This window comes from Triturus cristatus, chromosome 2_2 (assembly GCF_964204655.1).
Source record: "Triturus cristatus chromosome 2_2, aTriCri1.1, whole genome shotgun sequence".
NCBI classification, from domain to species: Eukaryota; Metazoa; Chordata; class Amphibia; order Caudata; family Salamandridae; genus Triturus; species Triturus cristatus.
The window spans coordinates 900,230,851-900,519,208 of NC_140582.1; positions in this window are offsets into that span (position 1 = coordinate 900,230,851).

Genomic DNA, 288,358 nt, shown 5'->3' on the forward strand with positions numbered 1-288,358 from the left:
TGACTACCATGATTCCAAAGGTAGCACGATTAAGCATAAAATGCTTTGGGTTCGAGTGGCAGAACTTAAAGAACATCTGCCTCTCGTGAAGGTTATTCACACTCTTGGTCACCAACGAGTTGGTGTCCATGCTGTCAGCAACAGCCTAGCTGACGAGGCAGCAAAAACAGCAGTGGCGACATACTTAGTAGCAGCAGTTACAAGATCCAAAAGTAAGATCGATGATGACATCTTGGCGGGAGAGCAGGAGAGCCTACCTACCTTACGCCGCCACCGCCAGGAGTCATTTTTGGGGGCCAACGAAGCAGGCAGCAAGAACCAGAGGAGCCTTAACACCGCGTCGCCGCCCCGGGACTCCAACTCCCGGCAGCCCCAGCGGCGGCGCCTACAGCTGACGCGCCGTGAGCGCCAGGAGACGCCTTAAGTGGCCGGGCAGACCGGCGGAGCAGGGGGGAGAGCAGGAGAGCCTACCTACCTTGCGCCGCCACCGCCAGGAGTCATTTTTGGGGGCCAACGAAGCAGGCAGCAAGAACCAGAGGAGCCTTAACACCGCGTCGCCGCCCCGGGACTCCAACTCCCGGCAGCCCCAGCGGCGGCGCCTACAGCTGACGCGCCGTGAGCGCCAGGAGACGCCTTAAGTGGCCGGGCAGACCCGCTTCGCGGGACGCGCGCGGGACCGCGCCGGGCTGAGCCCGGGCAAAGGGCGGGCCGTCTGTGGCCGTCCGGGGCAGGAGGAGGCAGGGCTGGGCCATCCCTCTGACATCGGATTCCAGGACATCTGCCCCACATCAGGTACTGCTGTTGTCTGTCACACATACATTCGTGCTCCATGAGTGTTGCTGTGGAGTTGTTCAGCGTTAGTGTACATTGGTTGTAAACTGGACTAAGTTATAGCCGACATTCAAATTCGGCCCATACCCTATTATGTCTGGCCCTAAGAAAAACAAGGTGGTCACGGGGGCTGGTTCCATGAATAATTTTCTTGTGAAGAGGGTGACCAAAATCAACGAGGATAGAAGGGTCTCTTTGGGTAAAGTAGACGCTCTAGATTACGTCCCCTCCCCAGCTAGAGCTGCTACACTGGAGGATTTCCAAGATGGTGAGAGAAACTTGGACTGTACGCTAGATGAACAAAACGCTACTGAGTCAATAAGTAATACAGTAGCTTCCATCCACCAGGAGCCTGACACTGCATTAATGGTCTCTACAATGAATGATACGTTATGCCCTGACTCTGAGGAAGAGGCAGAAATATTGGAAGATATCAGGGGAAAGAGACCCTTTAGATCATGCAGAAGGCAGCAAAGCAAGAGGGGGGGTAAGACCGTCCACAGGAGAAGAGGGGAAATTCACCGGCCGGATAGTTACATCTCCCCCAAATCTAAACCTAAGGCTGAGATTATAAAGGAACCCAGTATTACATTGAGCCCAGAGCAGTTTGATGTACTAATTAAACGTATTGAGGCGGCTGTTGACCTAAAACTTAAGGCTTCCATTGACTGTCTTACAGTCAAATTGGACACCGCAAACGCGGAGCTTAAAAGACTAGGAGGTCTATTGGACCAACAGCTGGTCAAACTTTCTCAGGTGAATTTCTTACCCCCTCAAATTAGTTTAGTAAGTCCTGAAGTGACGGGAGATAGTGCTACTAATGCCCCCAACCCTCCTTCTTCGATTCCTCCGGTTAGTTGCCCGGTAAATAACTCTACTGTTCCCCCAGCCATCTGCCCCCACCAGCAGATTTAAATGCTGACCAGGCTAGGGGATTGCAGAGACCAGGCCCCTTATATAACACTAACGTTGCACAAAGTAGACGCGTCAATACTATTAATTTGCCCCCGGATTGCGCCCCTTATGTCATCGTACTTGCAAATGTTCCGTTGTTATGCGCAGGTAATAATGAGCCGCAAGAGGAAGCGCACGATTCTCTCAAAAACAAAGTGGTGGCCTGGTTAGGTGTTAAATGTGGTTTCCCTTCCAAACATGCTGGAGATATTATTACGACGAGGAGAGTGAATTGGATTGGCCCATCAAGGAAATCATATAGAGGGGATTGCGTGGTTGTGAACTTTAAATACCCACAACATGTGGCCACAGTCCTCCTAAGGGCAGCATTGGAGGACAGTAACAGCATCCGAGTGCGTCCACTTGGGTACTTCTACAACCAGGCCAAATTTCCCTCCTTGCCCAGACCAAGATCAAATCCATTTACCCCGGTGGGGCCCATTTGGGCGCATGAAAGTTCGTTGCAGGGCCGTGATATTTGGTCCACCCATTACAACATATAACAGGTTTAATGTGCTCTCAGGCCTCGACCTCTGTGATTGACGGGGTGAGGGAGAGGGTACAGAGGACGCCGCCGTAGCGGCCCCAACACCAGTGGTCCATGTACCTTCTTCTGAGGCGGTTAAGAACAGTTCCCCAGAGATTATTAGTGACAACGGGGACATGGTTAGGCTGTTATCTTGGAACATTGCTGGGTTGCGGGCTAAGAAGGGAGACCCCAACTGGGAAAACTTTGTAAAGTGTTATGATGTTATCGCCTTGCAAGAGACTTGGGACTTGGAATGTGATTACTGGATAGATGGCTTCACATCATTCTTTGTCCCTGCTTTGCCTTCCCCTGCCGGACGGAACAAAGGAGGTCTTATGATGCTGGTTTCGGTGAATTTAAAAGGCAAATTGATCATGATAGACTGTGCTTCCAATAACTTTATTATTCTGGAGTTAACTTTAGAGGATGGTGGTAAACTACTGTTGATTAACTGTTATAGTACTCCTAACAGCAACCCTGAATCCTTGCATTTTAATTGGTTATCTGAGTTTTTAATTCTCTACGGAGACAAGCATTCCACTCTGTATCGATTTATTTTAATGGGTGATTTTAATGTTCATTTGTGTTCAAAATGTGTTATGGCGGAATCGGAGGGGCCAGACAGTGTGTCACCCCCTCATTTAGAACACTCACTGAAGGGTCGAGCACTTGAATATGTATTGCAGGAAAATGAGCTATTTGAACCTGAATTTTATGATAATAGTACACGGGTTGCCACCTACAAGGGAAGGGCTAGCGACTCGATAATTGATTTTATTTTTGTCTCGAGATACTTTCTCAATCATGTGATTTCATATAATGCAATTGCTATGCCCATGAGCGATCATAATCCTGTTGGACTGGTGTTAACAAATAGTGCCTTATTATCAAAATCGGTTGTTCTCCATCGAACTATATTGCCTGTGAAGGAAAAGGATCAGGGGAGAAGACTTAAATGGGAGACGGTTGTACCGGAAATTTTTTTTACAACTTTATCCAACTCAGTCGCGGAAGAGTTATTAGTGTGTGCCACTCCATCAGCTGGGCACAATGATATCATATCTTCCTTTGAAGATATTTGCCGGTTTGTGTCTAGTAGTCTCTTAGCCAAAGGGCAGGGGGCTAAACAACAGCCGGCTAAAGGCTGGTTTGATAAAAATTGCAGTAAAGCTCATAACCGCCTTAAAAAAGCCCTTAACACTCGCCCAAGGGATAAGGAGCTTGTGGCGCGTTTAAGAAAGGATTACAACACGGCCACTACTCTGCGTAAAAATGAATTAAAAAGCAAAGCTTGGGAGGACTTAAGGGATAAAGCCACTCTAAAAAATAGCGCTGAGTTTTGGACAATAATAAATTCCCCATTACTTACAGGCGCTCAAAACTCAGCACAGGAATTAAATATCTCAGAGGACGATTGGCTGTGCCATTTGGAAAAAATTTATGACAGTCATAGGGAGCCGAACCCTTTTATAATCCCCATAAATGAGAGTACCATGGAGCCTGTGTGTTTTGAAACCAGCGAGGTATTTAGAGCCATAGAGGAGACAGCAGGGCGCAAGGCCCCGGGCCCTGATGGAGTGCCAGCGGACATGTTTAGGGCAAATCCACTGTTTTGGGCAAACATTTTAACCAGAGTTTTTAACGCCGCCGCAATAGTGGGTTTCCCTCAGTCCTGGTCTCTAGCTACAATTGTCCCAATTTTTAAAAAAGGGCAGAGAGGAGACCCAAAATGCTATAGACCAATATCGCTTCTGGACTCCTCGGTAAAAATTTTAGGCAAGGTTGTCCTGGCGAGGATTACTGCTTGGGCTAAGGGGAATAACATCTTGTCCGAGGCACAATTTGGCTTTAGGTCAGGGAGGAGTACTGAGGACCAATGCCTCAACCTCCACCTCATACTCTCCAAATATACCAGAGCAAAAGGGGGCAGCTTATTCCTTGGTTTTATGGACCTGTCCACAGCCTTTGATCTTGTTAATAGATCTAAGTTGTGGGCAATGTTGCTGGAGATGGGCCTCGACAGTTCCTTGGTACACTTTCTGGCGGAGCTTCACAAAGATCTGAGGGCCCGGATTAGAATGACCACCGACGGAAAGTGTACCGAGAGTTTTAGATCCACTAGAGGGGTCCGCCAGGGATGCATCCTGGCGCCAATGTTGTTCACGCTTTACGTGAACTCGCTGGAGGGCTACCTAACGTCTGCTACAAAGGATTTCCCGAGCATGGGGGGTGCACCAATTCCGGTGCTCCTCTATGCCGATGACGCGGTACTTATAGCTAGGACCCCAGTTGCCTTACAAAAGCTACTTGATGCCTTTGGCAATTTTATGACTAGTCTCGACCTGGTGATCAACAAAAGCAAATCACATACCATGTCAGTAGGATGTGGTATGCGTAAAGAACATTTTTTTTTTGTGATGGAGAGGTGATTACTAGTGTCAAAGTCTTTACTTATTTGGGTGTGATTTTTGACCAGAGGGGAACCTGGACACCGCAGCTAACATTTAAAATGAATGCGGTAAGAAGATCATATGCTGCAATTCTGGGTTTTGCTAAGAGATTGGGGGGGAAACCTATGGAGGCTATTATTAGGGGTGGGCGGAATTTGCGTAATCGCGTTACGCAAATCTCCGCGAAACGGTAAAAAATCTCTGCGAACATGCAGAAATTCCGCGAACACGCGGAATTGCTTGTTCGCGATACTTTTTTCCTGTTCGCGATCGCTGTTTGCGTGCTCGGGGTGAAATATCTCGCGAACACGCATATTGAGAACGCGAACAAGCAAAAAATTTCGCGAAGTTGCGGAACGTAGATTTTTTTGCAATTTCGAGTTCTCCGCGGAACGCGAAATTACCCAAATTTCGCAAATTCCGCGAACGGAACGGAATTTACCGCCCAGGCCTAGCTATTATGGCCGTCTATAAAGCCAAGACAATTGCAATTGCTAGATATGGTGCAGCTGTCTGGGGTTACCTTAATTCTAAAGATATCCAGATTGAGGAAAATAAATTTTTTCGCTCACTGCTGGGTTTACCCCAGTCAACGGCTACCTACTCAGTACACCTAGAGTTGGGAATGGGTTATATCCTAGACATAATAAATCTAGCTCCACTATTGATGTGGATAAAGCTTTGGCTTAACCCAAACCTTAGCCTTAATCATCGGATCATCAAAGATTGTCTCCAACTTGATCACAGGAGGGATATTCAGTGGCTGTCTTATATTGAAACTATGACAGCGCTTTTGGGACGCCCTGAAATATTTAGTAAACCTGAAGCCCTGTGTAGAGCTGACCTGTCGTGGGTGAAAACAAATTTTCTGAGAATTCGCATGGCCGAGCGCGAAGCCCACGATTTATGTAAACCCTCTGTGAGGGCTCATGTTCTGATATCTCCATCTTGTGTGCTGGCTCCTTATTTAATAACGGTAACCAACCCTTTTCATAGATGGCTTTTATCCAAATTTCGGTTTAATCAAACTTATACGGTGCTGTGGGATGAGAAAGACTGGTGCAAGCTTGAGGAATCGTCCCCATGTAAATGTGATGGTTTCTCTGTACAGGATAACGCCCACTTTTTGTTTTTTTGTTCCTTCTATCATGAACCTCGCACTAGATATTTAAAATCTATTTTGAAGGACTTGGGTTTTATCCAGTATAAGCCTGCATTGTTATATTTACAGATGTTGCCCTCTCCACTAATTATGTACTGCACTGCTAGTTTTTTAGCCGCATCTGTGAGATGCAAGAGAGTAAGGCTAAGATTGGAAGAACAATAGAAACTTGGATCCATATATTCTGCGCACTCAAGTGCATCTTTTAATATATTTTATGCAATTATGGCCTTTTTAATCTGCTTTTTAAATTTATCAATTGTTTAATACTGTTTTAGATGAACTCTTGATATTTATTGTAGAATGCTTTTATGATTTTAATTAATCGAATAAAGTGGAATTTGACTTGACTTGACTTGACATCTTGGCAGCTATTGCTGCTATAGAGAAGGGAACAAAATATCCAAGAGGTTTCCCTTCTCCTTACCATTATCGCTTAAGTCCTGATAACGTCCCATTAGTGAGGATTAACGACATTGGTGACAGATTGATTCCCAACGCGGACTGCAGACCATCTTTAATATTAGCAGCTCATGAGGGCATGGCGTCCATGCATGCCGGCGTTGCAGCTACTGTATCTTTGTTACAACAACGTTACTGGTGGTGCGGTTAATATAAACAAGTGCGTGCTTATGTTCTTAATTGTGACATTTGCCAGCAGATAAAACCTTCAACTGCAGCGCACCCACCACAAACTCAGTTGTATATATCTAATAAACCACTGGGTTGTGTTTATTTTGATCATTGCGGTCCATTTACCTCTGATACTGCGTGAAAATACATCTTGGTTGCAGTGGATTCGTGCACACGTTTTCTGTGGGTGTGGCCACAAAGGAGTGCTGATGCCCGTACTGTCATCAAGGATTTGCGTGTCTTTGTTGGAAGTTTTGCATGTGGTACATTTCATTCTGATCAGGGCCCTGCGTTCGCCTCTAAGGCGTACAAAGAAGCCATGAGAAATTTGGGGGTCCAAGTCAAATTTTCGTCTCCATACTAACCTGAGGGTAATAGTGTAGTGGAGAGGATGAACCGTGACTTAAAGCAATCTTTGACAGCCAGGGTTTTAGGTACTGGCCGGAACTGGCGAGCCCACTTATATGACGTGCAACGTGCACTTAATAATCTCCCTAGAAGGTCTCTGGGTGGGCGGACCCCATACATGATGCTCTTTGGCATACGAATGTTTGTCCCGGACCTTGATGGTCTAGACATGGCGGCATCGACCGCACCCTTTGACGTAGATGATCACTGTGCTGTATTGCAGCATCTTCAAGAAGCCAGAGACAGTCTAGCGAAGGAACACGTACCCTCCACATCTGATGCTGCGCTTCAGATTCCGGTAGTCGGCTGGCTACCTCGAGTTGGTGATCTGGTCCGTGAGAAGGTGGAGAACAAGAAGGAGTTCGGCCCCTCTTATCGTGCACCCGTTCCGGTGCTTGGAGTACAGGGTACACGTAGAGTCATTTTACCTCCACTTCCTGGTTGTAGGAATAACAGGTACATCTCAATTGACAATGTCAAGCTACAGCGAGTGGCCGATTCTTCTTAGTATGACTCCGGCATTTTCTTGCCCTTCGATGCTGAGAAATTCGGTTGTGGCCCCAGCTTCTGACACCTTGCCTGATGTTGCCGTCGAGATGCATACAGTTACTGGTCCTTTATTGCCACCGACACCTGGTGGTCTACCTGAAGATATTGAGTATGCTTATCCTGCAAATGTTCCATTACCTGTTTTACAATCCACCACAGTTACCCAGTCACGATACTCTTTTGACACTAATTCAATGACTTCCATTGCCCCGTCCAAAGTTTCGATTTTTGTGGCCTGGTTCAAAAGACATTTTTTGATTCCCCCTTGGACTTACATTAGGCTGGTGCTCATATGTATTTTTTTGTTTATGTCCATTGGCTTTGTGGTAGTGTTTTTTAGAATTATCAATGGACACTACCTGAAAGAAAGATCTACAATTCGACTAATTGATGGAACTTTGGCCCCCCACTCCTCATCACATATCATGAAAAGGGACCAGACTTTTGTGAACATTACTGCCTGGCCTGTACGTGATGGGATCGCTTGGGATGCTGTAAAATTTCAAATTCATGGCCCCACTGAAGTAATCAATGTGCCAAATGTATTTCGTGTTTCTATGGGTGATGTAGTTAAGCAGAACATCCACTCGGATGATTGGGATGTACAAGCAATAGAAGCACTGTTTTCTGATTTGAAATGTTATGCTGCATTTGATGCTGAAGATTTGTATTTAGATATTGCTAATTATGATGAGCAATTCTGCTATCAACATTATGGCACACATTTCCTACACAAAGCAAATACGTTTAGAAATTTTGTAAATTATACACAATGGGAACATTGTCCCGCCCCTAGGATGGGCAGCTCCACCACGTTAGTGGACAAATTCACATATTTTTCTGATTTCAGTGTGTCGAATCCAGCTTCCTTTTATTTTAAGGTTGGGGCTGAGTCTGCTTCTAAAGTTAGACTGACACACACCAAATTGTTGTATTCCAAGACCTTTATGGACAAGTTGGCAATTGGAGGATATGATCTGTGGAAAGCTACTATCGATCTTAAATCGGTTTGGGGTTCTTAACCGTGGCAGGTACAGGGAACAGAAGCTTTGCATCGTGCCTGCCTCATCCCGAACCACATGTTATTTTTGAATTTGTCAATTTTTCAGACCACATGTTTTAGATTGGCTACTTCTAAAAAATTAAATTCTCCCTCCACTCCGGGTCTGGGTGCTTATCCTAATTGGGATAATCATACGGATCTGTCCCTGGCTACGTTGCAGTCATACATTTCCAACACATCCTTCAATATTTCTGAATTGAATCCAGAGGGGTGGTTAGTGTGGCAAACGAGCTCAGATTCCTGTCAACATCGGTTTATGGATTTAACACCGGGGTATACACAAGTTCATGTGGACCCCCGATTTGAATCTTCTCACACTGTAACTACCTACTCAGTAGGGAAGTTATGCCAATCTTGGCTGCAACATTCCACCTTAGCATCTGTTAAACTTCATTTATCACAATTGAACAACAAAATAGATTTGAATGATTTTGTTAAAGGTCCTGCGGTTGGCAGGTCCAAAAGATGGGTATATGCTATTTACAACAAGGTTTGGAAGCTATCACAAATTGAGGCTGCATCCAGATTACGAGCTATTGACAAGGCCAATATGGAAAAGGTATTGGCTGTAATAGATAATAACATTAACACCCTGTCTTTCAGAATGTATACCTTAGATAATATTGTTTCATCTGTGGTGGACATTGTGCAGGATGATTTGTCTGTTTTGTATCATGGTCAGAATCAATTGCGTTCCATTATGCAGTTTGCATGGACATTGCAAACGTTAAAGGCTGGGAAAGTCCCTTGGGATTACATGAATACTTCATCTTTGTTCCTCCCTTTTAATTTAACTGCGAAACAACAAGTTATGTCCATGAAAGATGCGACATATTCATTGCTGCACATTGAAAAGTTAGAACTTTTACCTTTCTCTGTTGCCGAATTAAACTCCGCTGTGTGGCTTATCCACGGGTTGATAACGTTACCATTCCCCCTGTTTAAGTTCAGTTCGTGCATGAAACATTATGCCCTTGGCACATATGAAAAACTGGGTACTGCCTTCCTGCACGAAGTTTGGTCGCTCCCATTTACGTACAGATGCGTGAGGGATGGAAAAGAGGTTTACTTAAAAGGTGAAGAGTGCACTTCCACTCCAGATCACTCTGTGGTGTGTAGGCACATTCAATTGCATGGTGCATGTAATGTGCACGCTCCTAATTTAGCTTGCGTCCTGAAAGGGATCCCGGTGCCAGTTATAACACCGTCTTTTACGCTGCTTGCTAACGGTAGGTATTTACTATTAAATAATGAAGCTTGCTGTGGGATGTTAGTGGGAATTCCCTACATAGTGACTGTATCACAGAGAGTAGTTTGCTGTAATAACGTCCTTTTCCCACCCCCGCATGGACGGCTCCATGTATCCATCTGGCCTTCCATTCCAACCTTGAAAGCAGAGTTTAACAAGATGAGCAGAATAAGGGCTCTATTGTCTCAAAAAGAAGTCGCGATGACTTCGTCCCGGAAAACATTTGTCCTTCACGTAGCAAACAAGCGCACAGAGGTGCAAGCGCTTTTGAATACTGATCTCCCACTTAATTTTGGGGCCCTGATTCAGACTATCTTTAATGCCTCGTCAACAAGTGGCCTGGCTCATTTTTTTTAAATTGTGGGCTCCGGCCTCGTGACCTCCTTTCAAACTATTTTTGGTGATCCCGGCATTTTTTCATTCTATTTTTTCCAGCGTCTTCGGAGGTCTCCCTTTGCTTCTCGCCCTCGTAGCTGGGGTGCTTTTGTTGATCTGCGTACTACGCTATGGATGCACAACTTGCGTTACACCACAGCAGGTCCCAGCGGCTCCATCTTCATAACCGGATGCTTGAATACTATGGCACTTTACCACTGGCGACCTTAAGCATAGCCTATGGATTGTCCTTCCGGTTTCCCTACTTTACTTGTGTGCAGCCGGTCTTTCATTGCCTAGATTGTCCATTCCAATGGGCTCTGGATTTGTGCCTGTCGAACTCGGTGTCTCCTGCCCCGGATTATGATCGACTAATGAGCCCCTTAGTGGCTCATGAGTTGGACTGTTCTGGCGTCAGGATTATGGCCTGTGGAGCAGCACATGGAGTCCTTGGGAACTGGGACATCGGAACGGCTGCAGCTGAATTTTTAGCGAGAAGTTATCTTGAAGAACACACCAGTTGTCCTCGAATGGTGCTGGAGGCTCCGGTTGTCGAGGGACATATGTGTTCCTTCCTCTTGCTGAACTGGATGGCAGATAATGTTGCAGAACGTTCCAATGATTTCCTCTTGGAAGCTGTTGCAACTTATTGAGCTTATACATTGATGGATTGACTTTTTTGCCCCTTCATTTCGTCATACGTCCTTCAATTATGTTTTTTTCCTTTAAATGGGTTTTTTCAATCCTTTTTTATTTTTTCTTTGTTTTTTTTTCTTCGAACCTTTTCACTTACCTTATATGGACTTACAATTTATGCCCTTGGTTCCGTTCTATCGAACTTGAACTCTGCGTTCTTGCAAGTGCGCCCCTACTGGTTAGTGGTCCAATCAAGGAGGGGTGTAGTGAAGATTGCTATCTATATACGTACAATGCTAAGTTAGCACAACCGCGTTAGATGTTAGAAAGCCATCTTGCCGCTTTTGCTGCTTTTGCACACGACACTGTAGTCACATGTTATTCATTGAGAAATGCTTGCTTGACTTTGCTTCACATGAGAACTGTCTGTTGTTCACATCCCGAACAGTGAGCAGCGACCTTGGTCTGAACATTGTGTAAAGAAACAGTCTGGGTCGCTAGACGGTGCATGTTGTTGGGTTCAGGTTGATCGGCCCACTATTTAGCCATAACACGCACGCAGCTGCAAATACCTGAAAGTCGGGTGCTTTTAATATTGCAGTGTTCAATGTTTTTCATTACATTCGGAGGAAGAGCTTTCCCAGGAGCAGAGTCGAGCTGATCCTGTGATGTGATCCCACTAAGCTGATCTTTACGGTATGGGATTCCACATTCAAGCCTAGAGACCTTTTATTAGCCTAATAATAACCATATTAGTTTACTAGCGAAAGGAAGGTGGTTGTCATCCACTGTCATTTTATTATGATTACTCCTTTCATTTTCTATGGTATTGTAACTATGCTGATGGTTTTGATCTTAATCATTTGTCTGCTTATGTTAGCCAAAGTACTGCATCTTAGGACACGAGGCTTATAAAATAAACTCTTTAAACTGTACCGTGTCTCTGTTTATTCTGTTGTGGACTGATATGAGAATAATTACAAACAGGTATTTATGATTCCCACCATTCCTGAGAATACCCTAAGTCGCTTGTTCTAGGTTGTCTATACATTGGGACCGACCGCCGAGATAAAACTCGGATAACGAATGGGACACTGATGCTGGTCGGATAAGGGGTTCTGGGTTCTGAGGTGAGTTTTTGGTACACCACAATTCACTGAGGTCCTGGTTTCCTGTGCATAGTTCTGTGCATAAGCAGAATCCCTGCAACAGGGGAGGATAAGGGGGGGCAGCACTCAAGTATGTGTTCAATTGTATAGTTATGACAAATACAGTAATCGTGACAAGATTACATCTCTAACTATTAAGATCTTTTGTCTTTATGGGAAAGATTGTGGCAAAGCCTCTGTGTTATTTTGGCTGCTAGAAGCAACCCCTTGGTATGGCAGGAAGTAATAGAAATATCAGAATTGGCTCTTTAAACTGCTGTGGCCTCAATGAAAGGAAAAAGAGAGGGATATTGGCGAAACTTATCAGGTACATGAGGCTCAATGTAGTATGTCTACAGGAGACCCACATTTGTTTGAACAATAGAATGTGGGACTCGATCTTCTTGCCTGCACTAGGTAAGCCACTAACACTCGTGGAACAGATATAATGGCAAGGCATGGGCTCTTAACTTGTAATCGAGTTAAGGAAGACAACTTAGGGAGGTGGGTAATTACTGAGGCAGGCATTAGGGCGACATTGTACACTATATGCTCCTTTTATAGCTCCAACTTAGATGACCCCAGAAGCCTTGACTATTTAAACACCGAGTTAGCATTCTGGTCTCCGTTGATAGTGTTTGGTGGTGATTTCAATATTCATTTGAATGCCTGCTTTAATCTTCAAAGCAATGACCCTTATTTTGGACAGAAGGTTATAATTTTCAAGCCTTTACAAGGGTTATGTCAGGAGCATGGATTAATTGATATTTGGCATAGTTAGCGCCAAATGGAATTTGGATATACGTTCTTCTCAGCTCCCCATAAGAAATTTGTACGTTTAGACTATTATTTTGTTACTAATACAATATCAGGAAGGATCACATGTAAGCTTTTCCCTAGATTGATCTCTAATCACAATCCTTTAGTGATCCAACTACCGATTGAAAACTCTGTACAAGCAACAATAACGTGGACATTTGATAGAAAGTTATTACTTGACGTAGAATACTGTCTATAGATATCAAAATGGATCGTCAAATTTTTTGAGTGGAACAAGGGGTCTGCCTCGGAGCTGATAGTGTGGGACACATTCAAGGCTGCATTGAGGGGCGAGACTCTGAGCTTTTCTCTGCATCAACAGAGGAAAGCAAGAGAGATGGTTAATGGTTGGATAGATCAGCTCAGGGAAGCTGAAGAAGAGTTTATACAGGTAATTGGGGATTTACAGAAGAGTGAGGAATGTAAAAAAAATAGCAATAGCCAAAACTAAAATACATCAGCATTTTGGGGAAGATCTAGCTATAAAATGTAAGCAATATAAGGCTGATATATATGAATATGGAGAGAACACCGGCAGACTGCTAGCTAAACGAATTCAGCAAAGAGCAGTCTCAAATAGAATATGCTGCATAAAAAATTCAGGGGGACAGATTCAGGATCTCCCTGATAAAGTACTGGAGGTTTTTCAGGAGTTTTACCAGGAACTTTATTCTACAGAAAAAGAAGGTGTAGCAGCTGCAGGTGAGGACTTTTTTTCTGACTATGATGCAGCTCAGATTACTACTGAACTGAGGGATACGCTTTCTGCCCCAATCTCAGGGGAAGAAGTTGAATCTGCCATAATATCACTGGCTGCAGGTAAGGCTGCGGGCCCTGATGCATTGCCCCTAGAATTTTAGAGCACTTTTAGACAAGTTCTACTTGGGGGACTTGAGCTGTTATTTATAATAGCTCAGAGTGGCCATACTTCTGATTCCTGGCACTATACTACTATTTTAGTTTTTAAAAAATAGGATAGCCCAGAACTCAGCCCCTCTTCATATCGCCCTATTTCTTTAATCTGTGCAGACAGTAAGATTTATTCTAAAATAATAGCATTGAGGTTGGGAAGGGTTATTGCCCCTCTTGTTTCCATACGGCAACACGGTTTTATCCCTGGGCGTGACACATCGGACCAAGTCAGGCGGTCAATAGTGCTGCTCTACTGGGCCCAGGCCTCGAAGATACCCCTGGGGATGATCCTGTTGGATGCACAGAAAGCATTCAACAGCATCTCCTGGGGGTTTCTTTGGTGGATGTTGAGGACTAAGGGGTTCCCGCCGGAATTTGTTACAGCTGTGCAGGCTTTATATGTCTTGCCTAAGGCCCGTGTTCGGATCTCTGGGCGGGAATTAACTATCAGCAGAGGAACTCGCCAGGGGTGCCCCTGCTCACCACTATTGTTTGCCCTGTATATTGATCCATTGCTCAGTAAGTTGGAGGCTGATCAACGGACCGAAGCAGTCACGATAAATGGGACCTCGTATAAAACATTAGCATACGCTGACGATGTAGCTATATTTACAAAAAATATAAGATCTGCCTTGCCTGTGGTTTATCATAACGCGAAACAATTCGGTCTTGTATCAGGCTACAAACTAAATGCCGATAAAACCCAGGTCATACATTCTGATACTAGACTGCAGGAGATCCCAGCAGTATCAGTGGCACCTTATCTGGGCATAAAGATTACTAACATGGTTGAGCGAATCCCTGAGCTGAACATGTTACCCATAATAAAAAGCTCCGATCAGGCATTGTCAAGATTAGATCACCTTCACGTTTCACTGCATGGGCGATGCAATGTCATAAAGATGTCCATTTTCCCAAAATTCCTATACCTGTTCCGGACAATTCCTCTTGAATTTCCAGCGTCTTGTATGGCGAAAGCTGAAGGAGTTTGTATCAGATTTTTGTGGAGTTACCATAAAGCTAGAAGGGCAGCTAAATGGCTAATCCTTCCAAAATCAAGGGGGGGCTGGGGATTCCGGTCTCTCCGATTGTACCATTGGGCAGCTTTGTTACAGCACATGGGGACATTGCCGGCCGGAAGAAAGGTGGTAGTCCCTGAACCAATTAAACCTACAATATATGAGCTTTTATTAGGTGAGGAAGCACCCAATTGTTTGGTCAGAATCATCAAACAAGCTATTATAAGAAAACAAAATTCAAGATAATTCAATCAGCATTTTCAATATGGAGGAAAATGAGGCGACAGTTAGCAGTATCAAACTTAAATGCATATACCCCCTTGCTTTCTTATGGCTTATTGACGCCAATTTTTCAGGATCCAACAGCTAGGGTGTGGGGTGTCTTGGGAGTTAAGTTTCTAGGAGACTTTTTTGGGAAGGGCCAAATTATCTCTTTTTCTGAACTGCAAGAAAAATATGGACTTCCCACAAGACATTTTTTCAAGTTCTTACAAATTAGAAGCTTCCTGGCTAAAACCATGACACAGGGGAGAGGTAACTACGTTCAGATTCCGCTGTTGGATATTCTAGTATCTAAATCTAGACTTGGGAAAACGTATCAAAATTTACTCTCTACGCTTCCTGATGACTTAGCCACTCAGACTCTGAGATGGGAGAGTAAGTTGGCACAGGGGAGTACGGACATGGAAGGCTCTTTCGAATTAGCTAATCAAATTTTAATAACCGGCAGTTTGAGAGCACATTACATGTCTTTCTCTGACCTTTATTACACCCCGGGAAAAATTGCTAAATGGTCGGGGCCGCGGGGTAAGTCATGTAGTAGGTGTGGGCTCTTAGCAGCTGATACGATACAAATGTTTTTTAGCTGCCCTAAGTTGGTCGAATATCTACGAGATATTGAGGCTTTCCTGACCAAGGTCCTTGGCAAGTCTTTGTCAATCACAGCCGGTTTAGTGATCTTGGGGACTGATCAAACCCAAAATATGTTTGCATTGACCAGTTCAGATACTGGTTTAATATTTGTAGCAATGGCTATTTTAAGAGCCAATATTACATCTCAATGGATTAGCCCCGACCCTCCAACGTTCATCAACTGGAGAGCAAGATTATTGGCCATATACAGTATGGATCTAGCTGTGTATAGACTTAAAGGTCGTAGGAGGGAAACATCCTTTACCACGCAACCATTACAACGCGGTATGGTTACATCGTGGTTTTAACAACGCAAGTCGTTACACCGACTTGCACTGGAGGGCGCTGTAGGCTAAGGAATAGTGTGAATTACTATTCCAACACCTTCCCTACTGTACGTAGACTGGAGTTGGAATAGTAATTCACACTATTCCTATGTCCAGCGCCCTCCAACGCAAGTCGATGTAACGACTTGCGTTGTTAAAACCGCGATGTAACATACCGCGTTGTAATGGTACGCGTTGTTACATCATACATCCGTCGTAGGAAACAGGAACGGGGTAAGAAGCTGTGGGCACCATTGACCAAATGGATTGAAGAATACGTTTTTTTTTTTTCTCTTCCTTATCTTCTAAATGCTTGTATGTTGACTCTGTTTTCCAAGGGCATATGTGTTGGTTTTTATTTTTATTTTACTTTGCCAGAGGTGTTGGTTAAGTTAATACACACTGTTAGCTGTAGAATGTGTCATAACTATCGTCATCAGGTATGAAAAAACTTAATAAATATTTTTTTTAAAAAGGTTCCTGCTTGGGGATCATGGCTGTTCCACAATCATTCCTGAGTGGCAATCCACCTCTACAGAACATTTTTGAAGGGGGTGTTCCCTTGGCCTATGGGCCGACACCTCTTGGAGGAAAATTATATTTTCAATTTTAGATTGGCTTCTGTGCCTGGGGCTTTGCATCACCCCCCCCCCCCCCCCGTGACCCATGCAGATAAAAAGGATACACCAAATCTTCTGGCAGATGAATTTTCAAAATGAATTTCCATACATGTTTGAAAGCAAGTTTTGCTTTGTTGCTTCTTTGACTGTTGATATTGTAATTGTATTTCAGTGTGCCTTAATAAGTGTGCTTCAAGATGAAGTCATTTTTTCCATTATTTTCTCTTGTAGGTTGCTTTTTGACCGTTTCTGAAGCCTGTGATCCTGGAATGTTACGAGATTAGATTTTAATTATTTTATTGCTTCCAGTTGTACAATATTCTCACTTGCAATGCACTGTATTGCACTCAGACTTTCTGCTCATATTACACACAACAGTCTCAGTGCATAAACATTTTTTATGAGTACCTCTGCATTGTACCTACCACACAATTTTTAAGGTCAATATTTTATATAGTAAACAGTCATGGTGTCTTGTTGGATAACTGCTGAATGCTCCTTGAGTAAAAAAATTAAACAAATGGAGGAAAGATCTGAGGCTGTTTTTATTTTTTCATAGTTTTATGTAGCGCAAATTTGACCCAAAGGTATCAGGTATCAGAGTGCTTTACATGAGCACCTGTTGCCTTACACAAGGACACATTAATTTTTGTTAGGCAAGGGGAGATTCAGTGATTTGCCCAGAAACACAGGATGTTGAGCGTCGTTGCAGATATGCAAACCTGATTCCCCAGATTTGAGATTAACTGCCCTAGCCGTTAGGCTCCATCCTCTCCCCATTTTCCCAGTTCTGTTATTGAGACTGGGCTTGAGGAACAAAATAATGGATCACAAACTGGAAGTGACTTTTCATTTGGTGGAGTTCCAGCTAACAATGACTCCCCTTACAGTGATTCTGAAAAACATGGCCATGTAGCAGAAAAAGGCAGTTTTGATGTCCCGTCACAAGTGCAACATACGCTGCTATGAAAAAGTGGCAGTGTAGTCCTATAAGCAGCGTAAGCTGGTTCTATGCCAAGCACAGAAAGAGTGTTCACTTTGCAGCCTCCTATTAGAATACAGCTCTCAAGTCCTCCTTTCACTGGACATACTAGGTGTAGAGTCAATAATATAATTCTTTTGCCCATTCTTTACTTTCAACATTTTGTGAATGATGAGTTCCTTGAGAAAACTGAGTGGGAAATATTTTGCATAACAAACAGTTTTATGAGAGGATGGAGGCACTAAATCGCCTTAGTCTCAGGGACACCTATATGCTCCCAATTCATTGGGAAGTCCAAACCTTTTTGGAGCCTTACATTGTTCATGGGAAAATCATGCAATCATCAGTACAGACCTGGTGGGCTTCTCATACTGTTTGGGCAACACCATTGCAGGAATTTGAAGTATTAACTGAGGGGTAAGTACCCACCTCAAATAATAACCACAATCCCTTTCGAGGTTCACCACTAATGTCACAAAATAAATTTGAGCTCAACCCCCTAGTTTCTATGGCACCAAACAGATAGGCTTAACTTTTAGGCAATGTGTAAAAAATGTATGCAGTACCAAAACTCTAAACAAAAATCAAAACCCGAATGCCAAATGAAATTTAAACAATATGGAATTATTATCAAATGAAATGACAACAAGACAATATCAACCAAATTAGGGAAACTGCAGATATGATTTTTTTAAGTTTAAATATAAATAGAGCCAAAAAGTGTTAACTGCCTACCTTGTCACTATTAACAGTACCAAGGTGTGTGTTAGGGCTGTCAAAGATCGAGTGTGGGTTGAATAAAGAAACCAGGTGTTGGACTTGGCCCTTCTGGCAGGTTCACCCCTGAACTTTTTTTGCTTTTTATTGGTGACTTGGTGTGGTGATTTGTTGGTTTCTGCGCACTTTCCCTGTGTCCCAGGGTAAAGTGCGTGCGCGCTCTGAGTGCATGTGGTGAGATAGGCCTGCCCTCCCATAGGAATGCATGGGGAACGTATGTGTCCCTAGTAGTTCCTGATGCGTGGGGTGTGCAGGCCCGAGTTTGGTATGTGCGGACTCGTGTGATTGAATGCTGCGCGATGATGTGTGCGGCGTGCATGTACCTAGTGTGGAAGTGCCACTTCTAGAAGTGGGCACTTCGGTGTGCAGTGTGAAATGTGTGCCTTGTCGCGTGATTGGCTGGTCATGTCATGTGACGGGCTAGGGATTCCCCAGAGTCAGGATGAGTCACCCAGTGGTGAATGGGGAGATCAGCAGCTAGATGGGTGGGAGGAGTACACCTGGGTCCTGAATAGGGCAGGGTTTTCCACACACAATGCTGGCTCCGCCCCCTGTGGTGCGACTGACGACCCTAGCCCTGCCAGTGAATAGAGTGAGGGGCTGAGCACATCAAGGGTGCTCCCCAACCAGCTGCGACTGGTTTTCCCCCTCACCCTGAACCAAGAACAAAGACTTTTTACTGTATAAAAAGGGGCTGTGTCCCCTTACAAGTTGTTCTCTGCCAGGATCCTACCTGAGGGCTGCTGCTGCTGCTGCTGCTGCTGGACCAGAGGACCGCCACTTGGACTACCTCCCTGCCTGGAGGCCCAGTGAGCTGGCTCTGGGTCCAGCCTTGCCCCCCACCCCTGCTGCATGCAGGGGAGAACTTTGCTGGACTTGGTGTCTGTGGGCATCCCTAAGCGCCTGGAAGCGCTTTTATTTTCCTTAGCGCTAGGAGCGCTTTATTTCTGAAAGCCGGTGCCCACCCGGCGTTTGCCCCGTATTTGCCGATTCTAGAGTCTCCTGGCAGGTGCCCACCCTGCCAGGGACATTGCCGTAACTGCTTGCGGGTGCCCACCCCGCTTATTTGCTTATTCTTACGGCGGGTGCCCACCCCGCCGTATACCGCATCTACGAGGGAGCCTACCCCTCTCATTGCCAAGATTGAAAATCACCGCCGCAGCCGGGTTCCCAGAGGAAGTCAGGCAGTTCGTGTTGGGACGGGGGCGTGGTTTAAGCAGGAAGCCGGCGGGAGCCTACCCCGCGCTCCTGCGTGTGCCCGGTGAGTGCCGCTGCTCTCTGCAGGACGTCCGGCCGAGAAAAGGAGCCGGGGGGTGTGCGGACCTGAGCGGGACTCTGGAGAAGCAGAGGGAAGAGCTCCGTATGCCGTCAGAGTCCTGGGAAGCCTTCTCCCCCAGCGGAATCGACCCGGTGAGTGAGGGGCCAGTGGCGCCGCAGTTGCGGGCCGCTCCAGTGGGGACCTGTTTTTACTGAGAGCGCCTCCTCGTTTCCAGTGAGCGCAGAGTACACTCCGACCTCGGGGGCATTTTGCTTAAGAGCCGTGAAGGCTCCAACGAACGGGGGCATTCCTTTTCTGTAACAAGCGGCCCCGGAAGGCAGCGGGCCGCTCTAACGTTGCCTCCCCCCCCCACAGCTGTTCAGAGCCCACGAGGCTCCACCGAAGGGGGCAGCGATTGTCTTTTGAGCGCGAGGCGCTCCAACGTGGGAATTGATTTGTCCAAGAGTCCAGAGGGACTCAGATTGCAGGGGGCATTTCTTTTGCACTCCGAGCGGCCCCGGAAGGCAGCGGGTCGCTCCCACGCAAACGGGGGCATTTCTGTTGTGACTGAGTGGCCCCAGATGGCAGCGGGCCACTCCCACCTTGCCCCACAGAGTTGTTCAGAGCCACGAGGGCTCTAGGGGGGCATTTTGTGCATTTAGAGTCCAGGAAAGGCTCCAACCCCTGCCATCTTTGTTTTGAAGGCACCGTGGTGCCCAAGCTCACTTCCCCAGCTGCCCAGCACTTAGTGGGCAGCTGCGACGTTTAGGTTGTAGCCTCTGTGTTTTGGCTTGCGCAGCTTGCGCAGCCGTGCCCTGACTTTTCTGGACACAGGGCGTCCTTGCCCCGACAAGGCCAGTTGGCCTAGGGACTGCCACAGTGGTGGCTAATGCGAGTTTGGCGTTATTGTCTCCTTTCCTGCACCTCTGAATGTGTTTATGCGTCATGTGCTTTGCTTTACACCGCTGAATGTATTTTATGCATCATGTGTCTCCCTTGTACTACACCTCTGAATGTGATGCATCATGTGTAAAGTGCGTTTACCCCTATAGGTATTGTGATACTTAGGTGGTTGTTTTCTCCTAGTACAGGTGGTGCTAGTGAGGTCCTGATTCCCTGCGCACTATTTTCCTAAGGTGGTTAGGGTTGCGTAGGTGGTACTTACCTGATACCAGTAGTTACTGGTTGTGTGCTACATATGTTATTTTGTACTACAGTATTATTCCTATGTTCTAAAAAGTGCTAATTCCTGACAGTGGTCCAGGTGGCCCTGTCCCCTGTATATATAATCCCTTGTAAATTCTGCCCGTGCCTGTTGGCACATTGTAGAGTGTGTGTTTTTATCTAATGTGTTGTGTATAATACAAAGGCTATTTTTATAGAATACCTTGTGTGGAGTTTCCTTTGTGGTGGGCCTTGGGTGTTGTTGCTGGGTGCGCGCGCAAACGCTTTACACATCGCCTCAGGAATAAGCCTGTCTGCTCGTGCCAAGCTACCAAGGGGGTGAGCAGGGGTTATCTTTGGCGTGTAACTTCCTTGCCCTGACTAGAGTGGTGGTTTCTGCCTGACTTTGGCGCAAGCCTTAGCCAACCAGAAATCCCATTTCTAACATTGGTGATCAACGGTGGGATTTGGACTTGCGTTTGCGCTGTACCGCAGCGGCAACTGGCCGCACTACAAAAATCTGCATTTAGATAAATCACATGGTATAGGGATTATTGTTCTAAGTTTGTTTTTAATTGTCATTTCTTTGGAAATGTGTTTTTTGTGCACTGTGAGTTAGGTGTCCCTAGCTCGGGAGGGTAGATCATCCCCCTAAGTGCATTGTGTTTTCTGGATTCACCAGAGGGTGGGATCCAGTGGTGGCAGCGTGATAGTGGCCAGTACATTTGTCCCCCGCCCTGCGCCCAGAGTTGGTACCTGTGTCACGTGGTGGTCAGGTTGAGGAATCAGGGGTGGTAGAAACTGCCTTACCAGTCCGAGGGGAGGGTTGTGTGTGTGGATGAATGGTGTGTGGCACTAGGCAAGTGAGTGTGAGTTCTCTGGGTTAGAGAGCTTGCTGAATCTTTTTGTGAATTGTGTACTCCTGTGTTAAGCTCAGACCCCTAGGTTCCCTGTGTGATCTTTTCTCTAGAACGTCTGCCAGAATGGAGCCTGCTTTTGATCTCAGTGATCTAATTTATTACAGTATGCAGGAGTTGGAAAGGTTCTGTAGAGAGAGAGGCATAGGGGTGAGAGAGTCAGACACTATGTGTGAACTTAGGGGCCACATGATCCAGTGGGTTAAGAGGCAAAGGGATCTTGAGCGCAGTACGGAAAGGGCCCAGGCCTCACACCTGGAGGGTGGTGGGTCTGTGGGGAGCCCTGAAGATTCAGAAGAGGAGGTAGAGGATTACAATACCTGGACGCCAGTAGAGAGTGAAGACCCCATAGGTAGGGCGTCCCTTGCTGGGTCCAGCGTAGGAGGCAGCGCCTCATCCCTTTCCCTGTCCCCAGAGGAGTGGGAAGATAGGAGGAAAGAAAGGGAGCACCAGCTGACGTTAGAAAAGCTCAGGTTGCAGCATGCCCAGGCTATGGCGCAGCTGGAGGTCAAAAGACAGATGGCGGAGGCTGAGAGGGCCTTTGCCAGAGAGAAACTAGCTCTGGAGGGTAGGTTATCCCCTGAGCGCAGTTGTGGTTTTCTGGACTCCCCAGGGAGGGTTAAGTCCAGTGGTAGCAGCCAGATAGATTCCAGTGTAGGAAATCCCAGTCCCAGTTCCCCCAGTCTGGTACCTGTTCCCCAGGAGGAGGAGTTAAGGTTAAAATTCAGGGGCAGTAGGAAACTGTCTCACCAGTCTTGGGAGGAGTTTGTGGATGAATGTGAGGATGCACTGTTTGATTGGATAAGAGTTCCCGCATAATCTGATTATGACAAACTGTGTGATCTGATTCTCAGAGAACACCTGCTCAATTGTTGTGTGCCAGGGTTGCGCCAACACCTGTTGGGGTGTGGAGTGTCTGCGCCATTTGAGCTTGGAGATGAAGCAGAGCGCTGGGAAAGGGCTAGAGGTTCTCTAGAGTCATTAGGGAGTGACTCCAAAAGTAGTGGGTCAGGTATCTTCCAGCCCAGCGTGGTGGAAGAGGCTCAGTGTAGCCCAGCTAGGTCCCAGGATAGCGAGGAGGGTGTAGGGGCTCACTGCCTGGCTCAGTGGAGCAGGAGTGAGAGGGTGACCGAGGGTCCCCGGACGTACGAAACCCTGCCTCAGGACTTGGATGGTTTCATGAGGGAACACCAAGTTGGGGACCTAGGCTGTCCTGTTAGCCCATTTGAGGAAGGTCTCCTAGTGAGTAGAGGACCTAGAGCACCTGTAACCAGGGCTCCTGTGGTTCTGGAGTCTGGCAGTACCGCTCCGGTAGGGAGGGTACAGGAGTCCAGCGTGAGTGATTGGGGGATGAATTCCCCAGTGGAAGAGCCTGTGGGTCAGGGACTTCCCAGTTGGGCTAGGATCCCGTGTAGTGACCAGGGTGACACCACTTCTGTTCTGGGGGATCTCCGCGCACTGTCAGGTGGACAGGGGACGGGAGATCAGCGCCAGACAGACAGCCGCTCGACATATGTGTCATTTGATAGCCTCAGGGGGATGGAGTGGAGATCCCCAGAAGTCCTGGAGTGCCAGGCAATTATTCCACCAAAGGTTCTAGGCCGGAGGTTGGAAGGCCAGGTTCGGGATCAGCCTGACCTTAAGGGTGGGACGTCTGTAATCAGCGTCCCGACCAGTTCTTCTTCCAGAGGTACCGCCCCAGTTGGTAGGGAGCAGGGCTCGGGAAGGGGGTGCAGAGGGTGGGAGAGCCCACCTCTGCCCCCGGTACAACCTGAGGGGTTAAACCCTGGGTTGGAATGGCGTTCTAGGTGTACCCCTCACCAGAGGAGGAGGAACCCTAGGAGAAGAGGTAGGGGGAGGAGAGCCTTCCCTGAGACTCCTGGTCCGCCTGAGGGTGTAGACCCTAGTCTGGAGAACCAGTGGCAGTCTAGTCCTGTCTTGCAGAGAGGAAGAGTGGAGAATGGCCGCTATGTGCCAGGGGTTACTACCCCCCACTCTGTGATTAGGCAAAGACCGGTGGCACCTGGGTGGCCTAGGGCCTGGTCTTGGCCGCGGACAGCTTGGGAGTACCAGTGGGGTAGCCCAGTTGGTCCAGACAGTGGTGTTAGAAAGAATTCCATGGGTTCACCGTGGCGTAGAACCGGAGGGTGTCCCTGCAGTTGCGGGCCCGCGTCCGTGTTCTATCGCCCCAAGCAGGGAAGTCCATCACGGTGGTGATTGGGCTGCCCTGCGTTTTGGCTGGAAGGGGGTTGTGTTGGACTTGGCCCTTCTGGCAGGTTCACCCCTGAACTTTTTTTGCTTTTTATTGGTGACTTGGTGTGGTGATTTGTTGGTTTCTGCGCACTTTCCCTGTGTCCCAGGGTAAAGTGCGTGCGCGCTCTGAGTGCATGTGGTGAGATAGGCCTGCCCTCCCATAGGAATGCATGGGGAACGTATGTGTCCCTAGTAGTTCCTGATGCGTGGGGTGTGCAGGCCCGAGTTTGGTATGTGCGGACTCGTGTGATTGAATGCTGCGCGATGATGTGTGCGGCGTGCATGTACCTAGTGTGGAAGTGCCACTTCTAGAAGTGGGCACTTCGGTGTGCAGTGTGAAATGTGGGCCTTGTCGCGTGATTGGCTGGTCATGTCATGTGACGGGCTAGGGATTCCCCAGAGTCAGGATGAGTCACCCAGTGGTGAATGGGGAGATCAGCAGCTAGATGGGTGGGAGGAGTACACCTGGATCCTGAATAGGGCAGGGTTTTCCACACACAATGCTGGCTCCGCCCCCTGTGGTGCGACTGACGACCCTAGTCCTGCCAGTGAATAGAGTGAGGGGCTGAGCACATCAAGGGTGCTCCCCAAGCAGCTGCGACTGGTTTTCCCCCTCACCCTGAACCAAGAACAAAGACTTTTTACTGTATAAAAAGGGGCTGTGTCCCCTTACAAGTTGTTCTCTGCCAGGATCCTACCTGAGGGCTGCTGCTGCTGGACCAGAGGACCGCCACTTGGACTACCTCCCTGCCTGGAGGCCCAGTGAGCTGACTCTGGGTCCAGCCTTGCCCCCCACCCCTGCCCTGCTGCATGCAGGGGAGAACTTTGCTGGACTTGGTGTCTGTGGGCATCCCTAAGCGCCTGGAATCGCTTTTATTTTCCTTAGCACTAGGAGCGCTTTATTTCTGAAAGCCGGTGCCCACCCGGCGTTTGCCCCGTATTTGCCGATTCTAGAGTCTCCTGGCAGGTGCCCACCCTGCCAGGGACATTGCCGTAACTGCTTGCGGGTGCCCACCCCGCTTATTTGCTTATTCTTACGGCGGGTGCCCACCCCGCCGTATACCGCATCTACGAGGGAGCCTACCCCTCTCATTGCCAAGATTGAAAATCACCGCCGCAGCCGGGCTCCCAGAGGAAGTCAGGCAGTTCGTGTTGGGACGGGGGCGTGGTTTAAGCAGGAAGCCGGCGGGAGCCTACCCCGTGCTCCTGCGTGTGCCCGGTGAGTGCCGCTGCTCTCTGCAGGACGTCCGGCCGAGAAAAGGAGCCGGGGGGTGTGCGGACCTGAGCGGGACTCCGGAGAAGCAGAGGGAAGAGCTCCGTATGCCACCAGAGTCCTGGGAAGCCTTCTCCCCCAGCGGAATCGACCCGGTGAGTGAGGGGCCAGCGGCGCCGCAGTTGCGGGCCACTCCAGTGGGGACCTGTTTTTACTGAGAGCGCCTCCTCGTTTCCAGTGAGCGCAGAGTACACTTCGACCTCGGGGCATTTTGCTTAAGAGCCGTGAAGGCTCCAACGAACGGGGGCATTCCTTTTCTGTTACGAGCGGCCCCGGAAGGCTGCGGGCCGCTCTAACGTTGCCTCCCCCCCCCACAGCTGTTCAGAGCCCACGAGGCTCCACCGAAGGGGGCAGCGATTGTCGTTTGAGCGCGAGGCGCTCCAACGTGGGGATTGATTTGTCCAAGAGTCCAGAGGGACTCAGATTGCAGGGGGCATTTCTTTTGCACTCCGAGCGGCCCCGGAAGGCAGCGGGCCGCTCCCACGCATACGGGAGCATTTCTGTTGTGACTGAGTGGCCCCAGATGGCAGCGGGCCACTCTCACCTTGCCCCACAGAGTTGTTCAGAGCCACGAGGGCTCTAGGGGGCATTTTGTGCATTTAGAGTCCAGGAGAGGCTCCAACCCCTGCCATCTTTGTTTTGAAGGCACCGTGGTGCCCAAGCTCACTTCCCCAGCTGCCCAGCACTTAGTGGGCAGCTGCGACGTTTAGGTTGTGGCCTCTGTGTTTTGGCTTGCGCAGCTTGCGCAGCCGTGGCCTGACTTTTCTGGACACAGGGCGTCCTTGCCCCGACAAGGCCAGTTGGCCTAGGGACTGCCACAGTGGTGGCTAATGCGAGTTTGGCGTTATTGTCTCCTTTCCTGCACCTCTGAATGTGTTTATGCGTCATGTGCTTTGCTTTACACCGCTGAATGTATTTTATGCATCATGTGTCTCCCTTGTTCTACACCTCTGAATGTGATGCATCATGTGTAAAGTGCGTTTACCCCTATAGGTATTGTGATACTTAGGTAGTTGTTTTCTCCTAGTACAGGTGGTGCTAGTGAGGTCCTGATTCCCTGCGCAATATTTTCCTAAGGTGGTTAGGGTTGCGTAGGTGGTACTTACCTGATACCAGTAGTTACTGGTTGTGTGCTACATATGTTATTTTGTACTACAGTATTATTCCTATGTTCTAAAAAGTGCTAATTCCTGACAGTGGTCCAGGTGGCCCTGTCCCCTGTATATATAATCCCTTGTAAATTCTGCCCGTGCCTGTTGGCACATTGTAGAGTGTGTGTTTTTATCTAATGTGTTGTGTATAATACAAAGGCTATTTTTATAGAATACCTTGTGTGGAGTTTCCTTTGTGGTGGGCCTTGGGTGTTGTTGCTGGGTGCGCGCGCAAACGCTTTACACATCGCCTCAGGGATAAGCCTGTCTGCTCGTGCCAAGCTACCAAGGGGGTGAGCAGGGGTTATCTTTGGCGTGTAACTTCCTTGCCCTGACTAGAGTGGTGGTTTCTGCCTGACTTTGGCGCAAGCCTTAGCCAACCAGAAATCCCATTTCTAACACCAGGTTCATCCCGGTCTGAACTTGTACCTTCATACTTGGGACATATATACGAGGGACCATGCAAAGTAGTACATGCACTGCACAAAGCCCCTAGTCATACTTATGAAGCCATACAAAGCCACTTTGCGTGACTTTGAATAGCTTCATAAATATGGAGTAATGCAATGAATGCAGCACAAATTGCTACATTGCATTTCTCTGCACAAGGGAGGCATTCCATGAGCATTGCAGTGGGTCTTCCTATGCAAATACCATGTTTTCTGACGCATTCCTTGATTTACCAAACCTGTGCAAAAAGCGTCAAAGATATGCCTCTCCAATGAGGCGTGATGTGGAGAAATATGTTTATTTCTCCTCATTTGTTCCTGTTTCTAATTGTGCAGCATTTTGCAATGTACATAGAAAGTGGATTCTTTTTGAGCTGGAAGCTGCCCCTTCCTGCACAAATGCAATCTTGCCAGCATTGGCGCTGGACTGCCGAAATGGCGTCCATGCAGGCGGAAGGGACAGGAATGCACCGCATTGCATAAATACGGTGCATTGCTGAGCTGCCCAGCACCACACTTCTGGTAAATATGTCCCATAGTCTCTGAAATGGAAGTCAAAAATCTTCCATTCGGCAAGGCAGCAGGCTGTGTGAGAGGAGGGTGCCACAATGTAGGGCAGCCATTGGATGAGGTCCATATGAAGCTGCTGAACTGGCAGGAAAGCTCTAAGCAGCAAACATTTGAAATTCCCCCATAGCAAAGTTATGGATACCCACAGACTGTGTAACTTTCCCTCACAGACATTTGAGAAAATGTATTACTTTAACTAAAGTTGTAGTTTTTGCAAACTGACTAGTTTTCACCTTCAGCCACATCGCAAAATCCCATTCACCAGGTTTGCAAAAACCTCTGCCGATTAATATTTAAAAGGCATTGGGGATTTTATTATCCCCTGTAAATAGCTGCAAATGTTGGGTTGTGATCTGCCAGGAACAGCTGCCCTAAGTCTCTGCATTCAAATTCACAGAATGGCACTCGTTTTTTAGCCTGTCCTGACCTCCTAACTGGACAGTGGCTCCTTTAAAAACAAGTTGTCATTCAGTGAACGATAGGGGGGGGGGGTGGAGGATGCAGAGATCCCTTCCACCACTGACTGCTCCCCCTCATCTCTCATGCAAATATTCGAATGTTGGTAGCTGTTCACTGGAGACAGCATCCGCTTTGTGAATGGGCTATCACCCTCTTCAGGGAGTCTGCATTGAATCAAGTGTTTGTGTCTGAAATTAGGGTTTTATACAATGGATACATCACCTTGCGACTTGGTAGGAGGATGGGGATTGCCCTTTCATGCCCATCTTTTCCAAATCACCATTAGTATAAATGAGAACTTGCAAGTCAGAAAGCCATGGTATGCATTTGGACTTTGTTGTGGCCTGAAAGCCTGAGATTTCGCGATTGGCAAGTTTTGCATCTTAACTCATGACCAGGGCAGCACATGTGCTGTGGTATTGAAAGTATAATCTCTAATATAAATGTAAACTCTATCATATATTTGACTGAATTTCAATCCGAACGTATATTTGCTCACAAAATGTCTTAAATCACCAGCTCTGAATGTACTGCAGGCCAGCATAGTTTTAGTAATTGATCAGAGATTGTCTTTACTTTTGAGCTATGAATAAGGAGTGAACTTGCAATGATTTGTCCTGTCCTCGCTAAACTAAAGATACTGTCACACCAAATGGTCCTTAGCTGTTCGAGTTGGGTCCGCATTGATCGGCGTTCAATGCATTCTTTTAGCGGGCGCAGTTCAGAGATCCCCGCCATGTTCGATCGTCCTGCCGGGGCGTGGGTGGCCATTCTTCATCAATAGCCTGTGTGATTCCAGCCGCCTCGCCGTGATTAATGTCTTTATAGATTTAATTAATGTTCATGGTGAGCTGTCATTTGTGTTCTTGTTTACCTCTTTTAATTAAGGCAATTAGTCATTTTAAGTATGGGAGCTGTTTATAGGGCTTGCAACACGACTATAGCACTTATGCCAATTGGAACATTTTGGATTTAATGAGAGACAGTGTGGAAATGTTCTCCGAGCCAGCCATCCTGCTACTGTGCATGCACGAAAGGAAAGGAAGAGCGGGCCAGCTCGAGGACACATTCTAATGGCTAGTTAAGTGCCCTTCGATGTGTCTGTCAAAGCAGCATAAGAATAACCTTTTGAATCACAGGTCAACACAGTTCTTTTTTATTGGGAGTGTAAGCAGCAAAACAAAAGACACACAAAATACAGCAACTGGGTGCTTTGCTTTCAAAATACCATCTAACCATTCGTTCTCTCACGTCCATCATTGTGTTGATTAATAGACGGAGACACAAACCCCACGTGATTAATGACCTCTGCAAGTTGCTACTGTAACAGAGTGCACTTCAATTAACATCTCTTGCAGTGGCATTGCGATGCAGTATCACACAATGGTGCCCTGCTGGTGGACCATAGAGGCCGTTGGCATAATTGGTTGCTATATGGAAATTAATGTTTATTGAGGCCGCATTAAATGTAAGTTAAGAACGAACCTTTCAGCCTGACTGACCCTTTATGTTTAATACATTTTTATTATGGAAGCCATTAGGGTAGGTCATTTAGCAAATTCTTCTTGTCGAACTCTCGTGAGGAAACAGTAAGCACAATCATTGCTGGTACATCTTCTCTCATCATGATGTCTCGGGCTTTCTAATGCAAGTTGGTGAAACCAAACAATTTTTGTATCCAATTTTGAAACCTGCGTTGTAAAGAAGTAAAACTGGAATCAAAGCAATAATCAACAGGTTCTGTTTTTCAGTTTATGTTCAACTTCCTTTGAGCATTAGGTTCCAGGCTGGGTCTGTTGAATAATTCAGCTATATTCCAGCTACCAAGAGCCTCTCTTCAGCTGAATTCCCTGAAAACATTTGCACTCAACTTTCATTCCAAAAACACCCCCAATGGGTTTCCATTCCATCATCTTAAACTTGCAATGTCTATATCAAACATGCCACATCATATAGAGCTCAAGACTTCTATGATAAAACTCTGAAAGTTACAGAGAAATAATATGATATAAATGATATAAAATGTTATATTTATTTAGTGACTTAAACTCCCTATTGCATCTTCTCTCTGGTACTAGCTTGTTCATGACCAACCCCTCCCCCAACAGCATCTTCTCTGCGCAATCGAATATTTTCACTAAGACTTTAACATCACACTTAACACCCATGTTCTTCGACCTCTTCTTTAGCCTGTCCATTTAGACTCCCTTTGTTATCGCTACTTTGAGCTTTGCCATCTTACTCTCTACATGCTTTTTTTTATCCAAGCTTCTTATACCATTACCTATCTCAACAACCACAACTTGCAGATATACAAGGCCATAATCATCCAAAACTTCACTCAGCTCACATTGAGTCACCTTTTCCACACTGTTACTTGTTGAGATGGGTGAATACGATGTCAATGAATGTGATGATATGTGCAGGCCCGACAATGGCAATGTCAGTAAATGCAATGTAATCGTACGTCCTAGCCTGTACCCACATGCTCGTCAATGCGATGTTGATGTATACCGTAACTTGTGCATGCACAGCAGTGCTGATATCAGCAATAATGATACCAATGTATGTCATAATCCATGCTCGTACAATAGTATTAATGTTGCCAATATGAACAATGTCAATGTACATTCATACCAAAGCAAACACACCTTTAACAATACCTGTAATGACAATGTCAGTGTACAAGATGACAACCGTATGCACAATTTTGATAATGTAGATAAAAATGCTACCAGTGGCTGCCATAATATTTCTAGGAGTTCCAATTACTTCACATCATTGCTGTCGGTTTCACCCAAGGTGACCTTCACATCAGCCCTGAGATATGTGGTAAGGCAGGTCCTGTGACCCATGCACCCGCTTATTGAGTAACAAGTCAGAGGTTCAGTCCCCCATAAATTACAGGCAAATACGCACCCAGGGAAACCCCTGATCGATTCCACAGATAGATAGTTGCAGCACAACCAAGTCTGAGGTAATTGGCACTAATAAAATCCATTTGGCAAAAGGCTTGTGTTTGCCAAATATACCACAAACTTAGATAACACATGTAGATAGGTACACTCAACCAATCAGGACACAACATGCACACCACATGTAGCGATCAAGAGCTCCTCACACCGGACTTCTGGACATATACATACTGGCCCACATTAGCTCTCCCCATGGTCGAGAGCATCTGTGTCCTTATCAGATGAGCATGTCATTGATTTATGACTAAGATGTTCTTTTGGAATGTAGAGAACATTTTAATGTACCTCATGAACTGTATGAATTTACAACCAAAGCTTTGGACATCGAGAGATTTTGAGTAGACGACTTCTGTCCAGGCTCTCCCGGCTGCAACGTTTAATTAAACCAACTTGTTCATGTTTTGCCAAACGACTCTTGTCTTTTAATTTATTTAAGGTACTATCATGTCCAAGCAACATACTGTTTGCACATACAGAGATCCTGCTGAGAAACCAAATTTCAAAGTCTGCTAACTCCTCCCTTCATAAAATTACAATCAATCTCAATCATCTTTTGAGATTGGTAAATTTGATTTACTTATTCAACTAAACCACTTGTCTTCATCCTAGCATTATCACAATCCTCAACACTTTCCGACAAATTTTTATTTTTTATTTTTCTTGCCGCACTTCTATTAATCCTTCTTCACATTCAACACTCAGTTTGTGGTGTCCTTGCCAAACCAGGTATAAAGAAAGAACTAACTGGTTTCCACTTACAAGCTGAAATAGTGACTGAACAGTTACACTGTTTTTCATTGCAAATGCATGTATCTTCTCCTCAACTTTATCTTTCCAACTTGTTCTTCAAAGTCCACTTTAATTGGATTGATACTTTAAAAACTCTACGAAATTTCTCTGAGACCATTATCCCTGGATGATATAATTTCTCAAATGTATTTATTTTCTAACTCAACAAAAACTTTTTCATTTTGAATATCGGTGTAATTAACTTGCCATATTGGTAATGCTTCACTTCTAAAAATGTATTATTAAATTGAACCACAACTTCTACTTCTATCCATTTACCAAAGCAGATAATCAAAACTATTTTATTACACTAATCATATTTGAAGATGATAAATTAAATCAAAAGTTACCTTTGTTCTAGACCTGGACATTTTTTTAATTAAGCTGGAGCAATAAGAGTAAATTAGTAATTATGTACTAATCTTGTGATGCGAATTCAGCTTAAGTAATTGAGACCTACATCAGGAGCACAGGAACAATGAGCTAAAAGAGAGTGAGTAGCTGCTGGCTAAAGCTGTTCATCTCCTGTGGCATTTAGTGTCATTTTCTTAATGCAAAATCCATCCTCAAGCCAATTTTCGATGCACAAGTGCATTTTGCACTAAGACAATAGCGCTACATGCTGGCTTATGCTTCTCACATACTAAGGTATAATTGCAAGTAATTACAACAGAGAGAATTACACCAGCTGTGCCCAATCCTACCAAAAATCCAAACAAACCTCAGAGTCTAGCAGCAATGGTGGCAGTAATACAGTGTTCACTGCAGTGGAGAACAGAATGTTTGTATTGCCCAAGACCTGGTGCCTACATATGTGGTGGACAATATCAGACCACAGGAGGTAGCCCGTAAACCACAGTGAGACTGGGGCAGTACATTATATCAAACAACAATGTCTCAATGTGGGTTTCATTTGAGGAACAAATATAGTAAGCAAAATTGAATTCCTAAGGATTAAATCGGCGTAGGGAGAAACACAGGGAGACGTATACATGTAGGGAATTATGTATGTAGAGTCACTTAAAACATGTTAGACATATTGAACAGCATATGTACAATCACATGGAGAGAAAAAGCACTGCGTTACATTAATAGAAATGTAACCGATAGGATACTGTACACATGTGCTCGTGAAAGTTGTGACGGCGCAAGTGGCACGTGAAGTGGTATGTACAGCGGTGGTGTGGGGGGCAACGGGGAACAAAGTGTTACAACAAGTATTTACATATTTAAGACATCCAGGAAGTCAATGATAAACAAATTACTAAAAACAATGGATAGGATGTCCATGACATGGGGGCGCCAGAAGTTACGCTGTTGAAGTCGACGGCGTTTCGGCCTGCTGAAGTCTAGGGCATCATCAGGACTGGTTACATACAAGTTAAAGGCAGTGCTAAGGATGAGAGGAAATGTATCTCAAGGTGATGTGGACCATGGGGAGACAGAAGAGAAGTAAAGTAAAAGGGGAGAGAAAGCTAAAATCTGGGTTCGCGCGCTGTAGCAGTGAAGGAAGGCAACGACTAGTATGAAGCAATTTAGCGCCTTAATCACAGGACAATAATGGAAGGAAAGGGTATGGCGGTTTGACCAAGAGGGGATGTGACGTCATATGGACTGAAAGACGTTCACAGGGCCAGGAGAGGAAAAGAGAGTGGCTGGTGTGAAAACCAGAGAAGTGTAGGTGGCGGGGTAAGGGTAGCGTGCAGGAGGAAGGTAGAGGCAAGGAAGCGCGGGTGGGAGAGTGGTCGCGGAAGCGTGTGAGGTGGTGTGACATGCTGGGGTGCAGAAAGGTAAGACGGGTTAAGCGGAGAAGACAATGAGGCTAAGGAGCGGCAAGGCACAGGAGGGTGGGTAGTGCGGACCACGGTGGCAGGGTGGATGAAAAAGGGGGAGAGGAAAGGGGGCGAGAGAAGGGAGCTAGTAGCTTAAACTTACTGCGGTGAAGATCGGTAGCGGAGTCAGACCCGGGGATCCGGGATCGCAAGGTAGAAACGGCAGCGGAAATTGTCCGGGGGCTGTAAGGACAACCGAATGAGTAGTCAAGCGGTGTCCAAAAGCCAGTGAATGGGTGATCTAGAGGGGAAAAGGGGAAGTCAGGAGAAATCAACGGACCAGGGGTGAGGAGGAGGCGAGAAGCAGAGAGCTGGTACTTACGATTAAGTAGGAAGCAAGAGAAAAACGCCACAAAGGGTCAGAACGTGCAAGGTGCCGGTGTTAGTCCGGCGGGGGCCTGCAAATGCAGGCCAGGGGGGTAGTGGTGAGGGAGAAAGTCAGGCGGGGTCCGGAAGCCAGTAAAGGGTAATCTGGAAGGGAAAGGGAGAAAGAGAGGTGAGGTCCGCGGACCGGGGGGGGTTGGTTTAAGGGGAGGTGGTGACCTGTGGAGAGAAGGTACTCACAATTAATTTGGATGCAGGAGTGAATCACCAGATGAAGAATCAGAGTGTCCAAGACTCCAAGGTGCTGGTGTTAGTCCGGCGGGAGCTGCAAACTACGGGCCAGGGGGCATATACATAGCGCGAGGAATGTCACGTGGGGGGAGAGCAACACGACTAGAGCGAGTGAGGTGAAACCGCTGAGAGAGTGGCAGGGGAAAAGAGAGAAAAGACTTAAGCGATCGACACAGAATAAGGACAGTGTAGGAATGGGAGAAAGAGGGATTTGATGAAATGAAGAATGGGTACAGTATCAATAAAAAGAATACGATATCAAGTATAAGTAATTAAACATTTGGAGATATAATTACAGCAGATGAAAAAGCATATTTTAATACATGTACATTAGGTCCTTGACAGGATAAAAGACTAAAAATGGCAACCATTAGTTGTGAAAATAACAATTGGAGGGAAGAGAGGATAGGGCAAGGGGGAAGGGAGAAGGGTAGGTGGTGCAATTAAGGTACACCTGGGGTCGGGAAGGCGGGGGGTGGGGAAGACGGAGGACAGGTATTGGTTGGGTGTAGGTGATGCACTATAGTGGGAGCATCACGGTATAGTTACAGTCTTTGGTAAGCAAGATGGACTGTTGTGACGGAATCGACAGGAATTATGATAGTGTGGAATTCCATTCATCAAGAGCGTTCAAGCCCTGTTCAATGGTGTTGCAACGAACTATCCAGCGGCATTCACACCTATTCAGGAGTCTTTGGACGTTCCAACCTCTTATGGGTTTTGAAGGTTGATCAATCACCATCCAGGTGAAATCTGATTCATTGTGCTTTTTTTCTTTGAAATGTGAGACTAAGGGTGCTGTTAGAACCCCATATCTGATACGGCTCCGATGTTGTAGGATGCGGTCTTTAACCATTTGGGTAGTTTGTCCTATGTACAGCATGTTGCAAGGGCATTTTATAGAGTAAATGACATTCTGGGATCTGCAATTGGTGAAAGAATGTAGATCAAATTTTTGTCCGTTGTGTTCAAAGGTTTTGGTGTTAGTAGTAGTGGAATATGCTGAACACCTCTGGCATTTGTAATGTCCCAACAGAGGTGGGAGCTTCCATGAGCTCCGGACAGTTTCTTCCCTGGTGGTGGTTTGTGGCCAAGTGATGGCGTGTACCAGGTGGTCAGATATGTTTTTTCCCTTGCGATAGGAAAATAGAGGAGGTTCATTGACGATGGCGAGAGGAGCCAGAATGTTCCAGTGAGATTTGATGATTTTGGACAGCTTGTTACTGGAGGGAGAGAAAGTGGAGACAAAAGGGATCCGAGTGTTAGGCCTCTTTTCTTTGGGGGTGAGCAAAGTCTCAAGGTGATTATACCAAGCTCGTTTTCTTGCCCTAGTGACCAATTTTTTGGGATAGCCCCAGGAGATGAGTTTGGTGGTTAATATTGCGGCCTCCCTGAAGAAGTCCCTTCGACATTTACAGTTGTGTCGAATCCATAAGAATTGGCCAAACGGAAGTCCATCATGAAGGCCTCGTGGATGGTAACTGGAATAGAGAAGTAAAGTATTACGTTCTGTCGGTTTTCTGTAGAGCGTAGTCCCAATTATTTGGTCTTCAACTTGTAGTGTCAGGTCTAAAAGTGGAAGGTTCTCTTCTTTGGGGTCAATGGTAAATTTCAAATGTTGTTGGCAATTGTGTAACCAATCCACAAATCGTAATAGAGTGACTTTGTCACCTGTCCAAATGAGCAAGATGTTGTCTATGTATCGACGCCAAAATGTGATGTTATTCCTAAATGGATTGAGATTGGTAAGGAATAACGTGCTTTTCAGATGGTGAACATAAAGAATCGCAAAATTTGGGGCAAAGGACGCGCCCATAGAGACTCCTTTAATCTGTAAATAATAGGTATCTTTATACAGAAAATAATTGTTCTCTAAGGCAATCTCTAGAAGGGACATCACAAAGTCGGTGGGTATCCTTGTGGGGAGTGGTTGAGTATTGAGGATTCCTCTTATGACTTCCAGACCTTCTCAGTGGGTTATATTAGTGTAGAGGGACTCAAGGTCCATTCCGACCATTAAATCCATGCCTGGTGTGAAAGGAGTATCTTCGATGAGATTAATCAAATCCATGCTATCCCGGACAAAAGTGTCTGTCAGAGGGACAAACTCTTTAATGATGTTGTCGATGTATTTGCCGATGGGTTCCAGGATGGAGCCACAACCCGACACAATAGGCCTACCAGGCGGGTTCTGTTGGTTTTTGTGTATCTTGGGCAAGACGTAGAGTACAGGGGTCCGAGGGTTGCTGTCGTTAAGAAATATGGCCTCTTTGTTTGATATGATATTGTCCAATATGGCCTGGTCGGTGAGGTGCCATATTTTGGATCTTATTCCAGGTAGTGGGTCGGATACAAGGGCACGGTAGTGTTCTGCATTGTTGAGTTGTCGTAGTATTTCCACATCATACTTCGATTGATGTTGTATGACAATACCCCCACCTTTGTCGGCAGGTTTGATGATTATGTCCTTGTTCTTGCTCAGATGTTGAAGAGCCTGTTTTTCAGATAAAGATAGGTTGTAACGGACATATTCATGTTATTGTTGAATGTCTTTCATTTCAAGTAAAACTCTTCTCTCGAAGGTGAGTACTTCAGAGGGCATAAGCACTGAGGGAGGATTGAAGGTTGAAGGTAATTAGGAAGGTGAGCGGATACTTTGTTCACGTGAGGGTCTCTCCAAAAAGAATTGCCTAAGTCTAATCCTTCTGAAGAATTGTAGTAAGTTCTCCTGAATTTCAAAGAAATTGCTTCTGTCTGTGGGGACGAAGGATAATCCCTTACTAAGAAGACTGATCTAGTAGGGGGTGAGGGCATGTTGTGATAGGTTGAAAATGGGGAGCGTAGTTGAGGGTTTATGTTGTTGACTGAACTTAGTTCGGGCCCCATTGGTAAAATTTCCGTCTGGTTTGATGTGCTCCGGAATATTGGTACTGGTAATTGCCTCTCAAGCGGCCCTGGCCTCTTCCTCGGTTTGTCTCTAAAAAAAACAGCTGGTAGTAAAGGTTGGGGTCTGGGGGGTTGGATTATTTGGGGTCTTGAGGTACTTGCTCCTTCTCCTGGACTGGATTCCTCAGCTGAAGTATTGGAAGAGTCAGAGAATGATACTTGTAGATGGTTATGGTATCTTCCCCAGTTCCTTTATTGTCTAGGAGGTTGTTATGGTGTATCGTAGAAATCGTCCTTCAAATATGGGTAGGTGTGCTCATTGTCGTAGTTGCGAATGTACCTTTAAAATTTGTTTATCTTCTTGTTTTGTTCAAAGGTGTCAAAAGTAGAGATGGTCGTACTTATTTTGTCCAGGAGGGTTTTTGCGTCCGTGATGGTACTATCTTCTAGGATGAGTTTCTCCAATTCGGCGATTTCAGCCAGCTCCTTACGGCTGTGTTCCAAGGCTGTATCGATTCCAAGGACCATCCAGTGTCTGGAGCAGGTAGTCACCAGGTGACTGAATCCGGATCTGAATTTGGGGTCTTGTGTGAAAATGGCAGGTACGTTGCGGATTTGTAGTCCTAATAGAATGACATTGGATTTTAAGTATTCCATCAACATGCGTGCATGTAAATCTGTGCGGATCTGTTTCTTCTTTAGTTTCTCAAGTCTGTCAAGTAGGATGCGCGATTCGCTGGCTCCAGTTGGAGCGAAGTAGTGGTAGAAGAAAGGAGAGAAGGTCCACAAAGAATTCTTTGTATATATTTTTCTGAATAATTTGGGGTCTCCCTGGAAACCATGCTGTGTGAGAATACACAGTAGGCGCAAGAGCTAATCAAGCAATTTGAAAATAAGTCACAAAGGGGACAACCTCTCGCAACAAGCAGTTGCTCAAAGTAAACAATATCAGACCCCAGGAGGTAGACCGTAAACCACAGCGAGACTGGGGCAGTACATTATATCAAACAACAATGTCTCAATGTGGGTTTCATTTGAGGAACAAATATAGTAAGCAAAATTGAATTGCTAAGGATTAAATCATCGTAGGGAGAAACACAGGGTGTACATACCATTTCACGTGCCCCTTGCGCCGTCACAACTTTCACGAGCACTTGTGCACAGTATCCTATCGGTTACATTTCTATTAATGTATCGCAGTGCTTTTTCTCTCCATGTGATTGTACATATGCTGTTCAATATGTCTAACATGTTTTAAGTTACTCTAAATACATAGGGGCAGATTTATGAGTCCCTTGCGCCACTTTTGCGTCACTTTTCCCATGTTAAAAGTGACGCAAACGTAGTGCAAGGGGCTCATAAATCTGCCCCATAGTACCCTACTTGTATACGTCTCCCTGTGTTTCTACCTACGCCGATTTAATCCTTAGCAATTCAATTTTTCTTACTATATTTGTTCCTCAAATGAAACCCACATTGAGACATTGTTGTTTGATATAATACCTATGTGGTGGGGCATGACATAGATAAATGGTGTTCTGCCTGTAAGACAGGCCTGAGGATGCATAGGGTACCAGAGGAGGATTGGGGTACAAGTCTCTTGAAAAACATCCCTACAGTAGGGATGAATACTTTGGTAACACTAGATGTATGGGAGCAGGTGTGGTATTCTCCCATGAAATCCATCCTTCTCAATACGGTTGGGCTCACCCGAGATAAGTACTGTGTAGGATTTAGGTACAGCTAGAAATTATCTAACCAGTATTGGGTGGATTTCCTTGATTACTTCAGCAAGCCAGTGAGTGATTAGGTGAGGGGTAGTGAGAGAAGTGATTTCAATAAGCTGTTTGACATGATTTTGACAGAGTTGCGCCAACACCTGATTAACAGCAAGCTCACTTCTCCTAAGAATCTTGCCCAGGAGACGGACCTCTGGTTCAGCACCAGAGTGCCTAAGAAGGTATTTGAGGGGGATTGCCCATAGGGCGGACAGGGTTCCTAACGGAACATTTTTACTGTGACATGCCGCCAATACCCATCAAGTTTTCATGTTTGCGGTGTCTATGCGGTGTTAGTGCCAATTTTTTTTTTTCAAAAGGGCAATGTATCGCACAGGCTACCCGATAGCAAGTCTTTTGAAGCAACTAATGCATCTATTGCATTTTCATGTAATCGTTAAAATTACATACAAATCAAGCAATTTTATCAAGTTAAAATCATTTTGTTATAGCAGCATGTTCATAAAAATGATGAATATAAATTTCAAGAAATTGAAGGTGTCAAACTGGCAATGCAAATCAATCATGTAAAATAAGAATGTCAAATCATTCATATAACGACAAAGGCTATCAGAGTTTAACACCGATCTACATTTCACTAATCAGAATGCACTCGTGACTACTCTTAAAACCAGTGCAAGTTCTCAGTTAGTACAGCTTGGTATACCATACACCACATTCCAAGATTCTAAGGGGCAGATTTATGTTAGACTTGCGCCACTTTTACGCCACCGTTGCGTCACTTTTGTGACGCAGCGGCGGCGTAAACCCTGCGCCACGTTCCGCCCAATTTACATTGTGACGCATCTATGGAGATGCGTCACCGTGTAAAGCCCTGCACCACATTAAACCTGCGTCAGGTTTAATGTATGCAGGGTGGGCGTTCCATCGGAAAAAGCCTCGGAAAAGTGACGTAGTGAAATCTACAAGATTTCACTCAGTCACTTTTCCGACGCTGCTGTGTCAAAACCTTGCGCCTGCTTGAAGCAGGCGTAAGGCATGACGCAGCATGTTGGGTATGGGCAGCCCCTAAACATTGCTGGAGTTGCGTTGTGCTTGTGACACGACTCCAGCAATGCGCCGCCCTTACGCCATCAGATGCGTCACGCATCTGTTTATCCTTGCGCCACGATGCGTTGCATTGTAAATGCGGCGCATCTGTGGTGGCGCAAAGGTAAACTTGCGTGATGCATCTTTCCTGGCGCATCCTTGCTGATTTGCAGGGATGCGCCAGGAACATAAATCTGCCCCTAAGCATTTAGGATGTTATGCTGAATATTAAGGTCAGAGTAAATACAAAGTGCAACAAGCTGGGCTACCATCCCATTGCATAGGGGAGCACAGCAAAAATCATTGGGATTCACCCTGTGCCTACAAATCCAAGGCAGTTTTGTGGTCTCGACCACGGTTGCAAAACTTGTTTCAGATGCCATTAACACACCATAAGACTCCTGAGTTCAGGGTTGAGTTCAGGGAGAGAATATTGCACTCCACCATGACATTGCGCTAATGCCCATGCATGACTCCAGGGTTATAGCTATGTTCCCTCAATAACCCCACTACTATAGAGAAGAAGTTAACAATTTGTGCTAAGTCCATGAGACCATCACACACGTAGACATAGAACACTGCCTCTTTGCAAGTTCTAATATCACTCTGCAAGATTATTGGCCTTAAAAGGATGCGCCTCTGAGGCAGAAAACTGGACAAAATCATACTGAGTGAACCACATATTCTGGGATGGGTGGACACAGTCTACACTGCCGTTGTTCTGGCATTTTTATTTTCTAATGTCGTCTGAATTCCCATACAGGCAGGCTCAAAAGTCTAGCAAATATAATGTCTCGCCATGGCGGCTTTCAAATATGGATAGCATGCAGCATCCTCATGTGAATTGTAAAGCCCTAAGGTGCCCGAGATGTGTCTGATTTTATTCATGTCTTATTTTTTACACAAGTGCTTTCCTTGTTTCTTTTTTATGTTCTTCAAATGGGGCAGGGTCAAGGATGGGTTTTTAGACTATCCATGACAAGTTTTAATGTAGTAGAAGCATTATTGTAATATCTTGACCATAGGCTCTTTGCATCGTAGAAGCTCAGCTGCAAATCACCTTTCATGGAACCTTCTTGTGCTCTAATGGTTTGATGGTGGGATTTTAATAAGTCCTTTTTTCATTCAACGTCCATATTCACCTGCCCAACCTCCAGCTGTATCAATGCTCGTCTTGTTGATTTTAGGAGCCACAATATTTTCCTATAGGCTGGAAATGTGTCAGTGCTCTAATGTCTTGTGAGCATTCTTGGTAGGGCAAGATGCCCATAGCTTATGGTGGGAAGCTGTTTGCAATTGATAACTTCAGATCCCTTCGGCTGTTGGGCTATGTAGTTTATGGTGAAGTTTGGCTAGGGCATGTCATGTTTTAGCTGCCTGTTCCTCTATTGCCCTTGCATGAAGAAAGGGATTGCCTGTGCCCAACAGCTATACACCAAGGTAGTTGGATTTACCAGCCATGGTTATGCTTAAGGGACACAGGTTCCATGTCAACTGGTGTTTCTTTGCCCACTTTGCAATAATCAAGATTTTCATTTTTGCTGAATTTTTTAAAAGGAATTTTTAGTATAATAACTGTAATATTCCCAATGCCCACTTCATACCAATGTGTGTAGTCTAGTATTACCAGGTCATTAGTATATTGTATAATAGGTAACTTAAGGGACCAGACCCTTGAAGGAAAAAGGTTCCCTTGCAGCAGCTCCTAACCTACATCTGCTGTGTACAGGTTGAACAGAAATGGATTGATGATGCATCCCTGTTGCAGACCTTTGTATATATTTTTTCCTCTTACCATGCCTTCTCTTTGCCTACAGAAAAGTGCCACAGAAAGGAGTAAGGTATGATCCTTATGAACTCCTGTTTGGCTACCCTGCTAGGGGAACTTTCAGTTTTGTAAAGGAATGGTGGGAGCAAGCTTCGAAGAAGCTCTGACAAGATTTAATCTGCTACACATGATGGTTCTCAGGACTCAGATGTGGCGGTTCTGGAAGAAGGCTATTGAGAACCTGAAAGCTAGCCAGGAGGTGATGAAGCTCTGGCATGACCAGAAGGCTATTCTGATTGAGGTTCTGCTGGTCTAAAAGTGTGGGAGATGTAGTCAGTGGAGCCCTACAAAACTGTTGGTCTGGGTCTCATGAAGTGAAAGAGAGAATGGGGGAGTTCATCTACTCGGTAAACCTCAAGACCACCAGGAACCCTTTAAGAGGCTCCCATGTTAACCGCCTCAAACCCCCCTGCGAGAGTTCCAAGTCACTCTGCTTCTGGTGACAGATGATGGGGTAGAAGAGGGGAGTGAACCTCTCCCTGAACTCTTTTCTTCTAAGGAGTCAGATGGGTCAGTGGAAGATGTCAAACTCTCCAGTACCCTGACCCCAGAGCAGCAGACGATGTCACCACTTGCTGGGGAAATTTGCTTATTTTATTCTCATTGACCTTTGGGCTCACTCATCTTTGTACCCATGTGTCATGAAGTGCCCCCACAAAGTGCTATGGTTAGGGCAGGAGAGGAGCAAGTCAACATTCTACCTCACTTTTTCTCTCCTTTTCCTTCCTTGCAGCCTACGGTACCTGTTGTGGTAGCTGATCCTGATAAAGAGGGTTGCGACGCCGCTCAGACACAGCGGGACCCCCATGAGACCGAAATGCCAATGAGAGCAAGAGGCGAAGTCTGCCCCTTAAGAGTCTAGCCGGAAGAGGAGTTGATTTGAACAACAAGCTGGGAGGAAGATGCCGACTCGGGAGACCGAAACGGAGGAGCAAAGGTGGTGCTGATATGCGGGGCGCGGACTACCAGACGAGAGAGTGTCCTAAGATGTGAGGAATGAGAACCAGTGCCACGCCATGTTCCCAGAGGAGCGTGGCTCTTGCAGGTGTGTGGCCAGATCCGAAATTGGTTCAGAACTACTCGAGACCACGAGTAGAAGCAGAGTGGGGGGGAGGTGGAAGGAAACCAGATGGGAGGAAGGGCGGGAGTGGGGACTTAAACAATTAAAAATAAACCAAAAGGGAAGGAACACACTGGTGGACGGTGGGTGAACAAAAGCATTACACTCCTCACGTTCCCTGTCCCACTTAAGAACAGGCATGTTAGAGAATAGGAGGAAAAGAAAAAGAAAATGACTTTCCTGGGTCCTGTCTTTTTTACCGAGGGACGACGGTGGAGAACTGGAACAAAGACCCTGAAAGTGAGAGAGGAATGAAGAGGAGACGAAGCTGGATTAAGCAGCCCAAACAGAAGGAAATGACATAATACAGTAGATAGACTGATCTAAAATAAAGGAAAGATAAAGCAACAAGAAATTGCATGTCTTCTTTCAAGACCATAGCCAGTGAACACTTGCTCCAGTATCACACCATGATATTGACAATTGGGACAGCATGCCTGTAAAGAACAACATTTATAGACAGTTTGACAAGGTAAGAGCCAACATCAAGGAGGATGTTTCCATGTTGCTGGAGTTGGGGGTGATTGAGTACTTCAATAGCCCTTGGTCCATCCCAGTGGTGCTGGTACCCAAAGACTCCCCACTGGGTGCCACCCCAGAACTCAGATTTTGTGTGGACTACAGGGGGCTCAACTCAATTACAAAGACAAATGCTCACTCCATCATTGGGCATTGGGCTATCCACCAACCTGATTTTCAGTTCCTGAACCTGTGAAAGAAAATAGAAAGGCTGTCTTATCCTCCAGAAAAGTGCTCTGCTGCTTGAATCCTGCCTTGTCCTTTGGAGCAATGCCCTGCTGCTTCCCGAAGAATGCCCTGCTGCTTGAGACCTGCTTTGTTCTTCAGAGGACAGCCCTTCTGCTTGAGACCTGCCTTGCTGTTGAAGGAGAGAAGACCATCTCCTTGAACCCAGGAATACTAGAGTGACTCCAATGGCTCATTGGTCAGCCTACTGTGTGAACCACAGGGACATCATAAGCTCCGGAGACTTTGAACACCTCACCTGGCCATTGCAGGAGTAAGCCCTAACACTCCTGTAAGGGACCTACCTGTCAGTGAATCACAGGTGCATCGTAGGTCGGGCTGACTGCATTAGCTCCCACTATGTTCTTAGCCTTAGCAGTAAATTGAGTTCAGCTGGACCTCTAAGTAATGGCATCTGGCCTTCTGGAGTCCTGTTTGGCCACGGCTTGGAATTTTGTCCCACTGGAGGTATTTAACTTCCAAAGATATGTCTAAGCCTAAAGGTGAAAATCTTTACCAGACTCGACGGCGACAGGCTCCCCATTGATGAAGAACTCCTCATCCCGGAAATCCGGCTTCTCCCTCTTAGAGCTTCTTTCCATCATCATCGACAGCTTCAGCGAGAGCACATCCAGGGCATCCTGGTGACAATGACTCCTCCGCGCAAACAGACTTCTGCCTTGCCTTGCTGAACTGTATCTTCTCATGGACTTTTATTAAAAATTTCTTTTAAATCCGAAGGTAAATTGTACATAACATAGACCTAAACGACATGAATCATATTGCTGTGCATATTGTGCAAATACTGATATAGTACTCGTTATCCTGGACAATGCAAGAATCAATGTGACATACATTGTAACATCAGTGCATATGATGCCAGTTAGATTAGAAGTAAAACACATGAACCACCCAAAATATCACCATAACCATAAAGACTTTGTAGGTACTGCAGACTGGTTTAGAAACACCACAGGAATCCTACATATAACCACAAATGGGCAAGGTCCCATGCCCCTGCACTCCTACTAGCATGCTAATGGTAGATCCTAGTCACAGGAGCATCTGCGTGCCTACTCGATGCAATACGGTAGTTCAAGCAAACATCCAAGGAACTCTTCTGCATGAGGCAAGTTATCTTGTGGTGATCGGTGGCCTCCATCGAGGTTTTACCCCATGAAGCCACCACTGTCAAGTGTCCCCAAAGCAGAACCCCAGAAGGGGGGAAACCCACCTTAGAATCAGCTGGGAGATCTTGCTGGGTCCCAAATGTGCGGAGAATTCAAAGTGCAGCTGTTCCAGAGCACGTAAGGCATCTGCTGAACCAAGTGCAGCCTTTCCTTTTTAAAATGGGCTCGGCCAGCCATAAAGTATGGGTGGATGAAGAATTATGCACCGCCGGCAGAGTTTGCAAAGTTTTGCCCACTCCGATTGGTGTGCGGAATTCCTAAAAACTCAGCAAAGCAAGGTGGAACAGTTGGCAAGCAAGCGCTACAGAAATTACGTGCTAGACCACCCTCTGGCGAGATTTCTGAATGTGTGCATTCATGGCAGATCGCTGCTGCTTGGATTGAGAAAGCTGCCACACGCTTTGATGAAGATGCTGCTCGTGTTGAGGGAGCTGCTGGTGGAGTTGACATTCTACTCAAGTGGCAGAAAGAAGCAGCGCCCTCTGGCACTCTGCCTTATGAAATTCAATATGATTTTACAGCACCTGAGAACCTCTTGGTGATAAAAATCAGTGTGATGTGCTGCACTCCGTTGCTCATGGAACTCCCCATAGCATGGCAAAGTTTTTTCGGCAGAGTTCCACATTGGGTGACACTTCAAACCTTGTCTAGGCCTACTGTGAAGGCATGAGAATTGGCGGTGCCTCGATCAGCCCCCCACAGTACCTGGAGGGCAGAGGCGGTTTTGTGATCCCTCCAAGTTGGTCTACACACCTCTGCGGGTCTCAGAAGTGGGGCCGGTGGGGTGCCAATATCCAGGCATTCCCTTGGGGGTGTTACTGCAGTCACAGTAATGTCCCTTGGGCAGGGTTGACACTGGTGTCACTCTGCAACCATGTGTTGCTGGAAGGGAGGGGGGGCTGTGCTGGAGAGGGATCTCCCTTGGGCTGGCGGCGATGCATGAACAGAGAGCGGGTGCTTCAACATAACATTTCTGCTTCCAATGCCACTGTGCCACATTGAGGAGGAGCTCAGCACGGGTTACCTTCCTACAGTGGCAAATCGCTCCACACACACTTTCTGTTGGTCCTCAACCGTGCTTCACTGTGCACTGCCTTTTGAGATACAAAGAGCAGTAACCAGCGCTCGCTACATGCTGGGATTCTGGGAAATCACTTGGGGGCACAAAGGAAGTGTCAGGGTAGCACCTAAAGGTTCTTGACAAAGTGGCATTCCCTTCAGCCGCTGAACAGGCTGGCGGCCAGCACAACAAAGGAGGTAGTCCTCATCACGGCTCCCCCTGTCGGCACAGCAGTTCTCTGGCAATGTGCAGTATGTAGAGCCAGCAGTATCTGGTTACAAGTCTCACACAGTGTCTGAAAACATGGGGTCAGAGCCCCTCTATTTATACTAAAAAATGTCTTTGTTCAAGTGGTGACTTCGAAGGATCCCTTAGAAGTGCGCAACAATCCCTTCCAACCCAGCACTGGCTCCTGACATCAGTAGTGTGTAAATCTGCCCTTTGTGTGAGGGCAGGACACAACCTATACAAATGTAAAATTTGAACGGCCTCTCCCAGCCCAGGAAGACCATCAGTATGCAGATGAATGCAGATATAACCCCTGTCACACTCAGCCCTCTCTGTCTCGTGGCTGTCCGGGAAAGTATGCACAACGTGTAGCTATCACCCAGGTCAGATGTATATTGGTATCAGGCTGCAAAGCATAAACAGTCATAAGCACAGAGAAATGCTCACTTTCTAAAAGTGGCATTTATAAAATAGTCAAGTGAAATCCAACTACACCAGCAAGCAGGATTTATCACTACCATTCTAAGCATACCAAACATGGCAACGGTACTCCTTTCTAAACAAGAATTACCACTTACAAGTATATAGGGAACTCTCCATGCTAGCCTTTGAGGGGAGTAGGCCTTACAGCAGTGAGAAACAACATAGGCTGTTTGTCACTACCAGGACATTCCACACAATAAAGGCACATGTCCTACCTTTTACTTACACAGCACCCTGCCCATAGAGCTACCTAGAGATTACCTCAGGGGTGACCTATGTATAATAAAAGGGGCGTTTAATGCTTGGCAAGTAGTTTTAAATGCCAAGTCCAATTGGCAGTAAACTGTGCATGTAGGCCCTGCTGAAGCAGGCCTGAGGCAGGTTTTAAAGGCTACGTCTGTGGGTGGCACAAGCAGTGCTGCAGGCCCATTAGTAGCATTTAATTTACAGGCCCTGGGTATAAGGTATACCACTTAAAAAGGGACTTACAGGTAAATCAAATCTGTCAAACGGGGTAAACCAATCATACCATGTTTAAAGGAGAGAGCATATCTACTTTAGTACTGGTTACCAGTGGTAAAGTTCCCAAAGTTCTAAAGCCAACAAAAAGGTCAGAAAAATATGTGGAGGAAGGCAAAAGGTTTTGGGGATAATGCTGTAAAAAGGGCCAAGTCCAACTTGACCCAATTAAGAGAAAAAAGTCAAAAATAGCCAATAATATTCCTAAGAAATATGAAAAGTTCTTGGTTAAAGAGTAAGTGCCTTACAACAGCTGGAAATAAAGACACCCAATAGAGTAGATAATGACTGGAGCATAATTTTATAGGCTGACAAATACAAAAGGGAAAAGCTTTTGCAAAAAATGGGCTAACATTTGGTACAAAGGTGTCTAAGGTAAGCAGCAAGTGCAATAAAATCGAAAGCATTGAGGTGCATGCTTCTTAGATACAAAGTCCCTTGTGTATGAGTAGATCAGGGAATAACTTCACAGGAAGATCTGGTAGGACAACTTGGTTAGCAATGAATATAGCCTTAGGTATACCCACTGCCACAAGAAAATGTTATTGTCTTTGTATCGCTGAAGGAATAAGAGAGATTGAATGCCAGACATCCTGCTCTTGATCCAACTGGCATCTTCAATCATCAATACCACTGTACCACTCACATTGTAGGGTACACTGACAAAATATTGACACCCCAAAAAACTCCATACAAAAATATTGTGATCAAAATATCGATGTCAAAAATATCTACATCCAATACTTCTAATGGTAAGTAAAAAAATATCCACAAAAAAATATCAATGTCATAAACATTGTTGTACAAAATATCATTTTTTATATATAAAAAATAAATTAATATATATTAAATATATGAAAGAATAAAATCCATAAAAAATACATTAGATTTAATATACAAATATAGCAAATAAACTTAATTTAAAAGGTTAAACACACATATATTATAATAAATATATATATGTATATATATATATATATATATGTAAACACAGGACAACATCCGGGTGTAACTCCGAAATAAATCCAGCGGCACGCCAAGGACAACACAATATACCTTTATTGTGTCACACAAACAGAACTACGCGTTTCGGCGAAGCCTTTGTCAAGTTACTGACCTGTGCCCAAATTCCCCTAGAAATACAGGTCACGGTTCATAGACATAAAGGAAAACATACTTCACGAACGCTCTGTTCGAAATAAAATGTCAAATACATTCATAAATCGTAACTTGTCTATATACAATTGGAATTACCACTTCATAATAATACTGTGCAATTTTAGTACCGATTAACACAATAAGCCTAAATTTAAATATAATTATAATTATTTCAAGGCAAGTGCCTGAGCCATTCATTATTGCACATATTTTTTAAGGAGACACAGAGCCATTTCGTGATCCATTTGATTATAAGAAAAATTCGGGATGAACCCACAGCAGCGACCCCAGTTTCAGCCACAGCCACAATTCCAGCAAGGGACGGCCCAAAGATTTAATTATAATTTTCCGCGACAACAGTTAGCATGGAATCAGTGTGCTTATTGTAAAAAGGAGGGTCATTATAAAAATGAGTGTCCAGTACTGCACCCACAAACTAGTGGTGTCCCAGCTCAGAGAGGTAATGTTGGGTTTATGCAAGCTCCTAGAGGTAGAGGACGTGGTACGATGACACCACAGGCTGATCGCCAATCGAATTATTTCGATCAGCGAAATGCACAATCTGCGCAAACAGGTAGATCTCCACAGTATCATGTTGAAGATTACTATGATCATAATGAGGAGATTCAAAGAAGCGAGCACTAGGACAGCCGCAGGCAAAGAGAGGGAGTAGTATCAGTTCCAGTTGATCAGAGTGGACCTTATGTCGCAGTAGTTACCTCAGGCGTGGTCGAACCATTTCTGTTGGATACTGGTGCGGCAAAAAGTTCAATTATTCATGCGAAACTCCCTGGCGCACCTTTGTCTGGCTTAACGAACACTTCAGTAGGTTTTTCAGGCGCCCCTGTTCACAATCCTGTTTCTAGTCCTTTATCAATATCTGTTGGGCCATGTGAACTAGAAGCACCCCTTATTCTAACAACCGGTTGTAATGAGAATTTGCTTGGTTTAGATCGGTTGAAACGCCTACATGCGACATTGCACTGTTCTCCTTCGGGAGTACAGCTCACATTAGGCAAAAGAGTAATCTCTCCAATGTACATGTCGATGGATAAGCTCCCACCGGAGCTGCGTTCTCTCCCTGATACTCTTTGGGCGACTAGTCCTAACGATGTAGGCCTCTTGGAAATTCCCCCTTATGTGGTAAGTCTGAAAGCGAATGTTAAATTCCCACGAATCCCACAGTATCGGATTTCGAATGAAGGGGAACGAGCACTCTTATTGATTGTGAAAGACTTAATACAGAAAGATGTGATTGAGGAAACTAGAGGGAACGTCTGCAATAGTCCTGTTCTGACGATTTTGAAACGTACTGACCCTTCCAAACCTCCAATTTACAGATTTGTGATTGACCTCAGAGAAGTTAACAAAATAGTGATTCCACAGTTTCCTGTAGTCCCAGATATCACTGCAATACTGACGTTGATTCCTGCCTCAGCTTCATGGTTTACAGTGATCGACTTGAAAAATGCCTTTTTCAGCATTCCCATAGCCGAGGAAAGTAGAGACATTTTTGGTTTCTCCTTAGGAGGTCGCAGTTTCAGATTCAAACGCGCTCCACAAGGTTATTGTGAAAGCCCTTCAATTTACAGCCAAGCATTGAAGAGTCAATTAGATGCCTTTGTACTCCCTCATGGTGTTGCTCTGATCCAATACGTAGATGATCTTTTACTAGCCGCTGATGACAAGGAAACTTGCAAAGCAGCTACAATTTCTTTGTTGCGTCATTTGTCAGACTTACATCACAAGGTGTCACCTTCTAAACTGCAATATTGTTGCCAAGTAGTGACCTACTTAGGTCATCTCTTGTCAAAGGGAGGAAGAAGGTTGACCCCAGAGAGAATCAAAGCAATTTCACAGATGACTGTACCAAGCACACAAAGAGAAGTGCGTGCGTTTTTGGGTATTACGTCATACTGTAGGCAATGGATCCCAAATTTTTCTCTCATGGCGAAACCATTGATAGCCCTGACTGGAAAAGGTGTTCCAAGCCCTTTGCCATGGTCTGATGAATGTCAACAGAGCTTCTCTGACTTACGTGATGCGCTGTGTTCAGCTCCTGTGTTAGGTACTCCTGACTACAGTAAGCCGTTTACTCTATATGTCCATGAAAGAGAAGGTTGTGCATTGAGTGTATTAACGCAACAATTTGGTGACAAACAGCGGCCTTGTGCATATTTCTCATCCACATTAGATCCGGTAGCCAGAGCGTTGCCAAGTTGTTTGAGAGCTTCAGCGGCAGCTGCAGTGTCTATTCGACAGTCTGCTGGACTAGTCATGAACAACATGTTAGTAGTCATGGTTCCACATGCTGTGGATACACTCATGAATCGAACGAAAACTCAGCACCTCACCAGTGCTAGATTATCGGGCTATGAGCTGACACTATTGGCAAGTCATATTCAGATCAGGCGATGCAACACACTAAATCCAGCAACGCTGTTGCCGACTACTCAAGAGTCGAGCGATTTAGAGCCCCATGACTGTTGTTTCAGAACTGAGGAAGAGACAAAAGGTCGGATTGATTTAAAAGATACTCCGTTACTAGATCCAGACGGCACTTTATATGTCGATGGGTCTTGTTTTAAGCTACAGAATGGTGATGTGACGGCCGCGTATGCAGTTACGACTTTGAGTACGATTGTTGAGACTGCAAGAGTAAGTCAGAATTCTGCCCAAGCTGCAGAATTAATTGCACTAACAAGAGCGTGTGTTTTAGCTGAGGGAAAGAGAGTGAATGTGTTTACTGATAGCCAATACGCCTTCGGCATTGCACACAATTTTGGGCGTCTCTGGAGAGAAAGAGGTTTTCTCACGTCCCATGGGACTAAGATCCAACATGGACAGTTAGTCAGCGATCTATTGGAATCCCTGACTCTACCGAATGAAGTCGCAATTGTGAAGTGCAGTGCACATCGGAAGATTACGGATGATGTTGGCCGTGGGAATGCGTTTGCTGATGAGGTCGCCAAAGAGACGGCCAAGAACATGACGAGCCGAATGTATGTTGCAACGTCTGCAAGATGGATTGCTGAATCAGGGATGTGTGAGAATACGATTGAAAGTGTGAAGGCAATCCAGAATGAAGCAACTGAAAATGAGAAGAATGAATGGAAGGAGAAAACGGGTAAAATGGATTCAAGTGGATGTTGGGTCGATTTGTCTGAGCAGCAGCGTTGGATGTTACCTGATGCGTATGTACTTGCAGTAGTCACGATGGCGCATGGAGCGGCGCACATCAGTTCGAAAGGGATCTGTAAAATGTTAGCTCCAGTATGGAAGAACGATGGAATTACTAAGTGTGCAGAAAGAGTGGTGAAAAATTGCATGGTATGCCTGATGCATAATCCTGGCAAGGGAACCCCAACCCCAACTGGCCATTTTGCTCCCCCTTCTTGTCCCTTTGAAGTGATTCAGTTGGATTTTATCCACATGGACAGGTGTAACAATCTCAAATACGTCCTGGTGGTAGTCTGTGCCTTCTCAAGATGGATTGAGGCATATCCGTTAAAGGACAACACTGCTATGTCCACTGCCAAAATCCTCCTAAAAGAATACTTCCCCAGGTATGGTATGCCGCGGATTGTTTGGTCGGACAATGGAAGTGAGTTTGTAGGGAAAGTTAAGAAGAGTGTGTGTGCGGGTCTGGGTATTTCCCAAAAATACCACAGTGCGAATCACCCACAATCAGCGGGTTTGGTTGAAGGGTACAATGGCACCCTGAAGCTGAAACTTGCGAAAATTCAAGCTTCCACTGGCCTCTCTTGGCCAGACGCACTGCCTTTAGCTTTACTGTCCACCAGAGCGACTGTACACTCTCGAGTAGGGCTTAGCCCATATGAGATTGTGTTCGGCCGCCCTGCTAATGTTTGGGGAGTCCCTAGGCCAAAGGAATTCAAACAGATTGAATACCCAATGTTGATTGATTACCTTCATGATCTGACTCCTAAATTGAGCCTTATTCATCAACAGGTATTCGAATCCTTGCCTAAACTGCCGGAGAGTCCAGGTCACACGTTGAAACCAGGCGACCAAGTGGTAGTCCGGAACTTTGAACGTACTCGGAACCTCCAGACAAGATTCGTGGGTCCGTTTCAAGTCCTCCTCACAACAAGAACTGCAGTACGCCTAGCTGGAAGGAAAAATTGGGTGCACGCCAGCCATACGAAGCGTGTCCCTCTTCCACTCCCCTATGATAATTGGGTTAGACAGGGAATTGGTGTATCCGAGACAGAACCTGTTCCTAGGCACATCCCTTTCAGTGATGCAGAGTACATAACGGACCACCAACGAACGGGAACACAGAACTTTGACACCCCAGCAGGAACCGCTCCTTTGAATCCTGAACCGAGTACTGTACAAAGTGAACATTTGTCACCTGTGGAGTCGAACATTTCCGCACCTGTAGACCAGCTATTTCAAGACCAGACAAGACCCGGAAAGTACAGATATAATCTACGTTCTCATATTATGAACTAATGACATCGCATAATTACCCTTCTGTTTGAAAACTGTTTTGATCTTACTGCATTCCATTCAGTCAGGAAGTTTGCTCAAAATTTTTATCTTTTTTTTTTTTTTTTTTTTATTGTTTCTCACACCTTGCCATCTGGGTTACCGTAGGGTCTTGTTTTAATTTGCAGGGAATCAGACACTAGGTCGGTTTCTTCTGTTTGTCTTGGGAACTCCCAGGATAAACAGAGGCAAGTTTTTAACAGGTACAAACCATCCGTTGCGAACGGTTGTGGATGATGGAGCTTCCTGAATTACGACGGGTTAATGTCATAAATGTGCACAAGACAAAGCTATATGACATATTGTATAGCAAATGTTTTCTAATGCAATGTACTCTGACACTTCTAATTGTTTTAATAACTTTGGTAGGCGGAATTATTTTTGGTATTCAGTTGATCTTTACACCTGTTTCATCTACAGTATCTCCCCATGCTCCTGTTTCTCCGACTGTTGTTTCTCTTCATTCTTTCCATCCTTTTCCTGCCCACGAGCAAGCTCGACGCTCTGAGTTTATAAATAACACTTTCATTCAACTCTTGCACCAACATCAACTAGTGGTTAATACAACAAACTGCTGGGTGTGTGGTTTGATACCACATACCATGGACAAGGGCATCCCCTATCTGGTTCTGCCTTTTAGTTATAATGGATCATTTTGGGCATTTCAGACCATGTTCGCTTATGCCCTAGAGACCTATCCTCCACGACCTCCGCGTTCCACTCGGTATAACTCTGCTAATAGAGCCTTGGTCAAAGGAATCACTGACATGGTGAGAGATGTCAATAATACTCCGTTCATTCCCAAGGATGAATTACGAGTTTACATGGGTTGAAATGTTACGGAATATGGCATTACTCTGGGTGAGAACAAACGTAAGAGCTCAACTCCGATCTGGGTCGTACCCCACCAAGGTCAAGTCTGTTTGCAAGGAAGTGGGAGGAATCCGAAAGCTCGACTAGGGAAGAGTGACTGTATCGAAACATATGTTTTTCCGTCACAGTCTTCCCCGGCATTCTTAGCTGCTAAGGGTACCTATTTTGTTTGCCAAGACAGAGCATACACATGGCTGCCTGCTGACTTCTCAGGCTCATGTTACATCGCTCAACTGTTACCTCCGACATATACTGCTGCACCGGACTATCACAAAACTAGAGTTGTGAGAGGTGTTTTCAGTAAAGAAGATACTGCTGGCCAAGAAGCAGGAGACTTTTTCAAGGGTTTCCTCCCATTCTGGGGGCCTATGGCCAACAGTAGAAACTTACGTCAACTAACACGGGTAGTTGAATCCACTATCACTGAAACGGCGGGTGCTCTTAGTAACCTGACAGCTGAGCTTCAAGCGGATCGCCTCATGACGTTACAGAACCGTATGGTCCTTGACGTGTTACTTGCAGATCGAGGTGGAGTATGTAAGATGATCCAATCAAGTTGCTGCGTTTTTATTCCAGATAATGCGCCAACGGTGTACAAGGCCATCTCTAAGTTACATAAGATTTCTGACTCTATTCATGTAGAGGAAGGTGACTGGTCATTAATGGGATGGTTCTGGAGCCTGTTGTCTGCGTGGGGATGGAAGGTTCTGATAGTCACTGGTGTTGCATTAGTATTTTTATTTTCGTGCTGTCTCATTGTTCAGTGTGGTCCTGCCTTATGTAATCTCTGCATTTCTACATGCGTAAGAAGACCACCTGTTTTTAGAGATACGCCACGGGATAGAGTAATGCTCCAACAACATATCAGTGACCTGATGAACATAGAAATGGACTCTGACATAGAGTGAGTTATTGCCTCTGTAAGGGCAAAAGGACGGTCTGAGGTTCTGTAGCGATCCGAACCCGTGAATTCGGTATCGTAGTACTGACACGATCTTGGTACCCATGAACCGCAAATGATCCATTGCATGCATGACAGTGTTTTCGCTACGCAACTAGCATGAAGTCACTGAGAAATAGGGCATTCTGTTGTAAAGTCGTGGCATCCATTTCAGTTACGGCATCCATTTTGTTTCTTGCCCTCACATAGTCAATGAACGGACGATGACCCCGGCAGAGTCACCTTGTTAAGGACACGTAAACTCGAGCCCCGAGAAAGGCTGACGCTGCATGACTAGGCAGAATCAAGCTACCTCCCCTTGCCTGAGGCCAGTCCTGCTGTACTGGTTCTCGTGTCCGTTGTCCTGACTGAAAGGCCGAAGACGGTAGCCATACCCATTTATGATCCATAAACACCTCTTATCCTACATTTCAATCCTTTGCACCTGGCTCTGCTCCTTACCTTCTGGGCTTTTACAATGGGGAGGTTACGATTTTTATGATGGGGAGGATCGGGCAAAGAATGGAAAACTGTCGAGAGGACCTGATCGAATACTGAAAACCTACGACTAATTATTGTTTGATGTCAAATTTACTGTTTGTTTGGAATACCGGGTTGGGCATGAGAAATATTCGTGTAATGTAGCCCAAAGACATTTTTCGTGTATTTAAAGAGTAACCCACTTAATGCAATTTGAACAGTCTCGTAGATTCTGCCTCTGTGTGGTTCCTATGATTTCTGTGTCCCTGCAGTAAATAAACCTTGGTCTTTGACGCCGCCATCGAGAAGCCCGTGTCTCTGTTTATTTGTGCACCGGGACAGGAGGAACTCAGGGGTCTTCGGGTGTTGTTTCCCTGACACCTCTGGACTCTTAAAAGTCCAGAACCTCAAATCTTTGCGCAGTTTTCAAAACTAATGGCCCGTTCCAGTCAGCTCCTATCCTGAAAGTTTGGGGGTGATTCGTCAAGCGGGGGCCGAGAAAAAAGGGGGACCCAAAACGCGTTTTCCCCATGTTATTTCCCATAGGAAATTTTAGACACGGCTACAGCCCCAACTGCTGAACGGAATTACAACAAATTTTGCAAAAAGGTATCCCTTGGTTCAGAAAGCGCCCTTTTTTTTAAATGGTGCAAATCCGTTCAGTAGTTCCTGGGAAATTAAAAAAATAGAGGAAACTTTAGACACATTTATAGCAAAAACTGCTGAATGGAATTGCACTAAATTTGGCAGAAACGTAGCCCTTGTTTCAAAAAGAGACCTTTTAAAAATTGCTGTACATCCGTTCAGTAGTTTTTGAGAAAATCAAAAAATAAAGATAGTGATATCTGGGCGGAGCCTAACCCCCCAGCACGAGCTTGGCTCTAATTGGCTGCCAACACTTCAAACCAGGAAGTGTTGGCAGCCATCTTGTGCCCACATCGAGTGAAAATCAACTGCAGAGGAGGAGGATTCCATGCTCCTCGGATTAATGGCCCAAGAAAGAGAGGTGAGAGGTGCCTAATGTCAGAAGACAACAGCTGAAAGACCCACGGAGCTCCTGCTTAAATAAAGGAAAAGGCAGGCTGTTGTATTTATGGTGCGGTCAGTGTAGGCTCCGGACGGCCAAGAGGAACTGCTGCTCTTTGCAGAGGGAGCAGGAGGGATAGGCAGGCTCCGGGCTGATGGGCGGAAGAGAGAGGAGCTCGGCACAGACAGCGGGTGCTGGGGAGCAGGGAGATGCCCGGCAGATGCTTGTCCGGAGCACCACCTGGCTTAAGGAGGCCAGCCGTCGTATTGGGGTCGGTGGAGGCAGTGGTGCCCCCAAAATGGTTGATGACCTCACGTAGTGGAGGTAAGCATAACATGAATGTCTCCGGTTAACAGGAAGGAAGCCCGGCATGGCCGCGGGTAAGAGCTAGAAACACGATTTACCGGGAGGCTCCAAGGTGGCGAATCCCTCCCATGGAACAATCTAGCATGGCATTGTTTAGCCTCGACGCAGCCGAGAGTGATTACGCACTGAGTTACGCGTGACTGAGACGGCATGTTAGAAAGCATTTCCATTTTGCCAGGTAGGATTAATATTTCAACACGGCAGGTACGTTTAGAACTGTTTTCTACAGAGTAGGTATTGATATATGTGGGTGAAGTAGTGCTTGGTTTGTCTTCAAGCAGCCGTACCGAACAAGCTTATCTCGTACGCTATTGATTTTGGCGCAGCAGCACAGTGTTTACCTTTAGTCGACCTAAATAGATGGCGGACTGGTGGGAGCACTACTATTGAGTAAACAAAGAAAGGGCTGGGCACAAGATTTAGCGGGAGGCTCCAAGGTGGAAAATCCACCGCTCCAGAAGAATCTAGCATGACAGTGTTAAGGACCAATGGAGCCGAGAGTGATTATCTCGGCCCGTTTGCTATGTGACAGAACCAGTGTTATTTTGATTAAATTCATCTCTGTAATGCCTAATCATATTCTAGTTGGAGAAGGCAAATATAGAAGCTACTGCCCTTGAATGTGTGATGTACCGCAAATAATATTGTTTTAATTGTCGACCAGAGAAATGACATATTAATGAACTGCTAGACAATTTGACAAGTTCTGCAATTGGATGCTCCGCTCCCTGCTATGTCTCCAGCCACGAACTGAAACCACAGGTTTTATTAACGCTTGAGGTCAAAGGGCACCTGAACTAACCTGTGAAGCAGCGCAGAGTTCCCTACAGAGACCAGAAGGGCTGGGGCGAGTAGAGACACAGGTCCCGCTCCTACAGACAGATGAATTGAGCGCTGCTGCAGAGATGTGCTAGTGTGTAACGTGCACGTCAGTGTCATGACTCACAACACAGCAGCCCCTCAGTGGACACAGACACCGGATGTAAGGGAGAACTACATTGCCCTTACACTTGAGGGTTTTCGGAAGGTTAGGACATTTTGTTATACCATAGAGAGAGCACCTAAGGGGCTTATCATCGCGTTAAGGCACTACTGCGGGACATAAGTGCGGTGACGTACTCAGCTTCTCATCCTTGCTACAGTGTGCACTAGTGAGTGAGATGACCCCACCAGTTATTATTTATGCATGTGCCTAGAGTTAGGTCAGTGTCGTTTGAGATGGCCATCATTGGTGCTCACTTGGTGCAATGCGAATGTTAGTGTGCTCGCGTTATTTTAGATGTGCAATAGAAAAGAGATGGTTAAATAAAAGCCAATTTAAATCTTGGTTCCAGAAACTTTGACATCTGCCATTTTACAGTATAATAGTGTGTAACCATTTAATGATGTTTACTTTTCTGCCATGTGTTTCTGTATTATTTTTATACTCTTTGTATTTATTCACATTTGGATCTTGTCTAGAAAATAAGTGGGAAATTTATCCTTGCACATTTACTTTTGAGTCTTTTAAGATGAATCCAGACAACAACACATCTCCTTAATTGTTAGAAGTGGGCAAGAGACAAGCCTTCGAAAGACCCACCATGTGAATCACGCAAAAGATGATCTAGGACAAGATTGCTTAAAATTTGTTAAAGAAGTTGCTTGTACTTGACACTTGTTTCAATTGACTACATTACCCTCAATTTTACTGCTTATGTAATAGATATTTACGATTCATTAAGGATGATGAAGGATGTTGACGTAAAATGTTTTGGTCTGGGTCACTAATTTTGTCCTAAAGTGGAAGCCAGAATTTGACTTTAGGATTTTTGCTTATGCACTCTACAATTAAGCCACTGGAGTAATTTTCTGCTGCTTCTAATGTTACAGGAAATGCAGGTTCTTTGTAATAGACTCCCAGAGCTCAACTAGCTTACTTTATTTCATATCCTCAATAACATTGACTTGCAAAGTATCAAATCACACACAATCTGCCTTGCACTGGCTAAAAAATCTTCCTAGAAACAAATTGGATAAACCGGATGTGATATAATCACACATGGTTATCTGCGATATTATTATAAGGCACTCTAGAATTCAAGCACCCCAAAAGTATATAGAATAAAAAAAAATAGAATGTCTTGTACCCTAATAGAACAACTTAAATGTAAGGAATGGCTAAATACTTATAAGGTCCCAAAGGCTAGACCAGGGGGGCATTCTACGGCATCGAGATGTAATGTACCTCTCATCATTTATTTTCCCCATAAAGGCCTCTCATTTCTGTCACAATTGCAAAAGTACGACCACCCAGGTATGAATTATACACTGCAAACAGATATCTGATAGGCACCCTGTTAGATAGTGTGACTGCAGTGTATCCCTAAAATCGTACACTTCAAAGACACCCCAATAACACGCCCATGAGTAGGTGGACTGGAGTTGGTTTTAAACCTCAATTTCATGAGGTATTTGTCCCAAATAAGGTGCAGCTCAGCTTAGCAAAAATACGGTAAATTAGTAAGCTCTATGGTGTAATGAGAAATGAAAAAGGTTTATTATGAAAATTTAACAGAGTACTATACAAAAATAGTAAGGTGCCTATGCACAACATCATTGTCATGACAGTTCTCAGTAATAGAACACTACTGATAATTGGCAAAAATTAAAATTAGTTTAAGTCTTGTTCAAAGACGTATTATTAGGACGCCTGAGTTAAAACATGGAACACAGAGGTTTCAACAGTTAATATCTGTTCTGTCATAGCAATATACCTCCCGATGTGTTTCACAAGTGGAAACTTGGTGTCTCTATGACTGCTGTGATGTATGAATCGTCACCAGTAGGGATGATGACTGGTGATCAGGTTAGGTGGAAGTAAAGGTTTCAACTCCTTTTTAATAAGACAGGAAATCCACAGACGCCCCCGGTCCTTAAAAGTGTATTAAGACTCACAATGTAGGGAGTTTGGGGAGATGTGCAAATTCAATTTACAGATGCCAATCATAGGTCTTCAGGTCGCTCACAGGGCTAGCGATTTAGCAGCCTGGGAAGATTTCCCTAGGTATCCGCCGAGCACCGGGCCAAAAACCCAAGTGACCACCCTTGCAAAACCAGGGCGTTTTGAGATAGGCAATTTTCATGTCGCCTCACTACGTTGTGGGCCCTTGCCTGTCGCGGGTACTTGGGCCTCCCACACGAGTGAGGCATTGTTTTTATCGGGAGACCCGGGGGAATGCTGGGTGGTAGGAAATTTGTGTCAGCCCGATGATGCCACAACTTTCCCACACAAAAATGTGTCAAAAAGGTGATTTTTTCAGCTAAATTTGAGGTTTGCAGTGCATTCTGGGTAAGGAAACGTTGGGGGATCCATGCAAGCCATACCTCCCTAGAATCCCCCGGATGTCTAGTTTTCAGAAATGTGTGGGTTTGGTAGGTTTCCTTAGGTGGCCGCCGAGCACCGGGCTAAAAACCCAAGTGACCCCCCTTGAAAAACCAGGACGTTTTGAGATAGGCAATTTTCATGTTGCCTTACTATGTTGTGGGCCCTTGCCTTTCGCGGGTACTTGGGCCTCCCATACGAGTGAGGCACCGTTTTTATCGGGAGATCCGGGGGAACGCTGGGTGGTGGGAAATTTGTGTCAGACCGGTGATGCCACAACTTTCCCACACAAAAATGTGTCAAAAAGGTGATTTTTTAGCTAAATTTGAGGTTTGCAGTGCATTCTGGGTAAGGAAACGTTGGGGGATCCACGCAAACCATACCTCCCTGGAATCCCCCGGATATCTAGTTTTCAGAAATGTGTGGGTTTGGTAGGTTTCCCTAGGTGGCCGCCGAGCACCGGGCCAAAAACCAAGTGACCCCCCTTGCAAAACCAGGGCGTTTTGAGATAGGCAATTTTCATGTCGCCTCACTACGTTGTGGGCCCTTGCCTGTCGCGGGTACTTGGGCCTCCCACACGAGTGTGGCACCATTTTTATCGGGAGACCTGGGGGAACGCTGGGTGGTAGGAAATTTGTGTCAGCCCGGTGACGCCACAACTTTCCCACACAAAAATGTGTCAAAAAGGTGATTTTTTTCTGATACATTTGAGGTTTGCAGTGCATTCTGGGCAAGGAAACATTGGGGGATCCACGCAAGCCATACCTCCCTGGAATCCCCCGGATGTCTAGTTTTCAGAAATGTGTGGGTTTGGTAGGTTTCCCTAGGTGGCCGCCGAGCACCGGGCCAAAAACCCAAGTGACCCCCCTTGCAAAACCAGGGCGTTTTGAGATAGGCAATTTTCATGTCGCCTCACTACGTTGTGGGCCCTTGCCTTTCGTGGGTACTTGGGCCTCCCACACGAGTGAGGCACCGTTTTTATCGGGAGACCCGGGGGAACACTGGGTGGTAGGAAATGTTTGTCAGCCCGGTGATTTCCCACAAAAAATGTGTCAAAAAGGTGATTTTTTTCTGATACATTTGAGGTTTGCAGTGCATTCTGGACAAGGAAACGTTGGGGGATCCACGCAAGCCATACCTCCCTGGAATCCCCCGGTTGTCTAGCTTTCAGAAATGTGTGGGTTTGGTAGGTTTCCCTAGGTGGCCGCCGAGCACTGGGCCAAAAACCCAAGTGACCCCCCTTGCAAAACCAGGGCGTTTTGAGATAGGCATTTTTCATGTCGCCTAACTACGTTGTGGGCCCTTGCCTGTCGCGGGTACTTGGGCCTCCCACACGAGTGAGGCACCGTTTTTATCGGGAGACCTGGGGGAACGCTTGGTGGTAGGAAATTTCTGTCAGCCCGGTGATGCCACAACTTTCCCACACAAAAATGTGTGAAAAAGGTGATTTTTTCAGCTAAATTTGAGGTTTGCAGGGCATTCTGGGTTTCCCTAGGTGGCCGCCGAGCACCGGGCCAAAAACCCAAGTGACCCCCCTTGCAAAACCAGGGGTTTGGTAGGTTCCCTAGGTGCCGGCAGAGCTAGGGTTAAAAAACTACAGCTAGGCACTTTGCCAAAAAAAGTTCATTTTTCACTGCAAAATTGAGGTGTGTCCACGATGCGTTTTGCGCCGTTACCTGTCGTGGGCACTAGGCCGACCCACACAAGTGAGGTACCATTTTTCTCGGAAGACTTTGGGGAACACTGGGTGGGTGGAAATTTGGGGATCCAAGTAGATTCCAGAACTTTCCACCACAGAAATTTGGGGAAAATGTGTTTTTTTTGGCAATTTTTCAGGTTTGCAAGGGATTCTGGGTAACAGAACCTGGTGGGAGGCAGTCAAGTCACCCCATCCTGGATTCCCCTGGATGTCTAGTTTTCAAAAATGTATAGGTTTGCTAGGTTTCCCCAGGTGCCGGCAGAGCTATAGTTCAAAAACTACAGCTAGGCACTTTGCCAAAAAAGGGTCATTTTTCGCTACAAAATTGAGGTGTGTCCACGTTACGTTTTGCGCTGTTTCCTGTCGCGGGCACTAGGCTGACCCACACAAGTGAGGTACCATTTTTCTCGGAAGACTTTGGGGAACGCAGGGTGGGTGGAAATTTGTGAATCCACGTAGATTCCAGAACTTTCCACCAGAGAAATGTAGGGAAAATGCATTTTTTGGGCAATTTTTTAGGTTTGCAAGGGATTCTGGGTAACAGAACCTGGTGGGAGGCAGTCAAGTCACCCCATCCTGGATTCCCCTGGATGTCTAGTTTTCAAAAATGTATAGGTTTGGTAGGTTTCCCTAGGTACCGGCAGAGCAATGGTTCAAAAACTACAGCTAGGTACTTTGCCAAAAAAGGGTCATTTTTCACAGCGAAATTGAGGTGTGTCCACGTTGCGTTTTGCGCCGTTTCCTGTCGCGGGCACTAGGCCGAGCCACACAAGTGAGGTACCATTTTTCTCGGAAGACTTTGGGGAACGCGGGGTGGGTGGAAATTTGTGGATCCATGTAGATTCCAGAACTTTCCACCAGAGAAATGTGGGGAAAATGTGGTTTTTTGGGCAATTTTTTAGGTTTGCAAGGGATTCTGGGTAACAGAACCTGGTGGGAGGCAGTCAAGTCACCCCATCCTGGATTCCCCTGGGTGTCTAGTTTTCAAAAATGTATAGGTTTGCTAGGTTTCCCTAGGTGCCGGCAGAGCTATAGTTCAAAAACTACTGCTAGGCCCTTTGCCAAAAAAGGGTCATTTTTCACAGAGAAATTGAGGTGTGTCCACGTTGTGTTTTGCGCCGTTTCCTGTCGCGGGCACTAGGCCGACCCACACAAGTGAGGTACAATTTTTCTCTGAAGACTTTGGGGAACACTGGGTGGGTGGAAATTTGGGGATCCAAGTAGATTCCAGAACTTTCCACCACAGAAATATGGGGAAAATGTTTTTTTGGGGCAATTTTTGAGGTTTGCAAGGGATTCTGGGTAACAGAACCTGGTGGGACGCAGTCAAGTCACCCCATCCTGGATTCTCCTGGGTGTCTAGTTTTCAAAAATGTATAGATTTGCTAGGTTTCCCTAGGTGCCGGCAGAGCTATGGTTCAAAAACTACAGCTAGGCACTTTGCCAAAAAAGGGTCCTTTTTCGCTACGAAATTGAGGTGTGTCCATGTTAGGTTTTGCGTCATTTCCTGTCGCGGGCACTAGGCTGACCCACACAAGTGAGGTACCATTTTTCTCTGAAGACTTTGGGGAACGCGGGGTGGGTGGAAATTTGTGGATCCACGCAGATTCCCGAACTTTCCACCAAATAAATATGGGGAAAAAGTGTTTTTTTGGCAATTTTTTAGGTTTGCAAGGGATTCTGGATAACAGAACCTGGTGGGAGGCAGTCAAGTCACCCCATCCTGGATTCCCCTGGGTGTCTAGTTTTAAAAAATGTATAGGTTTGCTAGGTTTCCCTAGGTGCCGTCAGATCTAGGGTTAAAAAACTACAGCTAGGCACTTTGCTAAAAAAGGGTAATTTTGCATTGTGAAAATGTGGTGTGTTCACGTTGGGTTTTGAGCCATTTCCTGTCATGGGCACTATGCCTACCCCTACAAGTGAGGTACCATTTTTATCGGGAGACTAGGGTAATTCAGATTTGTAAAGGAACTGTTATTACCTATTGACTTTCGATGCATTTCTGCCTTCCAAATGAAAGACATTGTGTAAAAAAGAAGTCATTCTAAAAAATGACTGATAATTCTCATGCTAGTATGAGTATTCCCAAATTCGGAAATGTGCAAATATCTATTGTTTCTAAACTCTATATTTTGTTCCCATTTCAGAAATACATAGGTGTCTTTCATACCGATTTTTCCATGTACACATTTTTACTATATACCCGGTACATAATAAAAAACCATTGCAAGTTGCTGCTCAGTTTTTGGCGCTGGGTTCATCGGGTTCTTGGTGAACCTACAAGTCCTATATATCCCCACAACCAGTAATGTCCACCGGATGTAACAGTATATTGCTTTCAAAGAGCTGTCATAATTAGAAGAAGTTACAGGTGAAAACGTTGACACAAAAGGTGCTTTTTTTATCAAATTTTCAATTTATCCTATATTTAACTGTTAGTTTCTATAAAGAAACCTTGATGGATCTACACAAATGACCCCTTGCTGAATTCAGAATTTTGTCTACTTCTCTAAAATGTATAGCTTTCCAGGATTATTGCTTTTGTACCCATTTCTACCATTAACTGGAAGGAGGTCGAAAGCACAAAAAATAGGAAAAATAGGCCATGTCCCAGAAAAATGCCAAAACTGTGTAAAAAATGTTGGGTTTATGACAAAAGTCTGGTATCCCCTAAAAGCTGGAAAAATGGTGATTTCAGCCCCACAAACCCGTTTTTTGATAACACTTGCAGGGAAAAACCCAGGTGCTTTCATTTGCAGCCCGTTTTCCCCATTTTCCAAAAAAAAACCTAAATTTTGATGTATTTTGGCTCACTTCTGTGACCCCTCCAGGGGTATCCACAAACCCTGAGTACCCTCTGAATCCCCATGATGTTGGAAGAAAAGGACGCAAATTTGGCGTGGATACCTTATGTGGTCAAAAAGTTACAGGGGCCTCAGCGCGCACTATCCCAAATAGCCAAAAAAGGGTGTGGCACAGGAGGGTGAAAAGGCCTGGCAGTGAAGGGGTTAAAGCACTAATAGGCTACAACATTCTAGAAAGGTTGGCATGTACAAGATTCAGGCAAAGGCAGGTAACTGTACTTATTGTGTCTCCCCCTCCTGTCCCCATCCATTGGTATTCGCCAAGGTCCACATTGGCAGTAGTTTTAATGTGCATGACTTGCGCTAGGAGGGGACATCAGCCTTGAATAACAGCAGTTATTCTTCGCAGACAGAAGGTGAGGGGCAAGCATGCATTATGGTTGATAATTTGACTACCTCAAAGGCTAGTATCATAAGACATCTGGGCGCAGGAGGGGCAATGTGGCGTTTAGAGGTAGATTCGGTCAGCAGCAGTATGTCCATCTGGGGGCTCGGAAATTGACTCTCAGGCAGGCTTCCAAGCAAGCTGGACCAAGTACGCAGGTCACGCGCATTAGGGTGAGGTGTCCAGTGAAATCACATTAAGGGGGGACCGCACCAGGACATGAAACTGCAGGTAAGATTCCGACGTAATATTGCTGCATCTGATATTGTGTACTGTGGCAGGCATTTCCCTGAGGCCTCTTGTTTAGACGCACCAGTAGCTGGGCAGGCGCGTTCTTTGGTGAGGATGGTCACAAAGGCATATCAGCCTGGAGCGGCCAAGCTAGCAAGACACTTTCACATTGGGTGGTGCTTGCTATTTGGGGCAGAGGACAGGAGGTTCTAAGAGCTTTCCAGGGTCCCCTTGGCTTAGCCAAATGATCAAGGCACAGGAGGATGGAGGGGATTACAATGGCCGTGCTGTTGGCATAATTGAATAACTACAAGGTACTACAGATAGGGACCATATCAGTTACTCAGCGGATGTGTATCTCAAGAGGATTTGATACACGAAAGTGTAAGGCCTTAGTGACGCTTGGTATAACAGTCCAGTGCACTCCACAGGGGGTGAAGAATAGGCCAAGTCCCGTGTCATTTTATGTTTCCTTTTGAAGGAGACGGGGGTTCTACCTGTCTAAAAGTGGGCATGGACTGGTTGGCTGGACCGGGGAGAGGCCCTGGTAGCAGCTGGATGTAGGTAAAGATGCCTAATCTTGTCCAGAGTTGGCAGGGACGTGTTTTGCTGGACCGGGGGGCAGCCCTGGTATCAGCAAGCTGTTTGTAAAGATGCTTACATGCACACTGGAGTAGTGTATAGAAAGGTGTGCAGTGCTCAATAAAGGGTGTTAAGCAACCCAGCATTCCTTTGTTTTGCCAGGATCAATGGTCTGGGTATTGGCCTTTCGTGCATCTTGAGGGTGGCACAAGGGGCAGAATGCAGGAAACGGCATCATGGGTTATTTCCACCACTGAGTTAATTCGGTTTGGAGGCCTAGACTTGCACTGCAACAGCTTGCTGAAGATAGCTGCGGCACAGACCGGTGGGGGGCGTCTCCCCTCCTAACAGTGGGACACACACTTGGGAGGCAATGAGTTAACTTTCCTGGATAGGAAGGCACTGCTGTAAGAATTGAGGTCCTCCATGCGTAAGATGAGCTAATTGGTGGGCATGTGAGTTATAGGGGTCAGAGATAATCCCTCGTTTAGTATGACGAGGAGCCTGGTCAGGGAAGGCCGGGAATCCTCAAACTGGAGAGTTACAGTGCCATGCGTAAATTCACTGAACAAAGGGGGTTTAGCTTTATCAGTCATGGGGTTTATCATGCCAAGTCCACAAGGTGTTTTGATTAAGAGGGGTAGGTCACCGCACTTATGTCCCACAGTAGTGCCTTAACGCGATGATAAACCCCTTAGGCGCTCTCTCTACGGTATAACAAGATGTCCTAACCTTCCGAAAACCCTCAAGTGTAATGGCAGTGTAGTTCTCCCTTACTTCCGGTGTCTGTGTCCACTGAGGGACTGCTGTGTTGTGAGTCATGACACTGACGTGAACATTACACTCGCACATCTCTGCATCCTCCCCTGCTGCACTCAAAAGACCACAAGTGGAGTGGCTGTGCTGGGGATTGGGGTTAGCCCCCCCGCAGCGGAGGCCGAGACCTCGTTGACTGCCGGGCCGGCCCACACGGCTGCTGCCTCTGGGACATACACCTCTCCCGCCCTGACCCCCGGCCCAATCCCTAGCCACACCTGTACCGACAGGCGCGGAACTTGCGGAGGCCGGGCGACACAAGTACATGCGATGGGGTACCTCCCAGGCATGGCCCACATGATGGGACCCCAACAGGAGCTGAGGGGGTAACAGACTAACCTCGTGGTCCTCGGCATGACCAAATGGCATCGGGGTAGTGGGCAAAGAGGGTGCCCAGTGGGCGGGGAGAGGTATATGTACCTCACCCCCACCCGCTCTACCCAGAAGTGACGTGGCACATCGGACCCCTGAGGGTCCAAAACACTGGGAGGCTGCCTCCTGTGCCTCTTGTGGCACTAAGGCGGCCGCCCTCTTAGCAGGTCTCCTTCGTGGACCCCAGTCAGCCTGCAGAGGGAGCGGGAGGGATAGAAAGGCTCCAGGCTGATGGGCAGCAGAGAGAGGAGCTCGGCACAGACAGCGGGCGCTGGGGAGCAGGGAGACACCTGGCAGATGCTGAAGCCTCCAGTGAACTGCACTAATTACACTGGCCGAGGCTCTGCAGCTGGAAGAGCGGATCCGAGTCCACGAGCAGCACAAGCTGATGCCCCGGACCGTGGAAAGCTGAAGCCCCAGACCGCGGAGAGCTGAAGCCCCAGACCGCCAAAGCCCCGGACCTCTGAGAGCAGTGGCGTAGCTAGGCCTTCTGCCACCCGTGGCAGTTCCAGCCTTTGCTGCTCTGCTGCGACCGTAAAGGGGCGAGGGGGGGAAAGGACGGTGCTGGCGAACAAATCCAGTGTTTTCCGCCTAGCATGGCCGCAGGCAAGAGGGGGGAGGAGGGAGTAAACTCTTCTCCTCGCAAGTGTTCAATGCTATGCTGTAAAATGTTAAAACAATGGCCTGTTGGCACCTCACACAACTGCCAGCACTGCAACCCTTTATTTTCATGACAACTCGCGCTCATTGGGCTTTCTGCCTCTGCCATTTGTGAGTTGCGCTGTTGCCCGAGAGGATGTTCTCGCGTTCTCACCCGGGTCCGGACTGGAATTCTCTTGGGAGATGGGTAGTCATGATGACAACATGGCAACCCCATTCTCAATACACCTTATGAGCCCATCTTAGACTAATAATATGGCCATCTGATGATAATGGAAATGAGAAGGAAACTCATTCCAGCATGGCTGCCACCCCCAAACTCGTGCCGCCCGGGGCACACCGCCCCCTTGCTATGCCACTGTCTGAGAGCCGAAGCTCCGGACCTCTGAGAGCCGAAGCTTCGGACCTCTGAGATCTGCAGCCCAGTTGCATGAATTGGATGATGATCCACAACGGAAAGAGTTCCTTGACAACCTGTTCAGAGGCGAGGCTCCATGCTAGGGCACGAGGGTTGTGGTGGGAGGGCTGGGACTGGCTGCAGCTCAAGTGATGGTCGGAAGCCATGAGGGCTGGGACTGGCTGCGGCTCGAGTGATGGAGGCCACGAGGGCTGGGACTGGCTATGGCTCGAGTGATGGATGTAGGCCACGAGGGCTGAGGGATGACTGGTTGCATGAGGAATGGAGTGGCTGCTGGCATAATGGACTGGGGGTATCTGATGGCACAACGATTTGCGGGGGATGACTGGGCCTTGAGTGCAGGGTGGGTGGCTGGGGCACGAGAGCTGGCTGAGCGGTGGCTGGGGCACGAGAGCTGGCTGAGGGGAGGCTGGGCATGAGAGCTGGCTCAGGGGTGGCTGGGGCACAAGAGCTGCTTAGGGGAGGCTGGGGCACGAGGGCTGGTTGAGGGGTGGCTGGGGCTTGAGAGCTGGCTGGAGCACAAGAGCTGGCTGAGGGGTGGCTGGGGCACGAGAGCTGGCTGAGGGGTGGCTGGGGCACGAGGGCTGGTTATGGGGTGGCTGTGGCATGAGAGCTGGCTGAAGGGTGGCTGAGGCACGAGCGCTTGCTGAGGGGTGGCTGGGGCACAAGAGCTGGCTGAGGGGTTGTTGGAGCAGGAGAGCTGGCTGGGAAATGAGAGCTGGCTGAGGGGTGGCTGGGGCACGAGAGCTGGCTGAGGGGTGGCTGGGGCCTGAGAGCTGGCTGAGGGGTGGCTGTGGCACGAGAGCTTGCTGAGGGGTGGCTGGGGCACAAGAGCTGGCTGAGGGGTTGTTGGACCAGGAGAGCTGGCTGGGGCACGAGAGCTGGCTGAGGGGTGGCTGGGGCACGAGAGCTGGCTGAGGGGTGGCTGGGGCATGGGAGCTGACTGAGAGTTGGCTGGGGCACGAGAGCTGGCTGAGGGGTGGCTGGGGCCTGAGAGCTGGCTGAGGGGTGGCTGGGGCATGAGAGCTGGCTGTGGGCATGAGGGCTGGGGGAAGATTGATTGCATGAGAGTTGGGAGTACCTCTTTTGAAATCCTTTGCTGGCATCCTCTTTGCTCGCCCTCCCTGCTGGTTGGGTTCTTTTCTTTGCTGGCACCCGCTCCACTCACTCTCAGTGCTGGCTGGGTTGTTATCCTCGCTGCAACGCTCTGTTCACCCTGCCTGCAGGCTGGCCTCACTGGCATCCTCTCCGGTCACTGGCATCCTCTCTGTTCGCCATCCCTGTTGACTGGGCCTTTGCCAGTGGTCATTCACACTACTTCTTCTCCCTGCTGGTAGGACCCTTGCCTTCTCTGGTGCCCTCTCCATTCACGGTTGGCTGGGCACTTGTCATGCCAGATACTCTTTGCTCACCCTGTGTGATTGCTGGGTTCTTGCTGGCACCCTTTCTGCTTGCTCTCACTCCTCGCAGGGCCCTTTCCTCAATGGCACCCTCTGCATGCCCTCGATGCTGGATGGGCCATTGCCCTTGCTGGCACCCTCTCCGCTAACCCTCACTACTGGCTAAGGCCTCACTGGCACCCTTTCCACTCGTCCTTGCTGGGCCCATGTCCTTACTGGCACCCTCTCAGATTACCCTCACTACTGGCTAAGTCCTCATTGGCACCCTTTCCACTCTTCCTTGCTGCTAGCCGGGCCCATGCCCTCGCTGGTACCCTCTCCACTAACCCTCACTACTGGCTAAGTCCTCACTGGCACCCTTTCCACTCATCCTTGCTGCTAGCTCGGCCCATGCCCTCGCTGACACCCTCTCTGCTTACCCTCACTACTGGCTAGGTCCTTGTCGGCACCCTTACTACTCACTAGGCACTTCCAGGCACCCTCTCCAGGCATTGCTACCGGCTGGGCCATTGCTGGCATCCTCTCTGCTCCCTCTCGCTCCTGGCAAAGTGCTTGTCCTCACTTCCACCTTCCTTGTTTGCCCTCCCTGCTGGCACTCTCTCCCCTTACTGGCACCCTCGCTCCTCTCCTCCCTGCTGGTTGGGCACTCTTTGTGCACGCTTCCTTCTGTCTGGTCCCTCCCGGTACTCTTTCTGCTCACTCTCCTGTCGCGTCATTGCTGCTTTAGTTTGGTATCTGAATGGCTCCTGGTGTGGACAGAGTTTCAGATTCCTCAGTCTCCATGAGCTCTGGTTTGTGTTTGAACACGTGCTCACCTGGCCTCTGAAATCACCAGCAGGAATATCATCTTTGACTGTTGAACAGATCACCTGAGATGACGGGAATATGAGTGTTACCCTGTAGGAGTCCTCGCCCGCGAAGACCCCCAGGGACCACTGACAGGCCTGACCTGGTGTTGGTTGTGATGTTTGACTGTTCAGCAGTGCCACCACCTGCCTCAGGCTTGCTTTAGTTTGCTTGGATTGAAACATGTCAACTCCTCGCACCATTGGCACTACTTCATTAGCCAGGACAGGCTGGTGAAAGGACCAGTGCATGTCCGGCACCGGAAGCGGACTGCACCCTTCCAAAGCTCCTGGAAGGTTGGCTCCCTAAATGTCTGTTTGCCCCCATGGCCTGAGGAGCATTGCCGTCTGCAGAAGAGGGAGGGCAGGGCCGGGTTTTCCAGTCATCTGAAGATCTGAATCTCCCCAGGCAAGGGTAAAGCTGATCAAACGCTATGGGGGTGTCAAGTTATCCTGTGCACTAGACCCCGCCCCATGCCTTCCTCATACTTAAGCTGATGGATAATCCCCCTGCCCGACAGGGTTAGGGACTGCTTTGTACTAATAAGTTAATAACACAATTATCTTGCTGCCAGCTCCTAATGCGACAGCGACAACTGGCAGGGTGATTATAAGTAACAATGCCCCCGCTCGGGCTTCCCTGGGAGGCAGGGTTGTTGTTGTGGCACTGCTTCACAGTTGGCACTAGGCTCAGTGGTTTGGAATAATAACTCTCCTGGAGGCTTGGGTTTTGTTTGTACACACGTGTCCCTTCAGTGTCACCTTTGTTAATGAGGGCTGAGGCCTGGGAGGGGCTCAGCAGTGTCTCCAATCTGTATTTGCACCCCGTGAGCCAAAGGGAGGCTGCCTTGCAGCTTGGAGGGTCACTGATGCTGTCACATAGTGACCCCACCTTTTGTTTGTGTTCAGGCAGGCAGGCTGCAGTTCTTTGCATCCCATGCATTTTTGGTGAACCCTTCTCATAGCCTTTCCCTACACGGCTTCTCACAGCCTTCCCCTACATACCTCAGTAGGTCTTCAGAAGTTGTCATTGAGACTTTAGCAGCCTCTTCTCACAGCCTTTCCCCTACATGCCTTCTCACAGCCTTTCCCCTACATGACTTCTTACAGCCTTCCCCTACATGTCTGCTCACAGCCTTCCCCTACATGTAGTCTCCCAGCCTTCCCCTCCATGCCTGCTCACAGCCTTCCCCTACACGCATTCTCACGGCCTTCCCCTACACGCCCTCTCACAGCCTTCCCCTACAGCCCTCTCACAGCCTTCCCCCTAAACGCCTTGGCAGGTCTTCAGAAGTGTCCTCATTGGGACTTTAGCAGCCTCCTCTAACAGTCTACCCCTACAAATGTTCTCACAGCCTTCCCCCTACATGCCTTCTCACAGCCTTCCCCCTACACGCCTTTTCACAGTCTTCCCCTACACACCCTCTCACAGACTTCCCCTACACACCATCTCACAGCCTTCCCCTACACGCTGGTCACACCTTCCCCTACATGCCAGCTCACAGCCTTCCCCTACATGCCTGCTCACAGCCTTCCCCTACATGCCTGCTTAGACCCTTCCCCTATATGCCTGCTCACAACCTTCCCACACACACCTTCTCACAGCCTTCCCCCTACATGCCTTCTAACAGCCTTGTGCGAAACGCAATCTCACAGCATTCTCCCTACACACCTTCTCACAGCCTTCCCCTATACGCCTTCTCACAGCCATCCCCCAACACGCCTTCTCACAGCCTTCCCCCTACACGCCTTCTCAGAGGCTTCCCCCTACACAACATCTCACAACCTTCCCCCTACATACCATCTAACAGCCTTCCCCCTACATGCCTTCTCACAGCCTTCCCCCTACATGCCTTCTCAAAGCCTTCCCCCTACAGGCCTTCTCACAGCCTTCCCCGAAACACATTATCACAGCCTTCCTCCTTCACACGCCTTCTTACAGCTTTTGCCTACATGCCTGAGCAGGTCTTCAGAAGGGTCCTCATTGGAACATTAGCAGCCTCCTCCTCTTACTGGGACTTCAGCAGCCTCCTCCTCCCACTGGGACATCAGCAGCCTCCTCCTCTCACTGGGACATCAGCAGCCTCCTACTCTCACTGGGACATGAGCAGCCTCCTCGTCTCATTGCTACAAGCCCCTGTCTACTACACATGCAATCCTCTAACCACCTATCCACTTGTCTTTCACACCTTCAATTACCCAGACAGTACATATATACTCCAGCAATCACCCTGTCACTCCCCATGTACTCCTCCACTCAGCCATCCAGCACCATGTACTACTCCATTCATTGCACCAAAACCCAAACACTTATAAATTCACCCAGGCACTCTTCTTGCAGTACTCTAATCATTCAGTCACTACCCAAGTACTCACGCAATAACCCAGGCCTTAACACATGCACTGCTACAAACCCCTGTCCACTATGCATGCAGTCCTCTAACCACCTATACACTTCTCTTTCACACCTTCAATTACTCAGGTAGTACCCATACACTCCAGCAAACACCCTCTAACTCATCATGTACTTCTCCACTCAGCCATCCAGCACCATGTACTAATGCAAACACTGCGCCAAAAACCAAAACACTTATAAATTCACCCAGGCACTCTCCTTGCAGTACTCTAATCATTCAGTCAGTACCCAAGTACTCATGCAGTGACCCAGGCCTAAACACATTTAATGCTACAAACCCTTGTCCACTGCGCATGCAGTCCTCTAACCACCGACACACTTGTCTTTCACACCTTCAATTACCCAGGCGGTACCTATACACTCTGGCAAACACCCTGTCACTCACCATGCACTCCTCCCGTCAGTCATCCAGCACATATACTAATCCAAACACTATGCCAAAACTCAAACACTCATAAATCATCCCAGGCACTCTCCTTGCAGTTCTCTAATCATTCAGTCAGTAACTAAGTAGTCATGCAGTGACCCAGGCATTAACATATGCACTGCTACAAACCCCTGTCCACTACGCATGCAGTCCTCTAACCACCTACACACTTGTCTTTCACACCTTCAATTACTCAGGCAGTACCTATACACTCCAGCAATCACCCTGTCACTCCCCATACACTCCTCCGGTCAGCCATCCAGCAGCATGCACTAATCCAAGCACTCCGCCAAAACCCAAACACTTATAAATTCTCCCAGGCACTCTCCTTGCAGTACTCTAATCATTCAGTCCGTACCCAAGTACTCATGCAATGACCCAGGCATTAACACATGCACTGCTACAAACCCCTGTCTACTACACATGCAGTCCTCTAACCACCTTCACACTTGTCTTTCACACCTTCAAATTCCCAGGCAGTATCCATACACTCCAGCAAACACCCTGTCACTCCCCTTGCACTCCTAAAGTGACCCATTCAGCACCATGTACTAATCTATTCACTGTGCCAAAACCCAACCACTTATAAATTCACCCAGGCACTCTCCTTGCAGTACTCCAATCATTCAGTCAGTACCCAAGTACGCATGCAGTGACCCAAGCCTTAACACATGCATTGCTAGAAACCCCTGTCCACTATGCATGCAGTCCTCTAATGATCTACACACTTGTCTTTCACACCTTCAATTACTCAGGTAGTACTCATACACTCCAGCAAACACCCTGTCAGTCCCCATGCATTCCTGCAGTCAGCCATCCAGCACCATGTACTAATCCAAACACTGCGCCAAAACCCAAACACTTATACATTCACCCAAACACTCTCTTTGCAGTACTCTAATCATTCAGTAAGTACCCAAGTACTCATGCAGTGACCCAGGCCTTAACACATTTAATGCTACAAACCCTTGTCCACTATGCATGCAGTCCTCTAACCACCTACACACTTGTCTTTCACACCTTCAATTACCCAGGCAGTACCTATACACTCCGGCAAACACCCTGTCACTCCCCATGCACTCCTCCAGTCAGTCATCCAGCACATATACTAATCCAAACACTACGCCAAAACCCAAACACTTATAAATCCACCCAGGCACTCTCCTTTCAGTTCTCTAATCATTCAGTCAGTACCTAAGTACTCATGCAGTGACCCAGGCCTTAACACATTCACTGCTACAAACCCTTGTCCACTATGCATGCAGTCCTCTAACCACCTACACATTTGTCTTTCACACCTTCAATTAGTCAGGTAGTGCTCATACACTCCAGCAAACACCCTGTCAGTCCCCATGCATTCCTCCAGTCAGCCATCCAGCACCATGTACTAATCCAAGCACTCCGCCAAAACCCAAACACTTATAACTTCTCCCAGGCACTCTCCTTGCAGTACTCTAATCATTCAGTCCATACCCAAGTACTCATGCAATGACCAAGGCATTAACACATGCACTGCTACAAACCCCTGTCTACTACACATGCAGTCCTCTAACCACCTTCACACTTGTCTTTCACACCTTCAATTTCCCAGGCAGTATCCATACACTCCAGCAAACACCCTGTCACTCCCCTTGCACTCCTACAGTGACCCATTCAGCACCATGTACTAATCTATTCATTGCGCCAAAACCCAACCACTTATAAATTCACCCAGGCACTCTCCTTGCAGTACTCCAATCATTCAGTCAGTACCCAAGTACGCATGCAGTGACCCAAGCCTTAACACATGCACTGCTAGAAACCCCTGTGCACTATGCATGCAGTCCTCTAATCATCTACACACTTGTCTTTCACACCTTCAATTACTCAGGTAATACTCATACACACCAGCAAACACCCTGTCACTCCCCATGCATTCTTCCAGTCAGCCACCCAGCACCATGTACTAATCCAAACATTGCGCCAAAACCCAAACACTCATAACTTCACCCAGGCACTCTCCTTGCAGTACTCTAATCATTCAGTCACTGCCCAAGTAGTCATGCAATGACCCAGGCCTTAACACATACACTGCTACAAACCCCTATCCACTACGCATGCAGTCCTCTAACCACCTACACACTTGTCTTTCACACCTTCAATTACCCAGGCAGTACCTATACACTCCAGCAATCACCCTGTCACTCCCATACACTCCTCCGGTCAGCTATCCAGCAGCATGTACTAATCCATTCACTGCGCCAAAACCCAACCACTTATAAATTCACGAAGGCACTCTCCTTGCAGTACTCAAATCATTCAGTTAGCACCCAAGTACTCCTGCAGTGAGCCAGGCCTTAACACACACACTGCTACAAACCCCTGTCCACTATGCATCCAGTCTTCTAACCACCTACACACTTGTCTTTCACACCTTCAATTACCCAGGCAGAACCAATACACTCCGGCAAACACCCTGTCACTCCACATGCATTCCTCCAGTCAGCCATCCAGCACCATGTACTAATCCAAACACTGCGCCAAAACCCAAACACATATAAATTCACCCGGGCACACTCCTTGCAGTACTCTAATCATTCTTTCAGTACCCAAGTACTCATGCAGTGACCCAGGCCTTAATACATGGACTGCTGCAAACCCCTGTCCACTACGCATGCAGTCCCCTAACCACCTACACACTTGTCTTTCACACCTTCAATTACTCAGGCAGTACCTATACACTCCAGCAATCACCCTGTCACTCCCCATACACTCCTCCGGTCAGCCATCCAGCAGCATGCACTAATTCAAACATTGCGCCAAAACCCAAACACACATAAATTCACCCAGGCTCTCTCCTTGCAGTACTCTAATCATTCAGTCACTACCCAAGTACTCACGCAATGACGCAGGCCTTAACACATGCACTGCTGCAAACCCCAGTCCACTATGCATGCAGTCCTCTAACCACCTACACACTTGTCTTTCACACCTTCAATTACCCAGGCAGTACCTATACACTCCAGCAATCACCCTGTCACTCCCCATGCACTCCTCCAGTCAGTCATCCAGCAGCATGTACTAATCCAAACACTGCACCAAAACCCAAACACTTATAAATTCACCCAGGCACTCTCCTTGCTGGACTCTAATAATTCTTTCAGTACCCAAGTACTCATGCAGTGACCCAGGCCTTAATACATGCCCTGCTACAAACCCCTCTCCAATACGCATGCAGTCCTCTAACCACCGACACACTTGTCTTTCACACCTTCAATTCCTCAGGTAGTACCCATACACTCCAACAAACACCCTGTCACTCTCCATGCATTCCTCCAGTCAGCCATCCAGCACCATGTACTAATCCTGATTGGAGGAGTGCATGGGGAGTGACAGGGTAATTGCTGGAGTGTATAGGTACTGCGTGGATAATTGAATGTGTGAACGGGGCGTGGCCTCAGACCACCTCTCTGCATCGCAGCCCTGTGACGCTAACTGGAGGTATCTGATGGGCTAGTTGGAGCCCAGGGCCCCTCAGGATTGAAGGGGATTTAATCCCCCAACTTAAAACACGCCACGGGACGCGTTTACACAGTGGTGAAGGGAGGGGGCGGGACCTGAGGTGACATGTGTGCAAACACGCCCTGTGGTGTGTTTTAAGTTAGGTAATTTATTCCCCTTCAATCCTGAGGGCCTCTGGGGGCCAACTAGGCCACCAGGTGCCTCCAATAAGGGCCACATGCCTGCGTTGCAGAGAGGGGGTCCAGGTACTTCCCTTTTTACACCTCTCTGCAACGCAGCTCTGTGGCGCTTGCTGGAGGTACCTAGTGGGCTAGTTGGACCCCAGGGACCCTCAGGATTCAAGGGGACTTAATCCCCCAACTTAAAATGCGCCACTGGGCACGTTTGCACAGTGGTAAAGGGAGGGGGCAGGGACTGAGGTGACATGTGTGCAAACACGCCCTGTGGCGCGTTTAAAGTTGGGGAATTAATCCCCTTTCAATCCTGGCCATGCCCCTTTTTACACCTTTCTGCAATGCAGCTCTGTGGCACTTACTGGAGGTACCTGGTGGGCTAGTTGGACCCCAGGGACATTCAAGATTCAAGGGGACTTAATCCCCCACCTTACAATGCACCAGAGGGCGTGTTAGCAGAGTGGTGGAGAAAGGGGGCATGGCCTTTGTCTACCTCTCACCAATCCCACTGCGTGGGGCTTACTGGAGGTAAAAGGTAGGCTAGTTGGCCCCTAAAAGACCCTGAGCAGTGATGGGGATTTCAATCCCCATCCAATAGCGTGCCAGGGAGCGTGTTTGTAGAGTGGTGGGCAAAGTGGGCGTGGCCTGGTACGAGTACTTAACAATGCTGCTGTGTGGTACTGACTGGAGGCAATAGTTTGGGAAGTTGTCCCCCAAGGATGTCCTTTGGGGGCCAACTTCCCCTATTGTTACCTACAGTAAGTCCCACACAGTGGGTTTGCTAAGACGTCTTCGGAGGCCATGGCCCCCTTTCTCTACCACTCTGCAAACGTACCTCATGGCAGACTACGGGATGGGGAATGAAGTCCAATTTAGTCCTGAGGGACTTTGGGGGCCAAGAATCCCTCCTGGTACCTCCTGTAAGTCCTACGCAGCAGAATTCCTGAGCGTTGGTTGGACGCCCAGCACCCTTTCTCCACCACTCTGCAAATGCGACTACTTTTTAAAGTACCATATTTCTGCTCCTCTGACTTAGAGGTAATTTTAATCCCCCTGCCCTATTATGTACAAGTGGCTTACAGAGGAGGTCATGCTAATCACAGGGGTTAACCCAATGCATAGTGTTCCCTAGTGTATGTAGGTGTTTTCACTGTATTCTAAGTGTCTTTTAGCATAACACTGGCTCTAGACCTGGTTAGTCAGAGTCAGTTACCACCAGTACCCGTCAGAAAAAGTTGTGGGCATAGGATGATTTTGCAACAAGCCCTCTTTCTGCTCCTCTGTTGGATCTTTCTGCACATGTCGTGCTTCTTCCTGCACTTTTCTTCATCTTTGTGGGCTTCTGTTGATTCTTTCTGTATTTCTTTTGCTTCTTTCTGTGCGTTTTTTCTTCTTTCTTCACATGTCCTACCTCTATAGGCATAGTTAGAAATTAGCATTTAAAAAACCTTAGAAAATCACTGAAAAAAACATAGGTTTCAGGCACATTATAGTTAGAAATTAAAATTTAAAAAACCTTTGAAATTCACTGAAAAAACCATAGCTGTCAGGAACGTTATAGTTAGAAATTAGCATTTAAAAAACCTCAGAAATTCACTGAAAAAACCATAGGTTTCAGGGGTGTTATAATTAGTTGGACATTTCACTCGTACAAAACCAGTGAAATTCCCCCATTATAGTTAGTTCAGCTAACTATAACTTGCGCGCCTGCAATGCACTGCTGATGACTTCACATATTACATCACTCATGACATCACTGATGACACCTCAAATGACATCACTGATGACATCATCCTTGTTTTAGAGTGGCAGACCTCCTCTCACCCTATTATAACCTTTGCTACACACACGCAAAAATACAAACTAAAATTTTCAAAACAATGGACATACCAATACCAGTTAAAACATACCCATTCTGTAATTCCAAGATCTACACACACATCCACTCATTCACCAACAGTCCTTTACATTCCCTCATACATGCACTCACTCATCATATGTACTCATACACCTATACATACTGTTACACACTGCCACTCATCCATAGAGTTACTCACACACATAGTCACACATGCAAATAAAGTATCAAACATCCATCTACTTGCATATACAGTTATGCACACACCACCACACTTACTTCTACAGAAACTTACACATACTTACTCTCTTATAGAATCACTTATAGAAACACATATTTATTTATACAGCAACACTTCCAATCTCTCACTCTCACATATACTCACTTATATACACCAATACTCACATATACTAGTTTAAAACATATGTAGTTACTCATAAAGACACTATTGAGACAGTCATTCACTCACCAACACACCCATACATACACTCATCCACCCATACAGTACTGCACACATGCTGTCTTCAACACATAAAAACAGTGAGTGACTCATTCATGTATCTATGCACTAAGTAATTCCCCCACCAAACCATACAGACACTCAGACACTCATACTGATACTCAAAATACCAACTAATAACCCATATAGACACTCATATAGCTACTCACCAACCCATGCAGCCACTTATACACAAAGTGAGAGACTGATACAGAATTTACATATTTAAACATTACTCACTAACCCATGTATTCACTAAGATACACTTAATCAGTCAGTTATACAATCAATTTTACACAAACAAAATCATCCATTTAGACACTTATATGCCCATTTATTCTTCCATCGACCTTGAGATATACATATATATATATATATTCACTGAAAAAACCATAGGTTTCAGGGGTGTTATAGTTAGCTGGACTTTTCACTTGTACAAAACCATTGAAATTCCCCCGTTATAGTTAGTTCAGCTAACTATAACTCGCGCGCCCGCAATGCACTGCTGATGACGTCACATATTAAATCACTCATGACATGGTCAGTGACATCACTCATGACATCACTGATGACATCTCAAATGACATCACTGATGACATCACTGATGACAACATCCACTGAATGTGTGTTTTTCTGAAAATTACATATGTTTTATATATGTATATCTCAAGGTCGATGGAAGAATAAATGGGTATATAAGTGTCTAAATGGATGATTTGTTTTTGAAAAATTGATTGTATAACTGACTGATTAAGTGTATCTTAGTGAATACATGGCTTAGTGAGTAATGTTTAAATATGTAAATATCTGTATCAGTCTCTCACTTTGTGTATAAGTGGCTGCATGGGTTGGTGAGTAGCTACATGAGTGTCTATATAGGTTATTAGCTGTTTTTTTGAGTATCAGTATGAGTGTCTGAGTGTCTGTATGGTTTGGGGGGTATTACGTAGTGCATAGGTGCATGAATGAGTGACTCACTCTTTGTATGTGTTGAAGACAGCATGTGTGCAGGACTGTATTGGTGGATGAGTGTGTGTATGGGTGTGTTAGTGAGTGAATGACTGTCTCAATAGTGTCTTTATGAGTAACTACATATGTTTTAAACTAGTATATGTGACTATTGGTGTATATAAGTGAGTATATGTGAGAGTGAGAGATTGAAAGAGTTCCTGTATGAATAAGTATGTGTTTCTATAAGTGATTGTTTAAAAGACTAAGTATGTGTAAGTTTCCGTAGAAGTAAGTGTGGTGGTGTGTGTATAACTTATATGCAAGTAAATATATGTTTGATTCTTTATTAGCATGAGTGACTATGTGTGTGAGTAACTCTATGGATGAGTGGCATTGTGTAACAGGATGTATAGGTGTATGAGTACATATGATGAGTGAGTACATGTATGAGTGACTGTATAGGACTGTTGGTGAATGAGTGGATGTGTATGTGGATCTTAGAATTACTGAAGAGGTTGTTGTAACTGGTATTGGTATGTCCATTGTTTTGAAAATTGTAGTCTCTATTTTTGAATGTGTGTATCAAAGGTTATATTAGGGTGAGAGGAGGTCTGCCACTCTATCACAAGGATGATGTCATCAGTGATGTCATCAATGATGTCATTTGAGATGTCATCAGTGATGTCATGAGTGATGTCACTGACCATGTCATGTAATATGTGACGTCATCAGCAGTGCATTGTGGGCGCGCGAGTTATAGTTAGCTGAACTAACTATAATGGGGGAATTTCAATGGTTTTGTACAAGTGAAAAGTCCAGCTAACTATAACACCCCTGAAACCTATGGTTTTTTCAGTGAATTTCTGAGGTTTTTTAAATGCTAATTCCTAACTATAACGTGCCTGAAACCTATGTTTTTTTCTGTGAATTTCAAAGGTTTTTTAAATGCTAATTTCTAACTATGCCTACAGAGATAGGACATGTGAAGAAAGAAGAAAAAATGCACAGAAAGAAAAAAAAGAAGTGCAGAAAGAAGCAACAGAAGTCCTCAAAGACGAAGAAAAGTGCAGGAAGAAGGATAACGTGCAGAAAGAACAAAAAGATGAGCAGAAAGAAGCCTTGTTGCAAAATCATCCTGTACCCTCAACTTTTTCAGACGGATACTGGTGGTAACTGAGTCCAACTAACCAGTCCTAGAGCTAGTGTTATGTTAAAAGACACTTAGAATACAGTGAAAACAACTACATACACTAGGGAACATTATGCGTTGGGGTCCCCCTGTGATTAGCATGACCTCCTCTGTAAGCCCCTAGTATATAGTAGGGCAGGGGGATTAAAACTACCTCTTAAAACAGGCCACAGGGCGTTTTTGCACACGTTAACTCAGGCCCCGTCCCCTCCCTTCACCACTGTGTAAACACGCCCTGTGTCCGTTTTTAGTTGGGAGATTAAGTTCATTTGAATCCTGAGGGTCCCTAGGGTCCAACTAGCCCACTAGGTACCTCCAGTAAGTGCCACAGAGCTGCGTTGCAGAGAGGTGTAAAAAGTGGCACGGCCTGGACCACCTCTCTGCAATGCAGCTCAGTGGCGCTTACTGGAAGCACTTGCTGGGCTAGTTAGCCCCCAGGGGCCCTCAGTATTGAAGGGAAATTATATCCCCAATTTAAAACGTGCCATAGTGCGTGTTTGCACACGTCACCTAAGGCCCCGTCCCCTCCCTTCACCACTGTGTAAACGTGCCCTGTGGCTGTTCTAAGTTGAGAGATTAAGTCCCCTTGAATCCTAAGGGTCCCTAGGGTCAAACTAGACCACTAGGTACCTCCAGTAAGCGCCACAGAGCTGCGTTGCAGAGAGGTGTAAAAAGGGGCTTGGCCTCAGAACACCTGTCTGCAGCACAGCTCCCTGGCGCATACTGGAGATGCCTGTTGGGCTAGTTGGCCCTCAGGGACCCTCAGTATTGAAGAGGAATTAATTCCCCAACTTACAATTCGCCAGGGGGCGCGTTTGCAGAGTGCTGCAAGGAGGGGGCGTGGCCTCCGGCATGATGCCAGTCTTTTATTTATTTTAAGTTTTTTAAGAAGGGGGGCTGTGTGGTTCCCCTTCTTATTCTAATTTATTGGCCCTGATGACCCCATCCCCCAGGGCCTGTCTCCTAATTATATTTTTTTGACCCCAATCCCCAGGGCCTGCCACTGTTTTTTATTATTTAAAAAAAAAATATATTTATAGACACACCTAGGACATGCTGGACAAACCGTACGTACCTATCACCATGACGATTTGCGTGATATTCATTAAAAGGCGACTGTGCATACAATGAATCCACGTGGAATGTATTTACACCACTAGTGAAGCTCTGACATGTCTGATGCCCTACCGTGCCTAATCCCGGTAGACACCATTGTCGTTTATTTATACAAACATGGGGAGCTATTGACGGGCACATTTAATACACATGCACACCAAGCCATTCAAAGGGGGTTCGACAAAAATTCGACCAAAACTATGCAAGAAACCCCCCTCACGGTTAATAAAACACACATCCACTTCCGGATGTGTAATACTTTTTATTTTACTCTCTGGAAAGGGGACGAACATCACTTGAGAGTCACAGTGCGCTCCTGGCAGAGCCAAATGCTGTGTTACACCCACCATTGCCTGCTGAGTGCCACACACCTCTGTGTTGTATTCCACTAGCTAGTGCATATGCTATGACACTCTCTAGCCCATGTGCACTGTAACACCACCCCGTGAATATGTCATGCCACACTTGGGGTTATATTGCCCCATCTAACGTGCCTTCCTCGATGCCTATGTTATAACGCACAGTGCTATGCCATACATATTACAATCTGGGATCCATATCTTTGTCACAGTGCATATGCAACGTTACACTCCCCAGCACATATTTTATATTACAACTTTAGAGACTAGTTACGTTACACAACACTGCCCTGTGCATATTACACTCCAAGGCGCATATCGCATAGCACGCGCTAGTGCCTGTGCTATCTCGCGCTCTCCAATGAATCTGTAATTGCACACAATGTATTGCATATTATATTTCACGCCCGGTTCAACTTATATTACATTTTTTGGTGCATAGTTTATACCATACACTATATCTAGTTTTCATTTTCAATCGTGCTCTCAGGACTATGTTCTATATAACACTGTGTTCACCTACCCTTTTCACGGGCATTACATTTTGCGATAGGGGGTGGAGGGTCAGGGGGTGTTTCTGCCAAGTGAGCCCGGAGTCACAGTCACAAACGTCCTCTTCTTCCTGAATAAAAGTGAGATTATGCTGCATACTTGTTCATATTTTAAGTAGTTCGCACAGACACACGTTTTAAAAACAATAAAGTTCCTAATACCCACCTTCTCTGAACAGTTAGCTTGCTGCCCCATCCCCCTCCTCCCTATCCTCTGTTGTGTGAATCCATGGACTAGCCTCCTCCCTCCTGCCATGCATGGTCTGATGTGCTGCCACTGCCCTCAATTTAGTATGATGTACCAGTCCACTCCTCCTGCCCTCCATTGCCCAATTCTATGCCCCATCATTGACCTCCTGCTTAAACTCTGTGCTTAGCTTGCTGCCCCTATTCTCCTTCCCCCTGCCCTCCGATGTCTTTGTGTATGCCCCTGCTCCATCCTTTTTGCCCACCATGTTCCATGGACCTGCCACTCCTATCTACTCTGAGTGTTCTGTTGAGCTGCCACTCCCCTCCCACCTGCCTAGCATTGTCAGATGACTGTATCCTGTCCCTGCCACCTCCTCCCTGCCTGTTCACATGCCATGCCCCTATCCTCTTCCTCCTGTCCTACATGGTCCATTGTACTGCCACACCCTTCTGCCCTCCCTGGTCTTTTGTGCTGCAACTGCTCCTCCTGCCTGCCCCGTGTGGTCTGTTGTGAGGCCCCTTCCCCTGAACTTTCTTGTCTGTGCACGGGTCCTGACCCTCCCTTCTATCCTCCATTGTCCTTTGTGCATGCCCCTGCACCCTCCTTCTTGCCCATCATAGCCATTGTGCTGCCACTAACCCTCCCACTTGCCATGCATGGTCTTCTGTGCTGCCATGGCCCCTCCCACCTTCCCTGTGTGGTCAGTTAGCTGCCCCTGACCCCCTCCCACCTTCCCTCAATGGTCTGTGTGTATGCCATCACAGTCTCAGTGTTGCTCTTCATGGTGTGTCTTGCTTCTAGTGCCCATCCTGCCTGACCTCCATGGCTATCTTGCTGCTCCTGCCCTGCCCCCTTGCCCCCAGCCCTCTGTTTACATGTGCAGACCCCTACTCCCTCCCTCCTGGCTTGTCTGTTCCATTGTAATGCCCCTGATCCGTCCCTCCTGCCCTTTATGGTCTGTTATGCTGCAGCTTTCTCTCCTGTCTGTCCATTATGGTCAGCTAGCTACCATTGCCTCTTGCCCCTCTGTTCTCTGTTGTCCATGTGCATGGTCCTGTCCCCTCCCTCTTGCTTTCTATGGATTGTTGTGCTGCACTCCTGTCCCGCATGCCCTGTGTGGTGTATTGTGCTGCTGCAAACCCTGATGCCTGCCCTGGTCAGTTTGGTGCACCTCTCCATGTCCCTCCTGTCCTCTGTTATCCAAGTCCATGTCCCTACCCCATTTCCTTCCATGATCCAATGTACCATACTTGCGAACATTTTGAACTTGGTAAGAGGGAGATTTTGAAAAAAAACTGGGGTATTGATTTTCCCCTTTGAGTTACATTGAAAAAGAGGAGATTGTAGACATGAGACAGATCAAATAAAGCCCATTTGAGCTTAAAAACATTGGACGTTTCCTGGCTGAATCGGGTCTGTTGGCATGTATGGTTGTACTACCATTGCCTCTTCCTTCTGCCCACAATGGTCTATTACATTGCCACAGCCTCTCTTGCAAGTCCTGTATTGTTGGTTTGTTGCCTCTGCCCCCCTTTCCACTGCCCTCCATAGTCTGTTTTGCTGCCACGGCCCTTCCTGCCTGCTCAGTGTGGTTAAATTGTTGCCTTTGCACCCTCCTACCTGCCTTCAATTTTCAGAGTCCGTGCCCCTGGCCTCTGCCTCTCAACAGTATCCTAATGAACAACTAGATTGCTAACATTCTATATTTATTACAAAAGTGTGGAACGCCTGACGTCATCTTGATGTAATCAAAACTGTAATACCTAGAGCATTTCCTTTAGAAATTACATATATGAGAGGGTCTTATTGGCATCACAATTATGGTTAGTGCTCTAAAAGACTAAAATAAGGACATATTTTCTGAGTTTTCAAATAGCGACAAAGCACTTTTAAATTATTTGTTATCTTTATGTTTTTTTATCCAGTTGACCACTTGATTAAATGTTGCACTTAGGGGAGAGGATGTGGTGTTACTTCCAGAACTGCAGACTTTGCAAATGGGGAACCAGGTTGGAGTTTCTGCTTCAGCTCGACATTCTGTGATTCTGGTCAAATCACTTAGTCTCCCCATGTCTACAACCAAAATGAGTTTGTTCTTGTGTGATGTAACCAATGCTCATGTAAAGGACTCCAATACCTGACAAGTCTGCACTATATAACACTGCAAAACACAAAATAATAAGTGTTTTGCACACTTCTGTCATTGGGCTATATTTGGGCTACATCTGGGTGATTTTGGGCTACATTTGGGCTCTTTTGTCTCCGGTGGCCATCTTGGGAGATTTATTTGTTATGAAGTTTCCTAATTTCCTCATGTACTGCAGTCTTCTCAGTAGGAAATGCTTTCAGTTTTTTACTTTGATTCCATCATGAAGGTATTCAGATATGTCACACACTTGCCATAAATTCTGAATGTTAGCACTCTAGTTGCTCATTAGATCACTGTAGTAAAACTACTGTTCCCCATGGAACTCTGCTCCTGGTATTAAAAGTGCATGTTTCAGTCTGCATGTCAGAATTTTTTAATGAAATAGAAGAGGATTTGAGAAGTCACTCAAAATGTGCCCTCATTTTCTTTCTTCAGCATTAATCATAATTTCTATGGCAAAATGAACCCCCTCATTGTGTTCCTTTTTAAATTAAATGTTTTAAGTGTTACTAGTTTATTCCAATCAAGATGGCTTCAGGTGTGCCATACTTTTGTCATAATGAAGACAGTAAGCGCTCTAGTTGTTTTTAAGAACACTCTGGGACATTCTGTCATTGGGCTATACTTGGGCTACATCTGGGTGATATGTGGGCTACATTTGGGCTCTTTTGTCTCTGGTGGCCATCTTGGGAGACTTATTTGTTATGAAGTTTCCTAATTTCCTCATTTACTGCAGTCTCCTCAGTAGGAAATACTTTCAGTTTTTTACTTTGATTCCATCAAGAAGGCATTCAGATGTGTCACACATTTGCCATAAATTCAGAATGTTAGCACTCTTTTTGCTCATTAGATCGCTGTAGTAAAGCTACTGCTCACCATGGAAAAATGCTGCTGGTATTTTAAAGTGCATGTTTCAGTCTGCATGTCAGAATTTTTTAATGAAATAGAAGAGGATTTGAGAAGTCACTCAAAATGTGCCCTAATTTTTCTTTCTGCAGCACTAATCATACTTTTTATGGAAAAATGAACCCCCTCATTTTGTTCCGTTTAAATTAAATGTTTTAAGAGTTACCACTTTAATCCAAGCAAGATGGCTTCAGGTGTGCCATATATTTATCATAAGTAGGACTGTTAGCGCTCTAGTTGTTCTTTGGAACACTCTGGGAAGCTGCAGTAGAACACAAAGGAATCAACTGACAGTCTCTGCCCTTGTTGGATGTACATGTTTTACTGAGAATGTCAGACTTCATTCTCACATGACTGAGAAAGATAATGTTAATTTACAGAAAATAAGCTCTCAGTTTAGCTTATAGATCACCTTCCAAACCTCTGTGGGAAAAGCATGAGAAAATATTTTTCTCTCAATCATGATATCCCAGCAGAAGGCTTTTTCACATGGTGAAATCACCTTAGAACATACCACAATTACAAAAATGAGTATGGTACCATCAACAAATGATTTATAATGTAACTAAAGTCTTAAAACCTTCTATTAACTGCAATGCTTTTTAATGAGGTGCTATCATGTATATTGGTCCCAAGATGGCTGCTGTTAGAAAGGGTAGACGGGCCGGGAGGGTCGGCCGGGGTCAGGAGGAGAGGTCTCCGGGGAGAGCCGTCTCCAGCGTTCGTACAGACAAGTAACTTCCCCCCCCACAGACAGATACCACACACGGATAAGGTTCAGTGTTCTTTATAAGCACTTCTTAAGGTACGGTTGAATGGTACAAGGAGGTCTGGACTCAGGGGTCCCCTCGATTCAAGTCTCTCAATGCAGGGTAAGGGGGAGCGGGACAGTCTGTTTACCAGTCAGGTAGTTCGGATGAGATGATGACTAGCTCACAATCCTCGAGCTTGGTGGTTTAGTTGGTACGGGCCGCGGCAGCGCCAGCAGGTCCCGGTCGAGATGGTCGGTACACGGTCCGCGGCAGCGCCAGCAGGTCCCGGAAAGATGGTCGATGTACGGTCCGCGGCAGCGCCAGCAGGTCCCGGTGAGGATGGTCGTTACAACGGGCCGCGGCTGTGCCAGCAGGTCCCGACGAGGATGGATGTTGCAGAAGGCCGCGGCAGCGCCAGCAGGCAGGACGATGGTTCACAAGAGCGGGCTACGGCAGCGCCAGTAGTCCGTCAAGGCTGAGTTCTCTCGGTGTCTCTCGACTCCAGGATACAACTGCCTTCCTGCTCCGGAGTTGCCCCAGTTATAGGGCAGGCGCCCTTTGATGTCCGGACCCTCGCACTTGGAGGTCGGAGGGCCCGGGATGAAGGTGTCCAGACACCCAGCAGGGGGTGGAGCCAGCGCCTGGGGGAGCTGGAGGCGATCGGCACCTGGCGGGGGAAGAGCTCTTGACACTTCGTCCTCCCATTGACCTGCCAAGTGGTCCGCTCACCTCCTGGGTGGATGGTGGTGCCGGGATGTCGGGGCCGGCCAGGCCCGGGGTTAGGGTCGGGGCGAGGCCACGCGGCCTCGTGGTGCAGGGCCCAAGATGGCGGCTTGAACCGGCCGGGGGAGCCGGTGGGGCTGGGCCCCGTGATGAGTAGAGGTCCGAGGGCAGAAGATCCATCGGGAGACGGGGTACAGGTGCTTTTCGTGGGTTATGCCTGGTGGGCCGGAGCTCGGGCCCTGTCGTGCGGGGAGGGAGCAAGCCCTTCGTGTGGCCTGTCCAACATGCGTCCCCCCCAGCTGAAGGCGGGGAGAGTCACCCATCTCCTTGGGGACTCTCTTCGTCGAGGCGGAAAAAGCGGGACAGGCCATCCGCGTTGGCGTGGTCTTGGCCTGGTCGGTGCTCCACAGTGAAGTCCATTCCCTGCAGGGAAATGGACCAGCGCAAGAGTTTTGGGTTCTCCCCCCGCATCTGCATCAGCCACTGCAGGGGTCGATGGTCGGTTTGTACCCGGAAGTGGGTAACGAAGAGATAGGGCCGGAGCTTTTTGAGGGCCCACACCACTGCGAAGGCCTCCCTCTCGATGGTGCTCCAGCGCTGTTCTCGGGCCAGGAGACGTCGACTGATGAAGGCCACCGGCTGGTCATGACCTTCGGGGTTTAACTGAGAAAGGACGGCTCCGATGCCGTGGTCGGAGGCGTCGGTCTGTACCACGAATTCCCGACTGTAATCGGGGGCCTGGAGCACAGGGGCGGTGCACAGGGCGGCCTTCAGCTTCTCGAAGGCCGCTTGACAATCGGGGGTCCAGTTAATCCGCTTCGGTTGGTTCTTGGACGTGAGACCCGTGAGGGGCCCCACGATGCTGCCGTAGTCCTTCACGAACCGCCGGTAGTAGCCGGTGAGCCCCAAGAAGGCTCGGACCTCGGTCTGGGTGACGGGGGGCTGCCAGGACTGGATGGCAGCAATCTTAAGTTGTAGCGGGGCCACCAGCCCGCTTCCCACTTGGTGCCCAAGGTAGGTCACAGACCCTTGGCCAATTTGGCACTTTCCGGCCTTAATTGTGAGGCCGGCCCGCTGGAGGGCCTGTAGGACCTCTTGGAGGTGACGGAGGTGGTCGGGCCAGTGGCGGCTGTATACAGCGATATCGTCCAGGTAGGCAGGGCTGAACTCTTCGAGCCCCGCCAAGACCTGGTTCACGAGGCGTTGAAACGTGGCGGGGGCATTCTTCATGCCGAAGGGCATGACCTTGAATTGGTAGTGGCCATCGGGGGTAGAGAAGGCTGACCGTTCCTGAGCCCTGGGTGTGAGGCCGATCTGCCAGTAGCCCGCTGTTAGGTCAAAGATACTGAGGTAGCGGGCGGCCCCCAGCCGGTCGATCAGCTCGTCTGCTCGGGGGATCGGATGAGCGTCGGTCCGGGTGACAGCGTTCAAGCCCCGGTAGTCAACGCAGAATCTCAGTTCAGGTGCGGTGCCGGGGGCAGCGGCTTTGGGAACCAATACAACCGGACTGGCCCAGGGACTGTCCGAGGGCTCGATGACCCCGATTGTGAGCATCTTGGCCACTTCCTCCTGTATGCAGGCCCGTACCCGATCTGGTACGCGGTAGGCCCGGTGTCGGACAGGGGGACTGTCCCCGGTGTCCACGTCGTGCAAACACCAAGGTGTGACCCCGGGGGTGAGGGAGAACAGGGTAGCGAACTGCAGCAGGAGGTTCCGGCAGCCCTGGCGTTGCTCCGAAGTGAGGGCGTCAGAGAGCCGGACCCCGTCCACGGAGCCGTCATTCTCCTGAGTCTTCAGAAGATCCGGGAGGGGTTCGGAGTCTTCCTCTGCCCCACTGTCCGTAGCCATCAGGAGGCTGAGTTCTGAGCGCACAAAGTGTGGTTTGAGTCAGTTGGTGTGGAGGACCCGAAGGGGGTTCCGGGAGGTCCCCAGGTCGATGAGGTAAGTGACGGGGCTTTTGCGCTCGACCACTTTGAAGGGCCCCGTCCACTTATCTTGCAAGGCATATGGTTCGGTGGGGGACATCACCCATACTTGTTGTCCAGGCTCGAACTCAACGGAGGAGGCATTGTGATCATACCACCTCTTCATGTCCTCCTGGCTGGCCTCGAGGTTCGCCTTGGCCATCTCTCTGAAGCGCCGGGTCTGATTGCGTAGGGCCAGGAGGTATTTGAAGACGTCTGGAGGGGTCTTTAGGGGGGCCATCTCCCAACCTTATTTTACTAGGCTGAGGGGCCCTCGCACAGGGTGCCCGTACAGGAGTTCGAAAGGGCTAAAACCGAGGGACTTCTGGGGAACTTCTCGGTAGGCGAAGAGGAGGCACGGGAGTAGTACATCCCACTGGCGACGGAGGGGCTCTTCCAATCCCCCAATCATCCCCTTGAGAGTGCGGTTAAAACGCTCCACTAGTCCGTTCCCTTGGGGGTGATAGGGGGTCGTGAATCTGTAGGCGACCCCGCATTGTTGCCAGAGGGACTTCATGTATTTGGATATAAAGTTCGTGCCTCGGTCGCTGACGACTTCTCGGGGGAAGCCTACCCGGGAGAAGATCCCCAGTAGGGCCCGGCCAACCACCGGAGCTGTCACGGTCCGTAGGGGAACCGCCTCGGGGTAGCGGGTGGCATGGTCCACTAAGATGAACCTGTGTCCTTGTGCCGTGCGGGGGTCCAGAGGTCCCACAATGTCTATCCCCACCCTCTCGAACGGGGTGGTGACCACAGGGAAGGGTTGCAGAGGGGCTTTCAGCTTCCGACCACTCTTCCCGCTGGCTTGGCATGTGGGGCAACATCGGCAGTGGTTCAGGACGTCGTTCCTCATTTTCGGCCAGAAAAAGTGGGTCACTAGGCGGCTGTACGTTTTGTCCTGGCCCAGGTGTCCAGCCAGGGGGACATCGTGGGCCAGGTTGAGCAGAAAGTCTCTGAAGCGGAGAGGTACCACCAGTACTCGACCGGCCCCCAGCTCGGCGATTCTTTGCTCGCTGTATAGCAGGTCGTTATCCCAGTAGACCCAGTGAGTTCCGGTGGAGTCCCCTGCGTTCTGGGCGCTGGCTTGTTGGCGGAGTCCCTCGAGGGAGGGACAGGTCTTTTGTTCCTGGCGGAACTGTTCTTGGGTGGGCCCCCCTTCTTGACGCCACTGAGCCAGGTCAGGAAGGTCCTGGGGTTGCGCGTCCCCTTCAGTCGTCGGGTCTGGGAGGCTGGCCTCGTCGTTGTCTTCTACTGGGGCGACCGGGGGCGGAGGTGCTGGCCATTCCGGTTCTTCTGATCGGGGGACGGCACGGGCGGCCATGGACCGGGTGGTTATGCAGGCCCAGTCCGGGAGGCCCAGCATCCCCAGGTGCTCTCTTCTCTCAACGGTGGCCCACGGGGAACTCTCGAGGTCATTCCCCAGGAGGCAGTCCACGGGGGCATCGTCCCGGACCGTCACCTTCAACAGGCCGGAGACCCCTCCCCATTCGAATGGGACGCAGGCCATTTGACACATACTCTCAGAGTTGTCTGCCGAGCGGACGGGGCAGAGAATGTTCGGCAGGATCTGCTCGGGCTTCACCAGGTGACAGCGGACGGCCGTCACACTGGCGCCTGTGTCACGCAAGGCCTCGGCTCGCTGTCCATTAATGGTCACCCACTGACCGTATTTCCTGGTGTTAGCGGGTAGGGGAGCCCGTGGGACCATGTCTCTTCCCCCTAAGCACGCCAGGACCATGGCGGCCGGTTCCCACTCTTGCTGGGCCGGCTCATACTCTTCTGGTTCCTCCGATAATCGCTCTTCCCCCAGGGCGGCGGCAGCTACCTGGCGGGGCTTGGGTGTTTGGTTCTGCGGGCAGCTCGGGTCATTGGCGTAGTGGCCGACTCGCTGGCATCGGTGGCACGTGACGTTGGCTCGGAACCCAGGACGCCACGGGGGGTTGCCCCGGCCGGCCGGAGGCGGGGTGCTGGCCACGGGTGTTGCTGGCAAGGCGTCTCTCCCTCGCCCCTGGCCCCCTCCTCCTCCCCGAGGACGGTGCTGGCCTTGGTTGCTTCTGTTCTGTTCGTGTGGCCCCCTCCGGCCCACTCGGGTGCTTTCCCATCGGTCAGCTTCGGCGGCGAGCTGCCGGGGGTCAGTCAGCTTACTGTCGAGGAGGTGCTGCCTGAGCTCGACGAAACAGTTGTTCGACAGGTGCTCCCATACCATAAGGTTAAAGAGTTGTTCGTAGGTGGTGACATGGCTCCCCTTGATCCAACCCTCGAAGGCACGGCTGAAATAGTTCACGTATTCTACCCAAGTTGTACCTGGGATCCGGGTGCAATCTCTGAACCTCTGGCGGTACATCTCGGGTGTGATGCCGTAGCGGGTGAGGAGGGCAGCCTTCATGTGGTCGTAGGACGACATTTGGTGATCTGGGAGCTGCAGTAGGGCATCGCGACCCTCGTTGACAAACCTCCCCCAAAGTCCGGCTCCCCAATCACTCCGGTCGATCCGGTGGGAGGTCATGGCGATCTCGTAGGCTTTAAACCACTGTTGTATGTCGTCTTCTCGGACATACTCGCGGACAACATCCTTGGGGATGTGGACTTTTTTCTCGATTGGCCCCAGGGTGTGTGGTCGCTCAGGCACCCCCAGTTCTTTATTCTGTTTCCGAAGTTCTATCTCCACTAGTTGGCGCTCGTGCTCGAGCGTTATTTTTTTCTCCTCCAGCTCTCTCTGTCTCTGCTTCTCTTCTCGTTCTTCTTGGAGCCGCATATGCTCGAGGTTGAGTTTCTGTTCAGCTAACTTGAGTTCCCCATCCATCTTGAGTCGTGCCATTTCCAACTCGTGCAATCTGGTTCTTTCTCTTTCTCGGATCTCCTCCTGCGAGAGGCCCGTTCCCCGCTCCTCGGGAGCCGTGGCGTTCCCCTCTGGTGTGATGCTGCTTTGGTCGGAGGGTCCGGCGACCCCAGTTTCTGTCCACGACTCTAGGGCGTGCTTTAGATCATCCTTGGTACTCAGGCCGGTGGTAGCAATGCCAAGTTCTATGCAGAATTGTCTCAGTTCGCGGTGGTTGTATTCTTCTAACTTATCCATTTGGAATTTCTCGGTGGAGCTGCTATCTTTGGCTGACATCGTGTTTTTGTCGTGGGGTGAGCTACTCTCTGTACGATTACGCGTTGATTCGGATCGCGCCGCTGGCCACCAATGTTAGAAAGGGTAGACGGGCCGGGAGGGTCGGCCGGGGTCAGGAGGAGAGCTCTCCGGGGAGAGCCGTCTCCAGCGTTCGTACAGACAAGTAACTTCCCCCCCCCACAGACAGATACCACACACGGATAAGGTTCAGTGTTCTTTATAAGCACTTCTTAAGGTACGGTTGAATGGTACAAGGAGGTCTGGACTCAGGGGTCCCCTCGATTCAAGTCTCTCAATGCAGGGTAAGGGGGAGCGGGACAGTCTGTTTACCAGTCAGGTAGTTCGGATGAGATGATGACTAGCTCACAATCCTCGAGCTTGGTGGTTTAGTTGGTACGGGCCGCGGCAGCGCCAGCAGGTCCCGGTCGAGATGGTCGGTACACGGTCCGCGGCAGCGCCAGCAGGTCCCGGAAAGATGGTCGATGTACGGTTCGCGGCAGCGCCAGCAAGTCCCGGTGAGGATGGTCGTTACAACGGGCCGCGGCTGTGCCAGCAGGTCCCGACGAGGATGGATGTTGCAGAAGGCCGCGGCAGCGCCAGCAGGCAGGACGATGGTTCACAAGAGCGGGTTACGGCAGCGCCAGTAGTCCGTCAAGGCTGAGTTCTCTCGGTGTCTCTCGACTCCAGGATACAACTGCCTTCCTGCTCCGGAGTTGCCCCAGTTATAGGGCAGGCGCCCTTTGATGTCCGGACCCTCGCACTTGGAGGTCGGAGGGCCCGGGATGAAGGTGTCCAGACACCCAGCAGGGGGTGGAGCCAGCGCCTGGGGGAGCTGGAGGCGATCGGCACCTGGCGGGGGAAGAGCTCTTGACACTTCGTCCTCCCATTGACCTGCCAAGTGGTCCGCTCACCTCCTGGGTGGATGGTGGTGCCGGGATGTCGGGGCCGGCCAGGCCCGGGGTTAGGGTCGGGGCGAGGCCACGTGGCCTCGTGGTGCAGGGCCCAAGATGGCGGCTTGAACCGGCCGGGGGAGCCGGTGGGGCTGGGCCCCGTGATGAGTAGAGGTCCGAGGGCAGAAGATCCGTCGGGAGACGGGGTACAGGTGCTTTTCGTGGGTTATGCCTGGTGGGCCGGAGCTCGGGCCCTGTCGTGCGGGGAGGGAGCAAGCCCTTCGTGTGGCCTGTCCAACAGCTGCCAACACTTCTTGGATGAAGTGCTGACAGCCAATCAGATCTCAGGATGAGATGTGTGGTTAGGCTCCGCCCACATATATATATGATTTTACTTTTGATTTTCTCAGGAACTACTGAACAGATTGACACCAGACCTGCAAAAGGCACTTCTCTGACCTGAGGACTACCTCTCTGCCAAATTTCAAGTAATTCTGTTCAGCCGTTCGGGCTGTACCTTGGACTAAAGGTCCCTATGGAAAATTGCATGGGGAAAACGTGTTTTGGGACCCCCCTTTTTTCTCAGCCCCCGCTTGACGAATCCCCCTGAGAATTTCAGGGTAGGAGCGGAGCGGAGCGCCCCACCTATTTTGAACATTTCGCGAGGATTCGACAACCGGTGCCAAAGTTATTCCAAATAGAATGTTGCGGATTTCCTATGGAAACACGGTCCTAATTATAACTATCTACTGGCGACCGCCAGTAGATAATAAAACATTTGAGACAGTCATTCACTCACTAACACACCCATGCACACACTCATCCACCCACACAGTCCTGCACACATGCTGTCTTCAACACATACAAACAGTGAGTCACTCATTCATGCACCTATGCACTACGTAATACCCCCCACCGAACCACACAGACACTCAGATACTCATACTGATACTCAAAAAAACAACTAATAACCTATATAGACACCCATGTAGCTACTCACCAACCCATACAGCCACTTATACACAAAGTGAGAGACTGATACAGATATTTACATATTTAAACATTACTCACTAAGCAATGTATTCACTATGATACACTTAATCAGTCAGTTACACAATCAATTTTTCAAAAACAAATCATCCATTTAGACACTTATATACCCATTTATTCTTCCATCGACCTTGAGATATACATATATAAAACATATGTAATTTTCAGAAAAACACACATTCACTGGACTATGTCATCAGTGATGTCATTTGAGATGTCATCAGTGATGTCATGAGTGATGTCACTCACCATGTCACGAGTGATGTAATATGTGACGTCATCAGCAGTGCATTGCGGGCGCGCGAGTTATAGTTAGCTGAACTAACTATGACGGGGGAATTTCACTGGTTTTGTACGAGTGAAATGTCCAATTAAATATAACACCCCTGAAACCTATGGTTTTTTCAGTGAATAAATATATATATAAATATGTAAGCAATTAACATATTATAATGTTAAATATATATCACAAATACCTTCTAATATTTTGTTAACTAAAATTAAAATATAATTTTTAAACAACAAAATATTTGTAGTTAGAAATTAGTTATTAACAAAAACATTAATTATCACATACATTTAGTCTATTTATTTCCTATGCTATAACACCACACAACTCACAACCCGCATCGAAAAAAATGTATATGCATAATCCACATAATTAATAATTGATTAAAAACGTAGAATTTAATTAACTTCCTATCCTTTTTATCTATAATCTCCTCAACCCACACCTAAAATTAAATTGTAAAAAAATAATTACACATTTTAAATACGTTTTCAATTAAATAACTAATAGTATTAAACAACTAATTATAAAGTAAGTGAAATTAATTTACTTCCACCCTTCACCCCTATAAACCCAAATCCCACACACAAAAATGATTATACAATTACACTAGTTATTGATCAATTAATGAATAATATTAAATATCAACTAATCATTAAGGTGCCGATTCCGATCCGGTAAAACCCGGGTACAAATGGTCGGACGGAGAGTTTTTTCCATCCGACTAGTACCCGGGAAAAACACCTTACAAACTCGCAAGTACGATTCGCACAGAAATACCATTACCGCTCGAGTCGTAAAAAAAAACGAGCGGCAAAAAATTACATACAAATCCCTGTCTGGACGGCGCACACGCGACGTCCGGACGGAGTCAGGCAGCGTTTCACGGACCAGGAAGTACGATTCGTGCCGACGTCACTCCGCACGAAGCAGTTTTTACGGGAGACAAAAACTCCCGGGAAAGTGAGGACGACGCGAACAAGGAGCCCCGGCACGCCACGGACAGCGATGGACCCCAACCTTCGCGTCATCCCGGCCCTCATAGCCTACCACCTCGTATACAGAAACCGACGCAGACGCCACAGAAGATCAGAACAACCCCCAGGGGCAAAGAGGGGGGTGTTTGTGTGCAAGGGTCAGGAAACATAACCCACATCCCACAAATTACTAAAACATCATGTACAGTAATTACCACCATGGACTGGTCACTTCGGGGGGCGTGTCCAACAATCCCACATCCCGCCACAACGGAAGTGGACGTGGACGTGTACCCGTCCCCACCACAATGGTGGTACGGCACATACCACACGCACCCCTAAGTCACACCAACAATGGCGGTACGGCCTGTACCCACGTCCCAAAGGCATGGGTACAGGCCGCACCCCGAAAGTTGGGGTGCCCTAGGGGTACGGGCCCTACCCAGGCCAACAGCGCGTGTGTACGGCACATACCACGCCCACCCCTACGTCACACCAACTACGCCGGTACGGCCTGTACCCACGTCCCAAAGGCATGGGTACGGGCCGCACCCCCAAAGTTGGGGTGCCCTAGGGGTACGGGCCCTACCCATGCCAACAGCGTGTTTGCATGGCACATACAACGCCCACCCCTACGTCACACCAACTACGCCGGTACGGCCTGTACCCACATCCCAAAGGCATGGGTACGGGCCGCACCCCCAAAGCTGGGGTGCCCTAGGGGTTCGGGCCCTACCCATTCCAACAGCGCGTGTGTACGGCACATACCACGCCCACCCCTACGTCACACCAACTACGCCGGTACGGCCTGTACCCACGTCCCAAAGGCATGGGTACGGGCCGCACCCCCAAAGTTGGGGTGCCATAGGGGTATGGGCCCCACCCAGGCCATCAGCGCATGGGTACGGCTCGTACCACAACAGTGGACAGATACATAGGGGTGTGTGACTATCACTCCCAGCAGTGCCCAGACATATGAGGGGTGGGTGCCCATCACTCCCAGCAGTGCCCAGACATATGAGGGGTGGGTGCCTATCACTCCTAGCAGTGCCCAGACATATGAGGGGTGGGTGCATATCACTCCCAGCAGTGCCCAGACATATGAGGGGTGGGTGCATATCACTCTCAGCAGTGGACAGAGATATGTGAGGGGTGGGTGCCTATCACTCCCAGCAGTGCCCAGACATATGAGGGGTGGGTGCCTATCACTCCCAGCAGTGCCCAGACATATGAGGGGTGGGTGCATATCACTCCCAGCAGTGCCCAGACATATGAGGGGTGGGTGCATATCACTCTCAGCAGTGGACAGAGATATGTGAGGGGTGGGTGCCTATCACTCTCAGCAGTGCCCAGACATATGAGGGGTGGGTGCAGAGGACCCCCATCAGTTGACAGACACATGGGGGTGGGTGCAGAGGACCCCCAGCAGTGGACAGAGACATGGGGGTGTGTACATCAGCCTCCGATGAGCAAAACTCCATGGGTGCATGAAGGCATCCACAATGTGCGACAATGTTGAGAGTGCCATGACAACACATCACTGACAGCAGTGTCCCCCTCCCATGAGGATGGACGTCCTTCCCCCACTGCATGACACACCACATGTGGGTGTGATGACAAATTACACATGCATACCCACCCCTAGCACAACACACACACTGAGAACATGCCAGAAGACTGCATCCTCATGTCAAACACCACTAAACTAACAGAGCCAGTGGGAACACACACTGTCACCCACATTCCAGGAATGATAGGAATGTACAGGTGCCGGGGCAGCCAACAAGTCGTTGCCTCCCATGGAAGGAAAAGGGTGGAGTACACACAGATACAATGCCCACAATTGTCCAACAGGTGCCCAAATACCCTGCAGAACACGTAACACATGTGTGTGAGGCAGGGAGTACACACATGCAAAGTGCAGAAAAGGGAAAATGTCCACATGAAGTCATGTCAATATACTCCATACACAAGTACAGTGTCCACCAAGGATGCCACAAACGATGCAGGTGGAGACATTGCAGAGCATGCATGGCCAAAGTCGAAGGGATGTGTCACACACCGAGCAAATGTTGACACAGCTCAACACAACAATTGGGAAACACCCTGCAGGGAAGATGACAGGTGCCACAGAGGAAGGAACACACCTTTGGACAATGTCACCATGCAGTAAGAGCTAACATGACCTACGAATATATGCAGACACCTTGTGACGGCATGCAGATACCAGGGTCCACCCCATGAGCAGGACACAACAACATATACCAGACACCCAACACATCATCACCACCCCAACTCAGGGAGCAGCAGCACCAGCAGCAATACCAGAAAAGAAATAGTGTGCTAAGGAAAAAATAATAACCACATTCAGCATCTCGAAGAAAAGTAGCTACAGTACACCATTCAACAACCCCGTAGGCCACGCCAATTGCGAAGTCCCGGGGGGGGACACGTTGGGACGCGTCTCCCCAAGCTCGCCTGCACACTTCACTGTACCATATCATCCACAGAAGGGGGGGCATCATGTGGGGGGGAAGAACCAGGCACCGCAGGGACAGGAGGGGCATGGGTAGGTGTCGTGGGTGCAGGAACGGACGACTCCACCACAGGGGGTGGGGCAGCGCCAAAGGAGGAGGGCAGTATGGCGCTGCACACGGCCGCCAGTTCTTCCAGTGTCTCCCCTGCACCTGGAGGCACCACAGGCCCCAAGGAGGGGGGGGGTTGGAGGGATGGGTCGCAGCACAACTGGGGGAGGGTGTGGACAGGGGGGGACTCAACTACCCTGCCAGGGGAATCCCTCAAACGCTTGCGGGGTGGTGTCACACTGGGGCTGAGGGACGGACTGGCCATGAAGGACACTCTGTCCGACTGTTGGGCAAGAGAGCCAAGGGGAGTGGTATTGGAGGTAGTGGGTCATGAGGAATGCGGACTCCTACTGTGACAGCGTGGCTGCTGTTTGCCCCCCGACCCAGTGCCTGTGCCTTCTCCCCCCTGTGTGTGCGTGACAGGAGGTGTGCGCTTGACCTTCCCTGGTTGTGTGCTGCACGTGTCCGGTGGGGTGCGTGCATGGGGACGTCTGGGTGTGCATGGGACAGGCATGGGAGTAGGAAGTGCGGATGGTGCCGGGGTAGGGGGGGGACGGAGCGCTGCAGGAGACCCACCGCTACCGTCAGTGACAAGTCCATGGACCTCAGCAACATCCGGTGGTCAGACATCGCTGATTATATGCCCTCCATGTACGACACCATCCGTGTCAGCAGTCTGGTGTGACAATGGAGGACATGCAGCAGCGATGTCCCAGCACCCTGCAACTGGCGATGAATGTCCACAGACTCTGCATTGATGGCAGCAGGGGAGACAGGGGCAGGGGGTGCGGTGCCTGGCACGAAGGAGACATGTTTGGCGTACCACAAACTCCCCTCAGAACCCAGAACCCCACATCCGACTAGCTAAGTGTCCCATTCGATATTCGAGGTTGGGCCCGGCGGTCCCAATGTATAGACAAGGCAGAACAAGCGACTTACTACATACTCAGGAATGGTGGGAATCAGACATACCTGTTCGTCATTATTCTCAAATCAGTCCACAACAGAATAGACACAGACAAGGTAAAGTTTAAAGAGTTCATTCAATGAACCTCGTGTCCTAAGATGCAGTACTGTGGCCAACATAAGCAGACAAATGGTTAAGGCCAGAAGCATCAGCATTGTTGCAATATCATAGACATTGAAAGGAGCAATCATAAGAAACTGACAGTGGAAACAACAACCTTCCTGTCGCCAGTAAATTAATAGTAGTATAATTCGACTAATAGAAGGTCCCTAAGCTAGAACGGGGGACCCCCCACCGTACAGATCAGCTCAGTGGAATCACATCACAGGATCCGTGTTGGACCCGGCCTCGTAGAATGGCCCTCCATGCCCCCGCACCACCGAAACCTGGTACCTGCAGCCCAAGCACACGGCCAGCCGACCCTTCCCACCAGGACACCCGCACCAACCCCGGACATCCCCGTCCATGGCCTCTCTTCTTTCGGCCACCCCGGGCCCGCGTGCCCACTCCATGCAACAAGATGGCCGCCCGGCCCCAGCGCGACCCGGGCCTCGAGGCGCCACTCCGGCTGGAGGACATCACGCTTCCAGGGGATGAGAGAGGGAGGAGCAGTTTCTATCGCACCTCTAACTCCCCTGGGACGATGGGTTTCGATCGGCCCTCTGGCCTCCCTGCGGGCTGGCTCCGTGCCTGCTGGGTGTCTGGGACTCCTCCCGACCCGGCCCTGAAAGGATCAAAAGACAATAGCAGGAAACCCCGACAAGCGGCCCCCAGGTGACAAGACCCCTGCCTGCACAGACTCCGGACATCAAAGAGGGGTCGACCTATAACAAGGGGTGCTCTGAGACTGTCCGGCAGATTCGACGCTGGAACAACGAGAGCCTGCCGACGCGGTCGCGGCTCCTGGAACTTGAACCTACCTGAGCCCTGCTGAGTGACTCGCGGCCCCCTGAAGATCGTAAGACCTCCGAACTTGTACCTGAGCCCTGCTGAGAGACTCGCGGCTCCCTGAAGATCGTAAGACCTCTGAACTTGTACCTGAGCCCTGCTGAGAGACTCGCGGCTCCCTGAAGATCGTAAGACCTCCGAACTTGTACCTGAGCCCTGCTGAGTGACTCGCGGCTCCTTGAAGATCGTAAGACCTCCGAACCTGTACCTGAGCCCGCTGAGTGACTCGCGGCTCCCCCAGACTCTCACGGTCCCGCCGGCCCCCGACTCCGACCACGTATCCCCCAGCTCGAGGATTGTGAGCTGTGCGCCGGATACGTCCCTGCTTTGAACCGTTACCAGAGACAGTCCCGCTACCCCCTACCTTTCCGAGACTCTTGAGCCCGTGCTCACCTTGAACATATTTGCAGTGATACCTAGTTGATAAAGCTTGTTTCTGAGAATACCCAGTGTGGTCTCTCTGTGTCGTGTGGTGCCAGAAGTACGATCCTAGTTGCGAGATTCCTCCCCCTGGGGAATCTCCCGCCAGTGCCCGGCTACGATACTACACGGGTGGGACTCAGGGTAGTCAGGACCCCCCCCTTCCGGGCTCCTCTGAAGTCGCCGTCTAACATTGGTGGCAGCGGTGGGATTCGGGCCCATCATCTAGAGATCGTACAGTGAACAACGGACGCACGACCAACAAAGATGGCAGAAGGAAGCGCCATGAGCTCCGCAGAAACCAACGCCAACAGAGTGTTCCAGGTGGAGCATCTAGAAGAATACACACACAAAGAGCTAATGCAATTTTGCAAAGAACTTAAAATCGCTACCACTGGCCTCAACACTAAGGAAGACTTGCAGAAAGCACTGAAAACTTGGGTGGAGACCGGGGCCTCCCGCCCGGAAGGCACGGGGGAGCGCCCCGACGAAGCCGAACCCCCTCCAAGTGAAAACAGCGACAATCAGGTGCGAGGCATTGTACCAGACGGGGGCCTATCCCCGGAAGAACTCGCGGACAGAGAGAGAAGCCGCAGTCATGAACTCGAGTTAGCCAAACTCAAAATCGAGGGCGAATTGAAGTTAGCGGAAAAAAAGCTAGCGGTAGAGCAAATGCGCGTACAAGGCGAACTGGAAGAAAAGAAGCTCCAACGGGAGCACGAAGGAAGGAAGCTCCAACTGGAGCACGAACGCAGCTTAAAGGAACTCGAGCTCAAGGCCCGAAATGAGGACGGGAGGCCCTCGGGAAACCGAGAGACGGCCCCCCCATCGGAACAAAAGGTCCACATCCCCAAGGATGTGGTCAAGGAATATTACAAAAACGATGACATTCAGCAATGGTTTCGGGCCTACGAGGTCGCCATGACCTCCCATCGGATCCCACAGAGGGACTGGGGGGCGGGGTTGTGGGGGCGGTTTCTGAGCGAAGGAAGGGACACCCTGCTCGACCTACCCCTCTCCCTGCAGACCTCCTACAGCCACATGAAAGAGGCTCTCCTCACAAGATACGGCCTCACCCCAGAAATGTACCGCCAACGGTTCCGGGACTGCAGGAAGATCCCGGGCACCACCTGGGGGAGTATGTAAACTTTTTTAGTCGGGCCTTCGATGGGTGGGTCAAGGGCAGCAAAGTCACCACCCTTGCCGAACTCACGGATCTCATGTTATGGGAACATCTGGCTGCGAACTGCTTCATAGAGCTCAGTCAACATCTGCTGGATAGCAAGCTCACAGATCCCCGGAAGCTGGCTGTGGAGGCTGACCGCTGGACCAACACCCGGGTCTCCCGGGGCATGGTAGGAGAGTACCCCCGAACCAGTCAGGGACCACCCCGCCAGAGAGGGGGAGGGAACCAGGGAGGGCCGAGAGAGTCCCAGCCTAGCCCCCCGAAGACACCACCTCCACCTTTCCCGGTGCCCCCCCCACCAGTGACAGGGCCCCCTGGGAGACGAGGACACCGGGTGACCGTCACATGTTTCCGTTGCCAGAAACCCGGCACTACGCCAATGACCCAGAGTGCCCCATGGCCACCCAAGTCACCCCTGCGAGACAGATAGCCAACGTAGCCCTGGGGGAGGAGGTTGAGGAAGCCGAGGAGTGGGAACCCGCCGCTATGGCCCTAGTATCCCTGGGAGATAGGGAAATGATCCCTGGTAGCCTCCTACCGTCCAACACACAGAAATATGGGCAGCTCGTCAAGATCAATGGCCACCAGGTAGAGGCCCTGCGGGACACCGGGGCCAGTATCACCGGTGTCCTCAGGCACCTAGTCCCCGAGGAGCAGATCCTCCCCAATGTCTTTTGCCCCGTAATATCCGCAGACAATAGGGAAAGTATGTGTCAGGTAGCCCTGGTGCCATTTGAGTGGGGAGGGGTGATAGGTAAACTCAAGGTGGCCGTAAGAACCTCCCAGCCGGTCGACTGCCTCCTAGGGAACGACCTGGAGAGTTCTCCCTGGAAGCACGTAGAGCGCAAGGCCCACCTAGGAATGATGGGACTCCCCGAGTGGGTGTGTGCCACCACCCGATCTATGACAGCCCGACTCACTCCCCGGAGAGAAGTCGAGAGCACCCCGGTCGAAGAAACCCGTACCGTCCCCGCCGAAGGTCCTCCCGTTCCCCCATCGGAAGGGTCCGTCGCCAGCGACGAACCCGCACCATCCGACCCCGCCCCGGTCCCCGAGTTGGGGGATCTACCCGAGTTGGCCCATTGGCGCCACGAGGGCGGGCCCACCCGGGAAGAATTTTGCCGGGAGCAAGCCACCTGTCCTTCCCTGATCGGGCTGCGGCGTCAGGCCGAGGGCCAAGCCGCAGGTGACCAGACCGGAACGCACCAAGTCTATTGGGAGAATAACATCCTGTATAGTGAGCAGAAATCGGTGGAGCTGGGATCCGGACGGGTACTGGTGGTACCCCTCCGCTTCCGAGATTTCCTCCTGGGCTTAGCCCACGACGTCCCCCTCGCCGGCCACCTGGGTCAGGACAAGACCTACAGCCGTCTCGTGACCCATTTTTATTGGCCTAAAATTAAAGCAGCAGTAGAGGCACACTGCAAGTCCTGCCCCACGTGCCAAGCCAGTGGGAAGAGTGGGGGGAAGCGCAAGGCTCCCCTCCAACCCTTCCCGGTCGTCAGTACCCCCTTCGAACGAGTCGGAATCGACATCGTAGGGCCACTGGACCCCCCCACCTCCCAAGGTCACCGTTTCATCTTGGTCCTAGTAGACCACGCCACCCGCTATCCGGAGGCTATTCCCCTACGCACCATTACGGCCCCCGTGGTGGGCCGGGCCCTGATGGGGATCTTTTCCAGGGTGGGTTTCCCCCGCGAGGTCGTGAGCGATCGCGGCACTAATTTTATATCAAGGTATATGACGTCCCTGTGGCAACAATGTGGGGTGTCCTATAAGTTCACCACCCCGTACCATCCCCAAGGGAACGGCCTAGTAGAGAGGTTTAATAGGACTTTGAAAGGGATGATCGCTGGCCTAGAAGAGCCCCTCCGGCGTAAGTGGGACGTCCTGCTCCCCTGCCTCTTGTTCGCTTACCGGGAGGTCCCCCAGAAGTCCTTAGGGTTCAGCCCGTTTGAATTACTCTATGGGCACCCCGTCCGAGGTCCCCTCAGTTTGGTTAAGGAAGGGTGGGAGGCAGCACCCCAGACCACCCCCCGAGATGTGTTCCAATATGTCCTGGCCCTCCGGAACCAGACCAGGAGATTCCGAGAACTGGCCGAGGCCAACCTGGAGGCGAGTCAAGAAGAAATGAAGCGCTGGTACGACCAGAATGCTACTCTGGTCGAGTTCCAGCCGGGCCAGCAGGTGTGGGTCATGGCCCCCGTGAAGCCTAGCGCCCTCCAGGACCGATGGACTGGGCCCTACAAAGTGGTTGAGAGGAAGAGTCAAGTCACCTACTTGGTGGACGTCCAGTCGCCTCGGGATCCCCTCCGGGTCTTGCACGTGAACCGCCTCAAGCCTCACTTCATGCGGACAGAACTGAGCCTCCTGCTGGCCACCGATGACGGGGCCGAAGATGAGTCGGATCCCCTCCCGGACCTCCTGTGTGTCAAGGAGCAGGATGGTTCCGTGGAGGGAGTGAACCTCTCCCCAGCCCTCACTGCCCAGCAACAAGCGGACTGCCGCCAGCTCCTCAGACAATTTTCCGACCTCTTCTCCCTGACCCCCCGGGTCACCAACTGGTGTGTTCACGATGTGGACACCGGGGACAGCCCGCCGGTGAGACACCGAGCCTACCGGGTTCCTGACCGGGTCCGGTCCTGCATTCAAGCTGAAGTCTCGAAGATGTTGACCCTGGGGGTGATCGAGCCCTCTGACAGTCCCTGGGCCAGCCCCGTGGTCCTGGTTCCGAAGGCAGCAGCCCCCGGTGTCGCCCCCGAGCTCCGGTTCTGCGTGGATTACCGGGGGCTCAATGACATTACCCGAGCCGATGCCCACCCCATTCCACGAGCCGACGAGCTCATTGACCGACTAGGGGCCGCCCGGTTCCTCAGCACTTTCGACCTCACCTGCGGATACTGGCAGATTGCGCTCACCGAAGGGGCCAAGGAGCGGTCTGCTTTCTCCACCCCCGATGGGCACTACCGCTTCCGCGTGATGCCCTTCGGGATGAAAAATGCCCCGGCCACTTTCCAGAGACTGGTGAATAGGGTCCTGGCCGCGCTAGAACAGTTCAGCGCGGCCTATCTGGACGACATCGCTGTCTTCAGTTCAGAGTGGAGTGAGCACCTCCAGCACCTCCGGAGAGTGCTAACCGCCCTGCGCCAGGCAGGCCTCACCGTAAAAGCCAGCAAGTGCCAGATCGGGCAAGGATCCGTAGTCTACCTGGGGCACCAAGTCGGGAGTGGCCAGGTCGCCCCTCTACAGCCAAAGATCGACGCCATCCTGGCATGGGAACCACCCATCACCCAAACGGAGGTCCGAGCCTTTCTGGGACTCACGGGCTACTACCGCCGATTCATTCGGGGGTATGGCAGCCTGGTCGGCCCTCTCACTGAACTCACGTCTAAAAAACAGCCAAAGAAGGTGCAGTGGACGGCTGCCTGCCAGGAAGCATTCGATGCTCTAAAAAAGGCCATGTGCACTGCCCCCGTCCTCCAGGCTCCCGACTACACCAAGGAGTTCATAGTCCAGACCGATGCCTCCGAGCATGGCATTGGGGCCGTCCTGTCCCAAGTGAATGATCAAGGCCTAGACCAGCCCGTCGCCTTCCTCAGTCGGCGGCTGCTGCCCCGAGAACAGAGGTGGAGCACCATAGAGCGCGAAGCCTTCGCCGTGGTCTGGGCCCTCAAAAAACTACGACCCTACCTGTTCGGCACTCATTTCAGAGTCCAAACTGACCATCGGCCCTTGCGATGGCTCATGCAGATGCGAGGAGAAAACCCCAAGCTACTGCGGTGGTCAATCTCCCTCCAGGGAATGGACTTCACCGTAGAACACCGCCCTGGTACGGACCACGCCAACGCTGACGGCCTCTCCCGGTTCTTCCGCCTCAGCGAAGAGAACCCCCCAAGGTGATGGGCAGTTCTCTCCGGCTTTCAGCTGGGGGGGACGCGTGTTGGACCCGGCCTCGTAGAATGGCCCTCCGTGCCCCCGCACCACCGAAACCTGGTACCTGCAGCCCAAGCACACGGCCAGCCGACCCTTCCCACCAGGACACCCGCACCAACCCCGGACATCCCCGTCCATGGCCTCTCTTCTTTCGGCCACCCCGGGCCCGCGTGCCCACTCCATGCAACAAGATGGCCGCCCGGCCCCAGCGCGACCCGGGCCTCGAGGCGCCACTCCTGCTGGAGGACATCACGCTTCCAGGGGATGAGAGAGGGAGGAGCAGTTTCTATCGCACCTCTAACTCCCCTGGGACGATGGGTTTCGATCGGCCCTCCGGCCTCCCTGCGGGCTGGCTCCGTGCCTGCTGGGTGTCTGGGACTCCTCCCGACCCGGCCCTGAAAGGATCAAAAGACAATAGCAGGAAACCCCGACAAGCGGCCCCCAGGTGACAAGACCCCTGCCTGCACAGACTCCGGACATCAAAGAGGGGTCGACCTATAACAAGGGGTGCTCTGAGACTGTCCGGCAGATTCGACGCTGGAACAACGAGAGCCTGCCGACGCGGTCGCGGCTCCTGGAACTTGAACCTACCTGAGCCCTGCTGAGTGACTCGCGGCCCCCTGAAGATCGTAAGACCTCCGAACTTGTACCTGAGCCCTGCTGAGAGACTCGCGGCTCCCTGAAGATCGTAAGACCTCCGAACTTGTACCTGAGCCCTGCTGAGAGACTCGCGGCTCCCTGAAGATCGTAAGACCTCCGAACTTGTACCTGAGCCCTGCTGAGTGACTCGCGGCTCCTTGAAGATCGTAAGACCTCCGAACCTGTACCTGAGCCCGCTGAGTGACTCGCGGCTCCCCCAGACTCTCACGGTCCCGCCGGACCCCGACTCCGACCACGTATCCCCCAGCTCGAGGATTGTGAGCTGTGCGCCGGATACGTCCCTGCTTTGAACCGTTACCAGAGACAATCCCGCTACCCCCTACCTTTCCGAGACTCTTGAGCCCGTGCTCACCTTGTACATATTTGCAGTGATACCTAGTTGATAAAGCTTGTTTCTGAGAATACCCAGTGTGGTCTCTCTGTGTCGTGTGGTGCCAGAAGTACGATCCTAGTTGCGAGATTCCTCCCCCTGGGGAATCTCCCGCCAGTGCCCGGCTACGATACTACACGGGTGGGACTCAGGGTAGTCAGGACCCCCCCCTTCCGGGCTCCTCTGAAGTCGCCGTCTAACAATCCTCTAGTCCAATCTCCTGCAAAAGTCCTCCATCACAATGAAACTAAAACGTGCTGCACTGCAATATGGCAAGCATTCGTCCATCAGGTATCTGCAGCTGCGTGCATGTTATGGCTAACTAGTGGGACGATCAACCTGCACACAACAACATGCACCGTCTAGTCACCCAGACTGTGTGTGTACACAATGTACAGTACAAGCTCGCTGCTCACTGTGAAGGTTGGCAATCAACAGACAGTCCTCATGTGAAGTAAACTCGAGTAGGCATTTCAAAAGTAATAACACGCAACTACAGTGTCGCGTGCAAAAGCAGAAAAAGTGGCAAGATGGCTTACTAACAACTAACGCGGGGGTGCCAACTTAGCATTGTACATAGGGAGATAGGAATCGTCACTACACCCCCCCTTGTTCGTACCACTAACCACTAGGGGCGCAAATTCGAGAACGCAGAGTTCAAGTTTGATAGAACGGAACCAAGGGCATGAACTGGAAGTCCATAGAAGGGAAGCGAAAAAGTCTGAACAGAAATGTCAATTATGAACAATGTTGAAGGGCAATTAACCATGTAAAAGGGGAGAAAAATATCACATCGACGGATGCACCATGAAATGAGCAGGGCTAACGTGAATCCATCAAGGTATAAGCACTATAAGTTGCAACAGCTTCCAAGAGGAAATCATCTGCACGTTCTGAAAAATTATCTGCCATCCAGTTCAGCAGGGGGAAAGAACACACGTGTTCCTCAACAATCGGGGCATCCAGCACAATTTGTGGACAACAGGAGGGGACATCAAGGTAACTTCCGGATAAGAATTCATTTGCTGCCGTTCCGATGTCCCAATTCCCTAGGACTCCATGTGCAGCAGCACAGGCCATGACACTTACGCCAGAACAGTCCAACTCATGAGCCACTAAGGGGCTCATCAGTCGATCAAAATCCGGGTCAGGAGACACCGAGTTGCACAGGCACAAATCCCGAGCCCATTCGAATGGACAATCTAAGCAATGAAAGACAGGTTGCACGCAGGTAAAGAAGGGAAACCGGAAGGACAATCCATAGGCACTGCTTAAGGTCGCCAGCGGCAGAGTGCCGTAGAATTCAAGCATCTTGTTCTGAAGATGGAGCAGCCGGTGCATGCTGTCTTGTAACGCAAGTTGTGAAGCCACAGCGTAGTACGCAGATCAATTTGGCACCCCAGTTACGAGGGCGAGAAGCAAAGGGACACCTCCGAAGACGCTAGACAAAATCGAATGATGAAATGCGGGGATCACACCAAACAGAGTTTGGAAGGAGGTCACGAGGCCGGAGCACACAATGTAGAAAAAAACAGCCAGGCCACCTGTTGACGAGGCATGAAAGATAGTCTGAATCCGAGTCCAAAATATGTAGTGGGAGATCAGTGTTAAAAAGCGCTTGCACCTCTGTGCGTGTGTGATCTACGTGAAGGACAAATGTTTCTCGGGATGAAGTCTACACGACTTGTTTTTGAGACAATGGAGCCCTCCTACTGATCATCTTGTTGAACTCCACTTTCAAGGTTGGAATGGAAGGCCAGATGGATACATCCAGCCGGCCATGCGGGGTGGGAAAAGGTTGTAATGACAGATAACCACTCGCAGTGATACAGTCACGATGTCAGGAATTGCCGGAAGCATCCCACAGCAAGCTTCATCATTGAATAGCACATAATTACCATTAGCAAGCAGCCTACAAGACGGGGTCATGACTGGCACACGAATCCCTATCAGAATACAAGCTACATCATTAGCGTGCATGTGACAAGCACCATGCTATTGAATGTGCCTAAACACCACAGAATGATCCGGAGTGGAAGTGCACCCTTCACCTCTTAAATACACCTCCTTGCCGTCTCTCACGCACCTGTTGTCGCCTAGCACGGACACAAGGGACCCGAGCTACTGGGAGGGCGGTGATGAGAATGGAGGGTGCGGCAAGTGATGGAGTGCTGCTTTCAGCTCTGGGAGCAGCCTCCGCCACCTCGGGGGGCTCAGCCTCGGACCCGTCAGCATCATAGTCTGTGTTGGGACTGGACAGGTCCTCCGCCTGACTCCCCTCGGCCTCGGTGCCACATGCTGCACCAGAATCCCCAGCACTGGTGGCCCCGGTGCTGGATCCCTCCCCCACGTCTGTGCCAGTGTCTCCCTCGGTTTCCCCCGACGATGCTGTGGCCAAGGTGAAGAGACAGAAAATGATCAGACACCTGCATACATATGACACATGAGTCCAAACTACATAGGACACAGCGCATAGCATGAACAGCAACATGAGTGACATCTACAATACTACAAACATATGTAGGCCCTGCACCACAAAGTTGGTTTACCCACCAATCCACTGAGAAACAATGGGGAGCATGACACAACAGCAAATCACTTGATCTGAATCTATACAGAGGAGCTACTCTCTGGGGACAGTCGAGCACTGCATCACTGGCATGGCAGTCACCTACACCCGCAACTGTCCCCCGATGCCAGGGACACGGATAATAACACCTGACATGTAACTACCGGCGTTGCACGATGTGACTATGTCATGTGTGTGTCATGTGTTCCCATGTGCTTGCTGTAGTTGTTCCGTGACATGCATCTGCAGTTGCTACATCCAACATGTGTGTGCGTGTTGATGGGCATGACACACTATTACGCACACCAGGCCACATGTGGAATCAGATGTGACGGGTGTATGTATGCCTCGCACATGGACTTGCGAGACAAGGAGATATCTGCATAGTCTCAATGTATGTATGATCATTCTAGACATGTACCCCTTCATGGCAAGGTGTGTGGACTGTCCTATTTCAAGGACATGTGACCTGTGCCTCTAGTGTCCCACAACCGGTCTGTGTGATAATACATCCTTCTTATGCACATATGTGGATGTCTGTCACTCCTGTAATGCGTCAGCCTCTTCACTAACACTGGCCCACACCTAGTTCCAAGGCATGTCATGTTGACCTTGCGCACCCACATGTGTAGCTGACTGTTGTTAGGGGTGTTACCTGGCTGGCATACGTGTCCTGGATGCATTGCACAGTACAGACTCTGTATGTAGCAGATGTGTAGTAGCTGTTGAACATGTGCTCAGTCCATTGACAGTGGTGTAGTGCTGTACTCAATCTTCATTAATCCTTCCAAATTTCTGCAGGGCACCGCCTCTCCCCCGACCAATGCCAGACTTGGCTGCCATGAGGGAACGTGTCTGTATACGCCGCTACCGCTTCTCCCAACCGTTGATTGACAACTTGACCACAAGGCTCGAGCCACACCTCCAACCGCTACACAGGTATCCTACTGCACTGACAGCCTAGATGAAGGTCATGGCAGCCCTACATTTCTTTGCCACGGGTACGTTTCAATTGACCATAGCTGATGTAGGTGGCATGTCCCAGACCATGTTCAGCCGTGTCCTGCATGATGTGTTAGAGGCCATGTTGTTACACCTGGATGAATTCATAACTTTTCCAACTCGTGAGCAGTTGAGAGGTGTCAAGGGTGAGTTCTATGCCCTGGGAGGGATGCCCCATGTCATTGGGGCCATTGATGGGACACATGTGGCTTTGGTGCCACCACACGCACAGGAGGTAGCCTTCCGTAACCGCAAGCATTACCACTCCATCAATGCCCTTGTGGTATATCTTGCTAACATGATGATATCCCATGTCTGTGCCTGATTTCCAGGATCAGCACACGATGCCTATGTGCATGTCTTGTTGGTGGGTATACTCTGTCAGTCCTGTTTTTAGCGGTTTCTTCATATCTTACTGCTTCTCCTGACCCACTTCTGTCCATGATGTTTCCATGTAGGGGACGCTGGCTATCCCAACATGCCATGGCTGATGACGCCTCTCCGCAACCCCAGAACAGCCGCAGAACACCAGTACAACGACACCCATGGGCAGACGAGGCGCGTGATTGAGAGGACGTTTGGACTCCTGAAGAGCAGATTTCGGTGCCTCCACAAGACCGGCGGCGCACTCCCATATGCCCCGGTGAAGGTCTGCAAAATCTTCCTTGTGTGCTGCATGCTGCACAACATGGCAGTGGAGAAGGCCGTGCCACTCATCCTGGATCCTGATGAGCAAGATCATCCACCCGTGGAGGATGAAGGGCTTGGACATGGGGCAAGTGAGGATGAGGATGAGGATGAGTACATCCGGAGTCAGCTTATCCGCAACTTCTTCTCATGATGGTGAGTCCCTGTGTGTGAGTGTGCACGCTTAGAGCCTTGTGTGGCATGTGTTGCAATGTGTGTGTCAAGCTGACTGTTTGCAAAGTGACTTGGAGGTCTGTTCTGATGTGTCATACATGTGATAATGTCATTCCCCATATTTGTGCAGGTACACAAAAATCATTATTAGCATGGTGACAAAATCAATCCTGTAGAGTGCATGTACATGTCTGCGGACTACTAGCTCCTCGTTGACTTGTTGTGTGTCTGTCCTCCCCAGGTTCCTGCGGCTGTCATCTGCTCATGTCATCATTGCACTCCTGCTATTCCTCATGAGTATTGCAACGTGTGCTGGATCAGAGTTACATGCACAGAGATGGTGAAAAGTCATCTGGGGTAAGGAGTGCAGCAAGGCGTTTTGTGGGTGGTACGTGTTTGTGATATGTGGGGACTGCTCACCATGGGCCACGTGACGTCTTGCATGGCTCCCATGAATTGATAGTCACCCTTCCTGACAGTCATCTGTCATGGATTGTGGATTCTGATGAAGGCATCAATGTGTGTATAACGTCCCTCAGGAACATACGGGATGGCCATGGTGGACATGGTGTGGGACATCCCCATATGAGGCTCAATGTGGAATTGTAGACTCTCCGTGTGCAGCGAGGGGTGTGAGGCTCAACCCCTTCACATGTGTGTTAGCTCAGTAGGATTTACCACATCTGTGTGTTGCTGGGGGTGTCCAGTGTAGGTCACACATGTTCAGCCGAATGACCTGTGCTTCTGTTCCAATGGATGCCATTCCATTAGTGTGAGGATGAGTAATAAAGGTGTTCGTCACACTCCAAGGTGCCTCGTCTCTGTCAATGCAGGTCTCTTGCCACTTGGCATGCAGCATCTCTGGCATACTTGCTGTTGATAATGCATAGGAGTCCATGTGTAGTTTTGCGACATGCATGCAGTTGATCATGGATTAGGCTCCCTATTGGGCATGTAGTACATGGTCGTGTATGTTTTTTGGCGAGGTCAACCACACAATGGGCCATCACCAGTTGCTGAGGCTGTGTCTCCAGTGCGCAGGTCGACCTTCAGTTTCCTGATCCGGTGTAATGGTTATTTGGTGATTGTGCATGCATTGTCTCTGGGTGTGCCATGTGACACTGGACACTCCTCACTTTACACACGCGCCTGTTGCAGTTGTCCTTCTGACATCCTAGTCTTTGCATGCAAAATGGGCCTTTTGGCAGGGAGATGGCGCCTGCTGCTGCAGGCCCTGCACAAGCACCCAGTGGCCACACACACAAGATGGTGTGCATCATGTTTGGCTCGCTCACATATGCCATGCTAGTCCACTGCATCTGTACCTCATGCTGCAACGCCCTCTGCATCATGCACATGATCCACAGATAGATCTACTCCAAGTTACGACAGACCATCCCCCAGGTCCATGACAATGTCCATCTCATATACTGCCCTGCCCTCTACGGAGCAACTACATCCAAACTCCAAGGACACTGGTCCACTTCCAGGGGGCATCTGCACACCTCAGCTTCTACACCCTGCGCCCCAGCCACCTCACCGTTCACTATAGATAGCTGCAATGGATCACTGTCTGCTGCAGGGTGTCCTCCACACACCCCACCCACACTCAGGAGGCAGTCCACAAACCCGACCCCACACCAACCTTGTACGTCTGTCATCCTAGATCCCGTTGGTCCATCTCCGTGCATCCAACCTTGCCCTGGCCACCTTTCTTCACATCCACCGTACTCCAGCATACAGGACATTGTACTCCCACCTGGCGACACGTACCTGGGACTCCCTCCCCGGGTACCTCCACATGGGCCATGACCTCTACGCCTTGATGATGATCTCCCAAATAGGTCTCTCCACACAGTTTTGCAAGCACCCCCTCAGCAGCCAGCGAACATCACAGGTGAGTATGGTGCTCCATGTCTACATTGAATGAAAACTTGTGACAAATGTGTGTCCTGTACAAGACTCTGTTCCCAGGGTATGGATGGCTGGAGTTGGTTCAACACTCAGGCATGGTTAGACATTTCCACACACATTTGTCATAGAATAATGCAAAATGACAGCAACATCTCATCTGCAGAACAATGTGAATTTATTTTGGGTGGGGTGAGTCTTTTGGTAGATGTGCGAAGGTGCTCTACCGGGGGAATTGAATCCAAAGTTCACTGGGGGAGATGGCATCCTTGGCATTGGAAGTCATCAGAGTCCAGACCACAGTGTTGGTCATCATTGGTCAGACTGTGACCAGCAAGTCCATGTGGCAGAGAATGTCATTGGGTGAGGTGCTGCTGTTGCGCCAGAGGGCCAGGTGCCAGGCCAGGTGACCTGGGAGATGGCGATGGTCCGCTGACTCTCACGTGGACGACCCACCTTCCTCCGGGGACCCTCAGATGCAGGCCTTGACAATGTTAGGGACGCTCCGTCAGATGAATCCTCCTCCTCCTCGTCCCTCCCTGTGTCTGGTGCTGGTCTACGCCTGGTGGCACAGGGAGGGTTTGCCAGACTTTGGGCGATCTGACGGAGTGATTGGCTCACATCCCTGTGCACCGCCAGGAGCTCTGCCAGTCTTGCCTCCATCCGCCCTTGGTGTTGTTGATGACTGGCATGATGCTTGACCTGCAGGTTCTTTATCTCATCGAGGGTCCCCTGCATCCCGGAAAGTCTGGACATGACCTGGTCCATGCCTCTGGTGTCACGCCGGTATGAGTCCAGGATGTTGCGTATGTGTGCAATACTGGGTTCCTGAGCTGGCTGGTCAGGTTCACGCCTCCGCCTGCCTCCACTCCCACCACCCCTGCCCACACGAGCCTGGCCTGCCGCTGTGGGCACATCGGGTCTACGGGACCCCTGAGGGATGGCATTGGCAGGGATGTCTGCCTCCTCCTGGGTGCCCGCAGAACCTTGTCCCTCCTGGTCAGACTGGCTGTGTTGTTCAGTGCGAGCAGGGATCCTGGGTGTGTCCTGGGATGTGGCGGGAATGGGGGTAGTGGTTGGCACAGATGTACCTGACGCAGGTGCTGCAGGTGTTTGTACACCAGAGGGGCCAGGTTGGTCGGGGTCATCCACGGAGTGGTGAGAGTCGTCGCTGCCGGTGGGATCGTCTTCATGCGGTGCCTGGGACTGTGATTCTTCCCCCCCAGTGTTGGGGGGAGATCATCGACGTTGCCCTGTGTGTGAGAGAGAGACAATGTTAATGCTGTTTCATGCCACATCGATGTTTCATACATATTCAAGTTGACACAGTTCACCCAGGTAGTTGGATGTCCCTAGTATTCCTCTCAGTGTCCACTTGGGGATGGGTATGTTGCGGGGGTCAGATTGGGATGTTCTCCTGAGTGTGACCTGTAGATAGTTGGCTCTGATCAGGCACGCAACACCCATTGGGCACACCGGGCTTCAGCCCCCTCCTCATGTGTGTCAGCCCGGCTGAGACAGCATCGCGGGCTGGCGTCCGTCTAATTGCAGCCGGACCCGAGTACTTCACAGGTCTTTGGAAGACCATTTACTCATTAATGAGTCTTTTCTTGTGTTTTCACCCCTTCTTACTGCCACTCTGCCTATGGCTGGAGGATTTAGCCCCTCCCCCCGAAATCTTTTCCTGCTCCCCCCGGAAATTGGCTCTAGTTGCCCGCCTGGCTCTGTTGCTCACTTGGCTCTGGATTGGTCTTGTTGTGTCACATGTCCATTGTGGGAATGTGTGAATCGGTTGCCTGCCCCGGGGGTGTGTGCTTGTGTTGGGGGGGGTGTGACCGGGCGTGCTGTTGTGTGTAGTGTGAGTTGTCATTGGGTCTCCCAGGTGATGTGTGTGTCCCCTCATGGTGTATGCTGGCATGTCAGTGTGTGTGAGTTCCTGTGCTAGATACCTGTGCTTGTGGAGTTGGTGTTTGAGTGTACAGTGGTCCCAGGAGGGCCCTGTGCTGCATACAGCAGGGCCCAGTGTCAGCGACCTTGTTAGTAGTTTGCTAGTCCCTGTGCATTGTGCATGGGTATGTCCCTATGCCATATGGGCTGAGGACATTGTTGTCTGCGTCTCATTTTGACGATGTGTTGTGTGGGGCCCACCCTCCCGGACATCCAGTTTTGTGTTTGTGGTTGTTGTAGCCTTGGACATGGCCTTGCCTTGATTTGTGAAGGGTGGATGGTGACGTTCGTGGCATGGCCGTGGTTATTGAGTGTGGTTGTGTGCGGTGAGTGCTTGGGGGTGGGTGCGTGCATTTGTTGTGGTTGGGGTGTGGATGCCATTCCCCCCTTGTTACGTGAGTTGTTTGTGTACTCACCAGGCTCTGCGACTCCTTCCACTCCGTGTAGTCCCACCGGCGGTAGCATGGCCATCACCTTCTCCTCCCAGGGATGGTAGTGTACGGGTCTTCGGGGCGGCCCACCTCCAGTGATGTTGGTCTGGGCATGTTCTTCATTCATCTTCCTCTTGACCGCCCTGCGCAGATCGTACCACCTGGCTTGGCATTCATGCCTGGTCCTTCGAACGGGCGCAACAGCATTCACCTTGTCGATGATCCTCTGCCACATGGCAGATTTTTCAGATATGCTGGTCTGTCTGACCATTGTTCCAAACAGCTGTGGCTTGACTCTGATGACTTCGTTGACAAGGAGCTCCAGCTCCGCCGTAGTGAACTTTGGATTCTTGTCTGTGGGCATGGTGTGGGGTGTGGGTGGTTGTGGGTGTGTGGGTGTGAATGTGAAGAGGGGGATGTTTGTGGGGGAGGTTGTGTGGAGGTGTGTGAGTGGCGGTGTTGCGGTGTAGCGAAGGTATGAGTTCTGTGGGTTGGTTTGTGTGTGGGCTCTGTCCGCAGTAGGTCTGTTGCAGAGGCTCATGGTTTGTGTGTGTGGGCCCTTTTTATTGGTCAATTTTTGGGTGTGGCTGTGTTTGAATTTTGGTGGGTGTGTTATAAGAGGTGGTTGTGTTTGGGGCCTCTGTTGGCCAGTTTGGATGTGGCAGGTCAGTCATTGTGTTGTACTTTGTCGTGTGGACGTGTTTTGTGTTGTTGTGTGAGTCGCTTTGACCCTCCTTGTGCTGTTTTACACTGTCCTGGTTCTGTATGTGTCTTTTTGGCGTAGGTACGACCCGTACATACGCGATGCTGGGGGAGGGTGCTGGGGTACGGTGTTGGTGTTTGGAGCGTCCATGCGGGGGGGGCTCGGGCACAGTGCATACATGCGGTGTTGGTGTGCGGTGCGTAAATGCAGTGGGGGGCTGGAGGTACAGGGTGTACATGCGGGGCTGGGGTACAGTGCGGACAGGGTGGTGTACGGTGCTGGCATATTTGGGGGTGGGGGGCTGTACGGATCATACACGGGCATGGGTTTACCCGTGTACATGTGTGCTACTGCGTTGGCTCCGCACGGGCCTTTTTACGTGCGATTGTGTATTCGGACGGACGGTCGGGATCGTACTTGCGCGCTCGGACTTGTGTTTTACGATTTGTACGTGAGACTGTCCGGCACACTTTCGGACACTTTTCCCGACGATATTCAGACGTGAAAACTTACCGATGCACTCTCGTAGACTTTTCCCGACGCTATTCGTAGATATTTTTCACGAACGAATCGTACTTGACCATTTGTACGGTACTTGTACGACTCGTACGTAAAAAGATACGGATACGGGTCGTACGCAAATTATTTTTAACGGATCGGAATCGGCACCCAATTGTTTTAAATAAAATATTTCGCACCCTTTACCCCTAAAAACCCCACAACCAGGACTTAAAATTAATCACACAATTGCCATAATTAATTCTCAATCAATTAATTAATATTAATTGACAACTAATTATTAATAATTAAAAATAAATTACTTCCCAACCTCTACCCCTATAAACCCGACAACACACACCTAACATTAATCACACACTTGCCATAATTGTCAATTAATTAATTAACATTAATTAACAACTAATTATTAATTAATTAAAAATAATTGACTTCCCAACCTTTATCCCATAAACCCCACAACCTACACCTAAAATATACCCCCAAAAAATTAACACAAAATCAACATTATCAAATCTCAATTAATAACGATTAATAAAAAAATCATTACTATTCAATAATTAAATTAATGCCCACCATACTCCCCTATAAACCCACAACCCACTATGGAACTAGATTACACAAAATGTGATTAAAATAAAATTAATAAATACAAAAAATCAAACACAAATATTAAAAAACATAAACAATATAATCTAAGATACATAACTCTAATTAAAAAAATGCTATTTCAAACAACTATATTTTTGCAAATGACATGAATGACTTCTGTATTTTTAAAATCAATATTTCTTACCTTAAAGTCGATATTCTTGACCACAAAATTCTTGCTGTCAATATTTCTGTGTCACGATATTTAAAACTCGATATTAGTATAAGTCGACATTTCAAACTCGATAGTTTGACAAATTACCCATTTGTAGCCTACCCTAGTGGAAAATCTTCAAGATAAGTAATTCTGTGAGCCTACCAAGGCCAGCTTGCAGTCCAATGAAAAGAGAAGGGGACTCCCTCCTGTATGTCAAGCATCCTGCCTTCCCATCTGCTGACGCAAAAAAAAGATCACCGCACCACAAACCCTTTAGAACCGAGATGGCACTCCATTGAGGTTTTACTGCAAAAATAAAAACATGAGAGAAGTTAACTTATACGTGGGCAGGTTTCACAGTAGAACTGTCTTGAATGTGGATTTTCCTCCATCTATCAAATTGATTCACAACACCAGAACACCTTCTGTGAATTGAAAGTTTTTCTTAACTAAAACTTGCTTTGTATCATCTAATATCAAAAAGGCAAAAGGCTGATATTAATTCATAGTGCTCCATTATGAGAAAGAGGCTGATACCATCATTTTGCCCCAAATTGCTCTGTGCACTAGAAATACATCAAAAAGTCTTGATTGAACAAATGAATGAATGCACAATTTATAAAGCGCGTAGCTATTACTAAGTGAAGTGTCCCAGCGCTAGGGGATCAGAAGCAGACTGAATAGCAGTAGGAAATGAGTTTACACAGCTTTTAAAATTAAATGCACGTTGCTTTTACAGTAATTAGGAAATATTTTTCACTCAAACATTAGAACATGTAAAGAATATTAACACAGTATGCATCACTTGTGGTCAGAGTAGACAAAAAATAATAATGGGGCAAATATTGGGAGATGGATATAGGCGTTTGGTACACTTTTGGGTCCAGATGTACAAATCGGTTGCAATCACTCCATTTTAGAGTTTGCAACTTAACAACTGCTTTTAGCAATGTACTAAAGACATTTTAATAGTTGGTATTTTTTTACCAATTCCCAAAATAATTTTTGAAATGGATAATTAATTGCTTCGTGGATGAGATATATTATAAGTGTTCCTTCCAAATAATCATTTCTTTCCAAATATATCAATGGTTTAGGACCAAAATAGTGGTTGTAAACCATTAAAATGTTACTGACCCCCAAATTGGAGAGCTGTTACCCATTAGCAAGATAAAAAGTGGTCCACTGACCCCATCAGGTCACCATACATGTGATAACCTCCAATTTTAGTGAGTCTTAATTTGTAATTTACCTCATTACACTATGATTTAGATTTTTAAAAAACATACATATTAGAGCAAAAGTTTAATCTTAAAATTCTTTACTGGTTTCCAACTATGCCCAGTATTTTGCAACCTGTAAATAGAACAGTTGGCCCTTAGTTTCTTACTTTTTATTTATGCAGAACTTTATGCCTTTAATTATGATTTTATGTAGTACTTATCAATTGCTGATCTACGTAACATACCTTATTCTGAGATATAAGCCAAAAAGGAAAGAGGATGTGGCCTAACGGCTAGGGTGGTCAACCTCAAATCTGAAGACCCGTATTTGCGTCTCGGCAACGACACTCAACATCCTGTGATTCTGGGCAAATCAATTAATCTCCTCAGGACTAACAAAAATGAATGTGTCCGTCTGTAACGCAACTGGTGCTCATGTAAAGCGCTCTACTACCCGATACCTTCAGATCAAGTTTGCACTATATAAAACTCCAGAAAAAAAAAGAGATGAATGTCTGATATATATTCCCAAACCAACGTGGCTCTCATATAATGAAGGTCTCATGGCAAATGAGAATAAACATGAACTAGAGTGTGACAACCATATTTTAACTCTAGTATTTCAGGCCACCTGTGTGGAAGGACCTTGCTTCCTAATGGCCTCATTGATGTCTGCTCACATCTTCATGAGCTGGAAGACAGACTCTTGCTTACTCTATCACGTGAAATCTTCTTGTTGTTGGAGTAATGCCATCAGCTTTTGCATGGACTTGGGATTCATCCTTTAAGGTGATATTTTTCATGATAGACATTTATGACCCTTAGTTACTTTCTTGACTTGGAGTGATATACTCTTATTGCTTAGTAAGACTTTGAACTATGTATTTGATTTGGCTTTCTCAACATACTATGAATTGCATTTGATATTATTCAATGTAGTTGAAGTATTAAGTTTTATACATTTATATTATTACATTCAAAGAAGTAAAGGTATGAGACTAACATTTCCTATTAAATGCTACAGAGGTGCCGATTCCGATCGGGTAAAATTATTTCCCGTACGACTCGTATCCGTATATTTTTACGTACGAATCGTACAAGTCCCGTCCCACCGGTGAAGTACGAATCGCTTCGGGAAAAGGTCTACGAGACGTACCCGGACTGTTTTACATACAAATCGTAAAACTGAAGTCCGAGCACACAAGTACGATCCGTAACGCCCTTCCGAATATACAAGCGTATGTAAAACGTCCCGTATGGAGCGAACTCTGTACCACTCGTATCCCGGGTAAACTTTTGCCCGGGATACGAGTCGTACAGCCCCCCTCCTCCCCCCACATATGTCTGCACGTCCCCCCGTATGTCAGCACCGTACCCCCGTATGTCAGCACCGTACCCCCCCATGTCCGCACCGTACCCCAGCCCCGTTCTTGTACGCACCGAATCCCAGCACCGTACCCCAGCCCGTACTTGGATGCACCGTACCCCAGCACTGTACCCCAGCCCTGTACTTGTACGTACCATACTCCAGCACCGTACCCCAGCCCCGTACTTGGACACACCGTACCCCAGCACCATACTCCAGCCCATACTTGGACGCACCGTACCCCAGCACCGTAGTTGTACACACCGTATCCCAGCACCGTACCCCAGCCCCATAATACTTGTACGCACCGTACCCCAGCACCGTACCCTAGCCCCGTACTTGGACGCACCGCACCCCAGCACCGTACCCCAGCCCCGTACTTGTACGCACTGTACCCCAGCACTGTATCCCAGCCCCGTACTTGGACACACCGTACCCCAGCACCGTACCCCAGCCCCGTACTAGGACACACCGTACCCCAGCACCGTACTTGTACGCACCGTACCCCAGCACCGTACCCCAGCCCCATACTTGGATGCACCGTACCCCAGCACCGTACCCCAGCCCCGTACTTGGACGCACCATACCCAAGCCCCATACTTGTACGCACCGTACCCCAGCACCGTACCCCAGCCCCATACTTGGACGCACTGTACCCCAGCACCGTACCCCAGCCCCGTACTTGGACGCACCGTACCCCAACACCGTACCCCAGCCCCGTACTTGGACGCACCATACCCCAGCACCGTACCCCAGCCCTGTACTTGGACGCACCATACCACAGCCCCGTACTTGGACGCACCGTACCCCAGCACCGTACCCCAGCCCCGTACTTGGATGCACTGTACCCCAGCACCGTACCCCAGCCCCGTGCTTGGACGCACCATACCCCAGCACCATACTTGTGCGCACCGTACCCCAGCACCGCCCCCCAGCATCGCGTATGTACGGACCTTACAACAACATTGCGTATGCGAGCACGATACAACAACCTCGCGTATGGACGCACCTTACATACGCGAAAACGACTCGTACTGAACCAGGACACTGTAAAACAGCACAAGGAGGGTCAATTCGACTCGCACAGCACCACAAAACACGTCTACAGTACAAAAAACATCCAAATGACTGACCTGGCACATCCAAACAGGTAAAAAGAGGCCCAAACTCACAACCACCTCTTATAACACACCCACCAAAAATTCAAACTCAGGCCCACCCGCAAATGGACCAATAAAAAGGGCCCACACACACAAACCATGAGCCTTTGCAACAGACTCACTGCAGCTACAGAGCACACCCCAACAACTGCACCCATACACCTTAACATATACACCTTCACACACACTCCTTCACACAAACCCCCTCTCCACATTCCCACACACACCTTCACATTCACACCCACACACCCACAGCCATCCACACCCTCACCCCACACCATGCCCACAGACAAGAATCCAAAGTTCACAAGGGAGGAGCTGGACATCCTTGTCAACAAAGTCATCAGAGTCGAGCCACAGCTCTTCGGAACATTGGTCAGACAGACCAGCATAGCCAAAAAATCACGCCTGTGGCAGAGGATCGTCGATAGGGTGAATGCTGTTGCGCCCATCAGAAGGACCAGGAATGAATGTCAAGCCGGGTGGTACGATCTGCGGTCAAGTCAAGTGCAAAATGAACGAGGACTACACCCAGAGCAACATCACTGGAGGTGGGCTGCCCCGCAGACCGGTACATTACCATCCCTGGGAGGAGAAGGTGATGGCCCTGCTTCCACCGGTGGGAGTACACGGAGTCGAAGGAGTTGCGGAGCCTGGTGAGTACACACACAACTTACGTAACATGGAGGTAATGGCATCCACACCCCAACTACACCAAATGCACGCAACTACCCCCAAGCCCTCACCGGACACCACCACACTCAAAAACAATGCTCATACCACTAACATGTGTATGCCCCATCCACAAAGCAAGGCCATGCCATGTCCCAGGCTTCACAAAGCACAAACCCAAGACTGGAGGTCCGGGATGCTAGGAGGGTGGGTCTCACAAAACACATTGTTCAACTCTGAATCAGACACCATTGCCCTCAGCCCATATGGCCCAGGTACATACCGATGCACCATGCTCAATGCACAGGGACTGGCAAAGTACTGACAAGGTAGCTGATACTTGGCCCTGCTGTAGGCAGCACAAGGCCCTCCTGTGACCACTGTAAACTGAAACACCAACACCACAAGCTCAGATATCTAGGACAGGAACTCACACTCACTGTCATGGCAGCATGCACCATGAGGGGACAGATACATCACCTGGGAGACCCACAGCCAAATCACACTACACCCACCAGCAGGCCCTGTCACACACACCCCTTACACAAGAACACACACCTGGGGCAGGAAATGGATTTACCCACTCTCACAATGGACATGTGACACAACAAGATCAATCCATAGCCAAAGAAGCATCCTAGCCAAAAATCTACATGTCAAACACTCAGGAGAACATACCCATCCACAAGTAAACAGTGAGGGGAATGCTAGGCACATACAACTACCTGGAGGAACTGTGCCAACTTGAATATGTATGAAACATGGATGTCGCATGAAACAGCATTAACATTGTCTCTCTCTCAAACAGGGCGCGTCATGGATCTCCCCCCAACAATGGGGGGGAAGAATCACAGTCCCAGGCTCGGGAGGAACCTGATCCCACCGGCAGCGACGCCTCTCAACACTCCGTGGATGACCCCAACCCACCTGGACCCTCTGGTGTCCAAGCCCATGCAGCACCTGCCTCAGGTACATCTGTGCCAACCACCACCCCCATTGCTGCCACATCCCAGGAGACACCTAGGAGCCCTGCCCGCACTGAACAACTGAGCCAGTCTGACCTGGAAGGACAAGGTTCACTGGGCACCCAGGAGGAGGCAAACAACCCCGCAACTGCCATCCCTGAGGGGTCCCGTAGACCCGATGTGCCCACAACGGCAGGCCAGGCTCGTGTGGGCAGGGATAGTGGGAGTGGAGGGAGGCGGAGGCAAGAACCTGACCAGCCAGCTGAAGGGACCGGTATGCCACACATACGCAACATCATGGACGCAAACCGGCGTGACACCTGGGCCATCAGCCAGGTAGTGGAGACCCTCACAGAGATTAAGAACCAGCAGGCCGAGCAACACGCATGTCAACAACAACACCAAGGACGGATGGAGGCAAGACTGGCTGAGCTCTTGGCGGTGCAAACGGACATAAGCCGCTCACTCCGTCGGATTGCCGACAACATGGCCAACCCTCCCTGTGCCACCAGGTGAAGACCAACACCAGCCACAGGGAGGGAGGAGGAGGAGGATTCATCCGACGGAGGGTCCCAAACATCATCAAGACCTGCATCTGAGGGTCCCGCGAGGAAGGTGGGTCGTCCACGGAAAAAACCATGAGAGGAAGCGGACCATCCACATCTCCCAGGTCACCTGGCATGGCACCTGGCCTTCATGCGCAACAGCAGGACCTCATTCACTGACATTCTCTGCCACATGAACTTGCTGGTCACAGTCTGACCAATGATGACAAACACTGTGTTCTGGACTCTGATGACTTCAAATGCAAAGGATCCCATCTCCCCCTGTGAACTTTGGATTCTAGGCACACTGTATAGCACCTATTTTTACCCACAATAGACGCCCCCCACCGAGAATAAAACTACATTTCTTTAATCAGATGTTGCAGTCATTTTGCATGAGTCCACAACATATGTGTGGGGAAATGTCAAACTATGCCTGAGTGTTGAACTAACTCCAGCCATCCATACCCTAGGATCTGAGTCTGGTAGAGGACACACATGGGTCACAATGTATCATCCAATACAGACATGGAGCACAATACTCACCTGTGATGGCCTCAAGCTGCTGAGGGGGGGCTTGCAATACTGTGCAGACAGACCAATTTGGAACAGCATCATTAAGGTGTAGAGATCATGACTCATGTGGAGGTGCCCGGGGAAGGAGTCCCAGGTATGTTTAGCCAGGTAGGAGAACTCTGTCCTGCATGCTGGACTTCGGTGGATATGAAGAATGTTGGCCAGTGCCCTGGCGGGTGGGACAAAAGGAGTTGACCCAGAGGTAAGGGGACAATCCTCAGATGATTACCTCAGTCCTGTACAAGTCCAGCATCAGGTGGCTGATGTTCAGCCATTCATCAACGGACCTCATGCCTTCTTGAAGGTTGGAACTGGCAATGGCTGTGTCTTTGGTGAGGGTGAGGAGCAGCTGGCTGTCAATGGCATACGAGATGATGATGAGGTTGTGTGCGCATGTGATGGTGGAGAGGGGGGTCATGGACACATCGAAGATTGACACGCTGAGAGATGAGCCCTGGGCCATGTGCCAGATGACGCCACTGTACTACATGCTGAAGGCTTGAGTCCCACTTCCATGGCCTTGCTGGTGAGCCACCTGGTGATTTCATCCTGGTCCATCCCCTGGATACCAGTGTTGGAGATGTTTGAGCTGACAGTGTGTGAGCACATCGTGCATAATGCTGTGGAGAGGTCAAGGGGGGTGGCCTCACCATTGTTGAGCAGGGCAAAGTTGTCGATGTTGGTGGCAATGATGACGGTTGCAGTGGGGTGATTACTGTGGAACACGGTCTTGTTCAGGTTGCCTGGAGCTCTTTGCATGGAGGAAGTTTGTCAGTTGCTCGTTGACTGTCTTCCTGATTGCATTTGCTGGCTAGGGAAGCACGTTGAGGTTCCTTGAGAGACAGCGTTCCTGCCATCCATTGTCTAAGAAGGGCCTGGGTCACTGCATGCCTCTATCCACCATGGAATGTGGCTAACTCCAAAGATACATACATGACGTGCTGGATGGGGGCTACAAGGATGGGGAATGATGTGGTTGAGATGTTGTGTGGGAAGGGTCCTGATGGAGATCCCCAGGTGATGTTGCACATGAGCCTGGGTGTTGTATCTGCTGATGATGGAAGTCCAAAACCTGAGGGTGGTTGGTCACGCGTATAATAGTGCGTTCTGCCTCTGTGTGCCAAGGCTTGCGTGTATGTCCATGAGCTTGCAGTGGTAGAAAGTTGCAAGGGATTGGCTCAGCCTTGCAAGGAGGGGGTGTCTTTTGGATGGAGAGCTGATGTCATTGCACTCACGATGCTGATGAGCTCCTTGATGTCATGCTGTTTTTTGGCCTCGTCCCCATCTGAAGGATCTCCAATTGTCCTTGCTGATGATATGGTGATGGCTGTGTGTGCCGTTTTCCAGGGTTGTAAGGCCACTGATGGTTATTTGTGTTGCAAGCTGTGCACAAGAGTCCTGCTACACGTGTATGAGTCCAGTAGGTCTGCCTTGTCCCAGGTGGCTTAATTGTTTATGTGCGTCACAGGAAAGTCCGTCAACGTGGCTATATTGTTGGATCAGTTGCTGATCCAGTGTGTGAAGTTGCAGGGTGTGGCGGTGGTGTTGGTTCCAGTGTCCCACACAGCATGTCTGTGTTAACTTACATCAAGCATCTTTGGGGGATTGGTAGTGGGGTGTGTGGCAGCGTGTTGCCCATCGGAGACGTGGATGCTAATGTGGATGGACCAATGATGGATGCTGGTGTTGTTCACATCCAGCCAGAAGTTCCTAGTCCACAGCCACATGTATCCTGTGGATGTGAGAGCGTGTGTGACGATGGACGTGTTGATGGCTTTGCAGAATTGTGGATGTAGGCCTGGAGATCTGTAGATGAGTGTTACTCTGAGGGTTTGCAGGGGGTTTGTGCCAAACTGGATTTGTGACCCTGAGTGCGTACTTGGGAATAGATATCAATTCATACTCCGGGATTGTTAGTGCCGTCCCTGCGGGTGCTCTTGTATCCGTCTGAGATGGCAATGAAGAAGTTGTGTGCTGAGGATGCTTTCATCCAGGTCACTGTCATGATGGTGATGTGTGGGCCTGTTGTGTTGAGGAGGTAACAGCGTCCAATGGCGTGCTGGTGGACGGAGCCGGTGTGGAGTAAGAGGGACATGACCTGGTTGGTGTGACAGGGCCTGGAAGGTGGGGCAGTGCTGTGTAGGCAGTTGGAGTTGCACACTCAGCATGCAAAGGTGTGGTGTGTGCGCTTAGGGTATGCCTGAGAGCAGGTGGTTGATTTTCGCTTGGACATTGCTTGGAGGGTGGCTGCAACATGAGACTGTTGTGTGATGTGGGTCATACAAGAACATGAGGGTTGTGCAATGTGCATGTTGCATGCGCAGACGGTCCTGCCTTTGGCACCGCCTGGCCACAACAGTGGCACAGACAAGCTGATGACAGCCTAATGAATGGGTGGAGGGAGGAAGGGAGGAGCATCTTGGAGGCGTGTGGGTTGCAGAATCGGGGAACTTGGTGGGCCCTTGCCGCAGGGCCCGCAGCAGCAGGTGGCATGTACTGGAAACTAGGCCAAAGGTAGCACACAAAGACAAGGATGTCAGAAAGGACAACTGCAACAGGTGCATGTAAAGGAAGGAGTGTCAGGTTACTCATGGCTCACCAAGAGAAAATGGATGAACAATCACCAAAGATGACTGACACAGGATCAGGAAACAGAAGGCCGAGCTGCGCATAGGAGACACACCCTCAGCAGGCGTTGACGGCCTGTTGGTGGGAGCAACCTGCCCAAATACATACACAACCATGGACTTCATGCACAATAGAGATTATTATCCATGAAGAACTGCATGCATGTTGCTGAACTACACATACACTCATATGCACAATCTTTGACAACTATGCCAGAGATGACGCATGCAAAGTGGCAAGAGTCCTGCATTGACAGAGATGAGGCACTTCGGAGGGTGAGGAACACCTTTAATACTCAAGCTCACACTGAGGGAAATGCATCAATATGAACAGACTCACAGGTCATTTGACTGAACATGTGGGACCTACGCTGGATACCCCCTTCCCAACACGGATGTTGTAAATCCAAATGAACTGGCACACAAGTTAAGGGGATGAGCCAAACACCTCCTGTTGCACACGGAGAGGCTGCAATTCCCCATTGAGCCCGTCATGGGGATGTCCCACACTATGTCCACCCGTAGCATCCCGTATGTTTCAGAGGGAAATTTTACACACATTGATGCCTTCATCAGAATCCAAAAACCCTTACAGATGACTGTCACGAAGGGTGACTGTCAATGCATGGGAGTCATGCTACATGTTATGTGCCCCATGGTGAGTCAACATGTATGCATGGTAACACAACATGCACAGAAGCAGTCCCCACACATTCCAAACACGTACCACCCCCAAAATGCCTTGCTGCAATCCTTACCCAAAATGAAATTTCCCCATGTCTGTGCATGGAACGCTGATTCAGCACACGTTGCAATACTCATGAGGAATAGCAGGAGGACAACGATGACACGAGCAGACAACATGCGCAAGAACCTGGAAATGACAGACACACAAGAAGTCAGCTAAAAGATTTTTCTCCACATACATGGTCATTTACTAACCAGGAACAATGTTGTCCCCATGCAAAGTGTGCCTGCTAAAATGTGTGGAATTACATCATCCCTCGAGTGACACATCAGAACACACATCTAAGTCACTTAGCATACAGTCAGCTGGACATACACATTGCAACACATGCCACCCAAGGCTACAAGCGTGCACACTCAGACCCAGTGACTCACCATTATGAGAAGAAGTTGCGTATGAGCTGACTCCGGATATCCTCCTCCTCCTCCTCACTTGCCTCGTGACCAAGCCCTTCATCCTCCACGGGTGGATGTTCCTGCTCATCCTGCTCCAGGATGAGTGGCACTGCCTTGTCCACTGCCATGTTGTGCAGCATGCAGCACACGAGAAAGATTTTGCAGACCTTCGCCGGTGCATATGGGAGGGACCCGCCTGTCTTGTGAAGGCACCGGAATCAGCTCTTCAGGAGGCCAAACGTCCTCTCAATCACTCGCCTGGTCTGCCCGTGTGCATTGTTGTACCGGTGATCTGCAGCTGATCTTGGGTTGCGGAGAGGCGTCATCAGCCATGGCATGTTGGGATAGCCAGAGTCCCCTACATGGAAACATCATGTAAATAAGTGGGTCAGGAGAAGCCGTAAGAGCCAGAGATACCGCAACACACAGGACAAAATGAGTATACCCACCAACAAGACATGCTCGTTCGTTGTGTAGCCGCAGCATCATTTGTGGCACCCTGCTATGCCTCATGATGTAGGCATCATGTGCTGACCCTGGAAAACGTGCACAGACATGGGAAATCAGCATGTTAGCAAGACACACCACAAGGGCATTTATAGAGTGGTAATGTTTATGGTTGCGATAGGCTACCTCCTGTGCCTGTGGTGGTACCAAAGCCACATGTGTCCCATCAATGGACCCAATGACATGGGGCATCCCTCCCAGGGCATATAAATCACCCTTGACACCTGTCAACTCCTCAGGAGTCGGAAAATAGATGAATTCATCAAGGGGCTCCAACATGGCTGCCAAAACATCACGCAGGACACGGCTGAACATTGTCTGTGACATGCCACCAACATCAGCTATTGTGAATCGAAACGTACCTGTGGCAAGAAAATGCAGGGCTGCCATCACCTTTATCTTGGGGGTCAGCGCAGTGGGATACCTGTGTCGCGGTTGGAGGTGTGGTGCCACCTTGGCGGTCAAGTCCTCAATCAACTGTTGAGTGAATCTGTAACGTCGGATGCAGGCACGTTCCCTCATGGCACCCAAGTCTGGCATTGGTCGGGGGACAGGCGGTGCCCTGCAGAAAATTGTGACGAAGATTGAGAGCATAACAACACCAATGTCAATGAACAGAGCACATGCTCAACTGCTACTACACATCTGCTAAATACAGAGTCTGGTGTGTGCAATACATCCAGGACACGTATGCTAGCTTGGTGATACTCCTACGAAAAGCCAGATACACCCGTTGATTGGCAAGTCTACATGACATGCCCTGAAACGAGCTGGGGGCCAGTCTGAGTGAACAGCCAGAGACATCACAGAAGTGACATACATCCACATAGCTGCATTTAAAGGATGTCATCTCATACAGACAGCTGACAGCAAGCTAGACGCACAGGTCACATGGAATGTGAAATGTACAGATCAAACACATTGTGATGATGGGGTACACGTGAAAACACAAAACACAGACATTGAGACAACGCAGATATGTCCTCATGTGAAAATATCATGTCCGCTGCATACAGACCCTGCTTACGTGGGAATCCACATGTGGCATGGTGTGCGTATATGTGTGCCATGCCCATCTCCACACAGACACATGTTGGATGCAGCAACAGCAGATGTAGTTGACGGAACAGTAACAGCAAGCTCATGGGAACACATGACACACACATGACATAGTCACATCGGGGCACGCTGATTGTGAAATGTCAGTTGTTAGTGTCCCTGTCCCTGGCATCAGGGGACAGTTGCGGGTGGTGGTGACTGTGCCATACCAATGATACTGTGCTTGACACTTTTGTACTACAGGCACACATGTGCAAAGTGTGAAGGGGAAGTGTGCCACATAGTGCCCCATCACATATGACATGTGTACACAGGTCATCACACATCAATTGTGCAACTACATGAGGAGACATGTGCAATATCACTGCCTGACACACCTAGGCCCTGCACATGAAAGTCTGCAATGACAATGACTTGATGTACAGCCTTGTGCGAGTCAGAGACCTCCATTCCTTTCATGTGCGCCTCCTATCACCAGTGTAAGCATGTGAAACGCACCATACACACGCTCTGAGAGTGGGTGTACGGTCCATATAGCTATTGTAGTGCTGCCGTGGGAGTACGCATGTTACACGTCGTGTGTACGGTCCGTATCACTATAATAGAGGTGCCATAGGAGTACGCGTGGTACGGACCCTACATATGCTCTCAGAGGGTATGTACAGTCCGTATCACTATAGTAGTGGTGCCGTAGGAGTACGCATGGTACGGACCGTACACACGTCGTGTGTACGGTTCGTATCACTATAGTACCACTACTATAGTATCACTATAGTAGTGGTGCCGTAGGAGTACGCGTGTTACGAACCATACACACATCGTGTGTATGGTCCGTATCACTATAATAGTGGTGCTGTAGGAGTACGCGTAGTACGGACCATACACACACTCTCAGAGCGTAAGTACGGTCTGTATCACTATAATAGTGGTGCCGTAGGAGTACGCGTGGTACGGACCGTACACACGCTCTCAGAGCGTATGTACGGTCCGTATCACTATAGTAGTGGTACCATAGGAGTACGCGTGTTACGGACCATACACCCACGCGTACTCCTACGGCACCACTACTATAGTGATACGTACCGTACACAGGCCTTGCTGAATGTCCTCCTCCCACAGTACCCCAGCCTGTATGGGAGACCAGGGGAGCAGGTGAGTGCTGACCCCACTACCTTTGACTGTGCACCTTTTTTGTGGCTGTCACTTCTGGCATTGTGTCCAGGTGTGACAGACATGCAATGAGGTTTAGAGTGGGTCCCAGGGGGGGGAAGGCTTATGTCTGTCATGCAGAGCATGAAGTAATTCCTGTGTGCACTCCTCACTTTCATTGTGCTTACTGTGACATTCACTGCATAGTGCATGACACATTCAGCCTGGCAAATCCTTGGTGGCATTTTTTGGCTAATGTCCTTAGGTGATTCAGTGGTCCCCCCGGTGTGACAGGTGACTGTACCCACAGATGTGTATGAGTTGAAGGGAGCTGTGGTGAGAGTGTCCAAGTGATGTGTACGCCCTCCTGGACATTGATGTGTGTGAAGATTCCTTGTCGTGTGGGTGAGTGTCTATGTGAAGTGTTGCACCACAGCTGCATGGAGGAGGCAACAGCGCTACCCATCTGATGTGAGAAGTAAGCCGTGCTGTGTGTCTGACTTGCTGAGCTAGCCCGACACCTGTGACACCCCACAGGCAAGTGGAACATGTGCAGAGTGAGGTATGTATCCACTGTTGCCAATGGCAGGTGATTGATCTGTGCCTGTGTGTGTCTGTGTACTCTGCTGAGGTTGCATCAGTGGGCTGGGGCATGTAACTGCTTTGAGGTGCTGTCCATCACCCTGGTGTTGCATGTGATGCACAGTGTGTGCCATGATCAGGGAGTGCGTCGCACCACTCCTGCCACCTGTGTAGTTTCAATGCCATGTAGTGCATTGGGGCTTCCACAGAGGCCAATGTCGATATGAGTAAGATGGGATTCCATGGCAGCATCCTATGCCCTGTTCAACATATCATCGATGTTCAAATGTGTGTCTCTATGACATGGAGCAGGTGTAGTGATGTTGTCTCACTTTGTCATCCTCACAGGTAACTGCCTACGAGAAGGGGGGATCTGGAAGCGGATTGTCAGGGCCGTGAGAGTGGTGGAGGGTCGCAGTCGGCGCCTAGCCCAAGTCAGAAAACGGTGGCAGGACATCCGGTGCTGGACCCGGCGGATCGCTCGGGTCCAGCTGGGGATCTCACCTCCACGCCCCCACGGCGGGCACTGACGCCTGACCACCCACATGATGCGTGTCCTGGCGGTGGTGTTCCCTGACCTGGATAGGCAGTTACAGGAGGGACAGCAGCAAGGAGGGGGTAGGTACCTGTCTGTTTGTTGTGTTGTGTGTCCCCAGCTTTTGGAAGTGCTCTGTAGCCTGGATACACTGCCAGGGTTTATATGTGCAATGCATATTCTGTTCCCCAAAGTCAACTGGTGCTCTTATTCATCCCTTCCCCTGCTTGACATGTGTCCCCTGGTCTGTGTGTAATCACAATTGTACATGGTCATCTAGCCTGCCAGGTGATCCAAGTGCACATTGCTTTCTGCATCATGTGGGAGGGTGGTCTGTGACATGTGTTGTTACCTTGCCTGTGCCCTGTCCTGTTCACTCTGTTGGGGGTACATATTTGTTGGCACTGATGATGAGTCTCAACATGGGAGTGTGAGGTTTGAATTGAACACCCTTGCAGCATGCATGACCAATGTTGTGGCCTCAGACATGATGTGCATGAGTGGGAGATATGCATAGTGCCAGGACGGCTGCTCATGTTACAGTCAGATCATTCCAGGAACAAGGAGCAGTGTGCCCACTATAGTCCCCTGAGACATCCTTGCTTCGTAATCATGTGTGTCATCCAACACTGTGTCCATTCTCAGTGTGTTCAGCATATGTTTGCCTCTCTGGCATTGTTCCCTGGCCTCATTTGTATTTATCCAAAGTGTGCTACATGTGTCCACTAGACAGGGAGACCCCATTTGGCGTGTGCATACTCACACTGGGCAGTGCCTGTGTGTCTATTCACAACTATCTGTCGATGTTTGTTAGTCACAAATATGTGTTGGCAGCCTCACAAGGTGATGTGGAGTACATTTGGGAATTCTTGCTGCACATTTTAGTAAAGCCTGATTAAGAGGTGTCACTTCTTGATCTGTCTCAATCACATTGTCTCAGGTATGGGGGATTTGTGCGGGCGAGGCCTACATGGCCAGACCTTATGTCTCCTTGCCAGGTCTGACCTGTGTGTGATAATTGGCTGGACAGAGACTCAACGTGCAGTGTCCCAGTGATGTTGTGCAGGGTTTAATGTTTGTGCTTTGCAGCATGTGTCAATTGTTTAAATACATGATTCCTGCTCATTCATTTTTTGCACCAGTGTGTGGTCAAGATGCTACGCAGTTTGGTCTTTGTGTGCTGACATCTGTGTGGACATTCTGGCTTGCCATGGGGGTGTCTCCTCAGTGCAGGTATGCCTTTTTACAACACAATAGCAGGCCCATTAGCTCATGCATTGTCCTGGGTTTGGACATGTGTGCCACTCCACATGACAGGCAGTGGGTCAGATGTGTTGGCAACTGTGTCATCAGGTAACGGATGGCCATGTGACAACTGACATAATTCAAGTTGTTAGTCACAAGGTATTGTACCTTGGCACTCACAACACTTGTCACCAGGTCTTCATGTTTTCTATGCTTTAGTTTGATGTTTTGTTGTTAAGAACAATAATGTGCCTGCATGACAGATGTCTCCCAAGGAAGTGCACACCAAACCACCTTTACACTTTCAGGGAACACGCTGGCACAATTTAAAAGAAGGCACTGTTCTAATGAGACTGTTTTTCAGATTATACATATACATGGTCCCCCAGTGTTGTGGAAATTGGGTAAGTCCTTGGTTGTTGGTGAAACCAACTTACGAGTGTCAAGTCATCAAGCCCTCTGTGGGCCCATGTATATGTACTTTCTGCAACAACATTTCTTTCTAACAGTGGCTTCCTTAAAGAAGGCTGCCAGCTTCTTCAATGACTGGGTAAATGTAGTTTTGTGTGCACCTACTTGGGGGCCATCTGTTATGAAGGCACATGTGTGTTCTGGGGGTGACCACTGCGCCTTCCGGACTGGTCAACCCCACGCTCCTGTGCCTGTGCCTGCTCCCGCAGCCCCAGCCACCCGAGGGCCGCCGAGCCCACACCAGCCTCCCGCAGCCCCAGCCACCCGAGGGCCGCCAAGCCTGCTCCAGCTTTCCCGCCGCCCCAACCCGTGGCCCCGCCCCCCGCCAGCCGATTGGCTCGCGCTCCCGCCTCCCCGCAGACCCTCCCGACCGGCTCCCTTCTTATGACGTCCCCAGAGCGACCGCGCAGCGGGAGCACCGATTGAGCGCCGAAGGTGCGCCAAAGGTAAGCCCGTCTATGCCCGTCCGCGCCTGGACCACGCCCAGCACCAGGACCCCTGGCCCCCGCAGACCCCAGCCCAACCGCCGGACGTACGACGCCGCCACCCTCAACGCACTCAACGCCGGCCGAAGCCCAGGATGCTACCGAGCCACCCCGAGACGCACCCACGGACCCTTCTGCTGCAACTCCTGCAAGTTCACCTGCATCTGGACCTGCACTACTCCAGCACCAACCAAGACCAAGACGAGCAACAGCAGCAGCCACCTGAAATGCATCCTGCTCAACACCCGCTCCGTCCACAGACACGCCGTCGAGCTCTGGAACCTGCTCGACACCACAGCCCCAGACGTCGCCTTCCTCACGGAAACCTGGATGAACGCCTCCTCAACGCCCGACATTGCCATCGCCATCCCAGACGGCTACAAGATCATCCGAAGGGACCGCATCAACCACACCGGAGGAGGCATCGCCATCATCCACAGGAACACAATACGCATCACGGCCAACACCGACGACACCCTCGCACCCGCCGAGCACCTGCACTTCCAGGTCCACATCAACCCCAAGACCACCCTCAGAGGCACCCTCATCTACAGACCCCCGGGACCACGCACACAATTCAGCGAAGACATCGCCGACTTCATCAGCCCGCACGTCCTCCCCTCCGCTGACTACATCCTCCTCGGGGACCTCAACTTCCACCTGGAGAACAACAACGACCGCAACACCACCACCCTGCTGGACAACCTCGCCAACCTCGGACTCAAGCAGCTGGTCACCACCCCCACCCACTACGCCGGACACACACTCGACCCCGTCTTCTCATCCAGCAAGGACATCGCCTTCAGCCACGCCACCGGACTCCACTGGACGGATCACAGCTGCGTCCACTTCAGCTTCAGAAGGACCACGATCCACCACTACCAGCAACAGGTTGCACGCAGAAGCTGGAACAAGATCACAGCCGACCAGCTTGCGACCGCCCTGAGCAAGAACCCACCCACCAGCGCAACGAACCCCAGCCAAGCGGCCACCCACCTCACGAAGTGGATCACCGACTGCACAGATGACCTCACTCCTCTGAAGACCCCGACTAGCAGACCCGGTAGCAAGAAAGCCCCATGGTTCACCGACGAACTCAAGAGCTCCAAGAAGAACTGACGAGCCCTCGAGAGAACCTGGTGCAGAGACCCAACACCGGAAAACATGACTGCCCTCAAGCTCGCCACCCGAAAACACCACCAACTCATCCACGCCACCAAGAAAACCGCATTCAAGGAACGACTGGACAACAACGCACACAACAGCAAGGAACTCTTCAACATCATCAAAGAGCTCTCCAACCCCAACGCCGGTAACAACAACATCACCCCTTCACAAGACTTCTGCAACTCCCTCGCCTCCTACTTCCACAACAAGATCGCGGACATACACAACAGCTTCAGCACTCAACCGACGCACGCCACGACCGAACCACCGCCCTCCACCACCACCCTCCGCGCCTGGACCCTGATCAGCACCGAAGACACCATCCGCACGATGAACTCCATCCACTCCGGATCTCCTACCGACCCCTGCCCTCACCACGTCTTTAACAAGGCCGACGCTGTCATCGCACCCCACCTGCGGGACATCATCAACACCTCCTTTGACACCGCTACCTTCCCGGAGAGCTGGAAGCACGGCGAACTCTGCGCTCTACTAAAGAAGCCATCAACTGACCCCACCGACCTCAAGAACTACCGCCCCATCTCGCTGCTCCCGTTTCCTGCAAAATCATCGAGAAGACCGTCAACAAGCAGCTGGCCGCCTTCCTCGAGACGAACAGATCCCTCGACCTCTTGCAGTCTGGCTTCCGGGCCAACCACAGCACCGAGACAGCCCTGATCGCAGCCACCGATGACATCCGAGCTCTGCTTGACAACGGAGAAACAGCGGCCCTCATCCTCCTAGACCTCTCCGCGGCCTTCGACACTGTCTGCCACCGTACACTAGTGCAGCGTCTCAGCAACGTCGGAATCCAGGAAAAGGCACTGGAGTGGATCATCTCCTTCCTCGCCGGAAGGACACAGAGAATCCGCCTCCCCCCGTTCAGATCTGAAGCCACCGAAGTCATCTGCGGCGTTCCTCAAGGCTCCTCGCTCAGTCCAACCCTCTTCAACGTGTACATGAGCCCCCTCGCAGACATCGCACGCCAGCACAACCTCAACATCATCTCCTATGCCGACGACACCCAGCTGATTCTCTCCCTCACCAACGACCCCGCCACCGCCAGAGCCAACCTCCATGAAGGGATGAAAGAGGTAGCCGAATGGATGAAGAACAGCCGCCTGAAACTGAACTCGGACAAGACGGAAGTCCTCATCCTGGAATCCTCACCCTCCGCCTGGGACGACTCCTGGTGGCCCCCCGCCCTAGGCAGCGCACCCAAACCAACAGACCACGCACGCAACCTGGGCTTCATCCTGGACTCCACCCTCTCCATGACCAGACAAGTCAACGCCGTCTCCTCGTCGTGCTTCAACATCCTGCGCATGCTACGAAAGATCTTCCGGTGGATCCCCACCGAGACCAGGAAGACGGTCACCCAGGCCCTCGTCACCAGCCGTCTGGACTACGGCAACTCCCTCTACGCCGGAACCACCGCCAAACTCCAGAAAAGACTTCAGCGGATCCAGAACGCCTCAGCACGACTCATCCTGGACATCCCCCGTCGCAGCCACATCTCCGGACACCTGAGAGACCTGCACTGGCTCCCGGTCACCAAGAGAATCACCTTCTGTCTCCTCACCCACGCACACAAAGCCCTAAACAACCAAGGCCCAGGATACCTCAACAGCCGCCTCAACTTCTACGCTCCTAAACGCCAGCTTCAATCGACCGGCCACGCCCTCGCCACCGTCCCCCGCATCCGAAGAGCCACCACAGGGGGACGGTCCTTCTCCTTCCTCGCCGCCAGGACGTGGAACTCCCTCCCGACCCACCTCCGCCTGACCCAGGACCACCTCGCCTTCAGGAAGCAACTCAAGTTCTGGCTGTTCGAGCAGTAGCGGACCCCCCTCCCCTAGCGCCTTGAGACCCTCTGGGTGAGTAGTGCGCTATATAAATGCTTTGATTGATTGATTGATTGATTCTGTTCACAAAATGGCACATTCCCACATTCTGACCATGTCGATTGTGTCAAGTATTGTGATTCCCAAGGGACCAACTTTTTTTCGTTTTGTGTTCCAAAGTACTTACAGGTCTCTGAGTGTGGGGACACCTTTGGTATTGAGGTGTGTTACTTTGCCTTGGGTGCACCACTACTGTTTCTTTCAGGGTAAACAAGAGGTGGCATGACTTCATTGTATTGCTGTGCTCACCTGTTCCCAGACACTAGCTCCTCAGTGTTTTCTCATTCAAGTTTGGGGCTGGTGTGTCCTATTGTTCCTTGTGTCTAAGTGCCATGGTGGGTCTACCAACTGGGGAGTACAGGGCTTACATATGTGCAGAGTAATCTAGCTGTTACTCATGATGCATTGACTGATATGCACTGTGACCTATTGTTTTTGTACTCAAGTGTCAGATGTATACAGGTGACTGATGTTTTTCTGTATCTTCACCTTGCCCACAGCATCATCTTTGGAAACCGAGGGAGACACCTGCACGGACCTGGATGAGGGACCCAGCACCAGTGCCACCAGTGCTGGTGAGTCTGCGGGAGCCAGTGGCACCGAGGGCGGGGGAAGTCAGTCAGAGGACCTGTCTGGTGGCGATTCCAACTACGACGCAGACGGGTCCGCGGCTGACCTCATCGAGGGGGCGGAAGCTGCTACAACACCTGGCAGCAGCCCAACATCTGTCCCCGCCTCCTCCATTCCCAGCACCGGCCGCCCAGTTGCTCCGGTCCCTTCTGTCCATGCAGGGCACCACCATGTCTTCTTTGGGACAGGCACCACACTAAGCCTGGGCGTTGAACTACGCTCCGTTCGCGGAGCTTGCGAAGTTTAGGTAACTTGGCGATTCACGTAGAGCGCGAAGTTGCAGATTGCTACGCAATCTAGCGCGTAGCGTTATAGTTTTGCTTCCTCGCGCGCTCAATATTCATTCTCGCGCGCGCGGTAACGTCTTACCTTGATTCTGCGATCGCCAACTTGCTTTTCTGTCTGTTCGCGAGCGCCACGAGATTTGTACTATGGCTGCCCAAGCCCGTGAGAGTGTGCGACCCCGAACACGTCATTGGTGCGCGCGAGCTGACTTCCGGCGGCTGTTTTGTAAGATCGCGATCCCGAACATGGAAAAACTGCAATCTGGCAAAGAATATCTCGCGAGCTTCATAAAACCTTCTCTAAAATGATCATTTTGCTCAGAAAACTCCTCAGATTGTGATCTTGCTGTAGTCTTTTGTGTAAGAAAGAGTCCTTTAATTTTTTTAACTCTTTTTTTTCAAGAGGAAGGAAGTGCCCCTGAGTCTACAACTTCCTGTTCCTGTCCAGCAGGCTCCTCCCACGTGCTTTGTGCATGTGTTGTTCACTTTCATTTGGATTTGGAGCTGGAAGGATCACTTTTTGTGTCTGTCTGCTGCATCATACCATTGGATTGGATTTATTTGAGGAATTTTGGATTTGAGATTTAATTTACTACAAGTAAGTTGGAGAATTGGTGTGTTTGTTTCATTGGGGCTTGTTTGTACCTACATTTTTCTGGGATTTTTATTGTTTTTAAAAATTATTGTTGTGGTGGGTGGCCTGTACTACTTTCAATAGGGGCCTAGTTGTTTTTCTCTGCAATTTCAGCCAGTAGGGTACCCATGGGTCCATGTTTTGTGGTGTCTGTAGAATTTCTACATCATGTAGGGCATGGATGGCATAGGATTGAAATGCTAAACGTGGCTGTGGTGTATTTCACTGTTGGTGTGTGTGTGTGGTTTACCTTTGTTGGATGTGTGTGCTTGATGTCATTGAGCTGTAGGTTTGGAGCAGGGAGAAGCTTTTATTTGTCTGGAAAACATTTTTATGAGAGGGATTAAGTTCCACAGACACTACAACTTACTGTTCCTGTCCTTTGCAATCACTTTTTGTTTATTATTGTGGTGGGTGGGCTGAGCATGAGTGTGGCAGCCATTTTAGGAAGGCATGCATTGTGCCTTTGCCATAGGCGTACATTGACTGTCTCCCATTTCTTGTGGTTGTTGTGGGTGTGTGGCGGCCATTTTGTGGAGCCATCCAAGCAGTGTGCTTGCTTTTGCCATCTGGTTCCAAGCTTGTGGCCTAGTAGTCTTCCAGTAGGCCCAGAGGTAGTCAGCCTCCAATCTGTGGTGCGTGATTTAAATGTACAGATGGTGTTGTCTGCCGATTTTCCTTTACTCCATGGATGGCTTTGGATTTTATTGCAAAAGGTGTGTTTGGGGTGGAATAGCATTTTTTGGGTGTGTGCTAAATAAATTGGGCTTTTTTAGCCAGTATGTAAGGCAAAGGATTCAGCTCGCGAACTTTCGGTAACTCTGCACAGTGCGACAACGCGGACTTACAGTTTTCGTCATTTTTGCGCTCGCAATATGCGTGTTCGCGCACGCGAGAAAGCCTTTTTGTACAGTTTGCGATCCCGAACACGCAGCTTTTGCAATCTGGCAAACAATATCTCGCAAGCAACATAGACCCTTCTCGAAAACGCTTTTTTGTGCATTTCTGCACAAAAAACTCCTCAGGCTGTCATTGAGCTGTAGGTTTGGAGCAGGGAGAAGCTTTTATTTGTCTGGAAAACATTTTTATGAGAGGGATTAAGTTCCACAGACACTACAACTTCCTGTTCCTGTCCTTTGCAATCACTTTGTGTTTATTATTGTGGTGGGTGGGCTGAGCATGTGTGTGGCGGCCATTTTAGGAAGGCATGCATTGTGCCTTTGCCATAGGCGTACATTGACTGTCTCCCATTTCTTGTGGTTGTTGTGGGTGTGTGGCAGCCATTTTGTGGAGCCATCCAAGCAGTGTGCTTGCTTTTGCCATCCGGTTCCAAGCTTGTGGCCTAGTAGTCTTCCAGTAGGCCCAGAGGTAGTCAGCCTCCAATCTGTGGTGCGTGATTTAAATGTATAGTTGGTGTTGTCTGCCGATTTTCCTTTACTCCATGGATGGCTTTGCATTTTATTGCAAAAGGTGTGTTTGGGGTGGAATAGCATTTTTTGGGTGTGTGCTAAATAAATTGGGCTTTTTTAGCCAGTATTTAAGGCAAGGGATTCAGCTCGCAAACTTTCGGTAACTCTGCACAGCGCGACAACGCGGACTTACAGTTTTCGTCATTTTTGCGCTCGCAATATGCGTGTTCGCGCACGCGAGAAAGCGTTTTTGTACAGTTCGCGATCCCAACACGCAGCTTTTGCAATCTGGCAAACAATATCTCGCGAGCAACATAGACCCTTCTCGAAAACGCTTTTTTGTGCATTTCTGCACAAAAAACTCCTCAGGCTGTCATTGAGCTGTAGGTTTGGAGCAGGGAGAAGCTTTTATTTGTCTGGAAATCATTTTTATGAGAGGGATTAAGTTCCTCAGACACTACAAATTCCTGTTCCTGTCCTTTGCAATCACTTTTTGTTTATTATTGTGGTGGGTGGGCTGAGCATGTGTGTGGCGGCCATTTTAGGAAGGCATGCATTGTGCCTTTGCCATAGGCGTACATTGACTGTCTCCCATTTCTTTTGGTTGTTGTGGGTGTGTGGCGGCCATTTTGTGGAGCCATCTAAGCAGTGTGCTTGCTTTTGCCATCCGGTTCCAAGCTTGTGGCCTAGTAGTCTTCCAGTAGGCCCAGAGGTAGTCAGCCTCCAATCTATGGAGCGTGATTTAAATGTACAGTTGGTGTTATCTGCCGATTTTCCTTTACTCCATGGATGGCTTTGGATTTTATTGCAAAAGGTGTGTTTGGGGTGGAATAGCATTTTTTGGGTGTGTGCTAAATAAATTGGGCTTTTTTAGCCAGTATGTAAGGCAAGGGATTCAGCTCGCGAACTTTCGGTAACTCTGCACAGAGCGACAACGCGGAATTACAGTTTTCGTCATTTTTGCGCTCGCAATATGCGTGTTCGTGCACGCGAGAAAGCCTTTTTGTACAGTTCGCAATCCCGAACACGCAGCTTTTGCAATCTGGCAAACAATATCTCGCGAGCAACATAGACCCTTCTCGAAAAGGCTTTTTTGTGCATTTCTGCACAAAAAACTCCTCAGGCTGTCATTGAGCTGTAGGTTTGGAGCAGGGAGAAGCTTTTATTTGTCTGGAAAACATTTTTATGAGAGGGATTAAGTTCCACAGACACTACAACTTCCTGTTCCTGTCCTGTGCAATCACTTTTTGTTTATTATTGTGGTGGGTGGGCTGATCATGTGTGTGGCGGCCATTTTAGGAAGGCATGCATTGTGCCTTTGCCATAGGCGTACATTGACTGTCTCCCATTTCTTGTGGTTGTTGTGGGTGTGTGGCGGCCATTTTGTGGAGCCATCCAAGCAGTGTGCTTGCTTTTGCCATCCGGTTCCAAGCTTGTGTCCTAGTAGTCTTCCAGTAGGCCCAGAGGTAGTCAGCCTCCAATCTGTGGTGCGTGATTTAAATGTACAGTTGGTGTTGTCTGCCGATTTTCCTTTACTCCATGGATGGCTTTGGATTTTATTGCAAAAGGTGTGTTTGGGGTGGAATAGCATTTTTTGGGTGTGTGCTAAATAAATTGGGCTTTTTTAGCCAGTATGTAAGGCAAGGGATTCAGCTCGCGAACTTTCGGTAACTCTGCACAGAGCGACAACGCGGAATTACAGTTTTCGTCATTTTTGCGCTCGCAATATGCGTGTTCGTGCACGCGAGAAAGCCTTTTTGTACAGTTCGCAATCCCGAACACGCAGCTTTTGCAATCTGGCAAACAATATCTCGCGAGCAACATAGACCCTTCTCGAAAAGGCTTTTTTGTGCATTTCTGCACAAAAAACTCCTCAGGCTGTCATTGAGCTGTAGGTTTGGAGCAGGGAGAAGCTTTTATTTGTCTGGAAAACATTTTTATGAGAGGGATTAAGTTCCACAGACACTACAACTTCCTGTTCCTGTCCTCTGCAATCACTTTTTGTTTATTATTGTGGTGGGTGGGCTGATCATGTGTGTGGCGGCCATTTTAGGAAGGCATGCATTGTGCCTTTGCCATAGGCGTACATTGACTGTCTCCCATTTCTTGTGGTTGTTGTGGGTGTGTGGCGGCCATTTTGTGGAGCCATCCAAGCAGTGTGCTTGCTTTTGCCATCCGGTTCCAAGCTTGTGTCCTAGTAGTCTTCCAGTAGGCCCAGAGGTAGTCAGCCTCCAATCTGTGGTGCGTGATTTAAATGTACAGTTGGTGTTGTCTGCCGATTTTCCTTTACTCCATGGATGGCTTTGGATTTTATTGCAAAAGGTGTGTTTGGGGTGGAATAGCATTTTTTGGGTGTGTGCTAAATAAATTGGGCTTTTTTAGCCAGTATGTAAGGCAAGGGATTCAGCTCGCGAACTTTCGGTAACTCTGCACAGCGCGACAACGCGGACTTACAATTTTCGTCATTTTTGCGCTCGCAATATGCGTGTTCGCGCACGCGAGTAAGCCTTTTTGTACAGTTTGCGATCCCGAACACGCAGCTTTTGCACTCTGGCAAACAATATCTCGCAAGCAACATAGACCATTCTCGAAAACACTTTTTTGTGCATTTCTGCACAAAAAACTCCTCAGGCTGTCATTGAGCTGTAGGTTTGGAGCAGGGAGAAGCTTTTATTTGTCTGGAAAACATTTTTATGAGAGGGATTAAGTTCCACAGACACTACAACTTCCTGTTCCTGTCCTTTGCAATCACTTTTTGTTTATTATTGTGGTGGGTGGGCTGAGCATGTGTGTGGCGGCCATTTTAGGAAGGCATGCATTGTGCCTTTGCCAAAGGCGTACATTGACTGTCTCCCATTTCTAGTGGTTGTTGTGGGTGTGTGGCGGCCATTTTGTGGAGCCATCCAAGCAGTGTGCTTGCTTTTGCCATCCGGTTCCAAGTTTGTGGCCTAGTAGTCTTCCAGTAGGCCCAGAGGTAGTCAGCCTCCAATCTGTGGTGTGTGATTTAAATGTACAGTTGGTGTTGTCTGCCGATTTTCCTTTACTCCATGGATGGCTTTGGATTTTATTGCAAAAGGTGTGTTTGGGGTGGAATAGCATTTTTTGGGTGTGTGCTAAATAAATTGGGCTTTTTTAGCCAGTATGTAAGGCAAGGGATTCAGCTCGCAAACTTTCGGTAACTCTGCACAGCGCGACAACGCGGACTTACAGTTTTCGTCATTTTTGCGCTTGCAATATGCGTGTTCGCGCACGCGAGAAAGCCTTTTTGTACAGTTCGCAATCCCGAACACGCAGCTTTTGCTATCTGGCAAACAATATCTCGCGAGCAACATAGACCCTTCTCGAAAACGCTTTTTTGTGCATTTCTGCACAAAAAACTCCTCAGGCTGTCATTGAGCTGTAGGTTTGGAGCAGGGAGAAGCTTTTATTTGTCTGGAAAACATTTTTATGAGAGGGATTAAGTTCCACAGACACTACAACTTCCTGTTCCTGTCCTTTGCAATCACTTTTTGTTTATTATTGTGATGGGTGGGCAGAGCATGTGTGTGGCGGCCATTTTAGGAAGGCATGCATTGTGCCTTTGCCATAGGCGTCCAAACTTGTGGCCTAGTCGTACAGTAGGCCCAGGGGTACAACTCAGCAATCATCACGGTGGGTGCATGGAATGTAAACAACTGTTTTTGTGTTGTGCATTGAATTTCAACATCATGTATGGCTTTGGATTGAATTGTAAAATGTGGCCTATAATTTTTTACGGGGTTAGATTTCACTTTTTGGGTGTTGTAAATAAATGCCTTTAGTTTTTATGTGTATATGTTCGTTGTGTTGTTGCTCCCTGATGCTGCATCCATCCCATAAGATTCACACTTTTATTTAGGTCAAACAGGCTACACTACATTTATGTTTTTGTTCCTTGCTATTCTTCTTCCTCAGTGTACACAGTACAAATACAACAGGATCCCTGGCCTTGTCAGTCTCTTAAGAGTCTTAATGGCTGGCTATACTGGTGATGTTGTTCACTGACTTCATAAAATTTAATAATTGTGTTGACCACCCACCAGACAATAATAAGTTATATATTAAATTATGGGTCTTTTGACTGATGTTCTTCTGGCTTTTTTGCTTTTAGGTGCACAAAAGACAGAGGAGGTGTGTCATCATCATCCACTGTTGTGGTGCCAGACCGACGTCCTGCTGCTGTACACAACGTGACGTGTCAGTGACCTGACCAGGCATCTCTGCAACTTGTGCAACTGAGTGCTGTTTTGACATCTGTTTAAGATGCCCCCAAAGAAAGCAGGTAGCAGGTCCTCCGGTACCAAGAAAGTTGCCATGGAGAAGAAGGAACAGAAGAAGAAATAAGTGTCACTTAAGTCTGGTGTGCCACCCAAAACCTTTTTTGGTACACCAAACATGACGCCAGCAGCAGCGGTGTCGGGGGGCCAAGCTGGGGGCAGCACCTCCACATCAGTGGGCCCAACCCGCCAACCCATGCCCAAGCAGATGAGTGTGGAAGAGGTAGCCAGCCTTACGGTGGAAAGCAGCGATGCTGAGCCTGAACTAAACTTATCGCTATCTCAAAGTAGTACACAATCAACGCAGGAGGGAACATCATCAACACAGCAGATAAGTGGTCAACAGCCGCAGCCACCGCCCGCAATAGTAGCTGTTGTTCCTCCCGAAGTAGGGGCAGTTCAGGAAATTGAGCCTCATGCAGAGGAAGAAGAGGAAGCCACTCCTTTAGAAGTTGCATTGCCTTTTAAATCGCCAGCAAGGAAAAGGAGGGTTAGTACCTCAAGTTCTTCACCAAGCCCCCCTTCTGATGATCTAGATGTCACTTGGAAGCCACAAACTGAGTCTGAGAGGGAAACACATCACAAGAGCAGGCATGGGAAAAGGAAGGTTTCAGAAAGCCTTACACTTATGGATGTTGATGTAGAAGAGCAGGATGATGAGGATGATGATGATGATGAGCCAGTCATCACAAACATCACTCCCGGGCCTGAGGAGATGGAGACCAACATTTTTACACTATCCAAAATGGATGCGAGGGATGTAGCACGCATACCTCCAACACAGGTAACACCAACACGACCTCCAGCTTCCATATTTACATTAGCAAAGGGCCGGCAGTGTCCTACATCCAGCACAACAAGCACCACCTCAGCAGAAGTAGGTAGTGGTCCTGCACAGAGTCAAATTCAACACACAACCTCCAGTTCATCCGGCATTGGGAGTGGGAGTGGCACCTCCAGCAGGAGACAAAAGTTAAGCTCCCCAATGTGGGACTTCTTTACGGTTAGCGGAAAGGAGGAGAACATTGCTGTATGCTCCGTTTGTCATACCTCTGTTAGTTGTGGAAAGCTTGGTACAAACTATGGTACCGGAGGCCAAATGACCCATCTGAAAAAACACCACGCAATCCAGTGGGAGGAGCACCTTAGGCTCATCAAAACTGGAACCATTGGTGTTGGGCTTAAACGAGTAGAAAGTCCACTCACGGTGGAACAGGAAGAAGAGGGAGACATTCTCTGTGCTAGTGGTGCACAAAGTAGCCCTGTCCCCAGCACTGCAGTGGTAACGCCCACATCCTCAGCTACATCTCATTGGCACAAGACTAAGAGTCAGCCTGAGACACCAAGGAAACTGCTGGCCCAAAAAGTGCGAAGTTGACCACAGGAAGGAATACCATGCAGCCTACCATTCTGAGCATGTTTGGTAGGCCGGAGGGGCAGTACGAACGCAACCACCCAATAGCACGTTTGTACAATGCAAAGCTGGCAAAAATGTTAGCACTGGACCTTCTCCCTTTTTCTTTTGTTGAAGGGGTGGGTTTTCTTGAGTTTGTGACCACCATCTGCCCAAAATGGAAAGTTCCCAGCCGCTACTATTTCGCAAGAGTTGCTGTTCCAACACTACATCACGACGTGCTGGAAATGCTTGGAAAAGTCTTAAAACAGAGTGCTGTTCAGAGTATACACCTGACAACAGACATGTGGACCAGTTGTCAAGCCACTGATTACATGTGCATCACTGCACACTGGGTCTCTTTTTCGGGTGTTAAAGATAAGATATCTGACGGTGTTGTTGACACCGCTGAGATTTTTAAAGACACTCGCAAACATGCAACTGTAGCCATGTTTGCTATGGAGAAATCTCATACTGCTGTTAACATTTTGGATGAGTTTAACAGCAAGGTGTTTTAGTGGCTGCGACCAAGAGGTCTTACCATTGGTTTTGTTGCCACGGACAATGGCAGTAATGTAGTTAGGGCCATGAAAGATGGTGGCTATTTCAGGGTGCCATGTTTGGCACACTGCATTAACATTGTTGTTCAAGACTTTCTGAAAAATGAAAGCAAAGTCAGCAGCTTACTGACCACCTGCAGAAGAATATGCACACATTTCAACCATTCTTTTAAAGCCCGGAAGGAGCTGAGGGTCATTCAACGTGACCATAAAATGCCAGTCAAAGCACTCATCCAAGAGGTGCCAACACGTTGGAACTCAACTTATTACATGCTTGAGCGTCTGTTTGAGCAGTACATACCACTTAATGCTTATGTCATGAAAAGGTCAGGGGATCCTACAGTGAAAGGCATGAGAGTTGAGATGACCCAATGGGACCTTTTCAAAAGCCTGACAGAGATGCTACTTCCTTTTGAGGTCTTCACACGTGAAGTGAGAAGGGAGGACTGTACTATGGGCCAAGCTATCCCATTGTTGTACATGCTAGAGCAACAGCTGAAGGAGGTGTCAGAAATGTACGCAGGTGTGGATGACAAAGTAGACGCACATTATTTGGCAGACACCTTATCCGCTCGCTTATCTCACAATACAAGGATTCAAAATAACATTCTGTCATATCCACATTACATTACTGCCTCAATTTCGGATCCACGTTACAAATTATTGCTGCGCAGTAATGAAGTCATTCCTTTTTCAGAAGTGAATGTTGCCCAGTACAAAACTTTGATAGCTGAGGAAGCCACTGAGTTTGAAAACGAAAGGATCTCAATTAAAGGCCCGCCCCCCCAGGGCCGAAAAAGTACTGCAGGGCACCCAGAACAAAGTTCTACTTCAGAGGCCAAGAGCAGTGCGTTTGCCTCCCAGCAGTCAACAACACTGCCAGCAATAACATCAACAGCACCAACAGGATCATCAGGCACATTTACAAAAACGGCAGGTGATTGGTTTCTACGGAAAGGGTATTGCACATCCATGACTGATGCAAAGGCAAAAGAGGCCCAGGAAATCGGAGCACCCCTGAACATTGAGCGGATGGTTCAGGCCTATCTAGATGACACAACAGAGGTCTACATGGAGCAAAGCCCATTGGTGTATTGGTATGGGAAAAGAAGCCAATGACCAGTGCTCAGCAGGCTGGCAATTAAGTATGTGGCTTGCCCTGTTGCAAGTGTCTCTTCAGAGCGTGTTTTCAGTGCTGCTGGTGCCATTGTTACTGTCAAAAGGACCAGTCTCTCGCCCAAAAGTGTTGAGAGGTTAACCATGATCAAAATAAATCAACACTTTATACCACCAGAGTACAAAATACGTGAATCACAGGAGGAAGAGGAGAGCGACTTTGATGACATAAGTAGTGGGTTGTTAGACGTACTTCTGTCCGCACCACCAGAGTTTGAGGACGAGCTCCTCTTCCCTGACAACTAGGCTTTCAAATTGGTCTCCCTTCCTTTATTTGTGTGTGACTGTATGTATCGGTTTTTCTGGTTCAAAATCTACATTCACAACAAATCCATCAACAGTCTCCTCTTTTTATTTCCCTATTGGAGTTGCACATCTGTGCATAACTGTCCACTCCAATCATCAGGGTCCTGCTCCATGTTCCTTACTCTCCCTAAGTACATTTCAAGCAAGTCAGACATTGGATGGAGATGGAGAATAGTACAATACAGGTTGCCTCTAACAGTCCCTCCATAAGAAGTGAAACGTGACTCCACCTATATTCCATTTTGTTTCCAAGCCGAAAGAAACTCATCACTGACTGGCAGAAGGCTAGGCAGGCATCAGATCAGACAGCCAAAGAGAACACCAAGACAGGTAATGAGTGATTATTGTGAATGATGGTGGCATGCATTGCATTGGATGCTGGCTGACTACGAAGAATTGTGCATGCCATGAAGTAGGACTATACTAGTTTATCGACAAAGTAAAAGTGACTCAGGTGTGGTGACAGTTAATGTTTCCTTGTTGTTTAATAATGACCACATTGTACTCCTACCACTGCAGGTGCCGGCCAATATCCGTTGCAATTTGGTAATATGGAATATATTATAAACTTAATCAGTCACTACAGACTGAGTTGGTGTTGGAGAATACGTACCACACGGTCACCATCATGAGGATGCTGAGCATACTGTCTTTGCACACAGTCAGTTGGATTGGAGAAAATTGATGGAATAACTGCGTTTCATGGGCTGACTTAAAAGGTAAAAAGTTTGAACAAGAACCACAGCAGACCTAGGCTAGATGTCCGTGTAGTGGTGTGGACTGGAGTAGAGTGTAGTGGTATGACGGACAGTGGCGCATTGATTTAGTCACTTCATTGGGAAAATTCTAGGATGCTGCAGTGCATATGACATTTCTCTGGCTCGGTCAAAATGTAAGTAAGGGGTAGGGTGCCTAGCCTGTGCCGCGGTTCTCCTGTTCTGTGGCTGTTATGGCTCCTGAATCCTGTCCCGTTGTTGTTGTACCTTAATGCTGTAGAGTAGACACTATGTAGCCTATCCAAGCTGCCTCAGTCTGAAAGTGTTCTCTCCAGAGTGTTGTCTTGCACTCCACTGTAATTGAGTTTATTGTTGTAAATGCTGTAATTTTTCAATACCCCGTTTGTTTTTCCATCTACACTTACAAGCCGGCCTTTACCCTGTGCTACAGTGGGAGAAACGACTCACACGTACCTTACCAATCCGCATCAGGCGTTTCATGGGCTGACTTAAAAGGTAAAAAGTTTGAACAAGAACCACAGCAGACCTAGGCTAGATGTCCGTGTAGTGGTGTGGACTGGAGTAGAGTGTAGTGGTATGACGGACAGTGGCACATTGATTTAGTCACTTCATTGGGAAAATTCTAGGTTGCTGCAGTGCATATGACATTTCTCTTGCTCGGTCAAAATGTAAGTAAGGGGTAGGGTGCCTGGCCTGTTCCGCAGTTCTCCTGTTCTGTGGCTGTGCTGGCTCCTGAATCCTGTCCCGTTGTTGTTGTACCTTAATGCTGTAGAGTAGACACTATGTAGCCTATCCAAGCTGCCTCAGTCTGAAAGTGTTCTCTCCAGAGTGTTGTCTTGCACTCCACTGTAATTGAGTTTATTGTTGTAAATGCTGTAATTTTTCAATACCCTGTTTGTTTTTCCATCTACACTTACAGGCCGGCCTTTACCCTGTGCTACAGTGGGAGAAACGACTCACACGTACCTTACCAATCCGCATCAGGCAGGCAGTGGTACCCAAGATTGATGTGCGGAGTGTCCATGGAAGGGAGGACCAAGAGGAATGACGAGTATGATGCAACTCCACATTTGGACCAGGATAATACAGTAACTTTAGTATCATCATTCGTCTTTATATTTATTTGCTTGCTTTTTTCTCTTCAATCATTACGACTGTGTGTTGTGGTTTGTTTGTTAATTGATCCAACTTTTTTTTAATTTCCTTAGCTAGCTTGAAAAATAAAAGTAAGCCCGGTACAGCCTGTAATTGGGTTCGGTCTGAGCTCTGTGGGCGGCAGACAGGCAAGGCAAATTTCAATTTCGTCCCTGACTGTACTGTCTCATTGGGTCATAGTAGTTATAGTACAACTCATTATCATTAACCATCAAGTTATCCTCCTCAGCATGCATGCATTTGCTTTCTCTCACTTCATACTTTGATTTCTTTGATAATGGATCATGGTCGTCTTACAAGATTGTGTTTTACTTTTGTTGTCTGTTTTTCTTTCTCAAACCTTTCCCAAAACCCCACTTCCCATCCAATCATCAATCCCTAACCCTCTTCCCCCGGGCTGTGTGATTTATATTGAGGTGTGATATGATGACTATGTACACCAATTGATCACACGCTTGCTGGGGCAGATGTGGTGAAAGCAACACTAATTGAATTTCAACTAAGGCAGGGCAAGGATCTTCTTCTGCTTGACCACCCATGCTGTAGTTTACTTTGTGTTCTGTTCTACTACTCCTTCCAGAGTCTCAGTCAAGTGACTTTCTCTTTCTGTTTTCAAACGATATTGCCAGTGTCTACTACTACCACCACAATAATGGCATCTACTCCGTCAATTTGGGAAACCAACCATGCAGCCATCAGTGTGCCGAACTTCATCATCAATCACAGGTAAGATAAGTTTGGTGGGAGGTATGGACTAGGAGGAGAGACTGACAGTACTATTATGACAATTAAAAATAACTCAGTGAGGGGTACTGCATCTATCGGTTTGTGTGTTACAAAATCGCCAGATCGTTTAAATCAAACACTGGCTGTGGGCATGCAGCAGCACGGAAACAAAGTAAACAACCATGTAACTTACATTGAATTCGGAAAACTGTAACCCACCACAAAACATTAACATCGTATAAATAAATAGTAAGTATATTTTTAATGTCCCCTAACAAAAATAAACTATCCCGCTCTGACCTAACCCACCCCCCTCCCTAACCCCAACGAAAAGAAACGAAAGTCCAAAGTCCCAATGTCCGTAGAAATCCCCAACGCCCACAAACCCACCCACCAACAAAAGGAATTAAAAAAGGGGCAAACGACGAGGTCCTCTATTGTCGGCGGGCCTTAAGGTGTTTGTCCACCATGTTCTCCTCCAAGCGGGCCATCCGGCGGAGCAGCTGGCGGCGAAATGCCCTACAGTTACATCCAGGGTGGGGGGCAGCAGTTCTGGAAATAGAGGCGCGGCGGCGGGCGGATGCCGGACCACGGCGCCGTGAAAGTGGAGGCCGGGCCTGACTGCGGCCCGGGGTATTGGAGGAGGCTGCAGCTGCAGCCGCCTCCTCCTCCTCCTCCTCCTGAGCCACCAGCCGGCGATAATGCTCGCAGATGGCCTCCAGTTTCCGGCGCCGGGCCCTAGCGGCCAACTCCTTCCTTGATGGTTTAGTGGAAGGAGTATCATCTATATCAAGAAAGAAAAAGAACATGTTGGAGCCAATACTCTTAGCAAAACAGGAACACTAAAATCATTTGACACATAGTGTCACAGTATCACTAGCAAGCACAGTTCATAACATTTGTGATTTGGTGGTGGGGTAAGTATCTCTAATCCTACTTCCTTGGACTCTAACATTTGTGACAGTTTCAGACATTATTTATAAATATAATCGTACTATGTATGTACTCCGGTACACCAGTCGTGCTGTTCTTATCTGTAGTTTAGCCCAATTACATAACCTTGTTGTAGGCGGCATGCCAGCTCCATCAGCTAAGCTTGCACCCAAGAGAAACAGATATGAGCCACATGATGCAGACTCACATTAGTTTTATTTACTACTACTGTCTGCAGGTGGGGAAGCGCATCTTTTTGTCTGACGCCTTACGGCCGTTGGCACTGGTCATACTCTGTTACATGAGGGCAAATGGCATGCACAATTTCACTTACACCCTGCCATGGGTACTACAAAAAGGCTGATTATTTATCGGATCCAACGATCATTGCTTATATTCATATTATAGATGCTGCTAGTGCTAATACGATATACGACATCAGGTCGGTAGCGGTCGGTGGTGGGAGTGCTGCTGGTCGGTGACGTGGGAAGGTGCAGGGTGGGGATAGTAAACGATGGATTAAGGACATTCACAGGTAATTAAAGAATACATTAAAAAAAAAACATTGCTGCACACAGTAGCACACACTGCATCGCATTCGGCGGTGCAGTGCGCACCTTGAAAATAATTTTATTTATTTTTATGTTGATTACCTGTATTTGGCCGTAATACACAGTTTACTCGCCAGTGCCACCCACCCGTCCCCTCCCCATGTCACCGCCCGCCAACAATCCCACCACCAACCGCTACTGCAGAGGGTACTTTGCTTTCATTGATTGTGTAACCAATATCCATAAACAACAGATAGGCCACCCTTTGCAGGCTGGCTGCCCCAATCGAAAATACATTAATAATAATAGGAAGGGAGTGGTCCCCAGAGTGGGAGGAAGGGGTTTCCGCTTGATAATATATGACGTGCTTGCAAACTACTGCAAGTGTACTGTATGCTCATAATACTACCTTGATTCCCCTAGGCTTTGCTACTGTCGCGCAGTTTCTTTTACATTTTCTTCAAAGTAAGAATCTCCAGTGACACTTTCCACCTATACTGTCTCTTGGTGATAGTACATCCAGGCATACATCCATTAAAGTAAACGTCTATCCTTTTTTATATATCTCTTAACAAACCTTAGTTGGTTTCACCAACAAACACCCATGCTTCTGCTCCTTCCTTCCTTGCCTTGGCTTTGAGTTTGAACCAAAAACACCGCTGACTCTTGCTATCTAGTACTATCCACCCATACTGTGTCGCCCACCCAGGCAGGCATTCTTTCACCTTCCACCCATCCTTCAACAACCCATGCATCTGATGTTATTACTATCAGCCACCTATGCATGCTTCCAACAACATATCGTTCTCTGCCAGTCAGTCATATTGTTTATCTCGCCCTTCCTTCCACCCTTAGTGCTTTCCCTCTTTGTTCAACACATCCATGAAGTTTGTCTTCTCCATAAAACATTCACAGCTGATTTTGGAGTCAAATAGAAGAGGCCATTGGTTACTCTACTCACGCTGGTAATGCTACGTAAAGGGTGTCTTCTTCAACCGTTGTATAATAAGTCGCACAGTACAGTGAAATAGTGAACACAGTTCCATCTAGCTGTAATGTCAAGAAGTAATGAATATAACTTACCGCCGCCGGCCACTGCTGCTGGATCCCCCCTGGGCCCTGTGTCTCCTGCAGGTGCCGCCAGTTCGCCTGCCCCCTCCGGAATGGCCGCATCGCTGGCCCCGACGGCACTGGTGGATGGTAGTGTGCCTAGAAAAAAGCATCACAAATTTTCTAGATGCCTGTAAACCTCCCCCTATTTTAAGTGTTCACTTGGAACATTGAAAAAAAAGTTAATGCGATGCAACATACATCAGCACTAGACAGTAAGTACAGTCAGTAGACAGACACTAGTAGGATATGGTTCCACTTCCTAGGGTCATGTAGTCCTACTCTACTCTTTTGAAAGTTAGCCTGAGCCATGAGTAACCCTTTTAGATTCATCATGTCGACTACTACTCTTTTGGTGCATATTATACCTGCCAGCTTATTGACATGTACAGTAGATGCCTTTAAGGCCGCTTGACTGTTGCGTACAAGTGAAGAGGTCGAAAAAAAAAAAACTTATTGACTTTGTTTAGTTTATATTGCTTAGCCATCACACATACATGTTACACTTTTTGGCATGACTGCAAAATGCTAGCTTTCACCAGTATACTATCTAACGGCTAACTCGCAGCGTTTTTCTCATATATCATAGGCGGAAGATTCCCTTCTACAAACCAGAGATTTACAGAGCATATTGGATGCAAGATGATGTAACCAGTATTTCTACGTTCTACGGTGAGGGGTCTTCCAGAATTCAAAAGATCTTGGCTCTTGTTCTTGTCAATCATGCACTTGTAAATGTTTACTGTTTTAATGTTAGGCTTTTTGCTGGCTGATTGACTATGGCTGTAGTAAATTAAATTTCATATTAACGATGTACAGAGTTTGATACTTGTTTCAAATAAACCTTTTGAACTTACACAAAGACTCTGTGGTATTTGGTGTGGTGGAGTGGACTTACACAAGTGTGTGAGCAAAATGGTGTTTGTCATTATGTTCTGGGTTGTCTCTGTCTCAGTCATCATCAACATTGTGTATCGTCTTCGTGGGGGGGGGTCGGGAGTGGGACCCTAATGTGAGACACTATAGCTAGTCGGTCAGGGGATCCTGGGTTCTTCGGACTGAGGTGTGATCAGTAAGATCCAACCTCCCATCAGCAACATCCTATTTTGTTGTGCATAGTTCTGTATGTGGCTTTGCAGAATCCTAGACAATAGTAGTATCATGTACTATCCGATCAAAAATACTAGTCAAATATCTGGTTGGGCATTTTGTTTGTGGTAATTCTCAAAGCCTCAACATTGAGAAGACTTGAAGAGGACAACCCAAAGGACAGGACCCAGTGGCTAGAGCTATTGGTCAATCAGAGTTTTATTGTTGCAAAGAAAACCTTCTATTAAAGAGTGGGCAACTGTGTAAGCTTCGCTACACACAGAGTAATAATAGTAATAGTAGTAGTAGTATTAGTAGTACAGAGAGTCATAGCAGAGGGAGTTAGAAGCAACTTAGAGGCAGGGATAAACAGAATTAGCAAACAGATAGTCAAAGTCAAAGAAGTAAACTTTTGTAAAAAAGAGATTCAGAAAGTGGAACCATAATTTAGAGTTTGGGAAAAAAAGATGCAGTAACATAACATTTAGGGAAATATAAATGTCAATCTAACCAATGGAGGACTTACTGGAGCCAGCTGCAGGAGCCTCAGTAGAGGAGCGGTCCTGGGGTTCCCCCGCCGACTCCGACCCCGTCTTCTTGCCCCTGGGTGGTGCTGATGATCACGTAAAATATAATAAAGAAAGAGACCAACATTAACCCCTTCCATGCTGCGCAAATTCCGCCGCTGTGCTGACGGAATCTTGCGCGGGCGTGGTCATGACGGAACGGTTCCGTCATGAGCACAGCTCAACCGTGGCTCATGACGGAACCGTTCCGTCATGAGCACCGAAGGGGTTAAGGAGTGCTGTGAGAAAAATAATAAATCATTTGGAAAAATAAGTCAAAGAACATTTTAGGAAACAACAAGTGCAATAAAATTGACCTATCTAATCAGATGGATCGACTACTGGCTGCTTCCTAGTGCATTTACGGATCGTCTACTTATTTATGAACACTCCAGTGTTCCATGATCATTCTGATTCCAAATACTAACAAAGCCTAGTAAGTACCACCTGACCTACACCACCTATTCCAGACGGGCCAATTGTTCACTAAGTCTGCACTTCAATTTTTTTCAGCCATCAAATGCATAGATGAGATGGAGGACACATGCATAGTTGCATACATTAGTGCATACATACAACAAATTGTGGGTTGGTTGCATAATTCTGATCTAGTTCTGCTACTGACTGACCATGCTAAGCCTACCACTCACTAAACAAAGTACAAAAGGTTCGACGGAGGACTGGGGTAAGCAGCACTCAGTGACAGAGGATGCGTCACGCAGACCGCATAAAACAATTAGTAACTACTACTAACAAACTAAACCTAGTATCCAATATCCATCCACCACTATTTCACAGTAGGACAATGGAAGGACTAGAGTCTCTCTAGCAAATCGCATTACCTAACTTCAGTTCTGTAAAGTAAACTCTTACATAATCAGCATCAGCACAAGCTAGCGCAAACTAAGTTGCAAACAAGTAAGAGTACCACCGTGCACCTGGGTCCTTAAATCAAAGAACATTTTGCTTTTTGGAACGTAATTTACCAGCAACGCTTGGCACGCAGCAGTAATCTTGTTGTTCATCTAATTTAATATACACAATCAGTTACTCACCAAGCCCGACGACCTCGACACCTAGCAGGTCCAACAGGTCCTGCTCCCGGTCCAGGATGTCGGACCACCGGTGGGCTAGCTGGTTGTGGGTGCGCCGGATCCCAGTGCACCGGAACACGGCCCGGCGCACCTTCGCCCACCGACGGTGCCGCTCCTGGGTAGCGTACCCGGAGCCGGGCCTGCCGCCTGCTGCCAAGGTCAAGGGGAGGAGGTGCTGGATGAATAAAACAAGAGCCGCCACCTCCTCCTCCCCAAACAGTTGCCAGGCCTGCACCCCTGCAGGACGCATTCTGCCGCAAGGCAGGCGGCGCTTCTCTGCGCCTGCAGGTCCCTTGCCCTTGGGACTTGGTGTGCCCTTGGCCATGGTTCTGGGGTGGGTGGGAGGCGGAAAAGAAAAGTCCAAAGGGGAAAAAAAGTTAGGGGGAAGAAGATAGAAAGAACTTTATAAAAGTAACAAAAACACAGTAAAAGTAGAAATAAAATGCAAAATATAAACTGAGGCAAACAGAGAGATAGATAATAACTAAAAAAAAGTCAGGAAAAAGGCTTTAAAGACAAAGGATTGCTAAGATAAAGGGAGGATACAAAAGTAGGCCCAGAAACATGGCAGAGAGTGAAAAACAAGATGGCCGCGCCCATTCGCGACCGCGTGGGTAAGTTTGCGCGATATTTCTCGCGAACATGTACTATTCATCGCAAACAAGTAAAACGCGCTCCCGAACACGTCAATGCACATCGCGAACACGCTATCCGCGTCCCGGAACAGGAAATAAGGCATCGTGAGCGGGTGGGAATATAGAAAAACAAGATGGCCGCGCCCATTGGCGACCGCATGGGTAAGATCGCGAGATATATCCCCCGAGCATGCAAACAGCTCCCCGAACATGCTTACCGTGCTCGCGAACAAGAAAAAGCCATCGCGAACAGGTTGCCACAAGCAACTACGCAAGCTCGCGAAGCTTCGCGAAGGTCGCGTAGTGCAATGACATCTTCGCGAAGCTTCGCGAAGCGCGACTACGCGAACTACGCCCAGGGTTACACCACACCCCCTGCCCCTGTCACCCCTGCTGCCCTCAGTGCAGTGTCTGTGGACATACTGCGGCAGATGCAGGTTGGGCAGGCATCGGTGCTGACTGTCCTCCATGGCCACACCACACTGCTAACACAGATGGTGTCGTTCATGGAGGGCATGTCAGCATCGATGTCTGAACAACGCAGGTTTCTGCGGTCCATGGACTCTTCACTGACGGCAGCAGTGAGTCTCCTGCAGCGCTTCGTCCCCCCCTACCCCAGCCCCATCCACACTTCCCTCTCCCATACCTGTCCCATGCATACCCAGACATTCCCAAGCATGCACCCCACCAGACACAGGCAGCACACCACCAAGTAAGGGCAAGCGCACACCTCCTGTCACGCACACTCAGGGGGATGTAGGCACACCCACTGGGTCAGGGGCAAAAAGAAATACACGCAGCCACAGTCTGAGTCCGCATGCCTCACAACCCAGTCCCTCCAAAAGCACTCCCCTTGGCTCACCTGCCAAACTGACACCCGAAGAGCTGCCCATCACACACACTGTGACACCACCCCGCAAGCGGGCGAGGAAGTCCCCGGGCCGGGTAGTCAAGTCCCCCCCTGTCCATCCCCTCCCCCACGAGTGCTGCACCCCATCCCTTGGCCACCCCCCTCCGTTGGCCCTGGGGTTTCTTCCGGTGCAGGGCTTACCCTGGACGCCCTGGCAGCAGTGTGCAGCGACTTGCTCACATCCACCTTTGCCGCTGCCCCACCCCCTGCGTTGGAGACGTCCACCCCTGCATCAACCACACCTGCCCTTCCCCCTCCTGTCCCTGCAGTGCCTGGTCCTTCCCCACATGATGCCCCCACCCGGTAGACGAACCTGGGGTTTCCAATGTGCAGGCAAGTTAGGGGAGACGCGTGCCCATGTGTCCCCCCAAGGACTTCTATTGTGGACTGGCCATTGGCCTTTGTATATAGTGTCATTTCATTATTTTTTTTTAATGCTGAATAAAGCATTTTATTTTTACTTTGCACACTATTGCATTTCAGGTATTGATGTTGGTGCTGAGGCTCCTGGAGTTGGTGTTGTGGTAATGTGTTATGGTTCTGAGGAATGTTCTACTCTGATGGTCATGAGGTGGACCATGGTTTCTGCGTGCCATCACAAGGTCTCTGCAAAGAATCATTGGTAGTGTGCGTTATTTTGGTTTTGAGACATTGTCCCAAGGAGTGTTCCTTCCTCTGTGGCACCTGACATCTTCCCTGCAAAGAGTTGCACAATTGTTGTGCTGACCTGTGTCTACATTTCCTTTGTTGGTGATGGATCCCTTCAACTATGGCCATGCCTGCTCAGCAATGTCTCCGGTTGCATCGTCTGTGCCATCCTTGCTAGTCACTGCACTTGTGTATTGAGTATGTTGAAATGCCTTCATGGAAAAATTCTCCCTTTTCAGCACTATGCATGTGTGTACTCCCGGCCTAGCACACATATGGTACTTTTTCTGCAGGGTATTTGGGCACCTGACTCACAATTGTGGCCATTGTATCTATGGGAACTCCATCCTAGTCCTTCCATGAGAGACAACATCTTGGTGGCTGGCCCAGCACCTGAACATTCCTATCAGTCCTGGGATGTGCGTGACAGTGTGTATTCCCTTTGGCTCTCTTAGTTTAGTAGGCAGTGACATGACTATACAGTATTGTGGCATGATCTCAGTGTGTGTATTGTGCTGCATCCGCCAGGGGTGGGTATGCATGTGTTATTTGTCCTCACACCCACATGTGGTGTGTCATGCAGTGGGGGAGTGACATCCATCCTCCTGGGAGTGGGACACTGCTGTCTGTGATGTGTTGTTATGGCACTATCATCATTGTCCACAGTTAGGGATGCGTACATACACCCATGGAGTTGTGGTCATGTGATAATGATGTACACCCCAAATGTCTCTGTCCACTGCTGGGAGTCCTCTGCACCCACCCCTCACATGTCTGTCCAATGCTGGGAGTGATATGCACCCACCCCCATGTCTCTGTCCACTGCTGGGAGTCCTCTGCACCCACCCCTCACATGTATGTCCACTGCTGGGAGTGATATGCACCCACCCCTAATATTGCAGGCCACTGCTGGGAGTCCTCTGCACCCACCCCTCACATGACTGTCCACTGCTGGGAGTGATATGCACACACCCCTCATATTGCAGGCCACTGCTGGGAGTCCTCTGCACCCACCCCTCACATGTCTGTCTACTGCTGGGAGTGATATGCACCCAACCCTCACATGTATGTCCACTGCTGGAAGTGATATGCACCCACCCCCATGTCTCTGTCCACTGCTGGGAGTCCTCTGCACCCACCCCTCACATGTCTGTCCACTGCTGGGAGTGATATGCACCCACCCCTCATATTGCAGGCCACTGCTGGGAGTCCTCTGCACCCACCCCTCACATGTCTGTCCACTGCTGGGAGTGATATGCACCCACCCCTCACATGTATGTCCACTGCTGGGAGTGATATGCACCAACCCCTCATATTGCAGGCCACTGCTGGGAGTCCTCTACACCCACCCCTCACATGTCTGTCCACTGCTGGGAGTGATATGCACCCACCCCCATGACTCTGTCCACTGCTGGGAGTCCTCTGCACCCACCCCTCACATGTCTGTCCACTGCTGGGAGTGATATGCACCCACCCCTCATATTGCAGGCCACTGCTGGGAGTCCTCTGCACCCACCCCTCAAATGTCTGTCCACTGCTGGTAGTGATATGCACCCACCCCTCACATGTATGTCCACTGCTGGGAGTGATATGCACCCACCATTCATATTGCAGGCCACTGCTGGGAGCCCTCTGCACTCACCCCCATGTCTCTGTCCACTGCTGGGAGTCCTCTGCACCCACCCCTCACATGTCTGTCCACTGCTGGGAGTGATATGCACACACCCCACATATTGCAGGCCAATGCTGAGAGTCCTCTGCACCCACCCCTCACATGGCTGTCCACTTCTGGGAGTGATATGCACCCACCCCCATGTCTCTGTCCACTGCTGGGAGTCCCCCACCCACCCCTGACATGTCTGTCCACTGCTGGGAGTGATATGCACCCACCCCATGTCTCTGTCCACTGCTGGGAGTCCTCTGCACCCACCCCTCACATGTCTGTCCACTGCTGGGAATCCTATGCAGCCACCCACCCACCCCTTTGGTGCAGTACACTGCTGTCCTGGGCTTACACACACACCAATATAGAGGTAATATGCTGCACCAGGCCGTAGGCCAACACTCGTGGCGTGTGTACGTCTTGTATCCCAAATGTACTGGTGCCGTAGGGGTACGTGTGATACGGACTGTACCCTTGCATTCATGGGGTGTGTACGGTCCGTACCACGCGTACCCCTACGGCACGAATACAATGGTGATACGGCCCGTACCCACGCTATGTATTTGTGGGTGCGGTCCGTATCACTATAGTAGTGGTGCCGTAGGAGTACGCGTGGTACGGCCCGTACACATGCTCTGTGAGCGTGTGTACGGTCCGTTCCACGCGTACCTCTACGGCACCACTACAATGGTGTTAGGGACCGTACACACGCTCTGAGGGCGTGTGTACGGTCCGTACCACGCGTACCCCTACGGCACCACTACAATGGTGTTACGGACCGTACACACGCTCTGAGGGCGTGTGTACGGTCCGTAACACGCGTACCCCTACGGCACCACTACAATAGTTATACGGACCATACACATGCTCTGAGGGCATGTGTATGGTCCGTACCACATGTACCCCTACAGCACCACTCCAATGGTGTTACGGACTGTACACACACTCTGAGGGCGTGTGTACAGTCCGTACCACGCGTACCCCTACGTCACCACTACAATGGTGATACGGACCATACACACGCTCTGAGGGCGTGTGTACAGTCCGTACCACGCGTACCCCTTCGGCACCACTACAATGGTGTTACGAACCATACACATGCTCTGAGGGCGTGTGTACGGTCCGTACCACACGTACCCCTACGGCACCACTACAATGATGATACGGACCGTACACACGCTCTGAGGGCGTGTGTACGGTCCGTACCACACGTACCCCCACGGCACCACTGATATAGTGCTACGGACCGTACCCACGCTATGTATGTGTGAGTACGGTGCGTATCACTATTGTAGTGTTGCCGTAGGGGTACGCGTACACGTCCACTTCCGTTGTTGCGTGACGCAGGGATTGGTGGACACGCCCCTCGGAGTGACCAGACCCTTGAGGTAATATATGTCCTCAATATTGTAGGTTTTAATTAAGGTAGGGGGTATGTTTCCTGCCCCTCACCCCCCTTGGCCCCTGGATGTTGTTCTCACCTTCTGCGGTGTGTGCGTCGGGTTCGGTGCACCAGGTCATAGGCTAAGAGAGCCGGGTTACACGTAGGATGGGGTCCATGGCTGTCCGTCACGTACCGGGGCTCCGTTTTCGCGCAAGACTCAGTTTTCCGGCTTTTTTTGGCTGCCGTAAAAAAATTGCTGTGCAGAGTGACGTAGGGACGAATCGTACTTGCTGGTCCGTAAAACGCTGCCTGACTCCGTACAGACGTCGTGTATGCACTGTCAAGGTTCAGACTCGTAGGTATTTTTTAGCCATACAGTGTTTTGTACGATTCGTACGGAAATGGTATTTCTGTACGAATCGTACTTGCTGGATTGTACGGTGGATTTCCCAGGAACGAATCGTATGGAGAATACGCTCCGTATGACGAATCGTACCTGGGTTTTACAGGATCGGAATTGGCACCAGAGTGTTACTCAACTCAAAAAGATATATCAATATACAGTATGTGTTATATAGTCAGTTTCAGTTCAGGAGCATAAGTAGTGGTGCTTGGATATGAATTTAACTCAAATAAATGAAAAGACAAGAGGCGTGTGGCAAAACAGGAGCAAGTTGCCTTAATTAAATGCTGTGGCCAGAAGAACCTGGCCAGAGTCCGTCTGATCAAAATCTCTTACTGTAAAAGGTTTTGGCTGGCAATTTATACAGTTCATGAGGTACAATAAATTGATATTGACATTCCTAAAGAGGATCTTAGTGTTAAACCAATCAAATATGTGCATCTGATAAGAACACCAAAGGCTCCCACCCTTTGGGAGAGCAATGTGGGCAAGTGTGTATATGTCCAGCATTATTAGCGCATGATCAATACATGTGGTGTGAATGTCATATCCTGATTAGTTAAGTGTACATATCTACATGTGATATCTAGCTTTGTGGTATTTCTGGGGAACGAGAGCCTTTGGCCAAACATCCTTTGTTTGGGCCAATTACCTCAGACTAGTTTGTCTTGCAACTATTCATATATAGAATCAATCAGGGTTTTCCCTGGGTCTGTGTTTGTCTTTAGTTTATGGGGTAACCCCACCTTTGACCTGTTACTTGATAGTCATGGATCACAGGACCTGCCTGACCACATATCTCTGACTCGGGATTGATGGGGAAGTCACCTTGGGAGAATGCGACAGTAATGATGTAAGGTCATTGAAACTCCAAAAAATAATATGGCAGTCATTTTTATAATTGTTTATCGACATTATCAGCATGGCGCAAACAGTTCTTACTAGTGCTGTTAAGGATGTGTTTTCTTTGATCTGAACGTACATTGACATTGTTCTTATTGGCAACAATAATATTATCATACGTGCATGAATTATTAATTACTTTAGAAAGATTATTGCTGATTTCGGCGCTGGTGTGAGAGCACAATTTACGGTATACATTGACATTGCATTGTTGGGCATTCTTGTGGTTGTGCGGGTTCAGGCTATGGCATACTTTCACATTGCATTTTACTGATATTCTCGTTGTCGGGCCTGCTGATATCATGACATTCAGCTACATCGTATTCACCCATTCCATTATTAGTAATGTTACTTGTTTACTCTCTTCAGGGCTAGATCACATGAGCCAACTCAATACCAATTCCAGGAAAAGGTGCCATGTGAGTTTTCATTTAGATCCACTTTTCCCCTGCTTTCAGCCTCCTCGAAGTGCATGATGGGCCAAACAGACCAGCTTCAAATGCCAGACACCCCCACAGCGAACCTTTGAGTCTGACAGAACGTAGTCTGTTTCATGAAAGTCAAAATACTCCATCTGGGCAAGGTTGAACCTGTATCCAACAAAGTCCCTCTGAATACGAATTGCTAACTGACAAGGACCCACTGAAGTCACTGGTTATGGCAGAAAAGCTCGCATTGGGAAAATTCAATATTCGTGGCTGCTGGAATCCTCTGGTCATGAGGAAACTTTTTGTACCTTCACCAAAACAAGATTTCTAACTTCAGATTTAGTCTTTTTTTGAAGCTCAACATCATCCAGCTTGGAAACCCTGACATACTTCTGAAATCGGGTCCTTATGGCCACAAGGTCCCACTAATGCTCCTGATGTCCGGTAGTCCAAATATTTTCTCAGTCCTAACTTTTCAGACTTTCTCCAACGGTTCCTCTTAATAAGTGCTAAGGCTCCCAGGACCTCAGGAACAACACTTAGGGGTCTATTATGATGGCGGGCAGACAAAGTCCACCCACCACCGTAACGGCAAATGGGACCGGCCACCATATGTGCGGCGGTCCCGCGGTGAAAATTAGGATGCGCCCGCCACACAGGCGGACGCGTCACGCATTTTTTACATTGCGGCAGGCGGTGCAGTCTGCAGCACCTACCGCAATGTAAAAAAGGCATGTTGTGCATTTGCATGCACAACGCGGCAGGCACTGCGTGGTGCCTGCCACCTTGTGCATGCAAATGCAGAGGGGTGCCATAGGTACCCCCATATGCACCCCCATCCCCCAACATCCTGGGGGCCTGTAACGGGCACCCGAAAGTGATATCCGCCTGGCTTTCCATGGCGGGATCTCTGCCATGGAAAGCCCTGCACCGCCACCATACCTGAGCCCTTTTCCGCCCTGTCACCTGTCTGACCGGCAGAAAACCGGCAGATGGTCTTTCCATCCACCGGCGTCCCCACTGCCATCATGATTATGCGGTGGGGGGGAAATGGCAGGCTGGCAGTGGGAATTGGCGGGCGGATCGCCACAGCCATACGGGCTGTGGCTATCCACACGCCAACCTAATCAACCCCTTAGGGTCCGTATGGCGGTGGCGATCCACACGCCAACCTAATCCACCCATTAGGGTCCAGCATACACTCAGCAGGAAACCATCAGCAAGGTCCAGTCAGTTGTGACAGGTCGAGTAGTCAGTCCCAGAAAAAGGCCCCTTGCAACTTATCATGTTCCTTTAGCCACAAAGAGGCCCGCCAAGGTTACAGACAGCAGGTCTAATCCTCTTCTGTTCTTCCATATGTCCAGAAAGTGTTCTGAGGAGCTGTTGTGAGGAGGACAGGGGTGACTCCATGGACAAATATTTCCCAAGAGTGAACCCTCACGCTTTTTCAGCACATCCTTTTTGCCTCATTGTAAAGAGTGCAACATTCTCAGTAAAATCTAATATGGCAAATTCTCTATGTTCCTGAAAGGCACTTGTAGCACACCTACAGGTTTGTTTAAGATAATGAAAAGTCCCCTCCGACTCAATCCCTCCAAACTTGAACTGGGGTTATCTTCCTCCTCTACTGAGATGAAACTCATGAGGTTACATTTGTTTAGGGATCAAAAGAAACCTCTGTTCCAGGCTTCCTTTATCACTAAGCTATAAATGTACAGGTTCCTGAAGACTCCTAAACTTACTACTTGGGTTAAGCTCACTCACATACTTACCCAAAGCCATTGTGCTTGGCCCATATCAGTATCTCTGCTCTGAGAACAGTATTTCACACCTCATCATAGAAGCATTGACAGGCCATCTGAAGGCAGGTAATGCTAATTAGCCTGCAGGGGGTTCCTGCAGGGAAGTAAACTTGTTAAAAGTTACATTTCCTATATATTGATCAAAAAACCCACTTCACCAATGAACTTGACTTTTGAATCATAGTAAAAGCTGTTGCTAAACCATTTCTGGAACCTGTTATTATGGCCTAAAAAGTAAGTATAGGGATCTACAGAAATTAAGCACAATCTGTATTTAGCATTTTAACACTTGTTAACGCTCCGATTTGGCATTTGTAGGTACTAAAATACTTTTTATTATTTACATATCCCATTTTAATTTGGAAAACAAGTCCTAGAATGGTTTAAAATGGTTTTATGAATGGATAATGATTTGTTATTTGCAAAGGGCATGTTGTAGGCATTCCTTCCAAATAAGGAATCAGTGTCTAATGTATCAAAGTTTTGCAACTGATTTGGTTACCTCAAAGGAGGTAGCAATCCATTTGCAAAAGGGAAGGGTTCCCCTAGGGACTCATTCCACTTTGTGGATTTGAAAAAGAAAGTTGTTTACGAGGAGGTAGTAGTCCAGAAGGCTCATCACTTCATATCAAATTATAATATGACTCGTTTAGAATTGCATCTTAATGCATCCATACCTTTCTTTTCGTGCAATTATAAGTATAAGCTTTCAATTGTGATGAATGAGAGCCTGTAATAGGTTCGCCTTTAGGTGTTACCATAAGCAATATATTGCTTTTAATTCTTTTAATGCAGACCCTAGGACAAAACAGTTTTTCTTCTTGCTGCAATTGGTTTGTCAATATCTTGAGAGAATGTTTGTTTTTCAATTCCAAATATCTAGCTTCAGCTTCATATACATTAAAATGCCTTTGAAAAGTCTATGAACTATTGGAAATTAACAATAATGCCTCTAACCTTGAATGCAGGTTTAAAATCTACCAAGTCCATTTGCCCTTTCAATATTCGGAGATGAGAGGTTAGAATCACCAAATAATTTAGGAAGGTAAGATTTCAATTAAGCAATCATGCACCATTTCTGTATTTTCTGGAAGACCACAAAATACATAAATTATTATGATAATTTCTATTTCCAAGGTGTTCTGTATGTTTCTTAAGTTCCCTATCCTCACACTCTAGCTTTGAAATGTTATGTGTAACATCTCTAATATCACTGATGCTCTGTTCCACACAAGAGATTTTATATTCTACATTTTACCATTACTTATCAATTCTGTGAAGCCTTTTACTTGTTTTTTCCATGTGTGGATGGAAATCTGCTTTTTTCCTTCAAAAGCAGAAATAGAGCATCTCTTAGCAGGAGGTGGGTGGGGGGCCTTTTTTGTTCTCTCTACAGAGGATGCTACACTTGTAAAATCTGTCTTTGTAGGACATGATTATTTGATATTTTAAAAAGCCCAGCACCCTGTCTGATGGGCAGTAGGACCAAATTCAGACCCAGATATGCTAAAAATGCCTTGGGCTAAACCCAAAAGACATATCTTTATGCTATATGTCATGTTACATTTTTTTCAAAGCTCACAGTTGTCCCTAACGGAGCGTCCCTGTACTATGGTTCCCCTAACCACTATAGGACTGATAGGAGGAGAAAGGAGAACCAGAACCTGACCAGCAAAGTACGGTTAACAAAGAAACAGATGAGGTTAGAGCCTTAATAGCCAAGCTTTATGTTTCTTCCTTAACGTTTCCTCAGTGGGTTCTTGTTTCATGTGGAGCGGTACAGTGTTCCACAGTTTAGATGCTCAAAAGCCAAAGAAAGAGCCACCCAGATGGATTATTTTTATGATGGGCACTGTTGCCAGCATGGTGTCTGATGATCTGAGTTGTCTACTGGGTTGGGAGGGCTTGAAGAGTGGGAAAATATAACAAGGGCCTTTGACATTAAGGCTCATGTGGCAAAAGCAAACAGCCTTAAAGGAGATTCTTTTCCTCAAAGGTACCCAGTGAAGATTGTCCAGGGCAGGGCCAATTGTTGCTCACCTGAGTAGCTCCAATCTAAAGTATGTTACAGTAGTCCAGTTGGGACATGACAAGAGCTTGGACAACGGTTTTCATGGCCGATATAGGCAGAAGATCCATCATTTTGGCCAGAATTTTAAGAGTGGAAAAACATTTTGTCTCTCATACATAAGATTGGAGTCACACAGAAAGCCTAGGTTTTTTACTTTGGGCTTGGGATCTGGAGTTTGGCCAAGTTCTGTTGACCACCATATTGAGGGCCAAACTGAAGGTTGCCTCCTGACAATGAGTACCTCCATTTTATTAGCATTCAGCTTAAGGCAGCTTATGTTGATCCATTTTGCAAGGTCCCTCAGGCAGGATCTGAAATTGGGTGAGGCCCCCTCCTCCTCCTGGGAGAGAGAGACAATAAGCTGCATGTTATCAGCATAGGATACTGTGGTGACATTGTGTTGCTTGATGACATCTGCCAGGGGGACATAAAGAGATGAAACAATGTAGGATTCAAAATCGAGCCCTGAGGCACCCTCTGAGGTATGGAAAGTACTTCCAAGGTAAAGGGAGTCTGCACCACTTGAAAGGTGTGATCACAACGGAAGGAGGCCAGCCATTTTAAAGCTAGGCCCTTGACATCGTAACTTCCAAGGAGCTCTAACAGGAAGCTGTGCGATATAGCATCAAATGTTGCACTAAGGTCCTGCATGATCCAGACTGCCATTTGGCACCGATCAGCATAAATTCTGAGAGAATCAGAGGCCAATAGTAAGGCTAATTCTTTGCTGTACTGAGCACGTAATCCTGATTGTGAGTCATTAAGTATGTTATTTGAATCCATGAAACTAATCAGTTGAGCATTGATATGTTTCTCTGCTACTTTTGGGAAAAATTTTATGTTATTACAGGAACCAGGTCATATGTCTAAAAAAGCAATGTTTCATACATCCAGTGTCTAATGCCAACATGATTCAGCTGCCATCAATGCTGGAATGGGTCAATGGCCTTCCTCAGGGCTGCACATTAGTCAGTGATATTTTGAAAAAATGGAGTCCTGCAATTATGCAGTTCATTATTATGCTGAACACCCTCAAACGGTTGAGTGGGTGAGGTGTCCTGAACCATTACTTTTTTAAACCTGTGGTATACTAGGTATTTGATAACAGCTATTTGTTTGACTATCTGTTGCATTTGTGTACAATTTTGATAGAGAGGCTGTGTGGCAGAGCATATCTCCTCTCAATCTCTGTCACTAGTATGGCAAAGGAAAACATGGCTACAAGCCTACTATTGCAGCCTGACTACTAAAGCTTTACCCCGCATTCTGTCCTGTCCAAATAACTTTTTTGACACGAGAAACCTCTTCCATTGAAATATTAATGTCGTCCCATGTCACAAGGTAGGGGGCATGATGTTTAAAAATGGGACGTGGAGAAATGTTATGTTTCCATATCGCTGCAGGAACTATCCCCTGAAAGCTATCTTCACTGGTTAAGGCTCTGATCATTCTATAGAGAAAACAAGAGTACCAAGTAAAATAATAATTCAGTATCTGTAGTTTAGGACCAGCTAGAAAAATAATTTAACCACTCTATACATGTTAGAAAATGTAAACTATGCCGGCCTAATTGATCTAAATTCTAGAATTTTGTGTTATGTTTGTACAGTAACATTCCCAAAATTATGCCACTGCATGTAATTACGTGCCATGGATGGTAAAAATGTACCTACAAATGTGCCATTAACAGTAAAATGCCAGCAAACAACTGAAGCTAAGTGACTGCTATTCATGGTCCTTTGTTTGAATGCACCCTCTAATAAAAAATTGATGCCAGTACGCATTTTGCACTAAAATATAGCACAAAGGGCCAGATGTACAGACATTAGGATTAGGAATACTGATTTCCTATTTATGATTATCTCTGAATCGCAATTAGGAAACCGGTATTCCTAATGTATGAAACTATTTTTAGTTTCATTAGCGATTCCTAGTGGGTAGCAAATAGACCTACCTCATGCACATTAATGAGGCAGTACGCAGTTTGTGACCAATTAGGAATTTCAGCCATCACATGAATGGTGGCCTGCTGAGGTCAGCAAAACACTCTGTGTCTGTGATTGCTTTTAATTAAGGCAGTTTTTTAAAAATGCATGTCCAGTTTCTTTAAAGGAAAATGGGATGCATTTAAATAGAAAAAATGAAACTTTGCAGTTTTATTGTTTACGAGTAGGCAGTGTTCTGTATGACCCTTGCCTGCTCCTATAAAATAATTTTTTAACATTCTCAAAGGGGAAAGATTCCCCAATGGGCCCCCCTTCCCCTTTACAAATCAGCTGCCACCAGTTTTAAACAAATGGTAAAGCATTTGTTTTGAAGCCAGAATTTGGTCGCAAAACATTAATAATCACCATTCTGATTCAGTATTTGGAATGAACTTTCCTTCAAATACTGAATCCGAATTTGGTAGCAAATGCAAATTGAAATGTGTTCACAATTTGCCTTTTATACATTGTAAAATGCTTTTTTGCAGTCCAAACGGCCCGATTCTCTGAATCGGGCCGTTTACAACCACACAAATATTTTACATCTGCCCCCAAAAAGGGTTGGCATTTTATATAATTATGTATAATTTTGCTGACATTTTGCATAGTTACGCAAAAGCAAATTGCACAAATTTTGCACAACCCTAATATTTGTTAACGCTTAGAAAGTTATATTTTCCCTGCCTGAAGCTCCTGGAGGCTAATTTATGTTAGCTCTACAGCAACTGTCAATAAACTTGACTTTAATGAGGCCTGAAAACTGCTTCTACACCAAGGACAATGACCCTGGATGAGGGAGTTATATTTCTTCCCATGGCAGGAATACCAGTTGGGGTGGCCCCAGAAACTTAATTAATTTCAAAGCGGCCTTGAAAAGACAGGAGAAGCTGAGTGTCATCAACATATGACACTACCTGCACACCCCAGGATTCAATCAGCTGAGTCAAAGGTTCTAGATACAAATTGAAAAGGGTGGGGCTCTAGTTTGAACACTGAGGGACTCCATGTTGAAGGGTTTTAGACCAGGGGTGGAATAAAATGGGTGGAGATTAACCAAATATGATCTGCCCTCGAAACTAATTTAACCATGTGAAAGCCTTGACCTAAAATGTGCAAGATTTCTAATTTTCACATTAACCAAAATACAAACATTTTTCAGTTTCTTTTTATGCAAGATTAAGTAATTTTTTTTATGAAAACATGAACTTATATTGTGTACAACAGACTTCTTATACTTTCCCACAAAGTCCAATGCAGAGATGCAAACATATTTCCATTAATATTCCTAGATAATTTTTTGGAAGCCTAGGCTGCAACAATATGACATATCTCAGTGAGGTTGAATCGGGTATTTTGTATAACAACAAAACAAGACACTATTATAAATAAGAAATCAAGATCTGATGGGTCCGAATAACCATTAGTTACAAAAGACAAGAATTCATTTTGCAAAATACTTAAGGATGATACAGATAGGGTCAAGAGATAGAATGTTTCACTAGTATTGAAAATTATGAAAATAGACGAATTTGGTAGCAAATGCAAATTGAAATTTGTTCACAATTTGCCTTTTATACATTGTAAAATGCTTTTTTGCAGTCCAAACGGCCCGATTCTCTGAATCGGGCCGTTTACAACCACACAAATATTTTACATCTGCCCCCAAAAAGGGTTGGCATTTTATATAATTATGTATAATTTTGCTGACATTTTGTATAATTACGCAAAAGCAAATTGCACAAATTTTGCACAACCCTAATATTTGTTAACGCTTAGAAAGTTATCTTTTCCCTGCCTGAAGCTCCTGGAGGCTAATTTATGTTAGCTCTACAGCAACTGTCAATAAACTTGACTTTAATGAGGCCTGAAAACTGCTTCTACACCAAGGTCAATGACCCTGGATGAGGGAGTTATATTTCTTCCCATGGCAGGAATACCAGTTGGGGTGGCCCCAGAAACTTAATTAATTTCAAAGCGGCCTTGAAAAGACAGGAGAAGCTGAGTGTCATCAACATATGACACTACCTGCACACCCCAGGATTCAATCAGCTGAGTCAAAGGTTCTAGATACAAATTGAAAAGGGTGGGGCTCTAGTTTGAACACTGAGGGACTCCATGTTGAAGGGTTTTAGACCAGGGGTGGAATAAAATGGGTGGAGATTAACCAAATATGATCTGCCCTCAAAACTAATTTAGCCATGTGAAAGCCTTGACCTAAAATGTGCAAGATTTCTAATTTTCACATTAACCAAAATACAAACATTTTTCAGAGTTTCTTTTTATGCAAGATTAAGTATTTTTTTTTATGAAAACATGAACTTATATTGTGTACAACAGACTTCTTATACTTTCCCACAAAGTCCAATGCAGAGATGCAAGCATATTTCCATTAATATTCCTAGATAATTTTTTGGAAGCCTAGGCTGCAACAATATGACATATCTCAGTGAGGTTGAATCGGGTATTTTGTATAACAACAAAACAAGACCCAATTATAAATAAGAAATCAAGATCTGATGGGTCCGAATAACCATTAGTTACAAAAGACAAGAATTCATTTTGCAAAATACTTAAGGATGATACAGATAGGGTCAAGAGATAGAATGTTTCACTAGTATTGAAAATTATGAAAATAGACGCTCCATCAGAAATAAAGCAACAATTTAAGCAGTTCCTTTATGTTAAACACTAACTAGGGATATCAGTACATATTACTCACCAGCCACAGGGACACGCGATTCATGCCACAAAGGCTGGGACATAACCAGTTTGATGCACACTTGTGCTCTGATGAGCAATATAGGAAACGTCTGCTGTGTTTATTTTTATTTTTATCTTCATGACAAACAATTAAGATCCATACCATTCTCAGGGCTTTCAAAGCATCTCACAGGTCAGAAGGGAATCATCCTATATAGTAGGAATCATCTTAGCTTCAAATCAGTATTGAAGCATTCCAAAAATGAAAGACTTGATACAGCAAGGCTGTTGTTGTAGGTTTATTCATTATAAAGACAATCCCACCCATCAGCTGGCAGGCACAGGCAAAAACTGACACTCTGTTCTGGTTACCACTAGTTCCACATGGAACAACCATTACATACTTAACATTCTTTATTACATGCTTAAGATTCTATCATGACATAAGCTCATATGAACAGGGAAGAATAGTGGGTACACCACACACCTCCCTTCCTTAACAAATATAACTTAAAGAAAAGAACACTTCAAATGTAATCATTAAAATATGCAGGGCATTTAACAATCCTAGAGGAACTCCGAATATTAGTTTCTTCCTCCATTCTAGAAGAAGGACAAACTGGTATTACCAACGTCACCCAAATTTGCATTTAATTTTCCATCGGTTTTTCCTATAACAATAACAACTCTATTTAAATTCCAAATATGACGATCTTGTGTTTTAATAGCATTTTTTAAAGACTTTAATAACCATGGTGGGTTTCATAAATTTGGAGATAGAATTGCTGCAAAGACCGGGACGTTTAATCATGACCCAATCACCAACCTTTACTTCAATTCTTTTTACAGCTTTCTTTGAATCAAAGTATTTTTTCCTTTCATTAGGTTTATCTCTTCCCTCTTTTGTACTTCACTACCATTACACACACTTTCCTTTTCATTTGTCAGTTCATATTTGTTGCCCCAAAAATGTTCTAGACATGTATTCGGCACTCTACCCCTGAATAGTATAAAAGGAGTTTTACCAGTGGTGCCATGAGGAGATAATCTGTACTCCTCCTCATTTTTGAGAACCTCATTTTTTTGCTAAAGTAATCATTTCCTTAAGTTCTCTGTTGAATCTCTCAACCAATCCATTTGATTCGGGATGATAAATATGTGATTTTATGCACAATACCTCTTGGAGATAAAAACTCTTCCATTTCTCTTGAAGTTAGTTGAACCCCATTATCAGTCAAAATAGACTCAGGCATACCTTCCTTGGCAAACAACTCCCTCAAACATTTAATGACATGTGCAGAATCTATCACTCATAAGAAAAAACTTCTGCCAAGGACTCGAGGGACGCCTTCTTAAAATCATAGGTTGCACCCGAGAACCCTTGGATTTATCACCCAATGAGCAAGGAACACAGTCCCGCACCGCGCGCTCAACAAACTTGTCCATGCCAGGCCACCAGTATGACATGCGCAGTCTCTCTTTTAGTAAGACCTGTATGAGCAGAGTGAACCAAATTCACCAATTCTCCTCTAAAACTGCTGGGAGGAACCAATCTTGTACCTCTAAACAACAAACCCTTTGCAACAGACAATTCAATCCGCATTATCCCATAATGGCTTTGTAAGCTGTTTGTCCAACCCTTTTGAACCAGTGACATTACCTCACTCAATGTGGAGTCAATAGCTAACTCCTCACTCCGCCTCTTTTCAGAAATTACATCATGGTCAACCACACACACCCATTCATCAAGTTCTTCATCTCCTGTTTCAGATTCCTCATCCTGAATAACTTCTCTGGGGACAAGACGCGACAACACATTAGCAACCCCATTGTCAACTTCCAGTATATACTTAAGAGAAAAAGAATACTCTTGGAGAGCAATGACCCATTTTGTGATTCTACTTGAAATCAAATCAAGTCCCTTTTTATTACATATTTCAACTAAAGGCTTATGATCAGTATGCACCTCAAAGTTAACTCCCCACAAAAATGTCTTTAATTTTCTAATCTTCTAATCGCCCAAAATACCGCAAGGGATTCCCTTGCCACAACAGAATATCGTGTCTCAGCATCCCTCAAACTGCGAGACAAAAACATGACAGTTTGCAAACCAGATGGACCATGCTGCTGCAAAACTGCACCCAATCCTTTCTAAATAGCATCAGTGATAAGAATAGGTTTGATAGTGGGATCATAGCTCCTAAGGGAAGGAGCATCATTCAACTTTTCTTTACTACGAGTAAATTCTCTTTCACAAAGTTCCGACCACAGAAAATCAACACCTTTGCGTAACAGGCACCTCATGCTCACAGTGGAATCTGCAAAGCCTTTCACAAAGTTAGCGTAATATTCTATCATTCCAATGAATTTCATCACTTCACTTTTGTTAGTGGGAGAACTCATATTTTTAATAGTATTAACCAAGTCACCTTTATGTCTGACACCATCACCAGTTATTTTGTGACCCAAATAATTTATGGATTCAGCTCTAAACTTAAATTATTCCAATTTGATAGTAAAATTGTGTTCACACAATTTTTTTAGAACCAATCTTAACCTAGAATCAGGTTCATCATCATTGACACCAAACACAAGAATATCATCTTGATAAACACACACTCCCGTAAGATATTTGAGGACATTTTCCATGACTCGTTGGAATACAGACAAGGCTGAAACCAACCAAAATGGCATCCAAATAAATCTTAATGTGCCAAACGGCCTTATGAATGACGTGAAATCCCTGCACATCTCCTCCAGCTCAATCTGATGATAGGCAGAAGTGAGGTCAATTGTGCTAAATACCTTCGCCTCATGTAGAAGAACAAATAATTCCAGAATGTTTGGTAATGGATAACGATCCACTGCCACACACTTATTTAGTGGCCTCAAGTCGATGCATAAGCGTAAATCCCCATTGGATTTTGTTGCGGCAACTACTGGGGCCAACCATTCGGTACCTTCCACTTCTTCAGTGATTCCCCAATCCTTTAGTTTCCTAATGTCTTTTTCCATATCATCCCTCACTGAAAGGGGTACACTTCTCACCTTGCAACATACAGGTGCAGAATTATCCTTCAATTTTATTTTATGTTAATATCCTTTCAAACATCCAAACTCTTCCCTGAAAACACTGGAAAATTCCTTCTTTATATTATGAATAAATTCATTATGTCCAGAATTTTCCATTGTGCGCTCCTTATCTCTAATTTGAATCAGAGGGTCAGCATTGGGATTAAGGAACACGCCTAGATCACCCTGGTGAATCCAACTAATAATACTATCCCCTCTCTTGGAAACATACATTTTCCATGATACCAATCTGTTTTTGTATTCAATGAGATCCTCCAAAATACCCATGCAACTTGACGTGCTCACCCCCACATGCTAAGGGTATAATATCAGGTTTCTTAAGTTAAATTTTGTTTTTTAACTTTTTAAGATAAAATTCATTAGAAACAATAGTTATCGTGGCACCGGAATCAAACACAACCCTCATGCTTTCCCCTTCAACGTTAATACAATCAAAAGGACAAGTTTTTTACAAGAACCACTTTGAACTTGAACAACAATTTGTCCACACTCAAAGTCATCAGAACTTTTTTCTGCAATATCGCCTTCATAAACTTCCACTTTTTTAACGCTGGGAAGTGGTTTGCTTTTGCACATAATAGAAGAGTGACCTTTTCTTTTGCATCTAGTACAGGTTTTACTCAATGCTGGGCATTTCTCGTCATTTGCAAAATGACCCAGTTTACCACATCTGTAGCATCTTTGCTCCACCAATTTTCCTTTGAATTCTCCTCTATCAACAGAAGTACTATTTTTACCTTTTTCAGCTGCTTCTGGTTTTGTTTTTTAGCCATATGAATCATAGAATCCGTCTCACTGTCCTTTTTTTTATCACTGCAACACATTTCAAAGAGTGTTCAATTCTTATGGTTACAGTGAGAACCTCATCAAGAGTGGGTTCATCACGTAACCAAAGTTCTTATCTAACCTTCTCCATATTGCATCCAAACAGGAACTGATCACAAAAGCGTTTATCAGACAAATTATCAAACTTACACAAAAAGGCGAACTTCCATAAGTGAGACACATAACCCTCAACTGTTTCTTCATCTCCTTGCATCCTCTTTGCAAATTGGTACCTTTCCAGGATAGTGCTCACCTTAGGCTAATAATGTTTATTAAGTTTCTTTACACAGATTTCATAATCATTAAGATCCCTAGCCTCCGCTGGAGAGAGATCAGGTAGATGATCATAAACATCTTGCCCCTCTGATCCTAGGCAATGAAGAAGCAGAGAAGATTTTCTCTCTGCAGTGAGAGAAGGACCACAAACTCTAGCACATCTATCAAATACCACTTTCCATTTTCTCCATTGTATAAGAGGAACTCCTGGGCTTGATAAAACAAAAGGAGCAGCAGTAACGTTTTGCATGTTGTAAACCTTGTACAAAATATTACAAGAGATGAAAAAATTGACTAAGTATTGCAGTTTTTGTCAAATATTCAAGAAATGATCAGCATGTCTCTGAAGAAATGAAAGAAACATGTAGCATGTAACCAAATAACTGTAAACAATAAGCATTTGAAGAAACTTGGAGTGTATAACAAATCACAGTGTGCGCGTCACTGAGTAACACGCAATATAATCTTTAAACAGTGGATACGTACTTGCTGCGGTGTGCGTGTCACAGAAGTAATTGAAAAATACTAGATCCGGCACAAGTGCGCACATCACTGAGTCGACACGCAGGGTTTATAATGAGCACATCACCTAAATAATATTTAATGTCTTAAAATGACAGTTAAATCATCACTGGATCAACACGTTGGGCCCGATTCACAGAACTAACTTAAGACAAAATCCTAAATTTACTACTTTTGGTATTCACAGAAGTTAGGATTTTGTCTTAAGTTTATCTTAAGACCAACTTAAGACAGACTTAAGACAGATTTAAGACAGACGTAAGTTAGGATTTTGTCTTAAGTCTGTTTTAAGTCTGTCTTAAGTCTGTCTTAAGTTTGTCTTAAGTTTGTCTTAAGTCTGTCCTAAGTCTGTCTTAAGTCTGTCTTAAGTTTGTCTTAAATCAAACTTAAGACAAAATCCTAACTTCTGTGAATACCAAAAGTAGTAAGTTTAGGATTTTGTCTTACGTTAGTTCTGTGAATCGGCCCCGTTGACTTTATAATATAAAGATAGTGTGCACGTCACTGAAGTAACATGCAGAGTCTACAACGTTGCCTGAAAACACTACCAGGATGAAACTAAAATGAATGACAGTGTGCCTATCACTGAACGAACACGAAGTCTTTAATGAATGACAGTGTGCGCATCACTGAATGAACACAAAGTCTTTAATGAATGACAGTGTGCTCATCAATAAATGAACACAAAATCTCTAAATGCAAAGCTAGTGTGCGCGTCACTGAAGTAACATGCAGCGCATCACTGAATGAACACAAAGTCTTTAAATACAAAGCTAGTGTGCTCCAAAATGGCAGCTAAGCACATGTTACCTACAGATGTGTGACGAAGCCCCGATGACATTGAGTCTTTCCACAGAACAATGAAGACGTGAAATGAAGGAGCAAGATGCGAACCAGGTAAGTTTCACGTTCTCAGAGTTTCAGGGCAGAAACAAGTTTACTTTTGAATTCTGCATGGGCAACTCGGTTCAAGCCAAACGAACCAATGCTTTGTCAAATTTCATCGATTGATAAACGCCAAACAGGATGAGCTTGCATCGACAACAAAATCTCCCAAACCATACAGTAAATGCGGGGAGAAAACATGCGGCGATGCTCCCAATCCCAGGTTTAAATTGAAATTTCCATGACACTTAAAAACTTGAAATTAACAATATTGAACCAATACTCCATCAAAGTCAATTCTGAGCCAATATTCCATCAAAGTCAATCCTGAGATTGGCAAACAGAGAAGGGTTTTATTTTCTTTAACACCCAAGAGTGCTCTGATAAATCTTATAAATAGTTAATTTAAATCACAGTTTGAGGATTATCCTTTTAAAAAAACACAGGTTCTCTCTCACCAACTCCTTGTTTTAGGATCTTCTGTATCCTGCCGACTACGCCAGTGAAGCATTCCAAAAATGAAAGATTTGATACAAGAAGGCTGTTGTTGTAGGTGTATTCATTATAAAACAGATCCCATTCATCAGCTGGCACGCAGAGGCATAAACTGACACTATGTCCTGGTTACCACTAGTTCCACATGGAACAACCATTACATACTTAACATTCTTTATTACATGCATAAGATTCTATCATGACATAAGTTCTTATGAACAAGTAAGAATAGTGGGAACACCACAAGTATGTATCCTACAATTACAACATGTTTGTTTTCAATGCATATATTTACTAAGCAGGCATTTACAACAGATTAGGTAAATATCTAGTAATAAGGTAAGGTCTATGAGTGAGTAGAGATAAAGAGTGAGAATAGTATTTTTTTAAGGATCAGGAATGGGTGGAGGTAAAGGGAGTTGTGTTCAGGGGTGGGTAGGGATACATGGAGGTAAGATTTCTTTAGGATTTGGGGGCAGTTAGAGGTAAGGGTGTACTAGGGTTTAGAGAATGGTAGAGATAAAGGAAGGAAAGATTTTTTTTAGAGTTTAGGGGTGGGCAGCTGTAAAAGGGAGTAAGCAACTTTTTAGGGTGGGTAGAGGTAAACTTGTTTTATGTTTCAGGTGGGAAAGGCAAAGGGTGGTAAGGGTTTTTTAGGACTTAGGGGTGGGTAGTGGTAAAGGTTTGGAAGGATTTAACATTTGGGAGATGAAATGTTGGTATGGCAGCTGGCATTACATCCACGGCCCTGAGGGTACTCTGTAGGTCAAATTTAGAGTTGCTCACCAGCCCAGCGGATAACTCTGTACATTGAAAGGAGCTGCTGCCATGGTGGCTCCTTTCAGTGTACAAAAAATTTGGTGTAGATTCGCAATTGGTTGGGACAAAAGTACATCAAAATTTTAAACTTCAAGTGTAAAATAAAATGACCTCCATACCTTGAGAGATTTCTCCCAGGGTGTGACTTTCATTATTAATTTGTTTCCTGTCTGTGTCCCTGTTCCTCAACCCTAGATTTTCCCTGGCAGAGACAGACAGGAAAAAGGCATGGCATTACACCATTCACTCTAAATAGGGCAGACAGTGTAATGTATTTCCTCCAAGGGCCTCTATTCCATCAGGCCATTGGAGGAAGTATTTTGTTAACAGAGCAAACGCAGGCTCCTTTGGTGGAATATTAAACATCTGCCCATCTCTAAATAATGTGGACGAACCAAGGGTATCAGTGGGCCGGGTACTCCTTTGCATTTGTGAGATTGTACCCTGTGCACCAAACGCTTAATCTTACTAATAGACTTCACAGTGTAGGCCTTCACTTGGCTTGAGGTTTATAATAGATTATTCTCCCTTTGATGAGACCTCCTATTGAGACCTATTGTTGTCATGTGTTTGGTGAAAAGGCATTATTTGTCCTTTGTTGTAACAAATGGTTGTCTCCTTTTCTTTGGAGACACAACTCTGTAAGACTACCTGAGGATATTCGTCACATGTGTTACCATCAGTGCACCCATATTGGATGCAGTGTTGGAAACTTTGGTGGCATGGATTCACTCTCAAAATTTGCCAGTGTGGAGACTAGGGAAACTGTGCTGGTCAACTTTCACTTACTTCAACCAGTGTTAATATTTGCTGATCCTTTTGGTAAGCTCTGAGTGAGGTGACTTGGTGTCCTTATTATTGCGAGTAGCTCATTTTCTGTTATCCTTGCAGGCAAGGGAGACTGATCAGCTCTTTCTTCCATCCTGCTCATGCTTCCTCCTTCCAGTTCTCTACCATGTGCATTTGGTTAAGTAGTAATGGAATGAAGATGGGCCTCTGAGTGAATCGATACAAACAGAAAAATCTGAATTTCGTTTAGCAGAAGCGGGTGCACTGCTGGTGTATTTAGAAGTATTTAGAAGGTGGACATTTCCAGTCCGTAGAATAAAGTATTTAGAAGGAGGACATGCCATCCTATTTTAAATCACTTTTTTGTTCGTTGCACTATTTCTTCTTACTTTACCATCAAAAGATCAGTCATCATGGACGGTTTGTGTATTTGGTGGACCAAATCCTGATACAACAATAAGGTGCGGAGCTGAGTGTCCCACTGATCAGAGGACCAGCCTCATTTGCACATGGGTTTGGCCAAATGATAGGACTGATCATTGAGTCTAATTTGATGGAAACCCTTTACAATCTGTTGTGGATTAATCAGCCATTTTACGAATAATCGATGATGTACCGGTCTCCTCTATGCATGTAGTGTTAGCCTTTTTTCCTTCTTTATCTTTAATAATACGTTATGTGTGTGCGATAAAGATATTTTGAGATCTTGTTGACTCAGTATCGACAGTGTAGCCTCTCAAATTCCCCTGTGTTTCGTTCATTATATTAGCCCCAGAAACAGCTGACCTCCGCTGAATGAGCAGAGAAGAGGGACTGGCTGAGTGCTCCGGACTGGCCTCTCGAGGAAGGTGAACTGTCAACCTCACTGTAATGTTCTTGGAAGGAGAAGGGAGTTGTGTGTGTTGCTTTGACTCCTCTTGGACTGAAAAGCATGGACTTCACTTACAGCTCGGCAGGGGTAGCTGCTGGGACACCTGGCTAGCCCCTTGCGACCCCTGCCACTGCCATTGCGAGCCCTGGCCCCAAAGGTGGCAAACACAGTGTCAGGAACAGAGGGGCAATTAATCCTTATTGGTTGGTTGGCACTCCACTTTCTTTGTTTTGTGTCAATTCTGTATTGCACTAATAGTGAATAATAGTATATTATTCACTATTAGTGTATTAAAAAATGAAGTAGAATTAGCTCGAATATGACCCTCCATGGCAATGGAGGTAAATAAAAAATGCTTTTAAATGTATGTTGTGTGTGTGCTTGTGGTTGAAACTGTTTAGGTGAGAGACAGTGTGTGATTGTGGGAATGTGTGTATATGTGTAGGTGTGAGTGAAAATAAAGGTCAAATGGTGTGTGACATTGCTTGTGATGTCGTTTCTGATACGCCTGTCATTTTGGTGAAATTATGTCCATGCTGAAAAGCTGCCTTTCTCTAGATGGGTTGCTCCTACTGTCAGTCATCCCTGAGGAGAAAGGAAGATCTTGCTACAGAAGTATTTCAGTGCCCTCTCTGTGGTTCCATCATTGAACTGGCCGTCGTGCCTCGAACACACAGACACGAAACAGTGGCGTAACGCAAAATGATCAGGGGCGTAAGCGTAACACAGGCCTCCGCAGCCCCTGCGTTGTGGGGGGAGGCGTGCTTCAGGGGCCCCCTCACTCCAGGGACCCCCTCACTCAGCTGAGGAATGAAATGGTGCACACAGCCATGGTGCCATGGTGCGCAAACTGCCTTTTTCAATTGAATGGTGCAGGCACGGCCAAGGGCAAAACACAGGAGGCCCCCGCAGCCTCCGGGCCGCTTTGCGGGGGGCCGTGCTCCATTGCACCCACTCGAGCTAACCCCGCACTCGCCTGCGGAATGCTTCTAAATCTTCTCTGACTTCAGTAAACCATAATTTACTTGTATCTCCTCTCCCTGTAGGACATTTGTTTCTTAGGTGTGAGAATTACATTTCGAAAAAGAAAGTTTTGGAGAACAAAAACAAAGCAAGGAGCAGTGAGATAATGTGGCAGCACTTGTTGCACGTGTGCAATTACCAGAATTTCGGCAGTCAGGGCCCCCTCACTAATAAAATGCTGCGCACGGCGACGGCGCACGCCCGGCCTCTTAATTAATTAAATGATCCGCCGGGCCCCGGGCGGGCCTCTGAGGCAGGCTCTTTATTAATAATTATGGTGCGCGGGTCGCGGTGCGCAGAAGTACCTCTTGCCACAGCCTGTAATCACAGAGGCAGGATGTAAGCCGCGTATTTGGCAGAGTATCAGGTTCGACCAGTGGTGTATTAAGGGTAGGGTGACCAGATTCTCAAAACAAAAAACGGGGACAGGTCATAGACATAGAAGTAGGACTACAGTTTGCAGTAACCATCGACATAAAAGTAGGACTATTTGACAGCTGTCATAGATATAGAAAAAGGACTACAATGACAGCTCCCTCCACAGACCGAGATGAAGCATTACAGACAACAAATCCGCAGTCTTTTATTGGCACCCCTCTTTACACAGCAGCATTAGTACTTTTTATTACATTTACACTTTTAAGGACTATAGCATATATTTGCCAACAATCAATAAAACATCACAGACTAGCAAACGCCAGATTTACTAGCTTTATCATTGCTCGTTTCCATAGCTGTGCATCAGCACCACGCAAAGTACAACTCACCAATGTTGCTTAGTTGCTCATGACAGAAAAGCATGGGAGGTAAACTGCGGAATGCTAAATTGCCAAAGGGCAGCCATGGACCAATGTAAAAAAAAACCACTTCTCTCCAGGTATTACTGCCTTAGGGTCTTAAGGGTCGCAAAGGCTGGCTGACCACACAGTCCTCCCACATTTGCGTGGTCACTGCTGGGATGTCATGTTACCTTACTGGGGTATGTATAGTGCATTGGTATAATCTCATAGCGCAATAGTGTGAAGACCTGAGCAAAAAGCTCGAGCAGCGCTGTTCGCCTCTTCCACAGGCGTTAACCCTGCTCCTTTAAGTCCTTTCCAGCTAAACAGTTTGCCGTGATCTGAAAGGTCAGTCAAAAGGTCAAGTCATAGCTTTGATATGGAGAACACAGAGCATGCATAAATTGGTTATGAATAACACATGCAATGAGCAATGCATTAATCCTTGCACGGTATGCATAAGGGCTACTGAAAAGTTTGTATGGCTATGAATACAAGCTACAGGATGAAGAAATATTGTTTTATCCAAAGTAGAAACTTTGGCTGGCACGATGACGTAGGTGTCGCTGCGTCAAAAATGTCTCTCTTCAAAGGATTTCCCTTCTTGCTACAGCGCTCACCTCAGTGACGACACATGACGTAAACAGTGCAAAGAGAGCATACGCGCGCATGCTCAACCGGAACAATGAAAAACAGGGACATTTCTGTGTTTAACCTGGACACTGTTTTAAAACAGGGACATTTGAGTCACTTGGAGAAAACCTTAGGGACATGGGGACACTTCTCCAAAAACGGGGACCGTCCTGGGAAAACAGGGATGTCTGGTCACCCTAATTAAGGGGGGGGTGAGGGGGCCACCCTGGGCGTGGTTTTGGGAGTAGCGGTCTCCCCCCCATCCTGCCCTTACCGGCAGCCTTTGCGGAGCGGCAAACGCTGTAATCTCCAGAACCCCACTTACATGTTGCCACTGCGGGCAGCAAAAGCAGGGACCGCCAAGGGCAGCCAAAGGTCTAGCTACGCAACTGCGTCTGATAAACACTTAATGAGTCCCTATATCTATGTTTTTAAAGGAATATTGAAAAACGGTTTGTATTCACAAAGTCAATTTAAGGCTTCCTCCAGTGCACTGCTCTTGTTACCAAGTGATGTGACTTTTTTGCATTTAGCTAAGACCCCAAAATACCGAGCACATCTTTCCAGAAAATTACCCAAATATAAGAAAAACGTAAATGCGACAATGTTGTGGAAGTGTGGTATCTGAAAAAGACAAATATGTGATTTCGATCATAGGTGCTGTTTTTTACTCAATATTGGTAAATATTGAGAGGAAATGTAGCTTCGTGGGCAAAGCAGCCATGCACATTAAAAGAAAAGTAAGATGTAGAAATAAACAGAAATAAACCTTTGAAAAGTAGAGATGGTAATGCCCTGTTAATCAATATAGAATGTAGCATGTAATACATCATCATCCCAATAGGGCTAGAGTATGTAGATAAATACATCATGCTTTATCGCATATATTATATACTTGAATAGTGTAGGCGGTATTGTTATATTTATTTATTTCAACTTTTTAAACTTCACACTTGACATAAGGGCACGTGAAACTCAAAGAATAGGCGCTAACAACAAAGGTGTACAATTGCGAGCCGCACCATACTTAAAGTACTAAAAAGGAACAGTTCAACAAGAACCCAGAGATGGACGTAGGCACTTATTTTCATGTTTCCCTCCTACGAATGTGTCGTTGAAGAGCCTTGATGTGTACCTAACTGCACTGAAGTGGTTTTTTTTTCTGTCCCAATTCAGTCTTCTTTGGGTCCTTCGAATCGATCTGCAATCAAAGCTTTCAAAAAATATACCAGTATTTTCAATATAGCTATTATAAGAAGCATTTTCGAACAGGTGCCTTCAGTGTAATATTGGTAAAAGTGAAATCATTTTCCCTGAAAGCCCAATCTTTTGCATCGTTTTACCTAGTGCACTCTCCAGCACATAGCTGCAAAGTGCACTCTTTGTTAGCTCCTACTTAGACAGCTTTCCTCTATAGAACAAACACTATCCACAAAGGCCACTTTGAAAGTGTGATTTCAAAAGAGCTCAAACAATGCTTTGTCGGGTTCTTGGTTCTTAGTTTGTTTTTGCTTTGGGAATCAAAGTTGCTGATGATTGACACATAGGTAGAATTCCTTATTCTCTCAGTAGAAACTTCAATCAGCTAAATTAACAGTTGCACTTTAAAAGTTAGTTTACGAATAGTGTTTCATTAAATTTTCTTATCAGCAATCATAAATGAATGTACTATCGAAGGCCAATGGACAAAAGGAACTTAAAGACAAGAGCAGTACCACCTGTAACCTGTACTTGGCTTTGGCCGAGTGTTGTAGGGAGTAACTTCTGATTACATGGCCCAGTGTCCTGTGCACAACTGCCACTCTTACAGTAAAACTTTCAGGGACAGATTTATCAGTATTTGGCGAAACGCAGCAAGACAACTTGCGCTGCAGTGTCAAATGGAGAGGGCAGTAACGCATCATATTTACAAAGATAGGATGCATTTCTGCTCTCTCTCTGCACTGGCACACCATATGCTGCCTAGCGCTAATTCAGGCACCATGGAGCAAGGGCGCATGCATTGAAGGCAGGATTGTTTTTGTGCAGGAAGGGGCACCTTCTTCCACAACAACAATGCTTAAAGGCTTTTTTCGCTTTCTAAGTGTGCCGCAGAATGCATGTTATGTTATGTTGTGTTCTTTTTTTTATTTGATGTTATGTTCTTTTTTTTTTGTATAGCACACTAATTACATGAGAGGATATCCAGGTGACTAAGCAAGGTGTGTGGTCCCAAGGTGCTTATATGAAGGGTATGGGTAGATACGTGGGAACACCATCTCTCCAACCATGTAACGCCTTTCTGGGGCAGAGTAACACAAAGCAGCTTCTTGCACTGCCTTGCGTTACTCCAGATTTACCAGGCAGGGCCACACAATGTGGCTTTGCGTGGCTTGGTAAATCTCACTTAAGGATGGCGTTGTCCTTGTGTCACCTTGCTTTATGCAAGGGTAACACAGGGGCTTGATGAATCTTGCCCTCCTGGACCGAAGACACAGTTGTTCACATATCAGCCTTTAGATTGAGGTCCTTACCCAATCATCCCTGAATGTCTCAATGATCAAGCCTGTCACCATCACTCTATAGCATATACATAGAATAACTGGGAGACATCCTGGATAACAACAGGGTCCAAATTTAACAGTACCAGCAAAACAAATATTCTGCAGTAAGGATTTGGATATTTGTATTTTCAACTTATTGGAGATTTTTGCAAATGGGTTTCACCATGTTAGTTCATGTGGATTTTAGGCTTTTGATCACCCACTTTTTAGACATTTACTGTGGTGAGTCTCACTACCTGAATCTCTCTTATTATAATTTCACAGTAATTAGGCTGAGGATGTTTACCAACATTGTAAGGGTGAGCGACAAATTCCGCTCTGCCAGCAGAGTTTGTGAAGTTTTGCCCACTTCGTGCTCTGAAAAACTCCGCAAAGTGGTACAAAGCAGAGTTTTCCCTCTCATGTGGCTCACCAACGTTATGTTGGCATGGGCAGACAGAAAAATCATATGCAAGACCACCTCCATGCGAGATGTTTCAATGTGGGCGGTCACTGCAGGTTGCTACCGCTTGCATTGAGAAACCTGCCGCTCACGTTCAGGGTGCTGCCGCTCAAGGAGAACATCTACTCGAGCAGCAGAAAGAAGCAGCACCCTCTTGCGCTGCATGCGGTGCATTCATGCTGGTTTTACAGCACAGGAACAATTTCTGATGCTAAAAATCAGTACGAGCAGCAAAACTTACTGCACTCCTTTGCTCGCAAAACTCCATCAAGATCTACACCATTGACCTACTTTTAAAACAAGGCACCAGCAGATTAGCCGGGGTATGTACCAATGGATTGGCTACAAATTAAATGTGTACACTCATGTGCTTAAAGTTTTCATAACAAAAAGCACCTGGCCGCCATTTTTATCATGCTGCTTTATTAGTTTAGCAGACGAAGGACCAATATTTGTAATCCTTGGACCTTGGCTTAATCATTTCGCCATGATTTGCCTATTTTAAGAAATCTTTTAAGCAATGTCATCATGTCTGAGACTAGAGGATACACTATTCATTCCAAAGCATTGGAGAATGCAAAACATTCCTTGAAAATAATAAACACAAGACAATACATGAATTATATGTCTGTACAGCACTAAAACAAACAAATACCTATAGAATCAATGTCTATACAATCAAATCATATGTAGAGTTACACCAGTATGCAATTTGTACATGTAATCAACTGTCAAGCACTCTCATCCAACCCTATCACTGTTTTTCTTTTTGAGAGATGCTCTCCATGGGAACAAAGGATTTGGGGCCATTGGGTATTAAATCCATGTTCGAGTGCCCTCAACAGGATCTGTGCCAATTTAATTAATTTCCCTCATGGATTAAAGAAGGCATTGACGCATTTCTAATCCCTGCTATGCTCAAGGGATTTTCTTCAGTACAGTAACACGGTATAATCTGATTTCTTATTGTGGTCGATTTTTCTGACTGTATGGTAAATTGTCTTATGAACGTTCCATGCAGGATCTAGAGGCGATTTGTGTCGTATTTTGTACTGCAATTGGTTGGACGAGCTTTGCAGCACAGTGCTGTTCTCACTATATATCTGACGACAGACATCTCAGACATCTGGACCTGTTGTCAGACAACTGTTTACATGTGGATCACTGCACACTGGATCTCTTTTGTGGTGGTAAAGCAAAAGCTATCTACAGGCCTTTCTCCTGAAGAAAGCTTTAAGAGAGTTGGGCGGCATGCCACAAAGGCCATGTTTGCCATGGAGAAATTGCATACAGTTGTAAACATCTTTGACAAGTTTAACATCAAGGTGTATGGATGGCTGTGACCCAGAGGTTTCATAGTGGAATTTGTTGCAAAGGACAATGTCAGTCACACAAAGTCAAGGCCTTGTCAGACAGTGGCTATTTCAGGGTCCTGTGTTTGGCCCATTGGATCATCCTGGTGATGGAAGACTTTCTCAGAAATGAAGACATAGTCAGCAATAGACTAATCGCCTGCAGAAAAATCTGCACTCATTTCAGCCATTCTTTTATAGTCCGGAAGCAGTTGTGGATTATTCAGCGTGCCAACAGAGCATGCTCACTGGTCCTATTGTGCATGGAATTTGAGACGTACCCATGCATGTATGTACAACCATTTATAGATGGGTACCTGTATTGTATTGATTGGCACAGCTGTAGTATGCTCTAGTGTGCCAATAACTGTCACTGTGGTGCTTCTCAGAAAATCTATAAACAATGGTGCATAGGATCCAAGGCAAAATGTATATCCCCTATGTTATGTCAGTTTGTCATACAAAACACATCTAATGCTTGCTTCCAATTCCATCGAAGTATCCTGATGTAACAACAAGTGATTGACATAATGGTATTGTTAGTGCTCGTAAGTCATAATTCACAATCATCATGTAGAGACAATAATAAAATAATGACAACATCTCTTACACTCATCTTGATTTCTCTCTCAATATTCATATGAATTCCTGGTCTCGTCATTCACTGCTTGGAAATTTACATATTCCATCGTTCATGATATTTTCTATGACATCATAAATAACAGCACTGATGACATCAGAAAAAAATCCCTTGAGGACAACTCTATGCATAGCGGGAGTACGGGTTTTATTAACTTCAATCACATGAATGGTGGATTTTGATTGTTTTTCAGAGAATTTATTATCAGTTTTTTAAATCTTCACTGTGATATTTTTTCCATACCCAATTATAATTCTACCTGTCTTAAAAGTCAATTGACAAGTTTCATGAAATCTGCCCCTTCCTCACTTTTCCACTGGATTCAAGATAGCCTGGCTGATGAGGGGTGTTACCCCGAAACCGGTCCCAGGATGCTTGTTTACGGTCCAGGGAAGAACTGGCTTGCAAGTTCGGGCTTGACTGTTCCCATGAGGAAGAGGGGCAAGACTGATTTGCATATGGCTGGGTCTGAACTGGAATGTCAAAGTGATCTAAAGAACGGTGATAAATTTAACCCAGATCTGTGACTGGGGGTGAGTATCTGAAAATTTGCAGTTCTCCTTCCTTGATCTCTCTGTGTTTGCAGAATGTAAGTAATGGCAAGATTTAGTTTCCAACTCAGGACTATGTAATAAACTGTTGTGTAGTTTTTAAATTAAAAACAAAATGAAGCTAGGTATAGGATTTGACTACCGTTTTTTTTCACGATTACTCTGCGATCATCGCAAATACATCGCAAATACACATAGATAGGAATCTCTTTTTGAAAGAGAGAGAAAGGGTTAACAGATACTAACCACTCACAAGAGGAGATAGCGTAATCTAAAATGAAATACATGATTTAATTTGCTGCCTTTCTCATGATCAGAGTGCAAAGTTGAAGAGGTGTACCATTCTTGTGCTTAGTTTTTAGAAAACCTAAAAGTGTCAAAACTATACACAAAGAGCTAAAACAACAATATAGTCTAAAAACTGAATTCACTGGTATGTACATAACTTTTTTATTCTTTATAAAAATGACATTAGATTGAAGATGCATATGGGAGTTTGATTAAAAAAAAAGAGTATCACAGTGATATGAAAAGATGTATCCCTAGAGTAGTGTAGTCAGCCATGTCCGCTGCAGGTAAGAGCAGTGAGGCTGGCTGGGGGTGGTTTCGAGAGAAGACCATGAGGGAAAATAAATAAATAATCAATTTTTCCTCGTGGTCATCTCTCGAAATCCCCCCCAGGCGGTCCCAGCGCTCTTACCTATTGCGGCCACGGCTGAGTGTAGTCACAAATAAAAGATGAGAACATGTCATCTACTTGTATATAAATTAGAAAGAAGTAATACTAGTTGGGTATGTACTGGAAAGTGTTTGTCAATGCGGTTTTTAAGTTATATGAACACTTTGCATATTCTTTGATGGTGGAATATGGTGCTTGTGGTTGGGCAAAGCTATATATGCAGTAAGACCTTTGAGTTTACTTAAAGATGCAGAAAGGTATATATTTTTGGAAAGATGGCTTGAAGGTGTACATCTATTAAGAAATTGCGTACATGTTTACATGGTGATCTATGTTCAGCAAGGCTGATGAAAATCTAATGTATATGGTGAGGATGGTGTTTTTTTCTTTAAGCAGGGTTTGTTTAAAATTGAGAAGGATTGATAGTACAGAATGCCTTGAGAGTTCTTGTGCTAGCTTCATTTGGTTTGTAGCTTTTGTTTGGAAAATGCTGAATATATGTTTCAGAAGCAGAAGAAGTATTTGAGAAATGATGCAGCTATACCATTCACAGAAGGGTTTGTGCTTTGAAAATGTTTTAAATGTTGTTTTCCATTTTAGAAACTTTCTGATGCATGTGGATGGTCAGTAACAAAGCAATGGATGCTGCTAGAGAGCTATGTATTCAATTATATACCAAGTGTGATATCTAGACTTTAGTCACACATAGCTCAGTTGAAAAAAAATATATAAAACAGGTAGTTTGATAGTGACAGACGGAGATAACCAATAAGTCAGATATATAGTCACAAGTGTTATGCATCTATCAGTAATGAAGATACTTTCATAGTCAGTTAGGGAGTAGTCAGGTACTCATGCAATCACCCAATCACTATTGAGGCAGTCATCAAATCAGTGATTCAGTATCCATGGAATTATTCTATTACCTAGACATTACACATGTACTCTTGCAATGAGGGAGGCAGAAATGATGTACTCATTCAACTATGGAGGCTCTACTTATACATTCATCTTATCACCCAGACAGTAACCATTTACTTAAGAAATTAACAAGGATGTAACTATGCAGTCATTGGAACACTTGCGCAGAAGCTATGCTGTTATCTAAGCATACACTTACAACCCACTCAGTCATTGAAATACGGAGGAAGATGCATTAACTCATGCAAACACTCAGGTACTACTCATGCAGTCATCTAATTACGTAGAGATTACTATTGTAGTAAACTTGTTATTCATCCATTAGGTATGTGCTCATTTAATTACTGAGGGAATACTCTTGCACTAATACAGTCACCCCAGCAGTATACTTACTTTCATACAATCACTCAAGGTTTAACAATCGAGTCATGCAATCACTCAGACACTAGTCATGCACCAGTGTAATCAGCCAAACATTACCGATGCACTCATTGAATTATCCAGGCACTACACATGTAGTTATCGAAACACCCAGGTACTACCTGTTAACTGAACCAAAAATACATGGGCAGCAGCTCAGTAGTCATGCAATCACTGAAACACTACTGATGCACTGTTCCAATCTCCTAGGTGCTATGCCTGTACTTAAACAATCATGTATGCAGTTTCCATACACTCTGCAAATCATCTATATAGTATCTATGCACTCCTGCAATTAAACAGACGCTAAAGTTGCACTTGTTTAATCATCCAACCAGTATCTATGCATGTATTCAGGCATTACTCATGCACTCATCCAAACACCCAGATAGTAGTGATATAATCAATAACCAGTATCAGTAATCAGTAATCAGTAATCAGCATGCAGAAATTATGCAGATATGGAACAACCCATGGAGTTCTGATATACTCAGGGAATCATCTAGGCAGTACCTGTGTCCTGAAAGAATCACCTAGGTACTATGTATGCACCAATTCAATCATCTAGGGAGTATTCATGTATTCAACCACAAATACATGTTTTTCCAAGTTTTACCGAACAATATGTAGTGTTTTAGAACCATCTGAGGAATTATATATGCAAGCTGTAACATACTCTTGGATATAGTTGGAAGAATTAGTGTGGTATATGTTTTGATAGACATTAATGTGCAGATTGTTACATGCACCGTTTCCCAAAATGTATATCTGATATATATATATATGCATATATATATTTTTCTATTTTAAAGGTTTTATATGGCCCTGGCTAGACCCGGAGGTATCATAGTGCTTTACATGAGTATCAGACCATAATTGCAGGTTACATCGTTACAAAGGTTACACAGTTCTTAGAGTCTGGAAACATAGTGACAAGTAAGGTCAAGACAAACAAAAAGGACATATACGTGAAGTAAAAAGCAGGCAAGGGGAGAGATTCAGGGGAGGGGGGTAAGAGCAGGGGAAGTAGACAGAGAATGGAGGAGGGAAAGAGGAGGGGAGGGTGAGAGACACTGCATGGAAAGAGGAAGGGGAGGGTGACGGGGATACAAGCCGGTAGACGAGTAAGAGCTACGTCCAAAGTCCAGTAAGCTTTAATCCCAGGGGAAGTGGTATCATTTGCCCATCTCTGTTGCGAGAGGCTCCCTATACGCAGTGAACTTTCTCAGAGGGGTCTCTGAGACTCCAAGGCCTACATACTGGATCCTTCCCCAAAAAGTTGAGAGGGAGTGCTTTGGCAAGGGGTGCCATACCATACCTCAACTGTGAGTGGTTTCCAGGCACTGTGGACTCTCTAAGTGGGTTTGCTGAGACTCCAGAGTATAAATATTGGATCTTTCCCCAACAAGGGGAGAAGGAGTGCTTAGTCAAAGGACACAAAAGGACAGGGGGCTAGGCGGTGTAGCGGGCAAGGGGAAAGATTCAGGAGAGAGGAGATAGGAGCAAAGGAAGTAAGACAAAGAAAGAAAGAGTGCAAAATGGGAACAGATGGATAGATAGGAGACAATGAAAAGGCAGAGTTACAGAAATACCATGGAGGTGGGCGAGACAGGGAGACAGGGAGAAAAACTGTGCCCAAAGTAGGTGATGGTCAGGGGATGAACCAAGGCCGATCTCCTCAATAGCTGAACAGAGCAGCTCCACTGGGCATCGGATATAGTTCTCAGACTCCGCTGTCATGATGGAGATCAGGAGTACTCAGAGATTGTCAGATTTGGGGGGGGAGGGGTCGAAACCATGGTCCGAATGAATTCCAGACACCAGCTAGAGGTCTTGAATAGTCCTTCCCGGTAATCGGTTCCAGTATCATGTTGTCCTAGGGGGAAGAAGATTAGATGGAACCTTGTAGTGATAGATCCAACGGGTCTCACAACAAAATCCAAAGCTATCTCAGTAACAACACACAAGCCGTCCGTAAATTCCCTTAAGTAGAACAGTACTGAGATAGTAAATAGAGCACTAACACAGAGGTAGAGAGGAATCCAATAGCTACTATGCTTTGTTTGTGTTTACAGTGTTGACACATTGTGTATACTTGTGCACCTGGGGCTTAATTTTGAAGAAAGTAATGCAGTATGGAGCTGCAAGCCATTTGGCTGCATCATGCTACATCACTTTCAAAGCACATGGATGCATCATATTCACAACAATATGATGGATTCCTATGCTTCGCCCTGTGCTGGTGCAGAACTGGCTGCTATGCACCAATAGAGACACCCTTGCACCATGGTGCAAGGATGCTTGTGTAGTGGGGATGATTGTTTTTGTGCAGGAAGGGACACCTTTCTGTACAAAACCAATCACAAGAGGTATTTTCCTCTTTGTATACGTGCTGTAGAATGCAGTACGCATAAAAACAAGAAAGAAGTAGGAGAATGGAAAGTATTTCTGCTTGTTGCATCTCCCTGCACCTCCCCTGGGGAGCACCATCCACAGCAACACCCATAGCATGCTTCTTTCACTCAAAGTGCTGCCTGAAAAACACTTGTATTTGTAAGGCCACAATAATCTGCGCAGAGTGAATTCATGTGGCTTTGTACATATAGAGCACCACATTATGGTGCCGGTGTGTCAAAGAAAGTCTTGCTCCGGAAAGTGCATGGGGCTTGTAAATATGCCTTCAAACCTTTATGTTCATTTTAACATTTACAACAGTAGGGATAAACTGTTCTTTCACCATGTATAAGTGAGAAGTGAGATATGCTGTAGCTGTGTTGTACAAGAGAGTGCTAAAATGTTCAAAGGTAACTTACAAATTAAATTGTATGTTTTGCTCTGAGTTTGTTAATGCGTGTAGTACCATATCTAGGTTCATCAGTAGATTTAAAACTGCAACATAACATGAAAACTATTTTTGGATTATGTGTAAGTCAGCAGTAAATTATTTGGTAGATTGGCTAGGGTAAAAATGTAAATATACTTGTTTTTTTATTTTACAGAACAATATCTATATTTTTACACACAGTTACAATGCCTAAAAAAGCTCAGACGAAAAAGCAAAAAAAGCAACTACAGTATGTTTGAAGAAATGAGTTACAAAAGGGGGATAAAAATGCAGAAAAAGGGGTGAAAGAAAAAAGAGCTACTGGTAAGAAGAAAAAGCCATTTCTAAAAAGTATATGCACACATTTACATAAATTACAAAATAAATAAAATTAAAGTATGACTATGAGAAACAATAAAGTGGACAAAGTGTGCACTGCAAGAACATAAACAATTGTAAAAGACATGGGTGCACGTTAACCAGGAAACAGAAGCAGTTTAAGGAAATCAGAGCCATAATGTTTTGTAGTAGAGTGGTTATAAATCAACAGAGAACTATGAATAAGTATGAAGAAGTATAGAAGAAGTAGAGGGGCACTGAAACAGAAAGAATGAGTTTAAAGAATAGTCGGTAAGGCCTTTGCTTTGAAGAGGAAGCTTTACATTTTAAGTCTAAATAGAATGAAGACTCTTGACAAAATATTGTTGTGTATGAAGAGACATAATCAGAATCAAAGATTAGTGAATAGAAGTTACCTTTGTACAGTTTTTTGTGGAGAATGGATGCATACTTCTAGTATAACGAAAGCTATCCCCAGGATAACTGATTAGTTCATGCTATTGATGAAAGGAAAAGAGGTAATGGTACCCAGAAATGTAGAAGACGTTATTGCAGAATAGGTACAAGGGAGATGTAGTTTGGCCCCTGTATACAAATGGAATGGTAGTAGTGTTTGTAGTATTAGACAGCAATCCATTGATATATGAAGGAACATTCTACGTATATTTCCAAGCCAAAGTTAAAATCACAAAATAAGTACTTTACACTTTACAAGGTTTGGATCCTTGCAAGCTGAGAAAGCAAACACATTTGCAGGGAAACTCACTAGCTTGTTTATCAAAAAAAGTGCACCAATGCACCCTTCATCATTTTAGGATGTTAGCTGTACACCACTCAACAATATAAACTTTAGTTAGGAGGCAGTATTATGCGAAAACTCTTGCTTCATGTTTAGGAGAAATGAATAGGGCACAGTACTGTGGCCGAGGTAGAAAATGTTTGTGATGATGTGCAGTTTTGTTTCTTTGGTCCAGAATAGGACTTTAGGTAAATTGAAAAGTTGATAACAGGAGGAGTTGCAGAACAGGTCATTGGTAGTACAGTTGATAGTTTTGAAAAGAGATTAAAAAATGTTTGATAATATGTGCTAAAAAACAGAGTATGTTTGTATATGCTGTTGAGGCACTCACTACAAGAATCAAACACAGACTGTTGACTTATATTTAAAAAGTTAAATAGAAAATAATAACTGGCAAAAGTTTGCACTGTACTTATTTGTAGAAGAAAGATTTCACTTGTCCGCACGACAAGTTATATGTAAGTACTGCTACAATAAATTAGAGGATAATAAAATGCCTGCTAGATCTATGCATAACAACTTATAAGTGGTTCCCATTTCAGAAGCCCTTCAAAGTTTATATAAGTATGAGTCCATTTGTATCCAGACCATACATCCATTTCAGGCTATAGTACATATGGAGCCAAAGACAGGCAAGGTACCCCACAAAAGAGCTGCAAAAAAGGTCTAAAAGGTAGAGTAGTGTATTTGCCATTAGATGTAAAGAAAAACATTGAAATGGTAGGCACTCATCCATTCACCCAGACACTACTCATGCACATATCCAATCAACCAGGCACTACCCTTGCACTCATCCATTCACTGAGGCACTACCGATGCAATAATCCAATTACACAAGCAATACCTGTGTACTCATTCAATCTTACATGCACTATCTATGTACTCTCCTAGTCACCTAGAAGCTATCCATGCACTCATCCAATCACCCAGGTACTACCCTTGCACTCATTAATTCACACAGGCAGTATACATGCACTCATCCACTCACCCAGTCATTACTCATGCACTCATCAAATCACACAGTCAATACTGATGCACTCATCCAATCATCCAGGCACTATCCTTGCACTCATCCGTTCACACAGGCAGTATTCATGCACTCATCCATTCACTCAGGCACTACCCATGCACTCATCAAATGATCCAGGCACTGCCCATGCACTCATTCATTCACTCTGGCATTATCTAGGCACTCAACCATTCACCCAGGCACTATGCATGCACATATGCAATGACCCAGGCACTACACTCATCCATTCACTCAGGCACTCATGCAGTCACTCAGGCACTAACCATTCACATACAGAATCACTCAGCCAGCACCCATGCACTCCTCTATTCACCCAGGCACTACCCATGGACACATCCAATCACTCAGGCACTACCCCTGCACTCATATGTTCGCTCAGGTACTATGCATGCACTCATCCATTCACTCAGGCACTACCCATGCCCTCAATCCAATCACCCAGGCCATACACTTGAATTCATTTATTCACTTGTGCACTCATGCATTTACTCAGACAGTACCCATGCACTCATCTATTCACCGATGCACTGCCTATGCACACGTCCAATCACCAAGGCACTACCCTTCTACTCATCCATTCATGCAGCCAGTACTCATGCACTCATCTATTCACCCAGGCTTTATATATGCACTCATCCAATCACCCAGACACTATCCATGCACTTATTCATTCATCTAACCATTATCCATGAATTCATCCATTCACTCAAGCATTACTGTTCCACTCTTATATTCACCCAGGCACTACCAATGCACTCATCCATTCAGCCACACAATACCCTTGCACACATTCAATCACCCAATCACTATGTTTGCACTCATCCAATCCTTCAGTCACTACTTATACACTCATAGATTTACAGTTGTGGACTCATTCAATTTTCCATACCCCAGTCATGCACTCATTCTAATATACATACTTTACGTTTTCTTAACTGTAAAAGGCGGTTCAAATAGGAACATTTATTTTTAAAGGCTTTTGTAAAGTTTTTTTTTTAAATTGTCCTTTTTATAATAACAAAAATGGCAACTGGGATAGCAGGAATTGAAAAGACATGCACTGAAAAATGTGCAAAACATATAAAAGAGGAAAAAATTAGCATGTATGCTGTTTTACAGCATTGACAATAGCGTAACAGACTGGTCACCAGAACTTATGACAACACAACAGTCCATGCAGTACGTGGCCATTCTTGACATCTCTGGAGCCATACATATTGCAGTACTCTGCACCTCAGAAAGGAGTTTTTGACAAGGAATCGTTGCTGCTGCCACTGAAGTAGATGGTCCTCCAGCTTCCTTCTGCTTGTTCGCCTGTTTGATAGATTTTTTTATGATAGGTTTTTAGATGGTACAACAAGGACATTTTCCCACAAGAATATTTCTTGTTGCTCCCTCTAGAGAGGGAATTCTTGCAGATTGTGCATTGCACATGTTTGGCAGCTGTCTTTGATTCACCTGATGGGATTTAAACAAAAACCCATGCCACACTGGCTCCCTTTTGTGGAGGTTCCTCTTCTTTTACATCTTTGGGGTTAGATTTTCCAAAAAGTTGCGCAACGCTGCACAGCCCCCCGCGAGCCTGCGACTCATTCCCCGACAGGGAAGGAGCAGGAGAGTGCCATATCTTCATAGATATGGCTCTCTCCTCCCCTTTCCCTTGCGTCATCGCTGATTTCAGCTGCCGTGCACCATGCACACACCTTAGCGCCGCAGCGCTAAGGTGTGTGCAGGAGTGTAGCATAGGTTTTGTACAGGAAGGGTACCCTTCCTGTATAAAACACTATGCAAGGCACAATGCAAAGCTTTTCCCACTTTGCATACATGCTGCAGAGTGCATCACTCCTGGAAAGTCGAAAATGTATGGAGAATTGCAAACATTTCTCCTGCTAGTGCCTCCTTTGAAAGGGCATTATTTTTGGGCACAAAACCCCTGTTTACAAATCTTTGTAAATATGGTTTTGTGTCAAGAGGCATGGGTGGTTGCATGGGAACACGCATGTACCACACACATGTCACGCCCCCTTGGCACAAAATAATGCAAAGCAGTGCTTGGCGCTGCTTTGCGCTACTTACAGGGTGCTTACTGTCGCAAAATAAGTTTTGCACTGGAAAGAAAATAGCAAAAAGTAATTGCGCTTCTTAACTTCACTTTTGTGACGCTAAACCAGCGCAGAAGTTTTGAAATTCTTTCCCTAAGTGTCTGCCTCCTCCACATCCTGGTCCAGCTGTTGGTCCTTGCTGTTTTGCCATTTCTGATATAAAAAAAGACCAAAAGGTTTGTACATCAAAATGAATCTTCCTGCTAAGAATGAAGTTCTATGGAAGAAGATTTTAGAAGGAACAGTGGCTGTGCACATCCAATTGATTTTTCAGAAAAGTAGATTATCCATTCTTCTTGCGGTTACTGCACTGTAGCGGAAAAGCAAAACATAACTTTAAAGTAGTTTTGTTTAAAAATGAAAAGAAAAACAGAACTTTAAATATTATATTAGTGAACAGATATACTAAACTTGTTCACAATACCTCTACATATACGTTTCAGAGTTGTTGAAAAACGCGCGCTATCTGCAATTACTGACGTCATCACGAAAACTGGGAAAAGTGTTTGGAGGCAATTATTCTGGAAACTCACTAGAAAAATATGCATTTGAAATGCACACTAATAAGGCTCTACTGTTAAATATACTGTAGAATATGTCTGTATATATGTTGTACACTTTGTATAAACCTCGTGCTCTTCACCACTACGAACATCATCACAATGATTTCGGTAGTCGCAAATAATTATTCTTGTTGTTGTTGAAAAGGTGGCATTCTTCAAAATTGATCATAAAAATATTCTATTAAATATTTAGAGTTAAACTTTATTTGAAAAATGTCTCTAAGTGTATTTTTCAGTAAGTGAAATATATTTACTGATGACAGAATCGCCACTGTAAATGCAACAATGTTGTGCCGACTTTGTTAAAAATAAAACCAATTATTAATGTATTTTTGTGATAAAGACATATGACATATGTAAAAAATAATTGGTATATTATATAAATATAATACAAAATATCCAATTATAGAAAGAAAGTACGAAAATCTTCCAGGTTCAATTACAAAAAATGAACATTGCAATTAAGAAATAGAATTTTAAAAAACCTTAGAAATTGAAAAAAACCAAAGGATACAGGAATGTTAATGTTAGAAATTAGAATTTAAAAAAAACCTTAGAAAGTCACTGAAAAAACCCAAAGGTTATAGTGATGTTATAGTTACACTTGCATTTCACTCGTATAAAACCAGAGAAATTCAGAAGGTATAGTGAGCTGAGATTACTATAACTCCCGCCTCCGCAATGCTCTGCTTATGGCCTAACATATTACGTCACTCATGACATGGTCAGTGACATCTCTGATGGACGTCCATGGGGGCCAACTACCCCTCCTGTTACCTTCTGTAAGTCCTACACAGCAGGATTGCTGAGAAGTTGTCAGAGGCCAAGCCTCCTTTCTCCACCACTCTGCAAACATACCTCCCAGCACACTACTAATTGGGCATGAAGTCCCCTTGATCCAGAGGGTTCCTGGGGGCCAACAAGTCCTCCTGTTACCTCCAGTAAGTCCCACATAGTGGGTTTGCTCCGAGGTTTCAGTGGCCATGCCCCCTTTCTCCACCACTCTGCAAACGCTCCTCCTGGTGAACTACTAGTAGGAGGTGAAGTTTCCTTGGCTCTTCAGGGTCCCAGGTAACTAGCCCTCCTGTTACCTCCAGTAAGATCCACACAGTTGTATTGCAGAGAGGTCGTCAGAGACCACATCCCCTTTCTCCACCACTCTGCAAATGCTGCTCCTGGCTCATTACTGCTTCAGGGAATAAGACCACTTTAATCCTGAGGCCCTCGGGAGGCAAGGGGACCTCATCCCCCACCAGCAGCAATTAGCCCTGGGGAGGTGGGAATCTCCCATGGCAGGGAGGGTCCAGGAGGCCCCCCCACATAATTGGAAATAGCCCTGGGGAGGTGGCAGTCCTTGGGGCTGCTTGGGGAAGGTGATGGTCTCCAGGGCATGGTGGTCCACGAGGCCCCAATAATATTGAAATTAGCCCTAGGGAGGTGGCAGCCTCCAGGGCAGGGGGTTCCAAGATAGCTGCCAACACTTCCTGGTTGAAGTGATGGCAACCAATCAGTGCAGTGCATTTCCCTGTACAAGATGTCACTATCATTTTCAACTTACATTTCTCAACAACTGCTGAATGAATTTACAACAAATAAGCAAAAGGCACTTCCTTGAACCAACATCTACCTCCCTGCCAAATTTGGTGTAAGTCTGTTCAGCAGTACAGGCTATAGCTGTGGCTAAAGGTTCCTTTGGGAATTAACATTACAAATGCACCCTCAATTTTCACTCCAATTTCTTGGTCCCCACTGCACAAATCATCCCCAAACTTTCCATGACATACAAAGCCTTACTTGATCAATAGTTGCAAAAGTTATAGCCAAATGTTTTTCCTATGAAAACTAGGTTCTGACTATAGCTACCTACTAGTGACTGGTGATATATATATCATGGACAGATTTCACAAAACTTTATTTTTAAGTAAGGTAAGGATATATATGGCCAATAGGTTGTCATAGTTAGGACCGAGTTTCCAAGCATTTTTTGACTTGCCTCTAACTCTGGCGCTATTTGACAAATCATTATGAAATGTTTTTTTTGAAGTGACCTCCTGATTCTAGTTGTGCACAAACAATTTTGGGGCGAGTCTGAAAAAAAGAGGGGTCACAAAAATTATGCTTCCCATGTTAGTTATCATAGAGATTTTAGACATGACTACAGACTGAACCCCTAAATGAAATTACATCAAATTTAGTAGAAAAGTAGAACATGTCCAGAAAGAGTCTTTGTTGTGATTCGGTGTAAATTCGTTCCGTTGTTTTTGAGCTATGAAAGGAAAAACAAATTTCTATATCTAGATGCATGAATCATTGTGAATCTTCTTAGAAACTCATGCACCTACTCACAGATCGACTCAGACACTCCTGCATCTACATAAACCCACTGCGATACCTACACACCCCCACTCAGACACACATGCACCCATTCACGGACCCACTCAGACACCCACACACCCATTCAAAACCCACTCAGAGACACACTTCCACTCACAGACCTACCCAGAGACTCACACACCCAGTAACAGACCCATTCAGAGACTCATGCACCCACTCACATACCCACTAAGACACTAATGCACACACTCACAGACCACCTCAGACACTCTCGAACCCAGTAACAGACCCATTCAGAGACTCATGCACCCATTCACAGACCCACTATGACACTCAAACAACCACTCACAGACCAAATCAGACACTCATGTGCCCACTCACAGACCTACTCCTAAATTCATACACCGAGTCACAGACCTGATCAGAGACTCATGTGCCTACTTATAGACCCACTTAGAGATTTATGCACTTACTTACAGACCTGCTCAGAGACTTATATACCCACCCACAGGCCCACTCAGAGATACTCATGCACCCACTCACAGAGACCTATTCAGAGACTCACACATTCACTCATAGACCCACTCAGATAATCATGCACCCACTCACAGACCCATTCACAAACTGACGCATTCAGTCAGATACATACAGTCAAAGTAGGGAAGGCCTTTATGTGTGTTTGCGCATTGAATGTGTGAATTTGATTAATGGATTTGCAACAGATTCACAAAGTTGATAACAAAAATAAAAAAGGGATTTAAAAAGAAGATCAACCAGTGTTTGACAAATTGGTGACTTTTAGAAGAGCTTCTGTGTTTATAGTGTATAGATGATAACTAGATATAAAACAGGATGCAGTCGTGTTAAGGAACACTCTATTGCCTTTCTCTGCGAAATGAACTCTGTTGTTCTCCTTTTAAATTCTGTTTATATTCTCCATGTCAAAGCATATACTTTTTCTTTAGATAAGGCCATGTTGTGGTCTCTGAGGAATGCAGAAACAGTTTGATTGAAATGCTTCCTATCTTTGTCTATTTGTAGACACAATTTGTATGACCACTTCTATTTCTGTCTTTTGAAAATGTTAAAGTACACCAAACTTATGTTAGAGAAAAGTGCCATTTATTGACCAGAGGTATCCTTCATTAGGATCTCCAGTCCTAAATCAGGGTGTGTGCCTAGGTCATTGCTGCCACAGTGTACAATCATGAGATCTGGATGTTGGCAATCCGCAATACTATCAACCAAAGGTAGCAACACCTCTAACCAGTTTAAAGGAAAGGAGGAGTAGCACGCAAGAGAACGCTGGAGCTAAATGAGATGTTTGGAAATGAAAAACAGTTCAAATGGAGGACAGGAGATATTTTATAAGAACATATTTGATTGGATGGTGTAAAGATGTAGCTATCTAACATTAGGTAGTGTTTTTGAAAGAAAAGTAAGTATATCTGTGATTGGGTCTAGAATCTGTTTTAAAATGTAATGATATGTTGGATATGCTTATATCTACAGACAGTCAACCAAACTGGCTAAGGCTGATTCCAAAGCTAGTATGCTTCTTAATGAATGTTTTGTGAACTTTTGACCTACTGGTACAAGAGAGTTTTCCAAAGGGGGTTGCTATGGAAACAGAGTGATAAAAGGGTTTTAAATAGACTGTACTCTGTGCCTCATGGGAACAGTCCAGTCGGGCTGGACTGTTCCCATGAGGCACAGGTTCAAGACTGATTTGCATATGGCCATGTCTGAACTGGGGTGGCGTAGTGGGCAAAAGAACAATGGATTTAACCCAGATCTCTTGACTGGGGGAGAATGTCTGCATTGTCAGCATTCCGTCCATCATTTGTTTGTTGTAACGCTTTTCGCCCTAAGTGGGATGGGTATTCCCAGACGTGGGACCCGTGCTCACTACGCCACTGGAGTCAAGCTATCCTGGCTGATGACGGCTGATAGCCAGAAACCGGTCCTAGGATGCTTGATTCCGGTCCAGGGAAGACATGGCTTGGCAGTTCGGGCTGGACTGTTCCCATGAGGCACAGGTTCAAGACTGATTTGCATATGGCCATGTCTGAACTGGGGTGGCGTAGTGGGCAAAAGAACAATGGATTTAACTCAGATCTCTTGACTGGGGGAGAATGTCTGCATTGTCAGCATTCCGTCCATCATTTGTTTGTTGAAGTCAGGAGCACCAGCATCGGCGGATGTTGGGGTGCAGTGCAGAGTGCAGTGGTGCGGTGTATTGTGCTCTCAGGTCACGATGCAGGCACGGCTCGGTGACGGCGTCCTGCAGCTTTGGTGAGACCAGGGCTGCGGTATCAAGTGGGACAGTGCTCGTTGCGATTCTAGCAGGTCACAGTGTAGGCAGCATTATCGTCACTGCGGAAACTACGTCGTCCGGTTGATGAATTTGAGTCGATAGCGCTGATATCAGTGTGCCAAGGCTGTGATGTGGGACGGGGAGGTGTGTTGAGTAACTTCTGAGCCGTGCACCCAAACCACGGTGCAGGCTGCAGCATCAATGTCAGCTTGGAGCTACTACGGCTGCGGTGCGAAGCGGGACAGTGCTTCATGTTCTCCATGAGTGGTGCCCACAGGTCACAGTGTAGGCAACAGCGTAGATGACAGCATCATAGCATCATTGGAGATGCCAGGCCAGCGGGGTGAAGCAAGGTGGTTCAGACTGCGGTGCCCACAGGCCACAGTGCAAGCAGTGGCACGATGACCACATCGAACCTCTTCATCAGGAGACCAAGATTGTGGTGACAAGTGGGGTGGTGCCCTGGGTCACGGACCCGGCAGTGAAGTTGTTGACAGCATTGGGTTGCTTTTTCTTCTGTTGCAGCAGTTCCCAGTGCTGGAAGCAGATTTACTTGAAGTCTTTGCTGTTCCTGAGACTTCTTGAAAATGGGACAAGTTCTACCTCAAGCCCTTGGAGAAGCTCAGTCAAATAGGATACGGAAAGCAGACCAAAACAGCAAAGCACACAGCAAAGTGATAGTCTTCTCTCACAGCTTCTCCAGCTCTCCGTTCTTACATGTTTCTAATTCCAAAAGAGTTCTAAGATCTTGGGATCTGGGCCCCAATATTTATACCACAGTCTCCCTTGAAGTTCTGTGGTGTTGGCACAAAGTTGTACTGGCACACATAATCCAGTTCTGTCCTTCTAACACCAGGTTCACTCCAGGAGGTGGACACAGTATTGTGGAAGGCAGACACAGTCCATTGAGGTGCATGTGCCTACTCCTCCCACCAATCTAGATGCAGGACAGACCCATCAGCCAGGCTATGAGTTACCGAGGAAAGGTAGGACACACCTCAGCCCTGCACAGGTGACTAACTGAATGTGTAATTGGGTATATTAGTATATAAAAGCATGTCTAACTTTCTAACAGTTTAAAGTGCATGTTTTACCTTTTAAGCACATACCACCCTGCCCTATTGGGTACCAAAAGCTTACTTTAGGATTGATTTATGTGTTATAAAAGTAAACCTTAATTTTTTTTCTGTTTGTTATATATGACAATTTAACATAGCAGTGTAAACTGCACACATAGGCTCTGACCCACTAATACACTTTTCAGTCTCCTAATTTCAACTGACTCTTTTGGTATCTAACTAGATTTCTTACTACCTGTTTCATTATCCAAATGGATATATAGCTGACTGTATACATGCATTTAACAGTTACTGTACAATGGATGACTATTTTGTTAGACCTGGCATCTTTTGGCGAGTTACCCCCATGTCTTTTTGCCTATGGCCTCCTGGTTTTTGTGGTTCACTGGATCTTGTTTCTGCTGGTTTAGCGATTCTGCTCACTTTAATACTGCTGATCAGTTTTAAAGTGCAAGTGCTCCTATTGTAAAATGTGTTTATGGATTGGTGTTTCTGTAATTGGCTCATTTGTTTTTTACTATTAAGTCCCTAGTACAGTGCACTGTAATGCACTGCTAATGACCTCACATATTACGTCACTCATGTCAGTAACATCCCTGATGACATCAATGATGGTATCTCAAATGACATCACCGATGATATCATACACAGAATCTCTGACGCATCCACTCACACACTCCCATATAACCTTTCATACACCCACTCCAACTACTACACTAACATTTTCAAACACATTCTTACACATATTTCAGTACTTACACAGCCACTCACTGAGTCATTGATCAATACACACATCCACTCACACACCCGTACAGCCACTCATACATAACCCCACTCACTATTACAGCCACTGACATATCCACTCATATACCCACATACAGCTACTCACACACTGTAAGAAACTGGCTCTATACATACTGCACCAAAGTGATGTACAGTGTGTGTAGAGTACAAGAGTAGGCAGAAGTTAAAGTTAGATAGAATCTTACTCTCTAAAGTGGTAGCTTGGTCGAGCAGTAAGGCAGTATCAGAGGACAGTGTTAAGCATTTGATGTACACACTCAGTCAGCAAATGAATTCACACGCTCAAGAACTGAACTCCAGGCCAATTGTTTTTGTATAAAAAATATACTGTTGTTTTTTTTAGAACCAAGCAAGCCTGGAACAGGTAAGCATTAAATACTTTTCAGTAATAAGTTACTGGATATAGAACTGTTTGAAAATGCAATAGGAATGGTACTTTGTTTTGATTTACAGGGGAGCAGTAGTATGCAACACTTAGCAAATACAGTACATTGGAATGAATAGGTTTTTTCAATAAATTGCAGGCAAGTTATTTTTCGGATTACTTTTTCTAACACAGTGCTGGATCCTAGATTCAGCACTGGGACATTTCCTGAAAACAGTTGAGAAAATGCATTTTAGTTAGATGTATGATTTTTAAAGAATATTCTTGTATTTCAAAAGTTGACACTGAAACATTTTCACAGAGAACACCCAATGTTATCCTATGGAAGGAAATTAAATTCAAAGGTAAGTTACTTTTACGTTACTTTTCCAACTCAGTGCTGGATACCTAGATTCAGCACTGGGACATTTCCTGAAAACAGTTGAGAAAATGCGTTTTGGTTATTTGTGCGATTTTTAAAGAATATTCTTAGTTTTCAAAAGAAGTCAGAAATGTTTTGGGAGAAAAAGTGTTAATATTATCCTTTGAGGAAAAGCAGGTTATCGGTTTCGAGGTAAATATTCGGTCTTTGGAGTTGGGGTTCTGGGGTTAGACTCAGGGGTCTCCCAGGGTCAGTGATGCACTGTTGTTGTACCCTCAGCAGCACTAGGGCGGCCGGGTGCAGAGTGTTGAGGCTCAATGTTATCCTATGGAGGATAGGGGGGCTCCGGTTGGTGGTTGCTGGCAAGCAGGCCATCGGGTTGTGGGAGCAAACCTCCTAGGGTTAAGCTTAGGGCAAGTTGGGGACCAAAGTAGCACCAAATGTGCACCGTCAGCGGCACTAGGGTGGCCGGGTGCAGGGTGCTGTTTTGAGGTCAGGTGCCCTGTTGATTTCAATGGAGATTCTCCAGGACAAAGAAGCACTGCAGGCTCGGGGACGAGGATCTTCCAGGAGCGACCCCCACTTCGAGGGGTAAGTTGGGATTTTGAGGGTTGGTTAGGCACCATTGTATGGGCACACAAGGCTGTGGGGTGTCGGGTGCAGGGGTGTCTTGGGACGTCAGATTTTCTTACCCGCTCTGGTCGCGGTAGGGGGGATCCTCTGGATTGAGGCTGCAGGCGTCATCAGCAGGCTTGAGGCAGGTCAGGGGTCACCGGATCTCGGATCAGGATCGCCGGGGGGACCTCCTCATGGTGTTTTTCCACTCGAGCTCCGGCCCGGTTCGACGGGTGCAGAGTGGTTTGGATTTGCAGCTTCTGGATGGCACCAGAAGCTGCAGTTTAAACACGTCCAGTGCTCACGGGAGAAACAGTCTGGAAAGTGAAATCAGGCAGGTCCTCTGGGGTTTGTGAGGTTGCTGGCTGCTGGACACTCCGGGATTTCACAGGTGCAGGTTAGAGGGGAGACAGGCCTGTAGGGATGGGGCCAAGTCAGTGGGCGTCATCCTCTTGTTAGCTCGGCACGGCTCTTCATCCTTCTTCTTATGTTATTTTCTTGTTGTTTCTAGATCTGAGGAAGGAAGGTTCAGGGTGCAACTAAATACTAAATTTAGGGGCGTTACAGGTAGGTAAAGGGCAGGGACCAATGGGTCCCTTCCCAGTGGTGGGTACACCCCCTATTCTGCCACTCTCCAGTGGGAGGGGACAGACGCCTGTCCCTGGTTGGCTGGGTCCTCCATCCTCAAGATGGCAGGGACTCGAGGTTGTGCTTCACTTCGCCTTCCTACCTTAGGGGTGGAGTTGGCAGGGGTGGGCACACCTCTCTTCCTCACTTGTTTTTCCTGCCGGTTCTCCCACCCAAAGTGGGGGGTGGAACCAGTGGGGACCAGTTGCTGAAAGCAGCAAATGGTCTGGAGAGGCTCACAAAGGCGGCATGCCTTTGAAGCTTCTCCTTTGTGAACCCTGCCCATCCTGGGGGAGGAGGCTTGGCACCTCTTCCCAGGATGTACATTGCTTCAGGCCCCCAAGAACAGCAAGCTCTCGACCCAGGGGTCCGGAAACATGTCTGGTGGTGGCAGCCTAAGCTGCCACTCAGTCAGGTCACTAGGAGTTGGTCGAATTTCAGGGGGCATCTCTAAGATGTCATCTGTTGTGTATTTTACATTAAATCCCACACTGGCATAAGTGTGGGTTTATAGTGCTGAGAAGTTTGATACCAAACTTCCCAGTCTTCAGTGTAGCCTTTATGGTGCTGTGGAGTTCGTAATGACAAACTCCCAGCACCATATACTCTTTAATGGCAGCACTGCACTTACAGTGCCCGGGAATGGATTTGGGCACCGTAGGGGTACAGGGCTCATGCACCTGTACCCTCACCACTGGCATAGGGCACCCAGTTAGAAGGGTGACCGATGTATGCCAGGGCAGTGGTTTGTGGGCATGGCACAAAGGGATGTGTGCCATGTCGACTCTTCACTTTGTTCTGCACCAAGGCACTCAGTCTGCAAAGGCAGTCTTTGAGTGTCAGGGTACAGGGCCTCTGAGGGTGGCAAAATAAGTGCTGCAGCCCTTAAAGGCCTTCTCAGGTCACAATGTCCTGGGTACCTGTGGTACCACTTACCAGGGGCTGACATGTGGTCAGAGATGTCAATTGGGTTTAGGCTTCAATGCAGTTTTTAGGGAAGGAACATAGGCCATGGGTACCTGATTAGCAGGAGCCCAGGGCACACTCAGTCAAAGAACATCAGCAATTCAGCAAAAAGGAGGGGCATACCATGCAAGAAATAGGGCACTTTCTCACACACACTGAGTCAGTCATCCACAGGGCTACTCACACTCCTACTCACTCACCCATACAGTCAATCACACAGCCAGTTACTCACCCATACAGTTACACACACTCACTTACTCATACAGATACTAACACATACTTACTCACCTATATGGTCACTGACACAAGCACACACTCACCCATACAGCCACTCTCACATTCACTTAATCACCCAGTGACTCACATACACCTTTACTCACCTATACTGCCTTTCACATATCTGGTTACTCACCCATATACCACTGACACATGCACTCGTTCACAGGCACAGCCATATACACACTCACTGACCCATACAACCCCTTGCACACACTCACTGACCCATACAACCCCTTGGACACACTCACTAACTATCAATCAATCAATCAATCAATCAATCAGGGGTTGGTAAAGTGCAAATAATCACCTGTGAGAGGGTCCTCATGATGCTGGGGGTGGTTCAGTAGAGCGCTGGTGTCATCCAAAAAGCCTGGTCTTTAGGTCCTTCCTAAACTGGGCACATGTGGGGGCTCGCCAGAGGTGGAGGGGGAGGCCATTTCAGCCCTTGTCTGAAAGGTAGGAGAAGGATTTTCCTCCTGTTCTGGTCTTGTAGATGTGTGTGGCGGTAGCCAGAGAGACGTCGGCTGATCTGAGGTATATTTCTGGTGCTTGGAAGGAGAGGTGGTTGTTCAGGTATGTTTGCCCAGTGTTGTGAAGGGCCTGGTATGCATGGGTGAGGACTTTGAAGGTTATTATTCCTTCTACTTCTTTCTACATAGAGCCAATGACTCACCCACTCACTCGTCCATATAGTCAGTCACACACCGCCTCACCCAGGCACACAGAAACACAGACACCCATAGCGGTAGGTGTAAATAAATCAGTACCTGAGTGGATGATTTAGTGGGTGCTTGGCTGACTGTGAGTGAGTGATTATACGTGTCTCAGTGAATGTATGGGTGAGTGACTGATTTGTGTAAATGTCTGTATCAGTCTGTCAGTTGGTATGTAAGTGACTGCATCTGTTGGTAAGTAGGTATATGAGTTTCTGTATGGGTTATTGATTGGTTGTCTGAGTACCTGTATGGGTGTATGAGTGTCTGTGTGCGTGGGTGAGGGTATGTGACTCCCTCCATGAATGAGTTAGTGGGTGAATCACTGGCTGTATGGGTTGATGAGTGCATCTGAGAGAGGCTGTATAGGTGAGTGAATGTGCGTTTGGCTGTCGGTGAGTGAATGGATGTGTCAGTGGTATAAGGGTGAATAACTACATATGTGAAATGCAGTATAGGTGAGTGTTGGATTATACAAGTGAATGTATGTGTGAGTGAGTGCTTGTGACAGTGGCTGTATGGGTTTATTAAGTGAACCTCTAAGATTTTTGTACTTTCTTTCTATAATTGAATAGGGTGTGTTATATTTATATGATACACCACCCTTTTTTTGATTTCATATGTGTTTATCAAAAAGTTAATCAATAACTAGTTTTATTTTTAACACTTTTGTGAGTTGGCACAACATTGTTGCATTTACTGTGGAAAACCTTTCATCAGTAAATGTACTTCACATGCTGAAAAATACACCTAAAGACAATTTGAAAATGAAGTTTAAGTCTAAATATTTAGTAAATTATTGTTTTAACTTTTTTTCTGTGAAAAATTTAGAAAAAAGCCACCTTTACAAAAAAAATGTATTTGCGACTACCGACGTCATTGCAGTGACGTCGGTAGTTGCAAAGAGCATGTGGTGTAGACAAAGTGTAAAACATATATATAAACACATCCTACAGTATATTTACCAGTAGAGCTTTATTGATGACTTTTCAAACTCATATTTTTGTAGTAAGTTTCCAGAATAATCGCCTTCAAACACTTTTTTCCATTTCTGTAAAGACGGCGAAGTTGCACTGAAGTCAGTAATCGTGGATGGCGCATGTTTTTCAACAACTCTGAAACATATATGTAGACATATTGTGAAGTTTAGTATAGCTGTTTATTATTATAGTATTAAAAGATCTGCTTTTTTTTCCATTTTCCATTTTTTTTTATTGCAATCCATAACAAGTATAAATACAAAGTTAAATCATAAGACACATATATCGAGATACACAAAGGTCATAGAAAAAAGAAATTCATCAGTAGGGCAAAAAATAGGATAAAATAGAGAGAGCGAGAGAAATATAATAATACATAATTACCCAAAAATATTTATACTAGTCTTTCACATGTTCAATCATGGGGCCCCAGATCTGTGAACCCAATTTCCTTCTACGGGAGCCGTTGAAAGAGTAGGGACTGTGTTCCAAGTTAAAAATAACATAAAACCTAGATCTCCACATCTCAAAGGTCCGGGCTTCCTTCTGTAACCATACACAGAGCAGTGCCATAGCCACAGCACGAAAAATCAAATAGTGAAAATCATAGGCCAGCTGTCCCTCAGTCATACCACCCCCTATGCCCAACAACATAGTGGGCTGCGTGATTCTTATTCTAACCCCTGTGATCTCCGAGAGAAACTTCTCCATATGCCCACATAATTGAGTCAGTTGCCCACACGTATAGAAGATGTGTGTAATATCTGCCAACTCCCTGCCACAGCGGAAACTCTTCCCATCATTAGCTCCTCCCCACTTCAGCATTTTAGCAGAGGTATGATACAGATTAGACAGAGTTTTAAAGTGTTGTGCCTTTAAATTAGCAGAAACTAAAATCCTCCCACAGCCATGTCAATTGATTTCTCCACACAGACACCTCAACACCCTAATCAGTTATCCCATTTAAGATTTGTAGCCTCTAAGTCATCCCTCTGTGTGTTCAGCAGGCAGTTCTAGAAATCCCCAATCCGATCTTAGTGTCTGATGGCCTCGACCAAAGGGTTCGGCTCTATGACCCACTGCTTTTTACATAAAAAGTAACGCATTTGTAGAAACTTAAAAAATGTAGTTTTAGGGAGATTGTACTCATCAGCCAATATTGCAAAGGAGAGAAGATCCCCATCCTTGTACAGATCACCTATATATAAAATCCCTTTACCTCTCCACCTATCCTATCCTAGAAGACAGCAGGTAATAGTGTTGATGCTGCTATGGGTGTGTAGTGACAAACCCCCTCCGTACCTCCTTCCAGACCTTTTAAACAGTTGCTAGAACCTTAAAGCGGGTCTTTTTGTATTATCTAATTTCCAGCCTCTTGAATAGGCAGTTCTTGTCTTCCACACCCAGCAACATCTGATATATAAATAGAGTCTCAGCAATATTTCTGACCTCCTCCCACGTTAACATTATCTGTATATTTTGCAACATACACGCGTAGTATAGAGTGGTTTCCTTTGGGCCCATAGAAACCAATCGCAGTGTGATTGCAGCTGTTGTAGCTGTCCCAGAGTAAGCTCTAGTGGTCCAGATATAAAAAAGTAAAGTACTTTAGGCAAAATGGTCCTCTTTAGGATGTTACATCTCCTCACCAGTGACAAATGAAGACACTTGACTTTCTTTAATTGTTGTTTAATACTAGTGAGAATAGAGCTCCAGCTAACCTCCACCAATTCCTTTAAGCATGTCCTGATTCTAATGTCCAAATACATCACCTCATCAGTTGCTCTGGGGTCCCTGCTGCCTGCTTGGTTTGTACAGATAATCTGTGTTTAAGATGTATTGAGTTTGTAGCCTGACACAGACCCAAACCTGTGCGCAAGTTGCTCTATCTCGGGTATAGCTATAGCTGGGTCAGTTGTTACAACCGTTATGTCATCCGTATAAGCAAACACTTGGAACTGCTCTTGTCTGCAAACAACGGATTTAATCATCTGGCTCCCCTCCAACATGGTTAAAAAGGGATTTATATATAATGCAAATAGCAATGAGGAGCACGGACAGCCCTGCCTCATACCTCTCAATGTGTGCACTGTTTCAGACTCTAGGCCCATTATACAGATTCCAACCTTGGGGGTCTTATACATAACTTGCATCGAATTATTGAAACCAGGACCAAACCCAAATGTTGCAAAGCTACCCATAAAAAATCACAGGAGACACGGTCAAATGCTTTTTCGGCATCTAACAGTACCAGACTGAGCATGGTACCTTGCACGTTGGCTGCATCAAACAGGGTCACTGCCATGTTAATGTGGATGATCGTGCCCCTGGTGGTTATAACCTAGCCCTAGGTGGGTAACTCTGCTCCGCCAGTGGAGTTTGCGGAGATTTGCCTACTCCGCGCTCCATGGTGAACGCGGAGATAGGCAAAACTTTGCCTCTGTGTCGGAGCGGAGTAAGCCACTCCCTCCCCCTTCCAAATACTTTAAAAAGTAATAAAAAGGAGGCACTTGCCTGTGTTTGTGTTGCCTCGCCTGCCTGGCCGCTCCCCTTCCTGCTCCTCTTGCGTCCTTTTTCATAAAAAAAACTACGTTGTACATCTTGCGAGTGCGCATGCGCACTCGCAAGACGTACACTGTAGTGTTTTTTTCAATGAAGAAGGACGCGAGGTGGCAAGTAGCAGGAAGGAGAGCTGCCAGGTAGGGGAGGTGGCAGAAACACAGGTAAGTGCCTTCTTTTTAGTATTTTTAAAGCATTTGAGGGGGGAGCGGAGCAGAGCTATGCGTAGCTCCACAGAGTTTTTTCAAACTTCGTGGAGCTACGCGTAGAGGCACTATGTCAGCTCTGCCCACACTTATTATAAACCCATATTGTCATATAAAAAACAGTGGAGTAATAACCCTAGCCAAACGGGATTCCATAATTATGGCATAGATCTTCCTATCGCAGTTCACCAGCTAAATAGATTGACAGGACCCAGGGAATATTTGCCTCGTCCCAAGACGGTGGCGCACCCCCGAGTAGTGCTTGCTGAAAGGTAGCCAACATATCTGTTTTATATTCCTGGAAGAAGGTTTTATAAACCTCCAGGGGTAGCTTATCTGGTGGGTGCTTTGCCACTCGCTAATTTATTTATTGCCTCCTCAAGCTCCTCCATAGTAATAGGGTTGTCTAGAATGGCAGCTTCATCCTGGCCCAGTAGTTCACTCTTTAGACCCTAAAGGAGAGCCTCACCTGCCTGCCCCATACAATTGTCTTCTCTATATAAAACCTCAGAAAAAGTATGAAGGATGCTCAAAATCTCGGGGGGGGGGAATCAACTATCTCACCCTGCGTCTCTTTCACAGCCTTAATTCTCTGCACTGCTTCCTTAGAGCTGAGCCTTTCTGTAAAACAGCACCCAGCAGCCTCCCCAAATTCATAGCTCTGGTCCTTATACAACTTGTATTTAATGGCTATTTCCTTACTCCAATGTAGGTTGATTTTGGCTTTACTAAGGGCGACCTCGGTTTGCAGCGGGGTGGTGTCAACACCAGCTTGTATTCCCCACATAAGGTTCTCTTCGGCTGCTTTAAGTTTTTGATATAAGTCTTGGACCACCACTTTTTGTTGTCTCTGTTTATATAGTCCAAAGCTCAGGATCACTCCCGCAAACCCTGCTTTTAAAGCATCCCACACATAAGCACGTGAGGCCGAATTGCGGTTGATTTCTAAGAATCGCCTAATCCAGTTATTCATGTGATTAATGAATGCTATATCCATTAGTAGCTTCCTATCAAATGAGAAAGATCTCGGAGAGGAGAATGTATTATTGATGAAAATATCTATCATCAGTGGACCGCGATCTGCAGTAATCCATGGATACACCTCAATTTTAGCCCCCCGCAATTAATGCCGATGAGATGAGGAAATAGTCTAGCACACTAATTTGTTATGTGAGTGGGAAAACCAGGGTCTGGGCCCCATAATGCGGCCCATTCACCAGTCAAGCCATGATCCTCTAGAAGGTGCTGTAGTGCCTTATAAACTTTGGGTTTACTGCCCTTATAATTCTTCTAGCCTGCCTGTATGTCCTGGTAGCCCAAGTGAATATTGAAGTCACCACACAGGATCAGTGGGGTGGGCCATGATGCTAGTTCTAAACTGAGTCCCTCCAGAACCGATGCCTCATCCAAGTTAGACCCATAGACTGAGCACAGGGTAAACTTAACAGCCTCAAAATACATTCAATGATAACCCACCGGCCATGTTTATCCACCAATGTTCTGCCCATGCCCTGGATCCAGTGTTTGGTCAAAATCCTCACCTCATGATTCGTAGTAGATTGTTGTGTGCTGGTCAATAGCGAATAACCTACTTCAGATAAGATCTTCTGTTACACCACGGGATGTGGGTTTCCCGTAAACACACCAAATCAGGTTGGATCACCCATAGTTCAGCAGCCAATCGTTGCTGTTTCCCATAGTTATTTAGCCCATAAACATTAAAGGAGCAGATACGCAATACACATAATTTGATGCCCCTATGCACCTCTATCTTCTACATATTATGGATTGCTTTTTCTCCTCCCCTTAACCCCCACCCCTCCTGCCACCGCGTGCTCCCCAGACCCCTCATTTCCCCAACCCAACCCTCCTCCCTACCCCACCATTGTGGGGCTTCCAAAGCATCCCCACACCCACCCCACCAACCCAACAATGAGGCATTAGGACCAATGGTCCCTGTAATGGGTAGCTCATGTTACCCAGTGGTGACACCTTCACCTTTTTTAAACATCAACAAGCATAATCAACCACATCCCCATATTCAGAGAGAAAGTGAAGAGAGAAAAAAAATAGAAAGAAAAATTGGGAAGGGAGACCAAAAAAAGATGTGTAAGACAGATAGTTAGAGACTTTAATCTCCTGAGGCGGAAGCCGGGAGCACGACCGCTATCATGTTGTGTATTTTAACTTACCTAATCTCCATTCCTGACATTGATTCGGGGCTCAAGCACGCTCCTGACAAGCCCACGCAGCGGATCTTAGCGCTGCCGCGGGATCATAAACAAACACCACTGCCGCCATTACTGGCGAACCCTCAGGCCACGCCCCTTTTGTGAGGCCACGCCCCCCGGCGATTCTATCTAAAGGACGCTGATTGCAAGCGCCAGTTAGAGACTTTAATCTCCTGAGGCGGAAGCCGGGAGCACGACCGCTATCATTTTTAAACTTTGAGTGTCACTGTTTGTGTTATGTATTTTAACTTACCTAATCTCCATTCCTGACATTGATTCGGGGCTCAAGCACGCTCCTGACAAGCCCACGCAGCGGATCTTAGCGCTGCCGCGGGATCATAAACAAACACCACTGCCGCCATTACCGGTGAACCCTCAGGCCACGCCCCTTTCGTGAGGCCACGCCACCCCTTGCCGTCTTCCATCTCTTATAAATTATGTGCATCTTCCGGACGCGCAGCGGACGAGCGCAGCGGGTGCGCCGTCTGCGCGCCGAAGGTGCGCCTAAGCCAAGCCCATCTGCGCCCGTCCGCCCCAGCTCCGGGCCAAGGGCCAGCCATGCTGCCGGTGCCCATCCCGCACAGAGACAGGTCTGGACTAGATCACAGCTTATTGATCTAGGAAAGACAACTTGCACTCCCTCTACACAGTGCAACCTCTCTCTGACTAGCCCTCGCCTGTTAAAATGTAACAGCTGCCCTTTCTCCTTCTCCCCTTATACAAAATGCCCCCATGACTCATTAGTCATTCATCTCACACCCATAAAAACATATTCCATGGGATTGTTGAATTGTCGCTCTCTACCATGCCATGCTAGTGACATTTGGCTGCTGCTGTCTTCCATGTCCTGGGACCTACTGTTCCTGACTGAGACATGGATTAAAGACTCCTCCAACCCAGACATTTCCCTTGCCTTGCCCCCGGGCTACCGCCTTACAGGTATAAGCCACGAAGGCTCCAAGATGGGAGGTGGAATCACGGTAATCTTACAGACTCAACTGACAATCACGTCGAGAAAAATCATGAATATAGGGCCCATAGAGGCACTATATTTTTCCGTCTCGGACACTATTACAGCCATCTTTTCAGGGATTCTGGTTTAAAGCCCCCCTAATACCCCACAGTCTGCCATTTCTGAACTATTATCAGTTACCGCAGATCTGTCCCTTAAACACCCTCACTTCACGGTATTAGGAGACTTTAACCATCACGTAGATGTAAGTGGCTGCAGTCGCGCCACCCATCTCCTAGACTCCATGCAAAGTATAAATCTGACACAAGGGGTTAGGGGCCCCACACATGCTGCGGGACACACCCTTGATCTAATCTTTTCTAATTGTACGAAGCTTAAAATTCTTCCTTCCACACCTCTGACATGGTCTGACCATTTCCTGATTCCGTTCGAGGTGTCTTTATCCCAATCTCTTAAGAAGGAATCTGCCATCAGAGCACAAGGCAGAAAATGGCACAAGATCTCATGTACTGCCCTAGAGCAATCGTACAATAATAGCTTAGACTCACTCCCTGACAATCTCAAAGGAGCGGTTCTAACATTTAATAAAGATCTCATGACCGCCATTGAGAAAGTCGCGCCCTTACAGACCCTTACCTCCCGCAGATCAAAACCGTCAGCTCCCTGGTTTACCCTGGAATTAAGGGAAAACAGAAGCAGATGTAAAAAACTGGAGCGCCTATGGCACCAGACCTATGACCCTGCTACCAAATCTCTTTATAGACAGGCCCTTAAAGAGTTTCATAAACTCAAACGTAATACCATGAGTGTATACTTTGCAGAAACTATTGTTAACGCAAAAAACTCCACTAAGGCCCTCTTTAACATCGTCAAAGAGTTTACTAATCCCACTGCTCTGTCCGCTCCCGTAACCCCCTCCCAAGCACTTAGCGAAGGCCTATCTGACTTTTTTGCGGAAAAAATTGCCAACATTACGGCAACAATCCTTCAGAATCGTACAGAAATCACCTTAGATCTTGACACCACCTGAACTAAAGCATTTACAACTTTTAAACCACTCAGCAAGAAATATGCCCTGAATCTATTTTTAAAATGCATATCAGGCTCACCACTGAATCCAGCCCCGGCTCTGATCCTGAATGAGATTGCCCCGCTAGTTATTAACCCTCTGCTTGAAATCTGGAACTCCTCCCTATATTCAAGTGTTGTCCCTTCCGTATGGAAACACGTGTTGCTAATCCCCATTCAAAAAAAAGCTGGTGTCGATCCAACATGTTTGAGCAACTACCGACCGATTTCACTCATACCTAAGCCAGCCAAAGTGCTCGAGAAGGCGGTACAAGAACAGCTGTCCAACTATCTTGAGTCAAATTCGCTGTTCCATGACTCTCAGTCAGGATTCAGGCCGGACTTCAGTACCGAATCAGCTCTAATAGAGGTGTCCGAGTCGATTCGTGAGTGCAGGGATAGGGGAGAGGAGGCCATGCTGGTCCTCCTGGACCTATCCGCAGCATTCGACACCATCTCCCATGAAACACTACTCACACCCTTGCAAGAGGTGGGAGTTAGTGGGACCCCTCTCGCCTGGGTCAAATCATTCCTCACGGATAGATTCCAACAAGTGATGCTGGGCTCCTTCTTTTTCACCAATAAACCGTTGACATGGGGGGTACCTCAGGGATCTGCCCTTAGTCCGCTCCTGTTCAATGTATACCTGAAGCGTCTGGCAAAAGTAGTGGAATCATGGGGCGTCAGAGTGATCTTTTATGCTGACGACACTCAGCTGGTGCTCTCCTTCAAATATCATTCTGAAAGCTCTTTGCTAAATTTTCACCACTGCATGGTGAATATCGCCGCCTGGATGTCCTCAAACAATTTAAAACTGAATACAGATCAGAAGGAAGTCTTATTTTTTAACCAGAAATCCCCCATCTCTTCCAGCCTCTGGTGGCCGGCTAAATTAGATCCTCCCCCTGTACCTGTCCAAGCTGCCCGCAATCCGGGCTTCCAATTTGACACTGCCCTCTCCTGCAAGACCCAAATTAACAAAGTCACAGCGTCTTGTTTTGGAAAGCTCCGTATGATTAAAAAAATCATCCCTTTCCTGCCATTAGACTCACGCAAGACAGTAGTCCACGCCCTCATAACTTCCCATTTGGACTACGCAAATAGTTTGTACGTTGGAGCCCCGGCGTATCTCATAAATTGATTACAGACAGTACAGAATTCAGCGGCCAGGTTGATCTGTAATGTCCCCTACCGTCATTCCATCTCACCCCATCTGATCAAACTCCATTGGCTCCCAGTGAGATTACGTATTCAGTTTAAATCCCTGACCCTTGCTTTTAGAGCTCTTAATGGTCGAGGCCCCGCCTACCTGAGACACAGACTGAAGATCTCACAAGCATCCCAAAATCTCAGATCTAACCATCTCCGCTTAATGATCTGCCCCCGTTTTTGTCTAGCGCGAACGGGAGGAAGGGCCTTTGCTGTAGCCACCTCCAGACTGTGGAATCACCTTCCAACAGAACTGAGATTCCTGACTTCTGAGCCTCTGTTTCGGAAGAAACTTAAGACCTGGCTCTTCTCTCTGATCTAGCCCACTCTTTTCCTCCTGAACCCCTCTGAACCTCACAAGATATTGTCTTCAGCGTCGGGACACCTCCGTCGGAGGTAGCTGCGCGCTTTACAAACCTCTAAAATAAAATAAAATAATGTGCCTATATACTAAAGCCCTATTTGATAGATTGTAGATACTCTTTGGCCTGCACTTCCAAAGTGAAAAATCGAGTATGCCCTTCAATGTGGCAGAGTTGATTGAAAAGGCTTGGGCCCCTCTGCCCGAAAATTGAGAAATAAGCTGTCGCAACTGCCATAGTTTTTTCACCATCTGTGGCTAAAATATGGTCTCAGAAAAAAATGCTGATCCCTTTCCAACTCTCTTTCTGTCTGGACGTGCCAGTTCGTACACTGCTTGGCGAGCCAAGAAGTAATTGATTGTGTGAACAGGAATTCATGCGCTCTCTGTATCTTCTGAATCCAATCCCACTGCAGGAGCTCAGGGAAATCTTCAATAAAAAGGTAAACAATGAACTTTTGAACATCCTGTCCCTCCATACCCTTTGAGATCCCCAGGACTCTCAGATTATTTTGCCGAAGATGGTTTTCAAGATCCACTAGCTTCCACTGTGTGTCCTCTTTTGATGCACGCATTGACACCGTCACAGCCTTTTGAGCTACCAGCGCATCTTCCAGATTTGAAATCCGGGCTTCTGCCTCATTGAACCTTTCTGCCTTCAGGCTTTTCCACCGAGCCTTCCATTGTATGTTTATTTGCAGACCACCTGTCTGTCCCTAGCCCAGCCAAAAATGAATAGTCCCAAACCAGGGCATCGTTGTCCCCAGCGTGTATAGCGCTCTCGCCATGCTCATACCTCTTGCGTACTGTCCATAGGGCAATTTCCGATGTATCAGTACCTTAATCTGGTACCTATCGGAAAAGGAAAAAATGTAATCCCCGAAATAGTTATACTTAGCCATGTTCTGAGTGCTGATGTCATCTTTTACCCCTGGCTCATCCATACTCAAAGAGCTATCTGTCTGTGCCTTTTTGTTGTAGTACTGCTCCAAGCTTCCTCGTGGTTTTATTAGGTCCTGTGTGCTTTTTAGGGGAATCCTCCATGACAGGGGTAGCAGATCAATAGGCTTCATATCCTCTGACCCCAGCATGTTAGTCTGACTGTTATGCTTGCTAGGATGGTCAGTAGCAAGGTAGCCAGTGTCCCCCTCAGCCTGCCCCTGGCTCATAGAGGGGTTCATAGGTTTACTAGTCACTGTTTCCAGTCCCCTGCATTTTTTTGAGGTTTGCAGTGCTGTTTTTCCCCCTCCAAGATAAAAACAGAGAGGGTATATTGCGCTTACCATATTCTTCACCTTGCATGCCTTCTCGTTTCTCCTCCGCTGTTCTCCTGTAGTGCTATTCTTGCCACCCCATTGTTGAATCGAGCTGCTCTTGGAGGTACCAGCCACATCCATTGGAGAGCGAGGTTTCCCTCGCATAGACTTCGGAAGCATCAGAGCTGGGAGCTCAGCTGGGCCAGCTCCGCGCCAACCCAGAAGCAGCTCTGCGCATCATGACGGAAATGCGGAAGCCTGGGAGGACACCAGACAGAACTGAGAAGCCGTTGTGTCCAAGATCGGGGAGGCCACCAAAAAGCACAAGAACATGCCTCGTGGGAGCCGGAGGTAATTACTAATCTTTCATGGCTGCGGGAATTACAGGGGATGCGGATTTCACATGAGAGAGGGACATGCTGGAACACTGGATAGGCAACCCGCGTTGTGAGTACCATCTTGCCTCATGCTGAATCTTCCTTTTCTGTCCATTTTTAAAGAAAACTACTTTAAATTTGTATTCTGCATATCTGCTTCACCGCGGTAACCGCGAACCTATCGGTCATCGCGAATATCACATGACCGGGAAAATAATGAATATCATTGGATAATATACTTTTTAGCAAAATCAATAAAAGTACACTCCCATCCCTTCTTCTTGAATCTTCTTTCATAGAACTTCATTCTGAGGAGGGGGATTCATTTTGGTGTGCAAAGTTTTTGGAGGTTTTTCCTATCAAAAATGGCAACAGAGGAAGGAGATGGGGGTTAGCAGGAACAACAGCTGGACCAGGATGCAAAGGAGGTGAGATCTGAAGATTTAGAAGAGGAGGAACCTCCAGAAGAGAGAGTCAGTGTGGCTGGGATTTTTTAAAACCCCATTAGGAGAATTGAAAACCGCTGCCAAACTTGTGGAATGCACAATCTGCAACTAGACCCTCTCTAGAGGGATAAACAAGAAAGATTTGTGTAGGACAACGTCCATGTTATATCATTTATATTCTTATCATAAAAAATGTCTCCAACAGCAATCAAGCAGAGGGAAGCTGGAGTACTATCTACTTCAGTGACTGCAGCAACCATTCCTGGTCAGAAAGTCCCTTCTGAAGTGCAGACTACTGCAAGAGATATGGCTCCACAGTTGTCAAGAATGACCATGTACTGCATGGACTGTAGTGTTGTTATAAGTGCTGGTGAGCAATGTCTTACAACTATTCGCAATGCTGCAAAACAGCATACATGCTCATTTTTTTCCCCTTTTATGTTTTCAACATTTTTCCGTGCATGTTTTTTTTCAATTCCTGCTTTCCCAGTTGGCATTTTTGTTATTATAAAAAAGAACAAAAAAATCAAAACTTTTCAAAAGCCTTAAAAAAAATACCTGTTGGAACCACCTTTTATAGGTACCCTATATATGTTGGAATGAGTGTGTGGTGTATGGATGATTTAATGAGTGCATAAGTGTTGCATGGATGTTACAATGAGTGCAGCAGTAGTGCCTGAGTGATTGGATGAGTGCAAAACCTAGTGACTGGGTGATTGCATGTGTGCATGTGTAGTGCCTGAGTGTATGGAAGAGTGCAACAGTAGTGCCTGAGTGGGTATTTAGACAAAATATTGAGTTAGAAATGTTGACTTAAACACATATCAAGTTGTAAATATTGTGAAACAGAAATATCAACAGCAAGAATATCGTTGTCAAGAATAATGATTTTAAGGTAATAAATATTGTTTAAAAAAATATAGAAGTCATCAATATCATTTGCAAAAATATAGTTGTTTAAAATAAAGATTTTTTTCAGTTTGTTCTATGTATATTAGTAAATATTTTAAATTTAAGTGATGTATTTTTTTGTATAAGTATTGCTTGATTTTTATTATGTGTTCAATTTTTAGTAGATATCAATTTTATTTTAATAACATTTTGCATTTTTTAGTTCCGTAGTGGGTTGTTGGTTTATAGGTGAATAAGGTAGTAAGTAATTTAATTGTAATCATTATTATGTTTTATTTATTAATATTTATTGAATTGAGATTTTTTATAGTGTTAAATGTGGGAAGTAATTTATTATTAATTAATTATTAATTGGTTGTTAATACATATGAATTAATTAATTGATAATTAATTATGGTACTTGTGTAATTTCTTTTAGGTGCGGGTTTTTGGGTTTATAAGGGTAAAGGGTAATTTATTTTTAGTTAATTAATAATTAGTTGTTAGTTAACATTAATTAATTGAAAGTTAAATATGTAAATTGAGTAGATAATTTTAGGTGCAGGTTGTGGGGTTTATTGAGGAAAAGGGTGGGAAGTAATTTATGTATAATCAATTAATAATTAGTTCTTAATTGAAAATTAAATATGGAAATTATTGTTAAGTGTGGGTTGTGGAGTATATAGGGGAACTTAGTTGATTAATAATATTAATTAATTAATTGATAATTAATTAGGGTAATTTGTATGTTTTGTGTGGGTTTTAGATTTATAGGGGTGAAGGGTGGGGAGTGCATTAATTTTAAATACTTTATAATTAGTTCCTAAATACTTTTAGTTTTTTTAATTGAAAATCTATTTAGATTGTGTAATTAATTTTTTTAAAGTTTAATTTTAGCTGTTGGTTGTGGGGACCATAGAGGCAAATGGTGGGGAGTCAATTAATTGGCATGTTTTTTAATTTGTTTTTTAACTAATAATATGACTTTCATTGATAATTAATTATGTTAATTATGGAAGTACATTTGTTTATTTAGATGTCTGTTGTGAATTGTGTGGTGTTATAAGGTAAAAAATAATTTCTAATTTAAAAATATTTATTTTTTTGACAATTATTTTTAGTTTTTATTCAGTATATATTGGTAGGTATTTGCCAAATTTATTTAACATTATCATTTTTTTTCTATTTTTAATACAGAATATATTTGTATTTTAATTGTAAACATATTCATGTATGTTTTATTTATTTTGTTTTTTAAATATTTTGATGTTGTTGATATTTTGTTTGTTTTTAATTTTGAACTGGCTGGATTGGGAATACTGATATTTACCCTTCTGCAATCCAACACTTTCCCTAATGTTGCAAGTACTGGAGTGGGCAAAGTACCTTTTATGCCTCCACTATCCAACACCTTCCCTACTGTTGAACTCACTGGAGTGGGAATAGTCATATTTACCCCTCCGCTATCAAACACTTTTCCTACTATTGCACTCATTGGAGTGAGAATAGTCATTTTTACCCTTCTGCCATCCAACACTTTCCCTACTGTTACACTCAATGGAGTGGGAATAGTAATTTTAAGCCTTGGCTCTCCAACACTCTCCCTACTGTTGCACTGACTGGAGTGGGAATAGTAATTTTTACCACTCCCCTATCCAACACTTTCCCTGCTGTTGAACTCACTGGAGTGTGAATTGTAATTTTTACCCCTCCGCTATCCAACACTTTCCCTACTGTTGCACTCACTGGAGTGGGAATAGTAAATTGTACCCCTCCACTATCCAACACTTTCCCTACTGTTACACTGACAGGAGTGGGAATAATAATTGTTACCCTTCCGCTAGCCAACACTTTCCCTACTGTTGCACTAATTGGAGCGGAAATAGTTATTTTTACACCTCCGCTATCCAACAATTTTCCTACTGTTGCACTGATTGGAGATGGGAATAGTAATTTTTACCCATCCGCTATCCAACACTTTTCCTACTGTTGAAATTACTGGAGTGAGAATAGACATTTTTACCCCTCCCCTAACCAACAATTTCCCTCTGTTGCACTCACTGGAGTGGGAATAGTAATTTTTATCCCTCCGCTATCCAACACTTTCCCTACTGTTGCACTCATTGTAGTGGGAGTAGTAATTTTTACTGCTCTGCTATCCAACATGTTCACTACTGTTGCACTGACTGGAGTGGGAAATTTAAGTTTGAAGATTTTTAAATAGTTGAATGTTTTAAATAGATTTTATATTATTGGTATATAGATATATATATATATATATATATATATATATATATATATATTCACTTAAAAAACCATAGGTTTCACACACGTTATAGTTAGGAATTAGCATTTAAAAAACCTTGCAAATTCACTTTAAAAACCATAGGTTTCACACACGTTATAGATAGGAATTAGCATTTAAAAATCCTTGCAAATTCACTGAAAAAACCATAGGTTTCACACACGTTATAGTTAGGAATTAGCATTTAAAAAACCTTACAAATTCACTGAAAAAAACATAGGTTTCACACATGTTATAGTTAGCTGGACATTTCACTCATACAAAACCATTGAAATTCCCCTGTTATAGTTAGTTCAGCTAACTATAACTCGCGCGACCGAAATCCACTGCTGATGACGTCACATATTACATCACTCATGACATGGTCAGTGACATCACTCATGACATCACTGATGACATCATCCAGTGAATATGTGTCCTTCTGAAAAATAAATATTTTTTATATATTTATATCTAAAGGTTAATGGAAGAATAAATGGGTAAATAAGTGTCTAAATGGATGTTTTTTTTTGGTAAAATTAATTGTATAACTGACTTATTAACAGTATCTTAGTGAATACAAGTATTAGTGAGTAATATTTAAATATCTGTATCAGTGTCTCACTTTGTGTATAAGTGGCTGCATGGGTTGGTGAGTAGCTACATGAGTGTGTATATGGGTTATTAGTTTGTTTTTAGAGTATCAGTATGAGTGTCTGTATGGTTCAGTGGGGGATGTTACTTAGCGTATGGATGCATGAATGAGTGACTCACTGTTTGTATGTGTTTTGAAGACAGTATGTGAGCAGGACAGTATGGGTGGGTGAGTGTGTGTATGGGTGAGTAAGAGAGTGAATGACTGTCTCAATAGTGTCTTTATGAGTAAGTCCATATGTTTTGAACTAGTGTATGTGAGTATGATGGATATATGAGAGTGAGAGATTGGAAGAGTTCCTGTATAAATAAGTATGTGTTTCTATAAGTGATTGTTTAAGAGAGTACGTATGTGTACGTTTCTGTAGAAGTAAGTGTAGTGGCGTGTGTATAGCTGTATATGCAAGTAAATGGATGTTTATTTGCATGTGTGAGTATGTGTGTGAGTAACTCTATGTATGAGTGTAGGTGTGTAACAGGATGTATAGGTGTATGAGTACATATGATGACTGAGTACATGTATGAGTGACTATATAGAAGTGTTGATGAATGAGTGGATGCGTATGTAGATTTTGGAATTACTGAATAGGTTGTTCTAACTGGTATTGGTATCTCTATAGTTTTCAAAACTTTAGTTTGTATTTTTCAATGTGTGTATTAAAGTTTATATTAGGATAAGAGGAGGTCTGCCACTCTTACACAAGGATGATGTCATCAGTGATGTCATCAGTGATTTCATTTGAGATGTCATCAGTGATGTCATGAGTGATGTCACTGACCATGTCATGAGTGATGTAATATGTGACGTCATCAGCAGTGGATTGCGGTCGCGCTTGGTTTAGTTAGCTGAACTAACTATAACAGGGGAATATCAATGGTTTTGTACGAGTGAAATGTCCAGCTAACTATAACATGTGTGAAACCTATGGTTTTTTCAGTGAATTTGCAAGGTTTTTTAAATGCTAATTCCTAACTATAACATGTGTGAAACCTATGTTTTTTTCAGTGAATTTGCAAGGTTTTTTAAATGCTAATTCCTAACTATAACGTGTGTGAAACCTATGTTTTTTTCAGTGAATTTGCAAGGTTTTTTAAATGCTAATTCCTAATTATAACGTGTGTGAAACCTATGGTTTTTTAAGTGAATTTGCAATGTTTTTTAAATGCTAATTTCTAACTATAACGTGTGTGAAACCTATGGTTTTTTTTGTGAATTTGTAAGGTTTTTTAAATGCTAATTTATCTATGTATTATTATATTTTTTATATATTTATTTTACAATAAACTACCTATGTATATAGTTATAGATTGGCTGTATCCTGTAATATGGAATGGCTCAGCTCTTTTTTTAAAAATTTGGATCAAGTTGAACAGCATAGTTAATATCCTCTATAAACTTATAAACAGTTTAAAATGTTTTTTTTTTTATGGGTTTTTCAGGTGCGCGCACCGTGTGCACACCGGCAATTTCTTTTTATTAAAGGAAATGTTTTTTTTGTTGATTTACGAGGTCCTTTAGGGACCCCCTAAGAAGGTCTAGGGGGTCAGGGAGTGTCTTCCCTGCCTCCTTTTCATGTTTTAGAAAACGGGTTAAAAGTAATTCATTTCTGATGCGTGCGTGCACTGTGCGCACACGGTGCGCGCATACGTGCGAGCACCGTGCGCGCACGGCAAGTCATGTGATTACGAAACACCACTTGTCATTCGCTCATAGTAGTTTCTGTTCCAGAATCTTCCAACACCACACCCACTCCCCTCACTATTTCTTCTTATTTCCTGGGACAAGGAGCTGAACAGCTACTCGAGTAAAATCTTACTTGAAAATGGCAGAACAGCAGTCTACTTCAGGGAGTGAGGAGGAGACCATTGTGGTACCACCAAGGAAGAGCAAACAAAAACACTCTTTCATCTGGAATTACTTCACCTTTCCAGAGGGGCAAAAGAAGGTCAATGCGCCGAAGGTGACATGCACTATTTGTGGAAGTGTCTTATCCAGAGGAGATTCCAGCAAGAAATACTCCTTTAGTATTTATTCAATGCTGAGACACTTCAAGACAGTGCATCCTGTACGTTATGCTCGAGAAACAACTAGAGCCCTAAGGGACAACCCTCCACCTGCTCAGCCGAGCACATCATCTGCGGCCGCAGATTCACCATGTGCCAGGCTACTGGACATCCGCCCCCTTTCCCAGAAGGTGCACATACATTGCAATGTGTGCAATGCTGTTCTTTGCTACGGTGAGAGCAGTATAAACTTGATTGAAAACAGAATACAGCAGCACACATGCTCCAGCCCATAATTTTTGTCATTTTTTTTTGTTCCTGTTGAACAGTTTTTCATTACCAGTTTTTTTTTGGTGCTCTAAAAAAATAAAAAATAAATACAAAATTGTTAAAAAAAAACAGTTCTTTTCAGAACTCACTTCACTTCTCCAAGAAGAGCTATATTCCTAATATACTGTGTTGTAATTTTATTGAATGAATGTGTAGTGTATACATGAATGATTGAAATTATTGAAATGACTGAGTGAAGAGGAGGAAGGGACAGACAGAATGAGTGAGAAAAGGAAAGTATGATCAGTCATGAAAGGGAAGTGAAAGACTGACTGCAACAAAAGGACTAAGGGTAGAGGATACAGGTAAGAAGAGTGAATGAGTAAGGGAATGGCAGTGAGTAATGGAGAGTGATGGAGGGGGAGTGAGAAAAGGGGAGAAAGGGACAGAGATAGGAAAAGGGAGTAACAGATGAAGTGGATGAAGTACAGCAGGGTAAAGGGATTGAAAGTTAGAGAAGTGGAGTGATGGTGAGATAAGGGGTATGAGGATTAGAAAAGGGGGTAAGGGAAAGTGACAGATGGGGAGTGAGGGGATGGAGGGATTTAGGAAACTGGAGTGAGAGAAGGGGAGTCAGAATTTCAATGAGCAAAGGAGAGTGAGGGAGAGTGAAGGAAAGAATGCGAAAAGATGAAGGGGTGTGAGATACAGACAGGAGGAAGTGAAGTAGGAGAATATGAGTGACTATGAGTAAAGGATAGTGACAGTTAGGGAAGGTGAGGGAAGGAGAATGACGGAGAAGGTTAAAAAATTAACATAGATGGAAAATGAGTGATGGAGAGAGGAGGAGTGGTAGAAACAGAGATGTTAAGGAAATTAAGGGTAAGACAGACAAAGGAAGAGAGACAGAAACAGAGACAGAGAGCAAGGAACTGAGAAGGAGTAAGGCAGTTAGAATGACTGAGACATATGGAGACAGGGAGAGAAACATGGTTGAAAAAATAGTGATGGAGGCAGTAAACCTAGGGGAGTAATAGAGAAGGAGTGAGGGAGTTACGAAAGAGCAGTAAAGGAAGAAGAGAGAGGGAAGGGGAATGAGAAAAGCAGAGTGAGGAGAAATGAAGAAAAGGGAGAATGAAAGTGAAGGGGTGAGAAATACAGATATTTTAAACTTACCTGACCAACAAAATAACTTAATTAGAAATAAATGGGTTTTTTTAATTACAAGAAAAATGGATTCAATTTCCTAAATTTTCTTTCTAGATCTGAAAAAAAAGAAAAAAAGTAGTAATATTTAACAATACATTTTAGAATACAGTACACATATTTTCATATTTAACAAAGTAATTTTTTGCCCTTTTTTGCTGTTTTCAGAATATATTGAATTTCACAGAAAATAGTGATATCAATTGTATTCATCACTTAACAGCGGGCAAAAAAAATAAACAATCTGAAAGATTGTTTAAAAAAGCCCTGAATCTATCCTCAGTAAAACATACCTTGATAGAAATGTAACATATATATTAAAAAAATATCTTCTAAGAACAATAACTATTTGCAATAAATAACGTCTGTAAATCTTGTTGCTTAAGCACATACACCAAAATAATATCTGTCAAAGAAGTCCACAATAGAAACATTTACCTTTCCATGAGGACAAATGGTAATTTTTAAATTCTTTTTAGGTGAAATATCCAATGGTAATCCTATAAAATCGAAATAATGGTTTCTTCAGATGCTGCAATTTGTATCTAAAATTTTGATTTTAGAAAAATTAAGTAGGAATTTGGTAATTCTGCAGGCAAACGTTGCTTGAAAATCAATTGAGAATCATTACACAGTGTTCAGCCTTTTTCACATTTTAGATAAACTGTGTAATGACCAGAAGTTATAGAAGGTCCATCATGGAAAATTATTGCAACTGCAACAAAAGTCTTTCCTGATATTGATAATTGATTTCCTACAAACTTTTTTACTAAAGTGTCCAATTTTGTTCCTTCAGCTCTACATCGTTGCATCATTAAAATTATTATACTGTCCATATTTCTTTAAAATAACATTGAAAACATTTCTGATTTACATTGAGAACATTCCATGTTGTGATTTGCATCTTTAACTAATTTACAAAAAGTCACTGATTTACTCTCTGGTAATGTTAAATGTATGAACCTTTCAGAATCAACATTAGTGCTGCATGTGTTCATACAGTTTTCACAACAATGTTCCCATTTATAAGAGAGACCAAACATATTTTCTATTTCTACCCCTTCATCTTCCAGAACCATAAGCAAATACATTAAGAATTCCTGTGCATCTTGCTGGACATTTTGTGTAAACTGTGTACATCCAAAACATACATCTAAAAGATTTCTAACATCAGAAGCACTTTCTATTTTAGTTTTATGATTACTCAACTTCTCATAAAGGAAACTCAGCAGAGAACAAAATCTTTTTTCATGATTTAGTATTATCTGCTCTTGCAAACTTTCAAGATAAAATACAACATTCAGCACTACATTAGCGTAGCAGTTGACACCAGAGCTATTTTCAAAATGACAACCAACAACCTCTTCAACATTGTCCTTTTTCTTTTTGCTTGCAATCACATCACTCTCCTTTTGTTTTCTCTTCTGTACATCCTCATTACAGATATTCTCAATTCTCCTTTTCCGACAAACAACACGTTTTTCAAACACAGGATACTGACCTAAATGAGGAGCATAGCTTCGTCTTAATCTATTATACTCCTTTACACAATTTGCATCAGCACTAACTTTTGAGTCATCAAAGTCTATCATGAATAAACCAGATAATTTTTTCACTCGTGACAAAGCAACATATGCCATACCTTCTTTAAACACACTAGATCCAATGTTTACAAAAGCACTATCTACAGTTAATCCTAGAGATTTGTGAATAGTTACAGCATATGCTAGAGAAAATGGAAACTGCTTCCTACGTACATATAAGTCTTTCACAAGCAAAAAACTAACTGAACAACAACTAATGTCTTTAACCTCTTCAATCTGATCAAATTTTATTTTTAAAAATTCAATTCCATCTTTTTTCTGGTAATTAACAAAACCCACAACTTTACCCATAGCTCCATTCACTAAACCTTTTTCTACATTCCAATTACGTCTTAAAATTACTCGACAGTTCATACATACATAAAGATTCTTTTCTAAACCAGCTGTTTTCGATATGTTTTTCTCTAGAGAATCCAATTTAGTTTTCAATTTGCCTGTCAATAGAATAGTTATTCCTTCATGCTGTATTTTATCCACGGCTTCCATTTTCATAATCTCTTCATTTTCCAATTTCAAAAGTTCTTTATTGAATATAGAGCATTCATGTCGTGTTGGCATTAAGCTGATTACAGTATTTTTTTCTGCAATTTCCTTGTATATTTTCTCTGGAACTATTTGTTCTGTTGGAAACAAATTACATAGCAATCGACTCTGTAAAGCTTTTCTGCCATGTTCTGTGAGTAGTCCAATTCTGATATCTTTGAGAATACTTGCATAATCATCATCATTTGCTTGCCGCATATTGGTAATGAGTTCTTTGTACTCAATTTATGACCAAATATTCACATTACCTATAGTTCCTAATGACTTTTTCGTGTCTTCATGTGCAAGAGTATTACAAACTGGTTGTCCTTTAACTGGAGTGAGCTGCAGTAGATCCCCAAAAACAATAACATGTTTTTCTCCAAATAACACGTCATAGTCTGTCTTTAGAATTTGCTGCATTCTTAAATGCACAAAGTCAAGCATTAGGTACGATGCTTACCTCATCAATAATGAGAACTTTCATTTTCTTCAACACTCTTGAAACTTCAAAACATGCTTCTCCTGTTAGCTTGTGGTATTCTATTTTGTTCTCATGCTCTACTGGTAACATTAGCAAACGATGTAAGGTAATTCCTTTTATGTTATATGCTGCTAACCCAGTTGGAGCAGAAACAACACAAGACAAAGTTGAATCAGTTTTTTTCTGTAGGTAGCTTATAATTACTTTAATTAAGAAACTTTTTCCAGTTCCAGCTTGTCCACTCACATACATTCTGATTGGTTCAAATGATGTGCATGAGCACTCTTTATTTTCATGTAGTAATCCATGATCAATTTGTTTTGTGACTTCTTCATAAATTTGTTGTTGTTGTTCATTCAGTTGTTGTTCCAAATTTGGTAAGTCTATTAAATCTTCCTGAGCTTGATTCATAGCTGTTTCTACTTCAGTCCTGGCTATTGCAGCTTCATTTTCTACGATTGGTTGTCCTAGGGGATCTTGACTGAGCGTTACAGAACTTTGACTGTTTTGAGAACTGTCTCTAGCTACTTCAGCTGCAATTGTAGCTTCTTGTTCAATTTCTTTTTTTATTTAACATTTGTACATAATTTGTGAAAGTACTGCATTCTATGCTATCTTTACATGCATTAGAGGAATCTTCATAGCTCTGAAAATCTCCAAGTAATTCATCCTCTGAACACCATGGTTTAAACAGCTGTAAAAGTGCTTAGTAGTAAAATTCCTTTTTGTCAGTAGTGTCGCAACTCAGCTTCCTGTGATTAATCAAACTTCCAAACATCCTTCCTCACCAATGACTTTATATTTTCCATTGTTGATGTCTTCTGTGGCATTCCGTGTAAAAATGTAGTTCTGCAGCACTTCATAGAGACACATGTTCTCAAGATGATGACTTCTGTTTGGGTAATATGTGTCCTACATATTTGTTTTCAAAATGTCTGTACTTTCTGGTTCGTTCTCTGCTAAATATTAAATTTCTCGAATAGATTTCAGTACCCGATTTTGCATTCCGGCAAGGCCTAAACTTACCCAAATTATTCTTCTGGATTTGGAGTACAGACTTGCAGATGATAACCTATCTGAGCATTCGTACGACCCAATTTCTCGATGCGATAACATCTTTAAACTGAAACTGTATAGCTTTTTACTGACAGTCTTCTCGTAAGAAATCTCTTCCCACATTTCTTTCAATTCCGTTTTCTCAGATTTAGTGATGTAAGATGTGACATACCGAGCAACAGCAATAGAATTGTCAGCTACATACTGAATATCCATGTTAGCATTCCACATGGATAAAATGACTGGGTTGTAGTCATTTATATATTTTGACTCTTCTTTTCTTCTTAGGTTGTAGGTATTTTTCTGAGATTTTCTTGTAATGGTATGTCGCACAGCTGACATAAAACTGTTTACTCTTCCTTTTGAAAGAACAGGTTGTTGAAATCCAAAGTGACATTTTGTGTAGAATTTATCTTTACTCTTGTACTTTCGTCGACAGTATTTTCCACACCGATGACTTTGGAAACGTAAAACTTGCTCTTTTAAGTTTTTTTCTTCTGTGCTTTTAGGTATAGCACATGTTGCATATTCTTCAATGAAAGATAAAACTGCATCATCAGAATCTGTTCCAAATTTTGGGGCATCCTTGATCCACAACAGCATATGAATATGAGGAGCACCTCTTGCTTGGTACTCTTTTCTCCAAAAGAAATCCACAACTTCTCCAAGAGGTAGATTTTTTTTAATGCAGATGAAGGACATCATAGCCTCGAATCTATGATTGAAATATCTGCAAACATTAACCGGATCCAATGAGCACAATTCTCCTGCTGTCTTGTATTGGATGTTTTCAATATTTGAATTTTCCTCTCGAAGAAAATCCAGTAAATCATCCCAAGCGTACTCAGCACAGCTTAGGGTAAGGAACCATGTAGGAGTTCCTAAATTCCGTAACATACATTTCCATTCTCCATGGCGTCGGTACCAATATTCATTAGTTCCACGCTGACAAGCCATCAGATTAATCAATTGAGATTCCAAATGATCATCTCGCTGTTGCACTTTGTTCATAAAATCCTTTGCAGACACATTATGTAGATGTACTCCAGTTTTTAAAATGTGATTTACTGCATAAGATAGTGCAGACAAGTCACTTTCAAATAAAAGATGGAACAAATAAGGAATACTTTGACGAAATCTTGGATCTTCTGCATATAATCTTGTAGTCCGATACTCAGAAGCAGGAATCTGTACTGGACGTTCATCATATCGTCCACCTTTTCCTGTAGGAAACAGCTGGGGAAAACAACGAGCTTCCAAGCTCTCATCCCATACACTCACAGGAGTTCCTTTTGCTTTTTTTTATCTGAAACAGATCTATAGTGATTCCCATAACTTCTCTAGAATGAAGAGGATGTATGCTGAAATGTTCATAAATTTCTTCTTCTTTTGACTTATCCACTTTTTCAATTTGCCCAGTTGGTATTCCTGTGTCTGGTAGTAAAACTTCTTCATCTTCATCCATATCAATTGATTCATAGTACTTATTATTTCTTTTCAAATATAAATTTGCTCTTTGTACTTTTCGTACATCTACTAGCTCCTGCCAAATTTTCTTATTCTTTGTAGGTACACCATTATCCAGAATAACTAATGGTTCAGTTTCCAAACCATCTGCATCAATTGGTTCAATATGTTTTTTCAAATCTAATGGCAAATAGACAACTCTTCCTTTTAAACCTCTTTGTAAATCTGAAGGAGGTAATTTACCTGTTTTGGGCTCCATAGGAACTATAGTCTGAACGGAGGGACACACTGAATGAGTATAGACTCATACGTATTTAAATCACTAAGTTCTGCAGGAATATCAACCAATTCTAAATTATTATGTACAGCTCTAGCTGGCATTTTATTTTCTTCTAACTTGTTATAACAGTATTTACAAATACACTGATTTTCACCCAAATCAAAACAATTTTCCAGAAACAAATATGTAGCAAAATCCTTCCACTCATAATTATTTTCTTTTTCACTTTTTTTATAGAGATCAACATTCCTTGTTTGAGTTTTATAATGGCTTCCCCGGCAACAAATACAAGTAATATTTGGTCTTTCATTTGAGATGATAGTAAATGTTGTCATTTGATCTTCAAAATTTTTACTAACAGTGGGTTCTACATTCTCTTCCACATTTTCTTCAATAACTGTGTAATTTCCTGCATTTTCTTGTTCTGGACCAAAGTAACAAAACTGATTATCATCAGTAACCTTCTCTACATCTGATACAGATCCACGCAACAGAGCACTATTCAACTCATTTAACTTTAGTGCTGGACTTTTAGCAAAATACAATCTTCTCACAAACTTTCCCATTTCAGGATGATGTACTGCCAGCATCCTAAAATGGTGAAAAACACTTTGACAAACTTTCCTAGAAAGACAAGCCAGAGAATATCCTTGCAAACCAGTATTCTTTCTCACTCTGCATGGATCTAGTCTTTGAAGCACCTTAATCTTCTGTTTAACACTTTTTTTTACTATATTCTCTTAGAAAGTAACGTAATTTATCAATAGATTCTTGTCGTACAGTACAAATACTACTACAATTCCAAGTGTACACAGGGGCTTTAGGACGTTTCCCCATAACCTCATCAGCTAACACTTCTTCCTCATTTCTTGGAACCATTTTCTCCTTTTCCATTACACAACCATCTTTAACTTCATAACTTCGACCACTGGTGTCAACTGCATGCAGCAAACTATTACTTTGAAGATAACTCTCTTCATTAAAAAATGGTTCAGTACTTGAACTATGTTTCCATTCTCCTAAGAACACATTACAAAAGTTATTTTTTTCACTACTCTTTTCCTTTTGCTTTTTGACTTCATTACATTGTCTATTTTATCTAATGTACGGATCCTGTTCAAAATTAAAATGAATTGTTTTCTTTTTAATTCCGAAGCCTTTGCAACAATTGATTCAATATGTTTCTTTTTCTTATAAAATATTGCTCTCTTCCTATATTTTTCACATCCTTTAGCAAATTGAACACCACTCTTCTCTGAAACATTTTTTTACGAATGTTTTGAAATTCTGTTTTTCTTTTTAAGTCATTCTTTCTTTCTTCTGATTGTACATTAGCATTTAGTAATTTCTTTCTATTGTCTTGTTGTTTTCTTCTTGAAACACTATTTGCAGTGGATATACTTTGTACATTTTTTCTATGTTTGATGATATTTTTAAAAAAATCCTTAGCCTGCTTACCAGAAGACTTTTTCTTTTTTCCAACATGAGGTTCTTCAACTAATTTCTGTTGTCCAGTTGTCTTCAAATATTGATGTTTTTGCTATTCTTTTCTCTTTCTTGATTTTATAGGCATGTTTAATTTATTTCAGTGTTGTTCAGCAATACCTAAAGGAAACTAAAAAAAAATACCTTTATGTAATTTAAATATATTACTATTTTTTTTTTGAGCTTTTCAAATCCTATCATATGAGCTGCCCCTTTCCTACGAGTGCAAGTCTTACAGAACAAGAGCAACACAAATTAAATCTCTGACAACAATTCCTGTGTGCAGACATACTCATGGTGTGATTCTAGGCAGAAAACGATATTTGATTGGCAATTTCAAAGCACATTTACTACTGTGGTAGAGCAAGTCATAATTACTGTAACAGCCTGACACATTTTCCTTATAGTTTAGAGAGGCAGAAAAGAGCACATGTCCTAACAGCTACTTGAGACCATGAGCATGTGGAACCTGGGTGAGGGATTAGACTAGAGCAAAGGAAATGAGCCTTGGTGATGTTGAATGTGTTAGCGTTACACACTGCTATCTGAAATACCACACAGTGCTGAATAGTAAGCATGGGAGTGCAGGAGAAGCAGCTGGCTGTGTGCAAAGAGTGTGTTTCTGGAGACTGTGCATTGTCAGGTGCAAGAGGGATCTGCATGGACGCTTGCACAACTGCATGAAGACTGCAGAGATGTATGTAAGATCACCTGTGGTAAGGGTTAATTGGAGTTTTGAACATGTAGGAACTACCTCACCCATTGCAGGAGTGGAAGGGAAATCTACCCTGTTGTGTTCAAATGTGTTAGCATTTGCCTCTCAACTGTGAAATAGTGATTTGTGCTGAATGCTAACTATCACTGTTCAAGAAAACAAGCTGCCCCTTTCCTACGAGTGCAAGTCTTACAGGACAAGAGCAACACGAATTAAATCTCTGACAACAATTCCTGTGTGCACACAGACTCATGGTGTGATTCTAGGCAGAAAACGATATTTGATTGGCAATTTCAAAGCACATTTACTACTGTGGTAGAGCAAGTGATAATTACTGTAACAGCCTGACACATTTTCCTTATAGTTTAGAGAGGCAGAAAAGAGCACATGTCCTAACAGCTACTTGAGACCATGAGCATGTGGAACCTGGGTGAGTGATTAGACTAGAGCAAAGGAAATGAGCCTTGGTGATGTTGAATGTGTTAGCGTTACACACTGCTATCTGAAATACCACACAGTGCTGAATAGTAAGCATGGGAGTGCAGGAGAAGCAGCTGCCTGTGTGCTAAGAGTGTGTTTCTGGAGACTGTGTATTGTCAGGTGCAAGAGAGATCTGCATGGACGCTTGAACAACTGCATGAAGACTGCAGAGATGTATGTAAGAGCACATGTGGTAAGGGTTAATTGGGCTTATGAACATGTAGGAACTACCTCACTCATTACAGCACTGCAAGGAAAATCTACCCTGTTGTTTTCAAATGTGGTAGCATTTGCCTCTCATCTGCGAGATGGTGATGTGTGCTGTATGCTAACCATCACAGTTCAAGAAAACAAGCTGCCCCTTTCCTACGAGTGCAAGTCTTACAGAACAAGAGCAACACAAATTAAATCTCTGACAACAATTCCTGTGTGCACACAGACTCATGGTGTGGTTCTAGGCAGAAAACGATATTTGATTGGCAATTTCAAAGCACATTTACTACTGTGGTAGAGCAAGTGATTATTACAGTAACAGCCTGACACATTTTCCTTATACTTTAGAGAGGCAGAAAAGAGCACATGTCCTAACAGCTACTTGAGACCATGAGCATGTGGAACCTGGGTGAGTGATTAGACTAGAGCAAAGGAAATGAGCCTTGGTGATGTTGAATGAGTTATCGTTACACACTGCTATCTGAAATACCACACAGTGCTGAATAGTAAGCATGGGAGTGCAGGAGAAGCAGCTGGCTGTGTGCTAAGAGTGTGTTTCTGGAGACTGTGTATTGTCAGGTGCAAGAGAGATCTGCATGGACGCTTGCACAACTGCATGAAGACTGCAGAGATGAATGTAAGATCAACTGTGGTAAGGGTTAATTGGAGTTTTGAACATGTAGGAACTACCTCACCCATTGCCGGAGTGGAAGGAAAATCTACCCTGTTGTTTTCAAATGTGTTACCATTTGCCTCTCATCTGTGAGATAGTGATTTGTGCTAAATGCTAACCATCACAGTTCAAGAAAACAAGCTGCCCCTTTCCTACGAGTGCAAGTCTTACAGAACAAGAGCAACACAAATTTAATCTCTGACAACAATTCCTGTGTGCACATAGACTCATGGTGTGATTCTAGGCAGAAAACAATATTTGATTGGCAATTTCAAAGCACATTTACTACTGTGGTAGAGCAAGTCATAATTACTGTAACAGCCTGACACATTTTCCTTATAGTTTAGAGAGGCAGAAAAGAGCACATGTCCTAACAGCTACTTGAGACCATGAGCACGTGGAACCTGGGTGAGGGATTAGACTAGAGCAAAGGAAATGAGCCTTGGTGATGTTGAATGTGTTAGCGTTACACACTGCTATCTGAAATACCACACAGTGCTGAATAGTAAGCATGGGAGTGCAGGAGAAGCAGCTGGCTGTGTGCAAAGAGTGTGTTTCTGGAGACTGTGCATTGTCAGGTGCAAGAGAGATCTGCATGGACGCTTGCACAACTGCATGAAGACTGCAGAGATGTATGTAAGATCACCTGTGGTAAGGGTTAATTGGAGTTTTGAACATGTAGGAACTACCTCACCCATTGCAGGAGTGGAAGGGAAATCCACCCTGTTGTTTTCAAATGTGTTAGCATTTGCCTCTCATCTGTGAGATAGTGATTTGTGCTGAATGCTAACCATCACAGTTCAAGAAAACAAGCTGCCCCTTTCCTACGAGTGCAAGTCTTACAGAACAAGAGCAACGCGAATTAAATCTCTGACAACAATTCCTGTGTGCACACAGACTCATGGTGTGATTCTAGGCAGAAAACGATATTTGATTGGCAATTTCAAAGCACATTTACTACTGTGGTAGAGCAAGTGATAATTACTGTAACAGCCTGACACATTTTCCTTATAGTTTAGAGAGGCAGAAAAGAGCACATGTCCTAACAGCTACTTGAGACCATGAGCATGTGGAACCTGGGTGAGTGATTAGACTAGAGCAAAGGAAATGAGCCTTGGTGATGTTGAATGTGTTAGCGTTACACACTGCTATCTGAAATACCACACAGTGCTGAATAGTAAGCATGGGAGTGCAGGAGAAGCAGCTGCCTGTGTGCTAAGAGTGTGTTTCTGGAGACTGTGTATTGTCAGGTGCAAGAGAGATCTGCATGGACGCTTGCACAACTGCATGAAGACTGCAGAGATGTATGTAAGAGCACATGTGGTAAGGGTTAATTGGAGTTTTGAACATGTAGGAACTACCTCACCCATTGCAGGAGTGGAAGGGAAATCCACCCTGTTGTTTTCAAATGTGTTAGCATTTGCCTCTCATCTGTGAGATAGTGATTTGTGCTGAATGCTAACCATCACAGTTCAAGAAAACAAGCTGCCCCTTTCCTACGAGTGCAAGTCTTACAGAACAAGAGCAACACAAATTTAATCTCTGACAACAATTCCTGTGTGCACATAGACTCATGGTGTGATTCTAGGCAGAAAACAATATTTGATTGGCAATTTCAAAGCACATTTACTACTGTGGTAGAGCAAGTCATAATTACTGTAACAGCCTGACACATTTTCCTTATAGTTTAGAGAGGCAGAAAAGAGCACATGTCCTAACAGCTACTTGAGACCATGAGCACGTGGAACCTGGGTGAGGGATTAGACTAGAGCAAAGGAAATGAGCCTTGGTGATGTTGAATGTGTTAGCGTTACACACTGCTATCTGAAATACCACACAGTGCTGAATAGTAAGCATGGGAGTGCAGGAGAAGCAGCTGGCTGTGTGCAAAGAGTGTGTTTCTGGAGACTGTGCATTGTCAGGTGCAAGAGAGATCTGCATGGACGCTTGCACAACTGCATGAAGACTGCAGAGATGTATGTAAGATCACCTGTGGTAAGGGTTAATTGGAGTTTTGAACATGTAGGAACTACCTCACCCATTGCAGGAGTGGAAGGGAAATCCACCCTGTTGTTTTCAAATGTGTTAGCATTTGCCTCTCATCTGTGAGATAGTGATTTGTGCTGAATGCTAACCATCACAGTTCAAGAAAACAAGCTGCCCCTTTCCTACGAGTGCAAGTCTTACAGAACAAGAGCAACGCAAATTAAATCTCTGACAACAATTCCTGTGTGCACACAGACTCATGGTGTGATTCTAGGCAGAAAACGATATTTGATTGGCAATTTCAAAGCACATTTACTACTGTGGTAGAGCAAGTGATTATTACAGTAACAGCCTGACACATTTTCCTTATACTTTAGAGAGGCAGAAAAGAGCACATGTCCTAACAGCTACTTGAGACCATGAGCATGTGGAACCTGGGTGAGTGATTAGACTAGAGCAAAGGAAATGAGCCTTGGTGATGTTGAATGAGTTATCGTTACACACTGCTATCTGAAATACCACACAGTGCTGAATAGTAAGCATGGGAGTGCAGGAGAAGCAGCTGGCTGTGTGCTAAGAGTGTGTTTCTGGAGACTGTGTATTGTCAGGTGCAAGAGAGATCTGCATGGACGCTTGCACAACTGCATGAAGACTGCAGAGATGTATGTAAGATCAACTGTGGTAAGGGTTAATTGGAGTTTTGAACATGTAGGAACTACCTCACCCATTGCCGGAGTGGAAGGAAAATCTACCCTGTTGTTTTCAAATGTGTTACCATTTGCCTCTCATCTGTGAGATAGTGATTTGTGCTGAATGCTAACCATCACAGTTCAAGAAAACAAGCTGCCCCTTTCCTACGAGTGCAAGTCTTACAGAACAAGAGCAACACAAATTTAATCTCTGACAACAATTCCTGTGTGCACATAGACTCATGGTGTGATTCTAGGCAGAAAACGATATTTGATTGGCAATTTCAAAGCACATTTACTACTGTGGTAGAGCAAGTGATAATTACTGTAACAGCCTGACACATTTTCCTTATAGTTTAGAGAGGCAGAAAAGAGCACATGTCCTAACAGCTACTTGAGACCATGAGCATGTGGAACCTGGGTGAGTGATTAGACTAGAGCAAAGGAAATGAGCCTTGGTGATGTTGAATGTGTTAGCGTTACACACTGCTATCTGAAATACCACACAGTGCTGAATAGTAAGCATGGGAGTGCAGGGGAAGCAGCTGCCTGTGTGCTAAGAGTGTGTTTCTGGAGACTGTGTATTGTCAGGTGCAAGAGAGATCTGCATGGACGCTTGCACAACTACATGAAGACTGCAGAGATGTATGTAAGAGCACATGTGGTAAGGGTTAATTGGGCTTATGAACATGTAGGAACCATCCTCACTCATTACAGTACTGCAAGGAAAACCTACCCTGTTGTTTTCAAATGTGGTAGCATTTGCCTCTCATCTGCGAGATGGTGATGTGTGCTGTATGCTAACCATCACAGTTCAAGAAAACAAGCTGCCCCTTTCCTACGAGTGCAAGTCTTACAGAACAAGAGCAACACAAATTAAATCTCTGACAACAATTCCTGTGTGCACACAGACTCATGGTGTGATTCTAGGCAGAAAACGATATTTGATTGGCAATTTCAAAGCACATTTACTACTGTGGTAGAGCAAGTGATTATTACAGTAACAGCCTGACACATTTTCCTCATACTTTAGAGAGGCAGAAAAGAGCACATGTCCTAACAGCTACTTGAGACCATGAGCATGTGGAACCTGGGTGAGTGATTAGACTAGAGCAAAGGAAATGAGCCTTGGTGATGTTGAATGAGTTATCGTTACACACTGCTATCTGCAATACCACACAGTGCTGAATAGTAAGCATGGGAGTGCAGGAGAAGCAGCTGGCTGTGTGCTAAGAGTGTGTTTCTGGAGACTGTGTATTGTCAGGTGCAAGAGAGATCTGCATGGACGCTTGCACAACTGCATGAAGACTGCAGAGATGTATGTAAGATCAACTGTGGTAAGGGTTAATTGGAGTTTTGAACATGTAGGAACTACCTCACCCATTGCCGGAGTGGAAGGAAAATCTACCCTGTTGTTTTCAAATGTGTTACCATTTGCCTCTCATCTGTGAGATAGTGATTTGTGCTGAATGCTAACCATCACAGTTCAAGAAAACAAGCTGCCCCTTTCCTACGAGTGCAAGTCTTACAGAACAAGAGCAACACAAATTAAATCTCTGACAACAATTCCTGTGTGCACACAGACTCATGGTGTGGTTCTAGGCAGAAAACGATATTTGATTGGCAATTTCAAAGCACATTTACTACTGTGGTAGAGCAAGTGATTATTACAGTAACAGCCTGACACATTTTCCTTATACTTTAGAGAGGCAGAAAAGAGCACATGTCCTAACAGCTACTTGAGACCATGAGCATGTGGAACCTGGGTGAGTGATTAGACTAGAGCAAAGGAAATGAGCCTTGGTGATGTTGAATGAGTTATCGTTACACACTGCTATCTGAAATTCCACACAGTGCTGAATAGTAAGCATGGGAGTGCAGGAGAAGCAGCTGGCTGTGTGCTAAGAGTGTGTTTCTGGAGACTGTGTATTGTCAGGTGCAAGAGAGATCTGCATGGATGCTTGCACAACTGCATGAAGACTGCAGAGATGTATGTAAGATCAACTGTGGTAAGTGTTAATTGGAGTTTTGAACATGTAGGAACTACCTCACCCATTGCCGGAGTGGAAGGAAAATCTACCTGTTGTTTTCAAATGTGTTACCATTTGCCTCTCATCTGTGAGATAGTGATTTGTGCTGAATGCTAACCATCACAGTTCAAGAAAACAAGCTGCCCCTTTCCTACGAGTGCAAGTCTTACAGAACAAGAGCAACACAAATTTAATCTCTGACAACAATTCCTGTGTGCACATAGACTCATGGTGTGATTCTAGGCAGAAAACAATATTTGATTGGCAATTTCAAAGCACATTTACTACTGTGGTAGAGCAAGTCATAATTACTGTAACAGCCTGACACATTTTCCTTATAGTTTAGAGAGGCAGAAAAGAGCACATGTCCTAACAGCTACTTGAGACCATGAGCATGTGGAACCTGGGTGAGGGATTAGACTAGAGCAAAGGAAATGAGCCTTGGTGATGTTGAATGTGTTAGCGTTACACACTGCTATCTGAAATACCACACAGTGCTAAATAGTACGCATGAGAGTGCAGGAGAAGCAGCTGGCTGTGTGCAAAGAGTGTGTTTCTGGAGACTGTGCATTGTCAGGTGCAAGAGAGATCTGCATGGACGCTTGCACAACTGCATGAAGACTGCAGAGATGTATGTAAGATCACCTGTGGTAAGGGTTAATTGGAGTTTTGAACATGTAGGAACTACCTCACCCATTGCAGGAGTGGAAGGGAAATCCACCCTGTTGTTTTCAAATGTGTTAGCATTTGCCTCTCATCTGTGAGATAGTGATTTGTGCTGAATGCTAACCATCACAGTTCAAGAAAACAAGCTGCCCCTTTCCTACGAGTGCAAGTCTTACAGAACAAGAGCAACACGAATTAAATCTCTGACAACAATTCCTGTGTGCACACAGACTCATGGTGTGATTCTAGGCAGAAAACGATATTTGATTGGCAATTTCAAAGCACATTTACTACTGTGGTAGAGCAAGTGATAATTACTGTAACAGCCTGACACATTTTCCTTATAGTTTAGAGAGGCAGAAAAGAGCACATGTCCTAACAGCTACTTGAGACCATGAGCATGTGGAACCTGGGTGAGGGATTAGACTAGAGCAAAGGAAATGAGCCTTGGTGATGTTGAATGTGTTAGCGTTACACACTGCTATCTGAAATACCACACAGTGCTGAATAGTAAGCATGGGAGTGCAGGAGAAGCAGCTGCCTGTGTGCTAAGAGTGTGTTTCTGGAGACTGTGTATTGTCAGGTGCAAGAGAGATCTGCATGGACGCTTGCACAACTGCATGAAGACTGCAGAGATGTATGTAAGAGCACATGTGGTAAGGGTTAATTGGGCTTATGAACATGTAGGAACCATCCTCACTCATTACAGTACTGCAAGGAAAATCTACCCTGTTGTTTTCAAATGTGGTAGCATTTGCCTCTCATCTGCGAGATGGTGATGTGTGCTGTATGCTAACCATCACAGTTCAAGAAAACAAGCTGCCCCTTTCCTACGAGTGCAAGTCTTACAGAACAAGAGCAACACAAATTAAATCTCTGACAACAATTCCTGTGTGCACACAGACTCATGGTGTGATTCTAGGCAGAAAACGATATTTGATTGGCAATTTCAAAGCACATTTACTACTGTGGTAGAGCAAGTGATTATTACAGTAACAGCCTGACACATTTTCCTCATACTTTAGAGAGGCAGAAAAGAGCACATGTCCTAACAGCTACTTGAGACCATGAGCATGTGGAACCTGGGTGAGTGATTAGACTAGAGCAAAGGAAATGAGCCTTGGTGATGTTGAATGAGTTATCGTTACACACTGCTATCTGCAATACCACACAGTGCTGAATAGTAAGCATGGGAGTGCAGGAGAAGCAGCTGGCTGTGTGCTAAGAGTGTGTTTCTGGAGACTGTGTATTGTCAGGTGCAAGAGAGATCTGCATGGACGCTTGCACAACTGCATGAAGACTGCAGAGATGTATGTAAGATCAACTGTGGTAAGGGTTAATTGGAGTTTTGAACATGTAGGAACTACCTCACCCATTGCCGGAGTGGAAGGAAAATCTACCCTGTTGTTTTCAAATGTGTTACCATTTGCCTCTCATCTGTGAGATAGTGATTTGTGCTGAATGCTAACCATCACAGTTCAAGAAAACAAGCTGCCCCTTTCCTACGAGTGCAAGTCTTACAGAACAAGAGCAACACAAATTTAATCTCTGACAACAATTCCTGTGTGCACATAGACTCATGGTGTGATTCTAGGCAGAAAACAATATTTGATTGGCAATTTCAAAGCACATTTACTACTGTGGTAGAGCAAGTGATAATTACTGTAACAGCCTGACACATTTTCCTTATAGTTTAGAGAGGCAGAAAAGAGCACATGTCCTAACAGCTACTTGAGACCATGAGCATGTGGAACCTGGGTGAGTGATTAGACTAGAGCAAAGGAAATGAGCCTTGGTGATGTTGAATGTGTTAGCGTTACACACTGCTATCTGAAATACCACACAGTGCTGAATAGTAAGCATGGGAGTGCAGGGGAAGCAGCTGCCTGTGTGCTAAGAGTGTGTTTCTGGAGACTGTGTATTGTCAGGTGCAAGAGAGATCTGCATGGACGCTTGCACAACTACATGAAGACTGCAGAGATGTATGTAAGAGCACATGTGGTAAGGGTTAATTGGGCTTATGAACATGTAGGAACCATCCTCACTCATTACAGTACTGCAAGGAAAACCTACCCTGTTGTTTTCAAATGTGGTAGCATTTGCCTCTCATCTGCGAGATGGTGATGTGTGCTGTATGCTAACCATCACAGTTCAAGAAAACAAGCTGCCCCTTTCCTACGAGTGCAAGTCTTACAGAACAAGAGCAACACAAATTAAATCTCTGACAACAATTCCTGTGTGCACACAGACTCATGGTGTGATTCTAGGCAGAAAACGATATTTGATTGGCAATTTCAAAGCACATTTACTACTGTGGAAGAGCAAGTGATTATTACAGTAACAGCCTGACACATTTTCCTCATACTTTAGAGAGGCAGAAAAGAGCACATGTCCTAACAGCTACTTGAGACCATGAGCATGTGGAACCTGGGTGAGTGATTAGACTAGAGCAAAGGAAATGAGCCTTGGTGATGTTGAATGAGTTATCGTTACACACTGCTATCTGCAATACCACACAGTGCTGAATAGTAAGCATGGGAGTGCAGGAGAAGCAGCTGGCTGTGTGCTAAGAGTGTGTTTCTGGAGACTGTGTATTGTCAGGTGCAAGAGAGATCTGCATGGACGCTTGCACAACTGCATGAAGACTGCAGAGATGTATGTAAGATCAACTGTGGTAAGGGTTAATTGGAGTTTTGAACATGTAGGAACTACCTCACCCATTGCCGGAGTGGAAGGAAAATCTACCCTGTTGTTTTCAAATGTGTTACCATTTGCCTCTCATCTGTGAGATAGTGATTTGTGCTGAATGCTAACCATCACAGTTCAAGAAAACAAGCTGCCCCTTTCCTACGAGTGCAAGTCTTACAGAACAAGAGCAACACAAATTAAATCTCTGACAACAATTCCTGTGTGCACACAGACTCATGGTGTGGTTCTAGGCAGAAAACGATATTTGATTGGCAATTTCAAAGCACATTTACTACTGTGGTAGAGCAAGTGATTATTACAGTAACAGCCTGACACATTTTCCTTATACTTTAGAGAGGCAGAAAAGAGCACATGTCCTAACAGCTACTTGAGACCATGAGCATGTGGAACCTGGGTGAGTGATTAGACTAGAGCAAAGGAAATGAGCCTTGGTGATGTTGAATGAGTTATCGTTACACACTGCTATCTGAAATTCCACACAGTGCTGAATAGTAAGCATGGGAGTGCAGGAGAAGCAGCTGGCTGTGTGCTAAGAGTGTGTTTCTGGAGACTGTGTATTGTCAGGTGCAAGAGAGATCTGCATGGACGCTTGCACAACTGCATGAAGACTGCAGAGATGTATGTAAGATCAACTGTGGTAAGTGTTAATTGGAGTTTTGAACATGTAGGAACTACCTCACCCATTGCCGGAGTGGAAGGAAAATCTACCCTGTTGTTTTCAAATGTGTTACCATTTGCCTCTCATCTGTGAGATAGTGATTTGTGCTGAATGCTAACCATCACAGTTCAAGAAAACAAGCTGCCCCTTTCCTACGAGTGCAAGTCTTACAGAACAAGAGCAACACAAATTTAATCTCTGACAACAATTCCTGTGTGCACATAGACTCATGGTGTGATTCTAGGCAGAAAACAATAGTTGATTGGCAATTTCAAAGCACATTTACTACTGTGGTAGAGCAAGTCATAATTACTGTAACAGCCTGACACATTTTCCTTATAGTTTAGAGAGGCAGAAAAGAGCACATGTCCTAACAGCTACTTGAGACCATGAGCATGTGGAACCTGGGTGAGGGATTAGACTAGAGCAAAGGAAATGAGCCTTGGTGATGTTGAATGTGTTAGCGTTACACACTGCTATCTGAAATACCACACAGTGCTAAATAGTACGCATGAGAGTGCAGGAGAAGCAGCTGGCTGTGTGCAAAGAGTGTGTTTCTGGAGACTGTGCATTGTCAGGTGCAAGAGAGATCTGCATGGACGCTTGCACAACTGCATGAAGACTGCAGAGATGTATGTAAGATCACCTGTGGTAAGGGTTAATTGGAGTTTTGAACATGTAGGAACTACCTCACCCATTGCAGGAGTGGAAGGGAAATCCACCCTGTTGTTTTCAAATGTGTTAGCATTTGCCTCTCATCTGTGAGATAGTGATTTGTGCTGAATGCTAACCATCACAGTTCAAGAAAACAAGCTGCCCCTTTCCTACGAGTGCAAGACTTACAGAACAAGAGCAACACGAATTAAATCTCTGACAACAATTCCTGTGTGCACACAGACTCATGGTGTGATTCTAGGCAGAAAACGATATTTGATTGGCAATTTCAAAGCACATTTACTACTGTGGTAGAGCAAGTGATAATTACTGTAACAGCCTGACACATTTTCCTTATAGTTTAGAGAGGCAGAAAAGAGCACATGTCCTAACAGCTACTTGAGACCATGAGCATGTGGAACCTGGGTGAGGGATTAGACTAGAGCAAAGGAAATGAGCCTTGGTGATGTTGAATGTGTTAGCGTTACACACTGCTATCTGAAATACCACACAGTGCTGAATAGTAAGCATGGGAGTGCAGGAGAAGCAGCTGCCTGTGTGCTAAGAGTGTGTTTCTGGAGACTGTGTATTGTCAGGTGCAAGAGAGATCTGCATGGACGCTTGCACAACTGCATGAAGACTGCAGAGATGTATGTAAGAGCACATGTGGTAAGGGTTAATTGGGCTTATGAACATGTAGGAACCATCCTCACTCATTACAGTACTGCAAGGAAAATCTACCCTGTTGTTTTCAAATGTGGTAGCATTTGCCTCTCATCTGCGAGATGGTGATGTGTGCTGTATGCTAACCATCACAGTTCAAGAAAACAAGCTGCCCCTTTCCTACGAGTGCAAGTCTTACAGAACAAGAGCAACACAAATTAAATCTCTGACAACAATTCCTGTGTGCACACAGACTCATGGTGTGATTCTAGGCAGAAAACGATATTTGATTGGCAATTTCAAAGCACATTTACTACTGTGGTAGAGCAAGTGATTATTACAGTAACAGCCTGACACATTTTCCTCATACTTTAGAGAGGCAGAAAAGAGCACATGTCCTAACAGCTACTTGAGACCATGAGCATGTGGAACCTGGGTGAGTGATTAGACTAGAGCAAAGGAAATGAGCCTTGGTGATGTGGAATGAGTTATCGTTACACACTGCTATCTGCAATACCACACAGTGCTGAATAGTAAGCATGGGAGTGCAGGAGAAGCAGCTGGCTGTGTGCTAAGAGTGTGTTTCTGGAGACTGTGTATTGTCAGGTGCAAGAGAGATCTGCATGGACGCTTGCACAACTGCATGAAGACTGCAGAGATGTATGTAAGATCAACTGTGGTAAGGGTTAATTGGAGTTTTGAACATGTAGGAACTACCTCACCCATTGCCGGAGTGGAAGGAAAATCTACCCTGTTGTTTTCAAATGTGTTACCATTTGCCTCTCATCTGTGAGATAGTGATTTGTGCTGAATGCTAACCATCACAGTTCAAGAAAACAAGCTGCCCCTTTCCTACGAGTGCAAGTCTTACAGAACAAGAGCAACACAAATTTAATCTCTGACAACAATTCCTGTGTGCACATAGACTCATGGTGTGATTCTAGGCAGAAAACAATATTTGATTGGCAATTTCAAAGCACATTTACTACTGTGGTAGAGCAAGTGATAATTACTGTAACAGCCTGACACATTTTCCTTATAGTTTAGAGAGGCAGAAAAGAGCACATGTCCTAACAGCTACTTGAGACCATGAGCATGTGGAACCTGGGTGAGTGATTAGACTAGAGCAAACGAAATGAGTCTTGGTGATGTTGAATGTGTTAGCGTTACACACTGCTATCTGAAATACCACACAGTGCTGAATAGCAAGCATGGGAGTGCAGGAGAAGCAGCTGGCTGTGTGCTAAGAGTGTGTTTCTGGAGCCCCTTTCCTACGAGTGCAAGTCTTACAGAACAAGAGCAACACGAATTAAATCTCTGACAACAATTCCTGTGTGCACACAGACTCATGGTGTGATTCTAGGCAGAAAACGATATTTGATTGGCAATTTCAAAGCACATTTACTACTGTGGTAGAGCAAGTGATAATTACTGTAACAGCCTGACACATTTTCCTTATAGTTTAGAGAGGCAGAAAAGAGCACATGTCCTAACAGCTACTTGAGACCATGAGCATGTGGAACCTGGGTGAGTGATTAGACTAGAGCAAAGGAAATGAGCCTTGGTGATGTTGAATGTGTTAGCGTTACACACTGCTATCTGAAATACCACACAGTGCTGAATAGTAAGCATGGGAGTGCAGGAGAAGCAGCTGCCTGTGTGCTAAGAGTGTGTTTCTGGAGACTGTGTATTGTCAGGTGCAAGAGAGATCTGCATGGACGCTTGCACAACTGCATGAAGACTGCAGAGATGTATGTAAGAGCACATGTGGTAAGGGTTAATTGGGCTTATGAACATGTAGGAAACATCCTCACTCATTACAGTACTGCAAGGAAAATCTACCCTGTTGTTTTCAAATGTGGTAGCATTTGCCTCTCATCTGCGAGATGGTGATGTGTGCTGTATGCTAACCATCACAGTTCAAGAAAACAAGCTGCCCCTTTCCTACGAGTGCAAGTCTTACAGAACAAGAGCAACACAAATTAAATCTCTGACAACAATTCCTGTGTGCACACAGACTCATGGTGTGATTCTAGGCAGAAAACGATATTTGATTGGCAATTTCAAAGCACATTTACTACTGTGGTAGAGCAAGTGATTATTACAGTAACAGCCTGACACATTTTCCTCATACTTTAGAGAGGCAGAAAAGAGCACATGTCCTAACAGCTACTTGAGACCATGAGCATGTGGAACCTGGGTGAGTGATTAGACTAGAGCAAAGGAAATGAGCCTTGGTGATGTTGAATGAGTTATCGTTACACACTGCTATCTGCAATACCACACAGTGCTGAATAGTAAGCATGGGAGTGCAGGAGAAGCAGCTGGCTGTGTGCTAAGAGTGTGTTTCTGGAGACTGTGTATTGTCAGGTGCAAGAGAGATCTGCATGGACGCTTGCACAACTGCATGAAGACTGCAGAGATGTATGTAAGATCAACTGTGGTAAGGGTTAATTGGAGTTTTGAACATGTAGGAACTACCTCACCCATTGCCGGAGTGGAAGGAAAATCTACCCTGTTGTTTTCAAATGTGTTACCATTTGCCTCTCATCTGTGAGATAGTGATTTGTGCTGAATGCTAACCATCACAGTTCAAGAAAACAAGCTGCCCCTTTCCTACGAGTGCAAGTCTTACAGAACAAGAGCAACACAAATTTAATCTCTGACAACAATTCCTGTGTGCACATAGACTCATGGTGTGATTCTAGGCAGAAAACAATATTTGATTGGCAATTTCAAAGCACATTTACTACTGTGGTAGAGCAAGTGATAATTACTGTAACAGCCTGACACATTTTCCTTATAGTTTAGAGAGGCAGAAAAGAGCACATGTCCTAACAGCTACTTGAGACCATGAGCATGTGGAACCTGGGTGAGTGATTAGACTAGAGCAAACAAAATGAGTCTTGGTGATATTGAATGTGTTAGCGTTACACACTGCTATCTGAAATACCACACAGTGCTGAATAGCAAGCATGGGAGTGCAGGAGAAGCAGCTGGCTGTGTGCTAAGAGTGTGTTTCTGGAGCCCCTTTCCTACGAGTGCAAGTCTTACAGAACAAGAGCAACACGAATTAAATCTCTGACAACAATTCCTGTGTGCACACAGACTCATGGTGTGATTCTAGGCAGAAAACGATATTTGATTGGCAATTTCAAAGCACATTTACTACTGTGGTAGAGCAAGTGATAATTACTGTAACAGCCTGACACATTTTCCTTATAGTTTAGAGAGGCAGAAAAGAGCACATGTCCTAACAGCTACTTGAGACCATGAGCATGTGGAACCTGGGTGAGTGATTAGACTAGAGCAAAGGAAATGAGCCTTGGTGATGTTGAATGTTTTAGCGTTACACACTGCTATCTGAAATACCACACAGTGCTGAATAGTAAGCATGGGAGTGCAGGAGAAGCAGCTGCCTGTGTGCTAAGAGTGTGTTTCTGGAGACTGTGTATTGTCAGGTGCAAGAGAGATCTGCATGGACGCTTGCACAACTGCATGAAGACTGCAGAGATGTATGTAAGAGCACATGTGGTAAGGGTTAATTGGGCTTATGAACATGTAGGAACCATCCTCACTCATTACAGTACTGCAAGGAAAATCTACCCTGTTGTTTTCAAATGTGGTAGCATTTGCCTCTCATCTGCGAGATGGTGATGTGTGCTGTATGCTAACCATCACAGTTCAAGAAAACAACCTGCCCCTTTCCTACGAGTGCAAGTCTTACAGAACAAGAGCAACACAAATTAAATCTCTGACAACAATTCCTGTGTGCACACAGACTCATGGTGTGATTCTAGGCAGAAAACGATATTTGATTGGCAATTTCAAAGCACATTTACTACTGTGGTAGAGCAAGTGATTATTACAGTAACAGCCTGACACATTTTCCTCATACTTTAGAGAGGCAGAAAAGAGCACATGTCCTAACAGCTACTTGAGACCATGAGCATGTGGAACCTGGGTGAGTGATTAGACTAGAGCAAAGGAAATGAGCCTTGGTGATGTTGAATGAGTTATCGTTACACACTGCAATCTGCAATACCACACAGTGCTGAATAGTAAGCATGGGAGTGCAGGAGAAGCAGCTGGCTGTGTGCTAAGAGTGTGTTTCTGGAGACTGTGTATTGTCAGGTGCAAGAGAGATCTGCATGGACGCTTGCACAACTGCATGAAGACTGCAGAGATGTATGTAAGATCAACTGTGGTAAGGGTTAATTGGAGTTTTGAACATGTAGGAACTACCTCACCCATTGCCGGAGTGGAAGGAAAATCTACCCTGTTGTTTTCAAATGTGTTACCATTTGCCTCTCATCTGTGAGATAGTGATTTGTGCTGAATGCTAACCATCACAGTTCAAGAAAACAAGCTGCCCCTTTCCTACGAGTGCAAGTCTTACAGAACAAGAGCAACACAAATTTAATCTCTGACAACAATTCCTGTGTGCACATACACTCATGGTGTGATTCTAGGCAGAAAACAATATTTGATTGGCAATTTCAAAGCACATTTACTACTGTGGTAGAGCAAGTGATAATTACTGTAACAGCCTGACACATTTTCCTTATAGTTTAGAGAGGCAGAAAATAGCACATGTCCTAACAGCTACTTGAGACCATGAGCATGTGGAACCTGGGTGAGTGATTAGACTAGAGCAAAGGAAATGAGTCTTGGTGATGTTGAATGTGTTAGCGTTACACACTGCTATCTGAAATACCACACAGTGCTGAATAGCAAGCATGGGAGTGCAGGAGAAGCAGCTGGCTGTGTGCTAAGAGTGTGTTTCTGGAGACTGTGCATTGTCAGGTGCAAGAGAGATCTGCATGGACGCTTGCACAACTGCATGAAGACTGCAGAGATGTATGTAAGATCAACTGTGGTAAGGGTTAATTGGAGTTTTGAACATGTAGGAACTACCTCACCCATTGCAGGAGTGGAAGTAAAATCTACCCTGTTGTTTTCAAATGTGTTAGCATTTGCCTCTCATCTGTGAGATAGTGATTTCTGCTGAATGCTAACCATCACAGTTCAAGAAAACAAGCTGCCCCTTTCCTACGAGTGCAAGTCTTACAGAACAAGAGCAACACACATTAAAACTCTGACAACAATTCCTGTGTGCACACAGACTCGTGGTGTCATTCTTGGCAGAAAACAATATTTATTGGCAATTTCAAAGCACATTTACTACTGTGGTAGAGCAAGTGATAATTACTTTAACAGCCTGACACATTTTCCTTATAGTTTAGAGAGGCAGAAAAGAGCACATGTCCGAACAGCTACTTGAGACCATGAGCATGTGGAACCTGGGCGAGTGATTAGACTAGAGCAAAGGAAATGAGCCTTGGTGATGTTGAATGTGTTAGTGTTACACACTGCTATCTGAAATACCACAGTGCTGAATAGTAAGCATGGGAGTGCAGGAGAAGCAGCTGCCTGTGTGCTAAGAGTGTGTTTCTGGAGACTGTGTATTGTCAGGTGCAAGAGAGATCTGCATGGACGCGTGCACAACTGCATAAAGACTGCAGAGATGTATGTAAGATCACCTGTGGTAAGGGTTAATTGGAGTTTTGAACATGTAGGAACTACCTCACCCAATGCAGGAGTGGAAGGGAAATCTACCCTGTTGTTTTCAAATGTGTTAGCATTTGCCTCTCATCTGTGAGATAGTGATTTGTGCTGAATGCTAACCATCACAGTTTAAGAAAACAAGCTGCCCCTTTCCTACGAGTGCAAGTCTCACAGAACAAGAGCAACACAAATTAAATCTCTGACAACAATTCCTGTGTGCACACAGACTCATGATGTGATTCTAGGCACAAAACAGTATTCCTGGGTGATACCAGTACACCTTAACTTATGGTGAAGACATACTCCATAATATCTTAACTTATGGTGAAGACATACTCCATAATATCTTACAAGTTCAAGGCAGTTAAATATCTTCCAAAACCTAACATGTAAAACACAACTTTAAAAGAAGAAACAAATTTCTATTATTTATATCAAAATACACCACATACATCCCCTCTCAAATTCATAACTCACATTTAAAAGTAGTTAGTTGAGAAAGAAATGTGCCACTCACACAGCAGATTATCAGAGCCAGAATCTCGGAGCTGTACTCCTCTCACCAAAACCAGTAAATGGCAAAATTTCCCTCTCTTTTTTCACACATATACATGTTAACTTCAAATCACATTGCTTCCCACATTTTTTTTAAATGGAAACACACATTTCTATTGGTTGCAAATTTCAACCCTTTCCAAATGATTCCTACCCCCAACATGACTTCTGCCTGCTACCATAGCAACAGATTATGGAACACTGGCGTGAGCAGAGAGGTCAGAAGTTCAGCACACAATGTTTCTGATCCAAAGAGCAAGAGTGCTTGCCTTTTCAAACCTAACAGCATATCCAAAGTAATCTTCTGTGGGAGCACATTTTTCTGAACCAATACAAAACATGCTTTTAAAAATTTAAACATACAGCCTAGTTTTTAGTGTTGAATGGTCTGAAACAGCCAATGAGCTCTTTTTATTAAAATAAAGTATTTAAGCCTCAATTTTACAACTATCTTTCTTGTCATATTGCCATTCTACTGAAAGACACCTTCTGAGTGCATCCAGATCTCCTTGAAAGATGTTCACAGTGTGGATTGTAGGTCATAGCTATGTCTACTGGAGTGAAAAGTATGCAGAAAAAAGAGGTAATGTGAAAGACCTTGCTTTGCCAAATGTAGACATTAAATGGATTGGTCAGAGAGGGTTAAAGTGGCACCAATTAATACCTTTGGTGAAATCCTTTCTACATCTCCCACAGTCTGACCTTATAATTGTGCACTGTGGTGGAAATGACCTAGGCACTTTAACTGGGGTAGGTCTGGAAATGCTTGTTAAGGACACCTTTGTGCAATTGATGTCACTTTTTCCACAAACTACCTTTGTATATTCTAATATATGCCAAAGGCAAAAGTGGAACTGGTCCAACCAATATTGTCCGCAGTTTGAGAAAGCAAAAAAGCACGTCAATAAGTCTGTTTCTGCTCCCCTCAGAGACTATGGTATGGGTTCTATATACCACAACAACTTGCGTTACAACATGCAAGGCATTTATAGAGGAGACGGTGTTCATTTCACAGATGAAGGGAACAGAGTCTTCCTCTTGAACTTTAGACTCTGCATCGGTACTTACTTGTAGGTACAAAAAAACACTCAATGAACACAACGGCTCTTTTTAGAGCCAACCAACATCTGAACACTTAAACACCGCGAAATATTTATATATATATATTTTTTTTTTTTGGGACCTTAGGGGTCTTTCATGGTCCCCCTGATAAGGCCTAGGGGGTCAGGGACTCTCTACCCTGCCCCCTTTTCACGTTCTCCAATTGTGTTTTTAGCTCTCTTCTGCCTCTAAAACTCAAAATGGCGGCTGGGGGGTGCGCGCACCGTGCGCGCACCTTGCGATTTAAAAAAAAAAAAAAAAAATGTCTTTCACATTCTTCACCTTTCTTTTTCACTGCCACACACAAAATGGTTTCCGACACTTCCTGATTTCGACCGATTCGAATGTTGACTTACATCTAACCACCAATCAGAATTACGCTCGCGCACATTTGGTGCGCGCACGGTGCGAGCATATAGATATTTATGTACATTTAACTGCAATTTTCTCAGGAACTACTGTGCAGATTGACACCATATATGCAAAAGGCACATGCCTGACCTGAGGACTACCTCTTTGCCAAATTTCAAGTAATTCTGTTCAGCCGTTCGGGCTGTACCTTCGACTAAAGGTCCTATGGGAAAATGCATAGGGAAAACTCGTTTTGGGACCCTGATTTTTTCTCAGCCCCCGCTTGATGAATCACCCCGAAACTTTCAGGATAGGAGCTGAGCGGAGAAATTCAAAAGTAAAATCATATATATATGTGGGCGGAGCCTAACCACACATCTCATCCTGAGATCTGATTGGCTGTCAGCACTTCATCCAAGAAGTGTTGGCAGCCATCTTGGGACCAATATACATGATAGCACCTCATTAAAAAGCATTGCAGTTAATAGAAGGTTTTAAGACTTTAGTTACATTATAAATCAATTGTTGATGGTACCATACTCATTTTAGGAATTGTGGTATGTTCTAAGGTGATTTCACCATGTGAAAAAGCCTTCTGCTGGGATATCATGATTGAGAGAAAAATATTTTCTCATGCTTTTCCCACAGAGGTTTGGAAGGTGATCTATAAGCTAAACTGAGAGCTTATTTTCTGTAAATTCACATTATCTTTCTCAGTCATGTGAGAATGAAGTCTGACATTCTCAGTAAAACATGTACATCCAACAAGGGCAGACACTGTCAGTTGATTCCTTTGTGTTCTACTGCAGCTTCCCAGAGTGTTCCAAAGAACAACTAGAGCACTAACAGTCCTACTTATGATAAACGTATGGCACACCTGAAGCCATTTTGCTTGGATTAAAGTGGTAACTCTTAAAACATTTAATTTAAAAAGGAACAAAATGAGGGGGTTCATTTTTCCATAAAAAGTATGATTAGTGCTGCAGAAAGAAAAATTAGGGCACCTTTTGAGTGACTTCTCAAATCCTCTTCTATTTCATTAAAAAATTCTGACATGCAGACTGAAACATGCACTTTCAATACCAGCAGCAGTTTTCCCTGGTGAGCAGTAGCTTTACTACAGTGATCTAATGAGCAAAAAGAGTGCTAACATTCTGAATTTATGGCAAATGTGTGACACATCTGAATGCCTTCTTGATGGAATCAAAGTAAAAAACTGAAAGTATTTCCTACTGAGGAGACTGCAGTAAATGAGGAAATTAGGAAACTTCATAACAAATAAGTCTCCCAAGATGGCCACCAGACACAAAAGAGCCCAAATGTAGCCCAAATATCACCCAGATGTAGCCCAAGTATAGCCCAATGACAGAATGTCCCAGAGTGTTCTTAAAAACAACTAGAGCGCTTACTGTCTTCATTATGACAAAAGAATGGCACACCTGAAGCCATCTTGATTGGAATAAACTGGTAACACTTAAAACATGTAATTTAAAAAGGAACACAATGAGGGGGTTCAATTTGCCATAGAAATTATGATTAATGCTGAAGAAAGAAAATGATGGCACATTTTGACTTCTCAACTCCTCTTCTATTTCAGGCTGAAACATGCACTTTTAATACCAGCAGCAGTTTTCCCTGGTGAGCAGTAGTTTTACTACAGTATTCTAATGAGCAACTAGAGTGCTAACATTCAGAATTTATGGAAAATGTGTGACATATCTGAATACCTTCATGATGGAATCAAAGTAAAAAACTGAAACCATTTCCTACGGAGGAGACTGCAGTACATGAGGAAATTAGGAAACTTCATACCAAATAAATCTCCCAAGATGGCCACCGGAGACAAAAGAGCCCAAATGTAGCCCAAAATCCCCCAGATGTAGCCCAAATATAGCCCAATGACAGAAGTGTGCAAAACACTTATTATTTTGTGTTTTTGCAGTGTTATATAGTGCAGACTTGTCAGGTATTGGAGTGCTTTACATGAGCATTGGTTACATCACACAAGAACAAATTCATTTTGGTTGTAGACATGGGGAGACTAAGTGATTTGACCAGAATCACAGAATGTCGAGCTGAAGCAGAAACTCTAACCTGGTTCCCCGGTTGCAAAGTCTGCAGTTCTGGAAGTAACACCACATCCTCTACCCTAAGTGCAACATGTAATCAAGTGGTCAACTGGATAAAAAAACATAAAGATAACAAATAATTTAAAAGTGCTTTGTCGCTATTTGAAAACTCAGAAAATATGTCCTTATTTTAGTCTTTTAGAGCACTAACCATAATTTTGATGCCAATAAGACCCTCTCATATATGTAATTTCTAAAGGAAATGCTCTAGGTATTACAGTTTTGATTACATCAAGATGACTAAAGGTGTTCCACACTTTTGTAATAAATATAGAATGTTAGCAATCTAGTTGTTCATACTGTTGAGAGGCAGAGGCCAGAGGCACGGACTCTGAAAATTGAAGGCAGGTAGGAGGGTGCAAAGGCAACAATTTAACCACACTGAGCAGGCAGGAAGGGCAGTGGCAGCACAACAGACTATGGAGGGCAGTGGAAAGGGGGGCAGGGGCAACAAACCAACAATACAGGACTTGCAAGAGAGGCTGTGGCAATGTAATAGACCATTGTGGGCAGAAGGAAGAGGCAATGGTAGTACAACCATACATGCCAACAGACCCGATTCAGCCCGGAAACGTCCAATGTTTTTAAGCTCAAATGGGCTTTATTTGATCTGTCTCCTGTCTACAATCTCCTCTTTTTCAATGTAACTCAAAGGGGAAAATCAATACCCTAGTTTTTTTTCAAAATCTCCCTCTTACCAAGTTCAAAATGTTCGCAAGTATGGTACATTGGATCATGGAAGGAAATGGGGTAGGGACATGGACTTGGATAACAGAGGACAGGAGGGACATGGAGAGGTGCACCAAACTGACCCTGCAGGGCAGGCATCAGGGTTTGCAGCAGCACAATACACCACACAGGGCATGCGGGACGGGAGTGCAGCACAACAATCCATAGAAAGCAAGAGGGAGGGGACAGGACCATGCACATGGACAAGAGAGAACAGAGGGGCAAGAGGCAATGGTAGCTAGCTGACCATAATGGACAGACAGGAGAGAAAGCTGCAGCATAACAGACCATAAAGGGCAGGAGGGACGGATCAGGGGCATTACAATGGAACAGACAAGCCAGGAGGGAGGGAGTAGGGGTCTGCACATGTAAACAGAGGGCTGGGGGCAAGGGGGAAGGGCAGGAGCAGCAAGATAGCCATGGATGTCAGGCAGGATGGGCACTAGAAGCAAGACACACCATGAAGAGCAACAGTGAGACTGTGATGGCATACACACAGACCATGGAGGGAAGGTGGGAGGGGGTCAGGGGCAGCTAACTGACCACACAGGGAAGGTGGGAGGGGACATGGCAGCACAGAAGACCATGCATGGCAAGTGGGAGGGTTAGTGGCAGCACAATGGCTATGATGGGCAAGAAGGAGGGTGCAGGGGCATGCACAAAGGACGATGGAGGATAGAAGGGAGGGTCAGGACCTGTGCACAGACAAGAAAGTTCAGGCGAAGGGGCCTCACAACAGACCGCATGGGGCAGGCAGGAGGAGCAGTTGCAGCACAACAGACCAGGGAGGGCAGAAGGGTGTGGTAGTACAATGGACCATGTAGGACAGGAGGAAGAGGATAGGGGCATGGCATGTGGACAGGCAGGGTGGAGGTGGCAGGGACAGGTTACAGTCATCTGACAATGCTAGGCAGGTGGGAGGGGAGTGGCAGCTCAACAGAACACTCAGAGTAGATAGGAGTGGCAGGTCCATGGAACATAGTGGGCAAAAGGGATGGAGCAGGGGCATGCACAAAGACATCGGAGGGCAGGGGGAAGGAGAATAGGGACAGCAAGCTAAGCACAGGGTTTTAGCAGGAGGTCAATGATGGGGCATAGAATTGGGCAATGGAGGGCAGGAGGAGTGGACTGGTACATCATACTAAATTGAGGGCAGTGGCAGCACATCAGACCATGCATGGCAGGAGGGAGGAGGCTAGTCCATGGATTCAGACAACAGAGGATAGGGAGGAGGTGGATGGGGCAGCAAGCTAATTGTTCAGAGAAGGCGGGTATTAGGAACTTTATTGTTTTTAAAACGTGTGTCTGTGCGAACTACTTAAAATATGAACAAGTATGCAGCATAATCTCACTTTTATTCAGGAAGAAGAGGACGTTTGTGACTGTGACTCCGGGCTCACTTGGCAGAAACACCCCCTGACCCTCCACCCCCTATCGCAAAATGTAATGCCCGTGAAAAGGGTAGGTGAACACAGTGTTATATAGAACATAGTCCTGAGAGCACGAATGAAAATGAAAACTAGATATAGTGTATGGTATAAACTATGCACCAAAAAGTGTGATATAAGATGAACCGGGCGTGAAATATAATATGCAATACATTGTGCGCAATGACAGATTCATTGGAGAGCGCGAGATAGCACAGGCACTAGCGCGTGCTATGTGATATGCGCCTTGGAGTGTAATATGCACAGGGCAGTGTTGTGTAACCTAACTAGCCTCTAAAGTTGTAATATAAAATATGTGCTGGGGAGTGTAACGTTGCATATGCACTGTGACAAAGATATGGATCCCAGATTATAATATGTATGGCATAGCACTGTGCGTTATAACATAGGCATCGAGGAAGGCACGTTAGATGGGGCAATATAACCCGTGCGAAGACAAGTGTGGCATGACATATTCACGGGGTGGTGTTACAGTGCACATGGGCTAGAGAGTGTCATAGCATATGCACTAGCTGGTGGAATACAACACAGAGGTGTGAGGCAAACGGCGGGCACTGGTGGGTGTAACACAGCATTGGGCTTTGCCAGGAGCGCGCTGTGACTCTCAAGTGATGTTCGTCCCCTTTCCAGAGAGTAAAATAAAAAGTATTACACATCCGGCAGTGGATGTGTGTTTTATTAACTGTGAGGGGGGTTTCTTGCATAGTTTTGGTCGAATTTTTGTCGAATCCCCTTTGAATGGCTTGGTGTGCATGTGTATTAAATGTGCCCGTCAATAGCTACCCATGTTTGTATAAATAAATGACAAGGGTGTCTACCGGGATTAGGCACGGTAGGGCATCAGACATGTCAGAGCTTCACTAGTGGTGTAAATACATTCCATGTGGATTCATTGTATGCATAGTCGCCTTTTAATGAATATCACGCAAATCGTCATGGCGATAGGTACGTACGGTTTGTCCAGCATGTCCTAGGTGTGTCTATAAATATATATTTTTTTAAAATAATAAAAAACAGTGGCCGGCCCTGGGGATTGGGGTCAAAAAAATATAATTAGGAGACAGGCCCTGGGGTCATCAGGGCCAAAACATTAGAATAATAAGGGGAACCACACAGCCCCCCTTCTTAAAAAATTAAAATAAATAAAAGACTGGCATCGTGCCGGAGGCCACGCCCCCTCCTTGCAGCACTCTGCAAACGCGCCCCCTGGCGAGTTGTAAGTTGGGGAATGAATTCCTCTTCAATACTGAGGGTCCCTGAGGGCCAACTAGCCCAACAGGCATCTCCAGTATGCGCCAGGGAGCTGCACTGCAGACAGGTGTTCTGAGGCCAAGCCCCTTTTTACAACTCTCTGCAACGCAGCTCTGTGGCGCTTACTGGAGGTACCTAGTGGTCTAGTTTGACCCTAGGGACCCTTAGGATTCAAGGGGACTTAATCTCTCAACTAAGAACAGCCACAGGGCGCGTTTACACAGTGGTGAAGGGAGGGGACGGGGCCTGAGGTGACTTGTGCAAACACGCACTATGGCACGTTTTAAATTGGGGATATAATTTCCCTTCAATACTGAGGGCCCCTGGGGGCTAACTAGCCCACCAGGTGCTTCCAGTAAGCGCCACTGAGCTGTGTTGCAGAGAGGTGGTCCAGGCCGCGCCACTTTTTACACCTCTCTGCAACGCAGTTCTGTGGCGCATACTGGAGGTACCTAGTGGGCTAGTTGGACCCTCAGGATTCAAATTAACTTACTCTTCCAACTAAAAACGGCCACAGGGCGTGTTTACACAATGGTGAAGGGAGGGGACGGGGCCTCAGTTAACGTGTGCAAACAAGCCCTGTGGCGCGTTTTAAGTTGGGGAAATAATTCCCCTTCAATCCTGAGGGCCCCTGGGGGCTAACTAGCCCACCAGGTGCTTCCAGTAAGCGCCACTGAGCTGCGTTGCAGAGAGGTGGTCTAGGCCGTGCCACTGTTTACACCTCTCTGCAACGCAGCTCTGTGGCGCATACTGGAGGTACCTAGTGGGCTAGTTGGACCCTAGGGACCCTCAGGATTCAAATGAACTTAATCTCCCAACTAAAAACGGACACAGGGCGTGTTTACACAGTGGTGAAGGGAGGGGACGGGGCCTGAGTTAACGTGTGCAAAAACGCCCTGTGGCCTGTTTTAAGAGGTAGTTTTAATCCCCCTGCCCTATTATATACTAGGGGCTTACAGAGGAGGTCATGCTAATCACAGGGGGACCCCAACGCATAATGTTCCCTAGTGTATGTAGGTATTTTCACTGTATTCTAAGTGTCTTTTAACATAGCACTGGCTCTAGGACTGGTTAGTCAGACTCAGTTACCACCAGTATCCATCTGAAAAAGTTGAGGGTACAGGATGATTTTGCAACAAGGTTTCTTTCTGCTCTTCTTTTTGTTCTTTCTGCACGTTATCCTTCTTCCTGCACTTTTCTTCGTCTTTAAGGACTTCTGTTGCTTCTTTCTGCACTTCTCTTTTTTCTTTCTGTGCATTTTTTCTTCTTTCTTCACATGTCCTATCTCTGTAGGCATAGTTAGAAATTAGCATTTAAAAAACCTTTGAAATTCACAGAAAAAACCATAGGTTTCAGGCACGTTATAGTTAGGAATTATCATTTAAAAAACCTCAGAAATTCACTGACAAAACCATAGGTTTCAGGGGTGTTATAGTTAGCTGGACTTTTCACTTGTACAAAACCATTGAAATTCCCCCGTTATAGTTAGTTCAGCTAACTATAACTCGCGTGCCCGCAATGCACTGCACATATTACATCACTCATGACATGGTCAGTGACATCACTCATGACATCACTGATGACATCTCAAATGACATCACTGATGACATCACTGATGACATCATCCAGTGAATGTGTGTTTTTCTGAAAATTAAATATGTTTTATATATGTATATCTCAAGGTCGATGGAAGAATAAATGGGCATATAAAAAACATAGGTTTCAGGCATGTTATAGTGAGATAATAGCATTTAAACAACCATTGAAATTCACTGAAAAAACCATAGGTTTCTGGCAAGTTATAGCTAGAAATTAGCGTTTACAAACCTTTGAAATTCACTGAAAAAACCATAGGTTTCAGGGGCGTTATAGTTAGTTGGACATTTCACTCGTACAAAACCCGTGAAATTCCCCGGTTATAGTTAGTTCAGCGAACTATAACTTGTGCCCCCGCAATGCACTGCTGATGACATCACATATTACATCACTCATGACATGGTCAGTGACATCACTGATGTCATCACTGATGACATCTCAAATGACATCACTGATGACATCATTCAGTGACTGTGTTTCTGTAAAGTTTAAGTATGTTTAATATATATAGGGAAAGGCGTATTGAAAAATGAGTGGGTGTATAAGTATCTGAATGGATGATTTAGTAGTTGTATGACTGACTTTATAAATGAGTGATATGACGTATCTTACTGAATGCATGGGTTAGTGACTACACTGTGTGAATGTCTGTATCCGTCTGTCAGTTGGTGTGTAAGTGGCTGCATTGGTTTGTGAATAGCTACATGAGTGTCTATATGAGTTATTGATTGGTTGTCTGAGTATCTGTATGGGTGCCTGAGTGTTTGTGTGGGTGGGGTGAGTGTGACTCTGTGCATAGATGTGTGAGTGGGTGATTCACTGGGTGCATGGTTTCAAGAGTGCATCTGTGATGGACTGTATGGGTGGGTGAGTGTGTGTATGGGTGTGTTAGTGAGTGAATGTATATCTCAGTGGTACATGTGTGAGTAGCTACATATGTGAAAGGCAGTATATATGTATGTTAGAGTATATAAATGGCTATAAGAGAGAGTGTGTGATTATGAGAGTAGCTGTATGGATGAGTGTGTGCTTGTATCAGTGATTGTATAAGAGTGTAAGAATGTGCTAGTATTTGTATGGGTAAGTGAGCTGGTGTGTGTATAACTGTATAGGTGAGTAAACGGGAGTGTGATTAATTATTTGCATGACTGACTAGGTGTGTGAGTACCTCTATGGATGAATGGCGGTGTGTGAGTGTATATATAGTTGTATGAGTGTATTTGATAGTCCTGTACTGAGTGACCGTAAGTATGAGTGACGGTACGGATGAGTGAGTGGATGCGTGTGTAGACCTAAGAATCAGTGAGTGGGTATGGAGTTATTGATGTTGGAGTGTCTATGGTTTTGAGAATGGCAGTCTTTAATTTAGAGTGGGTGTATCAAAAGTTATATTAGGGTGTGAGAAGATGCATGAAATTATCACATGGATGATGTCATCAGTGATGTCATTTGACATCTCATCAGTGATGTCACTGACCATGTCATGAGTGATATAATACGTGACGTCATCAGCAGTGCTTTGCGGGGGCACGAGTTATAGTTAGCTGAACTAACTATAACGTGGGAATTTCACGGGTTTTGTACGAGTGAAATGTCCAACTAACTATAACGCCCCTGAAACCTATGGTTTTTTTCAGTGAATTTCTAAGGCTTTTTAAATGCTAATTTCTAACTATAACGTGCCTGAAACCTATGTTTTTTTCAGTGAATTTCAACGTTTTTTTAAATGCTAATTTCTAACTATAACGTGCCCGAAACCTATGGTTTTTTAAGTGAATTTCTAAGGTTTTTTAAATGCTAGTTTCTAACTATGCCTACAGAGGTAGGACATGTGAAGAAAGATGAAAAAATGCACAGAAAGAAGCAAAAGAAATGCCGAAAGAAGCAACAGAAGTCCACAAAGACGAAGAAAAGTGCAGGAAGAAGCAAGACATTTGCAGAAAGAACCAACGGAGGAGCAGAAAGAGGCCTTGTTGCAAAATCATCCTGTGCCCATAACTTTCTCGGATGGGTACTGGTGATAACTGACTCTGACTAACCAGGCCTAGAGCCAGTGCTATGCTAAAAGACACTTAGCATACAGTGAAAATGTCTACATACACTAGGGAACACTATGCGTTGGGGTACCCCTGTGATTAGCATGACCTCCTCTGTAAGGCCCTAGTACATAATAGGGCAGGGGGATTAAAACTACCTCTAAGTCAGAGGTGCAGAAATATGCTACTTTAACTAGTAGTCGCGTTTGCAGAGTGGTGAAGAAAGGGTGCTGGGCGTCCAACCAACGCTCAGGAATTCCGCTGCATAGGACTTACAGGAGGTACCCCGAAGGATTCTTGGCCCCCAAACTCCCTCAGGACTAAATTGTACTTCATCCCCCATCCCGTAGTCTGCCACGAGGCACGTTTGCAGAGTGGTAGAGAAAGGGGGCCATGGCCTCTGAAGACGTCTTAGCAATCCCACTGTGTGGGGCTTACTGGAGGTAACAAGAGGGGTACATGGCCCCCAAGGACATACTTTGTGGCCAACTTCCCAAACTATCACCTCCAGTTAGTCCCACACAGCATCACTGGTGAGTACTCATACTAGGCCACGCCTACTTTGCCCACCACTCTACAAACACGCTCCCTGGCATGCTCTTGGATGGGGATTGTAGTCCCCTTCACTGCTGGGGGGTCCTTTAGGGGCCAACTAGCCTACCTTTAAGCTCCAGTAAGCCCTACGCAGTGGGATTGGTGAGATGTAGACAAAGGCCATGCCCCCTTTCTCCACCACTCTGCAAACACGCCCCCTGGTGCATTGTAAGTTGGGGGATTAAGTCCCCTTGAATTCTGAGGGTTCCTGGGGTCCAACTAGCCCACCAGGTACCTCCAGTAAGTGCCACAGAGCGTCGTTGCAGAGAGGTGTAAAAAGGGGCGTGGCGTGGACCACCTCTCTGTAACGCAGCGCAGTGGCACTTACTGGAAGCACCTGGTGGGCTAGTTGGCCCCTTAGGAGGCCTCAGGATTGAAGAAGATTTGATTCCCCAACTTTAAACGCGCCACAGGGCGTGTTTGCACACATGTCACCTCAGGCCCCGCCCCCTCCCTTCACCACTGTGCAAACACGCCCCGTGGTGCATTTAAGTTGAGGGATTAAGTCCCCTTGAATCCTGAGGGTCCCTGGGGTCCAACTAGCCCACCAGGTACCTCCAGTAAGTGTCACAGAGCTGCGTTGCAGAGAGGTGTAAAAAGGGGCATGGCCTGGACCACCTCTCTGCAATGCAGCGCAGTGGCGCTTACTGGGAGCACCTGGTGGGCTAGTTGGCCCCCAGGGGCCCTCAGGATTGAAATGGAATTAATTCCCCAACTTTAAACGCGTCACAGGGCGCGTTTGCACACATGTCACCTCAGGCCCCTCCCCCTCCCTTCACCACTGTGCAAACATGCCCCATGGCGCGTTTTAAGTTGGGGGATAAAGTCCCCTTGAATCCTGAGGGTCCCTGGGGTCCAACTTGCCCACGAGGTACCTCCAGTAAGCGCCACAGGGCAGCGTTGCAGAGAGGTGTAAAAAGGGGCATGGCCTGGACCACCTTTCTTCAACGCAGGCCTGTGGCACTTACTGTAGATACCTGGTGGGCTAGTTGGCCCCCAGGGGCCCTCAGGATTGAAGGGAATTAATTCCCAACTTAAAATGCGCCACAGGGCGTGTTTGCACACATGACACCTCAGGCCATGCCACCTCCCTTCACCACTGTACAAACACGACCCGTGTCGCGTTTTAAGTTGGGGGATAAAGTCCCCTTGAATCCGGAGGGTCCCTGGGGTCTAACTATTCCACCAAGTACCTCCAGTAAGCGCCACAGAGCTGCATTGCAGAGAGGTGTAAAAAGGGACGTGGCCTGGACCACCTCTCTGCAACGTAGCCCTGTTGCACTTACTGGAGGCACCTGGTGGGCTAGTTGGCCCCGAGGGACCCCCAGTATTGTAGGGGAATTAATTCCGCAACTTAAAGCGCACCACAGGGTGCGTTTGCAGAGTGTTGCTGGGAGGGGGTGGGGCCTCGGCAATGCTGGTCTTTTTTTAAATTTATTTTTATTTTTAAGAAGGGGAGCTGTGTGGCTCCCCTTCCTTTTCTATTTTATGGGCCCTGGGGACTCAATTCCCCAGGGCCTGTCCCCATTTTTTTATTTTTTTTAAATGGAAGGGGGCCACGTGGCTCCCCTCCCGAGGCCATATTCAGCCCCGGGGACCCCATCCCCTGGGACATGGCTAGTGTTGATAAAAAAAAAAAAAAATGGAGGGGGTTGTGTTGCCCTCTCCTCAGGCCATTTATGGCCCCGTGGACCCCACCCCCCGGGGCTTGCCTTTGCGTGTTTTTTGTAATTTATTATGGGGGAGGGGTCCGCGTGGTCCCCCTCCCGGGCCACTCATGGCCCCGGGGTCCCAGCCTCTCATTGGGGACCGTGGGGGGAGCCCCAATGCCCCCACGGTCCCAGCCAGCTCCCCGCCTCCTGCGGGAGCTGGCATTGCTTTTCCACACGGGGAGCTGCTGACATGCACCTCCCCGTGTGGAAAAGCAATCTGGTTTGGATTTTGGAAGAGATAGCAGGTTTCCTGTTCTCTCTTCCTAAATCCAAACCACAGTTTTCTATGACAGTGCGGGAGCCGCATGACTCCCGCCCTGCCATAGCAAACAGCAGTGTTCCGGGGGTGGGCACCCCGGGACACTGTAGGAGCCGGCCCCGGGGGGTGGCGGTCCTTAGGGCCATCACAGGCTCCAGGAGGGGGGCCGCGCGGCCCCCCTAACAACCAATGCACAGCCCCGGGGAGGTGGTGGTCCCCGGGACTCGTGGGTCCATAAAGGACCCCCGAATTTGCATTATAGTGCCCCAGGGAGCTGGAGGTCCCCGGGGCTGCAGGGGGGCAGTGTAACCCCGCAAATAATTTATGAAAGCCCCGGGGGGTAGTGGTCCCTGGGGCTTGGGGGGCCTTGTAGGCCCCACAAACATTAAAAAAACAAGCCCCGGGGGGTGGCAGTCCCTGGGGCTGCGGGGGTCCTCCTGGGACCTCCAATTTAATTTCAGCATGCCCCCAGGACTTGGCCCACCCGGGGGCTTAATAATAACGAAGGGCGGGCTTTTTTTTATTTTCTCGGCCAGATTCGTGCACCCAGCACAAATTCGGCAGATTATTTTTTTCAAAGAAATGCTTTTTTGGGACCCCCTGAGCAGGCCTAGGGGGTCAGGGTGTTTTTACCCTGCCCCCTTTTCTTCTTTTTCACTTTTCTTTTTCTCTTTTCTTCTGATTCGGTTCTACTGAGTGTCAAGATGGCTGCCAACACTTCCTGGTTTGTAGTGTTGACAGCCAATTAGAATAAAGCTTGTGGTCAGGAGAGGGTGCGCGGATCCACTGTGCCTCTAGATATCAAAACTTATTTTGGGATTCTCTCAGCAACTACTGAACGGATTTACACCATTTAAGAAAAAGAGTGCTTTCTGATCCAAGCACTACCTTTTTCCCAAATTTGGTGTAATTCCGTTCAGCAGTTCGAGCTGTAGCTGTGTCTAAAGTTTTTATGGGATTTTGATTTATTGAACGGATTTACACCGTTCAAAAAAAAGGTCTCTTTCTGAACCAAGGGCTACCTTTTTGCCAAATTTGGTGTAATTCCGTCCGCCAGTAGATGATTGTATATATATATATATTCACAGAAAAAAACATAGGTTTCAGGGGTGTTATAGTTAGCTGGACATTTCACTCGTACAAAACCATAGAAATTCCTCCGTTATAGTTAGTTCTGCTAACTATAACTCGTGCGCCCGCAATGCACTGCTGATGATGTCACATATTATATAATTCATGACATGGTCTGTGACATCATTGATGACATCACTGATGACATCTCAAATGACATCACTGATGAAACCACTGATGACATCATCCAGTGAATGTGGTTTAGTTTGAAATTTAAATATGTATTATATATATACCAATCTATATTGAAGATTGAGTGGATATATAACTGTCTGGATGGAGGATTTAGTAGCTGTCTGACTGTCTGTTTAAGTGAGTAATTAAAAGTTTTTTAAATGCTAATTTCTAACTATAACGTCTCTGAAACCTATGGTTTTTTCTGTGAATTTCAAAGGTTTTTTAAATGCAAATTTTTAAGTGTAATAGTAGTTATACCTATTTTTTGTTCTGATTTTCTACTGTTTTTTAACTGTTTATTTATAAATATTGTGTTCATAAATACCATTATATATTTTTCTGAAAATTGCAAAAAAAAAAAAAAAAAAAAAACTGAAATATTGTTTAATTTTTTTGTTTAATTTTTTTATTTTAATATATTTATATTATTTACTTTAAAAAAAATCAAATTTTTTTTCTGAGTCACGCACCCAAAGCGTACACATCACTGTGGGTGCGCGGATTCTAGCCGCCATTTTAGAAACATCGTGAAGGATCTGCGTACGGTGTGCGATGGCTGTGGGTTTTTCAGTTACATCATATACATTTATTATTACGTGATGTGCGCGATTGGTATGCGACCAGTCCGCGACTCCTGCGCAATACGGTACGCGACGCTTGCGTGGTGGCGGGTCCAGCGTGACGTCATATACGTGCTGGGGCATGCTGGGTGCGCGACTTCCGTGAATTTTTTTTATGTTCTGAAATGATATATATGTGTGTTTAATAATCATATTAAGGCAAGAGACTATCTAAGATATTCATAAAAATAATATATTTGTACTTATAATAAACTTTATTATTTTTAAATATATTTTCGCGAGGTCGCGTCAGGTGCGTGCTTCGTGAGCGCAGAGTGCGCGGATCCCATGTGACCTAAAAAAAAAAAGATTTCATTGGTTCATAACATATCCCACTGTAACTATTGAAGGACCCCACCCATTTTCATCATTCTTGTTGGAGCATCTTTAGAGAGACATCTCTTTTCCTACAAGAACCCTTTCTGCTTGTTTGTTTTGGTGTTTTTCAAAAAATATCAAACAAAATGGTATCTGGACAGCAGCAGCAGCAGGAGGAAGTATATTCTGAAGAAGAATTCGTGCAGGAGGCATCACGTCCACAGAGGCCGGAATCTGTCGTGTGGAAATCACTTTCCACCTGGAGAGAAGAAAGTAAATGCGAGAAAGGTGACATGCAAAATTTGTGACCGAGTCCTGTCAAGAGGCAGTGAAAAAACAATACTCTTGTGGCACTGCTTCTATGTACAAGCATCTCCGGACCATACATCCTATCAAACTTGCTCGGGAGGAAATGAGGCGAGCTGCTTTGAACCCCTCACCTGCTGTGGCAAATACATCTGGAGCATCCTCTGCAGCACCTACAATGGCCATTAGGCCAGAATTCGCCTTTCTCGAGCAACACTGGTGAAGTGTAAGAAACTTATATGCTTCGGTGAGCAGTCCGTGGATGCAGTTTGTGCTGCGCAATGCAATCATCGTTGTTAATTTTATTGTTTTTTTGTTTATGGAATGGTAAGTAATTCCAAATGTTTCCTGTTTTATTCGTTCTTTTTTTTTGTTTATTTTATTGAAAAAATAAATAAAATACAAAATTGTTAAAAACAAAATACAAAAGAAAAAAGAAAAAAAAAAGTTCTTATCAGAACTACCTTATCTGTTTAAAGAAATAACTAGAATTGCAAGATAATGTGTGAAATTTTGGCTGATTATATGTGTACAGCATGATTGACTGAAAGAATGCATTAGTAGTGTATGGTGAATTTATAGGTGAAGATTTATAAGGAAGTGCTGCAGCGTGAAACTGGAAGCTCTTTAGCTGCACTGCACTGTGGCACTTCCGAAGCACAGGGATGTGACATATGTACATGAATATGTTGCAAGTCTGTGCTTCCCTCTGCACCGCTGCACAAACTGCAGTCATGCGGTGACACAGGCACCCTTGCACCATGGTGCAAGGATGTCTGTGTCATGTGGAGATTGGTTTTGTGCAGGAAGGGACACATTCCTGCACAAAAACAATCAGTAAAGGCATTTTCCTCTTTCAATTTATGCTGTAGAATACAGCATGCATTGAAAGAGGAAAAAATGAGGAGAAATGAAAACAACTGTCCTCGTTGCGCCTTGATACACCAACTCTAGGATGGCGCAGCATTCACACACATCTCCAGATTTACGATTTCTCATAAATCTGGAGATGTGTCTTATTCTATGGGTGTTGCATGGGGCCACCCATAGCAATACCTATAGGACGCCCCTTCAACGCAAAGTTCTGTGTATGAAGGGGTCGTATTTACAAGGAGAGGAAAAACCACGCATGGTTGCTTTTCCTCTCCTTGTAAATATGAAGGAGTGCCTGGCGCCATCACTACATTACAAAAACGGACGTACTGGTGGTGCAGGGTGCTTGTAAATCTGCCCCATAAGTGCTTAGGTATTGGCAGACTGATACAATAAGAACATGGTGCTGAGCGGGTGATTGAAGAATTGCATGAGACTGACAGGAGGTATCCTACGCTGCATGGGTATTACTTCAGTATTTAATGGAGTGGACCAATAGCATGTATCTGCTTAGAGATTTGTAGGGATTATGCACAGAATATTTTAAGTGTACTTGTGTTGGTGCCTAGGTAATTGTAAAAGAATACCACTAGTAACTGAAATGATGACAGTGCTGCAAACAGAGTGAACACTTAATTTATAAGTGCTTACGTATTGGTGGAGTGATATGATAAGTAGATAGTGGTAGATAAGTGATTAAAGAAGTGCATGGGACAGACTGGACGATTCCTACACTCAAGAGTACTAACTGGGTATTTAGAAGAGTGTATCAATAGTATGTAGCTAGACAGTGCACAAAATATTATAGGTGTACTTGTGTTAGTAGCTAGGCCATTCAATAAGTTCATGACTAGTAACTAGAATAATTAAAGTATTACAAACAGAGTGTATAGTGAATTTATAAGTGCTTAGGTATTGGTGGAGTAACAGAATAAGTGGATAGTGCTGGATGGGTGATTGGAGAAATGCAAGGGACAGACAGGAGGATTCCTACACTGCATAGGTACTAACTGGGTATTTAGAAGAGTGTATCAATAGTTTGTATCTGGTTAGAGGTGTGCATGCATAGTGTACAAAATATTGTACCTGCACTTGTGTTTTTGGCTACGCCATTCCTTAAGTATACGACTAATAACTGGAGTAATTTCAGTGTTGCAAAGAAAGTGCAGGCTGAATTTATACGTGCTTAGGAATTGGTAGAGTGACAATAGTCTATTATATTGCCACAGCCTCTCTTGCCAGTCCTGTATTGTTGGTTTGTTGCCCCTGCCCCCCTTTCCACTGCCCTCCATAGTCTGTTGTACTGCAACTGCCCTTCCTGCCTGCCCAGTGTGGTCAAATTGTTGCCTCTGCACCCTCCTACCTGCCTTCAATTTTCAGAGTCCGTGCCCCTGGCCTCTGCCTCTCAACAGTATCCTAATGAACAACTAGATTACTAACATTCTATATTTATTACAAAAGTGTGTAACGCCTGACGTCATCTTGATGTAATCAAAACTGTAATATCTAGAGCATTTCCTTTAGAAATTGCATATATGAGAGGGTCTTATTTGCATAAAAAGTATGGTTAGTGCTCTAAAAAACTAAAATGAGGACATATTTTCTGAGTTTTCATATAGCGATAAAGCACTTTTAAATTATTTGTTATCTTTATGTTTTTTTATCCAGTTGACCACTTGATTAAATTTTGTATTTAGGGGAGAGGATGTGGTGTTACTTCCAGAGCTGCAGACTTTGCAACTGGGGAACCAGTTTGGAGTTTCTGCTTCAGCTCGACATTCTGTGATTCTGATCAAATCACTTAATCTCCCCATGTCTACAACCAAAATGAATTTGTTCTTGTGTGATGTAACCAATGCTCATGTAAAGCACTCTATTACCTGACAAATCTGCACTATATAAAACTGCAAAAACAAAAAAAAAAAAGTGTTTTGCACACTTCTGTCATTGGGCTACATGTGGGCTACATGTGGGTTATATTTGTGCTGCATTTGGGCTCTTTTGTCTCTGGTGGCCATCTTGGGAGATTTATTTGTAATGAAGTTCCCTAATTTCCTCATTTACTGCAGTCTACTCAGTAGGAAATGCTTTCTTTTTTTTACTTTGATTCCATCAAGAAGGGATTCAGATATGTCACACATTTGCCATAAATTCTGAATGTTAGCACTCTAGTTGCTCATTAGATCACTGTAGTAAAGCTACTGCTCACGACAGAAGTCTGCTGCTGGTATTAAAAGTGCATGTTTCAGTCTGCATGTCAGAATTTTTTAATGAAATAGAAGAGGATTTGAGAAGTCACTCAAAATGTGCACTAATTTTTCTTTCTTCAGCACTAATCATACTTTTTATGGCAAAATGAACCCCCTCATTGTGTTCCTTTTTTTTAAGTGTTACCAGTTTATTCCAATCAAGACATCAGGCGTTCCATACTTTTGTAATAAATATAGAATGTTAGCAATCTAGTTGTTCATTAGGATACTGTTGAGAGGCAGAAGCCAGGGGCACGGACTCTGAAAATTGAAGGCAGGTAGGGGGGTGCAGAGGCAACAATTTGACCACACTGGGCAGGCAGGAAGGGCAGTGGCAGCACAACAGACTATGGAGGGCAGTGGAAAGGGGGCAGGGGCAACAAACCAACAATAAAGGACTGGCAAGCGAGGCTGTGGCAATATAATAGACCATTGTGGGCAGAAGGAAGAGGCAGTGGTAGTACAACCATACATGCCAACAGACCTGATTCAGCCAAGAAACGTCCAATGTTTTTAAGCTCAAATGGGCTTTATTTGATCTGTCTCCTGTCTACAATCTCCTCTTTTTCAATGTAACTCAAAGGGGAAAATCAATACCCCAGTTTTTTTCAAAATCTCCCTCTTAGCAAGTTCAAAATGTTCACAAGTATGGTACATTGGATCATGGAAGGCAGGAGGAATTGGGGTAGGGACATGGACTCGGATAACAGATGACAGGAGGGACATGGAGAGGTGCACCAAACTGACCCTACAGGGCAGGCATCAAGGTTTGCAGCAGCACACTACACCACACAGGGCATGCGGGATGGGAGTGCAGCACAACAATCCATAGAAAGCAATAGGGAGGGGACAGAACCATGCACATGGACAACAGAGAACAGAGGGGAAAGAGGCAATGGTAGCTAGCTGACCATAATGGACAGACAGGAGAGAAAGCTGCAGCATAACAGACCATAAAAAGCAGGAGGGACGGATCAGGGGCATTACAATGGAACAGAAAAGCCAGGAGGGAGGGAATAGGGGTCTGCACATGGAAACAGAGGGCTGGGGGCAAGGGGGCAGGAGCAGCAAGATGACCATGGAGGTCAGGCAGGATGGGCACTAGAAGCAAGACACACCATGGAGAGCAACAGTGAGACTATGATGGCATATACACAGACCATGGAGGGAAGGTGGGAGGGGGTCAGGGGCAGCTAGCTGACCACACAGGGAAGGTGGAAGGGGCCGTGGCAGCACAGAAGACCATGCATGGCAAGCGGGAGTGTTAGTGGCAGCGCAATGGCTATGATGGGCAAGAAGGAGGGTGCAGGGGCATGCACAAAGGACCATGGAGGATAGAAGGGAGGGTCAGGACCTGGGCACAGACAAGAGAGATCAGGGGAAGGGGCCTCACAACAGACCACGCGGGGCAGGCAGGAGGAGCAGTTGCAGCAGGACAGACCAAGGAGGGCAGAATTGTGTGGCAGTAAAATGGACCACAGAGGACAGGAGGAAGGGGATAGAAGCATGGAATGTGGACAGGCAGGGTGGAGGTGGCAGGGACAGGTTACAGTCATCTGACAATCCTAGGCAGGTGGGAGGGTAGTGGCAGCTCAACAGAACACTCAGAGTAGATAGGCGTGGCAGGCCCATGGAACATGGTGGGCAAAAAGGATGGAGCAGAGGCATGCACAAAGACATCGGATGGCAGGGGGAAGGAGAATATGGGCAGCAAGCTAAGCACAGAGGCTAAGCAGGAGGTCAGTAATGGGGCATAGAATTGGGCAATGGTGGGCAGGAGGAGTGGACTGGTACATCATGCTAAATGAAGGGCAGTGGCAGCACATCAGACCATGCATGGCAGGTGGAGGAGGCTAGTCCATGGATTCAGACAACAGAGGATAGGGTGGAGGTGGATGGGGCAGCAAGCTAACTGTTCAGAGAAGGCGGGAAGGCCAGTGGCAGAACAACGGCCACACAGGGCTGTAATAAGGGAGCAGGGACATGGACTTGGACAATCAATGGCTAGGAGGAGGGAAGGCAGGAGCAGTAAGCTTGAGTGGGGCAGCACAATGCCAGGCCCTGCTTCCAACCCCCCACCATCCATTGTGATATGTATCTTACTTAACGTTAAAAAAAAAACTAGACATTTGCTGAAAAAAACAAAGATTACAGGGACGGTATAGTTAGACTCAGATTTCACTCCTACACAACCAGTGAAATTCAGCAGTTATAGTTACCTGAGCTAACTATAACTCACGCCCCCGCAATGTACTGTTAATGACCTCAGACATTACATCATTCATGACATGGTCAGTTGCATCACTCATGACATCACTCATGACATCTCTAATGAGCTGTGAATGGAATGGAACTATAATCGCTAGAACTTTATTTAGGGATAATGTGTGTATATTAACACCCCTTTTTTTCCTTTTCTTTCGTGTAAGAACCATTAAAATATGCAACGTGCCCAGATTAATATGGCCGATAGCCTTTCACTTTAAAGTAATGTGTAGTCCATTGTTTATGTTGATGTTTGCAATTCTAAGTATGTTTATTATGAATAAGTCACTTTGACGAACTTACAGGTATGGCGGTCACGGGGCAAGATATGCTGAAATGGCATTGTGTGCATATTAACACTTGTTTTCTTTTCTTTATTGTATCAAATTCTGAATTTTCACATTGTGACCAGGACAATATGGCTGCCAGCTTTTTGGATTAAAGTAATGCACTGTTAATGACGTCACATATTACATAACTCATGACATGATCAGTGACATCACTGATGACATCACTGATGACATCTCAAATGACATCACTGATAACATCATCCACGTGATCATCTGATGCACCTCCTCACACCCAAAAATACAGACTACCATTCTCGAAACCATAGACACACCAATACTAGTACAGTTACAATATTCTGTGCACTATGCCTGCTGACCTTTAATCAGCTACATAGCTTTGATAAAGACTTTTAAATACTCAGTTAGTACCTATGCAGTCAAGGAATCCATCTGTCTGTCCCATGCACTTTTCCATTCACCCATCCAGCACTAGCTACATATCCTATCACTCTACCAATTCCTAAGCACGTATAAATTCAGCCTGCACTTTCTTTGCAACACTGAAATTACTCCAGTTATTAGTCGTATACTTAAGGAATGGCGTAGCCAAAAACACAAGTGCAGGTACAATATTTTGTACACTATGCATGCACACCTCTAACCAGATACAAACTATTGATACACTCTTCTAAATACCCAGTTAGTACCTATGCAGTGTAGGAATCCTCCTGTCTGTCCCATGCATTTCTCCAATCACCCATCCAGCACTATCTGCTTATCCTATTACTCCACCAATACCTAAGCACTTATAAATTCACTATACACTCTGTTTGTAATACTGTAATTATTCCAGTTAATAGTCATGAACTTATGGAATGGCCTAGCTACTAACACAAGTACACCTATAATATTTTGTGCACTCTCTAGCTACATACTATTGATACACTCTTCTAAATACCCAGTTAGTACTCATGAGTGTAGGAATCGTCCAGTCTGTCTCATGCACTTCTTCAATCACCCATCCAGCACTATGTTCTTATTGTATCAGTCTGCCAATACCTAAGCACTTATGGGGCAGATTTACAAGCACCCTGTGCCACCAGTACATCACTTTTTGTAATGTAGTGATGGCCCCAGACAGTCCTTCATATTTACAAGGAGAGGGAAAGCCACCCTGTGTGGTTTTTCCTCTCCTTGTAAATACGACCCCTTCATGCACAGAACTTTGTGTTGAAGGGGCGTCCCATAGGTGTTGCTGTGGGTGTTCCCATGCAACACACATAGAACAAGACACATCTCCAGATTTATGAGAAATCGCAAATCTGGAGATGTGTGTGAATGCTGCGCCATCCTAGAGTTGGTGTAGCAAGGCACAACGAGGAGAATTGTTTTCATTTCTCCTAATTTTTTCCTCTTTTAATGCATTCTGCATTCCACAGCATACATTGAAAGAGGAAAATGCCTTTACTGATTGTTTTTGTGCAGGGAGGTGTCCCTTCCAGCACAAAAACAATCTCCACATGACACAGACATCCTTGCAACATGGTGCAAGGGTGCCTGTGTCACCGCATGGCTGCAGTTTGTGCAGCAGTGCAGAGGGAAGCACAGACTTGCAACATATTCATGTACATATATCACATCCCTGTGCTTCGGAAGTGCTACAGTGCATTGCAGCTAAAGAGCTTGCAGTGTCACGCTGCAGTACTTCCTCATAAATTGTCACCGATAAATTCACCATACACTACTAATGCATTCTTTCAGGCAATCATGCTGTATACATATATTCAACCAAACTTTCACACATTACCTTCCAATTAAAGTTCTTTCTTTAACCAGATAAGGTAGCTTTTTTATTTCTTTTGTATTTTTTTTTTTGGAACAATTTTGTATTTATTTTTTCTTAAACAAATTAACAAAAAAAAGAACGAATAAAACAGGAAACTTTTGGAATTACTTATTATTCCAAAAACAAAAACACAAAAAAATTAACAATGATGGTTGCATTGCGCAGCACAAACTGCATCCACCGCCTGCTCACCAAAGCATATAAGTTTCTTACACTTCACGCAGTGTTGCTCGAGAAAGGCGAATTCTGGCCTAATGTCCATTGCAGGTGTTCCTGAGGACGCTCCAGATGTACTTGCCACAGCAGGTGAAGGGTTCAAAGCAGCTCGCCTCATTTCCTCCCGAGCAAGATTGAGAGGATGTGTGGTCCGGAGATGCTAGTATATAGAAGCAGTGCCACAAGAGTATTTTTTTTCACTGCCTCTTGACAGGACTCGGTCACAAATTTTGAACGTCACCTTTCTCACATTTACTTTCTTCTCTCCAGGTGGAAAAGTGGAGAATTTCCACACAACAGATTCGGGCCTCTGTGGACATGGTGCCTCTTGCAAGAATTCTTCTTCAGAAGATACTTCCTCCTGCTGCTGCTGTTGTCCAGATGTCAATTTGTTTGATATTTTTTGAAAAACACAAAAAAAACAAGCAAACAGGGTTCTTGTAGGAAAAGAGATGTCTCTCTAAAGATGATCCAACAAGAATGATTAAAATGGGTGGGGCCCTTCAATAGTTCGCAGGAGTCGCACAGCCAGTGCACCCCAGCACATATATGATGTCACACGGGACCCGCCACCACGCAATCGTCGCGTACCGTAATGCGCATGTGTCGCGAATGCGTGGGAGCCAGAGTCGCGGACTGGTCGCATACCAATCATGCACATCACTTAATATTAAATGTATATGATGTAACTGAAAAACAAGCAGCCGTCGCACACCGTACCCGGATCCTTCACAACGATTCTAAAATGGCGGCTTGAATCCGCACACCCACCGTGATGTGTACGCTTTGGGTGCACGACTCCCAAAAAAAATAGAAAAAAAAATTGGAAAAAAGAAAATAATATAAATATATTAAAATAAAACAAAAAAATTAAACAATACTTCATTTGTAATTTTTTTTTCAATTTTTTTTTGCAATTTTCAGAAAAATATATAATGTTATTTAATGAATAAAATATGTATAAATAAACAGATAAAAAACTGTAGAAAATCAGTACAAAAAAATAGGTATAACTACTATTACAGTTAAAAATTTGCATTTAAAAAAACCTTTGAAATTCATTGAAACAACCATAGGTTTGAGAGTCATTATAGTTAGAAATTAGCATTTAAAAAAGCTTTGAAATTCACTGAAAAAACCATAGGTTTCAGAAACATTATAGTTAGAAATTAGCATTTAAAAAACCTTAGAAATTCACAGAAAAAAAACATAGGTTTCAGGGGTGTTACAGTGAGCTGGACATTTCACTCGTACAAAACCATAGAAATTCCTCCGTTGTCGTTAGTTCTGCTAACTATAACTCACGCGCCCGCAATGTACTGCTGATGATGTCACTCCCGTCCCGCATGCCCTGTGTGGTGTATTGTGCTGCCGCAAACCCTGGTGCCAGCCCTGTAGGGTCAGTTTGGTGCACCTCTCCATGTCCCTCCTGTCCTCTGTTATCCAAGTCCATGTCCCTACCCCAATTCCTCCTGCCTACCATGATCCAATGTACCATACTTGCAAACATTTTGAACTTGGTAAGAGGGAGATTTTTGAAAAAAACTGGGGTATTGATTTTCCCCTTTGAGTTACATTGAAAACTAGGAGATTGCAGACAGGAGACAGATCAAATAAAGCCCATTTGAGCTTAAAAACATTGGGTGTTTCCTGGCTGAAACGGGTCTGTTGGCATGTATGGTTGTACTACCACTGCCATTTCCTTCTGCCCACAATGGTCTATTATATTACCACAGCCTCTCTTGCCAGTCCTGTATTGTTGGTTTGTTGCCCCTGCCCCCCTTTCCACTGCCCTCCATAGTCTGTTGTGCTGCCACTGCCCTTCCTGCCTGCCCAGTGTGGTTAAATTGTTTACTCTGCACTCTCCTACCTGCCTTCAATTTTCAGAGTCCGTGCCCCTGGCCTCTGCCTCTCAACAGTATCCCAATGAACAACTAGATTGCTAACATTCTATATTTATTACAAAAGTGTGTAACGCCTGACGTCATCTTGATGTAATCAAAACTGTAATATCTAGAGCATTTCCTTTAGAAATTACATATATGAGAGGGTCTTATTTGCATCAAAATTATGGTTAGTGCTCTAAAAAACTAAAATGAGGACATATTTTCTGAGTTTTCAAATAGCGACAAAGAACTTTTAAATTATTTGTAATCTTTATGTTTTTTATCCAGTTGACCACTTGATTAAATGTTGCACTTAGGGGAGAGGATGTGGTGTTACTTCCAGAGCTGCAGACTTTGCAACTGGGGAACCAGGTTGGAGTTTCTGCTTCAGCTCAACATTCTGTGATTCTGGTCAAATCACTTAATCTCCCCATGCCTTCAACCAAAATGAATTTGATCTTGTGTGATGTAACCAATGCTCATGTAAAGCACTCAAATACCTGACAAGTCTGCACTATATAAAACTGCAAATACACAGAAAATAAGTATTTTGCACACGTCTGTCATTGGGCTACATGTGGGCTACATCTGGGTGATATTTGTGATGCATTTGGGCTCTTTTGTCTCTGGTGTCGATCTTGGGAGATGTATTTGTTATGAAGTTTCCTAATTTCCTCATTTACTGCTGTCTCCTCAGTAGGAAATGCTTTCAGTTTTTTACTTTGATTCCATCAAGAAGGTATTCAGATATGTCACACATTTGCCATAAATTCTGAATGTTAGTACTCTAGTTGCTCATTTTATCACTGTTGTAAAGCTACTGCTCACCACGGAAGTCTGCTGCTGGTATTAAAAGTGCATGTTTCAGTCTGCATATCAGACTTTTTTAATGAAATAGAAGAGGATTTGAGAAGTCACTCAAAATGTGCCCTCATTTTTCTTTCTGCAGCACTAATCATACTTTCTATGGCAAAATAAACCCCCTCATTTTGTTCCTTTTTAAATTAGATGTTTTAAGAGTTACCACTTTATTCCAATCAAGATGGCTTCAGGTGTGCAATACGTTTGTCATAAGTGGGACTGTTAGCGTTCTAGTTGTTCTTTAGAACACTCTGGGAAGCTGCAGTAGAACACAAAGGAATCAACTGACATTCTCTGCCCTTGTTGGATGTACATGTTTTACTGACAATGTCAGACTTCATTCTCACATCACTGAGGAAGATAATGTAAATTTACAGAAAACATGCTCTCAGTTTAGCTTATAAATCACCTTCCAAACCTCTGTGGAAAAAGCATGAGAAAATAGTTTTCTCTCAAACATGATTCCTGATATCACAGCAGAAGGCTTTTTCACATGGTAAAATCACCTTAAAACATACCACAATTCCTAAAATGAGTATGGTACAATCAACAAATGATGTATAATGTAACTAAAGTCTCAAAACCTTCTATTAACTGCAAATCTTTTTAATGAGGTGCTATCATGTATATTGGTCCCAAGATGGCTGCCAACACTTCTTGGATGAAGTACTGACAGCCAATCAGATGAGATGTGTGGTTAGGCTCCGCCAAGATACATCTATCTTTTTAACTCTAATTTTCTTAGGAACTACTGAACGGATTTACACCATTTAAGCAAAAGGCACGAGTCTGAACTAAGGACTACCTATTTGCCAAATTTGGTGTAATTCCGTTCAGCAGTTCGGGCTGTAGCTGCGTCAACGGGTCCTATGGGAAAATGCATGGGGAAAACGTGTTTTGGGACCCAGTTTTTTCTTGGCCCCCGCTTGACGAATCACCGTGAAATTTTTCAGGATAATAGCGGACCGGAGCTGGCCAAAAGTTTGGAAAATTTCACGACCATTCGTCAATCGGTGCCAACGTTATTCCAAATAGAATGGTGTGGATTTCCTATGGAAAATAGCTCCTAACTATAATTACCTACTGGCGACCGCCAGTAGTTAATGTATATATATATATATATATATATAAATATATATATATATATTGTTTTTTTGGGGTAACAAAATTCATATAATTTTAATATTATAAAATAAATGAAAATTAATGGTTTAATAATTGTTTCAAAGTAAATATATAAATATATATTAATTATTATTTATGTTTTTTTACTTTTTTTAATTAACTGTATTTGTTATATTTGTTAAAATGTATATGAAATGTAATTATTATTTTTTAATTACTTTTATTATTTAATTTATTTAATATTTATTATTTTATTTTAGATATATAAAAAACAATATTTTGTACAACTATATTTTTGACATCAATAATGTTCTTTCTCGATATTTTTGTACTTACCTTTATAAATATAGGATGTCGATATTTTTGACATCGATATTTAAAACTCGATATTGTGGTATGGGGATATTTTAGGTGTCAACATTCTGTCAGTGAACCGGCTGAGTGAATGGATGAGTGCATGGAAAATGGTTCAGTGAATGAATAAATGCATGGGTAGAGCCTGGGTAATTGAATGAGTGCCTGGGTGAATAGATGAGTGCATGGTTTGTGGCTGCATGAATGGATCAGTAGAAGAGTAGTGCCTGGAAGATTGGATGGGTGCATGGATAGTGTCTGAGTAAATGGATGAGTGCATAGGTAGTGCATCAGTGAATGGATGAGTGCAAGGGTAGTTCCTAGGTGATTGGATGAGTGTGTGGGTATTGCTAGAGTGAATGAATGAGTGCATGCGTAGTGCATGGATGAGTGCAATGGTAGAGCCTGGTTGATTGGATGTGTCCATGGGTAGTAGCTGATTGAATGGATGACTGCAAGAGTAGTGCCTGGGTTATTGGATGAGTCCATGGGTACTGGCTGAATGATTCAATATGTGCATGGTTAGTGGCTGGGCGAATGCATGAGTGCATGGTTAGTGGCTGGGTGAATGCATGAGTGCATGGTAGAGAATGAGAGAATGAATGAGTGCATGAGTAGTGCCTGGGTAATTCGATGAGTCTATGGGTAGTGCCTGAGTGAATGGATGAGCACATGCGTACTGCCTGAGCGAATGGATGAGTGCAAGGGTGGTGGATCAGTGATTGTGTGAGTGCATGGATAGTGCCTGTGTGATTGCAAGCATGTATGAATAGTGCCTGCGTGATTGGATGAATGCATGGGTACTGCCCGTGGCATTGGATGTGTACATGAGTAGTGCCTGCATGACAGGATGAGAGCATGGGTAGTGCCTTTGTGAATAGATGAATGCATGGGTAGTGCCTGGGTGAATAGATGAGTGCATGGGTAGTATGTAGGTTAGAAGGGTAGTGCCTGGGTGACTGGATGAGTGTAAGGGCAGTGCCTGAGTGAATGGATGAGTGCATGCTGACCGCTTGAGCGAATTAATGCGTGCAAAGGTAGTGGGTGGGTGGTTGAATGTGTGTATGAGTAGTGCCTAGGTGAATGGATGAGTGCAGGGGTGGTGTCTGAGTAAATGGGTGTGTGCATAAGTACTGCATGACTAAATAGATGAGTGCAAGGGTAGTGCCTGGGTAATTGGATGAGTGCATGGCTAGTGTCTTAGTGAATGCTTGAACGCATGCATAGTGCCTGAGTGAATGGATGAGTGCTAGGGTAGTGTTCAGATGATTGTGTGAGTGCATGGATAGTGCCAGGGTGATTTGGAAGATTGTACGAGTAGTTTCTGAGTGATAATATGAGTGCATCAGTACTACCTGTAAGTAAGTACATTTATTTGCATAGTTAATAAAAACCATTGCAATACAAAAACATCAGGTTTAAAACAATTCTGCATACATTGTTAAAAAATATTTCATAATGTACGTCTTTTTTCTTCTTAAAATCAATACTGTGGCTTAAGAGACATTCCGCAGGCCAAGCAATTTTTTTGTTTCAGATCATGCTGTTAGTAGTCAAGTCATTTAGTTAAAATCCACTACTTCTCGTCACGTCTTATGTCAGAGATCAATAAAGGTGCTTCTAAATATTTAGAGTACTTAAATGTTTTTATAAAGTGCTTGGAGCCAAACCCAGTGGGAACAAGTGAAAGGACTGTCCTCATTTAAGCATCCATAATAGAGTTGCTGTTTTGTTTGGAGGCTGTCTTGTAATAGATTATAATTCTGGTGTCGGCATTTTCTTTTCCACCACCCTCATGAACTTCACCAGACTTCAGTTCAACTATGGGTCCTTTGGTGCAAAACAGGCAAGAACTGCTTGTCTTCTAGAGCTTAACCCACGTTTATTGAAATGGCGTTTTAGCAATAGCTTTTGTTCTTCCAAGAGTTTTTAAAGGTACAGAACAGATGCAGCAGATCTTCTGGCGCTGAACCGCATAGACGGCAGGAGGAGCCCGCCTTTTCCTTTAGCCAATGCGGAAAATACTGAATACAGGGTAGCAAGCCAAGTCTGTACTTCAGGAACTTCATTTTAGTAGTTTTGGTGTAACACAAGTCATGATAATTGTGAGGTGCTGGTGAAGAGTACGTGTTCAGGGTCATCCAGCATGTGACCTTTTCGAGAAGGATGCGTTATCCTCGACCCACTAGAGGTATTTAACTGTCTTCCAGACCAATTTTTAAGTGTTGAGTTGTTCATAGGAGTATCCCAGAGTTGGTTTAGATCAGCATTGGCCAGACTGCTTTTGAGGTATTTGGCAGCTGGTGAGGCGGATTGTTGCTGTAACTCCTTCCATATATATTAGTTTAGAGTTCGTTAGTTGGATTTCCGCACTTTGTCCCAGGTAATTATGTACGAGACCTGTATTGCCAAAGACTGTTTCTGAACACCAAACTCTAGCCCGATTTGCGCTGGTGAAGTATGTTTGGGCAGACCAAGAATAATCCTGTATGCAGCTATGACTGTGTTGTCAAGAGTCTTCCTCTCTGCGCTTCATCTCCATAAGCAATTGTTGGCAGAAGTTTGGCACGTATCACTTGTGCCAAAGGCAGGAGCGATGGACCAGTTAATTTACTGTTTAATGTTTTTAAAGAGATTGAAAAAGCAAGGCCATTGCCTCTAATGCTGGTTTTCTGTGCAATGAAGTGGCTGCCTTTGTCAATCTTCACGCCTGGATATTTATATTCTGACGTATCCTCAATATGGGTTCTGCCGTAAAACCAGGATGCCATTTTTTTCCTGTTTTTGTTAACCGTCATAGTCCTTGTTTTCTCAAGATTTATGGTCAGTTAATTTACTTGAGAATAGTCCTGCATAGCATTCACAAGATGTTGTAAGCCTACTTGTGTGTGGCTGATCAGGACTATAACGTCCGCATAGTGGAGACACGGTAGTGTTAACCAACCTAACCTGGAAGTGTGAGAGTTACAGCTGTTTAATATCAGGACTAGGTCTGCTAAGAACAAGTTGAACAGTGTGGCGGCTAAGACGCATCCTTGTTTGAGCCCTTTATTAATTAAAATGCATCTTGACAGAAGTGACCCATCGCCCAACTTTATCTCGACCCATGTGTCAGTATGAAGGCTGATCAACAAGTTTCTCAGAGACTTTGGAATCCCCTAGCTGCTCAGTTTGGACCATAAGACGTTAAGATTTATGTGGTCAAAGGCAGCCTTGTAATCTATGAAGCAAAAATGAAGAGGCATTTTTGTTAATTCAGCCATGTCTATTAGCATTTCCATGGTTAGATTATTTGTGGTTGTTACAACTGTTTTGGAAAAGCTAGTCTGATTAGGTGGAATTATAGAATTCTCTTTGGCCCAGGCCAGCAGCTTCTCCAAGAGTGTTTGCCTGATTAGCCATAAGGGCCACTAACAAATAGTTCTGTGGAAGTGACTTATTCCCTGACTTAAAAATGTAAGAAATAATTGATCCTTTCCAGGAGCCAGGCAGTCTGTTAAATAACCTTATTTCCATAAACAGTGGTTTCAATGCTACTGCCCATTCATTTGCATCTTGTTTATAAAGGATAGGCGGAATTCCATTCGTACCGGGTGCGCCCTCTCTCCTTCCTTTTCCAATTTGTCGCTTAATGGTGTTGATTATGCCCATCAGACCATCATTTATTAATAATAATTGACCTTCTGGTTTGCCAGAGGTTGTGTGAACTCTCACTGTCAATGCTTTATTAGTAATAATGCTTTTTGAAGCATTTTCGGTTCTTAGCCCCAGAGTCGTAGATTCCGTATCATGATTAAAGTGATTCTTAAGATACCTTGCCCATACTTCTTCTGTGATATTAGGAGAAACTACATCATGCAAAGGGTGTATAAATTGATTTATAGTTTTAAAGAATCTTGCACTATTACTCTGTTTAGTGTCAGCGTGTAGATTTGCCAGAGGTTTTCCCATTTGTGTTTCTTCAACATTGCCTTTTGCTTCCGCAGTAATTCAAGTTTCGCTTTATCTGCTGGATTAAGCCGAAGATGTCTAAACGTATGGTAGATTGATTTTTTTTTGTGAGCTTAATCTTCTTTTTATAATTTGTGAGACATACTTTATGCTACTGTGACTCAATTGTACCAGTAGTTTAGATATGGTAGCATATTCTGCCATGGTTGCTGTAAAGTACTCAAGAGCCTGGGAACACTCACACCATACAAAGAAAAATAGTTTCTATTTAGAAGACCCCTCACTCACCAACCTAGTTGGTGACATGCTTCATCATAGGGGTCCCACCTGAACAGCCGAATGCCGTCCAGGTGTGCTGCGACACCTGATTACAGTGGAGCTGGTAGTTCTTCGTAGTGCAATGTGAGTGAATAGTGGATTAAAAATGGGCCAAATGTACTCGCCAAAAAATAATTTTATTCTGGAGTCACTGATCCATATTAAAAGCAATAATGCGATACCTGTATTGGTTAAATTGACCAATGGTATCTAACGGTGGAATAATGTGAAAAAAGTAAGAAAAACGGTCTACATGTTTCAACCTATGTGATGTTATTACTTAGGTTTTCGTCAGGACCAAGAGTAGTGACCCGAGCGGTGTACATACGCTAAGATGTACCCTACTCTTGATCACCAGGACCTAACCATGTACTCACGGTCAGGTAGCCTGTCATCCAATTCGTTGACAGGGGTGTTGTAAATTAAGGCAGATCGTGATTAAGCATTCACTGAAAACATTAATGTTTCCCTTTATCGTGTTCTCTTCAGTATGTTGGCCGAAGTCTGGACTCCATTTTGTATTGACGTGCTGCCACGTGTTCGCCATGAGGAGAGTCCGACCTCTGTGTTAGTTGCTCTTGTAATCTGCCTAGCAACAGTTTATAAATAGTCTTCTTGTTCATTTGGCGCATGCCCAGAACTGACTACGTCTGTTATAATTAGTTCTGCTTGACCATGTGTTTTCGCGGGCTCAAGGAGTGTGTTAGCTCCGCCCATGTATTGATTTAGAATCGAGAATGACCCTAAATGGTAATGTTCTTCGACTTTATGTGCTATCCACCCACTCATGAGCCCCTCTGTTGTGTATATAAGGGGACTGTGTATGTAAGTTCTTTGTGCTACTCCTTGCAATACTGAAGAGTGTTGTGTGGATTGTAGGACCACCCTTAAGGGTTAATAAACGTTGTCTTTGTACTTTGCAGTTTCCGTGCCAACTTCCTTGTAGATTGCGTTACAGAAGAGCGAACCCTTGTCTCTTGCAGGCCTAGCTGGGGCTTGTATTCAACAATTGGCGCCCGTCACGTGGGGCTCATCGGCGACTCGGATGCTCGAAGGACTGGTCGCGACGAAGGTGAGGAGTTTGGCCGGGGACGTGATCACTGCCAGCGGCGTCTTAGCCCTGGCATCCCGAGGTTTTTCTTCCTTCCCTTCCGAGCTGACCGTCTGGGTGGCGCCGGTCATCGACTGAGATCTCTTCTGTCGGTCCTGCCGTGAGAGCCGTTTGGGCGATTGTGGAGCTTGGCAGTTGGAACCTGGACTCTTGATTGGTAAGAACCGTTGTACGGTACTTGCTCCGAGTTTTGAAGCCTGGGTTGGCTATTTGAGTTTGATTTGTGATGACTAGTCATATTTTGAATTTGTCTTTGTGAAATATATGCGTTGCAACACATATAGGCAGGTAATGTGGAGAAATTTCTCCGGAGCTGTGTAAACTTGGAACGGCGCAACGATTAAGTGCCATTTTATTTGATAGTACTGCATATTTTGCATTATTTTTAGCATGCCTGCTTTTAGCGCACTCCGTAAGTGGTGTTGCTGCTTTGGAAACCGGTTGAACCTCGAGGAATCTGCTCCAGCCCCCCCAGAGGGGACTCCTAATAGGGATATGTATGTGAAACATGGTCTTTCTTCCATAATGTACAGCACATTGTGGAGGAAATATACCAGGAAGGATCCTGAGTTGCGATGGCCGTTGTATGGATCGTTTGATATGCGTAAGATTGAGTATGTGGAACAGTGTCTGTGTAAGCGTCGTGCTCGTCAGGATATGTTTGAGTGTGTGCGGTTATGGGTGAAAGAAGTGCGTGAGCGAGAGAAACGTGAGAAAGCGCTGTTTGATAAAGAGCAACGAAAGAATGATCATGTGCGAGCAGAAGAAGCGAAGAGTCGGGAGGACAAAGAGCAGGCGGAGAAACAAGAGAAAGAGCGTAGGCTCCAAGTTTCGGGTCAATATGTCGTTCGCCAGCCGCTTTATCCTGTCCTTAATAATCCTGATGATGATTTTTATCTACTAGATCGCTCTCCGCCCCCTTATGTTGGCGCATCTGCTCCACGGCCGCAAGATTCTGGCCCAGCCTCGGGTAAGGTAGACACGCGGTCCATGCTATCGGCCGAGAACATGGCTGACCTTCGGAAACTTTCCTTTCGTGCATTCAAGGGCAGGATGTCCATAGAGGACTTATTTCAAACTTGGGGGTCATGGCAAGATAGAGAGAGGGTGTATTTTTTGTCTCATTTTGCTGACGACGTAATTGCTGCTTTCCGAAAATATTCCGGTGTTTTTGAGCCTGCAGAGGTGACCTCGGAGGTTAAAGCATTACATGACGGTGTTTTTTCTCCCCCTAAGGCTCCAGAGGCGGCTCGACGACTGTTCGCCTTACGGGACGAGGTGCTGGCGCTTAGAGAGAAAGCACGTCACCGAGCTGAGGAGGAGCAGCAGGATTCGGTTGCAGCAGGGGGCCATTCATCCACCTCCCAGTCAGATAAGGATGTTGTTGTGCATGTTAAACCAATGCGAGAAGCGGCGCCTTTGTACGTTCCTCCTAAAGGAGCGGGGACTAGTTCCGATATTAACTCCGCCGATGCTAAGGGATATTTTGAGTATAACTGGGTTTATACCCCTTGGCATAGGGCCGATGTTATGGCATTAAAGAATGCATTGCCTGACCCCCGCAAGAATCCGGCGGCCTTCTATGAAGAAGTTGAGGGGGCCTTGAACTCTTGCATTATGACCCTAGCGGATATAGATCTGTTCTTTGGCCTTATTCTACCACCAGACACGTGGCGATCTGTCCGAAAGGTGGATGATATAGTTGCTTTTAAGGCCCGGTGGTCTGACCTTGAGGATGAGGATAGGGAGCGGAAGCCCGCACAGAAACCACCCCAGAATATTCTAGATCTTCCGGCTGCTATTGTCGCTAAATTAAAAACCATAATCCCCCCTAAAAAGATTGATTGGAATATGTTGGCGGCATGTAAGCAGAAGGTTGATGAGTCAGTAGCGGATTTCTTCACGCGCTTTGAAGAAACGTTCCATGACTTTAGTGGTCAGTCGCTTACCGACGACACAGGCCGCCACCTTTTCGCGGACAAATATGTGGCTAATCTGCTGCCGGCAGTTGCGGCCCGGTTAAAAGCGAGTGAGAGTTCTTGGTCCTCCGCGACACCGACGGCCCTTCTGACCATCGCCCAGTATTATGAGCGTCAGGAGCAAGAGGCGAAGGGCCAGGAGGAGAAGAAATCGAAAGATCTCAAAACAAAAGTAATGTTAGCACAAGTATATGGCCCGCCCCGCCGGGGTAATACTAATAATAGGGGCAGGGGCGGATCTTATGGTCCCCCTTCGGGCCGATCTGATTTGAATAAAAACCAATGTGCGTACTGTAAGCAGTTGGGCCATTGGGCCAGGGAGTGCCCAGCGTTGCATGCTTCACGGCAGGGGCACACCCCGGGTGGCCAGAGAGGTAGAGGGGGTTTCTCGAACTTTAGAGGAAATCCTAATGATAATGTCCGCTTCGACACTGCGGGGCAGCACCGGGATAGCTCAAATGTGTTCGATCGTCAGCACCAGTATCATGTATCGGACGCCGATCATTCGGGGTATCATGATTCTCAGCATGCATAGGAATGCGTTGGGTGGGGGTCTGAAGCAGTTGAGGTGCCGGTCGATCAGACGGGTCCTTATGTATCGGCTGAGGTTTTAGGTTCTACTGATCAGTTCCTAGTGGATACAGGAGCGACACGTAGTGCATTGTCTAGGTACTTGGCTCCAGGGGCTCCCCCATCCGGCTCAATGGTTACATCGGTAGGGTTTGACGGTGCGCTCTCCCGCAGCCCTCTTTCGCAGCCCCTTGCATTTCAGGTTGATTGTTTCTCTGCACCCTGTTCGTTTTTGCTTGCCCCGTATACACCGGATAACATTATGGGCCTTGACATGTTAAAACACTTTAGGGCTACGATTCGCTGTTCCCCCGAGGGTGTGAGAGTGATTCTAAATGACAACTACCCCCGATCCGAGCGGATGTGTACGATCTCAGAGGAAGCTCTGTTGGCTACCCTCCCCCGCGCTTTATGGGCGACTTCGGACACAGATGTGGGACAAATGGTGATTCCTCCGGTCCACATTAGTGTCCAGGAGGGGGCGGTGCTACCACGCCTCCCGCAGTATCGCATTTC